Source organism: Canis lupus, chromosome 10 (assembly GCF_048164855.1).
Source record: "Canis lupus baileyi chromosome 10, mCanLup2.hap1, whole genome shotgun sequence".
In the NCBI taxonomy this organism is placed as follows: Eukaryota; Metazoa; Chordata; class Mammalia; order Carnivora; family Canidae; genus Canis; species Canis lupus.
This window is the reverse complement of record NC_132847.1, coordinates 36,473,065-36,713,769: the sequence shown is the minus strand read 5'-3', so window position 1 is coordinate 36,713,769 and position 240,705 is coordinate 36,473,065. Positions and strand designations below refer to the sequence as shown.

Sequence of the window (240,705 nt, the reverse complement as noted above, 5' to 3'; positions counted from 1 at the left end):
CAGACTCCTCACTGAGCAAGGAGCCTGATATGGGACTTGATCCCAGGACCTTGGGATCATGACCTGAGCTGAAGGCAGATGCTTAACTGATTGAGCCACCCAGATGCCCCATTTAGATTATTTCTAAATTTTCTTTTTAAAAATAACTTTATATTGAATATTTTTGTCACGAATTTTTGTATATATGCTTATTAATTTCCTTATAATACATTCCTAGAAGTTAAAATATTGAGTCAAAGTGTATGCATATTTTGATGCCTATTATCAAACTATTCTGTGAAGTTTCCCTAATACTACCATTGGTTATTAGAATTTTTAAGGTATTTTTCTATTTGATAGAAAATAATGGTAGTTCATTGTTGTTTTCATTTATATTTCTTCTATTACTGAGGTGAATCCTAATCTTCTTACATTTATCACACATTTGTGCTTTTTCTGTGTTTGTAAATTACCTGTTCATGACTTCTACATGTTTTACTTTGGGGAGTGTTCTCATCTATCTTAGTGATTTCTATCAAGTCATTGATGTAGTTCCAACTTTTGCCCTTATATTAAGAATCTCAGTTGACAACCTTGGAGATTTTATGTTTGATATGTTAAGAGAATGTGAGAGTTTTGTTTGTCTTTAAAAAAATTAACATCTACTCTTCAAGAATTGAAAGAATAACAAATATGAGCAACAGCATCCAAGTAACATCCAAAATTGACTTTCTCCACTGGTAATCACACTTTATCCTTGGATTTAGCTCAGGCACTTTACTCTTTTTGATCAGAAGAGAGTTTCTGGTCAATACTGGTCTCTCAGGGAGTGGTGGGACATGAGAATGAAACATGCAATCTATGATCTACCAGCTGATGTCCCCCCTCAAAATCCAACACAGCATTCTTCTCTCTTGCCAAGCCCCCCTTTCTCTCACCTGTGGTGTTCTGGGAATTCAAATAAGACCTGTTATCTTGCTTCACATCAGTCTTTCTCATAGCATGGACACCCCTTGTAAGTCAGGCCTCTTTTTATCATTTTATCACTGAATCTTTTCCTTTTTCTTTTGAGAGAGAGAGAGAGAGAGTGAGCACACATGTGTGTGTGTGGGGGGGAGGGGGCTTAAGGGGCAGAGGGAGAGGGAGAGAGAGAATCATAAGCAGGCTCCACTCTCAGCATGGAGCCTGACTTGAGGCTCGATCTCACAAACCTGAGATCATGACCTGAGCTGAAGTCAAGAGTTGGATGCTTAACCATCTGAGCCACCCAGGCATGCCTCCCTGAATCTTTTCTTTAAGAACTTTGTGTCATTTTCCCTGCCTTTAGTTAGTTTGTCCAGAAAAGTCTTTTCTGCTCCCAGCCTGACTTCTCCTTTTAGTGAGTTCTTACCATCCTTAGGACTTAAACTAAAAGCTCAAATGTAGGCGTGATGAGAGGTGATTTGATTGCCAGGGGAGCACACAGATATGGTACTAGTAAGTTTTATGTATCTTATAAAAAGAAGTGTGACTTACAGCCCATAGTACATGCAGCTGATTTTGTTACTTTTTACATTTCTGTCATATTATAGTTATAATCTATTTTTTCTTGGGAGAGATTATGGGGAAGTGTTTCTTGATCCCTGTGACTCAGACTCCTATCCTTTTCAGTGTGAATTCTTCTCTTGCTTCCTGGGCATGTTCCCAGTCTCTAGTGGACTTATAAGACATTGTGTACATGTCTCTCTTAAAATATTCCTTGGTTGCCTTGATAGTTCTCCCTTTATACTTTTTTTTTTTTTTACCTATTATAATGTAAGTCCTGTCAGAACTTGTTCTGTCTTTTCATTTTTATGTTTTCCTCAACCCGAATGGTGCTTGATAAAAGGATTATGTTCGATAAAAGTTTAGCATTGTTAGCATCGTGCCTATCTCTATAAAAGTTGTTATATTTGTAGCATGCAACAGTTGAGAAGTATGGATTTTATTTTATATTCAATAGTTTGTTAATCACACAATACATACATATTGTAAACTAGAAAATGCTGTTAAATAAAAAAGAAAAAGAAAAGGAGAGTCGTCTGTAATTATGCTTTCTAGAGATTACCATTGTTAATATTTGGGCATCTATTCCCCTAGAATTTGAAGAAGAAGGAAGAAGGATAAGGAAGAAGATGGAAGGAGGAGGAGGAGGAGAAGGAGATGAAGAAAAGAAGGAGAGGAGGAAGAAGAAGGACATTTATTGAGTATTACTGTGTGCCAGATATTATCTGGATTTTCTCACTCAATCCACATGTTAACAATATGTGCTAGGTCAACTACTGTTGGCTGCATTTCAGAATGGAAGACACAGAGGCTTAGGGAGGTTAGAGAAATTGCTCAAGATCACATGACTGACAAGTAGCTTATCCTGGATTTGAACTCACACTATGTGAGCCTAAGCACTCGCGAGTCAAAACCACATGTTGATCAATGTGCACTTCTCCAGAGCTGAACTTCCTGGGTTTAAATCCCAGTTCCTTCACTAACAAGCTGTGTGATTTAAGGCAAGCTAATTAATCTCTCCTCAATCCCCATTCTCTCATTTTAAAAATGGGGTTAATAAGATATTAACCCCAAAGTTGGCACAAAGTTAGAATGAAGATAAGAGAAAATAATTTATGTGAAGTATTAATTTTTTTTTTAGGATTTTATTTCTTTATTTGAGAGAGAGAGAGAAAGCATGAGCAGGGGGAGAGGAGAGGGCGAAGCAGACTTCCTGCTGAGCAGGGAGCCCAATGTGGGGCTCAACCCCAGAACCCAGGGATCGTGACCTGAGCCCAAGGTATACACTTCATTGACTGAGCCACACAGGTGCCCCTATGTGAAGCATTTAGAACACTGCTACTTATAGCAAAACTTGGATAATTTTTTGTAACCAAAACTTTAAGCCAAAGTATTCTCACAAATAATGACTCTTCTATTATTGTATATATTAAATAGAAATTATCACACTGCAATCCTCTTTGTTATCTGCTTCACTTACTATACTATGAACATCATTTTAGTTGATAAATATACTTGTGCCACACATTAATAGGACCTTAGAATATTCTACTCTTTGAATAGAGCATAATTTATATAACCAATTTTATCTTCCTCTAGGATGGGAGCTTCATGCGATGGGAACTATTCCAAGTCCTGACCTGTGATTTTCCTGTGATTAGAACAGTGCTAGTAAAAGGTAAGGGCTCGACAAATATTCATTGAATGAATGAATGGATATTATTGAAGCTGCTTTCAATTTTTCACTAATAATACTATTTTTAAAAAATTATTTACTTCTAGGAGGTTTTGATATTTTAAAATTTTCTTGTGTAGCAATAAACAAGCTTCTAGTCATTGCTTAAGAACCAAAATGTAATTCCTACACTGATATAAAAACATGTTGTGTCTAAGGATACCCCTTTGGTTGAAGAGAAAAAATATTGCAGCTAAAGTAAAGATGTATGGTTATGTTTAAAATAATAACTTTAAAAAGTCTCTTTCATGAGATTGTTTTCAGAGTGTTTTGCCATGTGGGTAAATTTTAACAAAAATTGCTCAAATTAACTCCAAGTACAATGACATGCATAATGCTTTGATTACACATATGAAATTCATTTAGTCAAAAGAGACTCTGAGTAGGAAAAATGCAACTTGGTAAGAAAAAAAAATCCCCATTACTATAATGATAGAGTAGCTCCCCCAAGATCTAATCACATGCACATTTAGAAGAAAGCGTTTTATATTCTCTGTAACAGTAACATCTGGTGACTTTCTGACTGTTCCAAGGCAGCTCTACACTACTTTCAGAATTCTATTTTGTGTTATACAAATCTGTAAAGTTGACTGCAGAGAAGTAGGGAAGTTGGAAAATTTTCAATTTAACTTAAAAAATATGTGCTACTATTCCTCAATATCTTGAGCTGGGGTGGAACATAGCAATGAGTGGGAAGCCAAGATGAGTGAGGCCAGGAAAGCCACTTCCTGTACTGTTATGATGTAGTTAACACCTTGGAGAATTGCTTTAAGGAGGTGATGAGAGTGGCCAACAGAACTTAGAGCAAAAGGAAGTTAAATAGTCCATGACTGGCTTCAGGAACAGATGTAGGAAAGGGAGGAAATCTAGAATCCAGCTCAGGGTGTACTTTTTGGTGGCAAATACTTCATAATTATATTAGGTTTTCTGATCGCTTTCACTTCATTTTATTTCTTGGCGTTGAAATGAAGTGTAAGCCATGTGGTCCAGTTTGCTTCCTCAGATAGCCTTAAAGTGGCTTCAGACTTGGTCAATTTGTCTTTCATTTTGATTTTGTTCAGTGTGAAAGTGATAGTTCTCAGCTCCCTGCAAGTGGCCTGAACAATCGCTTTTCCAAATAGCCACTGTAGTTACATCAGTTGGAGCCAAGACTCTGAAAACTTAATAAGAGACATTGGAGACTTGTGAACAATAGTGAAGCAGTTAACAAACCATCGTAGAGGCAAATAACCCCTTGATATTTTGTCCTAAAGTTCACTTACAACCTAACTGAATAGCAGAGTGTGGAGTAAAAATGATCTTCCAGGATTTCCTTTCCTTAGGCTTCTCTTTTGATTTGTTTGCTTCCCAGTTTTTCTCCTGCTCTTCCTTCTGATTCTCTTCTTTTCTCCCCTTTAAATCTTTCTCCTTTATTTTCATATTCTCCTTACTCCTTCCTCCCCACTGCTGCCCCCTTGCCTTTCTCTTACTCTTCCTTTTTTTAAATTTATTTTTTATTTTTTTAAGATTTTATTTATTTATTCATGAGAGAGCACAAAGAGAGGCAGAGACACAGGCAGAGGGAGAAGCAAGCTCCCTGCAGGAACCCGATGTGGAACTCGATCCCAGGACCCCGGGATCAGGCCCTGAGCCACCCAGGTGCCTCTCATTCTTTTCCTTTTCTTCACTCTCGCCTCCACCAATTTTTTAACTGCCCACAGAGCTAAAGAATTAGTGAAACGGAGTTTTATTATTTGTAATTTTAAAAGAGTTTGAGGAGAACCTTTGTTTTTTCCAAGGAAAAAAATTGTGCTTGACTTTTTGTTTTTGTTTATTAGAGAGAGTGCACAAGAAGTGTGTGTGTGTGTGTGTGTGTGTGTGTGTGTGTGTGTGGTTTCAGGGTAGTAGACCAGGCAGAGGGAGAGAGAGAGAGAATCTCAAGCAGTTTCCATGCTCAGCACCCAACCTGACTCAGGGCTTGATCTCACAACCCTGATACCATGACCTGAGCTGAAACCAAGAGTTGGATGCTCAACTGACTGAGCCACCCGAGCACCTCCTCACTTGTTCTGATCTTAGTTTTATTACCTAATTTAAAGCACTTGAATAAAGTCGAGCACAGAAATATCAGTACATTAGAACTTTGCAATTAGTGTTCCCTTGATTCTGTTTTTCTCTTTGGATCACTTGACCTTGAAAGAAAAAAGATTTCCTGTGTTTTCTCTACACAACTGAAGATGGGCAGTTGCTGTTGCCCTTACAGGTGCTCTTAAAGATGAAGTGACCACCCATTTCCCAGCTCCCTGTTTCAGTGGATCATTATCAACTTGTCTACCCCAATTTTTTTCAGTGTAATGTACGCTCATATTCTTTCGTTTTAGTTTTAGTGGAAAGAACAAATGGGCAATGTCCTCCCTGAGGTAATGGTTCAAGTTCTAAAAAATGGCCCTTAGGGTTATCTTTGTAGATGAACGAAAGACAAAGATAAACGAAAGATCCAAGATACAAAAGTGGACCTTTTATAGTATAGTCCATGGACAGAGCATGAGCTTTGGAGCCTGACACTTGGGTCTCTGGGAAAGGCTTTGCACCCTCTCAGCATCTGATTCCTCCACTATTAGAGAGCATTCAGAGGATGGTTGTGATAATTAAAAGAATTTATTTATTTATTTATTTATTTATTTATTTATTTATTATTATTATTTTTTTAATTAAAAGAATTTAAACTGACGAAACACTTAGCACAGCGCCCTCATGTGGTGAGATCCTAGTAAATGGCACTGTAAGTTCCTGGAACCACCAGGGTAGAAGGTTCTTCCCATGGGAATGCTACTGATTCTCCTTCCTACCTCTCCATGAGCCATAAATAATGAGTGTGCTCTAGGAATATTAAAATCAGAGATCAAAGAGCATTAGATATTGGGAGAAAGGGAGAAATAGAGACAGACAATCAGCCTTCACACTTTGTGCCTCTTTGGCAGCCATGTGACTAAACTTGAGAGCTTCCCCATATAGACACAGGAGAAATAGTGGAGCTATCACTTGCTGATTTAACTTCTTTCCAAAACATTGTGGAAGAAAGCCTACCCCAGGGGGTTGCTTTCCCTCCCCACCCCCCCCCCCCCCATAGGCATCGCACAAGTATCTGGTTGGTGGAAAAGCCAAGCAAATGTGATAAGCTGTCTCTCTTTCAGGTGTAAGACTTACTTGAGACAATGTCTTGCATTTCTGTGTTTGTGTGTGGGGGTGTGTGTTTGTTAGAAGCTAATAGAATCAAATCCTTCTCTTAGCAATACTTGAAATACTTCTAAAGCTTAAAAAAAAAGAAAAATCTCAGCTACAGGTTTTTAGTACTTTCTCCAAATTCACCTTAAAATGCTGAGACTCAAGCCAATCCAGTCAGGCAACGTGTTCACAGACATTTATATTGGCAATACTCTGAAGCTTTCAATAGGTCTTAATCGCAGGTCAGCATTTACCACCGTGAGCTGGGGTGTGAACTGCTTCATAGTAACATCATTAGTCGTTAAAGTGGGCAAGCTTGCAAGCGATTTACTTTCTAACCAAATAAATGAAGACGAAATAAAAAATGTCTCTACAATGACATCACTTTTACCTGATTTTATTATGCTTTCCCAGGTGACAAAAGGAGAATGGGGTGATGGCTGGTGGGTAGGAATCCTCCCTGACCTGAGATGTAGACATTATTGGTCATGGCTCTTGTGAAGAGTTTGTGTGAAGATAAAACTGGCAGAAAATGGGATGTGTTGAGCCAGTAATGGTTCTTTTTTTTTTTTTTAGATTTTATTTATTTATCATGAGAGACAGAGAGAGAGAGAAAGGCAGAAACACAGGCTGAGGGAGAAACAAGCTCCCTGTGGGGAACCTGATGCGGAACTCGATCCCAGGACCCCAGGATCATGACCTGAGCTGAAGGCAGACACTCAACCACTAAGCCACCCAGGTGCCCGGCCAGTAATGATTTTGAAGTAGAACCATGATGCTTTATTAAGTTGATGTGTTGTTTACTGAAATTCATTCTTCTCAGAAATGCCTATGGATACAGGGTCTCAATGATGGACAGAGTATGAAAATGGATCCTTAGGGGATCCAAATATGGTGTAGTGTAAGATAGTTCTAGTGCTGTTGAGACAATAAGGAGATGGAAGTTAGACACCAGAAGGGGTGCAGGTTAAAACTGCAGACAGCTAGTCTTTGAGGAAACCAAGAGAACAAAGAACAGCCACTTCGCCTCTTGAGGGATCGCAGAAGAGGATGACACTGATTTCTCAAAATCTGAAATGGTGTAAGAAACTGAATTTGAGGGGTTCTCTTCAGGCCGCAGACCTTCAAGATTCGATGAGCAAGGCTGTGGGAAGGGTCTGAGTCCATTCGCTGCAGTTTCCTTTTCTTCACATTTCAGGAGAGAAAGGGGAATCAGGGAAGAGAATGGGATAGTGACAGAAAATCATGGGAGAGACAGTCTTCCATTGGTGTCCTGTGTTCCTACATGTCTTGCTAAGTAGCCCAAGAAAGCAAGGCCAAGATCGCTTGACACCCAGACCATGTTTCAGGGCTGGGTTTGCAGTGAGCAGCTTCGAGGGACAAAGTAAGATTTGCCTCTGGGACAAAGTGGAGGCTTGCTTCCAATGGAATGATGAGTTCCCCAAGCTCCACCTTCCTTGCCAATCATGCCACCACTGTGTGCAGGCAGCCCTCTGGGTCCTCTGTTCCTCTGAAGAGTTTGGAGGGCAAGTGACTGATGCCAAATACTAATGCTCATGCTGTGTGCTTTTCCATGAGTAAAGTCCTCTGAGTCTAACCCAGAGATCTTTCTGCCAGCATCCATGAAATAGTAACGAGCTGATTTATTAGTTTGTAGCTAGGTTAAAATCAAACCGCAGACCTAAAGGTTAAAATCAAACCACAGACCTAAAGGTTAAAATTAAACTGCAGACCTAAAAGAAACTCATGTTCTTTCTAAGCATTATTTGTAGAAATGTTTAGAAAGAACGTGAGTCTTCACCAATGCATTTTCTGTTCCTCTGTCTCTCATGAAGTTGTTCATCTTTAAAAACCATTCATAAACTCTGAGGTTTTTGGCAATGCTATAGATAGAATTCTTGGACTCCTTAACTTTGACCTCTAAAATCAGTGAACTTCCTGAATTCTTCTGAGGCACATGAAAGATTTGATGAGAGTGCTGATGTGTTTGATACCAGACTGTTTGGGGTCTTGGAGGTGGTCCAGCCATTCTTGCCTTTAGGCTATACTTAAATCAGGCTGGTTTTCAAATATCTTCACAGGATGAGTGAGTTAGCTACATTCCCTCAGGAGTCTGTTTCATTTTTTTCCCCTGTTAGGTCATTTCTCTGCTTTATAATTTAAATAGAATAAAAAAAGAGAATGAATGGCTTATCATTTAAAAAATTTCCTTTTGTGGCCTTCTGTGGGTATTTAGAAATGGATCATACCCTGAGGGGAAACCTTGAAGTTTACTGTCATTGTCTTTTCTCAAGGCTGAATGGTGTTCCAATTTTCTTTAAAATCTTTCACTGTGAATCAAATTCCTGTAACTATTTTCTGTTTGTTTCATCCTGGAAAGCTGGAAAAGAATGGCAGAGTCCAAAGCCATTCCTGTGGAATGATTCTGATGTCTCTCATTTGGCTACTCTCTTGATTCCTGACCATTTTTTCAGTTTTATTTTTTAATCTTCATGTTGATTCTATGAGCTGATAGCTTTCCAGTAAATAACTTTTCTGCTTAAGTAGTTCCTACTGTTTGCAACCATGAGCTCTAACTTTGTAAAATGAGAGTTAGGCTAAAAATGTATAGATCTCTACATGATAATCTCATCTTTTTTTTTTATTATTTTTTTTTACCACTTGATTGTTATGCTGCTTCTGTTTCATCAGTGTATGTGCTGTAGTGAAGTTTTTATTTTTCTTAAGAAATAAAAGCAGTGTGTTATATTAAGCTTAAGTTTCTAGTTTTTCTTGGGATTGTCTTTTGAGAAGATAAGTGTAAAGAGCAGAGAACTAAGTATCAGTATGATATTTAACAGCCACAGAACTATTTTTGGGTGTTTAAAGTTTATTTTATGAACTAAAACTCAATTGAGTGATTTATCATAAAGTTAATGGAGTGGTTTTCCTTCTGTCCCTTCCTGTTCTGGGTATTAATGATCACAGAGGCAAAATATAAAAATTGCCACATGTGAACAAGAAAAAAGGAAGGTTTTGTTGCTATCGTTGTTGTTATATGGTTATATACTATTAGCCCAGTTCAACACGTGGTAACTGAAGGATCTGATGTTTGCTGGTCTTTCTCAGTCTTGAAGACAGCAGGAAGGATCTGGAATGGATCGAAATTGATCTGGTAAAAACAGGAGAGAGATACAGGGAGGCTCAGAGGAAAGATCCACAGTTAGGTGCTGCAACCTGAGGAGACTTGAAGTTTACATGGGGAAGGATAGAGAGATGACCCTTTGAATGGTAGTTCAAGAGGAATTTGGGGAAAATGGAGATGTGTAATGGGGATTTTTGAAGAGAAATACTTTGTGTGCGATAGAAAACATCTCCATCTCCCCCGAGACATCATAAAATCCATATTGCTTACTGACACCTCTGGGCTACATAGTCTTTTCATTGTTCAGGAGGTGAAGTGTAGGGTGAAAACAGAGACAGCGTGTAAAGGCAGTCAACACTTGGGTTACATAAATGATTTTTGTAAAACCCCATAAATGTCATTTTTACTGTCCTTAACTGGGGCTCAGTTGGAGCCGTAGTAAGTAAGATTCATGTCCAAAGGCTCTTCTCTTATGTTAGATCTATTTTCACACAGATTTGGCCTCTTTCCACCAAGGGGGAACTAACATTTCCTGAGGACCTACCACGCACCAGCCACTAAGCCAATTACATACCATGGTGGTGGAGTGGCACAGTGAGAGTTGCCCGCCCCGGCGGAAGAAGTATTCAATAACTGGGTTCATTTAGAATCATCTGTGGGTTGTAATAACAAGAAACAAGTAAACTTCTAGTGGATCTTATTATTGTTTTTAAATTCTCTCTGGTAATGTACCAACTTTTTGCCTGCACCTGGGTGAATGCCTCTCGGGACCCAGCCTGATGTGCCACTGCTTTGAACTTTTCATATATTATCTTTTTTACCACTTAGAATAATCCTACAAGGATTTTTAAAAAAGATTTTATTTATTAAAAAAAGATTTTATTTATTTATTATTTATTTTTATTTATTCATGAGAGACACACAGAGAGAGGCAGAGACATAGGCAGAGGGAGAAGCAGGTTCCCTTTGGAAAGCCCAATGCGGGACTTGATCCCAGGACCTCACGATCACACCCTGAACCAAAGGCAGATGCTCAACACTGAGCCAGCCAGGTGTCCTCACCCTATAAGGATTATAGATGAGCCTAGAAGGACACTCCAGGCTCACTCAAGGACATTGTGGGCAAGGAACTGAGAGTCACAATTTCAGGCTAGTACAGCAGGTGTGCACTGGTCCTGTCCCCATACATTGTCCTGGCTCCTGAAGGCAGCATGGAAAATACATCAGGATGCCGGAATTTTTGTTTTTGTTTTTGTTTTTGTTTTTGTTTTTGTTTTTCTGTTCTAGGATTTGGCAGATTATCTCTGCTCTCTCATCAGCTTCTCCCCTCATGGAGGGTAGAGTATGACTTCGGGCCATGGGTAAGTACCTATTCTGTCCCTAGTGACAAAAATACTTTGGTTGTCTTTGGTCCATCAAGGTCTTATGATGTTAGCTTTGATTATGAAAAGAACCATACACAAGCATCGACTATGTTTAGACCTACAGGACAGTACAGCTGTCCTACTTCCCTGATGTGCTTGGCTCATTCCCAAGAAATAAACATAAATAACCTTGTTGTAGCTGCTTTGTGATTAAAGGCAAGTCTCTTGCATGAAAAAAAATTTATCTCTTACAAAGTAGCTGAAAGTAATCTATCATGACGAAGTATCAAAACTAATTTACTCTTAATTAAAATGTGCCCTTTTTATATGCCCACAGTAAAAAGATGTGTGCACAAGAGCAGTAAATGAGGAGTTCAAAGCAGTTGAGAATGTTTGCTTTGGACCAAATGAAAGATTAAGCAGCTCTAGAAGAATCATTCTGGACTGCTTTTGAGTTGCAACATTCCATTTCCTATTTTCAGCCCCCTGTCTTTAATTCTGAATATCTACTGTGAAAATGTTTACCAAAGGTAGATTAATTCCTCTTTGCTGTTTTCATGGTAAAAGGTTTTTCTTGCTTATAAATTAACACTAAAAACATTTTTGACACAAGTCTAAACAGGACAAATGTATGGATTAGATTTGTTTTGAGATAAACATGGCTTTAAGGTTTGTCTGTGGTAGTGGTAGCACAGGGCGAGGGGGAGAAAAAGGAGTTTTGGCCTTTTGTGTAATATCCAAACACTTAGAAATATTTTTAGGGCGGTCTCCCCCAGCAGTACAGATGTCCTCGTTCTTTGAACAATGCTGCCATTCAACCAGAATCCTATGACTCTTGTGAGTTTGGGGAGCTGGTGAACATCTTCCTGTTTGTTTTCCATCTCTCTTTCTCTCTCTAGCCCCCTGTATTTTAGGACTTAGGTTGACGATGGGCTATCAACCTCTTTTTTGCCAATTAAATCATGCTGTTGTCCTTAGTTTCATTTTTGTCCAAGTTTGGGACATAGGCCACCTGCATCAAAACAACCCAAGGTGCTTGTTAGAAGTGCAGAGTTCCAAGGGTGTCTGGGTGGTGCAATCGGTTAAGCATCTGACTCTTGGTTTCAGCTCAGGTCGTGATCTCAGGGTCGTGAGATCGAGCCCCGAGTCAGGCTCCGTGCTCAGTGCAGAGTCTGCTTGAGATTCTCTCTCCCACTCCCTCTGCCCCTTCTGCTTGTTCTCATTCTCTCTCTCTCAAAGATATAGATAATTCTTAAAAAAGAAATGTAGAGTCTCAGGTTCCACACCAGTCCTATGAATGCGTATCTTCATGGGTGGAGCTCGGGGATCTGCACCTTAATGAGATTCCAAAGCATACAGAAGTTTGAGGTCTTTTGTAATCACTTGGTACTAACTAAAGGTTTAGCCATATTAAACTCTGAGGTTATGATATCCTAGAATTATATGTAGATAATAACAATTTTAAGATTGCTTAAAGTTTCAGTTCCACTAGGATTTATTGATCCCCTACAGTGGCACCAGGTTTTTTCATGTACATTCTTTCACAGAACAATAAATTTTCTGGTGAAGTAAGGATTTTTTCCCACAGTAAAGATAAAGGAAACACTCTCCCAGATATTAGGTGACTTGCCCACTCAAGCTTACACAAATAGGTAATGGTGAAACTAGGATTTGGATCAGGTTTCTAAATCCATAACCCAACCTCTTACAGTCTGGTTGGTTAAATTGCAGATGTTTATGGAGCTTCTGCTATGGGCCAGGCACTGTTCTGAGTGAAAGGAGACAAGAATGCTGCTTCCCAGACCCCATCTGAATGGGAAAAGATAGGCAATAAAGAATTCAAATGCAGCTGAGAGCACCCACCCTAGAGAAAATCCAAGAAATGATGATTCAAAACCAGAAAAATGGTGTTCTTATAATCTTTATTGTCACATGAACCTAAGTCATTATTAGTCTAAGGGCTAACCAAATCCTTAGTTATTATATCTAGCAGAATGTGAGAATTGCCCATACAATATTAATTAATAAGGATTGTTACAGGGAAATACATCATCTGGAAATTCACTTTCTCATAAATAATCTTAGCTATGATCCACTGGTCAGACTGGAAAGAATTGTCAAGTTACTTAAGCACTTACCCACGTGACACATGAGGGAAACATTCTTCACCCATCACCTTGAGCATCTCAGCCTCCAGAAAAATGAATGGATTCGAAAGAGAACTGAAGCAACCATCTCCCCTCTTGGCTTGGATCATGGGGCTATATGGGCCTCATACTTGTTATATTTTGAAACAAGCTTGAACAAATGTCTCTCTAGCGTTCACCAGAGAGCACCTTTATTTATTTTTCTTTGATTATGGTTTTGCCACTTCCCGAAAGCAGAATTAAAATGAGTGACCCATGTGAAAGAGAGAGAGCCCAAGGCTTCTACGTCCCCCTTGTCTTTCCTCCAATCCACTGAGCTTACCTGAAAACAGTATGCTTCAGTTGCCTTCACCTACTTCCCTGCCGAAGTGCCCCCTTGAGCTTCACTTCTCAGGGCTTTGGAGTTCAGATGTTACTACTTCCAGAACGCCCCCTCTTACTCCTGACCCCCTTCTGAGGAGCTTGATCATTCTGTTTCCCTTACCCAACCTCAGCATCTCGAACATATCTTCCATGGCTGAGTTTTTCACTCTTCCCTGTCTGCTGCTTTGGAGATACCCTGAGTGATCATGAAGATAATACTCATGACTTAGCCATCTCTTAGCCCTTGGCATTTGTCACAGCAGGAGCACGTATAACGTTTTTTTGTATCCAGTCAAAACTGGTGTAGGTTTGAGATTAGTTACAGGAGTATGATGAATAGAACTGAACCTTTAATCTTGAAAAGGAGTTGTTCTGATAATTGAAAGATTCCAGGAAGGTATGGAATCTGTCCTAGATGTCACTAAGTGAAAAGGGGGGCTCAACAGAATCAGCAGCCATCTGCTGAAAGATATTAATCTCTTTCCTGCTTATACTACTAGAGCTTTAAAACCTCTTTTGGTAGTTGGCATGGTGATAGTTGGGATGGTGGTAGTTGGGATGGGCAGGTATAAGGACTGTCTTTGCAATTGCAGCCCAGCATCCATTCTCCCTTCTCCTGGTAACAGGTTCCTGAATTGCTTTGGAGAGTTATCTCTCCCTTATCATATGTTCCTGAGGGAAAGGTATCTGGAGCTTAACTGTTTCACTTTACCCTAGTTTCCCCTTCTAGTCCTTCAACAAGGAAAGGCAGGCATTTCTGGGCCTCTCCTCCCTCACTGGCTGGACTGTCTCTGTCATTTCCTCTTCCTTCCCAGCCTCATGGCTTATTTAACCTTTGTGATAAAAAGGAATCAATAAACAGTCAGTGAAGGCACCAACTCTGTAGCCAGTTAGCCAAAAAGGGGGTATGTGGTGTAAGGCCAGAAGGCCAGTCTGTCTTGGGAAATTTAAGAAGAAAGACCCCAAACTTAAAAGCATGGAGGTCCTTCATGGGTGGGTCCTACCCTGAAGATACTGTCCCTTAATTTCTGTTCTAGATCCTGAGTGGCTTATGTTCCTATCTCTCCTGAAGCCTGATGCATTTAGTCATTCATCATCTAATCAGTAAATATTTATTGTATATTATTTAAGGTCCTGTGGATCTGGGGCTAAGTAAGATAGGTAAGTCGCTACTTTCATGGGGCTGACATTCTATGCTGGTTCTTCAGCTCTTCTTCACTCTTGGAGCTAGCCCATATCCTTCTAATAAATTCCTTCTCTGTTTATCTTAGCCAAGCTGATTTCTGTTGATGGCAGTCACAACCCTAGCTGACCCAATGTTCGCATCAACCCTCCTTATCTCCTGGATCAGATCCAGCCCATTATTATCTCACCACATTGCCAGACACACCCAAAAGCCTGATGATACCAAATTGTAGTAGACCCTTGGCATTTGTTGGTTGTTTTCAGATTTGACTATTTGACAAGGACACAATGGAATCCAAGTCACAAGTATTTTGCCGGGATACAGCTTAGGGCACTTTCTCGTGCCTTTGTGTTCTCTCATAGTGGAATGTTCTTCTCTTTCTACAATTGCTTGCCCAACAAAAGTATATCCTTTAGGATTTAGTTCAAACATTGGTGGCATCTCCAACCTTTACCTTGCAAGGTTATTCTGTAACAAAGGCAAGAGCATGGGGTTCAGAACCAGTCTGACTTACTCACTAGTTCTGCCTCCTTGGGCAAATGACTTACACTCTCTGGGACTCAATCTTCTCATATGTAAAATGGGAAGAATAATAGCTGCTTCATTGGGCTCTTATGAAGATGGAATGAGATGACATATGTAACATGCCTAGCTCAGTGCTTGATACAGAGGCACTGCTTACAATATTTTAGTTCCTGGGCCACTTGGGTGGTTTAGTCGATTGTGGGTGTGACTCTTGGTTTCAGCTCAGGTCATGATCTCGTGGTTCTGGGATTGAACCCTGCATTGGGATCTGTACTCAGCATGGAGTCTGCTTCAGATTCTCTCTCTTTCTCAAATAAATAAAATCTTTAAAAAAAATTTTAGTTTCCTTTCATATTGGTTAGGTCCTGGCAGAAGCAGTTGACACACTGAAATTAGGATAATTTACAAAGCTGGGCAGCACATAAGAGAAGTACAAAGAGCAGAGTGGTCTGGGGCCAGTAACAGTGGAGAGGCAGCTGATTCTAGGCCAGATAGGATGAGGGGAGGGAGAGGTTTCATAGCAGAGAGTCTTGGGGAGAATGTGGGAGGACCAGTGACCCATGGTGGAGGGACACAGCTAAGTGACCTTGCAGGGAGGGATATGGAAATAAATACTGTCAACTCAGGGTCCTCCCTTCTCTGTTCCCTCCCAAGCTACAGGGCCAAGGAGCCTGTGGATAAAGCCCACAGAGGTCAGCTTTGCAGGCTACAGAACAGGAGGAGAAGGAAGGAGGTGGGTTGGGAGATGGGGGCCAACGATCTCCTCCATGCATGTCCTTTCTGTAGCAAGGTTGATCATTTAATATTACTATACTCATGTACAAGGATCTGAAATGTAGTTTAACTAATCTCATGTTTCTTATGAACCCCTGCTCCATGTTTTCTGGTCGAGCCATACAAATTGTTGGCTCGTTGATCAAAATGTGTTGAATATCAATACTTTCTCATGGTCAACCCAGTAGTAAATTCATCCAGGTATGATCATTTAAACAGTCTCTTTATGCTTGGGTCTGCTTATAAGCTCCGACTGAGACCCCAGCCCAGCCCCTCTTTTTCCTACACTAAGTTGAATATTATGCATAGTTGAAGCCGAAGGTTTACCTCTGGATGTACATTAAATCCAGACTTCCCCAATATAATGCTTGAATAAAATGGGCCACCAGCTCCAATGTTCTGGATGTTTCTGAATTCACCGCATCTTTGAGGTTAGCTGGTGGAAGAGGGAAAGGTATCTGGAGCTTAACTGTTTCACTTTACCCTAGTTTCCCCTTCTAGTCCTTCAACAAGGAAAGGCAGGCATTTCTGGGCCTCTCCTCCCTCACTGGCTGGACTGTCTCTGTCATTTCCTCTTCCTTCCCAGCCTCATGGCTTATTTAACCTTTGTGATAAAAAGGAATCAGGAAGAAAAACTAGTTTCTCCATTAAGGAACAAAATTAGGAGGAAATTAGAAGTGTTTGCTATATCTGTCCCTGCTTGTATATGAGGTAGGAGCCCCTGGAATAGGTAGCGTATCGAGTCACATCATTAATTTTCACTTTAATGGGAACAAACAGGCAAGAATCCTTATTTTTGAGAGTTGTTTTTGATGAAAGGAGGGGAAAAGAAACCTCGAAGTCAAAACTATCTCTGATCAAGAAGAGTGCAAGGGCACCTGGGTGGCTCAGTGGTTGAATGTCTGCCTTTGGCTCAGGTCGTAATCCTGGGGTCCAAGTCCTCCTCACTGGGAGCCTGCTTCTCCCTCTGCCTGTGTCTCTGCTTCTCTTTCTTTTCTGTCATGAATAAATAAATAAAATCTTAAAAAAAAAAGAAGAGTGCAAGTGAGAGGTTGGGGGGATAAACTTCACCACTTCTTATGGAAGATACAGAAGATACATACTGGTAAAACCCTTGTTTTCACCTTTAGATTAAGGCACAGTGCGGGACCAGCCTTATTCATTTATCTATGTGTGACAGTGCTCTATCCTGGTATTTGGAGCTAAGTCAGGAGTTTTTATTCATCCCCTCACATTTCATTGATAAGAACACTCTATTTTCCTGACACTGGTTTTTATAGACATTTCCATTCTGTGCATTGCCTGGTCTGGCTTTTGTCAAGAATAGACAGCTCATTCCAGCTCTTGTCAAATGTAAGATAACAATGGCTGGACTTCTTTATGCTCCTGGGAGGTACCACTTGAAGAAGAACTCGTGGGGGGGGGCATGGGGTTTGTGTGTGTGTGTGTGTGTGTGTGTGTGTGTGTGCGTGTAAGACAAATGTGCAGTTATATGAGGTCTTCGGTTTCTCCATTCTTTAAATTTCATTTTAATACTTTCATTGGGGAACAAGTGTGGGAATTACCTGGCCATCCACAGAAAGAGTGAGGAGGCTAGAAAAGTAGTCTTCACATGTTTGGGAATAAATGAAGTCCTGACAGCTCTTCATGCACTTGGCGGTGGGTTATTTTTTCTGATCAAGAACACCACTACTGGTGGAAAAAGCCACCTTTTGTCTCACCAGAGGTAAAAGCCATCTTTCTCTGGGAGTGAAAGGGAATAGTGAATTGCTTTGAAAAATGTGGGGTCACAGCTATTACTTCTCAGATGAGAAAGGCATAGTCTTGGGGATCAGACTTGGATTTCAATCCAGGCTCCACTTTACACTAGCTGAATGATTTGAGGCAAGTAACTCACCTCCTCTGAGCTTTAATTTCTTCATGAGTGCAGAAGCAAAAATAATACAGACCTCACAGAGTTGTAAAAGAGGGCTAATTATAGAGCCTAGTACCTAGAAGGGGTTCAGTGAACTCCTTTCTGCTATAGGTGTGGCTTTTCTTTGCAAAAATGAAGGGTCAAATCCAGAAAATTAGTAAAGATAATGCACAAGAGCTGATTTTTCTCTTACTAATTGCCCACAGTAAATGTCAGGTGACTATTTTCTCGAAGCAGGGAGCTTCATTTTATGAACTCCCCACCTAAATAACCTTAAAGTCTCTCCAAAAATTTTGGTGAGACACTTCATATCTCATTGAAGCTAGTTTTAGCAAAATGCAAGTTGCAGCTTGTGTTAGAAAAGAAGGAAAAGAGAAACAACAGGCATATATGTAAAAACGGTGTCTTGATTCAGACTGCTATAACAAGGCACCATAAACTGGATGGCGTAGAGACAGCAGAAATTATTTTCTCACAGTTTTGAAGCTCGGAATCTGTGATCGGGGTGCCAGCATGGTTGGGTAGTGGTGAGACCCCTTTGTGGCAGACTTCCATTTTCTGGTTCTACCCTTTTTTTTTTTTTTTTTAAGATTTTATTTATTATTTGAGAGAGAGAGTGCATAAGCAGGGGGAGGGGCAGAGGGAGAGGGAGAAGCAGACTGCCCACTGAGCAGGGAGCCCAATGTGGGCCTCGATCCCAGGACCCGAGATCATGAAGGCAGACGCTTAAGCAACTGAGCCATGCAGGTGCCCTTTCTGGTTGTATCTTTACATGATAGAAACAGCGGAAGAGCTCTCTGAGGCACCTTTCCTAAGCGCATGAATCCCATTCGTGAAGGCTCTGCCTTCATGACCTGGTTACCTCCCGAAGGCTCTCCCTCCTGGTACAGCCACATTGGGGGTTAGGATTTCAATAATGATTTTGGGGGTGGGGCACAAACATTCAGCCCATAACAAATGGTGATTTCATAACAAATTTGTCCAAATATAGTAGTTTCTCCTTGGAAAGGAAAATCACCAATAGCAGAGCATCTACTACGTGCTACATATTTTCATAATCTCTCTAATCTATATGAAATATGTACAAGAATTGTTTTTAAACTTTGCTTGTGATCCTTAGCAAGAACTACATTTCAATTATGTGTATGTATGCATGTATTTGTAATGTATGTATGTAACATAATTAGACATATATGAACGGGGAAGAAAAATTTCGTGAAACAATACTTACTTTATGAAACATATAATGCACCCTCAATGCGTTTTATTCTATATTCTTTCATTTTGTTAAAATGTCAAGTGCACCTCAAAATAACGTTTTGATCTGCTAACGTATAGCAGCTTGCGTTTTGAAAACTTCTGCCCTATATTCTGGATACTAGGATCTACATTTTGTGTTTTACATCAGAATTGGACATTCAAAGAGCATGGGACATGTGCCCATGGCCACATAGCCAGGAAGTGTCAGGTTATGGATTTGAACATAGAGTTTTGATTTTGAAATCTGTGGTGCTTCCGGCACATTATGTGGTCTTTTGTGGAACTTTCCTATCTTCTTTTTGTGTGTCATCTGTGTCCCAAACATTCTTAGCTGTTCAGAGGCCATGAAGCCATTTGTTAAGCCAATCCTGGGAGCAATTAAAATAATTGCACTAGACATGAAAGGCATTGCCTCTAGAACTCTCTTCTTTGCTGGCTTCTCACTGAGTGTGCTCTACAGACAGAAAACCTGGTCTCAGATGTTTTAAAATAATAGTTTTGCTTTTCTTTTTCAAGGGATGCACATGCTGCTAGTTGAAACTGAGGGAAAAAATAATATATATTTGGTGTTTGCCTTTCCGTTTTACACCCATATGGCTTGGAGAATGAACAAAATCAAGGCAACATGAAGAAGGCAATGTTTTATCCCTGGATTCATTTCGATGATTTTTCACTAGTACCTTAAAGCAGACCAGAGAATTCGACACAACCACATTTTATTGTCTATTGTGTTTTTCCAGTGACATGTTGCTTTCTGGAATTCTTAAAAATAATAAGCTTTGCAAATCCAACATAAAAAATACATCGTGTGTTTATTTTAAAAAATATTTTATTCAAAGAGTCTGGAAAGACTGTTATGTGGCCTTGCCTCCACTTGTAATTAAATGGAGGGACTTACCTTATCTGGGAGATTTTTCACTGAAAAGCTCCAAGATTCTGACAAGCTAAAGCCTGCCAATGCCTCCCAGACAGTACCCCTTAGCAGTTCATTATGTCCAGCCCAGAGGTAAGCCTGGTTAAGCCAGGCATATATTTTGACATTCTAATACTAACTCTTCTTATTCAAATTGCCAGAATATATAAGTGATTACTGCAAAATTCTGTAGTTTTTTGTTTTCTAAAAAAACCCCAACAACAACAAAAAGAAATGAAGAAAGAGATTGCAGGCTTTGATATAACTCAACAGCCACTAAGTATTGGACAACTGCCCAGAAGACCAGAAAAATCTCCATTTTGACAAGTCACATATTCAATCAATCAGTAAATATCAGGTATGTACTGTGTGCTGGTTACAAAGGCAAGTTGTTGGCCCTATTCTCGAAAAGTGTACTCATTGCAAAATTAATTTCCTTATACTTCCTCTGTTCCAGAGAGCATTTGGGTACCTGGGAGCTTCCTCTGGGCCAAGTTTCTGGTTCTGATACACTATGCAATGGCATCTCATGGAAGGTCACCAGAGGCAGAGTTGTGGGTATGGCAGATGTGGAGTTGAGCCGTCTTGTGGTATTTTGTTTAATGGATAGTTCTTGGGGTATGGACATGTACACCTAGTTCCCTTCTCGAAAGCCCCTGAGAACAGTGGCTGTTGAAATTTACTTCATTCAGTAGAGTAAGAGCCCTTTTCTTAGACTTTTAGAGCCCAGAGAGGGTTTGGAATTATGGTCATAAACTAAAGGGGATCCTAGTTACTTACAACCCTTAGGGTGTGTGTGTGTGTGTGTGTGTGTGTGTGTGTGTGTGTGTTCATTAATTTATTTTTTTAAATTTTTAAAAAAGATTTTATTTATTCATGAGAGACACACAGAGAGAGGGAGAGACATAGGCAGAGGGAGAAGCAGGCTCCCTACAGGGAGCTGCATGCAGGACTCAGTCCCTGGACTCTGGGATCACACCCTGTGCCAAAGGCAGACACTCAACCACTGAGCCACCCAGGTACCCCTCAATTTTTTTTTAAGATAAAACTAAAAACCAAACCCAACATCCTTGCTTTTAGTGAACATTTGTTCACTTTTGACAGAGTAGTACCTAATCCAGTGGCTATGTTCCTTGGGAAAACTTTTTTGTGGGCTTTTTACAGATTTGGTTTCTTTGGAATGAAGGATCCCAGGAAACTGTGGGCTATGTAAAAGAGACCATCAGGACTTTTTTTTTAAAAAAAGATTTTATTAAAAAAAAAAAAAGATTTTATTTATTTATTCATGAGAGACACAGAGAGAGAAGCAGAGACATAGACGGAGAAGCAGGCTCCTCACAGGAAGCCTAATGTGGGACTCGATCCCGGAACCCCAGGATCACACCCTGAGCCTTTGGCAGATGCTCAACTGCTGAGCCACTCAGGTGTCCCCCATCAGGACTTTTTAAAGGTCCACTGGACTAGCCATTGTATTGCAACTGAATTGTAGGGCCAGGATTGAGAGCTCTTTTTTTCTTTTTACGATTTTATTTATTTATTTGAGAGAGATAGAGAGAAGAGAGAGCACAAGTGGGAGGACGGCGGGGAGGGAGAAGGAAAAGCAGACTACAGGAGCCTGATATGGGGCTCCATCTCAGGACCCCAAGATCATGACCTGAGCCAAAGGCAGACGCTTAATCGACAGCCACCCAGAGACCCCAAGAGCTCTTCTTTAAAATGAAAAAAAAATTTTAAGCACTTGTTTTGTCTGAAATAGACACCACAAGAGCATAGTTCCTGGAATCTAATAGAAGTCCAATGAATATCTTTTGAAAAAAATGCAGGGATGGTCCCAATCTCAATAAAACTTGAAATCTAGTGTTGTAAATAGACACTGACTTTCAGTGAATCATTTATTCAACAAATATTTATTAAGTGTCTGTTCCTGACAGGCACCTTCCTGGCTTCTAGGCAACAAGACTATGGTAACAGTGAGAAAAGCATTGCCAACTTGAAACCTCAGTGTCATAGTAATGCTAGTAATAGAGAACTACTGTTCAGTGTTCATGATGTACCAGCCACCATGCTAAGTGTTTTAACATAATTATCTTATTGAATCCCCATGACACTCCTGGTTGCCATTGTTATACTATTTTTATTATTACTTTATTTGAGAAAACCAAGGCTTGAAGAGGTGAAGTCACTAGCCCAGAGTCATAAAGCACAGAAGCCATAAAGCCAGTATTTCGGTGTTTGTGGGACTCTCATTCCTAATGGTATTTAACTGAAGGTTCAGAATAACCTTTGTAATTAAAAAGCAGCCCAATATTCTTTCACTGAAATAATTTTGTAGGAAGAATGAGCAACACATCAGTTGATGGTTGATCTTGCTCAGGCTTATGAATCTGGGATTCTTGGTCTTGCTGGTGGTCACATCCAGAGACCTTGGGTAATACTGTATGTTTTCCCAATGATGGCTCTTGAGTTAAACCTTAGAGGTCCATGTAGATCGCACCCTGAGTGAGACTGAGACTTGTTTTGAAATATTCCTTGTGTTTTCAAGTACTTAAAGGCTTTTCCTGCCAAACCTAGAGCTTTTAATTAAAAGTGCTGTGCCGGGAAAAGATGAATGATCTCCTGGGGCACTGCTCAGACCCACTGTTTACCCTCTGGGTGGAGCAGAGGGCAGCCAGGCAGTTGTAACAGGAGTCAGTGGTGGCCAGAGAGAAGTGGCTTTTGTCTTCTTCACTTTCTACTCCTCCAGTTCTCAAGCACACCAGTCCCACTGCTGTGGTGGCTGCAAAGTGCTGCTGGGGTCGAATTTACTAGATGGTGAGAGGCTGGTGAGGGAGGCTGGTCAGACCATAGGGACAGTATTTGGGACCTGCAGTGGTCTTGGTTCTTGAGAAACAGAGGGAGGGGGTTATTAGTATTTATTATCTGCTGGGCAGAGAATAATTTCCTTGGGTTAAACTCTCTGAGGCCATTTACTCTACCTCAAGACTTCTCTCCTTACTGAAGGTCAGAAAAAGAAAGATCCAGTTGAGTTTTCATTTGGGATGGGTCAGGGTGGCACAGCAGCCTCTACTTCTTTTCTTCATCTTCTACCTCACTTTCTTTGCTGGTTATTCCATGGGCCTCTTTCCTCCATTCAATTAGAGCAAAATCTTTCTTTGTCTGGTGCTCAAATGTCTTGTCTGTGTAAACATCGACCTCATGCAGCTGCCATGAGAATGAAATGAAATAAATTAAATAATCAAAGGACTTAATACAAGCTCTGCAGGCTTCCGTCTCAGGACTGAGGTTGTGTGTGTATGACCTGGGCCTTTGCACAGGGATTCAGGCTTCGAAGAGCCGATACTTGATTTAATACACTGCTGTCACTCGGGAAATTCTTAATAATTCCTGAACACGGGCCCCTCATTTTTGTTTTGCACTGAGGCCCACATAACCCATCTTGGCTCCTGTTTGGCTGTAAAGAGGCCAGACAGACCATGCTCTTCCCTTAGTACCATCCTTTAACGCAATCTTTGTTGCTGAGGATAACACGACACTTCATATTCTAAACCTTTGCCTTTGTGAAGGTGTTAGGACACCAGCCTTTCTTTCCCTCTGTTGCCACTCTAAGAAGGCTAAAAATTGGTTGCACAGGTGGTGGGCTTAAGGCTTACTATATACTACAAAGAAATTTGGGCTTAAGGCTTTCACATACTACAAAGAAATTTGACCTCTTAGGGGATTTACAGCATTTTCAGAAAGCACACCACCAGCTTTCACCTGCTTTTCTGATTTCTGGGACAAAGGAAATTCTGGAGAGAAGCAGTGAGTTCCTGTTCTCATGTTACAGAAAGAACCTTTGTGGAGTGTCATCTTTAGTCATGAATCCATAAATCCCACAAATATGTCCATGGTGCCTATGAGGTGCAAGACACTCTCTTACTCACCATGCACATGACAGACGTGGCCCCAGCCTCCTCTGAACTCCCGGTCTAGTGGGAGAGATCAGATTTACAAGTGCTGTGTATCAGTACAGGAGGAGGCTAAGTCAAGTCGGGAACAGTGGGGGGGGGGGGCGGTTCTGGAGGAGGGGGACTGCTAAGTTGATAGCTGAAGGATGAAAGAAGAGGAATATGATCCCGTTTGAGCTGACTTTAGGGCTGGGTAGCTCAGGGATGAGAGACCTTGTATAGGTAGATCTACACTAGGGATGGCTTTCAGGTCAGGTTGAGCTGAGTTTGAGTGTTCTTGCTGTTGCTAACTAGCTGTGTCACCTCGGAAAAGCTACTTGACTTCTCTGAGCCTTCATTTATGAAATGGGGTTAATTATGGGACCTACTTCACCTGGCTGTGATAAAGATTAAGGAGTTGATTTCTCCCAAATCTAACACAGTGCTTGGCAAGGCTAAGTGTTAAACAAATACGGGCTATACTATTGCAAGACACATTAGCTGTTTTCCCACTTAAGACGTGAATTTCTGAAGTAACACCACAGAGACCGATTTAATAATAAGCCTGGTTTCTTGTCATTTACAGCGTGGCCACATACTCATTGCTTTTCGGGCCTCACTGTACCTGAGCAGCCTTTCCCCTCAGGAGAGGAAGGAGCTTTCTCTCGTCAGTGTGGAAACACAGCAGCCAGGTTCCTCAGAGAGGGTCCGTCAAGACATGGGATTTGCTGTGGTGGGGGAGCTGGAGAGAAATCCCAGCCATGTGTTCAGCCAAGTTACAAACAGGAAATGATGTGGTCAATCTCATAGGATTAAAACCAGGGATCCTTATTAACATGGATACTCGAGATGTTGAAGTCATGGCCCTGAGGAAGGAACTGGGAACCCCTGTAACTGGTTATATGCAGTTTATTTGTGGTTATAGCAGATACCATCTAGAGGATGCTGAACACATAAACCTCAGTACTCACCCCATCACTTGTCTCCTAATTACTGCCATCTGTTCTCCCACTGAGTTCCCAGTGACAGTCTATTTGCTCCGCGATGGCCCAACCCGGTCAGCCTGCACAACAGCAAAAACCATGAATGTTGTTTGTGGCTCCTGGCCTAACAGTCCACTCATCAGAGTCAGTTTCCTCTCAGAAACAGGATGCAGGACTGGTTTTTCTGGCCTAAGGTTTAAAGACGTTCTGAGTGTGAGGCCAGGGGCCCCTGGCTCTGATTTGGATCATCTACCTTGCAGAATTCATTCTGAAATACTGGTTTCTTAAAGCGCTTTGGATTTCCTGTCCATAGCTTCCACCCCCCCCCCCTTCTCATTTATCCATTGACAAATAATCACAACCTCTGTGCAAAGCACTTTGGAAAAAGGCAGCTCTAGTTTCTGTCATCAAGGAGTTACAGTCTGACTGCAGAGATGGAGTGAGCTCATATGAAAGCTAGGTTTGTGCATCTGTGTCTGATATGTGGGGCATTAAATCTCTCAGTTAATGAAATAGAGGATGGGGGGCACCAGGGTGGCTCAGTTGGTTAGGCATCTATCTTTGGTTCAGGTCCTGATCTCAAGGTCCCGGGATCGAGCCCTATCTCTGGCTCCCTGCTCAGCAGTGAGTCTGCTTGTCCCTCTGCCATCCCCCCTACTTGTGCTCACTTGCACTCTCTCTCTCAAATGAATAAATAAAATCTGTAAAAAATAAAAATAAAATGAAGGATGGTATTCATGCCACAGCTTTGATTAACATATGTAATCCTAAGGTATCAATGGCCTAGAATCCAAGATTCTAATGGAAAAACCTGATTCACCACGTTGCTAAGTGTAAGTGAGTACTTAACAATGTGGATGATGATGACATGTAGGCTATCTGGTCTTTACACAGTGCACATCTCAGATATTATACATGTAATCTTCCCAGCAACACAGACGCAATTAGTCCTTTTCACAGGTGAAAATCTCAGAAAGATTGAGAGTTTTACCCAACATCACACAGCAAGAAAATGTCAAAGCCAGTGTTGGAACTCATGTCAACCAGTGATTCGTGAAATGTGTTGCTTCTTCTCTGTGTGATGTGCATGTTGCAGACATTTTGAAGCTTGCATTCCTTCTGTAAGATGAGATAAAAAGATAATTGGGTTTACTAGAAGGATTAAAAAAAATCGATAGATTTAAACAGGCATAGAAAACTGTGGAGTTCTATTAATGTTTAATACGATAGAGAAAACTTATGGGTAATTACCCAAACTCATCTTGGGCTGTTTTATGGCAAAGCAGGCCTGGCCTCTCTATATTAGAACTGGCTGGTCACACAGGTCTCCACACGTTCAACAACTTTTGTTATATTTGCCACCACATTTGACTGGGTCACTCATTTAAGAAACATTTCTTGAGCTCATTTGTGTGTCAACAAAATGCTGGGTCCTCCCTATATGACAGGACATATGTAGTCATGACAGCCACCTTCATGGAAGCTCCTTGGAGGAGACTAGGTTAAAAACATAAAAACATAAACAAACAAAACAATACATAATTGAAAATTTTGATGCATGTTCTAAGAGGGGAAATTTTTATTATAAGAGGAAACCAAGAGGGCAGGCATAATTAAGATAGGCCAGGAAGTAACTTTTGAGGAAATAATTTGTAAACTGAAGATGAGGGGGCAGTTAATTGGTTTTGGTGAAGTCAGAATGCTCCAGGCATAAGAAAGAGCAAAATTTAAGGCCCAGAGCAAAGAAATAATAATATTACTTAATTATAGTAATTATAAAAGCTAACATTTAGTGAACTCTTATTATGTGCCAGCAACTATACTAAGTATTTTACCGGTATTATCCCATTTTATCCTCAGATGCCCTCTGGAATAGATGCTTTTTTTATTCCTCAACTATAAATGAGATCACTGAGGCTAGGGAGATTAAATAATTAAACTAAGGTCATATAGCATGGAAGTGCTGGAACCGGGCTTCAAATTCAGCCAGGATGATTCAATACTCACATTCTAAACTGCAATCTTGGTTCAACTAAATAACTAAAAGTTGGTCAGTCCATCTGTGAAGTTTCAGTTGCCAACAACTGGAACCTCCTTAGCTAGTTTAAGGAAGAAGAGATTTATCAGGTAGTCAGTGGTTTAAAGAGTGCGGAAGGAACCAGAGTGAGGCTCTTGGGCATATGGTCCAGGCAGAGCTTCCAGAGACAGTGTCCTGCTCCCAGAAACACGTTGTTTCTTCTATGACTGGGAAACCACTATTGGCTACAGGAAACCACCAAATCTGGAAGCCAGGGACTTCAGAACCGTGCTGATTCTAGCCCAGTCTGCACCAGCCAAATTGATGCCTCATCCTCTGCCTCTCCCCTCCTCAACTGAGGCCCAAAGTCAAGCGCTTGTGATTGAAAGGATGAAACCATATGCTGGTCTCTCGCTGCAAGGGGGGCAAAAGGGGAAAATGTAGTTCTTAGCTTTCCTGTCATGCAAGGCAGATGAGATGGGCATGGGTAGATGGTCCCCAGACTCCAACTGACTCAATGGGGCTGGAGTGCAGGGAGTGACAGGGAGGGGAGAGATGTAGTCAGGACCACATCAAGAGGGCCATATGGCCATGTTAAGGGATTTATATTCTATCTAGAATACAATGGGAAACAAGGCACCAGCACAGTCCAATGTTTTTAAAAGAAGATTAAAATGGCCGGAGCACATGGGTGGCTCAGTGGTTGAGTGTCTGCCTTTGGCTCAGGGCATGATCCTGGGGTCCTGGGTTGGAGTCCCATAACAGGCTCCCTGCATGGAGCCTGCTTCTCCCTCTGCCCGTGTTTCTGCCTCTCTCTCTCTCTGTGTCTCTCATGAATAAATAAATCAAAAAGGAAAATAAAATGGCTGACGTGTGGGAAGGAGGTTGGAGAAGACAGGAGTGGATGCAGGAAGACCATTTATAGCCTATAAGATGTAAAGAATTTGACAATTTTTTTTCAAAGATTTATTTATTTGAGAGAGAAAGAGAGAAGGAGGGGGGGAGAGAGAGCGAGAGAGCTAGTGGGGAGAGGGGCGGAGGGAGATAATCTCCAAGCCGACTCTCCGCCGGGCACCGAGCTGGCAGAGAGGCTCGATCTCATGACCCATGAGATCATGACCTGATCTGAAACCAAGAGTTGGATGCTTAACACACTGAGCCACTCAGGTGCCCCAAGAATTTGACAGGTTTTAAATATATTTTGGATATTGAAAATCAATATGATATGATGTTCTGTTATGGGAATTTGTGAAAGAAAGATGTCAAGGATGACTCAGGTGTCAGGCTTGAGAAACTGGAAAGATGGGGAAACATTTATTGAGGACTGGGGAGTGACTTGGTTGTGTGGGTCCTGGGGGAAGAAGAGGAAAACCAAGAGTTCTGTTTTGTAGATCTCAAGTTTGAGATATGTCTCAGACATGCCAGTGGGCGTGTTAAGTGGGCAGTTGTAGATGACTCTGGGGTGTGGAGAATCAGGACCAGAGGTAGAAATGTAGGAGTTGTCAGCAGATTTCTTTGAAGTCAAGAGACTGGGTGGGATCACCTCTGCATGGGCTGCAGTGGAGGAAGAGAAGAGGCATAGACTGAGCACCGAGCCACTCGGATGAGCAGGTGGGACCAGCAAAGAGGACTAAGCAAGAACCAGAGAGTCAGGAGAGAAACACAAGCGAGTTCGAGGAGGGAAAGGAGAGTATTTCATGAAGGAGAAGGTGGCCTTCTTAAGATAATGGTTGAGTGGACTAGAATGAGGGATGCTTTGGTGACTTGGTGTCGTGGAGAGGGCTGATGCCCAGAAAAGGTCTGTAGGCAGCGTTTCTGAGTCTTAGCTGAGAAGGAGAACAGCTGATAGCTGTAGGGGGCTGTGACGTCAAGGGCTGTGTTTTCAACTAGATGATACTAGAGCCTCTACAATGCTCCTGGGAGTGGTCCTGTGGAAGGGAAAGTGGAGGACTCTGCCAGAGGAGGAGCCGCCAAGTGAAGGACTGAAGTTTCTGCGAGAGACAGAGGGGACAGAGTCCTGGCCCAGAGTGCGAAGTTGCCTTTGACACTCTCTCACCAGGGAGGAGTTAATGAAGGGGAGTCACAGCCACAGCCGGCCTGGGGATTTGGTGGTCAAAGCATGTTTGGAGGCTTGTCTGTCGGTTTCTGTTTTCCCACTGAAGCTTGAGGCAAGGCTGGGGTAGCAGTGACCGGAGGAAGATATCACAGTCTGTCTGTCTGAAGAGTCAGAGCCTGGAGCTGCTAACATCCCCCCCGCCCCAACCAGAATAACGTGCATCCTTTTGTTTAATGTTTAGGTAACGAACGGACTATTCTGATGCTTGACCCCCATACAAGGCTTTTCTATACTGACATGAGTTATCCTTTCCATCTCTGGAAACCAGAATCACCCAGCAAAACCCAAACAGTCATTTCCTTGTCATGATAAAGGAATTTAAGTTCTCTTCACTGGGCACACCAGTACACACGTGACATGTATTCACTATGAACTCAGTGTGCTCCCATTTGGGCGGAGAGAAATAGGCATGAACTCAACAGCGCTAAACAGAGTGAGATGGACAGTCCTGGGGCAGGAGGCGGTGAACGTCAGCACCTAGATAATAAGGAGCCCGTTTATTCACTAGTGTATTTTGCCCCCAGTTTCTGTGTTCTTTCTGAAATCTCCAGCTGCATTATTCACAGCTTCCTTCTTCTTTCCTGCTGGGTAGAGTTACTCACTAATGAGAAATATTAGAATATTCAGAGCAGAAGGCAAGCCTCACAGAGCATCTCCTCGCAGTGGGTCCTAATAGGATGGCAGGCGGTGTCTCAACGTGGAGAAGAAAAATATCACATCCCTGAAGGCAATGAAAAGGAAACGGAGCAAGTAGCTAGCTACATAGGGCAGGGGACCCGTATCCTGGCCCCAGACAAGATGTCCGAGTGACTGTTTCCAATTGGAGGTTTCCAAGAAACTGTGATTTAGCGCTTGTTAAAAGGCCCGTGTGAGTTGTGATTGAATATGAAATGCGACACATGGTTTGCTTTATAATCCATCTGAAGCCCTTACAAAGGCCAAATGTTTTGGGAGGAAGTTTAACATTCTGGTGAAGGTCATAAAGCTCTAATGGGCAGGAAACTCAGGCAAACTTTATTAAAATATCTGTTGTTATTTCGTTCCCTGAACTAAAAGAAACCGTGGAAGCAAGAATGGGAGGAACCCAGGTAATTACATTTCACTGCTTTTCCCATTCTTTTTCTTTGATTTAGTAGTCAGTCCTTCGTAGGAATTGCTTCTGCTATGATGTTAGCATGTGGCTTGTTCACTTAGCAATCGGTGGGGGGAAGACACGGCACCTGATGCGGTCTCCTTTTGGATGGTTTCTTGAGTTTCCCTCCCCCCCCACCTCTCTGCAACATTTGGCATCAACTTCTCTGCCACTTTGCAGAAGATTTGTCATTGTTGGTATGTGGATTTGGAAGAAAAAAACATTCCTTTTTTCTTTCTTTTTTTTTTAGTGTTTCCTTCCTTCTGTGTTTCTAATTATTGGTGTCAGACATCAATCTAGGATTCCTATTTTTGCATTTTCCTCCTTTGTAATTCACCTTGTGTAGGTTTCTGAAATCCTCAGAAACTAGAGTAGAGGAAGATTACTTTTTTACTGTTCTTTTCAAGGCCACTATTTAGTCCTTCTTTTAGCTTGTTCTAATAGGTCCAACTTGGTTTCAAATACTCTGAACATTTCTCTGAGGGTCTATCAGCCACCTTTTGCCATCAACTGAATTTATTTTAGCAACAAGAACCAAGGGGCTTTGACTATCTATCCATTGGTATAGATATTACCTTTTGTGAGCCAAAGGATTTTCTAGAATCCTCCTTGAAGGCTAATCAGGACTTTAACTTGGGACAGTGCACATTGGACAGGATTCCCTTTTCCAAGGTACCTCCTCAGTGGGGAGAATTCATGGTTGAGTTCAGAATTTGCTTCATGACCCTGTTCCCACGCCTTGCCATGTGCATCCCAGGGCCCTGCTCAACAATATCCCTCAAACCCCTTCCCCACAGGAGCTCACCCGGCTCGGTATCCATTGGAAAGTGGCTCGGTTTTGTAACATGCAAAAAGGTACTGTTGGCAGGAAAATTCTTTCTCATAATCATTTCAGATAGGGACTGTCTTCTGGCAGATGGGAGGAGGGGCAAGGTGACCCGGCCGTAAGACATTCTTCTGTTCTTGTCTCTTGTGGTGTCTGAAGAGTGGCCCAACTGCTACTCGAAGGTCTGTGGAAACTTCCTTGCCATGCTGTGAACAGCATGTGCCCCCTTCTACTCCACGTTTGCTCTGCCTTTCCTTTGGCCTCCTCCTGTCCCTGGTGTGAAACCACAAACAGAGGGGGGAGTTTTTCATTTCCCTGCTGTTCTAAAACCTGTCACATGGAGAAAGGACGGTGAGGTGACAGTCAGCGTTACCTTTTCATTAATTCTAAAGTGAGAATTGGGGAGCAGTGCTTGTTTCCCCAGCCTCAACCAGGAATGGAAGAGGGTTTGGGGGCAGGTGGAAGCTCTCCACCAACAGGCTCAGGGTTGTTGGAGGTTTCTTCTTGCTATTCTGAACTCAGGGCTTCATATCCCAAACTTCCAGTTTAGTTTTTAGGGTATGTGAGGTTTTCTGGGGGCTGAGTCGGTAACTCTGGGTGTATAACCACACCTACTCCACCCCATAGATGTGTAACATTCAGAATGTTGAGGGAGTAGAGGAATGATATAGCTCCTGGGGTCTGGTTTTGTTTTGTTTTTAAATATTTTAGATACAGAGAGAGAGAGAGAGGCAGAGACATAGGCAGAGGGAGAAGCAGGCTCCCTGTGGGGAGCCTGACACAGGACTCAATCCCAGGACCCTGGGATCATGACCTGAGCGGAAGGCAGACACTCAACCACTGAGCCAACCAGGTGCCCCTAGGCTCTGGTCTTTATTGAATTTTCCCATTGCTTGAAACTGTGAATGTTTATAAGGTAGGATATTTGTGCATGTGTTTATCTTTTTATAATAGCAGTATTATAATCACAAATTTTGAAAACGGGATTATCTTCAGAGATACACATGAAGGAACAGAGTGGATGCCACTGTCAGACTTCCTCCCTGGCTCTGGTCGCCTTCGAGAAGCCAAAGCTGCCTCCCAGTAGGAGCTGAAACAGAACCTTGTTTTCTCTAGGCCTGAGCTCCTGGAACTCCCTAAATCTTCCCCCAAACATACCACAGATGGAAGAAACAAGAAGACAACGATAGAATGAAAGTAACCAATGCGAGTTAGGGGAAACAGAGACTGCCCCTCTTCAGAGGGTGTGGTAATGTGAGAACTAATTTATTTTCCCTAATTGAATTCCTTGGAGAGAAATTTTGCTAGAGGTAGTGGGTGGAGCAGAATTTTCTGGCTGATCAGAGGAAACACACCTCCCGTGACAGAGTCTGGGGCTCTGGGGATCATGGCCTGATGGCTGGGGCATCTCTGGTCTGGGCTTCAAGGCCTAGCTGCGGGCATAAGCTCCTGGGGAGCACAGAGGAGGTCCATTCAAACACAGCTGCTTATTTAGAATTGTGCAGTTGTTTTGGGTTTTCTGAGTTTCTCTGTGACCCGTATATTAATGCTTAGGGTATTCAGGGTAAGCAGAGCCTGCTTGAAGGCTGGGATGAGGTCCTCAGCCCTAACCCTACTGAGGGGAGAAAGCAGTGCTGTCACTAAGGAATTTGTATATTGGCTCTTCCAGGTCCTTGAGTACCTCCTCGAGTAGACTCCCTGTCTTCACGTGAGCTCCATGCACAAGCCTGTTTCTTTCTTAGGATCTGGCCAGTGATGGGCTTGTTTGTGAGTTTCAATATTCCCTCTGTCCAGAGAGGCAACTCTAATATCAATATCTAATGGACCTTGGGCTCTGCATAGAGGTGGACATTGTTTAGGCTTTGAGCCTTAGATCTGCTTGTCCCTTCTCTTTTTTCCAGGGATGAAGCTTCTGTAGCAGATGCCACTGCTATTTTAAAATTTGCTCTTTGATGGAAACTCTGGCAGGACCTGGGCATCAGGTGGGGCTTTCTTTGTTACATGCCTCTTCTTGAGGACCTCTGCTTTCTGAGATTCTGCTCTAGGAACTGATATCCTTGGCCCTACTGGCCCTGGGACCTCATGGAGAGGAGAGATGAATGTTAACCCTTTTGGCACTGGGAGTTGAATAGTAGAACCTTTCCTTTTCCAGCTCTCACTTTATCCCTCCTGCCTCTAAACTGATGCTGAGAGGTAAGAACAATGGGAGTCTGGGACCCATTTTTCACTCTCCTCTTTCTAAGCAAGTTGAAGGTATTCATTATTGAATGAATTATGTGACTTTCTGCATTGATTTAATTGTGATCTCTATTCTTTCCATGTTATCCATTGTTAATGGGGGATGGATGTATTTTCTACTGATCCTTCCTGGAAAACTCAAAGAAGCATTTTCTGTATGTGATCCTCATTGATAGTTTAGACAGTGGTCCTCTGTTGAAGAAGGACGCAGAATCTCAGATCTCTAGGAACATCTATGCTCCATTCTATGGGCTTCTGCTTTCTTAGGAGAGATGGAGTGGTATCTGATCAGAGGTTTTCAGGAGCTCAGCATTGCTCATAGATAAGTCCTAACAAAATGGGGAGGTATGGCCTAGTGACACCTGAGATGGGAAGACAGCTGATGAGTGATGCTGAGGACCTGTTTATTTCATGCTTCCACACTGAAGCATGGAGTTTGGGGGTTACTCTGGAGTCCTCTACCAGGTAACCTTCTTACAGGTAGATGGTCTGTGAGCTTTGGAGAGAAGTCCTGATCCCCCTTGCCCTGCCCAAGCTGTTCTCCTAGCCTAGATACCCTAATCTTTCCCTGGAGTTCCCATTCCTGGAGTATATCTGTTTCAATAATTGATTTAGAGAAATGGGAAGGCAAAGAAAAAGAAAAGACAAGAGTCAATCTCTTCTGTGAGCTGGATCTAGAACTCCCCTACCTGATTGATATCATGGTCTTTTTTAAGTATTGGATTCTACTTGAGGTGGTAACAAGACAGAAAGAAGACCCCAGCCCCACACAGATTATAGAAGATAGAACCAAAGCCACTGGACCCACTAAAAGGCAGAACTCAGCCAATGTTCTCCACCATCTGAAGCTCTCTCCTGTCTCAGGCATATGGGCCTCAGGGATTACATGCTCCAGTCTAGGATGCCAGGTCCCCATCAGAGGATTGTGGGACAGCCACAAAGGGCCCTTGAGCACAGATGAGGGACAAAAAAAGGACAGTGAACCCACAAGCTCTCTCTTACCATCCAGTCAAGCAGGATCTACCACCAGCTCATGGCCCCTAGATCTCTCCCCTCTCCTGGTCTTTCTTATTTTCCTCAGTATATCATAAGTATATCATATATATATGATATACTTATGATATACATATATATATCTTAGTGTAATTACCAGCACCCCACCCCCCCACTGACCCAGATATTAGCTGCTTCCCTTTTACTTCTTAGAGATACAGACTTGGACTCCACCACTTCCACAGCTTTTGGTGACCTGAGGTGCTCTCAGGAGTTTTTACGAATCCCCAGGGAATTCTTTTAAAATTCTTAATCATGGAATCATAGAATCTATAGTGTATTTACTTGGAAACTGATCCGACTCATTAAATTTGTAAGGGTCTTATATCCATATTAATGGCTCTTTTTAATTTCCCAATTTCTTCAAAGTGTCTTTCTTCTACCATAGCCAACATCTCCAACATCCCCCACCTCTCCAGACTTTTCCTTTATATGCATTTCTTTAATTAGAAAGACAAACCATTTTCTTCTAAGAGAGTAAATTTCCAGAAGATGTAGATATTATTGTTACATTTCCCTGGGTTGGGGAATAGAAGTAAATATTTGCAGGTTGTGGAATAGAACTAGGAACGAATTGCTTTGTACAGATGGAGAAATGTCAAGGATGCATTCAGTTTTTTCTGGAAGAAGGTGGACGTGCATATGCACATACATAAATACATATTGAGCGAAGTGGGGATATCTGGCAAGTCGACATTTTCCTTTCTATGTTTTCTAACTCTGTTAGTTCACAGACTCTGTTTTGTAATGACAAGTATCCACCCAGATCCCATCAGAAACGAGCAGTTCTGAGCGCTCCTCAAACTCCACTTACTACATGAAATTATGTGGGATAGGAAAGACTGGGTATCTCTCATTCAGGTGTTCAGTTGATATACCCTGGTTAAGGCTTTTTAAAAAAAATTTTTTTAGATGGTATCCTTTATCACTGAGTGACAAAACAATTAGGAGTATATAAGCTCCTAGAAGCAGTGAAACCCTGTAAGTCATGAAGAAGACTATGAATCAAGATCAAATCCATCATCGTGGGTAAAAGGTCTTTGATACTGCCTGTGTAATTATGTACCTGACTAGAGTTTATGATATACAGGTATCAAATTACAGTCCTAGGCTACATGCTTAATAGAGTTTTTGTTGTTGTCTGCACCAGAAAGAAATGTTCAAGATTGTTATTTGAATACTACGTATTTCATAAATTCCACTATGGATTTTTTTTTTCAAGTTGTGTGCAGAACCAGCTCTAACTGACTAAACGCTTGTTTCTGCTCCTGTTGCTTTGTATTTGTTAGAATAGGCAATTGTAACTAGCTTAACTCCAAGAAGAATAATTTCATTTGTATTGCAGGAAAAATATTGACTGGTTTCTAGTTTTATTATGGTATGTTTTCCAGTAAAAATTATTAAAACCTGTAGATAATGCTTGCCAGTGGTAATTGAATGGGTGAAATTCACTGTTAGGATTACCATCACGCCAGGGATCTCTCAGTTTATTGAACAGTTTTGGAAGCTGCCACTCTATTCTAGAAGCTCTCTAGCCAGTCATGGGTGTCGTAATGGACTGGTGCTGTAGAAAAGAGTATGTGCAAACTTGTGTGAAAGAATAATGTCAAGGGCAAACAAAAGCTCAGAAAGTTAGCAGGGCTCTGATGAACCCATAGAAATTGTGTTGGCTTTTTCAGGGATTCTTCTACTGATGACATTTTAAAAAAGAAACATACAACAAGACAGACAAACCACCCAAATCCCCCAAAGAGAAAACAAAACTAATAAAACAAAACCTTTCTGCACATTCCCACCCCCACAGGAGATGAGGCACTCTTCCACTGGAGGCTACCTAATCCCAGTGTGTCTGTGGTCACATCACCTGCTCCTCTTTTTGTCACAGCTCACTTTGCTTCCTTTATATAAGAGCATTTGTGCTTGAATTTAGGACCCATCTGGATGATCCAGATAATCTCTCTATTTCAGAATTCTTAATTTAATGACACTTGTAAAGTCCCTGTTCTCGTATCAGACAACATTCACAGGTTCCAGGAGCTAAGACCAAAATATCTTTGTGGGCCAGTATTCAATCTATCTTTGTTCTCTCTTTCTCAAATACAAGTTGGATCAACTCTCTACTTATTTTTTAAAAAATTTTTTTTTGATTTTATTTATTTATTTGAGAGAGAGAGGGAGGGAGCACAAGTTACGGGGAGGGGCAGGGGAGAGGGACGGGGACAAGCAGACTCCCTGCTGAGTGAGAAGCCTGATGATACCACAGGGCTCAATCTCAGGACTCTGAGATCCTGACCTGAGCCGAAGTCAGACTCTTAACTGACTGAGCTACCCAGGCGTCCCTCTACTTTTGTTCTCTCTCCTATTTTCCTCCTCTATTTTTTCTTCTCAATTGTATTTGTAAAACTTCTTTTGAAATTTTATTTTATTTTTAAAAATATTTATTTATTTATTTATTTTAGAAAGTGAAAGGAAGCGTGGGGGCGGGGAGAGGGAGAAAGCGAGAAAATGAATCTCCAGTAGACTGCCCGATGAGTGAGGAACCCAGTGTGGGGCTTGACTCCATGACCCTAAGATCATGATCTGAAGGGAAATCAAGAGTGGGACGCTTAACTGACCAAGACGCCCAGGTGCCCCATCTTTTGAAATTTTAATTTCTCTTGTCATATATTTAGTTTCCCAATATTACTTCTTGCTTTCTTAATACTCTCCAAAATATAGCATTTTGTTCTTATTTCATGGGTGTATTATTTCCTCAAAAGTCTTGAGGCTATCAGTTTCCTTCATATTTAGGAGTGAGGCATCTAATGGTCACTTATGTGTAGGCCTGTTGACAGAGAAGAATGTACTGAGACTTTATGACTAGTTATTATTTTTTTTCTCAGCTGTTAATTTTCCCTGGAGAAGAAACCTCCAATATCCCACATGTAAGTTTTCATTTACTCTGCTCTGGGCATCAATTGCCATTCCTCCATTTGTTTGCCATCGTCTAGATTTTGTATTCATCTCTCACTTGGTGTTGTCCTTTTTGATAAATTGAGATAAGATTCACATAATATCAAAATAATCCTTAAAAATGTTTAATTAAAAAAAAGTTTAATTCAGGGGCATTCAATACATTCACAATGTTGTGCTCTATCTAGTTCTGAAACTTTTAAAAAATATATTTTTAAAATTTATTTGACATAGAGAGAGAAGAGAGACAGAGAGAGAGAGAGAGGGAGAGAGCGCACATGCACGAGTTGGGAGAGCGGCAGAGGGAGAGGGAGAAGCAGACTCCCCACTGAGCAGGGAGCCTGATGTGGGACTTGACACCGGGACCCTGGGATCATGACCTGAGCCAAAGACAGATGCTTAATCAACTGAGCCATCCAGGCCCCTAAACTTGGCTTTTCAAGTGGTCCCTTTTAAGTATTTGATTCTTATTTCTTTATTTTTTATTATTTAATTTTATTTAATTGTATATTATGTCACAATTAACTCTTAAATTAGAAAGAGTTGCCTCTAAAAATTCATCCCATCCAAGAAATCTCAGGTCCTAAGAGTATCAGACTAATTTAACAGCCCTACTATCCATCCAGTATGATTTTAGATGGTTTAATAGGGTGGGTCCTAGATACAAACTATTAGATTCATTTCATTCGGAATGTAATGTTTGATGATTTTAAAGAATTCATGCTTATTGAGTCCTTTATGATTTATTGTCTAGATAATATTATAACAATAATAATGGATTTTGAATACCAAAAAATCATTCTACAATTCCTTAATTAAAACAAATTAGGAGTTTTATTTTTTATTTTTAAAGATTTTATTTATTTATTCATGAGAGACACAGAGAGAGAGAGACAGAGACAGAGAGAGAGAGAGACAGACACAGGCAGAGGGAGAAGCAGGCTCCATGCAGGGAGCCTGATGTGGGACTTGATCCCAGGACTCCAGGACCATGCCCTGGGCTGAAGGCAGGCACTAAACCGCTGAGCCATCCAGGGATCCACAAATTAGGAGTTTTAAAATGTTTATATCTAATCCTTAAAGATTTGCATTTCTAATGCATACATGGTTATAATCATTTAGGTAGGTACAATTCATTATTCTGCTTTATTTCACATACATTGGATAATTAGCCTTTATTTTTTATGCTGTAAAATCTGCACGATCATCATGCAGTGGCTGCACTCTATTTCATTGTGTGGGCATACCATAACACACTTAATCATCCTTCTGAGGTTAAGGTTAAGAATTTGGGCTGTTTTTGGTTCTGTTGGGTCACTGTGATACTTGAATGGGGACAGGTGGCATGGAATCACACAGCATGTGCTCTTTTGGGTCTGTCTTGTTTCGTTTGGTGAAATGTCTTTGAAATTCATCCACATTGTTGTGTATATCAGTTTGGAAATTTGTTCTTTTTAGTAGCTGAGTAGTATTGCGTGGTGTGGATATTTCACAATTTGTTTATCCTTTGTATTGTTTCTACTTCTGGGCTATTATGAATAGAATTGCAACAGCTGCTGTAAATGTTTTTGCATAAGTCTTTTTTCGACATTGGCACTCAGTTCTCTTGGGAGTGTATCTAGGAGTAGAATTGCTGTGTTATAATGTAAGTGTAATTGTAAGGTTGATAAATGTGAGCAACATGGTGCTTCACGGTACTGAGTGGGATGGAAAGTATGTCAAGACCTGAGTTGAATAAATCTTTTAATTTTTCTGAACCTAATTTCATGAATCTAAAGTCAAAATTATAGTATCTACCCTGAAGAGTTTCTGTAAAGATTAGAATATGTAAAAAGTATAAAGTTCTTGGCATCAGATCTAGGGCCTGGTAGGGTATTCACTATGTCGGAACTGTGATGATGGCCGTGGTGTTGATGAAGATGATGATTATGGTAATATAATCTTCCTATATGCACTGACGGGTTGACTTGTTGAGTTAAAAATTATAGACCTAACCTCTTTCTTTTATCCTTGAAAGAATATTTGAAAACTTCCAATAAGATCCCTTTTGTACGGTGCGTGGATAGACCTATGCTTCCCAACAGGATTCCAGCATCCTATCCCTGAAATTCGGATTTAATTTCAGATGGGGCCCAGGCATCTATTTACTTTAAGTGTGCCTCTGGTGATGTTAATCTGTGAGAGCTGAGAGCTGCTGCTTAGCAGAAGAATCCATTTACCTCTCCTCTTTTCCGACTTGGCCATTCTTTAGTTCTCCAAGGTAGCAGATTGGTTGCCTTCTTCTATATCCTTCTCTGTGCCGAGAGCTTTGTCTTAGACCCTGAAACCATCTCTGCGATTTCTGTCTTACTGGTGAGTGTCCTGTTTTCCTTTCCTCTTGTTTCTCTAACGAATCACAAGCCTTTGATTGTAAAGGCTTGCTCCCTTGTGCCTATGCTCCCCCTTGGCTGCAGGGTTTCAGTACGCCGTCTCAGTCTTCTCGAATGTCACCTTATCAATATTTTCTTCTTGTGCCTCCCTCTGTTGTTACTTTTTTATTTAAAATAAACACAAATATGGCAAACTCCTACAGCCTCTGACAGCTGGCAGCCTACATGCTTGGCTGCTTCCACCTTCGGGGTGCCGATCACTCTGGCAGACTGTTGAAAGTTGTTGTGACTTAGGGAGCAGCTGGTTTTTCTTCTCTTCCTTTCTTCCTTTTTTTTTTTTTTTTTTAAACTTTAGTGCATTTTCTCTCTTAATTATCAAGGTAAATAGATATTTACTGTGAGAGATTTGAAGAGTTAAGTCTAAAGATCCAAAACCAACAACAAACATTTTTCATGCAATTTTCTCCTTATGTGGTCAGTTTCAGCTCCAGCAATTCTTCATGTGTAACCTTGGGTTACTTGTCTGTTGCCTCATATGTTAAAGAGGGATGGTGGACGCCTGGGTGGCTCAGCAGTTGAGCATCTCCCTTGGGCTCAGGTTGTGATGCTGGAGTCCCAGGATTGAGTCCCACATCAGGCTCCCTGTGGAGGAGCCTATGCCTATGTCTCTGCCTCTCTCTCTTTCTGTGTCTCTCATGAATAAATAAATGAAATCTTTAAAAAAAATAAAGAGGGATGGTAACAAAAACTTGATAGTACAATGGGCAAAAGATGTGAACGATGACTCACCAAGAAGAGATTTAAATGGCCATTAAACATATAAAAAATATTCAAGTTCACCTGTCAGAAAAATGCAAATTAATGGCAAAGATTTTAAAGCTGGACAATACACTTTGTTTGTGAGGCGGGAGAACAAGCAGGCGTTCTCATATGCTGCTCAGGAGAGTGCAGAATGGCTCTCCCTTAGAGGGGGAATTGGCAATTTCCAGATGACTTCTATGTTTACAATTCGATCCCACAATCCCACTTCAAGGAATTTACTCTGAAAATGTATCTCAACAATATGAAGATAGATATGCATGAGATTACTCATGGGAGCATTATTCATAATTGCAAAACACTGAAAATAACTTAAATCTCTTAATACAGGAAATATTTATTGAATAAACTATGGAGTATTCACATCAAGGAAAATTATGCAACTGTAAGAAAGAAGGAAAAATAGCTCCATAGACCAAAATGGAGTAATTTTCTATAAAATAAAAGCAAAAGTCAAAGTAGTATATATATAACCCACTATTTTTTGTGCAAGAGGTGAGGTCAATAAGAGACTATTTATTGCAAACAGACACACACACACACACACACACACAAATAGAATTTTGGTTTTTAAATATCATACCACAATAAAAAGAGGTATTGCTGCTTGAATTAATAATGGCTGATTCCAGGGCCAGGGAAGAGAAAAACCCAGAGGAGCCTGGAATATCTTGGATAAAAGGCAGAATGTACTTTAAAAATAATGAGAGGGTGCCTGGATGGCTCAGTTGGTTGGGGATCTGATTTTTTATTTCAGCTTGGATCATGATCTTAGGGTGGTGGGATTGAGCCCCACATTGAGCTCTGAGCTTGGTACAGTCTTCTTGAGCTTCTCTTTCTCCCTTTCCCTGCTCATGCACTCGCTCATTCTCTTTTTCTAAATAAATAAATTAAATCTTTAGAAAAAATAATAATGGGAAACTGTATTAGGGTTCTCCAGAGAAACAGAAACAATAGGAGATAGATAGATACACAGATAGATAAATATAGATATCTAGGACACAATACCACATACATAGTGTTCTTGCTAAAAATGAAGACAAACACAAATTGAAGAGAAATCAAATAAATATATATTTGTATATAATATAAAAACTGTATATTATAAGGAACTTAAGAATATATTTATTATACTGGATTGGTTCACGTTATTATGGTGACTAGCAAGTCCCAAGATCTGCAAGATGAGTCAGGGAGCTGTATATCCAAAGAACCAATGTTGTTCCAGTCTGAATCCAAGGCTTGAGAACCAGGAAACCTGGTTGTGTTCCAGTCCAAAGACTGGTAGGCTTGAGACCCAGGATGTGTGAATGTTTTGGTTCAAATCCAAAGGAAGAAAAATGCTGATATCCCAGTTGGAAGACTATCAGGCAAGAATATTTCACCTTACTTGGGAGAGTCAGCATTTTGTTCCATCAAGTCTTCAACTGATTGGATATGGCCCACCCATATGGAGGGCAATCTGCTTTACTCAGTCTGCTGACTTAAATGTTAACTGCACCCAAAACACCCTCACAGAAACATCCACAATAATGTTTAACAAAATATGTGGACACCCCATGGCCCAATCAAGTTGACATGTACAGTTTGACCATCAGAGGGCCTATGAATAAAATAGGAATTGTGCATCCATAGAGATAATAAATCAAGAAAGGATAAATAAGTAAAAGGAAATCTCTTCCTTAAAGGAGAAAACCAGGAACGATACTTCAGCATTTTATGACCTTTATAGTAATAGCTGATATAGACAGCTATCTATAAATAGGACAATAGTAAATGAAGGTTTGATGAAGTGAAGCAGCTATCCACACTTTTAAGGAACGCAAAAAATTAATAAATAAATAAAAAAGGTAACTTCACAGTGGAGAAAGCTGACATTACCTAATGGCTTTGGCCACATTTAACACACCGATAATGTGACAAACTAACATCATGTGCCTACTGATGTGATGCGCTGAGAGGGACACAATATTGCCTACATAGTGTTCTTGCCAAAATTGGAAACAAACACTAAAGGAGGGGAAATCTGCAAAATGCATGGCGTATTAACTTAAAGACATCAACATCATGAAAAGCTGAGGAACTCTTTCAGATTAAAGGAAACTAAAGAGATATAACATCTGAATGCAATGAATGGTCCTGGATTAGATTCTGAATCTGAAAAAAAGTTGCTATTTAGGACATTACTGGAACAATATAGTCTATAAAATGTTAGTGCAGAAGCATGAGATTTCCTGATTTGATCATTATACTGTGGTTACATAACAGAACACCCTTGTTTTAAGGAAATACACAGTGAGGTACTTAGGTGTTAAGGGTTATGATGTAGGCAGTTTACTCCAATTGCTCAGAAAATATATGTGCATGTCAAGAGAGAAAGACACAAAGAGATAGAAAGAGAGAAAGATAAAGTAAATATGGCAAAATATTAATTAAAATATAATTTAATTTACATTAAAATGTTAATATAAATTAATTAATTTATATTAACATAAATCCAAGTGATGATAGAGAAGAATTCTTTGTAGTGTTCTTGCAAGTTTTCTGTAAGTGAGAAGTTAGGTCAAAATAGTTTTAAAAATTAAAAAGAGGTCCCCAGGTGGCTCAGTCGCTTAAGTGTCTGACTCTTGGTTTCAGCTCAGGTCATGATCTCTCAGGTGGTGAGATCAAGCCCTGACTTGGGTGCCGTCTGTGCTCATCGCAGAGTTTGTTTAAGATTCCCTCCTTCTGCCCCACCCCCGACTGATGCATGGGTGTGTTCTCTCCCACAGAAAGTAAATTATCTGGGAAGTTAAAAGTTGTCCTGGGATTTGGATCTATAACTAACATGACTGTAGTGTAATGAATGGAATCAAGGGTGTGCAAGTCAAATAACCACATCCTAAATGCTTGATTACGTTCCTACCCTTGCCCAGAAGGCCACCAAAGAACAGCTTCCCACTGATTAGATGTTAAGCTAAGACATTTAGATAGAAGAGCCTTCATTTGGGTTGATCCTGAAAGTTACAAAATCAAGTTTTGTTTGTTATATAAAAATGCTGTAAAATGGTAGTTAGTTATTGATGAATCAGACATGTTTGAAAAGATGTGGCCATTTCAAATTTCTTTAAATCAGTTTTTGTCTTGGGGGCAGGTTGAAAAAAATATGTAATATAGCCTGTAACCAAAAGATCTTTTAACAGAGTGATCCTGTATTTGTGAGTGGCTAGAAAGGAAATACATTTTCCCCAGCATTAAGTTATCATTGTAAAACCAGATCATTAGTTGTAAAAGTGCTGTTAGTTTAAGGTTTAAAGGAATCGATATTGAAAAATTAAGTTTTTTGCCCCTATTTATCTCTCCAGGAAACAGTCATCATAAAATGTATTCCCTTGCCTCTTGATAGTTAGCAGATGCTACTACATCCCCATAAAACAGAGCCTAAGATGTCTAATCCTATGGGGCAGAATTTGCCATAAATGTCTGAAGTTATTTACTTGGCCAAGATTTATGTTATACATTGAAATTAAGTCTAATCTTAAAAGAAATAACCCATGTAATTAATACTTAGGCATACTAGTGAATAATTTGAAAGCATATGTTACAAATTTCTGATATAGAGTGGTAAGACAACATGCTAAAATCATGCACTGATGCATAGAAATAAAGCTCAGATGGAAGAAAGACAAAATTCCAACCCTCTTTGGAAAGTGCCATTTTTCCAAATTCCCATTTCAGTCTATGGAGTAAGGGCCATTAATTTACATCAAAGATAACTTTTTAATTCTGAGATAAACTTGGTGATGCCTGAAAAAAAAAAAAAAAAACAGTGTGAAGGGTCTTTTTTTGCAGGCGTCTATGAAAAGGGGTGGGGAATTTCTTCAGCTCCTCTGGTGAAATTGTTTTTCCTCACTCTCCAGCTGTCCAGGACTGTTTTGTTGTGGCAGTGGTTTGGGGAGTGTGCAAAAAGCACGGTTAGTCATATTTTCAAAGCTTGCTTTATTTTTGATGATCAAGTGGCCAAATCTGTAGCTGTGAAGGTTGGCCTTTTAAGAAAGGATTTAGAATTATTTTTGCTAAAGCTCAATTGTGGCTGAAATGTCATGATTTGTTTAGGAGAAAGTCCAACTTGATGTTGATTTGCCATTCTCTTGCCATCCAAGGGCACTTCATTTAGAGATTGAGGGATTTTTCCCTTCCCACTGTCTTGTTTTGTTCTATCATTCTCTTATAAAAACAGCTCAAAAAAAAAAAAAAAAAAACCAGCTCAAAAGCATCAGCATTTGGCCAATTTGTGATCTTCTATTTTAATCATGATAGGGTGGCTTAGGATTCCCTAGTCAGATTTAAGAAGGTAGTTTCAAAAGAAAAATTCTTACTCTCTCTTTCAGCTCTCAAATCCTCCTCCTCCTTCCTAATTCCACATAGTTTTAATTATAATAAAAAATAACTAATAACATCTGAATTTTTTCAAATATAAAAGTTGGAATCTCATGCTTCAAACGTCCAATATTTATTTGGAGAAGTAAAACAAAACAAAACAAAACAAAACCTCCTTTTTGGTCCAAGGCATTGATGTATTTTAAAAAGTGTTTGATTATTCATTAATAAATATTAACATTCTTTCATATTTATGAATATTTGCAGTCTTCCTTACAACCATGCTGTTTATCTATGTTAAAGATGCTTCTAAATACCTAGTTCAATCACTTCAATTTACTGGTACTCCTGTGAACATAGAGATAACAGAACTTGCCTTCATGATTTAAATCTCTCATTTAGCTACCTCCAAATTAAAACTAAGATCCTTCTCTGCTTAAAACTAGATCACTTTATTTAGCAAAGAGGATTAAAATTTTACATCTTTATGTCATTTTTAATTGATTCCTTAAATTAAAAGTTAGCATGCCATTAGTCTCAAGCAGATATGGAAATGTCAGGCATCACTTAATCATCAATTTAAGAAATTAATCATGTTGTGGAGAAAACCCATCATATTGTGCAAAGCTTTAAAGAAAAACATGAGATTATCAGTAAATCACAAAATAGCCATTCAACATCTGATCTTAGGAAACAATACAAAATCTATCTTTTTAAATTTAAAAACTCACCTGGTTCTCATAAGGTATTTAACTATTACAAGTTTGCTGTGTTAAAGATAGCTTCTAATCCTTTCATGGGTTACATAAGCTTACCCCTTAGTTCTGTCCCAGCAGGTATATTTGCTTCTAACCTAGATTAGACCATGCTTACTCTTAGTGACTGCAAAGACAAAATGGATATCTGATATTTTTATTCTTGAAAGAAAAAGTTGCTTCCAGAAAATTAGCCTCTCTTATATTACTTACAGTTTGGAGAATGTTAGATTTTAGAGAAAAGATGCTCTTGATTTTTTTGAAGGAAAAAATGTCAGGGGAATTATATTAAGAATCACGGGTTTGGTGGCACGTGGGTGGCTTAGTCAGTTAAGCGTCGGATTCATGATTTTATCTCAGGTCATGATATCATGGGCCATGAGATCACGCCCTGCAGTGGGCTCCGTGCTCAGCAGGGAGTCTGCTTGAGATTCTTTTCCTCTCTCCCTGTCCTCCCCCACCCAAATCAGTCAATCAAAAAAAAAAAAAAAAGAAAGAAAGAAGAAAGAAAGAAAGAAAGAAAGAAAGAAAGAAAGAAAGAAAGATAGAAAGAGAAAGAAAGAAAGAAAGAAAGAAAGAAAGAAAGAAAGAAAGAAAGAAAGAAAGAAAAAGAAAGGAGGAAGGAAGGAAGGAAGGAAGGAAGGAAGGAAGGAAGGAAGGAAGGAAGAAAATCGTGGGGTTAAGGGCTCCTGGGTGGCTCAGGACATGGGACTCTTGTTTTCGGCTCAGGTCATGATCTCAGGTTTGTGAGTTGGAGCCCCAGATCTGGTTGAGAGTCTTTCCTCCTCCCTCCCCCTCCCCCTCCGCTCCTCCTCCTGCTCCCACTCTCTCTCTCTCTCTCTCAAATAAATAAAATCTTTAAAAAAATCATGGGGTTATAAAATTCTCAGATTCAAAGTTCATATATAGAATATTTAGATATAGTACTTTCATTCTGCTACAATGGAAACCACACTAGACAGGTAGTTACAAACATCTATGCTTCAATCCCAGTCCAGCCAGTTGGACTTGTGGTCATGGATCAATCATGTAACTTCTTTAGGTCAATTTCCTCATCTATAAAATCTGAAAGATAATGTCTTTTCTATTTAAGGATTAAATAAAACCACGAATGTAAATATGGAATATGAACTATGACACTATTTGTAGAGACATAAAAAAAAGCATATGCCCAATATTCTTTGAGGAGAAAGGATTAGCCCTACATTCTTTAATTCAATTTTTGGCTTTCATAAGCCCCATTTTCTTTGATTCAATCTTGGGATAATGTTATTATGACTAAAGTCAGATTGTTGAACTGGGATTTGTTACATAAGGAGATTGAGAATGTTTGCAACACATTTGCTTAGATCAGTAGTTCTCAAAGTTTTTGGTTTCAGAGTTGCTTTGCACTCTCAAAATATTTCCTCCTAGCCTGTGATTTGTGTTTTCATTCTCCTCCTCTCAAAGAGTGTAAGTTCTTAATTTTGACGAAGTCCAATATATTAAATTTGTTTTAGGCTGCTTTTGGTATTGTGTGTAAGAAATCTTTGCCTAATACAAGATCACAAAGATCTTCTCCTATGTTTTACTTCTACATGTTTTATAGTTTTGCTTTTACATTTAGGTCTATGATTCATTTTTAGCTAATTTTTTTATATAATGCAAAATATGGTTTCAATTTAAATATTCTGTACTTGGAGATCTAATTGTTCCATGGTAATTTATTGAAATGATTATTCTTTCTTCATTGAATTGACTTTGAGTCTTTGTGAAAGTTTATTTGAATATATGCATACAATTTCTGGATTTTCTATTCTACTACATTGCTCTGTTTGTCTACCATATTGTCATGATACCATAGCCATATAATTGTAGTGTAGGTGCTCCAAATTTGTCAGTTTCTATAAGGTACCTGGTAGGATTTTGATTTCATTGCATCAACTCTATGTATCAATGTGGATGAAGTGACACATTGCCAATATTAAGACTTCCAACAATTAATATGGTATCTTTCCCAATTTGTTTGGATCTTTAATTACTCTCATAAATGTTCTATAGTTTACAGTGAACAGGTCTTACATATATTCTACCAGACTTATACCTAATTTTTCATATTTTTTCTGTTAGTATTTTATCTCAATATGCAATTGTTTGTTACTAGTATTTAGAAATACAACTTTTTTATATTTATGTTGCATCCTAAAATTTTCCCAAACTCATCGGTTCTAGCAGCTTTCTTGTAAATTCCATGGGAATTTCTCCATAGACTATTATGCCAGGTGTGAATAAAGAAAGTTTCGTTTTTCTTTTAAAAAAGTATTGAAGACCCTAAAAATCTTTTGTGTATTTGAGTTACATTTATCTATATTTAGAGTACTATAAATTAAAATGGAAAAATATTAAAATATTTATTTATTTCAAAGGAGTAGCAATAAATTTATGCATGTTAACATAATAATGTTGGTGAAAAATAATCATAATTTTGAAAATGAGAAAATAATTTTAAAAGTAGTGTTGTTTTACATTTTTGCAAATCTCTTTAATGTCTGACTAAATGGAAAACAGCTGGATTTTCACTTCTGCTTCTGCATTCAATCTCTTGCAATACCACATGTCATGTAGCCTCTGAAAAACTACGTTCTATACTCAGGAGAGGATATGAATGAATAAGGGGAAAAAATCTTAATATTATTACAAAAATAATTTGACCACCTGGAGCTCCTGAAATGGTCTTGGGGCCCCCATGTATTCCTAAGTATTCTGAGGACTGCTGACTTAGAAGTTACTAAAGACGTACATTGCATCTTGTGTTGTGATGAAGGTACATTCTATCAGAATGATACCTAAATCTGATTTAGTAATCATAAAAATCTTTCTAGGCTGTTGTTTAAAGACCTGATGAGTTAATAATAATCTCCTATGAACTTAACAGTTATTCTGTTTTTTAAAGAATGGAGGTATAATTAAGATATAACATTGTGTAAGTTTAAGGTGTACAATGTGTTGATTTGATATGTGTTGTGATGTGATTACCACCATAGTGGTAGCTAAATTTAACAATTATTCTTATAGCTAAACATACTAATTTGCTTTCAGAGGAACTGAATTTTCTCTACTTCCCTTGTATAGGAAGGGATTAAAAATGTCTTTTTACAGTCAAAAAAATAACAGGACTCCTCTGATTAATTTCTCTATTGGCTTATTTGTATAATTGGTGACTAGATTACAAACTTATTTCTTCAGAGAACTTAAGAGGAACAATTTAGACACAAGTGTAAGATGTTACTATCCCACAAGCAGAGAGAGGGGCAGTGGTAGAGGGAGAGAACCTCAAGCAGATTCCCCACTGAGCACAGAGCCAGACTTGGGGCTGGATCTCATGACCCTGAGATCATGACCTGAGCTGAAATCAAGAGTCAGACACTTAACTGATTGAGCCACCCAGCTGCCCCTCAAAATATGTTTTCAAAGTATCCTAAAGCAAAAAATAATAATAATAATAATACCCTAAAGCTAGTACTTTTTCTAGAAAATATTTTGAATCTGCATTGTGGAGGAAAATTTACTATACTTAATTTTTTCAAAAGTGTCTGTTTTCTACATAAATGGTATGATTAATATTGATAGCTAACATTTATGGCAAATTTCTTTTTTTAAAAAAATATTTTGTTTATTTATTTGAGAGAGAGAGAGCTACAGAGAAAGAGCACAAGCAGGGGGAATGGAAGAAGCAGGCTCTCCACCAAGCAGGGAGCTGGATTCAGGGCTCAATCCCAGGACCCTGGGATCATGATCCAAATTGAGGGCAGACACTTAACTGACTGAGCCACCCAGACACCCCTGTGGCAAATTTCTTATACTGTACTTACCATGTGAGTGCTTTACATGCATTAGCTAACCTAATGGCATTTGCTCATCACTTCAGAGGTCACAGAGGACTTTTTGAGCATATTGTTCCAAAAATCCTTGTCAATTCCTGGAAGTGTCTAAAGGGTTAATCTTCATTTTATACAGCAGGTAATTGAGGATACTTCACCAAGGTCACACTGCTAGTTAATGCCAACGCTTTCCTGCTATCCTTGATTCCACTTGCATGGCTAAGCCATGCTGTTGTTCTTTTATAGATCTATTGTATAACACTAAACTGGTGAATTCAAAATATCAGCCTTCTTGGAGGTGCTTCAATAGTGAAAACGTGACATTTTATGTTGAAGTTGGAGCTTTGAATGTGAGAGTCAATAGCAGGAGTAGTTAGATCTGGGCTGGGCAGTGTACCCATTTTTCAGCATATTGGAGCAGTAGGGACCCCAACATACTGAAGACTACCCAAAACTACTCCAGATGGAAATGCTGAGACTGGTGAGCTATTCCTGCTTGTCTTCTTACAGGGGAATGAAAAGTTATGGGGTATATTGCAAAGGCACAAGCTACGTAATATGGAATCCTGGCTTGGATTCAAAGGACCTGAATTCATGGTTCATTTCCATCATGAGTTCTGGAAACTTGGGCATATCTTTGGGTTCATCTCTGTCATCCCTTGAAACTCTGTGAATACTTTCTGTAACTAGAAGCCTCAGAGACAGTCTCTTGCTAGAGAAGCACAACTAAATGTCATTGATTTTTCTGTGAGATGGACAGAATAATATCAAAGTTACAGTGTTTAAAATGCTCAAACAAGTTGATATCTATAAATTAGCTCTGGAACTGGAAGAAGCCTCCAAAACATTGCATTATGTGTATTATTTGCCATATTTAGTTAGAGTAATTAATGCTAATCTGAAGTCAGCCACATTGGAGTAAGTTAGAACATTCACATCTTTTTTTCTTTTCATGTGCTAAAAGTGATGCCCTTTGGATGCTGCAGTTTATGCATTTGAAACTCTAAGTTGGGGTAACTATAAGAACCCAGGGTTACAATACACTTGATATAATATACTTTCTATTAAAGACAGTAAAGAATCAATTCCAGAGATGTCACTATTTAAGAGGATGAAAACGTTTGACAAATATTCCCTTTGTTCTAAGATGCCTTTGCAGAAGTTGAGCAAGATAATAGATCAATGGGAAAGCCTGGACCAGGTAGGTAATAAATTCCTACTCCATTCACTGTGGCAATGAGCACTTGTTTTGCTGAAGTGTGACTGGCCAGATGTTTCATGAACAGAGTGCATTGGGGTGCCTGGGTGGCTCAGTCAGTTAAGCATCTGACTTTGGCTCAGGTCATGATCCCAGCCTCCTGGGATCAAGCTCCGAGTTGGACTCCCTCTCTGCAGGGAACCTGCTTCTCCCTTTTCCTCTGCTTACCACTTCCCCTGCATGTGCTCTCTTTTTCTCTGTCAATAAATAAATAAAATCTTAAAAAAAGGGAAAAGAGTGTGTTGAAGAATAAATTTAGGTTTTGAGTTTTTTTCTAGGTTGGCATTTCTGGGATCCATTCAGGTCTTTTTGATCCTGGTAAGCATAATTGTGACAGATCTAGATCCCATTTGGAAATAATAAAATATCTAGAGTATGTTTTAGGTTCAAACAATTACTGGTGATGTCTAGCTAAATGTCCCAGTAGATCAAAGCCCGAGGATTCTAGAAAGACTTAACATTCCCATTCCTCATAAACAAATGATTAAAAATTTTCTCATAAAAATAAATGATCAAAAAATACTTTTCATCCATGATTAGAAATAGTATTAGTGTTTGCTCCAGGCATCCAGTGCCTCCATCAACAACACTTAGCTGAAATGATCTGGAGGCACCACAATAAGAGAAACAGAAGACATCTGGATATTCTCTGTCATTTTTCAGTGATAGCATTTGTGAGAGTAGGAAATCAGATGATGGGAAGATACTGAACTGGATACCTTTATTATTGACTGTTAAAACCCCAGGGAACAGGATAAAACTACTCTGAAGACAGTGGTGTTGGTAAGTAGACTCCAGGAACCACACAGGGTGCCTACTGCAGACTCGGGCTGAATGCGAGAGTGACAGTACATTGACCAAGGCTGAGAGGAGCAAGCAGCCCTGCTGGATTATCCAAGAAACGTTCAGGAGGCTGGTTGATGGCAACCACATATACTGAGTGTTTGTAGTATGTCATCAGGGATTGGAGGGGACTGTTGAGGACCTGGTGTATCAAACCAAAATCACGACACTGAGCCAGAGACATGGGTCCCTTCCCGTGTAGAAGGATCTAGCCAATGCAAATCCAAGGTTTGTTTAAACCCTCCAGGGGCTCCCCAGTGTCCATAGTGCAAAGCCCACGCTCCCTGGCAAGACATAGAAGGCTCTCCAAACTCTAGGCCTTGCCTGCCCATCACACTTCAGCTCCCATTTCCCTGGGCTTCATGCTTAAGCTCCCCTGACGCCCAGCCTCTTTTACTTTTCTCCTCGCAGCGCCCTGCTCGCATCTTCATGCCTTTGATCTTGCAGAGACTTCTTGTCAAAATGATCTCCACCTCTTTCTGTATCTGCCCTGTCCTTTTCATCCTTTGAGAGTCAGCCCTGGCACTTAGGTCCTCTGAGAAGGCTTCTCTGAATGTTCTTCTTCCGCACCTTGGTTCAGAGCATGTCCTTGATTCTCCCATAGTATCTTGTATACATCTACTATCATTTTACCCTCCACCTTCAACTATTATTATCATTTTGACATTTGTAGTGCCTCTTTTAGATTCGAAGTTTCTTGAGAGTAGGGACTGTGCTTTGGGGAGATAATTCTCCATGAGTGTCTTGTTTCTGCATGTCCCATCAGCAAAGGTACTGACTATCTTTGTTTTGTGTTTTGTACTACCCTTTCAAGGTTGTTTGAGCAAAAAGCCTTTCATGGTAGGTGCAGTGTCTTCCTCCAGAGCAGAGGACAGGTTTGATTATTGTCCAGTATAGTAAAGATATTGTCTTCTTCCAGGAAGAAGGGCAGGCAGGCTTATTGCCCATAATAAAATATTTAGGTTCTCTAAGTTCAAGGTTCCTCTTTTATAATGTACATCGCTGTAGATGCAAGTATCATATGACCCTCCTTACATTATCTTGTGGGTACAAATGTTCATGCATTGGCTATAGCTATTGTTGTAAGTAATAGACTATCTTTTGCCTCAGACCCATGAGTGGTCTGTCTTCCACCAGCATCCCTGAAATTGTGGCAGTCTAACTTGTTAGCTTTCAGGGAGGATAAAAATCGCAGATTCTTTATAATTGTTTACATGTGTTATATTCATTGTTATACTCCCAGCACTGAGACAGTACCCAGCATATGGTAAGTGCCTGATAAGTGTTAGATGAGTGCATGAGCTGACCTCATGCTAGAGAAAAAAAGCAAAAAAGGGCAGCACAAGGTGATCGTTCCACTCAGACCCTATCTTTGTAACTACATCTCTGCTTTCTGCTTTGCCATCTCCATCATGTCTGCAATGGACTTCCCAGATGGCTCCCAGAATGTTTCCTAATTGCATTTTTGTTAATGCCAGGAGAGAGTGTGTGGACCCTTCTGTGATATTGTTTTGGAGCATGTACCCAAGCCATTGTCATCAATGCCATCTCACATGCTTACTGGGGCAAGATACAGTGATAAGTTTCATATAATTGAAGTTAAATACTCATATTTGAATTATTGGTCCTAAAATAGACAGTATAAAAAGTGTTTGTATTAAACATCTCTGCAAACCACAGAATTGTACACCATAGGGATTCAACTAAGAAGGCCATAACTAAATACTCTTAGCTTCTTGTGAACAAGGCTGGATGTATGTCATTTATGTCAAATATGCTGGAATGACTTTCTGAAAATGTGTGTTCTTATCTCATTCCCACATAGTATGGAAAATTTAGTCAAGAGTTTAGGAGGTGAAAAAGGATGAGTGAAGGCAAGTGTTCATAGCTAAGGAACCAGAGAAAGCATTGGTAGACTTCAGAAAGGCTAACTTATAATTTTTTATCTCTTATTTGAAGCCAAGTTTATTCTGTACACTTGAATGTCATATTTGCTCTTAAATATTACCACTTTATGTACAAAAATTTTGAGAAGTGTATTGATCTTACTTCAGAGAAGACCCCCAAAAGATTCCTAGACATAGGGAAATGTTTCTAATTTAAAAAAAGTAATTTTAGGAAAAGTTTAAGTAAGGAAGGGCTATTAATCCTGAGATTCAGAAGAGATAATTTGAAATTTTGAACAATGGAAACTTTAGGAAAAACAACTTTTCATTATATCCTTTCCCCCATCTCAAATGAATTTGGTTGGGTGAGTTGATTGTAAGCAGGTTGGGAACCTATAATTGTACTTGTCAGTAAAGACATGAGGTTTTCTAAATAATAATAAAGAATGCTCATCGCATGATTAGCCAGTCTTTAAATTATGCTAGATTCTTAGTGATTTCAGGCTTGTGGATAAGATTTCCCACTGGATTTTTTTTAAATCTTCAAATATTGTTATTTTCTTTTTAAAAAACCATCTTAACCATTTTTTGAGTATACAGTTCAGTGGTGTTAAGTATATTTACATTGTTGTGAAACAGATCTCCAGAACTTTTTCATCTTACATATATGAATTTCTTTATCCATTAAATAGAAACTCCTCACTTTCTCCTTCCCCCAGCTCCTGGAAACCATCACTTTCCTTTGTCCCTTTATGAATCTGACTACTTTAGATAACCTCATATAAGTAGAATCCTACAGCATTTGTCCTTCTGTGTCTGGCTTATTTCACTTAGCATAATGTCCTCAAGTTTCATTTATGTTTTAGTATATGACAGGATTCCCTTCCTTTTTAAGGCTGAATAATATTCCGTTGCATGCATATGCCACATTTTGTTTATCCATTCATCTGTTGATGAACATTTTGTTGTTTCTACCTTCTGGCAACTGTGATATGAAATACATGTATGCAGGTGTATTTTTAAGACCCTGCTTTGTAGGATTGCTGGATCGTATGTTAATTCTATGTTTAATTTAATTTTTATTTTTTTATTATTATTTTTTTAGGAAACTTCATGTCGTTTTCTATAGTGGTTGCACCATTTTCTGATCCCACCAACAGTACATAAGGGTACTGGTTTCTCTGTGTGGAGTTCTTAAAGACTGTCTTTCCTCTTTGAGAGATACCGTTGCTTTTTTTTTTTTTTTTAGCTTTTGAATTAAAAAAAATTATTAGACTATTTTTTAGAGCAGTTTTAGGTTCACAGCAAAACTGAGTGGAAGGATATAGAGATTTCCCTCATACCCCCTGCCTCCACACATGAATAGCCTTCCCATTATCAATATTCCCCATTAGAGTGGTACATTTATTAAAGTTGATGAACCTATATTGACACGTCTGTATCACCCAGAGTCTATAGTATACTTTGTTTTTTAAAGAATTTTATGTATGTATGTATGTATGTATCTATCTATCTAGAACGTGTGAGTAGGGGAGGAGCAGAGGGAGAGGGACAAACAGACTGCTGAATTCAGAGCCCTATGTAGGGCTCAATGTCATGACCCTGAGATCATGACCTGAGCTGAAATCAAGCGTCAGATGCTTAACCAACTGAGTCACTCAGGTGCCCCATCTATAGTTTATTTTAAAATTCACTCTTGCTTTTGTACGTTCTGGGGATTTGAACAAATTTATAAAGACATGTATCTATCATTAAAGTATCATACAGAGTAGTTTTATTGCTCTAAAAATTCTCTATGCTCCATCTATTCATCTCTCCCTGCCTTCAACTTTTGATATCTTACCGTCTCCATAGTTTTGTCTTCTCCAGAATGTCATATGGTTGTACTAATATAGTATGTAGACTTCTCAGAATGGCTTCTTTGACTTAGTAATATGTACTTGAATTTCCTCCATGTGTTTCACGACTTGATAGTTCACTTCTTTAAGCTTTAGAGATCTAATGTGCACTGTAAGGACTGTGGACAATATTATATTATAATCATTGAACTTGCTAAGGATTAGAACTTAATTATTCCAAACACTAAAAAGAAAAGATAATTATGTAACATGATAGAGGTGCTAATTATCACCCAATGGTAATAATATTGCAATATGTAAATGTATCAAATCAACATATTGTACACCTTAAATTTACAGTGTTTTATGTCCAATATATTTCAATTAAAACACAATTCCAGTGGCTCCCTACTGCTTCAGAGGCTGAACTAGACATCTCTACTGGTGCCTAATGGTCCTGCCCAGTTGCTTTCCCATCTCCTTCCCCTATTCTTTTTTTTTTTTTTCCTTCCCCTATTCTTATTTGAAAAATATTTCCTCACTCCACATTGTCCTGATGTATCAACCATCTAAAACCCCTACTTCTTCCTCAGTTTTACTGCTAAAACTGATATGGAAGATTACACTCTTCTTTTTGGATTGCAAGCCATAGGAATGTAGGTCTGGGCTTCTGGCTTTTTTCCCTTAAAAAAGCCTATACAACTACACTGATCATGGTGAGCATTATATATATATATATGTATATATATATATATATACATATATATATATGTATATATATATTTTTTTTCCCTTGGCCATCAGCTTCGAACCCTAACATCTTTCCTACATCAGTAACAAATGCAAGTAATTCATGTAAAGAATACCTTTAATTAATATTAAACCATATAAATTAGTGCTTTTAAAACATTCATGATGCACTAATAGCAGAAATTTAAATAAAGAAAAGAAAGGACTCCCCCCCCCTTGAAAGTTCCTGTGAGTTTTCAAGGGGGAGCAGGGCATATATGACATTTTGGTAAATTCTGTTCAAATTCTTACACAAGAAAATGGAAATATCTGACCTAAATGTCTTCGATGCTCGTGCACAACACTACCTTTTCTCGTTAAGAGTACAGTCAAGGGATCCCTGGGTGGCGCAGTGGTTTGGCGCCTGCCTTTGGCCCGGGGCGCGATCCTGGAGACCCGGGATCGAATCCCACATCGGGCTCCTAGCATGGAGCCTGCTTCTCCCTCTGCCTGTGTCTCTGCCTCTCTCTTTGTGACTATCATGAATAAATAAATAAAATCTTTAAAAAAAAAAAAAAAAGAGTACAGTCAAGAGGAGATCCTAGGAAAGACATTTCACTAACCAAAAGTATATATATATATATATATAAAACCACTGTTTTGTACACCTGAAACCAATATGATATTATATGTCAACTATACTTCAGTAAAAAAGAAAAAAAAAGGAAATAAAAATTTAAAAAAGCAAAAGGAAAAGCTTGTATTTACCAGGAGAAAATAAGGTTAATATACAGAGTGAAACAAAGCAGAGCTGGTCAATGGAAGGAGAGACAACTGATGCTATGGTTTGAGCTCTTAGATCCACTCATGATATTAGAGTTGTCAGGATTAAATGAGTTAATAAATGCATGTAGGTGACCATATACATAAGGGGGTACATGTTCAATAATTGTTGGCTATCCTTAATTGCATCTCAATATACAATATTTCTCTATATATTCTTATCTTCTCCGATTGTATTGTAAGATTTTTGAGAGCAGGAAGTAGGTCTTACTCATCCCTGTCCCTCCCATGGCCTGTGCAGAGCCTAGCTTACACTAAGGTTCAGTAACCCTTGTTGCAGAGAATTTAATAGATCAGCTCATTCTGATTCCTGCAAGACCTGTACAGTATGTGATTTCAGCCTCATATTTCTAAACAAGTCTGGGATTTTGTTAGTAGATATGTGCCATTTATTTCTAAGATGTGAAAAGTATCTTTTGCCTGTGGGTTTGTTGTTTCTTTCAGAGTTCAGTATCCAGACTTGGCCTAGGTTGCCATGATTTTTTTTTTTTTTAAATAAAGGTAACAACTATTTTTATTTGGATTTTTTCTGATATAAAATTCATTATCTTTTGAAGGAGCTGAAATTAGGAGATTTTTCTGGAGTAAAAAATACATGAAAACTCCTAACTCCTTATGTTATGTATGCTTGGAAAGATAAAATTGTTCCTGGTGCTAAGCTATGAAAGACCAAATCACTCCCAAATCTCACAGATAGCTGAAATGTAAAACATCGTAAAATTAAGTTGTTTATGTTGCCTTTGATGCATTTTTCCTTTTCCTATAAAAGATGGATATAAAAAGGATTCCTGATGATTTTTTCATGTTTTTAATGCGTGTACAGACATCCTAATGTCTGTTTACTTTAATGCTGGCATTTGAAGCTGTGTTCAAGTTAATTATTAATGAGAAAAATGCACTGCCACCAGTATTTTCAATTGTGAGGGCATGGTGAAATGGAATGTTTGTTTTCATTTCCTGCTGGAATTCAGTGGACAAATGTGGACTTGATAATGTGATAAGTAGAATTTTTAGTTTGAAATTCCCATTTCCACAATCAATAGCCTTGAAATGGAGGATGGGAAACATTGTTCTAATGATTCAATAAAGTATATGATTTGAATATCAGCCGTCATAAAATGACAGGACCTAAATTATTAATTGTTTCAGGTCTCCAGCTGGACCATTGGTTCCTGACATAAAATAAGTGCCAGGAGAAGGATCCTTTGTTAACAAGTGCATTACTTAGTGTTTGCTTGGGAAAGTCTGTCCCTTTAGTATCTCTTCCATCAGGAGCACCTTCTTCCAGCACTCTCATTGAGGTGATTTTAAAAATATATTTTACAGAGAGACTCATATCTTTTTACAAATAATAGGGTTATATTCCTCCTTTCCAATCATCCTGCCTTATTTTTTATTCTTGATTTATGGCATTGGCTAAGATCTCTTATCCAATGTTGAATTGTGGGCAATGTAACAGGGATTTTTGTTCTGTTCCTTCTTTAGTTGTTACTAAAACTTTACCATTAAGTGCAAGATTTCTGATAGATATCTCTGATTGTATGGAAAGACTTCTATTCTATTCCTAGTTGGCTAGTAATGGTTTTACTGAATAGTGCTTTTCTGCATTTATGAAGACAATTGTGTGTGTGTTTTTTCTTCTCCTTTAAAAGACAAAACTGCTAGATGTGTTCATTTTGAACCATCCTTGCCATCCAAAAATTTGATAGATACTAGATATTGGTCCTAGTATCTATCAAAATAGGTGTAGATTTGTAAATATGTTATTTAGGATTTTGCACTTATGTTTAAGAGTGATATCAGTCTACACTCTTCTGATTTTGAGCAGAGCACACCACTCTTCTTCCTGCCTCTCTCAGGACTTATTTCATTCCCTATACACCTTGTCAGCTCCCAACCTCGAGCTCAGCAAGCCTCTGCCTCCAATACTCTTGCTGGGTTGTATTTCTGTTCTTTTCTTGCTGTATGGGGTATTTTATTTTACTTTTATGTTGCTTACTTTTTGTTTTTGTTTTAAGTTGATCTATTTAGAGTGTGACCACTTCCACTCCCTGTTGCAGCCTTGCTCCCTGTGGTCATCAGGTTTTATAGACTCAGGGGAAAACCATTTTCACAGGGCAATGTGCTCGGTGCCATCAGCAGTATTTAATAGGTGCACTCCTAATTCGCTTATGGGGGGTTTTTGGTGAAGATGTTGGCGGTGCTTCTCAGAAACTGCTATATTCTATAACTGTTCAGTAGAAATTATACATGCTACAATCCAAAAGAGAATGCTAATCTTCAACACATGCTAATCTCCAAAACATTTTATGTCTTTCACATCACTCCAACCCTTCGGTTGGAAACAGAATGATTTCTTTAAAATGTAGTTTGTTTCAGCACAACAGCATATGCTTTTAGGGGCAGGATCCTTTGTTGTTCCTTTGCTTGTTTTTTTTTTTTTTTTTTTTTTTTTTAACATTTGGCTTTGAATTTCAACTTGTTCAAGGAGCACATTATAGAAGTTGATAATTGTCTGACTTTAACAGCCCTCATCCATTTGTGGGAGATGTAAGAGAGAGAGTGTGACTTATTTGTGTAAGCAAGTACTTCCGATTTCAAGATGTTTTGGCTAACCTAACTCTATCTTTGTCTCTCCTAGAATATGTCCAGCATAATGCTAGGCCAAGCATCATACATATACTAATTAACTCAAAGAAAATTATATTTCCTGCAGACATTTTGAACTACATTTCAATCTAATTGTGTTTGTTATTTTTTGCTTAGATGCTGGATGTATTTTTCTTTCTCACAGAAGTGATGGAAAACCTTTATTTCTGTTTCTCGACTAATCCATACACTTTATTTAGCCCAGATGTTAGGAGAAGCACATGGACGCAACTTCCTACTATCATTCCTCTTATCAAATGGACTTCGGGTCTCAACTAATAGTATCTATGATCTTTTTCATTTCTTTGTCATTAAGATATTCACAAGCTGATAAATTTTTAAATTCAGTCTGAGAACAAAATCATCTATCACATTGTGTTGCCTAACTGTATCACTAAGGCTTTATTTCTTGCCCTTTTGACATTAGCACAGGAGTCACACAGTGTCACTGTATTTTGTTTACTAATAATTGTGTTTAGCCAACAGTGTTTGTTTACTTATAGAGAGCTTCATGTTTCTTTAAGAAGTTTCATTAATTTATTTTTTATTTTTTATTTTTTTATTTTTTTTAATTTTTTTATTTTTATTTTTTTATTTATGGTAGTCACACAGAGAGAGAGAGAGAGAGAGAGAGAGGCAGAGACACAGGCAGAGGGAGAAGCAGGCTCCATGCACCGGGAGCCCGACGTGGGATTTGATCCCGGGTCTCCAGGATCGCGCCCTGGGCCAAAGGCAGGCGCCAAACCGCTGCGCCACCCAGGGATCCCTCATTAATTTATTATCAGAGCAAATGGGGTGAATCAAGAGATTCTAGAAGATCTTAAATTTCTGGTGATTTTGAGTAAGTATACCTAAAGTACCCATAAAGCATGTCGTAAAATAAAATAATTGTTTTCTCTCTTTTGCTTGCTTCCTAGCTTTCTTTCTTTCTTTCCTTCCTCCCTGGTGCAATTTTCTTTCCTTTTCAATTTCCTTCTCTCTTCTCATTGTTTCCAAGGAAGGGGGTATGGCATGGCAAGCTCCTGAAGGGGAACCCCATCTTGAGTGAACTGGATTTGCAGTTTGAAGCCTTGTGCTTTTGGCTAAAGTTTGGAACAACCAGACATGTCTCAATATAAACATTTCGTCCAGAGTGAGATGATACTTCGACTTCTCTATTTAGCGTCAATTTAAAAGTCAGGACAGATGGTGTGCCATTACTTTTATTCTCTGGTGGAGATGAAATACAGGAAAGTATTTTATTATGCAGTTGTTAGGGATCCAGACTTTCACCCGCCCACTGAACCCTGACATGTTTAATGACATGGATTTCTGGGGGGGGGGGGCGGTTTCTTGACCTGTGATATCTGAATTGGTGGGGTCACGCACTCTATGTAAATGAGACTTTTGGTGACTTTTTAAAGAGACTCAAGCACGCAACAAGCCTTGCAGACTGAACAGCTAAAGTGGGGCTTGGGAACAGAAGCTCCTCTTTTGCTTTAAAGGCCGCGACGAAAGTTAAAAGGGGCCAGTTCCCCTTCCTCCTCCTTTCGGAAACGCTGAGCATCTTGTCTGAATTGGAATAGAAACCTCTCCGGGGAGGAATCTGGTTCGAAGAAAAGAGGTTCAGGAGGAGGGGAAAAGGAAAAAAAAAAGTGTTTGAAGAGTTGGAGGGTCCAGGAGGAAAGTGTGTGAGTACGCACGCGTGGGTGCCAGCGCGCGTGCATGCCTGGGGGTGGGGGGAAGCGCGCGTGTACCTGTGTGCGGCATGTGTGCGTGTGCACACACGTGCGTGGGGGTGTGGCCGCGCGCGCGCCTGCGAGTGTGTGCGGGGCGCCCGTGGGCGCCCGTGCGCGTGAGTCGGGGTCGGCGGAGCTGCAGCGCGCGTGTGCCCGGGCGCGGCGGGCGGGACAGGCGGCGCGGGCTCAGCGGTGGCGGAGCGCGGCGGCCCGAAGTGAGGCGCCTCGGCGGAGCCCGCGACCTCAGAGCGACGCCCGGGCGCGGCCGGCGGAGGGGAGCGGCCGGCAGCGGTCTCGGCCCGGCCCGGGGCCCCGCAGTCCGCGAGTGTGCGCGGCCGCCGCCGCCGCCGCCGCCGCCGCCGCCGCCGCCCGGGAGGGGCCCCGCAAGGACCGTGCAGTGAGTATGGGGACCTCAAGGCTCTGTTTCCCTGTGGCGTGGGGCTAAAGGCGTCTTGGTGCAAAGAAAGCGAGGACTCAGCTGACCCGAAAGACGGGAACGCCGGCTCCCGCTCCTTTCCCGGGTTGCCCTTCCTCCCGCTGCCTCCCGAAGCCCTCGCACCCGAGACGACCGGGCCGGTGACTCCCCCGCTTCCCCGGGCCCAGGGCTGCTAGCTTTGGAGCTCGGACAGGGACAGCACTACCTGTCGGCGTGTGCTTTGCGTCCTTGCTCTCCTCTGGGGTGCGAAGGTTCCGGTAGCGCCGTGCCCCAGGTTTGCCGGGGAGCCTCGGCCTCCAGGCTCCCTGCAAGAAGTGCGGAGTCCGCTTGCAAAAGTTTAATTCTCACGTCAACTCAGAGGGTGGCAGTTTGCACTGTTTAAAGAAAACCCATATGCCCACCGCAGGAGTCTCTTTATTATGTAACACGGTTTAGGAGTCTCTTCCGAAGCCATCCCCGTGGCACCCCACCGAGGAGATCACCGTTTTCAATTGTGTAATCCACCCTCTCCAGCCCAGATCAGAAGGTTTCTTCTCAGCTACGGGAAATGGTGAAAAACTTGACACCACAGATAATATCCTCCTGGTAGGAAGAGATCGAAATTTGCAGGAGGGCTGGATACCTGGCTTTGGTTTACTTCTATTTAGATACGTATTTTTAAGAGCCCGGTTTCTATTTTTATGAGGATGAGAAGGAGCGTTGGAGGGGCAAAGAAATCATTTAGTTCTCAAGTTTGAGGCTGATTTTTTTAAGTTCTTGCTGCGCATTACCCAGATTCTTTGGTGCTGTAGTGAGTAGTTTCTTTTAGTTTTCATCTGGGTCACAGAAATAATTTTCAAGGCATTTAATTTTCTTTTCTGCCTTTTTTTTTTTTTTCTTCGACTCTTGTGCTCAGTCCTGTTGCCTGGTGTGAATTACACAGCTTAAAAAGAGCATTTCCGGGGGCTGGTTGGAGTTTATGACCTGGGAATCTTGCTGGAGAGATTAACCTCTTCACGGCTGCTTCGCAGACCAGACTTAGTGATCCAAAGCCTCCTCGGGTTTCTGCTCTGGAAAACTGACACCACCATTCCTGGCTCTAGTTAAAGCTTGAAGAATTACTTCCCAGTTCCCTGCCCACACTTGATAAAAGTGCCTTCAGCATGATTCTAGGAAAATGTTAACTACCTTTGCTCTCTCTCTCTCAGGGATTCTCAACACTTAGTGTGCTTAGGAACCTCTTGGGTGCTTGCTGAAAGTCAGGTGCCCAGGCCACACCCCCCAGAGGATTTTAGGCCTGGGGAGGGGCCGCGAGTATACCCAGGTGATTCCAAAGGAGATGAGATCTACATTTGGAAAAGCACTGCCCTGCGTTGTCCTTGGCAATTAAATTCTTGTCACATACTTGGTTAATATCATAATAAACTTGAATTTCAGCTGATGTTGAACATAAGTTATATGGAACATGGCTTTGCATGCTTGGCTGATACACCAGGGCTTTTAAGCAGCATTCCCACCAACTTCATCTTTGTTTCCTTGCTCTTCTTTCCATCTTTGCCTTTCCATTCCCGTGAGTGAGGAGGAGTTGGGCAAAGCTGCTTGCATGCCATGTCTTCCCCTCCCCCGTGTGTTGGGATGACCTGACCCCATATGGCCAAGCAGTGTTTGTCTTAGAAACTTTCAACCCACGGCTGTTCTCTTTATCAGCCTCCCAGGGATACTCAGCTTCTGGGGATGGGCTAGGCTGAAGGGGGCTGAGCTAAGCTGAATTATTTCTTGGGACTGTTCAGGAGGAGCCTAATTCCAAGAAACTGAGTTTCAATTAGACCAACCCATGGGATTGGGAGAAACAGGAAGTGATTCCTCCATTATGCTGAGGTCCTCGTTTGACAACATACCAAAGTAAGAACTCAGCCTCCCTCCTCATCTCCAATGACATTATATGCCGTTGTATATTTGTAGGGAAAAGAAAATAGGTGTGGTCATCAGTGTCCCTTCCTTTTTTCCCCTCTCCTCACCCCAAATGTTTGCAAGTGCCCACTATGTGCCAGGCTCCATGCTACTTTTGGAGGACTGCAGAAAGATCTGTGTGTTTGCGCACAGAGCCCTGGTCCTCAGGGTGTTTCAAGTCTTAACTGTTGCTGACCAGTCTTGGATGAGCCAGCTAATCTCTCTAAACTTCACTTCCTCTGTCAAGAAACTCCGTTGAGTTAAATGAATTTGAGTATCTTTCCAGCTCTGAAATTCTGACATTGGTGGACACGGCTGGTTTAGTCTTCTAAACACAGATAAGGGGGAATGGGAGCTTTTTAGCATTTGCTTTGAAAACAGGCCCAAAGACTTGGCTTATTGCTCTTCTGAAAATTTTTCAAAAATATCTTTTAACTTTTCTTTCTCTCATAAGAAACTGAGACCACCGGTAGAGTGAGTTAGGCAAATCCTACCTTTGCAGAGCACACAGTCATTCCTCACAACGGGGTCCTGTAACTCTCCAGAAAGGCTGTCTCTGTGGGCCAGGTTACATAGGACAGCAGCCTCTTATCTTGTCTGAATCTGGTGTCGCTAGTGCTTTGGAGAGCTGGGTGGTCTGAACAGGGCTTGACGGCTTCCATACTTGCACAGCTTGCAACCTGACCCTTTCATTCAAGTGATTTAATAGCTTTTGTGCTACCAGGTGAGAGACTCAAACGGGGACCTTTGAGGGTCTGGGGAAAAAAAAATAAAACAAAAAAACAACTCCCTAATGAAATCCGCATTTTGTCTGTACTATAGTTTCTCTCACTGCCATGACTGCAACATTTCAAAGGGTTCTAAAGCTTGGCCATCCAGATAAGGAAATATAGCTGTGATTTGTGCACTCTTCTGACAAATGTAGCTTCCAGCTGTCTGAAGATATTATGTTTGGGTGGGAAGCTACTCACTAGACGACAGAGTACAGGGATATTGCAAAGTTGGATATTTTTGACAAAAAGCTCTTGGCCTCTTGTTGGTAGGTTTACAGGAAGTGCCAAAAGAGTCTCTGGTTTCACTCTTATCCCTCCCTATTTATGGGTTGCTGATATGATGTCAAAAATAATCCTTTTATGCATCATGCAGAGGCTTCTAAGATTGTATGTCACTCTTCACTCTCAGTTTTATCCTGGAAACTTTCATATCTGGCTTCTTTAGAGCTATCTCCGTGCAGAGAACACTGGAGGACCCACTGAGCTCCGCATCCTTCCATCGGTGTTCCACATCCCTGGGATCCTATCTCTGCATTCTGCCAAGTGTTATCAGCTGCTCAGGACTTACAAATGCTCCCTAAATTCTTCGTACAATAAATGAGCCAGGACTTGATCTCATGAAGTTGTACTCCATGCCATGGGATTTTCATTCCAGGGTCTGCATTTCCTGTTGGTTTAAAAATTCTTCATTTTGTAAATGCTAAGTCCAAACCATTGTGAAGTTGGGAGAATTTCAGAAAGGATTGAAATTCCTAGAAGTGAATTCATCCAAATGTTTAAACGTTGTTGGGTATTTCCTATCAAATCTCTTTCGTAGCCCAGATTTGTTTTTCCCATTAAAATGATTCTCCTCGGGATCCCTGGGTGGCGCAGCGGTTTGGCGCCTGCCTTTGGCCCAGGGCCCGATCCTGGAGACCCGGGATCGAATCCCACGTCGGGCTTCCGATGCATGGAGCCTGCTTCTCTCTCTGCCTGTGTCTCTGCCCCCCTCTCTCTCTCTGTGACTATCATGAATAAATAAATAAAATCAAAAAAAAAAATAAAATGATTCTCCTCCTTGGAAAGGCAACATGGCAGCACACAACAGTAACACTTGGATTCTGTTTTATGTAAATCTTCCTTTTTGTTGTAACGTGGTGGGATAATTCTATTTCATTCAATAAGCCTTAGTGATTATTTTGAAACCCAAAAAGTAGTATTAAATGGAGAACTAAAATGTTAAATTGGAGTGGTGTAATAGAAAAAAAAGAAAAAGAAGAAGACTCTTTGAATAAATTTCAGCTGGGTTCCAGTCCTGGGCTGCAATATTCTTTGGTTCTGTAATGCTGACTGAGTTACTTACTAAGTTTCCTCTGAGTAAAGTGAAGATATGGACACTTAGCAGATGCTCATGAGAGCTAAAGGATATTTGGAAAGCACCTAGCATGGTCCATGATATATGACGAGTGCTCAATGAGTATTTCTTCTCTGGAAGAGCGCTAACACAGGTGTGAAGGCTGGCAAGGATCACACATGTGGCAAGCCCCTCAATTTATAGGTGAAAAGAGAAGAGAAATGGGAAATTAAGCTTTCTTCCAGATTTCATTGACGAAACAGACTAGATGTCAGCCCACCACTTCTCTGGCCTTGGTCCCACTGATTCCTTCTCCCAGATGGAACAGACTCAACAAGCTTTCGACTCTCAAAGCAATTAGTACAGAGAGCAAGGGCCAATGTTAAAACCATTCTGTCCTCATTTCTTCCTGACCCTCCAGAATGGAAGACTTTTATAGCTATTTCAGATAAATACATCAGGAAAGAAATCATTTTATTTTTTTTTGGCTGGGAGGATTTTGCTCCTTTGTAGCCAGGGGCCCAACTTCTGGGGGAAATGTTTGTTTGAGAATTTGAAACTCTGGGCTCTCCCCGTGGGCAGCCTGTGAACTATCACCAGACGAAACGACAGGCATTCAAACATGCAGTGCTCCCCCTGCTTTGCCCCCTGGTCTTTTTTTGTCTTCCACTAATTTTTTTCTTATAGGTCCAGTGTTTGCACTGTGATAAGTAAGTCACTCAACTAATATTTACTAAGCTTCTCTGTGCCAGAGCTGATGACCAGGGCAGGAGAGACTTGAGTGAGCAAAACAATCATAGTTATTATCTTCAAGAAGCTTACAGACTATGGTAAAAGGCAGACTTTTAATAAAATGACTACAAATAAACAATTAAAATGCCACTTGTGGTAAGGGTATCGCAGGATTCTATGCAAGCAGATAACACTGGTCTGGGAGGTTAAGACCTGAAGGATGCATAGAATTTGGCCAGGGGAACGAGAGTTTGGTAGAAATAGGGGAAGGGCATTCATGGCAGATGGAATAGCCGTGTATGTGTAAAACATATAAAGGCTCAGAGTGGGCAGGGTAGTGAGTTTAAGAAGGAAGAGCTGTGTGAGTAGCTTGTCAGGGGCAAGGAGGAGAATCCTGTGAGAAGAGACTGGAGAGATGGGCAGAGGACAATCACGCAGGGAAATGTAGTGTCACAGTTAAAGGAGACCTCAGAAAGCACCTAATCCACACTCTCTCCCTTCCTCTGTCTATATCTCAGCCCGTGCCATTATTGGACAACTCTAAAGGAAAATTCCTCCTAAAAGTAGAGTGCAGGGCACCTGGGTGGTGTGGTTGGTTGAGGGTCTGACTCTTGGTTTCAGCTCATGTGATCTCAGGGTCATGAGATCGAGCCTTGTGTGGGGCTCCACAGTCAACGCAGAGTTGGTTTGAGATTCTCTCCCTCTTCCCCTGCCCCTCTCATTCATGCTCTTGTTTTTTTTCTCAGGTAAGTAAATAAATCTTAAAAAAAAAAAAAAAAAGTAGGGTACAATTCCACCTATCCAAGGTTCTGCACCCTGGACCCAGAGAGTAAAGTTATTCCTTTTTCAAATAGTTCGAAGACAGACTCTTTTTTTTCATAAATTACTGCCAAAGTAGGTCTATTCTTTCCCATTCACATGCAGTTGATTTTTTGGGAATGTAGTCTTACATTCCCAAACGTGAACTTACTAGCTTCAGTCCATTATTCCAGCCTCCGATTGTTGAGACCAACAACAATCGGTCTTGATTGTGTTCCCAGTGATAACAGTTACACTTTTGAATTTGTGCTGTTTGTTCATTGGATAAGCTTGTCTTCTCTATATTGGTTTAGGAATTTGGAAAATGATTTAGCCAGAGGAGGCCAAAAATGGAGCTATGGGCACCACTCAAGATGTTTCTTTTAAGAGAAAGGATGTCTCTAACCTCTTTTTTCCTTTTTTCTTTTTAGAGGGAAAACTAGACACATCTCTATAACCCAGACTCACAGAAATATTCAAGTTTAAATGAGAAGAGTTCAAAGATGTCAGTGTGTGAAGGCATAGTTCAACTGTATTTGCTGCTTTCATTTACTGAGACGTGTTGAGCATATATCACATGCAATAGATGCTTTGTTCTCCTGCCTTCAAAACACTTAGATGAATAGCTACTCCATCAGGTAGGATGTGATAAATGCCCCGTGATGGATTTAAATAAAATTCGATTCTTCTGAAAAGCAGGAAAGAAATATTTCCAAATGGAATGATCATATCTTAGGACATCTTGAAGGAAGTATTTCATGAGGCCTTAATACATAAGGATTTTATTTTATTTTATTTTATTATTTTTTATTTATTTATTTTTAAGATTTTATTTATTTATTCATGAGACACACAGAGAGAGAGGCAGAGACATAGGCAGAGAGAGAAACAGGATCCTGTGGGGAGCCTAATGTGGAACGTGATCCCAGGACCTCAGGATCATGACCTGAGCCAAAGGCAGATGCTCAACCACTGAGCCACCCAGGTGCCCCAATACATAAAGATTTTAATAAGGATGGAAGCAAAGACATTCCAGGCAAGGAGCAGACATGAACAGGGACATAGAGATGGGAAGGGTCCAGCAGGTCATTGTGAATGTGTAACTGGAGGCTATGGGAGAGGGTAGGACTGTGGTTTGGGAACGCATAAGTCTACAGGTGTTAGCCAAAGGCTGTGAGAGCGGAGGTGAGAAGCCAGCGGAGCTCGAAGTTTTAAGAAATGCTACATTTTTAGCAGTGCAGTGTGACCCAAAGGAGATAAAAACAAAGAGGGAAGAAATAGAATGGAGAGCAAATAAAAGAGAAAAAGGCAGTGGTTAGGTAGAAAGAGAACCGGGAGTATATTGAGGTATAGAACCCAGGAAAGAAGCAATTACCCAGAAAGTGGGTAGAGGGCACTGTTAGGTGCTCAAGATCAGAGAGGATTGTTGGAGAAAATTTCAAGTTGATATATCAATTAGCAGGTCACTGGCAGCCTTTGAGATAGCTATTTCAGTAGACTTGTGGTGGCAATCAAAATCAAGTGGTCTTAGGGAATGCAAAGTGGTGAGGGGTGAGTAGAGACTGGGATGTAGGCTAGTTGGTCAAGATGAGGCCTATGGTGGGAAAGGAGAAAAGAAGATGTTTGATGAGTAGTAGGAGTAATAGTAGTGGTAGTGGTAGTGATGGTAGTAGCAGTGATCAGAACACTAACATTTATTGAACACCCACTGAGTTCTAATGTCTACATACGTATTTCTGCATTTGATTCTCACAACACAACCATAGGTTGGTGTTTCAGTCCTTTTTTTTTTTTACTGCTAAGACAACTGAGACTAAGAGAACTTAATTTGGCCAAGATGATGTCACCGGTAGGCAGCAGGACCAGCATCCAAATCTAAGGTCACCACGTCCTCAAGACTCACTGGTGTGGCTGCTCTTCTGTTTCAGGCTTGCCTTCTCCTATGGGGAGGGCCACTGGCTGCCGATTAAAGCCCATTTATCAAAGGGATAACAACAATAAAAACAAACAAGGATGGCGACGCACCTGAAGAATTGATTTCTACCAAGTATAGAATACATTTCTGGCTCATTTCTAAAATACAATATAACCTTTTTAATGTAAAGTCATTGAGTGTAGGACATGTTTATGGTTGGGGTGACTTGGTGCACCAGCAGTTCATTGTAAATTCCAGACACAAGGGCCTTTTCTCTTCCTTTCCTCTCCGGTTACTCTTCTTTCTTTCTTCTCCTTTTCTTTCAATATTTGCCTCCTCTTAAGAAAATCAGACTCCTGCTACCCACCTGTCACAGCTTGTTACTTTGATCTCTTTCTTCACTGTGGCCTCTGCTCAGGCCCATTGGCTTTCACATAGTAGATCTGCAGGAAACATCACAGCATTTTATAAGAATAATTTTGCTCGGGGATCCCTGGGTGGCTCAGTGATTTAGCGCCTGCCTTTGGCCCAGGGCGCAATCCTGGAGTCCCGGGATTGGGTCCTGTGTCGGGCTCCCTGCGCGGAGCCTGCTTCTCCCTCTGCCTGTGTCTCTGCCTCTCTCTCTCTATGTCTATCATGAATAAATAAATAAAATCTTAAAAAAAGAATAATTTTGCTCGAATATTGGAGAATAGTTGATGCCTTAAGCCCTTTGCATTCTTGGAACAATTAAAAATAACCACTGCTGGAGTTCCTGATTGGTGATTAAGAGGTCACTGGAGGTGACTTTTCAGTGCAAAAGGAACAGCAGTTGAGTGGCTATTGGACTATATTAAGTAGCTACCCAAAGACTTTCACACTGGTTTTTGTATCCTCTTCATATCTTGTTTACCATATGTATGAATTTCCTAGGGCTGCCATAACACTGGACTACAGATTTGGTGGCTTAAACAACAGAAATTTATTTTCTCACAATTCTAAAAGCTAGAAGTTTAAGAACCAGGTGTCAATAGGGTTGATCCTCCTGAGACATCTCTCCTTGGCTTGTAGAATTGATTTCTTCTCCCAGTGTCTTCACATGGTCTTCCTTCTGTCCCCATCTGTGTCTTAATTTTTTCTTTTTATAAGGACACTAATTATATTGGATTAAGAGCCACCCTAATGGCCTCATTTTAGCTTAATTACCTTGTTAAAGACTATCTCTAAATATAGTCACATTCTAGGTACTAGGGGTTAGGACTTCAATATATGTATTTGGGGAGAACAAAATTCAGCCCATAAATAATACCATGCTACCATGTCAAGGCCTCTACCTGGTATTAGTTAGCTGATCTTCCAAATTCTGAGGACATTATTACTCAGAAGGAAATAAAATAAAACATGTGGACTTATAAATTCACATTTAGAAATCCATTTGAGTGGCTCAGTTGGTTAAGCATCTGCCTTCAGCTCTGGTCATGATTCCAGGGTCTTGGGATCAAGCTCCACATTGGGCTGTCTACTCAGGGGGGAGCCTGCTTCTCCCTCTCCCTCTGCTGCTCCCCCTGCTTGTGCACTCTCTTGCTTGCTCTCTCTCAAAAAATAAATAAAATCTTAAAAAAAGATTTGTAATACACTCTGGATTTAGAGCTTGGCTTCAGGATAAGGTGACAAGGAAACTTACTCAGGCAGGACTAGCTTTGCACTTTTAAAAATTCTTGATGAAACCCATTTTATTTTTCTCATTTGGCTACAAAACCTGCACAATGCCAGTTCAACTCTTCAGGCTAGGAGAGAGCAATGTGCTCTGTGTACTATTTTGCATTGTAGATGCTATGAGGCCTCCTACATTGATTGTTGCTGGATTGCTGTATTGGAAACTCCTGGCCTTTATTTACTCTCTGATACAGAGACATTTCCTTGTCTGTAACTTTGTCAGTTGCTTTGGTGCTAGGATCCTTGTAGTTCATGGACGTCACAGGCTATGAGATGCATTGGTAGGAAGGCTCAGGTCCTCATCTATTGTTTCCCCCACTGAAGTGTTTGCATTAAGAATGGCAAATGATGGGGTGCCTCTTCTGGCTCAGTTAGTTAAGCATCCAACTCTCGATTTCGACCCAGGTCATGATCTCAGGGTTGTGAGATCGAGCCTTGCATTGGGCTCCATGCTGAGCGTGGAGCCTGTCTTAAGATCGTCTCTTTCTCTCTCCCTCTGCCCCTCATTCCCTCCCCTCTCTAAAAAAATGCGGCAAATGATGACAACCTCTTAAGCTAATAGAGATATTTTCCGAGATCATATTGGTGTTGCACAGCAGGCTTGCTGTCAAGAACAGCCTGGGGCTTGCACGCGTCATGTCTGAATAGTTAGTTCTGTGGCCAGAGAGATCCGACACCAGAACTTTAAGGTCTAAGACCTAGACTTTTCAGACTTTTAAGATTAAGACTAAGGACTTTAAGACAATGACATGGCAAGGAGCACATGTGCCCATAATGTGAGGGCAGCTGAATTTGTTAATTAACAACAATGACAACAAACACAATCTCTACAGTAACCTTGTGAAATCAGTGTTATGGATCCTGATTGTACAGATAATGAAAACAAGTCTGAGAAGGTATAAGTAACATATTTATTTTAAGGTTGAGGTTCTTTTGCACCTTCAAAGGATTCAAAAAGTGAATGGCTTAGTCAAAGTACTTAACCCTTAGTTCAAAGGCTTAATTGAGGTCTGCCTACAAAGAGATGTGTGAACTGAAGAACATGACATAAATGTCATGCATTACTATCTGACTTTCTCTTTATATAAGAAGAAAAAAACCAGTTATTTCCTTCAAAAAACTGATCCTTGTGTTTGTTTTTTTTTTTAATTGAGTAGAAAAAGACAAATTGTATATCCAAGCAGAAGACTGGAGGTAGTGAGATGGGCTCCAGTGGACAAGATTGAAAGTCACGATTGTGGTAACAAATGTTATAAGAGGCATGAAATAATGGCCACTGTTCCATTGAGGAACTGACAAGAAAGAAACTGATACATTAGGAACACAAAAGGGAATTAGACTTTGGGATCACGCGAGAGATTTTTAATTTACAGACCAGAAGATCTGAATGTTTGTGCTTTGCAGCAGATGATTAAGCTGACAGCCTCAAATCCCTTTCTAATCTGATCAATAATGACTTTGTAAGTAATGATTTTAGGGAGACCTATTACTTCCTGCCTAAACCCAAAAGATTATTTCCATCACGGTATGATATATCATACTATAAAAAAAAACATGGAAAAATATTAGCCTTGTGGGCAATAAAATTTGTGGTTGCAATACATGTATTTAACTGTGTCTTTAAAGAGTCACAGCGAGGGAAAAGTTGGAATGCAATGGAAACTAGTGCTAGCATAAAATTTTACTGGCTAAACTTTATGTTAATTTCTTTTATTTTAGACTGTTTCCTTTCTAACGAGTTTGCTAATTTGGGAAGCCACTGCCTCATGTCTGTACTTGTCACACATGTGACTAGCTTCCTAGGAATGGCCTCCCAGCTAGGCTGTCAGGGAGTTTCCTTCATTTCCTCTCTGTCTGGGGCCATCCTGTCTCCCTCTCCTCTTCCACTTTGCTCCCCAGTCACCTTCAAGCTGGATCTGGCTTTCAGCCTCTTCCTGGTACTGGTCTAGGTGGCACCCCAGCCCTACACCCACCACTTCATCACACCCTGATAATTTTCAGACATGCCAAAAAACCTGCCTTCAGTGTTTGGGCCCTAAAGCCCCTTTTGCCTCTTCTACTTGGAGGAGAAGAAAATAAAGTGCTGTAGTTTATTGCAGAGAACTTTTGATTTCAGATGGCTGGACCGCACCCAGACAAATCAAATCTGAAATTTGAGATGATATGTGAGTGATCTTGATAAGAAGCCAGAAATGGGACCCTGCTGGTTAGGAGTGACATTAAGGCAACTCTTTCACCTTGGTGTATTTCTGGAATATTGTCAACGATGAAGACCATCATCAGCCCTCACAAAGCCTATTTACTTCCTTCCAACAATGAAATAGGGCCGAAGCCATGAGAGTGAAGTCTCTTTCGTAGCCACTACTTTTCCTCAGGCCTCAGGAGACATGGGGTCAGCCCCCACCCTGCATAACTCTGGGGGCGCCTTTTACTTTTTGGTCTGTGAAAACAGCACCCTAGCACCTTGGAGCATGGTTACAACACAAATAGTGCCCTGTAATTTTGGTGTACGAAACTGAAAACACCCCTTAAAGGAGTCTCAGCTCCTTTGGCCAATACTTTAGAGAACAGGTATGTTAGTGTGGTTTCCCCAGAAATATCTTCCACCATGATGAGTTTACATACTGTGCAGTGACATCACAGTGTGTACTGCATTTGTCAGCTAGTCTGGATGCTCTGCCCATGGTAAATATGTTCTCACTTCTAGACAAATGATTTGCAAGCCCACTTAAAAAAAAAAAGTCTATTTGTATCTTGGGGACTCTAAAACAGTGTTTAAACCAAGACCACTTGTGTGCGCCCTATTTGTCTTTCTTTTTAAAGAATTAATTAATTAATTAATTAATTCGTGTATTTATGAGAGAGCAGGAGGAGGGGCAGAGGGAGAGAGAGAGGGAGAGAAGCAGACTCTGTGCTGATGTGCTGAGGGCAGACAACAGGCTTGATCTCCGGATCCTGAGATCATGAAATGAGCCAAAACCAAGAGTCAGACACCTAATTGACTGAGCCACCCAGTTGCACCTATCTCTTTATTAAAACATTTCTCTGACTTGGTGGTGTCTATAATTGTTATGTGATGCCATTCTTATACATTGCTATATTCTTGCACACACATGTACTCAACAATAAGTCATCAAATCAGACATTCAGATACTTTTTATTTGCAGCCTGTAATGTTTATGGAGATTTTGTTTTTAAAGTAGTACTGAAGCATTTTTAATCTCATTGCCTAAGAGCACTCTCCCACCCTCCCACTCACCACAGCCCACCCCAAATTCTGCCAAAGTAAGCAGATTAAGTTTCCACTCATCTTAATGCAATTAAGTTCAGCGGACCACAGAGGCATCAGGGACTCATGCGTGTGCCGGAGAACTAATACTGGAGCTGGGTTAACATATGGGACCTCAGTGTGGGAGTGTCCTGTGGCCCGCAAGCCTTGCTGGCACTTGAGTAGCTGGAGATCCTGAGGAAGAACAGAGCTATACAATGTGGATAAAATCATGCTCAATTCTGAACATCAGGAAGTGCAAGGAGCAAGAAGTCACTGTGGTTTGGCTTGCTCCTTTTTTGTTGCTAATGGCACTATACTGCTCTTAAGAAAAATTTCTAGCTCTGTTGGGTGTGACTGGAGAGTCAGTTCAACATAAATCATGGAACAGGTCAAGGATGGCTCAAATAATAATTTTTTTTAATTTATAAAACTTAGTTTCTGAGCAGATTTTGGTTTACAGAAGAATTGAACAGAGTTCTCACATACACCCCATCTCCCCAGTTTCCCCAGTTACTAACATCTTGTATCAGTATGGTGTACTACCATTGATAAGCCAATTGATGAGTGAGTTATGATTATCTAAAGCTCATGGTTTCATCCAGGTTCATATGTGATGTTGTATATTCTATGAGTTTTGATGACTGTTTAATGACATGTATCCATTACAGTGGTAACTTTTCCAACAAGTTTTAGGAAAAAAAAACTGATTGGCCTGGGCAAAAAGGACTGAGTTTCCTTCAGACAGCCTGCTCTCTGTGTGGGTGCGCATGTGCATGCACCCTGGGGACTTTGGTTGAGTGGTAAGTAATACATTTACATACATTATCACATTTAACTACTTTAATGGCCCTGCAAGGTATCAATTATCGTATAGGAGAGGAGCAGAGGCCAAGGAAGAATAATGACCTTGTTCAAGGAAATAGTGGAACGGGGAGAGAGCTGGTAGATCTGATTTATAGTCTGGCCTCTGTGCCTATTACTGTTGCATTTCTTTTCTCTTGAACTGTGATCCTAGAGCAGAGCATTAAACTCCCCTTGCTTCCTCCTCCTCCTTGTCTTGTACATCCTTTCAAAGTTATTTATAAAAAGCAAATATTTGTGAAACAAACAAATATTTGTTAAATAAAGTGATGTGTAGGTCACAGCTGAACATCAGAATTGTGCTAAGATCCTCAGCAGAGAAGAAAGGAAAGCCTCTCATTAGAGTTCTCATAAGTTTAATTGTTCGTTGGTTTTAAGAATTGCCATTTTTTAAGGGTTCATTTTCTTGTAGTGACACTCATCTCCTTAAAGGGCAGGTACAGGCAGCTAGGTGATGGCAAGAGATGTTCACTTGGCAAATCTTGCTGGGATTGAAGGCTTTGCCCATGTTCTGGAAGGCCTGCTCCCAGGAAAAGTACTCTCAAACAATTGTCTGGGTCTCCTTACTGCCAGGATCCATGTATACCACTTGTAGGTTTTTTTTTTTTTTTAACTTTACTACAGTACTTGATATTATGATGTGCTTTCCATAATCTGCTTGTATAAGTGAATAAAGCAGCAGGCCAAGCAATTCTTTAACCTTTGGCAAATCACTCAGCCCCTTAAGGCCACTACTTCCTCACCTTGACCTCTATGTGTGTGCTGGAGTGTAGAGCATGGGGTTCAGGAACATGGGCTTTGGAGCCTGTCTGTTGGGATTGGAATGCCAGCTCAATCATTTATTAGTATTTGCCTTGGACAAATTATTTACCTTAGAATCAGAATCCTTAGAATAGAATCCACTCCAAAGGTGGTTGTGAAACAGGGTCAGATGCAAAGTAAATGCATAACACCTGATGATGATAATGCTGGTTTAAGTAAAATTTGGAGGAGAAGCTCCTTTCAACCCTAGAATTCTGTGATTTTCTATGTACTGTGACTTAATCTCAAGCAACATTTCATTTTTTTTTTATCATTTATCACCTGGTTTCTTAAGTCATCAAAAGCATTTCTAATACAACTCAAAACCACTATAAGATACCATTTCACATCAGTGAGAATGGCTAAAATTAACAAGTCAGGAAACAACAAATGTTGACAAGGATGCAGAGAAAGGGGAACCCTTGTACACTGCTGGTGGGAATGCAAGCTGGTGCAGCCACTCTGGAAAACAGTATGGAGGTTCCCCAAAAAGTTAAAATAGAGCTACCTTATGACCCAGCAATTAGACTACTAGATATTTGCCCCAAAGATCAGATGTAATGATCCGAAGGGCACCTGAACCCCAATGTTTATAGCAGCAATATCCACAATAGTCAAACTATGGAAAGAGCCCAAATGTCCATTGACAGATGAATGGATAAAGAAGATGTGGTGTACACGCACACACACACACACACACACACACACACACACAGTGGAAGACTATTCAGCCATCAAAAAAGAAATCTTGCCATTTGCAATGACGTGGATGAAACTAGAAGGTATTATGCTAGGTGAAATAAGTCAATCAGAGAAAGACAATTATATAATTTCACTCTTATGTGGAATTTAAGAAACAAAACAGAGCAGCACAGGGGAAGGGAGGGAAAACTAAAGGCAAAATCAGAGAGAGAGACAAACCATCAGAGACTTTAATCATAGGAGACAAACTGAGGCTTGCTGGAGGTGAGGTGGTAGGGGGAAGGTTTACCTGGGTGATAGACATTAAGGAGGGCACATGATGTAATGAGCACTGGTGTTATATACAACTGATGAAACACTGAACTCTACCCTGAAACTAATAATACACTATATGTTAATTAATTGAATTTAAATTAAAAACAGAGTCTATAACTATCCGTAGAAGAAAGAAGACCGAATATTAACAGTATTGTCTCTGCATGTTAGAATTTTGGATAGTTTTTATTTTCTTCTGTTTATTTCTCAGATTTTCTTTTTTTTTTTTAAGATTTTATTTATTTATTCATGAGAATACACCGAGAGGAGAGAGAGAGAGGCAGAGACACAGGCAGAGGGAGGAGCAGGCTCCATGCAGGGAGCCTGACATGGGATTCGATCCCCGGTCTCCAGGATCAGGCCCTGGGCTGTAGGCGGCGCTAAACTGCTGAGCCACCAGGGCTGCCCTATTTCTCAGATTTTCTACAATGAACTTGTACTATTTTAAAAATTGAGAAAATAAATATTATTTTTACAAAACTTCAGGTGTACTATGGGTTTACCTGGTCATTTCCTTATTGTTAGACATTTGGGTTTACCAGTTTGGGGTAATGAGTATCTTTGTTCATAAAGTATTTTCCAAATTCATACTTATTTCCTTAAAAATATTGCCTTTAAAAAAAAGCATTTCCATTTCAGCAGATTTTTTAACAGGACTATTTGTGATGGTTGGCCTCTTTTCTGCACCAGACATCTGTGATTTTGGATTTTATCATTAGCTATGGCATGCAAGTAAGATGGTCTGCGTTATTGTAGCATCGCTCAAGGAGCTATGCTTGGTAGGTTTTGTTTTTTTTTTTTTTGTTTTTTTTTCTTAAGATTTATTTATTTGAGAGATGGCAAGAGAGAGCAGCAGGGAAGGGGCAGAGGGAAAGGGAGAGAGAATCTCAGCCAGACTCTACTCTGAGTGTGGAGCCCAACTCGGGGCTTGATCCCACAACCCTGAGATCACAACCTGAGCTGAAATCAAGAGTCAGACCCTTAACCACACTGTACCACCCAGACATCACACTGGGTAGTTTTCTGAATGTTGAGCAATCCTATTCACCATAAAGTAGTTCATCTTGAAAAGTACAAGTTCTTTAAGTGTAAACTGCTGAGTTTGATGAACTCATTAGAGCATTTTGCTCATATGCCATTGTAGCAATATCATTTTGTATTGTAAAGTATTTGATTAGGAATCTCTTGCAGACCTCAATTTCTCAAAGGTAGGGGCTATACCTTAGTGAACTGACACAAGTCAGCTACCTCTCCACTCATTTACACAAAAAACATGTTTCTGACATAACATCTGCTTGTTGGTTCTCTGATTCTTTCTCTTCATCTTCAACCATGCCCCTTTTGCCTTTCTAAATAAATCCTGTTTGTTCTAATCCAGCTCTCTCCCCTTGTAGGAGACCTCCCCTCTGCCCAGTCTGAGTCAAATGTCACCCTCCTATTTACTCCTGTAGCACACAATGCATTCCACCATTAGAGCACTACCCACTCTTTTTTAATTCATAGTTTGTATGTCTGTCCTTCTCCATTACACTATAAACTCTCTAAGAGCAAGATTTTTTTTTTTGTCTTTGTAATCCTAGCCCTTATAGCCCTCGTCACAAAGTGGGTATTCTACAACTGCTTATGCCTTACTTAGAAGAACAAGTGAATTTGTCCTATTCAAACAGAGAACCAGGTATTCTAAAAAGGGGATTGTTTCCAGAAGATGAACTTCTGAACATGACTTCCTGTGAATTGAAACAGAATCTCACTTCTGGACAACTTGGTATTTGATAGTGAGTTAGAAGATGCAGAATTGGGGATCCCTGGGTGGCGCAGCAGTTTAGCGCCTGCCTTTGGCCCAGGGCGCGATCCTGGAGACCCGGGATCGAATCCCACTTCGGGCTCCTGGTGCATGGAGCCTGCTTCTCCCTCTGCTTGTGTCTCTGCCTCTCTCTCTCTCTCTCTGTGTGACTATCATAAAAAAAAAAAAAAGAAGAAGATGCAAAATTCACTCAAGAAGAGGAAAACCAATTTTGATAGGGTGACTCTGGGTGGGAAGGTCCTAAGTGTAAGAAGTCTGGGTGTGTACACATGGTTAGTACCAGTTATAGTCAACCAGAGTGAATGTGAATGGTTTTCATTCTGTTTAAGTTATTCAATTAAAACAAGCTGTTGTGAAAGTTTGTCTGATACATCCCTCTGGCTAAAAGCAAAGTGAATGTAAATTATGGCCATTCCTAATCTTCAAGGAAATGCCTTTGATGGTTAAAGAAACTTCAATAGTCATTAAAAACAACTGTAAATCGAGGGCACAAAACCATTATCCTCTCTGCCATCCATTTTCTCTACCTTTGAAGGGAGTTTTAGTGGAAGATCTTTGTAGAGAAAGGCCAGATGTCTGGTTTCCAAAGAGTGGTCTGGAATTTGGATTTCTGATGTAGACTTCATTAAGTATGATTTTATCAGGTGTGACCAGAAATTTTGAGATACCGTGTTGCCATTCTATATTTCAGTCATTTTTAACTCTTTAACCTAGTGTTTCTTGAGTGATGTTTCAAAGAACCTGGGTTTTGTATGGGGGTGGGGCGGGTTTTCTGTTCATTTGCAAACTTCAGGCTGAAAGTTTTTCTTTACTCAGGACTTCTTAGAGCCTCTGATATGCTCATATCGCATTGTGAACCTTAAATAAAAAACTTCAGCATTCTGTGCTTCAGATAGATTTGGATATAGAAGACATTTATTTTTGTGTGAAAAACTTTTAACTTCCCCCAAATGTGTATTTTAATAAACACAATTTGCAAAATGTGGCCTCTGCTGGTTGGATAGGCATTGAACTGTTGAAAAATCTGAGAATGGTAACCTTCTAATGAATTTGTGTGGTGGTCAAAGATCCATCTTTGCAACCTTGGTCTTGACAGAATAGCCTGAGGGAAGGCTTTCTCTCCTTAGTTTTGGGAGTCTGTCAGGACTTGCTGAATTCAGGGAAGAAAGAGTACTGAAAGGGATGTTTCTGGACCAAGCATCTGTGATTTAAGCGAGCTGCATGGATAGTGGACATTGCTGTGGTCTGGATGTTATGAGAACTAAGTTTCCAAACCAGGCTTGGTCTCCAGATACCTATGTAATCTTTATGTTGAGAAACAGATTAAAGGAGACAATTTAGGTGACACAAACAAACTTTATTTAACACTTTATGAAGTGGACGGTCTCAGAGAACTGCAGAATGGGGGCAGAAGGCAAGAAGTTTTTATAGGATAAAGAATAAAGAACAAGGAAGAAACAATTAGAGAATATCTGACTGGGTGGGGCCACACCGCCAACCTTGTTTGGAGTGAGAAGTCTCAGAGTTGGCTTGGTGTTTGGGGATTGGAAGATTGAATAGACTGTGTGTCTGGTCAAGCAGAGCATTTACAGGGATATGAAAATTATCTAAATTTTGGTTTGCTGATGTGGTATGCTAGGTAGGATTGCCTAGATATGTATTTCATCTTGTGCCTAGAAATGTATTTCAGCATTGGTAAAGTCATTTAACTGCCACAGGACTTTCTTCTGTAAAATGAAGGGGCTTCTAGAAGAGAAAGTACAAATGATTGTTGCAAAAACCTAAATCTCAAGTAAGCAAAGGAATGCAAGTTAAAATAGTGACAGGATACAACATTTCACTTGGGAAGTGAGTAAAGATTAAAGGGATGATGTGGAATGTGGGCAAGACTAGTAAGGATGTCCAATTAGCACCATCTTTCTAGAAAGCATGCATATCAGGGAGCCTCAAAATAAATTGATACTCTTTGATCCTGTAGTTCCACAGCTAGAAAACTATGAAAAGGAAAGAAATAGGAAAATCAACTAATGTATAGCTAAGGGGTTTTCATCACAATCCACTGATATGGTAAGTGCTTCAACATAACAATAGAATGATGGTAGAAATCATAGTATATTCATGTCTTGGATAGAATGCACAAATGAAAAGTAAGATCACAAGGAGTATTTAATAATATGGAGGATGCTTAAACTAGAATGTTACGTTAATAGGAAAGGATGGTCCATGCTCTTTTTATAGTATGATTTTAATTAACTTTAAAAATTGTATATACATACACATAAGGATGTTTTCTTTGGGTTTTAGGAAAGTGTATTTTTTCCCCTTTCTTTATGTTTCTTTATTTTTATCCTTTAGCATGTATTTCTTTTATATGCATAATGAACATGTATTTCTTCAATATACATAAAGGGGTTTATTTTCATAAAAGCAAATAAATTGATGAAAAAAATGAAGGATATGGGCTATTTGATTTCTAAAGTTTCTCCCAAACCATACATTCTGTGATTTAGATTGCATTTTAGAAAAAAATTGCAGAGTGGAGGAAACACAGTGTTATAAACAGAATCAACACATATTTTATTGATTTAATAGACTGGAATTTTGAGGAGGCCTGTTTGCCTTGAGGCCTTTAAATTGTGCTGCTAGTGTGATGAGTTGGAACGCTATGAGATTCAAGATTTGCTTAGTTGGGGCATCTGCATTAATTATCTCCTCTTAAAGTAACAGCCACTTCTTTGAGAGAGCATTGCCTTCAGTGAAACTTTAACTAGGCAAGAGTCATTAGTTGCTGTCGGGAACTCTAAAGAAAATCTCTAAGGGTAAACAGGCTTCAAGAAAATGACCCCGGGGGATTGGGTAGTGAAGCCATTGCAAGGAGTCTAAGATTTTTGTGGTGATGTGAAGCAGTATAATGTAGCGTGGTTAAGTGCCTGGGTCCTGGAGTCAGACAAAACTAAGTTGCAGTAACAAGGACACAGACTCTGGAGTCAAGCTGATGACCTGATGACTGCGGGCAAGTTACTTACCGTCTTTGCATCTCATTTTCCAAACCTGTAAAATCACCATCTACCTCCTAAAACTGTTGCAGAAATTAAACAAAGATAATATATTTGAAGTACTTTAAATGATGCCTGCCCCTCAGTAAGCAGTTAGTAAATGTTAATTCTAATTAGGATTATTTTGTCATTTCAGAACAATAGTAGAAAATGCTTTGTAGGGTTTGTTGTGAGAAATAAATGAAAACATACACATAAAAATAGAGCCTAGTGCCTGTTTATAGCAGGTAATCAAAAAATGAAGAAAGGAAGACACAAATTATTTGTTAAAGAAAAAACAATCTTAGAAGTCACAAGCTATTTCTTCTGCATGATTCTATTCTCCCTATTTGAGAGAAATCTCTGGAAATCCTGAATTGGGCAAGATTGCAGAAGATTTTCATTCTTGGCGGGGGGGGGGGGGGGGAGGAGGTCATTGAACAGTTGAAGCTCCATAAGAGGTTATGAGTTTCTCAAAGAGAAGAACCATTTTTATGACTGTGTCTTCCCAGTGCTTCTTTTTGTAGTCTATATGGTTCAACTGTTCTCTGTTGGAGAGAATAGAATGAGACAGCCAGCGTACAGGAGAAAAAAGCCCTTTGCTGGGACTCCAAGACCCACTTCCCCCAGGCTCTGCTGCTTCTGGCTATGACCTCGGGGAGGTCTTAGAATGTTGATTCCCTTTTGCCTAAAACAAGGAGCAACTAGACTTCTCTGTCCCTCTCTCAGAGGTGCTAAGGTCAGAGGGTTTTGCATCTGAAGTCTTTGGTAAAGTCTAAGTCTTAATTTCCTCAACTAGAACAAAGAAGAGAACCACTTGGTCTGAGTGTGGATAGCTAGTCCTTTTCAAGATACAGTTGCCCTGATTGTCAGCTAATTGCTCCTTAGTGAATCAGTTTATGTCATATATGGTTTGGAGTCAATTCAGTTGTCCCATGGATAATTCTAACTACAAGTTTATGCTTTAAATTTTTACATTTGATTTATAGGAATTACTTGGAAACTTGGTTTGGGTGAAAATAATGATGATTTTAAAAATCCATCAAAAATTCTACGATAGTATTATAAGATTCTAATGTGAAGGAGAAGTTAGAAAACTCTTACTGGCTTTCTTCGTCGTTCTAGGCAAAATCTCTCTATGTTTGGGTGGGTGGGAATGGGTTGATTCTGAGTTGGTCATTTTTAATTTAAATCCACTTTATTAAAAAAAATAAAAAAATAAAAAAATAAATAAATCCACTTTATTTTCACCCCCCATTTTCAGATTTGTGTATTTATATTTAAATTGAAGTATAATTAACATCCGCATTGTATTAGTGTCATCTGTACAAAATGATTCAACGTTTCTGTGCATTACTCAGTGCTCATCACAATAAGTGTACTCTTAATCCTCTTTACCTCTTTTATCCATTCCTCCACCGATCTTCCATCTGGCAACCACCAGTTTGTTCTTTATATTTAAGAGCCTACTTTTTTGTTTATCTTTTTTTATTTGGTCCATTTGTTTTGTTTTTTAAATTCCACATAGGAGTGAAATCAAATTGTATTTGTCTTTCCTTGACTTATTTCACTTACCATAACTGTCTAACACCATCCATGTTGTTGCAAATGGCAAGATCTCATTCTTTTTTATAGCTAGTAATGTTCCATTTTTTAAATTTTTAAAAAATTTTTAAAAAAATTAAAAAAAATTTTTCTTTTTCTTTTTTATTTATTTTATTTTATTTTTTATTTTTTGTAATGTTCCATTGTAGTTATATACATCTTTATCCATTCATCATCTATCAATGGGCCCTTGGATTGCTTCCATATTTTGGCTACTGTAAATAATGCTGCAGTAAACATATGGGTGCACATATCATAGGGTCAGTTCTTTCAGGTTTATTTTCATTTTTAAAGACTTGAGGGTACTTGTAAAACAGAGAAGATAAAAGGTTCCATTGTTTATATCATCTTCCCTTGATTGGTAACAATGATCTGGATCACAGGAGAAGAGTATCAGGCTACATATGTGAGTCCTGCACACAGCAAAGCAAGCCAGCAAAGAGCTATGATAGATTATTGTGCTGGCACAAGAGGGGGAAGGTACATTCCTTGCATTGCATAGCTACCACTGCAGCATTTTAGAAAAGAATAGTAGTAAATACGATTCTTATCAGGGTACATCATTACCATTGATCATTGAAAATTTCTATTGCAGAGAGAGCCTGGGAGTACAGCTAGGGTCCATTCTTTTATTGATGTGTACAGAATATCCTAGATAAGTGACAGGAGGATCATGTTTTTATTAACATAAAGAATACATGCTCCTAAGGTTAAGCCAAATATGTAATTATGAAGTAAATACTAGCTCATATTCCTTAACCCCCTTTGCACCAGGAAATGTTACTAAATTACTTTCTTCTGTTCAGGAAATTTACCAAGAAAGAAAAGTTGATTAGAGAAACATTTTTGAAATTTATGAGGAAAAACTCAAAGCAGAGTGGTTTACCACTGTTCAGAACATCTTTTCACTCATTTTTATTGCCTTGTATAGATATTACTTAGGATACCGAATTTCCACAAGAAGGAAAAAGGCAATGGCAAGAACGTGTTCTGTAAGAACAGAACTGCCTCTGTGGCTGTGACATGAGGATTTTGAAATGCCAAGAAGTAGCTGAACCACAGGCAAGCAGAGACAGGATTTGTTTCTATTACAAGGTCAGATTAAATCTACAGTGGCTAAAAGTCAGTTTATAAGCTTCCTTGAAGAATTTAGTCACCTTTATGCTTGCACATCTGAGTGCTCCAGCTGATTCTGCCGACCCTGGGGGATGCCCACATGAGCAATCTGAGTGAGCTGTGAGCAGATGGATTCTGAGGATCTGACTGGGCTCTATGCTGGGGACCAGGCAACAGACTTCTCAAGATGAGCTATAACAGGGTATTGTCAAGTAAATGTTGGTTACCTCTAGACATCATAATTTTGTATCAGAGAGGACAGTTACTACCATTTAATTTAAGGGGGATAGATAAAAGACCCATCATCATCTATGAAATTTTATGTGATTCAAAGCCTCAATTTCCTTGGCTATTCTGTGGTTTTTGTTTGTTTGTTCAGTCTTTTCTTCTCCACTTGTTCATCCAAATCCTTCTCTTTCTCCCTTCCTTTGCTGCCTTCTTCAAGTGAAAAATCAGAGCAATATTTTCCATGGAATGTCCACATACCTGGTATTCCTCAACACCAAGAGAAAAATACAAGAGCAAAATCTGAATGTAAATAGAACATAAATACAACGTACTCTTTTTAATCTTCACTGAGCTTAATTTTGCAGACTTCACCTAGGCCTCACTGACTAAAGGATGTTTGGTTTTGAGTTTAGAAATTGTTGCTCCTGGACCCTTCTTTTCCTTCCAGTTGTATTGCTTCAAGTTGTTTCTGAAATACTGAAATTCAGTTTTTACTACCATGGCCTGTCTTAAGATTGTGAGGAAGAAAGAGTAAATGAGAATAGAAATTGAACACACTCTGACTTGTACTGAACCTGATTCTGCCACCGTCACCAAGACCCAAGTCCTGCTGCTCTGTTTTTCTCAAGACAAGCTTTATTCTTATTCCTTTCGTATATTTTGTAATAATAATGCTACATTTGTATGGGGCTTTATAATAGAATATTTCTACATGGATTATTTCATTTAGTCTCACAGAGAAACTGGAAGTGGGAGGATGGATAGCTCTGTTTTATTTATTTATTTATGATAGAGAGAGAGAGAGGCAGAGGGAGAAGCAGGCTCCATGCCAGGAGCCTGAGGTGGGACTCGATCCCGGGACTCCAGGATCGCGCCCTGGGCCAAAGGCAGGCGTGAAACCGCTGAGCCACCCAGGGATCCCCGATAGCTCTGTTTTTAAAAGAGGAAATCAATGTTCATAAGAATCAAGATTCAGATCTGGACTTTCAGAATTCGGATCCACTCTTTTCACATCAGTGGGGCTCAGGGAGCCACAGAAATAGATTTCCTCCTCTTTCTCTCATGTCTCTTCCTTGTGGATAAACATTAGGATCTTGGTCTGTGTACTTATCTGCTGATTAAGAACTTATTATGAAAAAAAAAAAGAACTTATTATGATACAATTAGAGCATGAGCTATTGCCCCATATGCTATTAGGTAAGAAGGTACACTAGTTGATTAGTGATTAAACTAAATTAAGTTAATAGAAAAACTTGAAGAATAAGGTGATGATTGAAACTATAGTTACAGTTCAGTCAGGGGTACCCAGATAAACCCCAAATAACAGTGGGTTAAACAAGAAAGACGTTTACATTCTCTGCCATGTAAAATTCTGGAAGAATGGGCTGGTATAATGACTCTACTTTTGAAATGTTCCAGAGACTCAGGGCCCTTCTAGCTCAGAGCTCTGCCAGCCCATGGTGTGGTCCTGGGCGACAAGATGGAGAGAATCATAAAGATAAATCCATGAATAAAAAAGATGAAAATTCTCACCTTTATGAGGGGGACAGTAACAAATGATATAAACAGGTAACTGTATTATTAGGTAGTTATAAGGACTAAGGTTGAAATCAAACCAGAAAAGGATGCTGGAGATGGGAGTGTCAAAATTATAAGGGGGTGGTTAGGTGTGGTACATTGCAGATGTGACATTTGATAGGAAACTGGCAGCCAGTGAGGTGAGAAGAAGGATATCCAAGGGAATAATGTGCCAGAGTAAGTGCGGGTGGGGTAGAGTGGGTGTGTGTTCGGGACGATTGCAAGAGCAGAAGGCTAATCTTTGATATGTTTTAGGAAAAGCAAAGATGCTAGTAGGGCTAGAGCAGAGGAAGTGAAAGGAAGACAAGCAGAAGAGGAGGTGAGAGAAGTAAGGGAGAAACACATCACATACACGGTTGCCTTATGGCTTTTACTCTAAGATGAGAAGCCATTGGAGTTTTGGGGTGTGGAAGGGACCTAAGTAGTATTTAATAGGAGCCTTGGCTGCCATGCTGAAGAGTTCCTAGGAGTAAGGCAAAAGGAGAAGCAGGGTGGTCAAATAGGTTGCTATTTGCAATCACCCAGCAGAGAGTTGACAGAGGCTTGCACTTTGGTAACAATAATGGAAGTGAGAAGTGGTTAGAGTCTGGATACGTTTTGAAAAAGAGTGCATTCAATTGATACTGCCATGTAAGCAAATTACTGCAAACTTAGTGGCTTAAAGCAACACAAATTCCTTACCTGACAGTTGACGTTGGTCGGGAGTCTGGGCACAGCTTACCTGGATTCCCTACTTCAGCCTGTAATCAAGGCATCAGCTGGATGCCAGTCTTATCCAGAGGCTTGATTTAGGATGAATCTTCTTCCAAGCTCATTTGGGCTGTCGGCAGAATTCATTTTCTTTTGACACTGGAACTTATGGAGGCTTGCCTCTTCAAGTTCAGCAGGAGAGCTGGCAGCAGGCACCTCCCCCCCCCCCCCCCCCCCCCCCCGCCACATCCCAGCCAGTGCCACATCCTCTGCAGGTGGAGTCATCAGCCTCCCATCCCCACATGTCCTCCCTGTTGGCACTGCTCAGGCCAGAGGGCAGAGCACAGAGGTTTCCCTACACTCTACCTCCCTTCGCAGAACACTCCCAGGCTTGGAATTTTTCTATAGGTTTGGAGTGGGGAGGGTTCCAGGGAGGGTACCCGGACAATAAAGAGATTAGATCCCCCTCCCCAAAAATTAACGCTCTCCAGAGCCCCAGTCTGCTAAGAGAGATTCTTACATTACATAGTGTAACCATGGGAACGACATCCCATCACCTGTTCCTTATTCTGTTGGTTGGGAGCCTCACAGGTTCTGCTGTCACTCAAGGGGAGGGAATTTCTGGGTGCCAGGAGGCTGGAATTATTGGAGGTCACTGTAAGGTGTGTCCACTGCAATGAACAAGCAGAATTTTGTTGCTGTTGTTTAGCTGTAGACCAAACACTGAGACAAAGGAGAGAACAGCTGAAAAGTTCGATGCCATTAACTGAAATTGGGGAGAGAGAGGGAGGGAAGACCAAGAGCACAAATTTGGCAACATAAAGAATGAGATGCCCATTAAATACCCCCAGGGAGATGTTGCAGAGACAGTGGCATATGGAATCCAGAGTTAAGGAAGGAGGTTTGAGATATAAATTTGGGACTCATTAGTATATAAATGGTATTTAAAGCAAAGGAATGAGATCACTAGGGAGTGAGGGTAGACGAAAAACAGGTCCAAGGACTGGGCCCTAGGTTCCCCACATTAAAAAGTCGGATCTAGGAAGAAGCAGTAAAGGAGAAGGAAAGTAATAGTGAGATAAGAGGGGTGCATGAGCATGTGCCACCCTTACAGCCTTTACAGGTTGACTTAGTTCTTTAAAAATCTCAGAAAGCAAAGTTTCTTCCCCTTATCTCTCTGTTTTGGGAAACACTTAGCCACCCTTTTCTCTCTGAATGTGCTGCCTTTTTTGAGTGGTCTTAGATGCCAAATGTGAATGGAAAAACCAGGTTTGACCTTGTTGTGTAGGTTCAACAACCAGGTTTGCTTTTCTGCCCAAATAAACCAACTCAATTCAGCCAGAACGTGGATGACACTGTCAGTGGGAGTGTGGGAACTGTTTTAGTTTGAGATTGACACCAAAAAAAAAAAAAAAAAAAGGCTGCTTGATATCGGGTGACACATGGCATGTACTACCTCAAAAGTAAGTGGTTTCAAACAATGACAAGAGAATGAGTCTTTCCTTGATGTATTAGATGTGAATACTGGAGGCATTTTTGTGTACGCCCTTTGGTCAAACATTTATTTGAGTACCCATTGATTATGCACAGAAATTTATTGAAATCATTAAAATGTAAAGACTTCCTATGGGCGTAATAAACCACCATTTGTCCACCCAACCATACCCTGCACTTAAGGATTTATTGCAATACAGTTTACTTTGCAGAGTCATTTCTGTTAGTATGGAACCCAGAGCAATAATCTTGAAATTCTAAGTGGTTAAAGTAGAAACAAAGACCCCATTTGTTCAAATTCAGTACATCATAATGTAATTAGCGTCATCGATAATGCAAATATGTACGTATACCTCGACTCATTAGCTGTGTCTACTGAAGCTATGTGACTTGTTTCTTAGTCCCTTTGACATATAACTGAGAACTCCCAATGTTCACTTAGAAAAATATCTGTTCTCCAATATCCACTCAAGTGTTTCACAGGTGTCTTAGTTGCTCAGCAAAGTCAGAGCTGTGCTCACGGAACAAATTATGAAGCTCGTTTCTTAGTTGGGCCATGATTTTGAATTAATCAGCTTTTGAAACAGTGTACACATAGTTCTGTCAGCTGTCTTATACAAATTAGGTTATAGTCCCCATTTCACAGATGAGGAAACAGAAGAAGAGCCCAACTCCCTATGAACACAGCCGTCCAAACGCTGCACTTGGGCACTTGGTCAGCGAGGCTGGTGGGCTCCTGTGGGACCACACAAGTGACATCCCAATGGGGGCATGTTGAGCCCGGAAACGGGAATCGCAAGCAGGCTAATGAAATGGCTTCATTGCCTTTCAGACAGGCCTGGAGGTCAAATTAGTTTATTTGTTTTTAATTTAGCTGAAATTATAGGCTGGTTGAAAGATTCTTTTGCCTGCAGGGATCTTTTGAATAGCCATACAAACCTTTTGGTCTCTCTCTCTCGCTCACTTTCCTCCTCTCCTCTCATTTGCAGGATTAGAAAAGCACTTGGGAGGCACATTCATCTTGCCGGCGTTGTCAGGAGTGATCAGCGAGTTTTATTAAAAGCCCTGGGGTTGCCTGAAAAGCCTCCTTGTCTGAGTTGGAAATGAAAGGGACATGTTAAGATCTTGGGGCACATTGTCAGGACCCCTTGCCCTGCCCCTTGGACTATGAGCTAACATCCCTGGAGGAAGCACAGAAACCCTCCTTTGTTGAAGGGATTTCACTGGTGGACAAACCGAGTTGGCCCCTGACAGCATGAGCTCTCCGAATTGGAGTGGGCACAGTGCCTTGCTGTTGTTGCTGCTGCTGCTTCTCCTAAACTGGGCCAGTCCCTCCTTCATCAGCCTTAACCGTGGGGTCAGGGTGATGAAGGGCAGCTCTGCCTTCCTGTTGGGAGATGACCTGAAGTTTGCCATCCCCAAAGAAAAAGATGCTTGCAAAGTGGAAGTTGTGATGAACGAGCCAATGACCCAAAGGGTCGGGAAACTCACTCCACAGGTAGGTCATACCTGAGATTTTTCTATTCAGTCATGTGTATGAATGTGAGTGAGTGAGTGAGTGAGTGAGTGAGTGAGTGAGTGATTGTGTGTGTGTGTGTGTGTGAGAGAGAGAGAGAGAGAGAGAAAGAAAAAAAAACAGAACAGGGACAGCCTTCCAAGGGCTGGAGCGGGCTATCTCCTGTGTGATGTGATAAGGTCAGTCTTTATGGGATTATTCCTGCCCCAAATGATCTCATCCATTGCTGGTCAGAGTGCCTTTGAAGAAGATCTCAAGATTTCAAGATGTGTTTTAGACTGTTCTTGTGATCACAGAGTAGCAAAAGTAAAATGTGAAGACATTTTCATCTGTTTCCATCACTGGAACATTCCGTTGAGTGAGAGGAGAGATATGGAAAAAGGGGTGAAAATACTTCACCTTAAATACTCATTGTTCTTCAAAAATGTCTAGAAAATTTTAGTCAAAATCTTGGAGACCTTGTCGTTTGAGAGTATTCTATGCGCAGTCCTCTCATAGGATGAAGTTACCTTGTAAGTCATGGGTTAAAAAAAAAAAAGTCCGTATTATCACATATTGTCTTTGCTTGAAGTAGGAGTTTATCTTTATACAAAATAGGAAATTGGTTCTGGTTTTATGACTTGTCTCTGCTGTGGTTTAACTTCCTCCCAAAGCAGGCAATTCTGAGAATGTTTAGCATTGGTTGCTGCTGCTGCTGTTTCTGGAAAAATGCACCGTTATTTGTGAACTGTGAAATGTTAATTTTCTTCTTCTCCATTTGGCTAAAGAAACTTATTCCAGGAAGTTACTCAACAGAAGTATCAGACAATGTAGAGACAAACTAAAGAGACTAAGATGCTAACTCACGTGGTTATCGCCAGCCGCCCCATTTACTGCATTCAGAGTCCAGTCCAGTTCTGAAACACATCGCAATTCTATGGTGGGCTCTCACTTAGGGAGTATTCCTGATGTGATAGCAACCAAATGTCTCTCTCCAGTTTCCCATGAGATTTTCTTTTGTCAGTTAGAGCTTCTGATGGGCACCTGTAAACTGTCTGAATATAATAATGGCCCCAGCTCCTAAGGGGCCATATTCCCAAGTGCTTGGGAATTGCAACATCTTCACACTTCCCTCCCAACACGATTTGCACTGCAAAAGTGTGGGTGTGTTTTAAGATTTTGTTTATTTATTTGAGAGACAGAGAGAGCATGAGCAGGGGGAGGGGCAAGCGGACTCCCTGCTGAGCTTGGAGCCCAACACTGGGCTCTATCCCAGCACCTTGAGATCATGACCTGAGTCCAAGTCAGATACTTAGTGACTGAGCCACATCAGTGACAGTGTGTTTGATTGAACTTACCCAGTCAGGGAAAGAGGAGAGACCTGGGATAGCTCATACCTGGAACCCAGATGCGCTAAATGCAATGAGTAGATGACATGAAAAAGATTAGCTGCAGAAAATGAAGTCCTAACTAGGTGTGCATTTGTTAAAAGCAAATCCTTGGCATTTGGGGAAGCAATAGAGGACCCTAATCCTAAACAGTGGGGTCATGGCTCCACTGATATGTGTGGGTGCCTTATAAAGTTGTGAACTCATCATTTGGTACCCCTTCCAATCAATATTATTTTTAAAAAATTGTCTAACATTTATTTAGAAGTGAGATTATTTTGTGGGGGAAGAGAAAAAAAATTCTCCCTCATGTACACTGGGGCAACCTATGGTCCAGGTGTATTATCTCTGGCTCTAAGCAAGCAAAACAAAAGCCCCATTCTTCAGCAGATTCTCCCTCCTTAGAAAGTAATTTGGGGAGAATAAACTTTTCCTTAAGTCATCCTTGAGTAGTAACCTCTCCCCATCCCAAATAGCCTATGACTTATAAGCATATATATAGTAGTTTCTCTACAAGAAACAAAATTGTCTCCATTGTATATTTTTGGTGATGTTTTAATGGTCTTCACCATCTGGCTGGCTCTGAGATGCTAGAGAGCAAATGGGGATCCAAGTGACTACAACGAGGTAAAACACTTATTTGGGGATCAAGGGTTGTAAGAGATCTCCAAGTCATCTCCATTCCAAACTTCCTTTGATTTTAAAGCAAAAATCCAGTTACTAGAAGAATATGGGGGCGGGGGGGAGGCACCTGGGTGGCTCAGTCAGTTAAGCTTCTGCCTTTGGTTCAGGTCATGATCCCAGGGTCTTGGGATTGAGTCCTGCATCAGGCTCCCTGCTCAGCCAGTAGCCTGCTTTTCCTTCTGCTTGCCACTCCCCCTGCCTGTGCTCACTCTTTCTCTGACACATAAACAAATAAATAAAATATTTTTTTAAAAGAAAGAATATGAACAAAAAAATCAATAAAAGAAAGAATATGGAGCAGAAACAACATGATTTAGGGAGGTCTCTACCGGTAGGCCAGGGATGGGGCTTCAAAGTCTCAACTGGTCCTTTCGCGTGCTGTGGCCTAGTGCAAGAAGATGTTCAGTGAGCACATTTCCGGAGGTTGATGTGGCATCACAAGTGGATTTATATGGTCTAAAGTAAATATGGGACTTGTATTTTCTAAAATTTATTGTGTGAAAAAAGGAGGCAGTTGAACTGTGGAGTTTCATTATCTTTCTGTCAGATATTTGTACCGTAAGAAAATCTATGCATCCAGAAAACTTTGTTTCTCAAACTTCCAGATGATCTTCCTAGTTTATTATGATAATTTCAACAGAAGCCAGATTCCTAAGTAAAGTCTGGTTTTGGGGGGAATGTGTGCTTATTTTTAAGTCAACCCTCCCCCAAGGATGTATTTCTTATGGCATTTTTGAAATTAAGCATAGCCAAATGCACACATACACACAAAGTGTAAACATTATTCTTTAATAGCACTTACCAGTAAGTTGAAAGCAAGGCTTATGTGAACCCATTTCTAGCGAGATGACTGTATTAACAGCACCCTGCTGTGTAATGAACAGTTTTATTTGATTTGCACAGAAAATGTTTTGTTTAACATCTGTTCAATTAGTGTTTTCATTTCATTACTGAAGTTTGTCTTAGAACCAACAGGTTCATTTTCCTATTGGATATTTGGAAAGGGATTTCAATTGGCGCACACCAGTACCTTCTGTTTAGATAACCCTCTTGATATAGTCAATTAGATAAGGTCGGTGGCAATATGTTTTCCTCATGTTTTAGGACAAGACTTCCTCACACACAGCACTTCTCACACCTGTTTCAAAGCAAGAAATTTCCTGGGTGGAAAAGCACCTCAGTTTAGAGCTGAGCTTGCTTTTTTGAATCGGAAATACAGCCGTAAGAAAACATCTCTAACTTGAACCCCGTTTACTGTCATTAAAGTGAGTAATGAGTTAGGAATGTGTGACAATTTAATTATAAATTGTAATTGAAAAGCAGTTGAAGTGGAAAAAAACCAAGGCTAGACAGTAATTAGAAAAGGATTTAGCTCTCCTTTGTTTTAGTTAGTAAATTTATGGACAATTATGGTTGTCGCCTTTTATAAAAGGAAAACATATTACAAAACATAAAACAGATGTTTCTTTTAACAAAGCAGATTGTCTCTTTATCACCATGACTATTTGTCAATGATATGGGGAAGGTCTTTCCTTTATCTCCTTCCTTGTTGTCAATTAAAAAGAGGAACCGACGATGTCTGTGGGAAAAGAAGATCATTTGTATTAGTAATAAAGTCTTCTCAGAGAGGACAAAGTTGCCTGTAAATGATTGAGCCTGTGACAAAGTATATGCTAAACACCATGAGCTCAACCGTGACAGTGTGCAAATACCTCAAGGCTATTTCTTAACACTGTTCCAAGTCAGGTTGTGTAGAATGAAGGTCATGCTGTGGTTGGGAGAGAAAATTCTTCTTTCAAGAATTAGGGTTCCCAAAATACGACACTTAGCAATTTCCTTAATTGTTCTGAGTGAGGTGACTCAGTTAATTATAATTTTGTTTGAATAGAAGAAATTACCATTAGCATGCTATTTGTCTCATCAACCATTCCTCCTATGACTAACCAGTAGCGCAGTCTTTTGCAAGTGTATGAGAAGCAACTGCCAAGTCATGTTTGGCTCTGATCAGCCACAATAGTGTCCATAGTCAGTAGCTTCATTCTTGAATGTAAAAATGCTATTTGGAAAAGAAAGAAATAAAAGGAGAAGAAAAAGATATATAATATATAGTGTGTTTGTGTGAGGGGTAATGCACACCTTTTCATGCATACACACAAGTAGACCTCTCTAACTCAATTACTATGAACGATGAAGGGTGTGGGTGTATGATACTTTGATAAATTGAATGATATTTTAAATGTACTATTGACTGTAAACAAATAATCATTTCAAGAGATAATTGCTCCTTAATATATCTGCTTGATCTGCTTGGATTTTCATAGTTTAGGTATTCTCAAAATAAGACACAACTATGTAAGCAGGATGGTGAGTGGTCACGGGGGTTGGGTGGAGGTGGTGGTGGGTACAATATACACATGCGCATGTACACACACACGTAGATGCCCCCAACTAACAGACCATAATTACCCCAGGCGGTACTCTACTGCCAGAAAAATCAAATCTTGTACCATTATTTTTCACAAATATTTATTCATTTCTTCACATGAACTAGGTCTTTGACTGCCATTTCCTTCCCAATGAAGTAAAGTATATTCACAATGGTTGCCCGATTCTTGATGAAGATACAGTGAAGCTTAGACTTTACAGGTAAGCAGCACACATAACCATTCTATGTTACTTCTTAGGGCTTTTCCTCTTGATAGGCATTATCATGAGACTAGTTACTAGATTCCAAACAAGAAAATAATCAGTAGAAATTGGGGACCTAAGTAGATGAGGCAAGAACTGAGGTCCACTTTCAACTATATTTGTATCATCTTCCTGGGGGCTTTTCTGTGACAAATTTCAGTCCTGTTCCCCTTTACAGTTGTTGTGCAGATCCACCCTCCTACTTATGATGAAAAATGAAAATTACAAAATACAAATTCTTAGTGAGAACTAGGAAAATATATTCCAAAATTGAATGATATTCTTCATTTTGATTATCAGCTGCTTGGTTAATAAGAAGTAGAGTATCTTCTAAGTGTAAACATATTAAATGATAAAATTGTTTAAAAAGTCAATTACAGAGTTAAGTACAGAGTGATCGTGTAAGCTAGCAGTTCTACTCTTAAATATATACATAAGGGAAATAAAAACATTTATTTCCACAGAAACTTACAGACAGATATTCATGCAGCATTATTCATAATAGCTAAAACGTTGAAACAACCCAACCAGTGAATGTATAAACAAAAGATGGTGTATCCATACAATGGAATGTTATTCAGCCATAAAACAGAATGAAGTACTGATAGATGCTACTACAGCATGGATGAACCTTGAAACCATCATGCTAAATAAAAGATGCCAGACACAAAAGGTCACATACCTTTTCTGGAAAAGGCAAACCCGTAATATGCAGAAAGCAGATTAGCAGTTGCCAGGGCTAGGGGAAGGGCAAATGGGGAGTGATTGCTAGTGGATATGGATTTCTTGTTGAGTTGATAAAATTTTCTGGGATTGGGTGGTTGTGATGGTTGCATAACCTTGTGAATATACTAAAAACCACTGAGTCATGTACTTTAAAAAGGTGAATTTTATAGTATGTGAATTATATCTCAATAAAAATTAGTTTAAAAATTAAGCTCATGGTTATGGTATTGCTCACTTCGTAGAGGTAACTGACAATGCTGTAGGTGGAGTAGGCTTTTAGATAGATTTTTACTTGGTTTTATTGCTGTTATGACTATATGGCTAAAATATCTTAGTGTGAATTTCCCTTGGGTACTATACTATATTGCAAAGAGTTTTGTGGAAGACACTGGGACAGTGACTCATTCTATAGAGAGTTATGATCACCTACTATCACCGAGCATAGGAAGCACAAAGGCAAGGATGCATAGGTTTTTGGTGCTCATAATCTGATGCAGAATATGGGCAGATAATTAATAACACAAAAAGTGCTGAAAGGTGTGAACAAAGCACTGTGCTCAAAACATGAAATAGTGTCCAAGGATTCCTTATCACCAGCATATTGGCTGTTTGGTCTTTCTAAGACTTTAGAGTTAAAAAACGAACTTTGGACAGCTTGCCTGGAAGGGCTGAAAAAGCTGGTGGATTGTGGATCCTCCTACTTCTTTCTTGAGTTTTGAAGGCACAGCCAGGGTAGAGTAGCAGGCGAGAAAGGCTGACGCAGAGGAGCTGTGGTTCCTCTTGGTCTCGAGGACATTTGATATAGAATACTCAGAGAAGTCGGAGGCAGAAAATCAGAAAACATGCTTTCCCCGCCTTGCCTCCTCTTCAGCCCTTTTGGTGAGCAGTTCCCCCTCTGTAACATGGAATTACCAGTGTCTCTCATAGGTTTCTGAAGAACAGAAAGATGTTGATGCTTCAGAAACGCCTCACCCTTTCACTCCTGAATCAAAACTCAATCCATAAATTACACAGGCTTGGTACTCTTAAATTATACATGTGCTAGAAGTGAGATTCTGAGCTCCCGGCTGTCATTACATATCAGCATGGCTGATGGGTTTGCAAGAAGGTGTTGAAAAAAAGCTCATTGGCCAGGGAGATGGCAGAAAAAAGAATTGACCCCAAGATGAGGAGAGGAAAGGAAAAGAACAGAGATTGGGGGTACGGTATATAGCAGAATCCAAACTCTCCCCCTTACGCACATTTTGTAAAGGTCAATCCTTGGATACCGGAAGTACCTGAGCGCTAGTAAATATGGCCTTTGCTGTGTTCTCTCCACAGATTTACTGAGACAGATACCTTCACGGAAACCTTTATCCTGAGGGTCTATCTCCTGGAACCAGACTGTAACATCATCCGTAAGAGTAACAATGTACTGGAGGTGTCAGAATTCTACGGCCTGTCCGGAGCCATTGATAAGAACCTGCTCAGATTTGATTACGAGAGGACGGCTGGCCTGGAGTGTACGGTCAGGCTGGATCCCGTGGGGAGCCGGCTGCCAGCCCACGGTCAGGTGGTCCTGCTGGAGCCTCGGCCAGAGAAACCTCGGGGAGATCAGCCACACAGTTTTTTCCCCAAGTCTCGTATGTATGTTTTAATACATATCTGAATGTTGCTAGGCCTGACAAAAACTTCTGTAAATAGTCAGTTTCCACTGCGACAAAAAATTTTTGCTTGATATAAGGATTTGTCGCTGGTTGAAAACTGTAGGCTCGTGGCTAAGAGTACAGACTTTGGAATCAGTAAGACTTGCGTTTCAAACCTCCTCTGCTCTTTATTTCCTGGGGTGATTTTAGTTAAGTTACTTAACCTGGCTAAGCCTCCATGAAATGGGCTAGGATAGCTCTCCACAGGGTTGAGGCAAGATGGAGTAAATGAGATCCCATGCACAAAGTGTGCTTCACACGGTGTTGGGCTCTTCGCAGGTGCTCAGTGACCGTCAGCTGTTGTTATTCATAGTAACAATGACAACGGTCGTAAGAGTAATTGGTGCATTTATTAAGTATGATTTGATTACAAATAAGTTGGAGGTAGAGCAGGTGGGCAGTTAGCTATGGTTTAAATCAGGAGAAGTTAATAGATAACGTTCCTTCTGCTATTCATTTAATCAGTATATTTTGGGCACCTCCTCTGTGCTTAATAATGCTCTAGGCACTATATGAAGACAATCACAGTCATAGGAATACTTGCATTTGGGCAATAATTTACAGCTAAGGACGTGATTATGCATGAGTCTTCTCATTTAGTGTTCACAACTGTCTGGTTAAGAAATAGAATACTGATTTTGTACATCAAGGAAATGTACAAAAGCCCACTCGAAAAATACGTGGCCTGTGGGTGTCACCCCACAACAGTGAAATGAAGCTGGGCAGAGATACACTATTGCAGAGATGATTGTGGTCTTTAGTGGGAGAGAGCAGGTTGGTTCAGGTGGTCAAAGCATACTTAAAAGAGGGTTTAGTAAAAAGACTAAGGGGACCTGGAAAGGTATCAGGACTCAGGGGTGTGATGAGCACAGTGGGAAGAGAATTTGAGTGAGTAGAACAGCATTGGAGTGAGATCATGACAGACCCCTGGATGTGGATGCTGTGTTGGAAGGCTGGCAGTGGAGTATGGAAGGCCAGTCATGATCCATTGGCCTATGTGTCAGGAATATTCAGTCATCAGAACACATATTTTATTACTTTTCTCTCAGTGTAACTTTTGGTGGGCAGGGAGCTCAGGAGACAACTGGTCAAACATTCTTCTCAGGAAAAGAAATTCAGGGGTTGTAGAGTAATGCCAACCCCCTCCTTGAATGATTAGAGGGTATGTGTGGGTATTCTTGAGGCAGTGAGAGGGAGTCAGTATCCATGGGAGGGAGGATTGGTTTTTTAATTTTACAATCATGCTCTAGTGACTGTCTCAACTCAGTTGCTGAACATTCTAGAACTGGGAACAGAGCTGAGGTGTCCAGGTGGAAGCTGTGCCCTGGGACTGAAGAAAATGGGAAGTGTCAATGTGAGCTGTGAGGAGTTCCTGTTGATGGGGCTTCATTATCAACACACAGATCCCCCTTCTCCCAACATCGACTACATCTCCATCCAGGTGGACCTCACAGATGGCAGGAGCAAAATCGTATACAAGGTAGAACTGGGGGTTATGTGTCTGTGTCCTAGGATGACCTGCTGCAAGAGAGCCACTTCCATGGTGGTGCTCATGTTGGCTGCCGTGCCACGGACAGTTTCTCCCCTATTATGGGTGGGACTCCCCTTAATAGAACTAGAACTTCAGGCTTGTTGATTTTGCCAGCAAGTGCTTAACCCCAGAGCTATGTGCAGAATATCAGTGTACGATTTCTTGTCGCTGGCTCTCTTCTAGCTTTGCCAACACTAAGGCAATGGAGGAAGGGCTGGGGCCAACCATGCTATCCTTCTTTCTCCTCTCCTTCAGTGTTCTTTAGCTTGTCATATGGTCTTTTGTAGCACCCTCTCTTTGAGGCTTCATTCACTCCTTCTTTGTTTGAACCTCTTTTCACCGTTAGAAGAATCATGGGGCCCACACGTCAACCAGCAAGGCCACAGGAAACAGGGAGCAAGGAGAGGCTCAGTTTCATTATTATGGGCATAGCAGATTATATCCTTTTCCCTCTTCCAGGCTCTGAGATGGAAGACCAGGTCATCAAGGAGACAGGTCCCCTACAGCCTTCTCTATCTTTCAGTTTCAGTTAAATTGTCCTCCTGCCCTTTCCTCTTGTTAATCTCTTCACACTGAAATGAAGGTAGAAGATGAAATCAGTTTATATGAAATATTTAACACGCTACTCAACTGATTTATACACTGTATAATTTGTTTATTTGGGTGAGTGGGGCAACTATGTACCAGTTGAAACAGCTTGGATTTTGTGCTGGTATAAAATGATCCAAGATTACATTCATGAGGGCAGCCTGGGTGGCTCAGCGGTTTAGTGCCTGCCTTCGGCCCAGGGCATGATCCTGGAGTCCTGGGATCTAGTCCCACATTGGGCTCCCTGTGTGGAGCCTGCTTCTCTCTCTGCCTGTGTCTCTGCGTCTCTCTCCGTGTGTCTCTCATGAGTAAATAAATAAAATCTTAAAAAAAAAAAAAGATTACATTCATGAAAGACCTCCATCTTTCAAAATTTGGCTTCTCACAGGATTTCTCCCAAGAAACTCAGATTAGGGAACACTGTCACTCCCACAGAATTGATAAGATAAAACATGATAAGAAAATGACAAGACAGGATCAGAGAATTTTAGAGTTGAGATGAAAAAAAAAACCAACTTTGAGATGGTCTGGTCAAATTGATTAGGCAAATCACTTGATGAATTTTAAAGGATAGATTTCTGAGCCTAACATCGACAGCTAAGAGCATGAACACTGGGCCCAGTTTGCCTGGGCTCAAATGTCTGATTAACTAGCTTTTGACCATGAATTTTATGCCTCATTTAAAAAATCTTAAGATGGAGATAATAGAATCTACTTCTTAGGGTAATTGAGAGAAATAAATGAGATAATACTTATAAAGCACTTGTCATGAAGCCTGGTACATAGTTAGTACTGTGCATATTTTGCTAGCTAAAAAAGTGACCTAGGAAAAAATGGATCATCAGCTATGTTTGGGAATAACTGGCCTAGCCCAAACGTCTTGTTGTGTGGTGGTGGTCAGAGAAAGTGCATACTGTGCCCGTACATACACGGCCGTTTTATGACTGAGTCAAGACTAAATTCTAGGTCTAACTATTAGTAGATGTCTTCTCATCTTTTTGACACAAAAATATTTTTTAATTTATTTTATTTTGAGAGAGAGGGAGAGAGTGGGGGAGTGTGGGACCACAGAGAACAAAAGCGACAATCTCAAGCAGGCTCCATGCTCAGTGCAGAGTCTGCCTGATGCAGGGCTCAATCTCAGGACCTGAGATCACAACTCAAGCCAAAATCGAGTCAGATGCTTAACTGACTGAGCCACCCAGAAGCCCCAAAACTTCACTTTTATTGCTATCTTACCTCCATTAAAAAATTAGGCTCATTTTTCTTCCTGAACAGATTTTTCTTTTTTACCTCTCTATACTGAGTTAGGGTATTATTTGTTTCTATTTTTAGATCAGTTTGCCATTTTACCCCTTAAAATGACCTTCTTGTTTTATTAATTAACCCACTCCATAGTCAATTTGGCATGCCATAAAACACATTCTTTTATGGATATCAAAGTAATATGTTCACTGTGGAGAATACTTTTTTAAAAAGTCAGAAAGCAAAATAGGTTCTATTTCTTCCACTTTATGCACACACACATACACACACTCATGGTAAGGAGTCGTTTGCACCAGTGCTGGATTTGCCTTATGGATCTGAACTTATACTATATTTGAAGTTTTAAAATATTGTCATTTTATTATTTTTTTGCTTGTACAGTCCAGCCTCATCAAGTGACTAAATGACTATTTCATCCATAATTTCTTCTAGATTCTTAAGGTTTTCTTGTTTACATTAGCCTTTTAAATCAATCTGAAATGAATTTTAGCATACTGTGAAACACGGAACAGGTTTTTTTTTCTCAAATAGCCAAAATTTTCAGCACTATTTGTTGAATAAGGATTTCTGTTTCTCATTGATTTTTGTTGCTTCTATTGTATAGAAAGGTGTTAACGTATACGATTTCAAGTCTAGCTCTTTTGTTCCTTAGATTTACCACCTTATTCCTGTGCCAGTATCAGTTATCCTAAATCTAAAAGGTCAATAATACACTTTAATATTTTACAGGCAAGTTCTTCCTTATTACTTATCTTCAACGTTTTCTTATCCATTCTCACCTAATCTTAGTTCTCAATAAAGAATTAATCCATTTATATTCATTAAAGAAAAGGCCCTAAGTATTTTTTTTATCGGAATTGGATCATAACTATAAAGTATTTTGGAAATAATTGGAATATTAGAGCATTTACCATATTGAGCCTTCTCATCCAGAAATGAGGGGCCTCACTTCATCTAAGCAAACATTCTTTGATATGTTTCTGTAAAATTTGCAGTTTTCTTCATGTAAGTTGAGCATACCTAATAAGTCCAGTCCTAGGCAGTTTGCTTTTGGGAAATTACTGTGAATAAACACTTTCCACCTTCATTTTATCTTCTCATTGGTTACTGATGATAAATGGGAAAACTATTTTTTGGTATAATTTTCTTTTATCTGGCTTCTTTCTTGAATTCAATTATTCTAAGAATTTTTAAGTTCTTTGAGCCTTTGAAGACCTAATTATATCTCTCGGTAATGATGATAATTTTGTCCTTTCTTTTTCAGGAATTAGTCCTCTTATTTTTGCTCTATTCTCCACTAGTTTGGCCAGTATAATATTAAGTATAATGCTTCTTATAATAATCTTTGTCATATATTTTATCATTTAACTACCCACACTGTTCTTTTTTAATGTTTTTTTGCCTTGATTCATCTTTCTTTGAAAGTACTATGGTCATCTGCTTTTTTCTTTACATGATAACTTTTGATCAACCTTTTACTTTTAATCTTTGTATGTAATTTTATTTTATTTTATTTTTTTTATTTTTTTAAATTTTTTTTTAAAATTTTTATTTATTTATGATAGTCACAGAGAGAGAGAGAGAGAGAGGCAGAGACATAGGCAGAGGGAGAAGCAGGCTCCATGCACCGGGAGCCTGATGTGGGATTCGATCCCGGGTCTCCAGGATCGCGCCCTGGGCCAAAGGCAGGCGCCAAACCACTGCGCCACCCAGGGATCCCCGTAATTTTATTTTAAATGTCTCTCCTATAAGACACATGTAATTAGAGATATAATTTCAGAATATTTGTCTTGAACATGGGAATATAAGCTATAGTTTTACAATGGCTATGTATTTTTTTCTATCATCTTTTTATTTTTTAAACATTTTATTTATTTGAGAGAGAGAGAGAGGAATGAGAGCGTGAGCACAAGTTGGGGGAGGGACAGAGGGAGAAACAGACTCCTCACTGAGCAGGGAGCCCAATGCGGAGCTCAGTCCCAGGAACCTGGGATCATGACCTGAACTGAAGGCAGATGCTTAACCAATGGAGCCACCGAGGTGCCCCTATTATCTTGTTTTATGCTTTCTGGCTAATAAAAAAAATCATCTTACAATAGAGATTATATTTTCTATGCCTTTTCCTTCACTCATCTGAGAGTCTTTTATCCCATTTTATGTTTTACTGGGATTTATTTCCAAAACTTAAAGCATTGTTTAACTTGTTTTTTTAACACTTAAGATAAAAAATGAAATGAGGTCCCTTAGGTCCTTCCTATATATGATGAAGAGTGATCCTATTTATCCTTTCTCCTGGTGATTGCCCACCTTCCAGGCTTTGTTTATACAATCTGCAATTTTAGCTCTGGCATTTGGTTGTTATCCCTGTTATTTCTTTTTTAAAATATTTATTTATTTATTCATGAGAGACGCAGAGAGAGGCAGAGACACATGCAGAGGGAGAGGCAGGCTCCCTGCGGGGAGCCCGATGTGGGACTCAATCCCAGGACCCTGGATCAGATGTTCAACCATTGAGCCATCCAGGTGTCCCATACCTGTTATTTTTTAAATCATCTATCTTTTATTTCAAATAAGCTCTTTTGACACTTCTCTCCATTTTGTTAAGATGTTTAAAATAACATCTTTCTTTAGGCTTAACTCTAGGCTTAAATGGTCTTGCTGTTCAGCACCAGTCCTTACATACAGTGATTTTCCCATTCATGAATTTTCAAAATTATTACTCTTTAAATAATTTCTTTTTAAGTAGGCTCCACATCCAGCATGGAGCCCAATCTAGGGCTTGAACTCATGACCCTGAGATCAAGACCTGAGCTGAGACCAAGAGCTGAACTGAGATCAAGAGTCTGATGCTTAACTGAGCCACCTAGGCACCCCTTTAAATGTTTTTTTTTAAATGGCATGTAAAGAATAGATACTTTAAACACTGAGATGTCTCAGCATATCATTAATTTGTCTTCATTAAGCATGCAGTGGGAGAGGAGAGGAGTTGATTTCCTTTTCTCTTTGTTCCTCTTCTCTCTTCTGAGTTTTGCTGGCTAGTTTCAGAACTTATGGTCTTGGGATGGGTGCTTTGTGGGGAGCATTGGGGAGAGAGGGTTTTGATCAGAAACTGATAGAATATGACGTCATGCTGTATAATTCTGGCAAGTGTTTCCAGCTGATTCTTTGTCTCCAGAACAAATTTTGATTTCTCTGGGGATTCCCCCATCCTGGAGGTCTCTTTCCGGTGGATCTCATTTCCTGAGAAATGATCTCATTGCATTTCTTGCCTGAATATTCACTTGCAATTCCTCCCACAGCTCTAGGATGATTTCCACCTTCAGCGGCCTGCTGCTGGGATTCTTTGGCTTCTCATGGATGTACCCAAAAGGTCAGAGTCCAGGATGACTCCAGACCAATCCTCTGTCCCACTTGCCCATATCTGGGAACTCTCATATATTTTCTTCTGCCACAAACAAGGACTATAGGGAGATCCCAGAAGAAGCACCATTATTCTTCTGTGTCTGGCCACTTGGCTTACTCCTGTAAGAGCCCAGCATCAGTCCCTTGTGTTCTTATCTGTGAAAGATACATTGTAAGGCTGGCCTTAAGGAAACTTCTCTCCTGACAAGTGAGACAGAGGTAGCATTGCCCACCTTTCCCCTCCATGGGGGTATGTGAGGTTGGGGATGGAGGGAGTAACTCAGCATAGCAAAGCGGTCTTCTTTACAAATAGATTTTTCTCTTACCCTTCTCAACCCTTTTCTGTTCTTCTAGTGGGTGAGAGGGTTCTAGACCAGTTCCAGACAGTTTGCGTTTATAAATTCTTCCTAGAGTATTGGTATCACATTCACTTTGATATCTGATATTTCTTTCATTGGAACTTAAGTTGAGACTGAGCCAAAAAAAATTCCATTTTCAACATTTTGTTATATATAGATTACAACTTCTAGTCCAATGTCCAGTGTTCAGGATATTGGATGTGACTCTTATCATTTAGTGTTGTTCTTAACAGTCCCATGATAACCAGCATCTTCTGCTCTGAGGATTCTTTCTCATAGCACCTGTTGACACCTCAGATTCCAAGATGCAATTTCCTGGTTTCTCTGGAGATTCTCATTACTGGGGCCTTTTGCTCATAGCTCTCTCATTTGAGGAGGATGCATTTCTAGCCTGACTGGTAACTTTTTTAAATTACCTACTCCTCACTTGGGGACTCAGGGTCTTAAGTAACTAGACAACCGAGCCACCATCCTTCAGTTGCATGAGTACTGAGTTATAGAGACATTTCCCTTCATCTTGCCTTAGCCATCTTTAAAACCATATGACAGGAAGTGGGTACAGCAGCCAGAGGAGGTTGGTAGCATGTGCCAGGCACTGCAGAGTGCTTTACTTTGGCTATCTCACTTAATCCTTGGGGGTTAATCCTTGGGGGTTCACTATTTCCATGTTACAAATGGGGGGAAAATATTTAGGAGTTAAATATCCTGTTTAAATAAAATCACACAAATCATAAGTGCTAGAGACAGTGTCAAAGGGCAGTTACTTCCTTTTTTCTTTTTTAAAGATTTTGTTAGAAGAGAGAGAAAGAGCAGGGGTAGAGGGAGAAGCAACCCCCCCCCCCACCATGGAGCAGGGACCCCAATTTGTGGCTCCATCCCAGGACCCTGGGATCATGACCTGAGCCAAAGGCAGGTGCTTAACTGACTGAGCCACCCAAGCATCCCAGGACAGCTCCTTCTGATGCCAAAATGAATATCCCTTTTCAACCCTGGCTACATATTAGACTCACCGGAGAACTTTAAAAATACCAATTTTCTGGTCCCTTTTGGGGAACAATTAAATTAGAACCTGCAGAGATGGAGCTTGGGCATCAGTATATGTTTAAAACTGCAACGATTCTAATGTGCAGCCAGGCTTCAAGTCATTTCCGGACACACCATACTATTAACCATGTATGTGATAGCTTCATTCATATTACTTCCCCTTTGTATTTTCTTTCCCCTTCAAAAGTCAGAGAGGGCGTGGTTGCCCGTCTATATCAGACCTGGCATTCCTAATCAGATTCCAAGGGCTGCGTTCATGGCCATGTTTACTCTGGAAGTGGATCAGTTCATCCTGACCTCTTTGACTACATCCGTTCTGGATTGTGAAGAGGACGAGACCCCGAAGTCCTTGCTGGTGTTTAACATTACTAAAGCGCCACTCCAGGGCTACGTGACTCATCTCTGGGATCACACCAGACCGGTCTCCTCATTCACCTGGAAAGATCTCAGTGACCTGCAGATAGCCTATCAACCACCGAATAGCAGCCATTCTGTGCGGAGACATTACGAGGTAAGAAAAAAAGGAGACAGAGCGTCAGCCTATTTGGTTTCCAGAGTTATTGGAGAGGGAGGCCACTTCCCCTCACCTTCAGTCTAGTTTGTAGGGTCAGTGCCTCAGAGGAGAATCAATCACTGTAAATCTGGGCCACACTCAGATGCCAAGAGGAGCCAGGTGATGCAAGTTAATAAACCCACGGGTTAGGGGGTGGGGAACGGAGACTGTGGGGAGCAGAAGAAAGAGCTGCAGCTTCGGAGGCAGCTGCACCCAAGCTCAGGTGATTGCTGCCCTGTTTGAAAACAGACAAATATGGACACACCCAGGGTAGCCTTAGCTCTTGTTCTTTCAGAGGAGTTGGAAATCTGTAAGTTTTTTTGTGAAAATGTTTCAATTTCTAAATGTGGAATACATATTAAAAGTTCTAAAACAAACAAACAAAAAGTTCTAAAACATATTGTGGCAGCTACAAAATTGTATGTCTGAGGGCCACATTTGGCCCAGAGCTCACCAGTTTGAGAACTCTTGTGTCCTTAATGTCCTTTCTACAATACATAGACCATGGAAGTTAGAGATGACTCTGTCCACAATCCTTTCACTAACAAACTCTGTTTTAAAAAAATATTTATTCATTTGAGAGAGAGAGCACAAGTTGGAGGGGTAGGGAGAGGGAGAGGGAGAGAGAATCTCAAGCAGACCTCATGCTGAGTGTGGAGTCCAATTTGGAGCTCGATCCCATGAACCCAAGATTATGACCTGAGCTGAGCTCAGGTCACTCAACCCCCTGTGCCACCCAAGTGCCCCTCATTAATAAATTCTATTCCCTCTTGTTTGGAGGAGTGTTTTACTGGGATCCTAAATTTTAATGAGTAACACTGACTCCAGGTAGGAGATTCTATAATCTCTTTGGAGAACTAATTTCCCTATCAAACACTTTCCTGTCAGAAAAGTCCTCTTTCTGTCTAATCTAAGTACTTTCTGCTGCTATTCCAGGCTCTTTCATCTTTGTTTTGGATGGGAGTTGAGAACAGCTGCTTACAGTCTGTGCGTAATAACCCTTACCAAACTTACCTACCAGCAAGTTGATTTGAACATGAACAGGATGGAAAGTTTAAATGAGCAGATTGATACAGACTTGACTTCAGGTTTATTAAGGAAAATGAGCATCCCTGGGGTTCCAAATTGTCCTCCATCTAATTTAGGCATTTTCAGCATTTAGCCTCCAGGGCAGACAAAAGACTTCAGGCTGTAAATGCCATGCTTTGCCCTTTGCTTTTTTTTTTTTTTTTTTTTCATAATAGTAAGTGACAGCTGTTTTTTTCTTTCTTGCTCTCACTTCTCATTCCTTCCATATTATAAAGTAATTTCTCTTTAGACGTCTGGTTTTACCCTGAACTCATAAATAAAGCACAGCTACTCAGGCTGCTTCATGTGTCTTTTCCAGCATTGTATAATGTAATCTTAAAGCAGAACCTGTCCAAATATGTGATTTTGTTGTTGTTGTTGTTGTTAGAAGGTGACTTTTTAATTTTCTCAGTGGCGATTAGATGCTTTGCAGATTATGTGGGTTGGAAGCCCTCGGCTCTTTCAGCCACCTGGAGTGGGACCGCTGAGAGCAGAACAATGGCCAACCCTTCCGAGGACTGTAATGCCAAGGTGGTCCGTTCTTTCAGCCATGAAAATTCAAACTCATTTTATTAGGTACTCTGTTGGTTTGAGAACAGTGTTTCTTAGTGAGCATGTGACATATGATTTTATATGGCTCGACCTAATAGATATTTACATTACATCTCCAAAAGACATCTCCACCTGGGTATGGTTTCATTTTCAGTCTGTTACTTTGGCAGTCTTGAATCTCTTTCTTTTGTTGGTAGTATTTGCTGATATGTTGCCATTTGATCATTTATCCTCTCTGATGACCAAATGGACATCATTGTCAAATGGACATTTTTCAAAAGTAGGCATATGCCTTCCATTTCTGTGTTATACGTTATCCTCCTATGTCAGCATCTCATGCAATGTGTGCATAACACATAATAAGGTTCAAAACTTCTCTTCCTTCTGCCCCTCACTCCCTGCCTCCCCTCAACCCCTGCTCGGGCTCTCTCTCTCAAATAAATAAATAAATAAATAAATAAATAAATAAATAAATAAATAAATAAATAAAATCTTTAAAAATACCATATCATATAGCACCATTTATTACTGATGGATTTCATGGAGGCAAATAAAATCTGGATATTTAAAACTATATTTGGAGAGATAGATGCCTCTGGACCAGGGTCTCTTACAGGCAGTACATTGGCATTTTGCACTGGATAATTCTATATTGTGGGGTCTGTCCTGTGCATGGAGCATCCCTGGCCTCTATCCACTATTAGTGGTCAGTAGTACCACCCACCATGAATACCCACTTTTGAGACCAGAAATGTCTCCAGCTATTCCCAAATGTCTCCTGGGGTGGGGGTGGGGGGAACAAAGTCTCCCTCAGTTAAAATCCACTGCTCTAGACCCTATGCCTTTGAAAGAGCTGGATTGGTCTGATGCTGGTCTCCTGAGCAATTGCAGGAATCTTTCTCCAGCATATTTGCTTTCAGGTTAAAAGCTTCTTTTATGGAAAGGAAAATTTAAAAATACTGTTAACTAAGGAATAAGATCTAGAGCCTGAAATTGTGAGCTCAGGTTGCCAAAAATGAGATCAGGTGGGGCACCTGGGTGGTTCAGTCCATTAAGCATCTAACTCTTGATTTCAGCTCAGGTCATGATCTCAGGGTTGTGAGATGGAGCCCTGTGTTGGGCTCCATACTCAGCGGGGAGTCTGCTTCTCTCCCCCCACATCCCCTCCCCCTGCTCTCTCTCTCTTTCTTTCTCTCTCTCTCTCACTCTCTGTCTCTAAAATAAATAAGTAAATTGTTTAAAAAGAGGGATCAGGCAACAGCAGAAACCTAAATCTGTTTTGCCTCCATCTGTGGTGTATAGTGTATACCCCAGGGAATAATGGTATTTTATGCTATAAATTGTCAATGTGTGATTCTTATGCAACTGTTTGTTTACAGGTGGAGGTGGAGGTTTACGACTTCTTCTTTGAAAGGAGTGCGCCTATTACGGTCCACATCTCCATCAGAACAGCAGATACAAATGCCCCGAGAGTGTCCTGGAACACAGGTGAAACTCAGTATAGGGCGTCAAGCAACATAGCCCTGAAGGGAAGGCAGGAAAGTTTATGGGTTGGGAAAGAAAGGTTGTTTTCTTCCCATTTCACACATGAAGCAACTGAAACCCAGACAAGTTAAGGGAATCAGATGGTTGTTTTTGTTTTGTTTTGTTTTTCCTACTGGCAGGGTGAGAAATTTAAATCCAGGATTCCTGTGTGGTGAAGCCAAGTTTTTCCTTTGTAGGAAATAAGCCAGAAGGACACCTTTCAACTGAATGAGGCAAAAAAGTGACTCTTTGTGATATTAAACTATAGTTGGACATAGAGAGAAAAAGTCTCCAACTCTGACTATTCAGAGGAAAGAAAGGAAGCTGTAGACTAATTCATTGTCCTGTTTTTAGGACATGCAAGGATGCCATAATACATGAATAAGAGCTTTAACTGCTTTGTTTTAAAAGAAGGTCACTTGTGAGTGGTCTTATAATGCAATGTGTATATTTAGATCAGATGTAAATGGGGAATGTGAATGAAGATTTTCTCCTTTCCCACTGATCCCATTGATAGCATTCAAAACATACTTATAAGTGATGGTGGTAGGCTCTGTTAAGGGGAAAATATTTGTGTCTGATTTAAGTCCTCAGGTTGTGGCTTACATACACACACACACTCACTCACATGCCCTTGCACGAGGGTACCCACACACATGTTTGTATGTGTGTGAGCTTCAGGTGTGTGGAGAACATGGATTGAGCAGTCTTGCAGATTCTACGTCCCATTCTACCTCTGTAAGAGGGATAATGAAAGAAAAGAAGGAATTGATAACATGAAGTTCAGTAATGATCACATATTAAGTGGATTACTGCTTGAGCATAAAGATTTAATACTCTGTATTATCTGTAAAACTCAAGCTGGTTAAGAGAGCTCAAAATCTGGTTTTGGCTATTTGGATATGAGAATCTTTTTTAAAATGAATTTTTACCTATTATGAACTTAATATATGTTCGTCATTGAAAACTTGGAAAGTGTATTAAACAATAGGAATGAATGAATGGGTAATAATAATAATGATGGTAACAATGATGAATGGATATTAATGAGTAAATGAATGAAACAGTAATGAATCAATAAAATCATTTATTACCACCATGAAGACAGAACCACTGTTAATATTTTGCTGTATATACTTCTAGTCTTCTTGTTTGCTCTTCTGCTGTCTCCCATGATGCCTGGTACTGTGCTGTGCCATACACTCTTGGCTTCAAAACCCTTATTACCAGTCACAGTCATAGAGATTCTTTTTTTTTTTTTTTTTTAAATTTTTAAGTAGGCTCCACACCCAGCATGGAGCCCAGTGTGGGGCTTGAACTCATGACCCTGAGGTCAAGACCTGAACCAAGACAAAGAGTAATAAGATGCTTCACCAATTGAGGCACCCAGGCGCCCTTAACAGAAATTATTTATAAGTGCTTGTCCTTTCTCCCTTCTTTCCTCCCTTCTTTCTTTCTTTTCTTCCTCCATCCCTTCTTCCCCCCCTTTTCTTTCTCTCTCTCTCCTTCTTCATACTGTATGTCCTATCCCAAGTTCCCTAGCCAGCAGTCCTTGAGGCAGGTCATATGCACTAACCCTATACTGAAAACAAGAAGAGGAAAAGGAAATTGTGGGGAACAAATAAAAAGGTGGCATGACAAAGTTTATGAGAAAGTGAAGTTGATTGTTAGCCATGCTGGTGTCTCCAGAAGGAGATGGAACCACTGTGTGTGGTCAGTCAGGGGTGGGATGGGGGAGGGGTGAATAGTCTCTCTCTTAGCTGCTTTCCATCTCCTGTCTCACTGTGGTCAGTTTGCCTCAATGGATGTCGACTCGCCACATGTCCATGATGTGCTACCTGGCCCCTCTTTGTGACTACTACACAAACTCAATGTGTCCCCTGGTGTAGGACCTGGCCATGGTCACAAGGGTAAGTCATGCCAAAACCTGGCCCTTGCCGAAGAGAATGGTTGAGCCAACCAGCCATATCAGTAGATGAGGCAAAGGTGGCAGCCAGAACTTTATAATTGTGGGGACTCTGGGGACCCTTGTGGGCCTGCTGTTGCAGGAAAGGGGGCACATGGTCACAGCCAGGGAGGCAGGGAAAGCTGGGCAGGTTTGAAAGGGAGTGTAACCCAGTCCATCCATATACTGCCTCTAAGTTTTATCTACTTGGTTCCTTAAAAAGCTTTGCTCCCTTTTAAGATTCTTTGTAATCTGTCAACTCCCGGATCTACTGAATAATGGGAATGGTTGGTGATGCTCAGCTCCCTGTTTTAACTGGAGTGTTCCAGCCAGGATCTGTATTCTTGCTGCTCTGAGTAGCAATTACCCTCCAGCATGCTGGGTCCAAGGAGAAGATTTTATTGCATTTCCTTTAGTTAAATTCAGTCCTCATTGCAAAGTGTCAGACACTTCATGTCTAATACCCTTAAACACTCCCCTGGCGTAGTAGCTCCATATTTGCACATTTAACCACTTTACATTCTCTGTCCTGTGAGCTACTCTTGTACTCTTAACTCACATGTAAAAGCTCTTCTGATTCTTTTGCTCGCTAAAATTACCTGGATGCCATCTTTGAAAAATTCCTTGTGGACATTTTTGAATGAGAGAACACTGAGAACATCTATTCTTTCCTTTAATATTTATACTCTGGCATCACCATGCCTCCAATGGATATATAAGGAACCAGTTGTCAGATTGGAGTTAATAGTATGAAAAGTATATTTTCCTGCACCTGGGTGGTGCAGTTGGTTAAATGTCTGACTCTTGGCTTCAGCTCAGGTCATGATCTCAGGGTCATGAGATTGAGCCCCACATAGGGCTCTATGCTGAGTGTGGAGTTTGCTTGAGTTTCCCTCTCCCTCTACTTCTCCTTCTGGTTCTCCCTTCTGCACTCTTTCTCTCAAATAAATAAATAAATAAATAAATAAATAAATAAATAAATAAATAAATCTTAGAAAAAGAAAATATTACCAAAAATAAAAGCTAAATTCCAATTTCTTGAAAAGCTTTCAAAGATACAATTTTCAGCTAGTTTTGTGAGTGAAAATTCATTAATCTTGTCTTAAAATAGGCATGTTGGCATGTCATAGAACTTTCAGGACAGTTTTCTATTTTCTCTTGTAGGTCTGAGTCTTCTAGAGGGGCAATCTCGGGCCATCACTTGGGAACAGTTTCAGATTGTCGACAATGATGACATCCATGCTGTCCAGCTGGTCACCGTGGGCGGCCTGCAGCATGGACAACTTACACTCAGAGGTGAAATATCAGCCTCTCTAACCTAGAAGAGAACCCAAGAAATAGTCTCTCCAAAGGCAAATCATATTTAACAGGATGTACATAGCATCTTTTGGTCCTCATTTCTTTCTCTTTTTTTCTCCCAAGTTTTAATTTAAATTCTAGTTGATTAACATATAGTGTAATATTGGTTTAGAAGTAGAATTTAATGATTCATTAATTACATATAACATCCAGTGCTCATCACAAGTGTCTTCCTTAATACCATCCTCCACCTACCTCCCCTCCATTAACCCTCAGTTTGTTCTCTATAGTTAAGAGTTTCTTAATGTTTCCTTCCCTCTCTTTCCCCCCCCCATGTTCATGTTTTGTTTCTTATATTCCACATGTGAGTGAAATCATATGGTATTTGTCTTTCTCTGATTGACTTATTTTGCTTAGCATAATATACTCTAGCTCCATCCATGTCATTGCGAATGACAAGATGTCATTCTTGCCAAGATGGCTGAGTATTATTCCAGTGTGTGTGTGTGTGTGTTTGTGTATGTGTGTGTATACCACACCATTGTGTGTACACAACTTCTTTATCCATCAGTCGGTGGACATTTGGGCTCTTTCCATAATTTGGCTATAGTTGACAATACTGCTAAAAACATCAGAGTGTATATACCCTTTTGAATCAGTATTTTTTTCTTTTTTTTTTTTTAAATCAGTATTTTTGTATACATTGAGTAAATACCTCATAGTGCAATTGCTGGGTCATGGGTAGTTCTATTTTTAACTTTTTGGGGAAACTTAATACTGTTTTCCAGAGTGGTTACACCAGTTTGTATTCCCACCAACAGTGCAAGAGGGTCCCCCTTTATCCACATCCTTGCCAACATCTACTGTTTCTTATGTTGTTCATTTTAGCCATTTTGACAGGTATGAAGTGGTATCTCTTTGTAGTTTTGATTTGTATTTCCCTGATGTTGAGTGATGTTGAGCATCTTTTCATGTGTCTGTTGGCCATCTGTGGATCTTCTTTGGAAAAATGTCTATTCATGTCTTATGCCTATTTGTTAAGTGGATTATATGTTTTTTGGGTGTCAAGTTTGTTATATATATTAGATACTAACCCTTTATCAGATATGTCATTTGCAAATATTTTCTCCCTTTCTGTAGATTGCCTTTTAGTTTTGTGGATTGTTTCCTTCACTGTGCAGAAGCTTTTTGTCTTGATGAAGTCCTAATAGTTCATTTTTGCTTTTGTTTCCTTTGCCTCTGGAGATGCGTCTAGTAAGAAGTTACTGTGACTGAAGTTAAAAAGATTGTTGCTTGTGTTCTCCTCTAGGATTTTGATTGTTTCTTGTATCACATTTAGGTCTTTCATCCATTTTGAATTGATTTTTGTGTATGGTATAAGAAAGTGGTCCATTTTCATCCTTTTGTATGTTACTGTCCAATTTTCCCAACACCAATTGTTGAAAAGACTATCTTTTTTCTATTGGATATTCTTTTCTGTTTTGTTAAAGATTAGCTGACCACAGAGTTGAGGGTCCATTTATGTGTTTTCTATTCTATTCCATTGATCTGTGTGTCTGTTTTTGTGCTAGTACCATACTGTCTTGATGATTACAGCTTTGTAATACAGCTTGAAGTCAGGAATTGTGACGCCTCCAGTTTTGCTTTTCTCTTTCAAGATTGTTTTAGCAATTCAGGGTCTTCTGTGGTTCTATACAAATTTTAGAATTGTTTGTTCTAGCTCTGGGAAAAATGCTAGTGGTATTTTGATGGAGATTGCATCAAATATGTTGATTGCTTTGGGTAGCATAGATATTTTAATATTTGTTCTTCCAGTCCATAAGCATGGAACATTTTTCCATTTCTTTGTGTTATCTTCAATCTCTTTCATAAGTGTTCTGTAGTTTTCAGAGTACAGATCTTGTACCTCTTTCGTAGGTTTATTCTTAGATATCTTAGGGTTTTTTTGCAATTGTAAATGGGATTGATTCCTTGATTTCTCTTTCTGCTACTTCATTATCGGTGTATAGAAATTCAACAGATTTCTGTACCTTGATTTTGTATCCTACAACTTTGCTAAATTCATCTGTCAGTTCTAGCAATATTTTGGTGGAAACTTTTGAGTTTTCTCCATGGAACCATCTGCAAATAGTGAAAGTTTGACTTCTTCCTTGATAATTTGGGTGCCTTTTATTTCTTGTTGTCTGATTGCTGAGGCTAGGACTTCCAGTACTGTGTTAAATAACAATGGTCAGGGATCCCTGGGTGGCGCAGCGGTTTGGCGCCCGCCTTTGGCCCAGGGCGCGATCCTGGAGACCCGGGATCGAATCCCACGTCAGGCTCCCGGTGCATGGAGCCTGCTTCTCCCTCTGCCTATGTCTCTGCCTCTCTCTCTCTCTCTCTCTCTCTCTGACTATCATAAATAAATAAAAAATAAAAAAATATATATATAAAAAAAAAATTCACTTAAAAAAAAAAAAAAAAAAAACAATGGTCAGAGTGGACATCCTTGTCTTGTTCCTGATCGTAGAGGAAAAGCTTTTAGTTTTTCCCCATTAGGGATGATACTTGCTGTGAGTCTTTTGTATATGGTCTTTATGATATTGAGGTATGTTCCCTCTATCCCTACTTTGTTGAGTATATTTATCAAGAATGAATGCTGTATTTTGTCAAATCTTTTTCTGAACCTATTGGGAGGATCATATGATTCTTATCCTTTCTTTTATTAATGTGGTATATTATGTTGACTAATTTGCAAATGTTGAACCACCAGTGCAGCCTAGGAATAAATCTCACTTAATCATGGTGACTGATTCTTTTAATGTACTGTTAGATTTGACTTGCTAGTATCTTGTTGAGAATTTTTGCATCATCAGGGATATTGGCCTGTAATTCTCTTTTTTAGTGCAGTCTTTATCTGGTTTTGGAATCAAGGTAATGCTAGTCTTATAGAAGGAGTTTGGACGTTTTCTTACCATTCCTACTTTTTGGCACAATTTGAGAAGAATAGGTATTAACTCTAATTTAAAAGTCTGATAGAATTCCCCTGGGAAGCCATCTTGCCCTGGACTTTTATTTGTTGGGAGATGTTTTATTACTAATTCAATTTCTTTGCTGGTTATGGGTCTGTTCAAATTTTCTATTTCTTTCTGTTTCAGTTTTGGCAGTTTGTATGTTTCTAGGAATTTGTCCATTTCTTCCAGATTGCTGTTTGTTGGCATGTAATTTTTCATAATATTCTCTTTTGATTACTTGTATTTCTGTGGTGTTGGTTATGATCACTCCTCTCTAATTTGTGATTTTATTTATTTGTGTACTTTCTATTTTCTTTTTTAATAAGTCTGGCAAGGGGCTTAACAATTTTATTAATTCTTTCAAAGAACCAGCTCCTGGTTTCGTTGATCTGTTTTACAGTGGATTTTTTGTTTGTTTGTTTCTATATCATTTATTTCCATTCTTCTACTGGCTTTAGTTGCTCTTTTAGGTTATGTATTTGAGACTTTTCTTGTTTCTTGAGAAAGGCTTATATTGTTAGATACTTCCCTCTTTTGACCACTTTCATTGCATTTCAGGCTTTAGACTGTTGTGTTTTCATTTTCACTTCTTTCCATATATTTATTTCTTCCTTAATTTCCTGTTTAACCCATTCATTCTTCAAAGGGATGTTTTTATCTCTCCATGTATTTGTAGTTTTTCTAAATTTTTTCTTGTGGTTGACTTCAAATTTCATAGTGTTGTGGTCTGAAAATATACATGATATGATCTCAATACTTTTGTAATTGTTGAGGCTGATTTGTGATCCAGTCTGTGATTTGCTCTGGAGAATGTTCCATGTGCACTCAAAAGGAATGCATATTCTGCTGCTTTAGGATGAAATGTTCTGAATATATCTGTTAAGTCCATCCAGTCCAGTATGTCATTCAAAGCCATTGTTTCCTTGTTGATTTTCTGCTTGGGTGATCTGTCCATTGCTGTAAATGGGGTATTAAAGTCCCCTATTATTATTATATTATTATCAATGAGTTTCTTTATGTTATTAACTGATTTATGTATTTAGGTGCTTCCAAGTTGGGGGCATAAATATTTACAGTTGTTAGATCATCTTGTTGGATAGAGCCCTTAATGATGATATAGTATCCTTCTTCATCTCTTGTTACAGTCATTAATTTAAAATCTAGTTTTTCTGATGTAAGTATGGCTACTCCGGTTTCTTTTAACATCCATTAGCATGATAGATGGTTCTCCAAGATCTCACTTTCAATCTGCAGGTTACTTTTGGTCTAAAATGAGTCTCTTGTAGGCAGCATATAGGTGGATCTTGTTTTTTTTTTTTTTTTTTTAGATTTTATTTATTTATTAATGAGAGACACAGAGAGAGAGAGAAAGAGAAAGAGAGAGAGAGGCAGAGACACAGGCACAGGGAGAAGCAGGCTCCATGCAGGGAGCCCGATGTGGGACCCATCCCGTGTCTCCAGGATCACACCCTGGGCCAAAGGCAGTGCTAAACCGCTGAGCCACCTGGGCTGCCCGGATATTGTTTTTTTAGTACATTATGATACCCTGTGTCTTCTGATTGGAGCATTTAGTCCATTTATATTCAGAGTGGTTTTTGATAGATTTGAATTTATTTATATTTATATTGTATTATAAATCCATTGTATTACCTGTACAATTGGTGTTTCTGGAGATTGTCTCTATTCCTTTCTAGTCTTTGTTGCTTTTGGTCATTCTTTCCTACTCAAAGAGTCCCCTTTAGTATTTCTTGCAGGGTTGGTTTAGTGGTCATGAACTCCCATAGTTTTTGTTTGTCTGGGAAACTCTATCTCTCCTCTATTCTGAATGACAGCTTTGCTGGATAAAGTATTCTTGGCTGCATATTTTTCTCATTCAGGATGTTGAATATATCATGATACTTTATTCTGGCCTGCCAGATTTCTGTGGAGAGATCTGCTGTGAACCTGATTTGTCTTCTCTTATAGTTAGGGATTTCTTTTCCCTTGCTGCTTTCAGGATTCTTTTCTTATCTCTGTATTTTGCAGATTTTAGATGATATATCTTGGTGTTGGCTTGCTTTTGTTGATTTTGATGGGAGTTTTGGTACCTCCTGGATTTGGATATCTCTTTCCTCCCCCAGATTAGGGAAGTTTTTAGCTATAATTTGTTCAAATTAGCCTTCTGTCTTAGGCCTCATTTCTAAATGAATTGTCATGTCTAGAAAATCTGGGGATCTTGAAGGCATTAGCGTCTGTGTTAGGATGCTCACATCAGTGGATGACTATTTATTTATTTATTGAAGGGGCAGGGGGAGAGGGAGAAAAAGAACCTCAGGCAGACTCCCCACTGAATGTGAGTCCATTGCAGGGCTCAATCCCAGAACCTTGAGATCCTCATCTGAATCAAAATCAAGTGTCAGACTCTTAACTGACTCAGCTATCCAGATGCCTCTGGATGACCTTTTATGAGTAGCATCTCGTGCTTGGCTCATCATTTAAATCTCAGATCTCGGGATCCCTGGGTGGCGCAGTGGTTTGGCGCCTGCCTTTGGCCCAGGGCGCGATCCTGGAGACCCGGGATCGAATCCCACGTCAGGCTCCCGGTGCATGGAGCCTGCTTCTCCCTCTGCCTGTGTCTCTGCCTCTCTCTCTCTCTCTCTCTGTGACTATCATAAAATAAATAAAAATTAAAAAAAAAAATAAATCTCAGATCTCCTTCTAAATATATGCTTAAACTGATGATCTTATCCCAGTTGGAAGACAAAATATTTCCCTGATTCACAAAATTGTGATGAGAAACAGAAAAACTTTGCTTTTTTAATACTTGGTAATCATTCTGATATTATATTGTTAGTAGCATTGTGTTATTATGTTAACTGTGTTATAATTATAAGGATGGTAGTTAACAAGGTATTAGCCCTAATAAAAATAATATTCATATCATATGATAATATAGTCCATTTCTTGTAGTGAGCTTAGAGGAATTAATTCAATTATACTCTTGGTATTCCTAAGTATAAAACAGAAAGAGAGCTCTTATTTATTATCATTTGTAATTGGGAATTCTGAAATAAAAAATAAAATGATAAATTCTCTTGCCCAATCCCAGGAAAGTAGGAGGTCAGCATAAGCCTGGGTGTATCAATTAGGGTGGATATTCAGCTGCATGGAATGGAAACCCATTTTCCATTTTAAATAACCCAGTTATTTAAAAATTCAAGAGTTATTTTCCTCATGTGACAAATTTGCCCAGAGGTAGGCATTCTAAATCCATGATTCCAGGACCTCTTTCTGCTCTGACAGTGGTCACCGGATGGTGCCTATATCTCCAGACTTTGGGTCTGCATTCTAGGAAGGAAGAAGGAGAAGGGACAAGTTACATCAATTAATTTACTTTCTTTAATAACTTTTTGCTGGAACCTGATACGTGGGTTCCACTTAAATCTACCAAGTCACATACTACCCCCTAGATGGAATGAAGTGTGGGAACCTGAGTATTTTTAAATGATCATAATGCTATTCCAAATAAAACTAGAGTCTGATACTGGTGAAAAATCAGAAAGTGACTACTGAGCAAGTAACCTGTAGTATCTATTATACAAATGTTTAATCACTTATTCCAGTGAGGGCTTTAAAACAGTATGAGGAGTATACTGGGGCACCTGCCATCAAGAATTGTAATCATTTATGCAGAGTGAAGCAATGTTTATTAATACTGTAGAAATGAAGAGTAGAGTGGTAGCCCATGATGATGTTGTGGCTCAGAGGAGGTAGAAAATAGTACTAATATTTTTTTTCTTTGTCCTAGATACTGTACAAAGCATTATACATACTCTACCTTATATTAGCTTTATGAAATGAGGTACAATTATTATTCCCACTTTACAAATGGAGAACTTGAGATTTAGATAACTTGACCTGTCTAAGGTGTTGTACCTAAAAAGTGACTGAACTGGGATTTGAACCTGGGCCATTTGATATCAGAGCTCTAGCTCTTGGTCAATAAGCAAGTGATTCTCAAACTTTAGCATGTGTTAGACTCTTCAGGAGGTTTGGTAAAATACAGATTGCTGGGGCTCACCTCCAGAACTTGGCATTTCTAATGACTTCCCAGATGGTACTGCTGCTCCTGGTTCGAAATTGCCCATCTAAGTAGTGCTGCCATGTAGGATGATAACAATGAGTTTGATAATAATTAACATATTTTGTAGGCTTACTGTTCTTTAGGTTCTCTCATCCTTACTAGGGAATATGAGATATGTATGATTGTCCCTGTTTTATAGATGCTTTCACTACAGCTGCTCCTTCTGCACCCCTCATTCAGTCAGCTCCATCTCTGCTCTCTCCATCAGGTGGCAAAGGATTTCTCTTCACTGTGGCTGACCTTCAGGCTGGAGTTGTTCGCTATCATCATGATGATAGTGACTCCACCAAAGATTTTGTGATCTTCAGGATATTCGATGGCCATCACAGCATCCGCCATAAGTTTCCCATCAACATTTTGCCCAAAGATGACAGTCCCCCATTTCTCATAAGCAATGTTGTGATTGAACTGGAGGAAGGGCAGACCATACTGATCCAGAGTTCTATGCTGAGGGCATCAGACATGGACTCCAGTGATGACTACATCTATTTTAATATCACGAAACCTCCTCAGGCTGGAGAGATCATGAAGAAGCCAGGGCCAGGACTGATAGGTAAGTTTTGAATAAAGAATTTTGGTGTCAGAATTTGTACAAGGGTGGACATCAAGTTTATGAGGTAAGATATTCCCATTTTATGGATGGGAAGCCTGATACTTAGAAAAGTTAAATTGATCTATTCAAATTTGTGCATCTAGCAAGTTCCAGAGCTGAACCTCAAGGTAACCATTACCCTATGAAAAATTAAGTCTGCCAAGCACGATGATAGAACAAATAAGTTTGAAGAGAAGTGTTTGGCCTCTTCTAAATTATTGATAAAATAATTTCACAAATAACATTTGTTTATGCTTTATTAGAATAATTTCATAGCGTAATTTCAAGACTACTTGAAGTAGTCAGGAATAACAAAATAGGTATCAAGTATTAGTGTTATTTAAGAATGTTTCTTAAAAATATTTTGTAATGCTAATTTTTCTACCTTTTTTAAGGCAGGTGTAGCAACTTTAATTTTTCTACTTATTATTTATAAGCTTTGTTAGAAGTATTTATGAAGATTTCTGGGATACATACACCATGGTAGGCAGAGAACACTTTGGAAACAGGTCCAGTATCTTTTTACCCCAATATCTGAAAGATTGTTACAAAAGTATGTGGTGTTTTGTGGACCCAATAGGCTATCCTGTCCCTGGCTTCCTTCAGAGGGATCTATTTAATGGCATCATTTACTATCGTCACTTTGGTGGAGAGGTCTTTGAAGACTCTTTTGAATTTGTCCTGTGGGACAGCCATGAACCTCCAAATTTCTCAGTGCCACAGGTAAGAGGCCATCTCTGAATACTATCCTTAAGTATTATCCACAGATGTCCATTCTGGGAGGTGTCTTTTTTTTTCATTCTGGGAGGTGTCTTTTTTTTCATTCTGGGAGGTGTTATTAGAAACTACATAAAAGCAGGTTTTGAGGTTCAAAGTTGAGAAGCAATGGATTCAACAAGATTAAGTCAATTTCTTTGCAACAAGACTTCTCTACCATTTTCTTTCCTAATAAGTCTTGTCAATTATTGTACTTGTAAATTATTGTATTTGTAAATATTGCATTTGTAAGTTCTTTGTCAAAACTTCATGTATGCAATTTCTCAAAATCATTTCACCATGGGGCTCTTTTATACAGAATAGACTCCCAGAATTTGCTGACCTTATAACATGAAGAAAACACTGGCATTTTGTGTGTAGTGGTTGCAGTATAGTCTCTGAAGTTACACTGCCCGTGTTTCTCTCCTGTCCTTGACCCTAGCTAACTGATTGACCTGTTCCTCAGTTTCCTCATCCTTAAAATAGATAAGAATACAACTTCCTTATAGAACAATTGTGAGGGTAAGTGAGATAATCACATATAAAGTACTGAGAAGTTTCTGGCACATGGCAAGTGCTCAATAGATAAATGAGATTTTGAAGAACTGTAAGTTTTGTTGATTCTGAAAAACTAGAAGTTTTACCACCACTCAAGTATATCATATACGTATATAGGATGCAGAAATAAGTATAAGGAGGCATTCTCATATAGAAATTACAAATTACAGAATATGGAGTTAGCATTGGATCTGGACAACTATAAACTATAAAAGAGTAGGCTCCATGCAAAGAGAGGATGACTGGTGGTAGGGATGGAAAAAGACAGTTGAAAATAAGTGATCACTTACTATACATGGTTCTTTTTGCTAGGTATTTTATACCTATGATCTTGGAAGGTGGCATGTATAGAGACCTAAGCAAATCTAGGACCAGCCCTAGAATGATTTTTTTTAAAAGATTTGTTTGTTTATTTTAGAGCGGGAGAGGGCTAGAGGGAGAGGGAGAAGGAGGAAGCAGACTCCCCGCTGGGTGGGGAGCCTGATGCAGGGCTCCATCTCACGACCTTGAGATCATGACTTGAGCTGAAGTCAAGAGTCAGAGGTTTAGGGGGATCCCTGGGTGGCTCAGGGCGTGATCCTAGAGTTCCAAGATCGAGTCCCACATCGGGCTCCCTGCATGGAGCCTGCTTCTCCCTCCGCCTGTGTCTCTGCCCCTCTCTTTCTCTTTATCTCTCTGTCTCTGTCTCTGTGTCTCTCATGAATAAAAAAAAAAAAAAAACTTAAAAAAAAAAGAGTCGGAGGTTTAACAGACCAAGCCACTCAGGTGCCCCTCTAAAATGATTTCTTAAAGCATGTATCCCTATTGGGTATATAATGCTTCTCATAATATCACAGTCACCCACATTAGCTGCTACATAGGTTATTGAGCTATTTTTATCTGTTTGCCAAAACAAAGGGATACAAAAAAGGACAGTCAGGAAGAATCACACCAGAGAGCACAGAAACTAAAGGAACTAGGTGATCCCTGGAAAGAGAATGGAGAATGAATGAGAAAATTCTTAATTCATCTGCATATTGAATTGATTCTTTTACAAATAACAACTCTCTTTTTTCATCAATGTATTATTGCCATTTCTAGATTGCATTTTTGCTTGAGACCTTAGTTGACTTGATAATCGCAAATGGCTACTACTAACAGGATTTATTTTTAAAATCTCCTATTGTATCTATACAAACTGATCTGTTTCTTTTTTTTTTTTAACTGATCTGTTTCTGACTAGAATACCATATCACTTTTAGCAGACTATGTGTCCTTTAAAAAACTGAAAGCTCAGGACTTCTTTTTCCTTTTCTGCTATTATCTATTTTATACATCATAGGTATAGATTTACTTATATTTATCTCATATTTATAGATCAAATGGAGATGTGAAATCTTTCTATAATAAGATAATGAAAACCTTATTGAATGAGAATATTTCTAAATCTTGGCAAATAAGTCAGACCAAACTCTCTAGATACAGTTACAAGTTTATTCCCTATGATGGATGGATTTCTAAAGAAAAGGTCATAATTATGTTTTTTTTTCCTTTGGTTTCATCTTCATAATCTGTGTTGAGAAAGAGATACAGAGAGAGACAGAATCTATGAATCTGCTGTAAGAATCAAAGAGTCAGCCACATTCTTGTAACTGAGGATAATTAAAACCTGTTAATACAGTGGCAGAGTGTTTGGTGGCATTCCTCTGGCATCCATCCCCTCCCCCCCCACTTCTGATTAGTGACAGCTTTAGCTTAGTCCTTCTCCAGACTATGAACCTACTTTTAGCTATAACATCACTTGTTCCAGGAATCCTTCTCCGATGCCCCTCATTCCATAACTCCCCCAGGCTGGGTCAGGTTGCCCTTTAATATGATCCAATATCAAATAACCATAATGTGAGGCCATTCATTATTTGTCTTATTGGATCAGCTGTGAGCTTATTGATGGCAGGAATCACAAATTATCTCTGCATCTTCAGACTTTGGTATCAGACTCAAAGTAGAACCTCAAGAATTGTTTTTTTGTGTGTGTGCCAAAATGAACTCTGATTCTTTCCATTTTTATCAAAAGTAAGAGAATATAAGAAGATTGAAACATTTGGTAGGAACTGGGGAGGGAGTAACATAGGGAGGGAATAAGTATAAAGCTTTATTCTTCAGAGTTTCTAGGAATTAGTATGTGCACAGCAACAAAACAAGTATTTTGTGTATGTGTGCTGGTAAATGTTTTTGTATTGTAAACCCCCAATATCATCATCAAAATTCTAATTTTTAAGAAACTTACATGATCAAAATTTAGTCTACTTGATGATTTCATCTTCAATTTGTACAAGTATGTAGTCATGTCTTACAGATAAAAATTCAGCAAAACCTGTAAAATAGTCAACAAAATCTGCAATCCACCATTAACTGAAAGTCCAGATAAAAAAGGTTGCATGATGGGAGCTTTTGTGATCAGAAGGTACTGTGCTCACCAACAATTAAAGTAGGGCCCGAGATTGCTTAAGCCACACTGTTGGAAAACTTTGTTTTACAGAGACAGAAAGCAAAGATATCCTCAGGTGAGACACAATGCACATAAAGCAGGAAAGAAGTTATGTAAGCAGAGATGCCCTTTCCGTCCTCTCATCCTCTACTGAGCACTCTTCTATGAGGTTGACTGACACACCAACAGTATATCTACACATTAGCAGGAAAACCTTTCCCTCTTTCTATTTTGGTTGTCATTACTGTCATCAAATAAAGCCTCACGCACTCAATGTTTTTTGAAAAATATTCTCTTCTTTCTCTTTCTTACTAGAGGCCTTTATAGGGTTTAAGTTGTAAGAGATCTTAAACCAGGAGAAAGTGATATTAGAAGTAAAGTGGGATGGATGAAGGGATGGGTGAACTAGGTGATGGGGATTAAGGAGTGTACGTGTTGTGATGAGCACCAGATGATTAAAATAAAAACTTAAAAACAAAGTAAAATGGATAATGCAAAATAAGGATAGATGAGAGAAACAGAAAGAGCACTAAGAAACTGGGGAAGAAAGGAAGCGGGTACCACAAAGTCCTGTGAGTCAAGTGAAAGGAAGCAACTGGATGTGACTAGATGAGAGAACAGGCACGCAGGGCAAGGGCATTTGTCAGAAGTCAGACTGGAAAATGAGGTGGGTAAAACTAACATTGATAGTAGTTCCTGGGACTGAGAAATAGCACTGGATAATCTCAACAGAAGATACAAGATAAAAGAATCAGGCAAGAATCAAAACTGAGACAAAAAGATCAAAAACCCAGTCTTGTAAGAAAGTCAGATACTAGCTGTTGGAGTACCATATATTGAGTCTGATTCTGAGGGTCAAGGTCAGGCTTTGTTATTTTGTATACTGATTTATCACTTTATATTCAAATTCTCTCTAAGACTATTTGCAGGTGCCTATGGCCATAAATAGACTGGAGGGATGTAGGAGCCAGCAGCAAGAGCTGAGCGGTTGGACACTAGTTTTTCACTGTTTGGGAATGGGTGTTCAATAATGTCTTTTTTATAACCAAATTTCAGTACAATGAGAATTCTTTATTTCTCTATGGAGCTTGTTAAAATAGGATTTTTCTTACCCACAGACACACATACAATAATTGTTTAAACATGCATAAATATGTAAAGATACATCAACTTAAGTGATCATAAAGCATGTTGAAAAATGTGCCCACCAAGAATTACTACAGGGGTATAAAAAAGCATGCTTGTACATTCTTTTTACACAAAGAACACATTGGAGAATAAATTAGCATGGAAAATGGTCTCTTTGAAGGCACAATAACTATTGTTTCCATATTAAATCCAGTTTTTCAATTAAGTGGAGCCTCGCTGATGCACACTATGGCTGGGAGGTCCCATAGAGAATTTCTGAACTTTGTAGATTAGCAAAAAACTATAATTGGAAAAAAATTGTGACACAGACTCCAGGAGACTGGAGAAATGACTGTCATTGTGTTCTTTTATTTTAATAACTGGTTCTAGTTTTTAATTATCGAAATACTTCATAATGGAGTAGTAAATATTTTGTGTGCTTTTGTAGCAGTAAAGAAGGATGAAGACAGGGAATTAATTAATTGAGCACCTACTACCAGGTATTTATTCACTGTGCTACTAGAGAGAAAAACTCAGCTCCAAAGGAGTTAAATTATTTGCCTGATGGCGCATAGCTTGTCGGTGGCTGAGCTGATGTCCCAGGCTTTATCATTGCAAGAGCTTAACCATGTTTTAGTTATTGCTTTGTACATAAATTTAAAAAGGAATTTTCTTCATTTTCAAATTAAGTATTGTGAACACCATTATTGTAGAAAAACTGGCATTGCTGATGTGTGCTTTGGTAACAATATTAAAATAATTAGAAGCAGGGTAAGAATACTCTTATGCATCAAGCTGTGCAAAGATCCATGATGCCAAACAAACGTCCCATTTTGAGAGAGAGTTAGTAATTGCTTTCTCACAACCAGTCATGGATTATTGTAAAAAAAAAAAAAAAAAGATAAATGTGATGATAAAATCTGTTTGGCAAAGTTGCCGTATCCTCTTACATGATCCCAAACCTGTGAGCATGATTTTAAGAATTTTAGAAGTCACAGATAGGGCATGTTGGCTGAGTTAGCAAACATGGATGAAGTATCTTCTCCTTACAAAATACCATGCCAGTTGTTGTATAGCAACCAAAATGAACATAATATTTATTGAGCACCTACTGTGTGCCAGACATTTTATCCATATAGTGATATTTGACCCTCATAACAACTCTGCGGTGGTTGTTACACTTAACTACCCAATAAAATCGACACTCAAAAAAGTTGAGTGACTTGTTCAAGGTTAAGAGCTACTAAGTGGTATACTCTGCATTTCAACTGTCTGTCCACTGACAAATCCCACATGGTTTGCAGTATACTATGATTCTCCCTTTGTGGACGTTTCAGCCTAGAAGAGACAGACATGTGAACTACTAATACTACCAGACAATGAAATAATAATATTTGTTGAGGGATAAACAAAATTCAGAAACAATTCCAACTGAGAAATTGAGCAAAGTTGTTTTTTTAAAGATTCATTTATTTTAGAGAGAGAGAGAGGGAGAGGAGGTGGGGGGAGAGAGAGAGCACACATGCATGCATGTGTGTGAGGAGGGGAGGATGAGGCATGGAGGGAGACTCAAGCAGACTCCCCATTGAGCATGGAGCCTGATGTGGGGCTCAGTCTCATGACCTGGAAACCATGATCTGAGCTGAAATCAAGAGTCTGAGGTGTAACGCACTGAGCCACTCAGGTGCCCTGAGAAATTGGGCAAAGTTTTAAGAGCCCTGAAAGGTAAGAGAGCCTCAAGTTTTGGGAGAAAGCAGGAGAAAAGCTTTGCAGATTGAAGAAACAGCATGGTCCAGATCATAGAGGCCTGCTTGAGAACTACAACCTGATACCTTATGTGCATCTAGACTCCTGGGTTAGCATCAGAAGGTGGTAAAAGATGAAGTTGAAAAATGAGTGTGTCTAAACTGTGGAGGTCCCAGGTGCTATGCTGAGGAGTTTGAACAATTTAATCCTTCCTGAGTGGTGGCTTAGGCTTTTGAGGAGATGAATGACTGATTTGACTTGCAATTTTCTTTTAAAAGAGGTATGTAAAGTCTAGATTCGGTCTGGGAGTTAGGGTTCACAGGAAGGTGTTGCAATAACGTAGGGAAGAAATGACGAGAGCTGGAGCTAGACCAGTAAGAGTGGGAATGACAGTTGTGGAGGGAGCAGAAAGTGGTCATGGTATAGGAAATTTTGTTAGCAGACACTCTGGGCCTTGGAGATGTGTTATGGGTCAGTGGAGAAGGAGGAACCAAAAGTTATGACAAGGATTCTAGGATCAATGACTGAGTGGAAGGTGGTAGCAAAAGAAAGCACAGTTTGTTGGTAGGAGGGAGAAATAGAAGTAAAATCGGGACCCTGTTATGTGCCTGTTCCCTAGCATTAGTGACTGCATTAACTGTAGTTGTGATAATTATATTCTTAAAACATAACACAAAATGGGTAAGAATGTTCTATTTTTGGACCATGTTCTTATTAGCTCCTGAATCATTTCAGGGGAAGTATATTATAAATGGGAGTTTTTGAAAAGCATCTTCACCATGACTGGGTGATTGTGGGGTGTTTTCTTTGGTGTCCTTTGGTATTTCAAATTAATGGCACAGATCATTTCTTTCCAGGTGGTGACCATCCATATCACTCCAGTGGATGACCAACTTCCAAAGGAGGCTCCTGGAGTTTCTCGGCATTTGGTTGTCAAGGAAACTGAGGTGGCCTACATAACTAAGAAACATCTACATTTTATAGATACAGAATATAACAGGGAGCTTCTCTACACGATAACGACACCTCCGTTTTTCTCTTTCGGCCACAGGTATCTCTTGAGAAGTCATCACCTGGGCTATTTGTTGAGGGTTGTGTCCAAGGATTGAGTCGCAAGTGTCCATATACAGTACTGTGATTAAATTGCTCTGTTGATCAGACATGAATTTGTGTTCAATTCCACATTTACTGTAATCTCAAACTTATCTCATACCTCCCTTCAAAAGCTGTATTAATTGGTAAGTGACCTGCCACTTGTAGTGTCTTCAGCTTAGGTAAGCTTAAAGCAATCTTTAATCTTTTTTTCATACAACATTTCTTTCTTTTGTAAAGAGCATGTTATTTTTGTCTTTTTAATAAAATTTATTGAATCTTCATAACACTATTTTCAGATATTACAGGCCACAAAATGGTCATATTCTCTAATCTCAATTAGAAAAGTGGCATGAATATACCTGAGGCTTGTGTCATGTACATGATAGCAAGGAAACATTTTTTTTTTTAGGATGAGAAGAAGCAAGGAAACATTTTTTAGGCTGAGAAGAACAATTTCTTTTCATGAGATCAAAGTAGAAAATTCTGTACATACTTTCTGCAGTCATGAGAATGACATTGATGATTCTGGACTGAAGGCTAGAACCCCCCAACAGGAAAGGAGAATATGAAGATTTTGATTTTCTCTTACAATGGGCTTTTTTAGCTTTAGAAAATTTGGTTGTGGGCTATTTGACTTAATGTTTCTTGCTTGGAAAATTAGCTGATGTGTCCTTCTGTATTTCTCTCTAGACATCTGGATGCTGGGAAATTAATTATGGTGGATAGCATTTCAAAGCTAACTAAAAATTCTGCAGCCCGAGGGCTGAGATCATTCACTCAGGTATGATGCTATGCTAAAATCTTGACAAACGTGATGGAGGTGTCTTCTGAGAGAAGGGATGGCACTCCTAGTGTTGCACTTGAGAATGTTGGCCTTTGACATCTGTCAAAAGCATCAAATGCCTCATGTCTACTTCTTCCTGCTTCCATATATTTGTTAAGCATGTGATATCTATTTGAAAATGCTTCATTGCATTGGATATGATTTCCAAATCTTATTATAACTCAACACAGCCTTTGGCTTCGTTTTATCAGCAGCAGGGCTCTGATTAACGGATCTGGTGGTGCCTAGGTTTTATTCCATCACATTCAGGTCACTCAAGATCCACTGTATTAGTTTCCTAGTGCTGCCGTAGATACTACAAACTGGGTGGCTTACAACAACAGAGATTTACTGTCTCAAAGTTCTGGAGCCTGGATGTCTGAAATCAAGGTGTCTGCAGGGCCACCTTGAAACCCTGTAGTGAAAGCCTTCCTTGTCTCCTCCTTAGACTTTTGGATCACCACCCCAGTCTGCTTCTGTTATCCTATGGCCATCTTTTCTCTGTGTCTCTCTCTTCTTCTGTGGACACGAGTTACATTCCATGAAGGGCTCACCCTTCCGTGTGACCTTATCTTAACTACTTACAGCTGCAATAACCCCATTCCCAAATAAGGTCATATTCTGAGGTACTAGAGGTTAGGACTTTAACATATCTTTTTTTTTAAAAAAAGATTTTATTTATTTATTCATGAAAGACACATGAGAAACACAGGCAGTGAGAGAAGCAGGCTCCATGCAGGGAGCCTGACGTGGAACGTGATCCCGGGACTCCAGGATCACGCCCTGGGCTGAAGGCGGCGCTAAACCGCTGAGCCGCTCAGGGATTCCCTAACATATCTTTTTTTTTTTTTTTTTTTTGAGGGGAACTACTACCTTCCAAAATCCTTCACTAACCTTCTCCCTGTTCCTGTGTACTGTACCCTGAATACTCCCCCGAGAGTCACAGTAATGGTGATGAATACTTAGGCAGCAGCTACCCCTGCCCAGAGGGTTAATTCTGCCTAATTTCACTGTAGTTAGATGTTGCAAATAAGTGTGTAAACCCCATGTGCTCAGTACTAGTATTTTATTATTTTATTTATTTTAGTGATAAAGAATCGAGGCCTTGCAAGTTTAAGTACTTTGACCAATATCACACAGCTAATTTATTGCAATGCTGGGTTGAAATTCACATCCGCGGTCTTTTATAGAGTTGGCTGGCTTCAAGCGCTTGACATATTTACTTAATTCCTTTGTTCTTTTCCGTCCTGGTTTTAGAAAATGTGATTTCTAAAACAGAGCTTTTTGGGATCTTCAAATTGATGATGTTGGCACTTCCAATGTTCTGTGTCAATGTGATGGCTCTTGGAGACCTAGTTCTCTGAAAGTCTCTGATCCTTGCAGATGGGTGCCCACATTTCCATCTCGATTTGCTTTGCAGCATGCTGTAAACCACATGAAAGTGGCCTACAAGCCACCCATGCAAGATATGGGCCTCAATCCAGGATATGTTCAGTTTGCATTTTCCATCAGTAACCAGCATGGAGGCACTTTGCATGGGATCTGCTTTAACATCACAATTCTTCCAGTGGACAATCAAGTTCCTAAGGTATGTACGATGTTTGATGTGAAAGACAAAAAGGAGGGAAGACCTAAAGAAAGAAAAGAAGACTCCAAGACTTATTGGAAATGCTAACTTTTCGTTAGCTATTTTATAGAACTATTTAATTTTCCAGCTACAGTGTAGGAAAAAAAGCTTTTACCTCCCCATGGGACTTTCAGTCTAAAAGGTGAGATTTTCCAGTTGCTGAATTTGGCATTATTTTCAAAGCTTTATCAAAACCTCTTTCATTTCATTTCCTTTCTGCTAAGTCTCACATGCTGATCAGGGGAAGGGGATTAAGTTATGGGTCTCTTAGCAACTGGAAGGACTTATTTGTTCTCTTTGCAGGCCAACTATATGCTCACTAATCTAAATAAGCTTTTTAATTTTTCAAATGAATTAAGATGAGTCCTTCCATCCTCTCCTATCTCAGCCTTAGTGTTGACATAAGCATTCAAGCGTTTGGGTATCTCATTAAAACTGAACTACAAAGGCGATGCTACTTTCTGCATCTGATCTGTGAGGCTGGACTTCATATTGACAGTTTGTTTCAAACCCCATTAGAGGGCTAGACTTCATTCATGTGGCTATTCCTGGACTCATTTTCCCCTCAGGAGTGGCAAGACAAAGTAAGATTACCTACATATCAGGAACAAGAGAGATGACAACCCATACATGTCTCACCCCTCTGGAAAGATGTCACCTTCCAAGTACCTACCTGGAAGACAGCCAGGAGTCCTGAGGCTCCCTTTCCGGGTCTCTCCTCCCCATCTCTACACCTGCCCAAAGCTGGAGGCTAGAGGTCTCACTCTGAAGACCAAGGGGCTTACCCAACCCACAGAACTGTTCTGATAGAGCCAAATGATACTTTTAATTAGTGAGTTGCCAACATTTACACATCAGGAAGTTTCACATCAAGTCTGAATTTCTAGCTTCACTTGAAAATTTGGAAGCTCTAGCAGCAGTGAACTCACTTGCCCCCAGCAGCAGTTGCCAGGGCTTGCTCTCCAGTCTCAAAAGGCCCCACGTAGCCCAGTGCACTCATTTACATCACTGACCTGCCCCCTCAGGCCTCTGAACTTGCAACTTTTGGCAAAAGATGCACTAAAGGTCTCACACAGAAGACAAAAGAATCCGAACTATATTCTTTTTTTTTTTTTTTTTTTTTATTTATGATAGTCACAGAGAGAGAGAGACGGGCAGAGACACAGGCAGAGGGAGAAGCAGGCTCCATGCAGGGAGCCCGACATGGGATTCGATCCCGGGTCTCCAGGATCGCGCCCTGGGCCAAAGGCAGGCGCCAAACCGCTGCGCCACCCAGGGATCCCCCGAACTATATTCTTTGATTCCTTCCCTGTCAGGGACCAGATCACATTCCCTGTGGAGGGAGTAGTTTATTATGTCTGTTAATTTGATTAGATTTTATTCAGACCGTTCTTTCTGTATATGAGATACATGCCCTGAACTAGCCCAGCATCTAAAGAAGCCAAAGCTTTTTCTAAAACAGTCATGGAGAGAAATAGTGCTTTATGCAAAGCAATCCAAACCTCTTGCTAGAGAAAAATGATTTATGGAGAGAATTAGAAATGATGAAAGGAACAGTTATCTTCCTCTTTTGAAGGTAGATGGAATAGTTATGAGGACTCAGGGCTAATGTGGCATAGTGGTTTCTTTTTCCTATAGTGTATGGGACAAATGAAATCATACCTTAGAGAACTGAGAATATTATAAATAAAGTTAAATGAGTAGCTGCAGTGAAACCAGTCATGAGTGATTGGTTTCCTGGTGTGAAATACCTGCAGATAGCTGAGTTGAGTGATAACCACTAGGTGATCATAATATGATGCTAGCAGGAAGACCCCCAAAACCTAAGCACTGGGTTTAGGCAGAGACAGAAAAGTTAGTGATGAATGAGTTGGAGCAAATTAGCATTATGCTTTTATTTTTTGAAAGTTGACCTAAAATACATTTATAATTTAAAACCACAGAATATAGCAGAATATATCCCTTGAAATATTAGCATCTTGGAGTATTAATTGATGCAACTAGAGAATCAATGAAGCTGGCAGACATGGACCTTGTTTAAAAATAATGCTCCTCTTTTAATAACAGGAGTATTATTTCTTTCTTTCTCCTCCAAACAGTAAAAATATAGGAGTAAGGCATGTGGGAAGGATGGGGGTGAAGGTAGTTGTAGGGAAAGAAGGCTCTTGTTTTATGTTTTCCTTTGCTAGTAGAAGTAATGTATTGAAGAATAGAAAGCAACTGTCTCAGGGTGGTTGGTCTCATAATTTTCGTGAGCAGGGGCTGCTTTGGGGCAGCTGTGACCTGGTGGGCAGGAGGATAGAGCAGGTCTCCAAGTGAAGGCTATGACTTCTCCTTGCTCACTTCCATTTCCTCTGCCCATCTCCTCACACCCTGCCCTTTTTATTTAATGAGCTCTGTCTTCAGTGATAGCTCATAGAACAAGGCTTCGAATGTTTTCTTCCTTCTTTTTAGGTGTTTACCAACCCCCTAAGAGTGGCTGAGGGAGCTCAATGTGTCATCAGCACAGAAAATGTTCTGATTTCTGATGTGGATACCAAACTGGACAGCATCTACCTCTCCCTACAAAGACTGCCTCAGTGTGGAAGAGTGGAGCTGGATGGATTTCCTCTAAACATAGGAGACATATTTTCTTGGGGAGACCTCCATGCCTTAAAAGTTAGGTTAGAACATTTCCTGGATCTCTTTTTTGATATGCTTTGGCCTTCATCTGGATCAGTTGTGAGGCAAAGTAAGGGAAAGAAGTTTGTTCCATTTTTTCAGGGGTACCAGCATGCCAATTAATACTTTCAAGGTTTGGTTGAAAATTAGAAATGACAATCTTTTAATTTCTCTCCAGACATTTTCTTTCCATCTGGCTTTCTCTATCGGTGGGAATTATTTTTTGAATATTTGAACAACAGGAATTAATTACCATGAATATTAATTTGCTGTAACTATACATGTCACAAGAGGTAATAGCCAAACTGAATGAATGTAGACTAAAATAATCTATATGGCTAAGCTACATAGTTGAACTCAGCTTTAAAGAAGGTCAGTTTCACAACCCTGGAAATTCTGGGATAAAAATCTGTTGATCAACATCTTTAGTGTAAATTTTTATCTCATTCTACTGAGAATGGACTTGCAAGCAAACATGTAGGGTAGGCTAGGGAGGTAGGGCATGGAGTAGTACTTGGGTCTTTGCCAGTCAAAAATCGAACAATTCACTTTTTATGGTCCAACAGCAGTTCCCCTCACCTTGAGGTTTTTCATTTCTTCTATCTACTGCAGTTCTGTAAAAAACGTTCCTACAAAATCTAGTAAAATGCCTTCTCTATAAAACAATGGAAAATACTCAAAAGCAAAGGTCAGGTAGAGATATATTAGTTGACTTATCATTTATAAGTTCAAGTTGTAAATGGGAATTTTGATCCTTCAGAAAGTATTCGGCATCAAATGCTTAATTCCACACTTGGAAGTTGACTAGGAGTTCAGATTTGTACATAGGAAGATCAATTTCATCTGAGATTTAGTTTAGTTTAGCATTCTTTATTTACAGTCTCCAGTATCTTGACCTCTTTTCACTACTCACTTCTATCCTTATTAAAATTTCATTTTTTAAGAGATCTCAGGTTTTAGCTACATGTTAGAACAAGAAGTCTGTTTAGGTAATTCTTACTAGGGAGTGAATGATGGATGGAAGAAAAAGTACTAGTATTTGCCAGCAAGGATTCTTCCATAGACTTGCATTTATGTTTTTTCCCCTAATTAATCTTTACAGTAATCAAGCCTGACATGGGAGATGGTTGTATTCTCATATTATAATTGAAGAAACTAAGAGGTTGAGGTCACTCAGTATATGGAGGAGTCTGGTTTTGTTCTGTATGACAACATAGCCATACCTTTGGATATGTATTCCTATATCCACTTGGTCCTTTTAGGGGTATTAGCATGGTAAGATAGGATTAGTACATTATCACATATCTATTTTTGATGAAAATATCAGGGATCATAGGAGGCAGTGTGTGGGAGGATACTGGGGATGGAAGGTGGACTTTCTTTGCCATTGGAATGAAATCTCAAACCTGAGTCCCTACCCAGTGTATGGGTGGGTCTAGCCCTGAGTAAAACACCTTTTAGACCTGGGATTTTTTCATATGTAAGTGTTATACATGTTTGATATATTATATTTCTTTTTTTAGATTTATCTGTTTGAGAGAGGGAGAGTATGTGTACATGAGCAGGGGGAGGAGCAGAGGGAAAAGAATAGAGAGAACCTCAGGCAGACTCCCCACTGAGTGCGAGCCCAATGCAAGGCTCAAGCCAAGAACCTTGAGATCCATGACCTGAGCTGAAATGAAGAGTCAGATGCTCAACCACTGGGCCACAAGGGCGCCCCTCAGTATACTATTTTTATGTAACTTTAAATTTCATTTCCTAGCGCTTATTTCCTATTGTGAACAAATCACTGATAAGCTAAAAATTTGGCTCAGTTCAACAGCTATTTAGAACTTACCATGTATCACTACAGTGGCTGGAGAGTAGATGAAAAGTCTTGAATTAGATAATTCCGTTATATAAAGCTTGACTGAGAATTAAAGGAAAATAGGGCTAATGCTAAGCCAAGGAAAAATATTTTTAAGTCTGGAGAGATTAGAAAATCTTTATAGATTGAGTGGAAGAGAGCTAGTAAATAGAAAAGGGAAAATGGAGGGAGAGAGGCAATAAGTAATTCATAGATTAGAGTTTTAGAGAAGAGCTGGGTAGATTGAAAGCACAAGCAGAAAGATTAGTAGGCATAAGAGGAGGGGAGAAGGGGGCTCATCGAGATTCATAGAGTGTCTTACTCTTACCTGTCTGATGTCTTCTCAGTAACCCCTGACCCCAGCCTTGTTTTACATAAGTAAGCATAACTACACCAACTGGTTCCCATTGCCATGGTGGCAACTTGAAGGGAAGGTTTTGGATTTGGGGACAAATTATGAATGCATATAACACATTCTTCCAGGGTGGAGCCATTTTTACATTCAGGGATACTTGGGTAGTTAAGTATGTGACTTCATGATTAAGCTATGTTTTTTGTTATTCATTTATTGACCATGTGGCAAAGCCATGGAAGAGCTTTTGTGTCAGGCATGCCCTACTGTCACAGTGGCCATGAGGGGATAATGGCACATATCATCCCTACAGGTATCAGCATGATGGATCTGAGATACTTCAGGATGACATATTCTTGGAGGTCACAGATGGCACGAATTCAGCAGAATTTATTCTACACATTGAGGTGGGTAGAACGTTTACTCCCTGGTTCATATAGAAATGAACCATCTGGTTTGGAAGCCTCTTTTATGGAGGGGAGAGAGAGCACATGTATGCGAGTAGGGTGGGGAGGAATAGAGGGAAAGGGAGAGAATCTTAAGCACAGGACTTGATCCCATGACTCTAAGATCATGATCTGAGCCAAAATCAAGAGTTGGATACCCAAATGACTGAGCCACCAGGTACCCCTGGTTTGGAAGTTTCTTTTTTTTTTTTTAAAGATTTTATTTATTTATGCATGAGAGAGAGGGGCAGAGACATAGGCAGAGAGACAAGCAGGCTCCCTGTGGGGAGCCTGATGTAGGGCTCGATCCCAGGACCCCAGGAACATGACCTGAGCCGAAGGCAGACACTCAATCACTGAGCCACCCAGGTGCCCCTATTTGGAAGTCTCTTAAGAGTTCCTGATAGAACTTGAAACATGTCGACTCCAAACAAAAGTATACTTGTTTACATCTGAATGTCTCAGGACAGGCAATAAACAACAAAATTATACTGGTGAAAAGGGCATAATACTTTTTCTTTCTAATCCATTTAAAGATTAAACCACTCTGATCTCAAACCTAGATACTTAATTTAAAAAGATGTGGTATATATATATATATATATATATATATATATATATATATATATACACACACAATGGAATAGTACTCAGCCATCAAAAATGACATATTGCCGTTTGCAACCATGTGGCTAGAACTATAGGGTATTACACTAAGTAAAATAAATTGTTCAGAGAAAGACAGTTATCATATGATCTCACTCATATGTGGAATTTAAGAAACAAAACAGAGGATCATAGGGGAAGGGAGAAAAAAAACAAAATCAGAGAGGGAGAAAAACCATAAGAGACTCTTAATCATAGGAAACAAACTGAAGGTTGCTAGAGGGAAAGGAGGTATGAGGTAACTGGGTGATGGAAATTAAGGACATGTGATTTAATAAGCATTGGGTATTATATAAGACTGATGAATCATTAACCTCTACCTCAGAAACTAGTAATGTATTATATGTTAACTAATTGAATTTAAATAAAACCCCCAATTGGTTCTATGCATAAATTGATTCTAATATTTTTGAGCTATAACACTCAGAAATATTTATTTAGCAACTGGCTGGATTAGGCTAGCATCACTGGGCTTTTCCTTCTTGTGTGGAAGAAGCCATGTATGTAGTGCCCCTTTGTGAATTCCTGTACCATATACTCCTTTCTGAGATATATTCGAAATGATTTTTCCCCCTTTTGACAAATGATGAAAAATTTGCACATAAATGTTGATGGGAATCCCTGCATGTCTCTGTTGAGTGACCACTTAAATCCATAAACAAAATTCATAGGATTTGCAAGTATTTATAGTTAGTGACAAAGGAAGGTATGCTGAAAGAATTATCATGCCCCAGAAAGAACCACTAATGACTTTTATCTACCAAATATTTCTGTTTGAAATTTGTCAGATCTTTGTGATATGAAATTATTATTAGTGGTAATAATGTGTTTGTATGGTATTTTATGGTTAGTAATTAATTTAGGTTGATTATATCCATCTATTATTTTTAAGTAGATGAAGAAGAAATTATCTCCATTTTAAGGCAAGGAAACTTAAGTTCAAGAAGTTTCCATGACTTTCCCCAAATCATTCGACTATGTAAGCAGTCTGTTTATTGTGAATTTTTAGACAAAAAGGGCCATGCCCTTGGAAGCCAATTAGAAGTACAGGTAACTTTTGGACAATTATGTGTGATTGTTTTCTATCCAGGAAGAATGTTAAATTCTGTTGCCTTTGGGCTTTATTATCCTTTGAAAACTGAGGCTATTTTGTGTTTTGTAAGGTGGTCATCATGGATGTATTGGTGCCATTCATAGATAGAGTCAGGAACAGTAATAAAGAGGGTCCTTAATGAATCCACTCAGAGGACTTGAACAAAGATATTGTTCCCTAATAAGCCAATAGAAAATAGAATACAGTATTGCATACTTTTTTTACCTTTGATTAAATAAATAAATCTGAGTTTTTATTACCCCATCTACCCTTTAAAGGAAAATATGAAAATAATTTCATGTATACTTATTGTAGAGTTGTTAGCCTGTTTAAATAACAGGGTATCCAGAGCATAAATACATATTTACCTTCATTCATTTATTTACTCTATAAATATTTAAGAAATGCTTTCTATATGCCAGTGCCTATGATAGATGCTTGAGATACGATGATGAACATGACAAAGAAAGTCTCTGTTCAGTTAGAGATTATAGGCAGGGGGTGAAGGCAGACATTAAGTAGATTATCACTGAAATAATTAAAATATGGATATATCTACAAGTAAATGAGGTGCTAAAAGAGAGTAAATGGTAGAAGTCCCTAAATGAGTCTGAGTTGTCTAAGAAGTTTTCCATGAAGAATCCAAATGTAATCTGAAGGAGAGGGTAGGCAAGCCAGGAGCTGAGGCAGGGTCTACAGAGCCACAGGGCAGAGAGAGCATGCAGAGATGGTGCAAAGACCCAAGATGGGAGGAACTCAGTGTCTTTGGGTGAAAAGGCAGTGGGGTGGCAAAGGCCCGCAATTACATGAAGTGAGGCCTAATACATTCCTAATACAGTCCTAGGAAGCTGCTGCTTGTCCCCATATGGCAGTGACTTGATGAAAGCCACATTTTAAAAGGTGAAAGATATACACAATCTAAAGAGAAACAGAGTTATGAAAGCCACATTTTAAAAAGATCACCATGGCTCAAGTGAAGGGGCCTGAAATGTGGGATTGAGAGTATCTGCAGGTTGGACTTGATAACTAAATGTGTAGCAGATACACCAAGTTGAGACCATGAACTCAGAGGCAGAAAGTCCTTCATTCTTGCCTTTTTGGGGTCCCTGGGTGGCTCAGTCAGTTCAGCTTCTGACTCTTGATTTTAGCTTAGGTCATAATCTCAGGGTCAGGAGATCAAGCCCTGTGTCAGCCTCCATGCTTAGCACAGAGTCTGCTTGAGATTCTCTCTCCTTCTTCCTCTGTCCCTCCCCCCAGTCATGCTCTCTCTCTTTCTCAAATAAATAAATTTTTTAAAACATTTTAAAAAAATAAAGGACTTGCCTTTTCAAGTGTCTGGGTGATTCCTTTAGATTCAGAGAGCCAGAGTGATTCCATATTGCTCTTCTTTCCTTTCTACTTAGAGCTTTATTTTCATACAGTGAGAGAAAAATGTTTCATCAAGTTGAAGTCTGGGATTGATTTAATGGTTATGGAGTTTCAGAGTTAACTCAAAATATTTGAAATAAGCTGTTGCTTATTATAAGTTTAGAGAAACTTCCTGGGTGGCAGGAAGTTGAGGGTGGAGGAAAGCTTTGTAATTGCCAAATAATTTGAAATATAAATAACTCTGATGTGGTAAATGTAAATGCATCAGACCACAAGGACCAGATTTCCTCTAGAATATGTGTGAATTTAACGAAGGAGGATAGGGACTTCAGTGAAGACTGATTTGTATTACATTTATATTTTGTCTGTCTAGAAATAAATGAGAGCTTTGAGTCCCAAACCATAACCATACTCTTCCATTTCTACCTAAAATGTCTCTCATGTTGGCCATTTCTTGCAAGATGGTTCATATGGGGAAAAGACACAGCCTGCTTGGCCAAATTCCACGGTTATTGTTTCATGTGTCTGGAAGATTGAAAATGCCTGTCATTCCAACTATGAGCTATGGTTTAACAGTTGGGCAATTTGTCATTGCTTTCTTTTTCTTGAAAACATGCATTCCCCCCAACCAGGTATTCCCTGTAAATGATGAGCTACCAATCCTAAAGACTGACCTCATTCCCATGATGCATTGCTCAGAGGGCGAAGAGGTAGTCATCACCTCTGAATACATTTTTGCTACTGATGTGGACAGTGATGACTTGAAACTGATGTTTGTGATTGCTCAAAAGCCTCAACATGGGGTGGTGAGGAAGGCTGGAGTCACAGTGGATCAGTTCTCTCAGGGAGATGTCATCTCGGGGGCTGTGACGTACAAACACACGGGTAAGTGACCACACGGCGACTAGTGTGTGAGCGGATGCAAGCACCACAACAGTCATAACGCTCCTTTTTGCTGGGGGCTCTGATAATCTAAAAGTCTTAACGCTTGTTTCTGTTAAAAAAAGCAACAACAGTAGCAGCAGCCTGTAACCCATTTTATAAGCATAATCACCATATTTAGAAGGATTTCTGATCTCAGTAACATAGTGAATTTCCAAGAGTGGAGAAGGAGCACCTATTATTGCTGTTTTGTTCCTGATGCTTCTACTGAGACCTTTAATTCACCCTGGGTCGTTTGCATTCCCTTTTTGGTCAATTCAAAAAAGACTTCATTTGACCATCACAGCTTTGGGATCCATAAATCATAGCAGAAATGCCTGAAGTAAGCACCCTAAGATAATTATATTGCTAATTTTAATAGGCATCTGGCTGGCTTGATCCATAGAGCATGGGACTCTTGATCTTGGAGTTATAGGTTCGAGCCCCATTTTGGGCACTGAGATTACTTAATAAAAAAGATTTTTTAAAAAACACAAGTTTACTTGATTACCATCAAGTTCCTAAGGAGTAACTTTTTTGTCTTTTGAATTCCTGAAAAGCAAAGGTGATATCTTATGGTTTTGAATAATCCCACAGCATTAGACAGCAATGAACACAGAGTAATGATACAGTAAAAGCTTGTTTATTAGCATTGTTCTTTCATTTCTGGCATCACATTATATTGTTACCCAGATGGCATTTGTCTGCATGTCAAATGTACAAATAAGAAAAATATTAACTCAGCATCTGTTATCTGCAAGACACACTACTGGGCACTGTGGGCTACAAAGGAGTATAATCCAGACTCAGCTGCAAAGGACTTTCAATTTAAATGGGTAGACAGACTCACTCACGTGTCACATATCTGTACCTCATCAGTCTTTGCCTCTTGCACGTCTTCTGATCTCTGGTTTGAGTGCACTTCCTCGGTAATAATACTGTATACTTCCTCTAAACACTTTTTATTGCCACTCGATTACAGTTTCATGTGTACTCATCCATATGCTGCTCTCGTGTGTAGATTCCATGGGAAGCAGGATGGGGATAGAAGACCAGGTAGGGCACAGGGAATAAGAGGTTTCAGAACTCAAATCACTTCCTTATTTGAAAACACATGGAGAATACAAGCAGTCAGTGTGAGAGCCTTGAGGAACCCAGAGTAGGGAGACTGAGATAGAAAAGGCTTAATTGAAAATGGGGAGGGGGCATATTGTGAAATAGTATTTTTATCTGTACTTTGGAAAACCATGATTTAGTAAGATACCAGTTGTTTTATGGCCAGTTAGTTAGTATGGCACATTTTAATCACTGTGCCGGACATCTCTTGAAAAAATGGTATCCCTTTATCTTCCTAAGTGTGTTTAGTCTTAGGAAGGGTTTCACTGGTTATTGCCCTGTCCTGGGGAGCAGAGTCCACTTGCCCGATGTCTTTCAAGGGTCCACACCTGGGTGCCTCATTCGGATTTCCTCAATAGGTCTCAGATAGACTGGCAGAAAAGGGGCTGTAGCCCGATAACTGTTGGTTTTAATATAAATTTAACATCGGTGGCAGGCTAAAGCAGCATAGATAAATTGGGGGTGAGATGAATCTGTCTTCTCTTCCAGTGCTTTGCTCCAAGTGCTAAACAGCAGGTGTCCATCTTTATATCTCTTCCAGCGTGATGGCCACATAAGGAAGTATGAACTAATTTTTTTTAGAACACTAGGCAAATTACTTGAGATAGATGGGTATTTTGTTGTTGTTGTGTTACTATATTAGCAGAAATACTTCCAATTCAGAAGATGGTTTGTTATTTGAATGATGTGTTTCCTTGTAATGTTCTAGCAATTACTCAATTGGTAATTATTTAGCATTGCCTGGGAGAGAGTATAAGGACCACACAGTACTGGAGGACCTAAAGTTTTAGTGGCTCTGCTTTGCCTTTATGTGTTGATTATAAAGGCTACCTGAGAATAATTTTGTCACCATTATTTTTTTTGCTTTCCATGATGATAAAAATAATACTACATGCCATTAAAAAAAAACTTGGAAAGCATGGAAAATAATAATGAAGTTTTGAAAAATCACCTATCTACTTCTCAAAACTGGTCACTGTTGACATTTCAGTATTACAGTACTTTGTTTTCTTTCTTCTGATCATAAGTTTTTACATAGTTGCCTATCATGTATGTGCAGTTTTGTTAATTACTTTTTTCATTGAGCTTGTGAGCTAAAAATTTATTAAGATATTTATTAAATGTTATGAAGTTCTTGTAAATGTAAGTTTTAATAATTGAATAATATTTGATGATGTAAAGTTACATCATCAGAGAATCTGCTCTTCTCCCAACATTAAACATGAAGTCATTCCAACAAAAATTTTTAAATAACATTGTGGTCAACCATTTTAAATATAAATCACACGCTAAGACTATATTCCATTTGAGGCAGAGAATTCTCCACCCATGATGCTCAGCCTGGCTTTTCTGTAAATGTATCCAACACTTCATTATATTTGAAATTACAGTTACGGAAGGCACTATGTTTGCTTTTTTTTTTTTTTCTTTAAAAAAGCTGTTTATTCTTCCTTGGAATGATTTTTCCACTTCTCTTCTTGGCTCTCTCTCCTTGCAGATTCTCCTTTCTCCATCCCAGTTCTCTCCTTCATCTGCCTGGTAAAGTACTCATCACTTAATGCTCAGGATAAAGCCAGCAGAGCCATCTGGAAAGACTTCTTAGACTTTCTCTGCCATGTGTGCCCTGCCCCCACACCCCTGTCCGCCAGAACTTTCATCTTTCTTCACTTGCAGCTCCGTGTGCATAGTCAGGCTGAGATATAGGAATTTTCCATTTAATTAGTAAAAAAATGAGTTCATGGTGGCAATTTCACATGGTTCCTCTTAATACATACATACACCTGTGATACTCTAACAAGCTGCTTTTCTTTCTTTGCCATGAGATTGTGTCAGTGCCTGGCCCATAATAGGTCTTTTGGCATTTGACATTCTTTTGAACTGATTTTGATGCTTTCAAAATGTCTGCCTGATTCTCTGCTGAAGAACCCAGAACACTAATTATCACACAAGAGCCGTTAAATATATATTTATCAAATGAATGAGGAATAAATAGGCTTTATTCCAATTTATTTTTAAATAAATATGAATAAATGAGAGGCATCTTATAATTGTTACTACTCCTAAACTTAAAGGCAGATTATTTAATTCTAATTCTCTCCACTTCAACTTTATTTTTTCTTACAAGCCCAGTTTTCTCATTCTTCAATCATTGGTTGCTCCGTAATATCATCTCTTGATTTTCCTTGTCATTATTTTAAGTGGGTAGAATAATCCCAAGAACAGTACAGTGTATATTTGACCAATGTGTCTTGTGAAAAGACCAATGACATCCCTGATCTCTTGTGCTCTGGTCTCATCAAAATTCCAAACGAAATTGCTTCCTTCTTGGCACTTTCAATGTTATGCATGAGAATTACCAAAAGCGCATCTGCAGAACATTTCTGTTCCCTGGATCTTCTACCTCTGTGCTGTTAGTTAACCAAGAGCAGATTGGCTGGTTTGCTGATAAACTATCTAATCCTCACATTTTTTTCCCTTCTACCTCTTGCTGCTTCAGTTGGGGCCATATTAAATCCCACATGCATACCCCTAAAGAGTAAAAGGAAAACAAAAATAAATGCCACCTTTTTCCCCATGTCCTGTTGCCCTTTTGTTAATGTCTTGGCTATTATTTAATAAGGAAAATATTGAAACGAATGACAAAAATGTGGCTCATCTTTCTATTTCACCTTCCCAGCTTCTTCCGTTGCTCCTAACTGTGGTGGCATGGTTGATGGTTGTTCGTTTAAGGTAGTTGATGTAAATGGGAAGACAATCCAGTTGGAAGGACAAGGGTGCCTTCTGCTCTCCCTGAGGTTGGTCCTAACACTAGACAATCAGGAAGGAAGAATGAAACCATCACTAGTCAAGCTTTTTGCCTCTCCTTGTTCATTTGTGAACTGTCAGACCCTTGTTAGCCTCTTTTTTGCCCCTCCATATGGTGAGAGATGGCTGGCCAGGATTTCACCAGAGGCAACAGATGGGCAAGCATTTTTTCATTATTTTCACAACTATTTCCTTTCATAGAGATAAAATTGAATTTTGCAGGTTACCCACCTAGATTTCCTTCCTTGCCATTGTACACATGTAGTAGAGAGGTAAGTTGGTTTCATCTTAGTATTCTATATTTTTATAGAGTCAGTTTTCAACTGTAGTTGTGTCTTCCAGGTGGTGAGATTGGCCTGGTGCCTTGTTTTGATACCATTACATTGGTGGTTTCGGATGAAGAAGCTGGCCCTTTTGTGAATGGCTGTTGCTACAATGGGCCTCATCCATCTATTCCTCTTCATGAGTCCTTTCCAGTGTATGCCCTCAACATCACAGTACATCCAGTGGACAACCAGTCACCTTCAATCGCAATAGGTGACAATGTTTTTTTTCTACTAATGTTCCATCATCTCATCTGTGTCATACCTGTGGTTTAGTGAAGAATTGAACTTGAATTATAGTTAAAATAGGAAACTACCATGCAGAATTGTCTGAGAATTGCCTCAACACAAATTTGCAGAAAACTCCATATGTTTAAAAGATTACAAGGCAAAAGAATTTATTTGTTTAAAAATATGGATAATTCTGTATGGAGAGAGAATGTGTGTTAGTGAGTGAGTGTGTGTGTGTGTGTGTGTGTGTGTGGGAGGGGATGAGGACAACATTGGAATCCTCAAATACTCTGGTTTTATTTCACGTGGGAAAATATCATTTGCCTGCTAGAGAGGGAGTAATTTATTTTATCCATAATAATTTCTATTAGAGTAGAATGAAAATACCAGAGAGACCATTTATATACATTTAACCTTATTTGCTTTTTAGAAAGTCATCGCTTCATAGGCATTATGTATATGTTTTGTCTCTTAGAAAAAAAATACAAGCATATGTATGGATGTTATTGTAATTTGCAAACTATCTCCCAAGCAATGTTCTGGAAAGGAAGCATTATCCCTGCAGAATAATTAAGCACCAAGGCATGAAAAAATGTTCGTTATGAGCAATTCATAATAGCTCGCAGGCAATTAACGCTCTGACAAACAGAGGTAACAACTGATCTTGAGGAGTACATAAACTACATTTAGTGGCTTATCATTAAAACAGTTTGGCAGTTCTTATTTTCATTTGTCACTTCTATAGACACACAAGGGAAATCAGAGTTCCTTGAGAATGACTAAAGGGCTGTACTAGAGCATTTAGTATTTCTGCTGTCTTTCCATTATTGTTTGGCTTGCTTGTCCAAGAAAAAAAATATAATTCCACAAGTCAAATTAAATTCCACCCATTACCCCCGAATATTTTCACTGTAAGGAGAAATTATGCCAAAGGAAATGAACAACTCCCATGGAAGTATATTTGCATATGGGAGGCTTCTCTGAATTGGAATTGCAATCACTCCCTTTTGTCTTCACTATTCTGATTAGAGGATTTCACGCTAAGTCATAATTGCGTTATTATTTGCATGCAGGTACCATGTTTGTGGTAGATGAGGGTTTCTCCGCAGCCGTTACCATTAACCATTTGTCCGCCACTGACCCTGACACTGCAACAGATGACTTGGAATTTGTTTTGGTTTCTCCTCCCCAGTTTGGCTACCTTGAAAACACACTTCCTTCTGCAGGTTTTGAAAAAAGCAATATGGGCATAAGCATAGGTAAGTCATTACTTTGTGACCAGAGATAACCCACCTATGTCTACAGATCTCACTGGCCAGATCATGCTCAATGGCTGGGTAGGAACTTAAAAATGTTCAAAACATTATGTACACTCAAGATATTATTATTATTATAGTGGATACTTTTGAATATTATTGTTTCTCATTTTGATTTTCAATTTGAATTGCCCCATGTATGTGAGTTACTTCAAAATAAGTGGAGATTTCACTTATGAAAACTCTAAGAATAAATATGGAAGAAAGAATGTTTTAAAAGACCTTCATTGCAACACGAAATACTGTAATAGAATTTAGATTTATCTTGAAGTTGGATTTATCTTTGATAGATTTATTCTATCAAATCTGGTGGGAGCTCATAAGTCTCCTTCTCTCAATCTTTTAGCATTTTTAATAGACATTGGTAGAAAAGATTAGGACATGTATCATGGGTGTAACAGAGAGAGAGCCTGAAATGTTGAAGGTGATGGCTTTAATTTTGAAACTAAAATGTGTCTCAGATATTTATTTTTATTTTTAAAGATTTTATTTATTTATTTGAGAGAGTTCAGAGCTAGAGAGAAAGAAAGAACACAAGCAAGTGGAGCAGGAGAGGAAGAAACAGACTCACCACTGAGCAGGGACCCAGTGTGGGGCTCGATGCCAGGACCCCCGGATCATGACCCAAGCCGAAGGCAGACTCTTAACCAACCGAGCCATCCAGGAGCCCTGTGTATCAGATATTTAAATAGCTCTTGTATTTCAGGCAATAACAACCAAAACAAAAACAGACATCAAAACCAAAACTATTCAAATACAACACCATTTATTTATTCAAAGACAACACTTTAGAAATAAATGAACTAAACTATTCTTTAAGTACCTTTGAGGCATATCCAGTTTAAATATGAGAGAGGCTAGTTTTACGATTAATTGCACTAATAGAATGACTGACTGCATAGGAAAAAAAAGATCCAACTACATGCTGCCTACAAGAGACTAACTTCAGCTTCAAGGGCACACAGGCTCAAAATGAAGGGATGGAAACAATATTCCATGCAAATGGAAACCAATAGAGAGAAGGGGTACTTATAACCGATAAAATAGACCTTCAGTCAAAACTGAAACAAGAGACAAAGGTCACTGTAAAATGATAAAGGGGTCATTTCATCAAGTGAATATAATAATTGTAAATTTATGTGCATACAACACTGGAGCACCCTATATTTAAAAATATACCAACAGATCTGAAGGAAGTAATGGCAATAATGCAGTAATAGTAGGGGACTTCAGTACTCTACTTTCAACAATGGATAGATCATCTGGACAGAAAATCAATAGGGAAACAGTGGAATTAAACTGTACATTAGACCAAATGAACCCAGTGGACAAATACAGTAGTACATTCCATCCAACAGAAGCATAATACACAGTTTTCTCAAGCATGTATGGAACATTCTCCAGGATAGATTATATGAAGTGTCACAAAACAAGTCTTAGCAAATTTTAAAAGATTGAAATCATACCAAATATTTTTTCTGACCATAATAGTATGAAATTAAAATCAATAAAAGGAGGAAAAGTAGAAAATTCACAAATATGTGTAAATTAAGATACTGCTGAACAACCAATGAATGGGTCAAAGATGAAATTTTCTACAAGTCCTGAGTTCTGATCACAAGGGAAATTTTTTTTCTTTTTTTTCTTTCTCTTTTAATTGTATCTATATGAGAAGACGGATGTTAGCAAAACCTTTGTGGCAATCATTTCACAATACATGTAAACCAAACCATCATGCTCTACACAGTGATGTATGCCAATTATTTCTTAATAAAACTGGGAAAAAGAAATTTTAAAAATTTTGAAACAAAATGCAAGCACAACACACCAAAATATCTGAAATTCAGCAAAAGCAGTGTTAAAAGGGAAGTTTATAGTGATAAGTACTTAAATTAAAAAAAAAACAAAAAACAACAACTCAAATAAACAACCTAACTTTATAACTCAAAGAACTAGAAAAATATAAACAAAATAAGTCGGGACGCCTGGGTGACTCAACAGTTTAGCGCCTGCCTTCGGCCCAGGGCATGATCCTGGAGTCCTAGGATCGAGTCCTGCATCGGGTTCGTTCCCTGCATGGAGCCTGCTTCTCCCTCTGCCTGTGTCTCTGCCTCTCTCTCTCTCTCTGTCTTTCATGAATAAATAAATACAATCTTTTAAAAAATCTTTAAAAATAAAAAGAACAAAATAAGTCCAAAGTTGGCAGAAAGAAGGAGACAACAAAGATTATGGTAAAAGTAAGTGAAATAGAGATTAAAAAAACAATAGAAAAGATTAATGAAACTAGGACATGGTCTTTCAGAAGCATAAACAAAACCTCAAAAGCAAAAGCAAACCTTCACCTAGACTTACCATGAAACAGAGACAACTCAAATAAAATTTGAAATGAAAGAAGAGATATTACAGCTGATACCACAGATATACAAAAGATCGTAAAGAGACTACTATGAACAATTATACATCAACAAATTAGACAACCTAAAAGAAAAAGATTAATTCCTAGGAACAGACAACCTACCAAGTCTGAATCATGAAGAACTAGAAACCTTGAAAAGACTGATAACAAATAAAGAGATTTAATCAGTAATCCAAAACAACCTAACAAAGAAAATCCCAGAACCAGATATTTTTACAGGTTCTATCAAAATTTTAAAGAAAAATTAACAGTATTCTCAAATTCTTGCAAAAAATTGAATAGAAGGGAAAACTCCCAAACTCATTTTATAAGACCAGCATTACCCTGATACCAAAACCAGGTAAGGATACCATTAAAAAAACCACAAACCAACAATATCCCTGAAGAATATAGATGTAAAAATTTCTCCCAAAATATTAACAAACTGAATTCAGTAGCACATTAAAAGAATCATACACCATGATCAAAAGGAAATTATACCTAAGATAGTAAGGATAGTCAACATATGCAAAGCAATAAATATGATACACCAAATTGATAGGAAGATACAAATTCTATGATGATCTCTATAGATGCTGAAAAGGCATTTGATAAAATTCAACAATGTTTTATGATAAAAACTCTCAACAAATTGGGTATAGAAGGAACATACCTAAACATAATAAAGGCCGTATGTGATAAATTCACAACTAGCATCATACTTAGCAGTGAAAGGTTAAAAACTTTCTAAGATGACCAAAACAAGTGTGCCCATGCTTACTGTTCCTATTCAACATAGTACTGAAAGTCCCAGCCAGAGTAATTAGGCAAGAAAAAGAAATAAAAAGCATCAAAATAAAAGGGAGAAGTAAAATTGGCTCTGTTTGTGAATGATATTATATGGAAAATTTTTAAAGATTTTACCAAAAACCTGTTAGAACAACTCAGCAAATTAAGTAGTTTTAGGATACAAAATCAGGGATCCCTGGGTGGCGCAGTGGTTTGGCGCCTGCCTTTGGCCCAGGGCGCGATCCTGGAGACCCGGGATCGAATCCCACGTCGGGCTCCCGGTGCGTGGAGCCTGCTTCTCCCTCTGCCCATGTCTCTGCCTCTCTCTCTCTCTCTCTGGGTGTGTGACTATCATAAATAAATAAAAAAAATTAAAAAAAAAAGGATACAAAATCAACAGAAAAAGATCAGTTGTATTCTATACATCAATGATGAACTATCTGAAAAAGAAATAAAGAAAACAATTTCATTTACAATAGCATAGAAAACAATAAAATGCTTAGGAATAAGTTTAACCAAGAAACTGAAAGACTTATACACCAAAAACTTTAAGACAGAGTTGATATCCTGATGGAAGAAATTGTAAAAGGCATAAACAAATGGAAAGATATATTCATGAATTGAAAGTGTTAATGTTGTTAAAAAGTCCATACTACCCAAAGCCATCTATAGATTCAAGGCAGTCACTACCAAAATTCAAATGACATTTTTCACAGAAGTAGAACAATCGATCCTAAAAGTCTTTTGAACCACAAAAGATCTTAAATTGCCAAAGCAATTTTGAGAAAGAACAAAGCTGAAGTCATCATGTTTTCTGATTTCAAACTGAATTACAAAGCTATAGTGATCAAAACAGGATGGCATTGACATAAAAACAGGCACATAGATCAATAGAACAGTATAGAGAACTCAGAAGTAAAACGACTCATATTTGGTCATTTAATTTACATCAAAGGAGCCAAGAATATACACTGGGAAAAGGACAATAAATGGTGTTGGGAAAATTGGACAGCCACACACAAAGGAATGAAAATGACCAACCAATGACTTACACTGTACAAAAAATTATCTCAAAATAGATTAAAGACTTCAAACCTGAGATTGTAAAACTCCTAGAAGAAAACATACGTGGTAAGTTCCTTGACATAGGGTTTGGCAATGTTTTTTTGGATTCAACACCAAAAGCAAAGGCAACAAATGCAAAAATCAACAAAGAAAGACCACATCAAACTAACAGACTTCTGCAGAGCAAAAGAAACATTCAACAAAATGGAAAGGCAACCTGCAGAATGGGAGAAAATATTTGTACGCCATATATCTGATAAGGGATTTATGCCTAAAATGTATAAGGTACTCAGGCAACTCAATAGCAAAGGAGCCCAAATAATCTGATTTTAAAATGGGCAGAAGACTTGAGTAGACATCTCTCCGAAGAAGACAGACAAATGGCAAACAAGTATGCGAAAATGTGCTCAGCATCACTCATCATCAGGGAAATGTCAGTCTAAACCACAATGAGACGTCACCTCCCACCTGTTAGAATAGCTTTTATCAAAAAGACAAGAGATAACAAATGATGGTGAGGATGTGGAGAAAGGTAACACTTGTGCACTGTTGGTAGGAATGTAAATTAGTACAGCCACTATGGAGATTTCTCAAAAAATTAAGAATGGAACTGCCATGTGATCCAGCAATTCCATTTCTGGGTATATATCGAAAGGAAATGAAAATGGGGTATCAAAGAGATATCTATACTCCCATGTTCATTGCAACATTATTCACAATAGCCAACACATGAAAACAACCTAAGTGATCAGTGATGGATGAATGGATAAAGAAAATGTGATCTTGGGGCAGCCCAAGTGGCTGAGCGGTTTAGCACTGCCTTCAGCCCAGGGCCTGATCCTGGAGACCTGGGATCGAGTCCCACGTCGGGCTCCCTGCATGGAGCCTTCTTCTCCCTCTGCCTGTGTCTCTGCCTCTCTCTCTATCTCTCATGAATAAATAAATAAAATCTTTTTTTTTTTTTTTAAAGAAAATGTGATCTAAACACATAATAGAATAGTATTCTGCTGTAACAAGAAGGAAATCCTGTCATTCTCAACAACACACATGGACCTTGCGGGCATTATGCTAAGTGAAATACATTAGGGAAAGACAAATACCATATGATCTCACTTATATGTGGAATCTAAGACCATTAAACTCAAAGAAACAGTAGAATAGTGGTTACCAGGGGCTGAAGGGTGGGGGAAATGGAGAGATGTTGGTTAAAAGGTGCAAATTTATGTAAAATCCAGGGATTTGAGGTACAGCATGGTGACTATAGTTAATACTCTATTATATACTTGAAAGGTGATTTGAAAGTAGAGTTTTAATGTTCTCACTATGACAACAACAAAATGGTAATCACATGAAGTGAATGATGTGTTAACTAAACTTATTGTAACATTTTATAGTATGTGTATATCAAATCATGACATTGTAAAACTTAAACTTACAATGTCATATGTCCGTTATATCTCAGTAAAGCTGGGAGAAGAGATTTATTGCATTAAAGGTATGCAATTTGGCCTGCGACCTAATGCTCAACCTAGAGCATTTTTCTCTTTTGATTTAAGGTAATGTCAAAATACCAAAACAGCTAATTCCATTCAATCCAACCTGTTGCTTGACATCAATTAGGCAAGTGATTGACTGACTCTTGTTTTGCGTTTACATGAAAGAGATAGTCTCTTTCTTATTCAAGTATTATAAGAATTCTTCATATAGGAGCAGTGGTTTTAATCAAGGGAAGGTCTCTCTTACATTCGTTCCAACTATATAAAGAACAGTCATGAAGTCCCTACACATCCTGCTTAGCAGTTATCGGCCTTCTGTTCTCCATGCAAATTTTATTCCTTCCTTATGGTTTATGGATATCTGTTTTTATGTTGATGGCTGACAGACATTATAGCAGCTCCTGATACCTAATTCTGAAGTCAGCCGTGATGATATCTTATTTGCTTTTCTGAGAAATAGGCTATTGGGTTAAGGATTAAGAGCCAGTTGCTTGGGAAAAAATGTTTTTCTTATTTACCTGCTCCCTGTTGATGTGCTCTAGCTTCGTTCCCGTGGAGAGACATGAAGGCTTTGCACATTAACTATGTGCAGGCTAGGCATCTAAGGATGGAACCGACGGCTGACCAGTTCATGGTGTATGTCACAGATGGGAAGCAACGCTCCTTGGAGATACCATTTTACATTATAATCAACCCCATGAATGATGAAGCTCCTGACTTTGTAGTGCAGAATATTACTGTAAGAAAGATAACAGAATTTTCCATTTCTTTTTTTTATCATTTTCTGATTTTATTATGCACTTAATACATTAAGTTGATAAGGAATGGGGAGAGCAGTAATCTATATTATATAATGCAATTACTTGAAAAATATTATCCTAATAATAATGATGGTATGATTATAAGTGCTAACATATAGAATTGCATGGATGCAATTAAGTTGCATATATATAGGATGGAGTACTTACTAGGTTGTAGGTACTATTTCAAGTCCTTTACATGTGCTTGTTTTTAGTACTTACAAGGTTTTTAGGATGATGGTATTATTATGCCTTTTAGTAGCTAAAAAAAAAAAATGAGGCACAATGAGGTTAATTTATTGGCCCAAGATCACAGAACTTGGAAATAAGTGGCATATAGGGAATGGTACATAGGGGATTTGCACCCAGGCAGTTTGATTCCATAGCATGGCCTCTTAACCAAAGGACTCTTAATTCACATATATAAGGCATCTTTTTATATAGCTACTTTTTAAAAGATTTATTTATTTTGCTAGAAAAGGAGAGAGAGAGAGAGAGAGAGAGAGAATATGAGTGGGAGAGGCAGAGGGAGAGAGGCAGGGAGAGAATCCTCAATCAGACTCTGCTGAGCTTGGAGCCTGACACAGGGCTCCATCTCACTACTCTGAGATCAGGGCCTGACCCGAAAGCAAGAAACCACCTGTGCACCCCTTTATATAGCTATTTATAAAGATATATGGAATGAAAAAATTCAATTTGAATCATTTTTTATGTAGTTTTAAAGCTATCTTTCTATGATGTTTGTTTTATTTAAAAATTCAGATAGTTAAAATGGCCATGATATCACTTCTCAGATAACACCCGTTGTCCTAATTCACATGTATTAAAGCATATTTTTATGTAGCTGTTTTCTAAAAGCTATTTTTATACTGTCTTTAAAAATGTAATAATATGGGCAGCCTGGGTGGCTCAGGGGCTTAGCCCCGCCTTCAGCCCCAGAGCCTGATCCTGGAGATCTGGGATTGAGTCCCATGTCGGGCTCCTTGTATGGAGCCTGCTTCTCCCTCTGCCTGTGTCTGCCTCTCTCTCTCTCTCTCCTGAATAAATAAAGTATAAAATAAAATAAAAGTATAATAATAAAAATACATGGTCATGCAATTTAGAATAGTGAAAAACATATGCAATGAAATATGGCAGTCTCTCTCTTCTGTAGCCTCTACCTACAGCCACTCCCATTGATTGAGTTTTAGTAATTCTTCAAAAATAACTTGTGCACATGCCAGTGATTTGTGTGTATGTGTGTGTGTGTATAATATATATGCAATTTTTCTGTATTTACTTATAAATCAGGGATCCTATTATGCCTACTATTCTGCTTTTAAAAAATCTAATTAGGGAATCCGTGGGTGGCTCAGTGATTTAGTGCCTGCCTTCAGCCCAGGGCGTGATCCTGGAGTCCCGGGATCGAGTCCCACATCAGGCTCCCTGCATGGAGCCTGCTTCTCCCTCTGCCTGTGTTTTGTCTCTGCCTCACTGTCTTTCTGTGTCTCTCATGAATAAATAAGTAAAATCTTTTTTAAAAAATCTATTTAAATATATTGGAAACCTTTTCATATCAGCATAATAATCTTTTAAAACAATTCTATTTTTTACATATGATTAATTAAGACATGTGTACCACAAATCTTGGTTAAACGGATCAGCATAGGCTTTGGAGTAAGAGGGACTTGGGTGCTGCCGTTTACTGGTTGTAGGGTCCTGGATAAATTATTTCTCTCTATCTTTCTGTTTCCTTATCTGCAAACTGTGTATCAAATCCTTAAGGGGTACCTATGATGATCAATGTCGTCAGGCTCATACTAGACCCTTAATAAATAGGTACTGTTTGTATTATTGCTGTTATGTTGGGCATCTTTTTTCGGACATTTACCAAAGCAAATATTATCTATTTTGAAACCATTATCTAGTCTTATTTGTCACTAAATATTATCAAATTCTAAATACAAAAGGCTTCATTTGATCTGAATTTTCTACTGTCTCTTCATGGTATATGAGAGTCATCTCATGAAGAGATTTAAGAGCCAGCTCCTATACTTCCTCTTCTGTTGGCACATGAGTTTCTCTAGAGAGCACTTCAGTAATTACGAGAGAGAGGAAAAACTCTACAAATGAGTCTTCTATACCTACCTCTATTGTCACGCATCTATCAAGAGTTGGAGTTTCTGAAATAATTAGGCCACTGGGAAATTGTCCCTTGCTCTTCTTGGAAAGTAATCATACTTATATTACCTGTTCACTCCTTAGGGAAGCTGTTGAAGAGTAACAAATATGGAGGCCCATGTATTACTGGCAGAGCTGACTTTCATCTTTAAATGATTTTAAAAATAGTCATATTTAGCTTTTTTGGGGAAAAGTGTATTTCTTGTAGACAGTTGAGCTTCCATCAAGTTGGGCTGCAACTTGCAAAAAACGATGAGGTTTTAGTTTAAGATATTATAATCCATTTCAAACTGCTCTTCTAGTGAGTTGCTGCATTTTGTGTATATTGATCTAAACCTTTCATTTGTGATCTCAATAGATTCATTGTGCAAAAAAGAATCCCAATTTTTCCAATGAAATGTCCCAGTTATATTGTAAAGTAATTTACCATTTTCTAAATAAGAAAGCCATATATATAGTGAGCCCAAGTCCTAAGCTTGATTGAAAAGCTTGATATTTTAGGTTGCTTTATTAAAATTCTTGGAGAAAAAGGCAAGTCACCATCAAAGATGATTTCACAATTACATCATTGCACATTAAATTATGATGCCATCTTAGTCCTCAGTAAGGACTAAGATACAAGAAACCAGCATCATTTTAGCCCAAGTATCAGAATGGCAAGTGATTCTTCTTCACTTCACTAGACACTGGTAGCAGGAAGGCTGTCTCAGTAAGAGAGGCTGCAGAGAAAGGGCATTTTCACAAATCTAACCAATATGTATCCTTTAAGGCTACATGCCCACTCTACCATGAAGACATCTCTGGTCTTCTCCACCCTTTTGCACTTCTTGTTTGTCTATATTTAGTAGCCCTAAATAATTTTCTTCCTTGCATTATAATTATTGATGGACAGGCCTTCATGGTTTCATCTGACTTTGATTCTTTAGAATCTTCTTATTCCCCACAGCATGAGACCCAGTGCATTGCAGATTACCGATAAGCATCTGTTAAGTGTATACACTCTGATTGTTTAAATCTTGCTATGTTTCAAAAGAGGAAACAAGTATTTCTTTGTTCTCTTTATTCTTGCCATGAGAAAAAGATTGAGACAGCTAAGTACCATGTCAAGTTATAAATGGCTAGATCCCACCCGAAATGAAAATAGTCAGTTCTCTTTGTCCTTAAAGGATTATAAAACCTGAGGTGGGGGATAGGGGTGGGAGGAGTTATTTCAGGAAAATTGAGGCATAAGGACTGTGGAGAGGTGCGGGACCCAGAATTAAACTAAACACTATTATGTATCCAGAAGCATCCTTCTCAATTATTGTTGATTACAATTGAAATACAGAAGGTTTTCCTGCAATGGCAAAATAGAAACATAAAATACCCCTGGTGCACAGAACACACATTCGTACCATTTCTAATGCAGAAAAGAGAATTGTGAAAGCAACATGGTTCAGGAAGTTAAAATAACAGATTAGGATCTGAAGGTGAAGGGTCTACATTTAGTTTTACAGTTGAACTCTTGACTTCCGGAAAGCAAGCATTCTTTTGATTGCTTTTCCCCTGATTTTTGAATTATCAGGAAAAAAGGTGTGTGTGTGTGTCCTTAATGGTAATGAATAAACTGCTTTGAAATCTTCAGAGAAAACCTGAGAGAGATTAATAGATTTATCCTTTTCTTCTAAGCTCATGTTAAACAAGCTATTTCTTTTTATGACTCATTACACATAAATTTCAGAGAAAATTTGCAGTAGGATATCTTAAACTTATTTCTTTTGAGCAATTTGCTAAAAGAAAGACAAATTTTAGTTCTACACAACTGACTTTCTGACTTGCTTTTGCTTAGGTGTGTGAGGGTCAGATGAAAGAACTGGAATCCTCCACCATCAATGCAGCTGACCTGGATGTTCCCAAAGACCCCTTGCTGTTCAGCATCACTCATAAACCACGCCATGGCCTCCTCATCAACAGGGTGTTTAGCAAAGACTTTCCTCAAAATAAGCAGTCTGTCAACCCTGGCCAGAAGCACGAACTTGTTCAGAACTTTTCCTTGGAACTTCTCAAGAAAGGTAGATTATGTTCTATTTATATTCATTTATTTTTGTTGATTTAATAATGTTGTCCATAAAAGATAATAATAAATCTTATATATAGGAAGTGAAGAAATAGCATTCAACTGCTTTATTCATTTATCCCTCAAGGGTTTTCTCTGGGCTCTGGGTTAATATAGGGCATGAAGCCTTAGAGATAGTGGGTAGTTGAAAAGGAGATATGTTTTCTTTCACTTTGGGAGCATCACTAAAAATGATATTTGTGGGGCACTGGGATGGCTCAGTCAGTAAGTGTCTGACCCTTGATTTTGTCTCAGGTCATGATCTTGTGGTTGTGGGATTGCGCCCTACATTGGGCTCCATGCTCAGTGGGGAGTCGGCTTGAGATTCTCTCTTTCCTCTCCCTCTACCCCTTCCCCTGCTCATGCTCTCCCTCTCTCTCAAGGAAATAAATAAATCTTTAAAGAAAATGACATTTGTGCATTTGTGATTTGGGGTATTTTAGCTCCAACTTTTTCATGTTGTAATAAAAAATTCCTTTTTAAAACTACTGAGATCATGGAACCTAAATTTGAAGAGATTTGTCGGCCAAAATTTCTATGTTTGAAACAAATATAGAACCACATATAATAGCTCATTATTCTCTGTGGAGATAATTTGTTCTTTAAGGAAGTGACACATTGGAATAGCAGCCTGAATTATTTTTTAATTACTCTTTTTAAAAAATCAATTTTATCCCATTTTCCAAATATAAACATACTTTTAGACGTAGGAGAAAAGGGTGGTTCTAGAATCACTGCCTACTTTCACTCTCCTTCCTGCCTTCACATATTGTTTCCCCAATCTGAACCCTGTTTGCTAGGCTAACCAACACCATGCCTTCAGAACCAGGTAACTTCTGACCTCCCCGTGGAGCCTCCCCCTACACCAGGCTTTCTAGACCATCTCTTTCCCATGCTGGCTCCATCCAGCACTGGTTCAGCACTTTTTAAATTTTTCCATTCCCCAGCCAGGGCAAGCTCTCTGCCCCAAAGTTTATTTTGTAATAGTTGTACAGTGTCCTGGCACGTTTGAATTTGAAAAGTTAATTCATATATTTCTCAGTTTTTATCAATTGCAAAGAAAGAAATTCTGGGGCTTAAGAGATGATATTACCGAATCAACAACCGTGTGTATCAAATAATACAATATGTTTTTACAGTGGTTATTTTTTTTCAAATTTGACAATGGAAAATGAATAATCAAATTTTACTCTCAAGAAAGCCTGCTTTTAATTGGATATTATTATTTAAATATTATATTATTTGGTTAATAAGCATGCATATTGGTAAAGTTTGCAATATACAATGATTTTGAAGAAAAAATGGTTTACATAAATTAATACTTTGGTCAATAGCTTGGTAACATTCTCAGAGATTAGATTTTTGTCTTCATTTTATTTTTGATTCATTTATGGTTACATTTTTTAAAAAACTTTAATATATTCTCACATACATCCTCCCATGCCAAACATACAGAACTTATAAAACTGCCACCACATTATGTAATGTTTTTTTCTTATCAACTATAATAAACTTCTTACCTTTTAGATGCTAATTGAAAAGATGGTTTGTAATAACTAGCTTTTCATTGTATAGGAGAACTACACTGTAATTTTATATATCTTCTATTTTTAAATGTGCAGATAGCTTTTCATTTCTTGATATTACAGGTTATACATAAACGTATTTTGCATATGTTTTTGTAATGTAAATCTTAGACCATATCTCTTAGAATTTTTTGGCATAAATTTTTATAATGAAATTACTTGGTAAAAAAAAGGTGACCATTTATAATATTTTTAGGGGAAAATTGCCATTGCATGATATACATGGGCATGCCTATTTTCCTAATCAAGAGAGGATATTTTTTAAAACTTTTGCATGTTTGATAGTCAATAACAGTCTCTCACTGTTATCTTAATTTGAAATTTTTAGATTATGAGTAAGATTTACCAAACTTTTGTATTTATTGACCATCTATGTTTCACCTTTTGTAAATTGCTTGATAATGTCCTTTGCTCATTTTTCCATTGATTTATATCAACTTATAAGAGATGATTAAATATTAATGTTTCGTTTTTTTGTCACATGTTACAGATATGTTTTTCTCTATTTTATTTGCCTTTTAATTCATAGTCTTAAGTACAGAACTCATAAATTATGAGTGGTGTAATTCATCATTATTTTTCTTTCCTTTTTTTTGTTTTTGTATTAGGAAGATGTTCTACATTCAGAAATAAGATATTTACTTGTGTTTTCTTCCAAATATTTTAAAACATCTTTATTGAGATATAATTCACATGCCATAATATCCACCCATTTAAAGTCTACAATTCAGAGGTTCTTTTAGATATTCATCATCATGATCATTTAGAGAACACTTTTATCATCCCCCAAAAGAAATACTATACTCATTAGCAGTTATTCTCATCCTTTTCTTCGTCAACCCTTGGCAACCAGTAACCTATTTTTTATCTTTATAGATTTGTTTATTCTGACATTTCAGAATCATATAAATAGAATATATGACCTTTTATAAGGGTCTCTTTTATTTAACATAATGTTTTCAAGATTCATTCACATTGCAGCATGAGTCACTACTGTGCCATTCCTTGTTACTGCTAAATAATATTTCATTGTATGGACATACTGCATTTATTTAATCCATTCATCAGTTGATGGATATTTGGGTCTATTCTGTTTTTGCTGTTAACCTTCATGTATACATTTTTGTATGGGTATATACTTAGATTTCTCTTAGGTCTGTATCTAGGAGTAGAACTGCTGGGTCATATGATAACTCTATGTTTAACATTTTAAGGAACTGCTAGACTGTTTTCCAAATTAGTGGCATCAGTTAACATTTCTACCAGTAATGTAAGAGAGTTCCAATTTCTCTGTATCCTCACCAATGTTTGTTACTATCTATCTTTTTATGATAGCCATTCCGGTGGGTGAGAGATAGTATCTCATTGTGATTTTGATTTCATTTCCCTAATAGCTAATAGTGTTCGGTATCTTTTCATGAGTTTATTGGCTATTTGTCTATGTTCTTATATCTTCTTTGGAAAAAGGTCTACTCAAATCTTTTGCCAATTTTATAATTGCGTTGTTTTTTTTAATCACTGAGTTATAAGAGTTCTTCATATATTTGGGATACTAGACCCTCCCTTATCAGGTATATGATTTGTAAATATTTTCTCCAGTGCTGTGGGCTGTTGTTTTGCTTTCTTGATAGTGTCATTTTAATTTTGATGAGATCTAAATTATCTGCCTTTTTTGGTTTTGTTTTGGTCACTTGTGCTTTTGGTGTCTTATCTAGAAACCATTGCCTAACTCAGAGTCACAAAAGATCTACTCTTAGGTTTTCTTCCAACAGTTTTTCTGGTTTAGCTCTCATATTTAGGTCTATTATCCATTTGGAGTTCATTTTTGTATGTAATGTGAGGTAGAGATCCAACTTCGTTCTATTGCCTGTGGCTTTTTAGTTGTCCCAGCATGATTTATTTGAAAAGGCCACTTTTTTCCCCTTGAATAGTTTTTGTACCCTTGATGAGAATAAGTTGCGTGTAATGTATGGATTCATTTGTGGACTCTCTTCTGTTAGATTAGTCTATATCTATTCTATGCCAGTTCCACATTGTCTTGATTACTGTAGTTTTGTAGTAAGTTTTGAAAATGGGAAATGTGAGTCTCCAACTTTGTTCTTTTTCAAGATTGTTTTGGCTATTCTGGGTCTCTTACATTTTCATATGAATGCTGTTTGGTTTTTAAAAAGTAGTTTTATATTTAAGTTTTGATTCATCTAGAATTTATTTTGGTTATTGGCTTGAAGTAGGTATCAAACTATAATTTTCCCTAAGTAATGAACCACTGTTCTCATACAGTTTATTAAATAATATATGCTTTCCTCACTGATTTCTAAATAAGATCCTTATCAAATACTAAAGTATTTAAATATGAATTTTTAACAAATTAAAAGGCTAGTCTTGCTTCATAAAAGTTTAATTTTATCCTATTACGCTGATTAGTGAACTCTTGCTGCTGATACCAATACCTTGGAAATTAAAAGATTAAGTGTGTTTTGGAATGGTTTAATCATAAGAAAGATTTACTTTCTCTCTTTTTCCCCCTTCTTCCAGGAATGAAGTTGATGTATGTGCATGATGACTCAGAGACTCTTGCTGATGACTTTACAATCCAGTTGTCAGATGGGAAACATAAGATATTAAAAACCATTTCAGTAGAGATCACCCCAGTTAATGATGAGAAACCAATGCTGAGCAAGTAAGCTACCCGAAAAGAGTCCCTTTCAGATGTTCTAGAAAATTCTGTGGTCCGGAAGACTAGGTACAAATGTAATATGTGTCTTCCAGAGAAAAACAAGTCTTTGACAGTTCCTGTCTATCACAACTTGTCCCACCTGCTCAGGCACCTAGAACTTTTGGTACAAATGGTAGTTAATGTAACAACTCCTTAGCAGTTGTTAAATTCACCCTTTAATTATTTGATTTTCCTCTAAAAATTCCAGTTAGCTTTAAATAATTAAGAATGACTCCACCTTCTGTGTGGAATGAATAGTGTACTGAGTAAACACATGTGTACATACACACCAAAGTGTAATAGATGTATAGACTTAACTAAAGTGTGATAATATTAACTGCAGACAGTCCTCCCTGTGGATTTGACCAAACTTTTAACTAAGAGTGGCTGAGGGAAACATATAAATGCCATTTCTTTCATCATCTTGGTATTTCATGATCCACCACTCCTCTGTGTTCCTTATGGATTGGTACTACCTTGCTACCTGATAGCAAAATGATCACTCATGTGATCTTTTAAAAGTTCTGAGCTAATATTAATTGCAAATCGTCTCAGTGTCTCCCTCTGTAGTTGATCACCTTGATCAGAGAGTGCAGAGTCTTCCATCAGTTATATTTCTGTAGCTCCAGCTATTTCTCTTATTACTGGCAACTGTACATATCTATATGAGGGTAAACCTTGAGAAGGCCCAGCTCTCTGGTGCTAGGTGCAGAGATGTGTCTGCTTCTTGGGACCTCTTTGACTGCTTCATCTCTGTATTCAATGGCACAGCAGTGAGAGGCATTGAGCAGACAGTCTGAGTTTTTATCAGGGAGCCAACAGCTTCCTGAAGGTGTGTAAACCCCCAAAGCCTCCTCTACTTTGCAGGAAAGAGGACACAAACAAGTCCCTTCTGATCCTGCCATTTCTCATGGGCCACCAGTATGTGAAATACTGATGATAGTTTTTTGGAGGGTTGCATCACAGACATCAGTTCCACAAAAAAGATGCAGCAGGTTCTGCTTTCTGCTCTACTTTCTATTGTCTAGTTAGAATGTTGGACTGGTATGACCATAATTTGTAAAATGAAACTATGAAGAGTATTGCAGTATTAAGTAACCTCTTTCTGATGACCTCACTGTATCTAAGAGGAAGGGAGAGAAGTGTAAACTGGTGTCTATTAAGTGCTCACTCTGTGACAGACACTGTTTTGAATCCTTTTACAGATATTTCCTTAAATTTCCACTAAAATTATGGGAAATAAGTGTTGTTATCCTTACTGAGAAAACTGAGACCAGACAGGTCACATAATGGGGCACTTACTCAACTCTGATCTCCTGTTTCTTGCTATGCTCTTGCTATTAAACTGCCTGACATAGTTTTATCTACAGAATCACCAAATCTCCTTTGCTCTGTTTCCAGATCCCCTCTTTTTCTTTCTTTTCTTTTTTCACTCTCTCCTATAGAGGGGAAGTTCTATTGCTTCTTCTTTCGTTTCCACGTGTGTCCTTGGGTAGATCACCTCTTGCCTCCTCCCAGAATGTGCTCCATGATTTTCTTCTCTTAGATCTCTAGTCCCTGCCTTCTCATTCCTTCTGTTAACAAGACAAGGGTCATAGTTAGTGGTGAAGAGAGCAGATTCTGGAGCCAGACTGCCTTGGTTCAGCTGCTAACCAGTTGTGTGGCCTTGAAAATGTCACTTCACCTCTCTCTACCTTTTAATCAACTTATTTGTTGGTGGAGAGTATAACAGTATCCTCTTCATAGGGTCTTTGCAGGGATTAAATGAATTAAAATATGTAAAAGCACGTGAAAGACTGGCTAATATACAGAAAGCACTCCTAAGTGCTAGTTATTACCATTATTAACAGGTATTCTCATTCTAAAACCACAAAGATGACCCAGTTCCTCATTTATTTTAGTGCCAAACTATTTGGAGGAATAGCTTGTGCTTCATCCATTTCTGCCCAACCTCCCCCACTTTATTAAAACTACTCCCTTAAACATTACCTTTGACCTTCCTACTGAATTGAATGGTTCATCTTACCTTGCTGGTCCCTGTTAGATTTTGACACCATTTCTTTGGTGTTCCTTTTGATGCTATGGTAGATGCTTTTGGTTCTCTGAGTCATGCTCCCTTAGTCCCCCCTCTGATTGTAATTGCTCTTGTGGAACACACCATGCACACTCTCAGGGTTCCATTACCAGTGCCTCAGTGCATCGCTCCCCTTCTTGTGTGGCTTAGGGCTTTCTCTGAAGTAGCACTGACCCATTTGGCTCATGTCCAGAAACAGCAGAAGACACTCTGATGGTAGCTCCCAACCTATGAGATAAATAGATGTCCTGTACTCCCATCCTTCAGAAGCACAATTTGAAGCATATTCTATATGATTCTTCAAAAGATCCCCAGCACCATTGAGTGCCATAGTAGTAAAAGCACCTTTTGTTACCTTATTCCTTCTGCCTCTGTCTCATTCCTCACTTCTCTCTCTTGCTTCCTGGGATCACTTCCCAAATAAATTACCTTCACCATAGTCCTTGTCCCACGGTCTCTTTCAACATAAGTCAGACTATGACATACTTTCTTCTCCTTTGGCCCCTCTGTTATCTCATTCTGACACTTTCCCTCCTCCCAGACTCCTTATCTTCTTCCTCACATTGGCTTCCTTCCTGTTTTGATTAATCTGGTTCTATTAATGGCACCACTAATCTCCATAGTCAACCAGTCAACTGATTCATTAACCTTCTAGAGTAATGGGATTAGTATTTTCTAAGAATGAGGTGGGCAAAAATCACCTTCTACTGCCAGGGAAGATGTCAGTCCTGGAGAGGCAATAAAGTCACCAGGTAAAAGAGGTTACAACTGACATGCCTGGGCTCTGAATTGTCAACAGGAGCATGGAAGGTTATTGGAATGCCAGTTGATGCTACTTAAATGTCCTTCATTATCTGCATCCCAAGGAAACTTCACCAGTTTTTATCAGAAACCAAACTGTCCAGTTAGACAGCGTTTGGCCATGTGTGGTGACCAAAACTGAAGGCTAGAAACCGGTGGAAAGAAATCCCTTCCCCACCTTGGTTAGACCAAGGAAAATGGCTCTATTGGCTGGGAAAGGAGTAGCAGCATAGAGGAACTGCAAAGTCATGGTAGCAGCATTTATGGTAGAAGCAGCAGCTACTCATCCCAGCTTTGTCGTCAGGATGCCAGGGGCAAACCTGGTAGCTGTAACACTTGGGAAAGATCAGTCACTGTGAAGAGAATGCTCGCTACCTAGAAGTGTTACCAGGGCAAGGAAGAATAACGTAGAGGGCCATGTATTGCCTAAGTATCTCCAGATTCATAATGGTATTTCATAAAGGGTACCAGGACACCAGTGGCTAAGCCATTGAATTTCTTTAAGTAAGTTTTTGTAAATTTAGAATATAAATTAGAAGGTAAAATTAGAATGATAGTATCTTGCTTACTTATGGCATGGAGATATTGTACCAAGCGAAATATTGGAAATAAAATCATTTTATGAAATAAATTACAACATAAAATGGTAAAGTTCAATGAATAGAAGCAATGAGAATTATTTACTTCACACCATACTTGTTGGTAATTATCTTTTAGACTTTCATGTGTAAAGTGAAATGAGAGAGCCTGTTTCTCAAGTCCAACTCATCATTTTCAGTACTTTGGATAGGGATTACATTCCCTAATTGTTGAAGAGTCAGAACTGTAATAGTCATTGTGAATGACCATCCTATCAACCTAGACATCTTCCTTTTTACAGGAAGGCTGAAATTACAATGAAAATGGGTGAAACTCGAATTATTTCTAGTGCTGTTCTTTCAGCCATAGATAAAGACTCACCCAGGGAGAAGATTTACTATTTATTTGAAAGGCTTCCACAAAATGGGCAACTTCAACTTAAGGTTAGTAGCCTTTTTACTTTTACTTTTCAAAACTCATGTAGCAGGTATAAATTTTCTTGATACACTGACTTCTATAACTGAATCTATCCTCTAATAGCTGTATTTTGCCCAGAGGTAGAAAATTTAATTTTGTTAGTTTGAGGTGAATTCACACCATTCTAAATTTTCTTACTCAACTCAGGCCAAATTCGACCAATATTAGGGTTCTTTGTTGTTCCTGCTCCCCTGGGATTGTACCTAAATTTTTGAGAGAGGGGCTGGTGAGGGTAAAGCAAATTGTCTAATGGCTGATGAGAACCAGGAGATATCTTAATTATCACCAGATTTTTAAAAAATTTCTTTTTTTAAAGGATTATATTTATTTATTCATGAGAGATACACAGAGAGAGACACAGGCAGTGGGAGAAGCAGGCTTCCCTCAGGGAGCCTAATGTGGGACTTGATCCCAGGACTCCGAGATCAAAACCTCAACCACTGAGGCACCCAGGCATCCCTTAAAAATTTTTTTCAAACAGACTTTGCAGAGCTGTTGTTGTGGATATTAACAATCTGATTCTCAAGTTTATATGGAGAGGCAAAATGCACAAAATAGTAAACAAAAAGGAGAAAAAAATTAAAGGAATAGGACTTACTATAAAGTCGCTTTAATTTAGTTAGCGTGGATTTGGTGAAAGAACAGACAACTAAATCAGTGGAACAGAACAGAGAGCCCAGACGTAGACCATTATAAAAATATAGTCAACAGATCTTTGGCAAAAGAGCAGAGGCAATAGAATGGAGAAAAGATAGTCTTTTAACAAATGGTGCTCACCAGTCTGATTCAGACTGTGTGCATGATGCCCAAGGAATAGCCCAACACAAATTATAGATCAGTCACTTGAAAAGATCCCTTGAGTAATCCATCAAAATATTTGTTTGAATGATGGATTAAGGCTAGCAACAACAACCACCAACCATCCCCAATGTGATTATTTGACTGAATGCTTAACTTTTAATGTAATGGAGACAGTCCTAGAAGAGCAGCGAGGATTCATTCTGCCTGGAACAGCTTGATTGTCTTAGATCGTAGGCACCATAGAGAATCAGAGTGAAGAGCAATCACTGATTTAAATTGAGGTACAGCTGTGTCCTTATTTCATTTCAAAGGGTAATGAAGCAGAAATGCAGTGAGAGCTCACACATTTGGGTAGCATGGGAAGCGAAGTGTTTTGGGTATGTGAAAATCCAGATGGGTCCAGGTTCCCAGGATGGCACCACATAGTTCTCTCCCAGCTCCCTTGGGCTTTGCCAAATCTCTCCAAGACGATGAATCAGGATTCTAGGACTCCTGGACTTTCTCAAGGGTTCTTGTGTTCTTGTTGGCTTTCCTTATTTTGCTCCACCTTGAGTCTGACTCTTATTTTCTTCTCCTTTGGAGCTTGCAAATGATTTTGTTAAGTCAGAGCTGGCATTGGGAGTGCAAATGGGGAATTGCATGGAGATGAGAGATAGGAAAAGATATATTCTTTTGTATTTACTTTCTCAGAAAAGATTATTAAAGAAAAAAGTTAAATAGAATTGCAGGCTATGCAGTTTAAAACCCGAAAGAGACTGTTTTGAAAACTAAATCTGCAAATAGATCATATGATAGAAACACATAATGACCTTAATTATTACAATGTAACTAACTTTTACTTACTGAGGCAGAAAATACCTCTGTACAAACATCAGATGAGCAGAAATTTTAAAGAGGTAGAAACTTTGTAAAATAGGTCTAAAAGGAAGCGGTAACACAATGAGAGGAGGAGAGGGCAAAGCATTTTTGTCAGGAACTGGGAGTCTGGAATAATCTGTCAAAGGAAAGAAAAATAACACAAGGATTTAAATTTTTATTTTAGTCTCTTAAGCCAAACAAGGAAAAATACAAGATAATATCGTAGAGTAAATTTGTAAGATGACATTCTTCTTGAATTATGTCAAATGACTTTTATGAGCTATTCTTAGGGAAAGCTATTGTATCTTCAGAGAAAAACAAGAAAAAATTATAAATCCGATAGAGATTTATCATTATTATCAAGAACTCTCAGTTGTCAGTTCCCCCTAGCATAAGAACCTTTTTAAATTGAGAACACCATAATTTCTGCACTGAGTTCAGTATATATTTTTTAAAGATTTTATTTATTTATTCATGGGAGACACAGAGAGAGAGAGAGAGAGAGAGAGAGGCATAGAGACAGGCAGAGGAAGAAGCAGGCTCCATGCAGGGAGCCCGACGTGGGACTCGATCCCGGGTCTCCAGGATCACACCCTGGGCTGAAGGCAGCGCTAAACTGCTGAGCCACCCGGGCTGCCCCCAAGTTCAATATAGAATATATGGTTAGTCGATGTTAGCTGGTTTTTAGAAGATTCTGATAAAAAAAAATAATATGTGATATTTTCAGTTATTTTTTGCTGACTTAAGACATACAGAGAGGGAATGATTGGGATTTTGATCATTTTCTTTGAGCTTCAGTAAGGCTGGAAAAATGTGGCAGGAGTCAATACATCTGTTTTTGTTTTATCTATTTCAGATAAGTCCAGTGATAAGCCAGCTTGAAAAAATAGTTTGATTAATTATATAATGATAGGAACTAAAAAAAAAAAAGGAAACCCTCAAATGAAACATATTTAATTTTTAAAGAATCAATTTCAGCAGCTCGATTACCCACCTGCTCTCATTAATTGGAATATTTAATCAGCTATGATTGCTTATGATAAATACCTTGGAAGTAGCACTGCTGTTGAATTGCCACAGAACTGTCAAAAATCCTTTGGTGGAAGGTAGTTTTTCCCCCAAGGTTTTAATTTGTTTCAATTTATTTCTTTGAAAGGAAAAAAATATAAGGTAAAATTGCAAAAAAAAAAAAAAAAAAAAAAAAGCATCTGGAGTTTCCCTGAAATATCACTTATATTGGAGGTTTACAGGGGTATGGAAAATGTCCACTAACATAGCTTGGAAAGAAAAAACCGTGAGCAGCTGACTAACTCTGCCACCTTTCAGACAGGGAGGGACTGGGTCCCTCTCTACCCTGGCATGAAGTGCACTCAGGAAGAAGTGGATTTGAACTTGCTGAGATACACACACACCGGGACAATGGATTCCCAGGACCAAGACAGCTTTACCTTCTACCTCTGGGATGGTGACAACAGATCACCGGCATTTGACTGTCACATCACCATCAAGGATATGGGAAAAGGTAAAATATCCCTCTCCAGGTTTATTGGGACTATGTTATATAACCAGAAGTGAGCTCATGTAAGCACTCAAAGGATTTCAACTAACTCCTTTCTTTCCTTCCTTCCTTCCTTCCTTCCTTCCTTCCTTCCTTCCTTTCTTCCTTCTCCCTTTCTACCTCCCTCTCCTTTTGCCTTTCTTCCTTCCATCCTTTGTACCTGAAATTCCATCATTTATGATTTGCTTCTCTGACTCCCCACCTGTTCTCCCGGGAAGCTGTAAGGTTCATGAGAATAGCCCATTCTACTTGTTGTTTTTAGTATTTCAGAAAGCCTATTGGAAATCCAGCCTTACTCACAGTGTGGCGGCACAGGCTGCTTTAAGAGTCAGGGATTTCTGCTCTAAGTAAAATTTTACCAAATCAATGTGATAACTAATTTTATTCACAGGAAGTGAAATATTACTTGAAAATGAAGTTTCAGAGGAAAAACTTTTCCAATATAATAATACAAAGAAATAAAAACATATTTTAAAATTTAAAAATCATAAAAAGGAAGGTGGTCATTAAAAAGGTTAGACCGTTGCTCTCTTCACTTTGAAAGCACTAATACCGACTCTTCTAGGGACAAGAGAGAACACAAGGAGATACTAAGCTTCTCTTGAATTAGCAGACCCTTTGTATAGTAGGACTCAGGAACCTCAGTAGCATATAAATGGTAGAAGGAGGAGGGTGAAAAAAATACTGGGAAGGAAGCACAACCAACAGTTGGACAGTTGATGCCCAATTGTCACTGCCCCATAATTTTTCTTGGAGTTTATGTGAGGAAGGTATGTTCATTTCTTGTTCATCCATATGGTCCCAAAATCTCTATATTCCTAGGCCCATGCATATTCTTGAATCTTCAGTGCATCCCTGATTGACAGAATGCTTCCTTTTTCACCTTGCTGCCAGGAAGCTCAGAATGGCAGTACAACTCTTACATCAAGGGTGTCATAGAATTACAATTGTTTTGAATCTTTCTCTTTTTAATTTCAGTCAGCATGATAGATTTTGAGATGTTTATTTGGGGCTCTAAAATAACTATTTTATTATTTGCTTGTTTCTGGTTGTAAAATATCTTCCTTGAAGATGTCTAATAATAAGTGACCCTTAGAGAAGCTAATTATTACCATACCATACCTCTTACTTTCTGCAAAAGTAAGACTACTGTGGTTATCATCAACATATGTCCAGACAGGGGCACCTGGGTGGCTCAGTGGTTGAGCGTCTGCCTTCAGCTCAGGTCATGATCCCGGGATCCTGGGATTGAGTCCCGCATGGGGCTCCCCGCGGGAAGTCTGCTTCTCCCATCTGCCTGTGTCTCTGTCTCTTTCTCTGCATCTCTCATGAATAATATATATATATCCCCAGGCAAAATGTAATGCAAGTCCTATATTAGTGCAGACAGCTAATGTATTAGGATAGACTGCCCTTGGCTAAGCACAGAACATTCACTGAAGTGGAGGAGATATCTGTTCTATATAGCCATCTTGGGATTTTTTCCAACTAGAGGTCCTTCATCTCCGAAGGCCTTGGAGTCACTCCAGAAGTGAAACATAGAGGAAAATAAGAGGATGCCTGGCCTGGGCTTAGAGGCACTTGTCTTCTGCACATCCGGGTGGCTGAATCATAGTCCCAAGCGATATTAAGGGCGGGTGGGTAGTGGAAACTATAGTGGTGTGCCCAGGAAGTGAGGTTGGTGAGTCCCTGGCCAGTCTCTGTGACAACTGACATGGGATTCTTTTCCAAAAGGATTTGTGAACACTTATATTAAACAGATACATTAACTGACTAGCATTTTCAGAAGTTCCAAATTCCTTCTTTGTTCCTTTTTACATCATGGTTTATATCTATACAATGTTGAACTTAAAAAAAAATCTTAGTGTGAATCTTCTCAGATTGTAGCATAATTTTATAACTGTCGGTCATCTCTGAGGAAAACTACACTGAATAATTAAAGCATAATCCTAATATTGAGCATTTGGGTTATCTCCATTTGAGAGCAATTATGAATAACATCAGGCCTTCTGATTGTTCCATGTCTTGTGATTTGCACACTGGCAAAAATGATGTGGAGCTCTTTGAGAGAAGCTTAAAAGGACATGGTTTGTAGTTGACGTTGAACCATACTCTGCTGTCACAGTGCTGAAAGACTGCATTGAGGGAAAGCCCAGATGCTCTTCCTCCCTCAGATCTATCTTCTGCTCCTGATGAAGCATTCTGTGGATGATTTTGAATCCTCAGCTTTGTTCATTCCTCTTACTCCCTTGGTGTATTGACTCCCAGGAGGCAAGCCCCATCTGGGGCTCAGGTTTTGATTTAAAGTTAGGATGATCTTTGATTCTCCATTGCACTTAAGTTGGATAGCATTTTGAGTTAAAAGCACCAATAATCTACCAAAAAGACCAATTCGATCATCTGAAGCAGAGTTTCTCAGTCTTAGCACTATTGATATTTTGGGATAGATCCCAAATAGAATAGTTCATATTCTTTGTTGTAATGGACTTTCTTTTGCATTATAGAATGTTTAGAAGCATCTCTGGCCTCTAGCTATTAGAAGACTATAGGAACTCCCAGATAAAACCACCAAAAATGTCTCCAGACAATGCCAAATGTCCCCAGGGCACTAAAGTTGCCACTCATTGAGAACCACTGGTCTAGTGGTATCTCCTTGATATTTTATTTTTTTGTTTCCTCATGGGACTGAATGTCTTCTCAAATTTTATTGACAATTTGTATTTTTTACATTTAGAAATAGCTCGGCATTTACTTCACACATATTTCCTCTTGGATATTTATTCTTTTTGCATTGATATTTAAGAGCTCTGATGTATTACAGAGAAGCAACAAAATAATCTAGTGTAGATTATTAGTAGAAACTCAATATTGGAGTTATGATCATTTTTTAAATGAATGATGTGAACAAAATTGGACTATAATTTTTAGTTTGTAAAACTGTGCCATTAGTCCACATGTGACCCACTTCTCCTTCACTCACTTAAGCAATTCATACACTCATTCATTTACTCTCTTTTAAATACATAATACACACCTGTGCCACCACCATACAATTCAAGGACTGGAATGTTGACAGTAATAAACATCTACCTCTGTGCTCTTCCCATACTTCAGAGAGAACCATCATCCTGAATTTTGTGTTCATATTCTTACTCTTGTTTATTATTTTCTGGGACTTGCTCAGGCAAAGAGCAAAGGTTAACAAGCTGCATCTGTGTTGCTGCATATAGTTCTAGTTCATTTTGCTGCCATATAAAATTCAGTTGGACCACAGTTTGTTTACGTATTTACCTTTAGGGTTGTCTCCAGCATTTTCAATTACAGTAGTGCTGTAGTGACCATTCTGGTACCCATCTCCTGGGCGTCACTGTACGTTTCTCTCTAGCACACAGCTGGAGTGGAATCTCAGGGTCAAGAAGTATGTGAATATTCTACTCTTTATAGAATAATGCCAAATCATGTGCCAGTTTACATTCCTACCAGAATTGTATGCGAGATTCTACATCCTCTTCAACACTTGTTGTCATAAGATACTAATTTTTTGCAGATCAGATAGTTACAAGATGGTTATAACTTCTTGCCATCTTGATTTGTGTTTCCACTGATTATTAATAATATTGAGCATCTTTTTGGATTTTTATTGGCCATATGTGTTTCCCCCGCTGTATCATAACTGGTCCTGTGTTTTGCCTAATTCTTTTATTAGCCATAATTATATCAACCTTTCTATAGCATATTAGTTTTTATTTCTGCAGTTTCGACTTTGGTTTTTTTTATCTATATCTTGGCCTTTTTTTTTTTTTTAATTTGGGTCTTGACCACAAGTTCTTCTGCTACACAGGTGATATTGTCATCCTTGTGAAACCGCTGGTGGTGTCTAAAGGTGATCGAGGTTTCTTGACGACCACCACTCTCCTTGCTGTGGATGGAACAGACAAACCTGAGGAACTACTCTATGTCATCACCTCCCCTCCGCGGTATGGCCAGGTCCAGTATGTCCGCTATCCTGGAGTTCCCATTACAAGCTTCAGCCAAATGGACATAGCAGGACAGACAGTCTGCTATGTACATAAGAGTAAGGCAGCTGTCTCCCGTGACACCTTCAGGTGAGCTCCAAAGAAACTTTTCAGAACCCCCTTCCCTGGATTAATGCTTAGATAGATAAAAGGAGGCAGAAAATGAGTTCTTTTCCAACTCTGATATAGGAATGATCTAATACTGCCTAGATGTATGAAAGGTGGAGGTGTACAATTAATTGGACAACAGCAAAGCAATAAATTAGAGCCTGTTGTTTAAAAATAGAGCATATCTAAATGCCAGCTCTTCTAGGGGGAGGAATATAAACACCTGAGAGTCCCAGCTAAGGAGAGACGTAGAAAACTAACTCACCGCTTTTTGGGGGATATCTTTATCTGTCTGAGGAAAGGTATTTCCTCATTTGGCACAAACATTTGGCACAAACAGACACTGCCTTTTGACACAACATATTCCAGGAACTATATCATAAATCATGTTGTCATAAAGTGGATCATGTTTCCCCATAGAAACAATGTTATAATTGGAGGCTGTGTACCTGTTTATGAATTCTGTATCAAATAAATCATTGGGATGAATAACAATCTGGTGAGAAGACAAAGGTATGACATTAATGAAAGTCTGCATTCATTTAAAATACTGAAATCTGTTTCCAGTCATAAAAAGCAAGACAAACTCTAGAGGAGCTACCAACCATTTAGCAATTCTTAAAGCTGGCTGATCTTGAGGTCTTTAATAGAAATCCAGATCCCCAGGGCTGGGATACGAATCTTGGAGGGGCCCTAAATGGCTCTATTGGTTGAACATCCAACTCTTATTTCAGCTCAGGTCATGATCTCAGGTTTGTGAGATGGAGCCTTGTATTGGGCTCCACACTGGGCATGGAACCTGTTTAAGATTCTCTCTCCCGATCTCCCTCTGCCATGCCCTCACTCCCACCTGGCTTGTGCTTGCTCACTCTCTCTCTCTGTCAGAAAAATAAAAATAATCTAAGAAATCTCAGTTGGACTAGCCCTTGGGAGAATCATCGTACATACACAGTCCTGTATTTTACCAATTAACATGGAGGCCCTGAGACCATTGGTTCATTTGACATATTTGAAGAGCTTCTGACTCCCAGTACCATTTTCACCATGTCAGAATACAACTTCCAATGGAGTTTCTGGCTGGCTCAGCCAGAAGAGCGTGCAACTCTTGATCTTGGGGTCATGAATTTGAACCCCACGTTGGGTGTAGAGATTACTTACAAATAAAATCTTAAAAAAAGAATATAACCTTCAAAAGAGCACTATAAACTAATGTAGATGCAGAATGCTCCTCTATTATTTTTTGGGTTCCCAAGAATTATCAAGTGCACTGACACACTCATGTTCAAATACCATTCTCCTCTATCCTACATCTTATCTCTCTAAATTCAGTATGTCTGCCGTGATAAACATTATTTAAATGTCAGCAAAGATGATTTTGCTTGCCTTATGGATTTATGATTTGGAAAGATGATTGGGACCATCAACTGTTAAAAAATTGAGGGGAAGTTTGAACTAATATATTCTTTTTTTTTCTCTTGACAAATGTCCTTAACAAGTAGATAATCATTTGATTGATCAATATCTAAATAACAATTCAGTGCTTGATAATGCTGGGCATTAACTAAAATGTCAGATGTGTGGATTCCTTTTCATGCTGATTCTTTTGCTCCAGAAGTGGTCCAGTATAGTTGTTAAGACACAGGCTTGGGGTCAATTACCATCTCCAATACTTACCATTCTGTGGTCAAATCACACATCCTCCTGTGCTCTTGTGTCCTCTTTGTGAAAAGAAATGATGCTCACAATACTTACTCGTTTCACAGGGTGGTGGGAAGTTTGAATGAGTTTATGCATGTACTTATAAAAAATATGTGGTACATACGAAGAATGAGATAAATAAGTGTTAGCTGCTCTTTTTACTACTATTATTGTTGTAATATTGTTCCTGTTATTATTGATTATATTCTTTCCTTGGCCCCTTTTTTTCTGCCAATGTTTATAATACCAAGATTAATCTTGAAGGAGAAAAGAAATTACAAAGAAGACTGATGATCTTTTTTTCCTAGTTACTTATGAAGGTTGGGTGCTTCTTGGCTTAATACATGTATATCAGATTCAGGGCTTTTGATTTTACATCCATTTCTGGAACTGCTTGCTCCTATCCATTCCCACTTTCCCCAGTCAATGCCCAACGGAGAGACTGCTGAAGATGTTAATGACTGTTTGGAGAAACCAGTGACCCTACTAGAGAAGTCAATCAATGAATGCATATAGATGTTCAGAAATCAAGCTTACAAATTAATCAGATGGAGATGATGTGCAGAGAATGAAATACAGAATTTCTGTATGTGAGGATTGATGATACTCTAAAAATTTCCTAATCCACATGCATAGAATACTAGATGACATTTTAGAAATCATTTATCCTAGGAATTTTTAATTTTTATTTATTATTTTTTAGGAGGAGGAGGGGCAGAGGGAGAGAGTGAGAGAGAGAATCGTAAGTGGCTCCATGCCCAGTGCAGAGCCTCACATGGGGATTGACCCCACAACCCTGAGATCATGACCTGAGCTGAAACCAAGAGTTGGATGCTTAACTGACTGAGCCACCCAGGCACCCCAAGAGTTTTTATTTGAATTTTTAAAATATTTAGATCTTCTAGAGATTTACTGGGAAGACTGATAAAAATATATTCTTGATTCTCACTCCAGAGGTGACTTTGTAAGTCCAGTCTTGGGTCAGAGATCTGTATTTTTCAAAGTTCTCTAGGGGATTCTGCTGCAGTCAGGACTAGTAATCACTGGGCTGGTCCAATCTATTGTTCCAAATACATTCAAAAGTGCTTTGAGGATTTACAGAAGCCCTCTTGGGGCCTCCTGGAGACACCACACAAAGGAGCTGAATTGGTGAGGCTCTGAGATCTTCATCCCAACTTACTGATAGAGCTGTTTTGTTTTGTTTGTTTTGCACACTAGGTTCCTGGGCAGGGTTTTCTTTTAGCAAAAAGGCTGTGGCTCTAATTCCCAAAGTGAGTAATTTGTACCACCAGTGATACAAAGATGCAAAATGATGTGGGTTTGGGAGAAAGCAGTGAATGACAGGGAATCCAGAGTGAGAACTACTCCATTGTAGTTCTGTCAATCCTCCTGATTATTTCAAGAAAGGAGTCTCAGGCTGGGGCTCATGTGTTCTTAGTAGCTTTTCAGTATTGTTTTCCTATTTTTTAGCAGACAGCCGTGGGTTCCAGGCCATTGGGCCACAATACCTAGCTAGAATTAAAAACATTATTTACTTGTATTTATTTTTGTAGTATTTATGGTGATTAAGTTTTTAGTAGTAAAAACATTCAGCTTTTCCAGCTAAAAGATTTCCTTTTAAATACATTTCTTTAAGTACAAGAGTGAGTTGATCTAAAGCAAAATAGTAAGTCATAAGGGTACAGGTAGTACAGAAATATGGCAAAAATTATAAAGGTGTTGTTTGAATGACTCAAGTAGGAAACAAGGGTTGAAAAACATTGGTTTAGTCTCGTGCCTTCAATTTATGCATAGGAAAGCAAGAATTGCTTGAATACCTGCAATGCATCAGGCGGTGTACTAGGCTTTTTTTTTTTGTCCATCATTTTCCTTAAGCCTTACGCCACTACCTTGAGAGAAATGATTTGTTCCCGCTTTATGCATGAGAAAACCAAGGTTCAAAGAGGCGCAGAAAGTTGTCTAAATTTATGTAACTTAGTATCAGAGCTGAATTGGAGAAAAGATCTTTTTAAGAGATTTTTCCATTGCACCAAAAATTCATGGTGAATATGCACCTGTGGGAAGAAACCTCCTCAATGTGTCCTTCTGATGTTTGGCCAGCAGTTTTACATATTTATAATGGAAGAGCCTAACATCTGCCCAAGACCCTTGTTTTAATCTTGTCATTTCACGAACCCAATCATGGGCTGCTGTGTTTTTTGTCAAGCGGAGCTAAACCAAAGCTGAAAGTCTGTTTTAATGAAAGTGAGATGGTGGTGCTTTTTAAAAATTAAATCTATGCAACCAATCTAATCACCTAAATTTATGTTGCTTGCTGTTAAATCTGGCAAGGAATTTGGCTGGGTAGAAGAGATAAATTCTATGGCAGAGGATTTTTCCCCCTTCTCTTTTTAATGTAAGATATGGCAGCATTAATTAAACTGGGGAGTTTAATGGTCAGATTTTACCTTCTGCAAAAATATTTTGTGAATCATAAATTTCTCCTGCATTGTTTGGTGCTGGTGGCCTGGAAGAAAGATTTGGCAGCACATTCTAGGACAGATGACACCAAGTGATTAGCAAGCTGACTTCAGCTGCTGGCAGCCGGGTACTAAAAGAACATGCTAATGTCCTCCATTTTGACATGCTGGCTGGACTTTTTTTTTTTTTTTCTTTCTGAGGAACTGGCTCTATTTATGATTCCATTTTTATCTTTTAAATGCCATGACAGATGGCAGATTCTTCAGCCAACTCTATTGCCAGGAAATGCAGAAAGCCTGAAAGCACCATGGTAATGGTGAAATCAGACCAGGCAGGCACCCCAGACAAATCTGAGAGTCATTCCCCAAATTTCAGGAGAACACTGGTCATCCTGGCTGAGGGTCTTTTCAGTGGGGTATGGGGGGCATAAGGGAAATTAAACAAAGACGGATCCACAGAAGAAGCTGCCACCTCAATAGCACGGCTTCTTAACCTTGGAATGGATGCCATCATTGCAATGGCACCGTTGTTTTAAAACTCAAAAACAGATTTGGAAGGGTTCTTTGGGGGTGGTGGGGGAGAGCATTTGGAGGATCATCTGGTCCACCTTGGCGGACACGAACAGCACTGACCTCGTTGCCCTTGTTGTGCTAGGCTTATTCTGACTGGGAAGCCAACCATGACCATTCACCCTGTCTCCCTGTGATAATGTTTCTCTGCCTGTGACTAGTTTGCATTGTTACTCGTGAAAGTGCCATGATGGGTCTGGTCCAGTCACGTTTAGAAATTTCATCCTTTTCACCACTGGCTTATTACCTTTCGGTCAGCACAGACAGCTGCCTCGGGGTCCCAGCTGGGAACACTGGCCTCAGTAAACATATTTCTTACTCTTATATGGTCTCTGGCTTGCTTGCCCTCATTCCCATCTGTCTGATGGCAGGTTGCCGATTTCCGACGTGGTCAGATCCCCATCATCAGGCAGGGAGGAGTCTGAGACGGACAGCCTGAATCCTAAGACAACTTCAGTGTCCTCACGTGGGTCATGCATTCAGAGATAATTACGGCCGTCCTGAGACTGAGCTTGAGGTGTTCTCAGAATTCAGTCTCTATGGGGGAAAGTCAGAATGCCCCCCGTGACTCACTCAAGCCCCCCCTTGAAGCTCCTTACTCCTGATCCCCATCCCTCCCCTTCTTTCCCCTTTCTTCCCCACCCATAATTTGACATGAGTTTAATGGGGTATAAATTTCTTTAATTCCATGATTAATACTAAAAATGAAAGTCCTTTGGCTTAAATTTGTGCTCAACTATAAACAGCTGACTTAAAACTTTCCCCCAAGAGCACATTTTGAGATAGGGATCTGATAGGAAAAAGAGAGCCACTTTATTTGAAATGGGAGGCGTGAAATATGTTTTTGGAGGAGGAGAGCGGAGAAAAGAGAAATTGGAGGTAGTGAGGGAATGCTTTGTCTCCTTATTTTACTTCGGGTTAGATGATAGGCTCCAGGGAGGAAACCCAAAAAAGTAACAGGAAAACAACGGAATAAAATCATAATTCCACGAAAAGCTCTCCCTGAGAAATAGATCATAATCTTCATCATAAAAATGCATATCATTTGACACTTGAAACTGCTGAAGTGACTAACAAAATCGAAGAACACAGTTATTTTTCTGGATGCATCTCTTTTTCCTTTTTTCAAAAATAGCTAATTGTGTGAACACTCATGATCCAGCAGTGAAATTGTCCTATTTGCTTAGAACATACCTAGCAAACGTGATTGTTTTGTTTTAAGGAAACTGATTTCGCTCAATGTACAATTCTAAAGTTGGTGTCTTTATTCAGACTGTAAAAATAATGCTGTGGAGGAAAAAACAGGTTACATTCTTTAGAAGTCAAAGTGTGCTACATGTCAAGAATTCGCTTTATTTGTAATATTCCACTTAGCAATTTCCCTTAGCAAAAAAAGAATAGGTTCGTTTTTCTATGCATCACATACTATTTTCCTTGTAGGCAGTCTTATAAGCTAGATAATTAGAAAGCCCAAAAATTTTAGTAAAATCTGTGCTCAGCCGAACTCCTGTTCATTTCCTTTTCATACAGCTGCTCCTTTACACTGAGCCCTCTGCCTCAGGCAGGCTGGTCGACTGTTTGTGCTCATACAACCTGGTTTCAGGTTCTCTTGTGTTCAAAAGCAGAGCATTGACCCTTAAACCCTCAAGGACAAGACACATTTTACAAAAAATAAAGAACTAGTTAGTCAAATTTGTCAGATGAGTAAAACAAATATAAACCTCATATCTTCTCTAGTTTTTTTTTTTTTTAAAAAAAAAAAGAACCTCCAAAGAAAATTCTTCTATAATTTCAGGTTATATTCTGCTATATTCTGCAAAAAAAAATTCTTTTTAGAGGGTTTTTTAATTTTTTATTTTATTTTATTTTTTTACAACTATGGACTATAAGAGTATCTTCTCCATGAATATTTCTAGCAACCATAGTACATGGAGAAAAACTAACAGGTACAACTCCACGATTATTTCAAAGTACGTCTCTTTGGTCTATAGTGAATTCATCAACTCCACTTGAGAGTGGTGATTTGCTAGCTTTTTGGAGTTTCAGTGGTGCATTTGGTTTCCTTAATTTCATGATACTCTCAGTTGTCCTTCAAATCAAACTTACGCATCGATACGTTTGAAAGACCATTTCGATTTGTTGTATTTTGACATTGGCAGTGGTGGGTGGAATGTGATGTGGTGATCAATAAACATCAAAAGCACATTATGGTATCACAAATCCAAGGGTGTGTGAGGGATTTTGCACACCTTGGATTGATATCATTTGAGCTTTCTCTTTATCATTCTGCAGTGGTGTTCAGGTACCACAAGTCTGGCTTTGTGGTTTGTTAAACCGGCCTGAATTAAAAACTCTGTAGGAGCAGGAGATAAGGGGTCCAGAAACCTGGTTCTCATCTCAGCTCTGTCTCCTACCTACCTTATGATCTCCCACTACATTCTGTACCTTTCTGCTCTAATTTCTTTTTTCTTTAAATTAGGTAATTAATCCTTAGTTAGCGCTATTACTTCCATATATATTGTGAGGGGCAAAAGTAAAAGCACAAGAAAAATATGAAGGTTTAGAGAATCTCATGATGTTTTAAAGTTGGCTGGTCCTTAGCAATTGTCTGGTCCAATCTTTTACCTTCCAGAAGGGTGAAAATGAGACCTGAGGAGGGGAAATGAGTTAGGCATGATGACATGGCTGAGTACTGTGATTTTAAGAAATTTGCCATGAAAATACATGAATAAAATGAAATAGCCAAAATCAGCCACTGGATTGGCCCCCAGTTATCAGTCTTGAAAGCTTACCTTATTTACAAAGAAAATGTAGTTATGAAATTATAAATATATAAAATGAGTCTACTCTTCAAACCAATGCAAGGGGTCTACTTGTATGCAAAATACCTATTTAGGGCAAGGAATTATACTAAATGCTGACGAGCCTGAGAAATCTCAATGGCAGACTTGGCCTGTTCTAGGGACGCCTGGGTGGCTCAGCGGTTGAGCATCGGCCTTCAGCTCAGGGCATGATCCTGGGGTCCTGGGATCGAGTTCCACATTGGGCTCCCCACAGGGAGCCTGCTTCTCCCTCTGCCTATGTTTCTGCCTCTCTTTGTGTCTCTCATGAATAAATAAATAAAATCTTAAAAAGAAAAAAAGAATTGGCCTGCTCTATTACATGAGTCTGCTGCCATTGTTGTCAAAAAAATAATTTTGGGTGTAGAATGTTATAGGTAATATGTGTGTTACCTGGTGACTGGTTTAATGGATAGAATGGTGTCCTTCTGAAAGATCTACCCTTGGGTTTTCATTTGAGTCTCACCAGGACATGTCCTTTAGTAAAAGGTGTGTATTATTTCATTCCAGTAGATGGTGACACAAGATTCCATGCTGAAGGCTGCCCTTGCCTCTCTTTGCCAGATTCATCGTCAGCAATGGCCTGCAGACCAAACGTGGGGTGTTTGAGATCATACTGGAGACCATGGACAGAGCCTTACCCGTGGTGACCAGGAACAGGGGGCTGAGACTGGACGAAGGGACCACGGGCCTGCTCTCCCCTGACATCCTCCAGCTGACCGACCCTGACACCCCAGCGGAGAACCTCACCTTCATGTTGGCCCAGCTCCCACAACACGGCCAGCTTTACCTGCGGGGGACAGTGCTGCTTCAACACAACTTCACCCAGCAGGACGTGGACAGCAGGAATGTGGCCTATAGGCACTTGGGAGGAGACTCCCAGGTGGACTGCTTTACGTTTGTGGCCACCGATAGTACGAACCAAGGCTTCGTTGTGGATGGGAGAGTGGGACAAGAACCTGTATCATTCACCATCCAGGCAAGTATGACAAAGCCACAGGTTCCTGGGACACATGTAGAGAAAACCACTTTCCTCCTTTCCTTCCTTCATTCAAATGTATGCTGTGCGAGGTGTGTCTCTGGCATGCCAGGCACTAAGCAAGGCACTGGGCATAGTAATATGGACAAGACAGGTGCAGTCCCTCCATGCAGGCTCTGACCAAGAGTCTGTGGCAGGACAGGTAGAAACAGAAAGCATGGGCTTTGGAGTCAGGCTTGACTAGGTTGGAATTTATTGGCCTGGTTTGCCATTTATTAGCTGTATGACCTTAAGAAGTCCTTTAACTCTTAGGATTTGACCTCCTGTCCTTAGAAAATTATGCTTTATGGCATTGTGATAAGAATAAAATCAGACTAGGTACTGCAGGCACTAGCATATTTCCTGAAATATATTAGATATTCAATATCTTGTAACTACTGTTGTAATACTTATTAGGACGATACCTCTTGGTCCACATCATCTGCTGGCATTTTAATGATTTTTGATGGAACACGTGAAAACGTACAAGGCAGCCTCAATATTACACGTGAAACAATGATGGGGAAACACTTGTAGCAGCTACAAGTGTTGGAGTATTAGGTCAGACCCATTTCAAGGAAAGCTTATTTCTTTCTTAAGAAGAGGGGAGTTTTATTATTTGCATTTAATAGGTGTTCACAAGTTCACAAGGTAAATAATTCGATCGAAACCATGTAAGACCCCCACTCCAGTCTTTCTGATCCCCCAATTCTGTGCCCTTCCTCTGGCACTACTCTGCCACAGTTGTGTTGTCTATTAGGATGATTTGGGGAGGGCATAATGTGTTTTTCCTTTTTTAGTCAGAACACATTAAGCACATTCTGTTTCTTATACCCTTGAATCCACTCTCTTGAATGTAGTTTATCTTGTTCTACACACTTCTACCAACTGTAGAAAAGATAAATCTGAGTGTCACTGAAGGATGCCTTCTGATTATGTAAATAATCATAATTTTCCTGTGCTCTTTAGTCTCTGTATTGGTGAGCATTTTCCAGAGGAACATCACAAATAGGATGTATATAGAGAAAGAGAAGTAAAAAAGAAAGAGAGATTTATTTTCAGGAATTGGCTCACCATTTGGGGTCTGACATGTCCAAAACCTGCAAGGCAGGCCAGCAGAATGGAAATCCCAGGAGGAATGGATGTTTGTTGCAATCCTGAAGGCAGTCTGGAGGTAGAATTGCTTCCTATCTAGGGGACTTCAGTCTTCTCTCTTAAAGTCTTCAACTGATTGGACAAGGCCCACCCACACTATGCAGTGTTATCTGCGTTACTCAAAGTCAACTGACTGAAGTGCTGATCACAACTAAAAGATACCTTCACAACAATATCTAGCCTGCTGTTTGACCAAACGATGAGCATCATAGCCAGCAAAGTTGACACATAAAATTAACCATCACTGTCTCTAGGTGAACTCTAGTAGAAAGGTAGGGAAGAATGATAACATAGAGTGGATGCTGATATCATTGACACAGTATGAAAGAAATACTTTGTATATAGTAAAATTATGTGGTTTTTTCAATTATATGTTTTGTTATTTGTCTCATCCCACTCTTCAATCTAGTAGTATGTTTTTTTCCTGACTCTTGACTCCCCAGACTAGGTAGAAAAATGTCATTGTACTGTCTAACCAGTAATACTTTTCTTGATCTATTTGGCTGCAAATTTGTGGGAGTTATACGTTGTAAGTACAGGCATATGGGTTCCAGAGTAGAGAAGGAAAAGGGAGAATTTAGAAGAAATATCAAACTTAAATGAGGCCTGACCCAACACCAACACTCATATTACAGAGCAGTTATTGTAAGAGAGTGATCTCTTGGAAGTTGCAGAATTTACTGATAGGAAAATGTGGATAGAAGTTGTAAAGGTTCTTTTTCATCCAAAGTACAAGGTTTTCTTGTATTTTCATAAAATACAATTATGTATAGACAAGGAAAGCCTCAAGCTTTTTTCCATAATTCCTCCAAATTTTCTAGTCTTTCTTAGCAGAGAGGTCAGGTAGTTTAGGAAGTAAGTGACTGCTGCCCCTCAGTCTCTTGCCTTCAGGAGCTTCTTTGGTAAGGCAGTATAAAGTCTACCACCACTGAAAAATGAGTTGGTCCAGAAAAATCTACCAACTGTGAGTATACTACTGTTATGGTCTCAGCCTCAGTGGGACTGAGGGCAAAGCCAGTAGGCTTCACAAGTGTAAAACACAGTTGTGTTTCACTGATACCAGTGTGCACAACCTGACATTCCTGTTGTAGGGAATCATGTCTATCTGACCAGGATACTGCACCTTGCCACAGTGATTCTTTTACTCTTCTCTAAGTGGGGACAGGGCTGGCGGTGAGGGAGAAAGGACCAGTGCCACTGCTTCCTATGGTTTACACATGTCTGAGACGATTTTCAGTGAATCCAATACAAGTCTTCAAAGGATGTAGTCTTCTTTTTTTAAAAAAAAGTGCCTTGGACGCCAATATTTTAAAATGCTTCTGATATACTAAGCCAGAAGACCTGTTTTTGAAGAAGCCAGAAATTTAATGAGATTAGGGAAGTGTGACCAGAGACACTACAGAGAACCACGTTACCAGGGTTTTTATTTTAAAAATATTTTTAAAAATATATTTAAAATATATTAAATATATATATATTTTTAGAAAGAAACCAGAAGTGTAATGATATTCAGGCAAGTGTGACCAAAGACACAAGAGGGAACCATGTAACTAAAGTTTTTATTTTTAAAATATTTTTAAAAATAGGGCAGCCCCGGTGGTGCAGCGGTTTAGCGCCGCCTGCAGCCCAGGGCATGATCCTGGAGACCCTGGATCGAGTCCCACGTCAGGCTCTCTGCATGGAGCCTGCTTCTCCCTCTGCCTGTGTCTCTGCCTCTCTCTCTCTCTGTGTCTCTATGAATAAATAAATAAAAAAAATCTTAAAAAAAATATTTTTAAAAATATACTTTATTTTTATTTTGTTTTATTTTATATGTATTAAAATATTTTTAAAGTATTCTTGAAAATATATTTTTTAAACAAATGATCACAACAGGCATTTATTCCTTTTGTAACACTTTTGTTTTTAAGGAAAATACAACATAAAAAAACTCCACACCTGCACTCAGCGTGTTATAATTCTGAGGATTTCTTTCATAGTTCCAAGTATTGTTATTTTTCCTCAGCTGCCATTCACCATCCCTCTTACTGGCCATCATACTTGAAGGAGCTTCTCCCCCAAAAGGCTATGATAACTATTTGACTCCCCACCTCCCACCCAATTGCACAACTCTGAGGTTGCCATCCACAGTTTATAGGAGAGGAGAATGGCTGTAACTTTTGAAAATTGTTATTGCTTTTTTTGTTTGTAAAATAATTGTTTATTGTAAATAATCTTATAAGATACAGAAAGGGACCAGAAAAAAGTCTTTCCCAATCATACCACTCAAAGATAACTAATTTTGGTGACTTCTTTTCATTTTTTTATTCTGTGCAATTAAAACTGGGAGGATATTATATGTACAATCAAGCATATTGTCTGTCTCCAGTCTTGATTATTTTATGAAAATCTAATGTCATTAGATCTTTCTTGAAAACATAATTTTTCAAGGCTGAATGGCCCTCAGTGTTAGGTAGAGATGATTTATAAATCCCGTGTTGCCCTTTTAATTTTATGGATTTTTTTATTAATTGTATTTAGTAAAAACATACATATATATACCCATACACATTCTTTGTACGCATCTAATTATTTCTGCAGGACATACTAAAAAAAGTGAAATTTTTGGATCAGAGTATATATACATTTTACATATATGTATACGCATGCATGTACAAATTTGTCTCCAGAAAATTTTCACTGATTTGAACCCCTATCAGCAAAATATAAAAAAGTGTTTTCCTCCAAACGGTTACCAACATGTTGTATGATTATTTTTGTTAGTAAAAAAGAACCTTGCCAATCTGAGAGGGAAAGAAATATTTGATTGTTACAAAACTCCATATAGAAATACATAACTAAGCCTGATATTTTCCCCACCCCAAAACAAATGAACAGGTTTGTGTAAATGCTCCCAGAATTTTGTCTATTTATGTGTGAACATATGGATGAACAAAAATGATATTATAGTCATCTCTTGTTCTGCAAGTTACTGGTTTTTGGTTTTGTTTTTTTTTACCAGTTAACACTAAGTTGTGGAAATTCTCTATTTTCAGTTCCTCCTACCTCAATTTTTTTTTAAATAGGTGGATAACAGTTTATTTCATCCTATACAAAAATATATACATAATCTTGTCAGGGCACTTACTCTTTACTTAGCTAAGGTGAACCCAGATTTATAATGGTATCATTTTTGGGCAAATGAAGTTAAGAATTGAATGATTAGGAGTAAAGGGAATGGACACCATGTTACTGTGCCTATTTTCCAGTATCAGTAGTAAACGGTGCTTATCCATGCTGACCTGCTTCTTCCCTAACTTCCATTTGCAAGATGGACCAAGCTTCATACCGTACCTGACTGCAACCCCTTGTGATGTTTGAACCCATATGCCTCTTGCATTCATGAGTAATCCCACCTCCACTATCTTTGTAAATTGAGTCTACCTGTTTAGTTACCTGGTTCTCATCCTTAGTGAAACAAATATGTAAATGCCTATACTTGCTTTTCATTTTTCTCCTACTGAAGTATTTCTGTTTTTTAATTTTGTTTTTGTTTTGTTTTGTTTTGTTTTTAAGAGAGAGACAGAAACAGGGGAGGGACAGGGAGAGGAACAGAAAGACTTCTTAAGCAGGTTCCATGCTCAGCACAGAGCTGACTCAGGGCTCAATCTCACCATCCTGAGATCAAGAGTTGGACGCTTAACCAACTGAGCCACCCAGGCACCCCAGTATTTCTGTTTTTAATTTAACGTTTATGGCATTTGAACAAAGCAGTGCCCCAAAAATGTTCAATGCATTTGTGATGTATATCCTTATGTATATCTTTATAACCTTATTTCTGTATACCACTAAACACTGGGAACATGGGAGGATCTTCCTCTGGAGCTAATGTTAAGTTTTCAATACAATTTTTTTGTAAGACTTCATTTATTTATTTATAAGAGACACACAGAGAGAGGCAGAGACATAGGCAAAGGGAGAAGAAGCCTCCCTGAGGGGAGCTTGATGCAGGACTCCTTCCCAACACCCCAGGATCACGCCCTGAACCAAAGGCAGTCACTCAACCACTGAGCACCCAGGTGCCCCTGCAATACAATTCTTGGGTCAATTTTAATGTATTCATTCAACAAATATTCCCTGAGCTGCTCTTAGGGTTCAGGCACAGTGCCAGGTGCACAGAATAGAGAGAGGAGGAGGGGTGGAGACATAATGTCTGCCATCAGAGAGCTTGTGTCCTAATAGAAGAGTCAGACAATGAACAATTAACAAAGCTGGGTCAGAATTTACAATAGAAAGTCAGCCTCTATTTCAGCCATTGTGATATTTACTGAGTATTCTGTGAACAAGCCAGCCGTTAGCAGAAATGAACAAATGAGGAGGATAAAGAATCTGAAATTTGGGCTAGATTATCATTGTGAACCATTAAGACCCTCTCTCTGGTGATTAGAGGTGAGAAACCTTTGTATAAGATTGTATGTAATTATTGACTATCCAGGTTGACCAGTTGGACAAAACAGCCCCCCACATCACACATTTGCATTCCCCTTCTCAAGTGGTGCTCCTGAAAAATGGCTGTTACGGGATTTACCTCACTTCCCATGTGCTGAAGGCATCGGACCCTGACACCAATGACGATCTGATCATCTTTAAGATTTTACGAGGCCCCCAACATGGACATCTGGAGAACACAACCACAGGTACTGCCTTCCTTAATCCTTATAATTGCTCGCTTTAAAGTACCCTGTAGCTGGCAAGGCTAGAGAGTAATTGAATTAAGTATAGGCCCATTTGGTAAACACTCCCCAGGGCTTACCGATAGATGCAGTTTATAAATCAATATTGGTGCAAAAGAGAGTTTGAGGTTGAGCTTTCCTAAATTCATCTTGAGTGGAAGAATCAAATACTGATACGCAGCTGTGTATTGTTAACAATTCTTTTTAACAGCCAGATTGTAATATATTCAGAAGAACACACAGTGTCAGGACCAATTTCATATTTGTGACTAATTTTTTTTTCTATTAGTAATTCTAAGTGATGTCAGTTTAAAAAAATTGGGAGGAGTATGATGGCTTCTCGGGACTGTATATTATTTCTGCTTTTTGAAGACAATGATCAAAATACATCACTAAAAAGGATGGCACAGAATTAGAGATTTTATTACTGTATCTTCCTACTCTCCCTCTATTTTTATATTTTCTTTAAGGCACAATATTTCTGAGCCAATTTAAGTTTAAAAGCCTAATTTAAGTTTATTGCATAGGAGTTTTAAGATACTTGCAATAACGTTAATTTCTTAAAAATATATAGTTTGGCTGTTTTTAAAGCTGTGCTTAAAATAAAATAACCATATAATTTATCAGCTTTTATTTAATATTTTGTTTGATTCCTGTGAAATTCATTCATTTCTTTTTTGTAGGTGAATTTATCCATGAGAAATTTGTCCAAAAGGACTTAAACAGTAAGACCATTCTTTACGTCATAAACCCATCTTTGGATGTGAATTCAGATATCATGGAATTCCAAATCATGGACCCCACAGGGAACTCTGCTACTCCTCAAATGTAAATTATTTTGCTTATTCAGTGGTCCTGTTTATAATGTCCCGAATATATCTAGTTATGAATGTGAAATATTGTTTTTCAAGCAGAATCCAAAGATAAATTGATAGGCCATTTCAGAAGCCATAGAACCAATTTTGGAGAAAGAATTTTCTTTCTAATGTGTGATCATGGGAAAGCCAGCAGCCTCATAGGGTATGGGGATATTAAAAAGTTAAATTATAGAGTGCTGGATAATTCATATTACTTACGTAAATACATACACCTTTGCACACAGAGTGGTTTCTGTCTTGACAATTCACTCACATCCAGGACTGGGCTTGCAAGCTCATGTACAAATCATGCAGCAAGAGGTCACTCTAGGACTGCGTTAGTAACCAGTCTTCTAAAATACCTACAGCAGGAAAAATGGGGCAGTCAGGAAGGGTTAGCAAAATATCTCTTCCCTCCAAAGAAACCCAAAAAACGAAATGATTACTTGTGACTGTGCCTGTTAGTTAATAAAACGATCACAGGTAAGATGAAGATCGTGTAAAGGGGAAAATAGACTTGGAGAAATACTAAGTGACACTTTGAAATCGTAGAAAATGTAGAACCAGACCATCCTAATATTTCTGACTGAGCCCCTGTTCTAAACTTCTCTTGAATGTAGACCTTGAATAATTTACCAGCTATCAGATAATCACAGAAATGTTAGAGTCCAATTCTTGTGCTATGTTTTTCTTTTGAAATTTAACACCCTTCCCAGTCACCTCATAGAAAAGTTGCTCATTTATCCTAATTTCGGTATTTGCCATAACCTGGTCAAGCCACACATCATCATAAGCGAGTACAGCCCCTTTATGGGCCTTTCATGACATGATATGGACAAAGAAGAAAAAAGCAAATTCACCTCTGTTCTCTCCATTCTTACTTTCTCTGACTAAATTATAGTTCCAACACTTGCCAGCAGAGGTCTCTATAGTCATTGTTAGAAAAATGCATCCTCTTAGCAAAATTCATTGAGTCCTGCCTCCATTTGGCCTGATAACAGATAATACCTGGCCCAGATTCATAACCTTCACAGATTTTTATCAAGTGGCTATTATGTGCCAGGTTCACAGTACTAGATGCTGGGGAAATAGGCATGAACAAGGAAGACCTGGGCCTTGACAGTAAAATATAATCATAAGTTTATAAAACTAAAATGGAAGACCACCACCCATTAAACTGATCTTATTCAAGAGAAATGATTCCTTGGCATTACAATCTTTATATAAAATTTATTGCCTAATTGCAATTTCAGACAAATGTCTTCCAATTCCCAAGAAAATGAAAAAAAAAAAAAACTCTGCTCCAAAATCATTAATAAATTGATTACATTTTTAATAATTCAACTAAAGAACGGGACTATTGACCAGACTTGTTTTTGACCTAATGCTGACCACTGCTCCTCTACCTATGAACATAGCATGGTTGACAGGAATTTTTCTCTCCCTCAGTGGTGCTAGATTGATACTGCTTCAACTGCACACCCTTTTTATTCCTCATCGTTACCAAAGATGTTGCTTTTGAAGATGGTTTATGTTTTTAAATAATTCTCAGATTCATAGGAGAATCACAGAGGAATTTATAGCCTTAATTAAGGCTATTTTAAATAGACTCCTCCTTCTGTGATACAACTTTCATGTACCTGAAGATATTTGTAATTCAGCTTGAAATGATTGGAACCAGTGGAAGGAGATGATGCAAATATGCCTACTAAGGGTTAACTCAGAAGTTATTTTGATTTGATTCTGATATATATTGTTTTCTTTGGAGTGGTAGGGGGAGATAGATATTACTCAGCACTTACCTTCATAATTTCTTAATGGTATAGTTGTCCCTAACCTCATTTGTAAGTAGATGGTTTTTGGAACAAGAAACCCATTATTTCTGTAAGAAACAATAATGTGAATAGTCACCTTTCCAAAACAGCCCGTAAGAACCTAGTTACATGTACTGTATATGTTATAGGTATTTGCAACACAATTGTTTTCTACTCCATTTCTTTTTTTTTTTTTTTTAAGATTTTACTGATTTATTTGAGAGAGAGAGAGAGAGAGCACACAAGCTGGGGGAGGGGCAAAGGGAGAGGAAGAAGCAGACTCCGATGCAGGACTTGATCCCAAGACCCCAGAATCATGACCTGAGCTGAAGGCAGACACTTAACGGACTGAGCTACCCAGGCACCCCTCTACTCTGTTTCATTGCTCTTCACAACCACCAATGAGTTAGGTACCACCATAATCCAGAATTTATAGGCAAGAAAACTGAAGCATGGAGATAGGAGGTGACCTTTCTAGGCTCATGCAACTAATTCTGGGATTCAGGCCCAGGAAAGGTGGCCCTAGAGTCCACCATTTTCCTTATTGCACTAAGGAACTTCTTGCCCACTCTTAACCAGTCAACTCAACTGGCCTATCAGGAAAGGAGCAGCAGACTTATCTCCCTTCTTTCTCTCTAGTCATTGGCCACCCAAGAAAGGAGGAATACATACTCTTCAAGGACATTAGGTTTCGGGGTTTTTTTTAAAGTAGTGAATTACAGATATCGATATTAATGTGCCTCCATGTCCAACACACGGGGACACTGGGAATTATGGTATAGATAACAAACAATAGGCCACTGGACTTAGAGCCGAAGAACAGGACTCTAGCTTTGGGTCTGCCATTGACCTAGGTGACTGTGCAAGCCTTAGTTATCTCTTCTGTCAGATGAGGGCGATACCACAATTTGTTTGGAGAAACAAATGAGATAAAACATGTGAGCACATCTTATATATTTAAAGTCCTTGACAAATGTAACTTGCAGTGGTGATTGCTGTTGTTCATTCATATGAGTAGAAGATTGACGGTTTGAAGGGGTATCCCGGAGACATTTGGTGGCCCATCTCTAATTGGAAATCGATTCTGGAATGATTCACAAAGTAAACAGTCAACATGCTTTTTAATCAATAAGCTTTATGTAATTTTATGTTCTTGTTTAGTTTAGGATTAATGGATTAATATTACGTGTATTTAGAGGGCTGAAAACCTTCTGTAATAAAGCTAAAGGGAATATTGGGTACAATCTGGAGAGAAAGGAGGCTCTTTTAAAAACCAAGAAGGACTCCTGTTTAGAATCTTGATTGATAGTAAGTTTTTGCTACTAAAATGTTGCTATCGCAGCATTTCTATAGAATATCAGTTCTGAAGGGTCAATAGATATTCCATTAGAAAAGGTGTTAGGAAATCTTGATTTAATCAAGTTGTTGCTAGCTAGCTAGCTTGCTTGCATGCTGTTTAAGTGCATCACATCCCAGAATCATGGAGATGCTTGTATGGAGTGGGAATCTCTGAGATGGAGATATAGTACGTGGCATATCTCAATTTGATTTGCCTCTAGAACAATCACCACCCTACCCCAGAATAGCTCATGGGAGAAATTTTTCATGGAATACATTTGGGAGACATTTTATTGTAAATAGAAGTTATTTTATAACACTGAAATTCATGGAAATTTGCATAAAGATTTAAATTTGGCTAAGTGCCTAAATTTCAGGCACTGTGCTAGGTGCTTTCACATATGTTGTCTAATTTAATCTACAAAATACAGTCCTCTGAGGGTGATAAGGAAATCAGGCTCAAAGCATTTAAGTAATTGGCCAGAAGTCACGAAATGAATGAATGGCAGATCTGAAAGTGAATCCTGACCTCATGACTTCAAAGTGGGCGCTCATCTTATTGGCTCGTGCCTTGGCATGACTCACTCACATGACGTCGTATCTGTTCTCTAGCCCTGTTCCAGTCTCAAAATAGTGTGCAGAGCTCCCAAACTCAGCTACATAGGACTCACACTGGTCCTCAAAAATGCCTGTGCAGATCACAGAATGCAGCCAACTTCTGACCAAGGCAGTTTATTCACACATCTTCTACATTGACCTCTTTACTGTGCCCACTGGAAAAAAAAAAAGTGAACTTCAAAAGAAAAGTTGACCCGTGGTGAAATTCTTCATCACTGGGTTGCTTCTCCTGCTGCTGCACGATTCCAAGGACTGATTCTTCTCCTCCCTCTGGCTACCTTTATTCATTCCTGCCTTTGAAAGAGAAGGGACAAAAGAAATCAAACAGTAAAGGAATTTGTAACAGGCCAACTCAGCAATGTTTTAGCAACTTTTATGAAACACCTTGCAGGGGAAGAGGTTGAAACCATTGGTGAAGTAAAGCTTTCATGTTACCTGCAAGCCAGAAGTTAAAGTATTTGTCTCTGGATAGATCTAAAAAATCACAGAGTAAGGGAAGGGAATTGGCACTTATTAAGCACCCACTGTGTACAGGTGCTTTATACATATTAACGAATTTTAATTTTCATCATTTGACATGAGTATAATTCTCATTTTAAAACTGATGAAAACTGAGGCCTCAGGAGACTGGGTAACTGACCAGAATCACACACTAATAAATGGTTGCAAGATGTGTCTAACTCCAAAGCTCTTGTTTTGGATACTCAGAGTGCTGCCTCCTGGCTAAACACTGTTTTCCCATTACCACGAGGGAAAGACAAAATGGAAAACACAGGTGTTCATAGCATGAGATTATGGAGATTAATAACATCCTCTTTGAATTGATAAGCCTTAGAATACCCAGAAAAATATTTTTTAGCCTTTCAATTTTCTTAAGTCATATGCTACTTGATTATACATGAAGATCTAGTTGGAAGAATAATTAGTCACAATTTTACTTCTATAAAACTTTCAGTGAGAAACTCAAAATACTTAATGAGTATTCATTAAGGCTCATTTAACCCCTTTGAAGTATAGACTCATCATCATTTACACTTTGTGAAGTGAGGAAACTGAGGCATAGAGCAGCTAAGTGCCTTTTTCACACGCACTTGTTAACCTAGATTAATGTCCCAAATCTCAAACTAGGGTTTGAATCCTAAGTGTTTCTTTCAGTTAATTGTTCATTCATATGACTCAAGTAGCTACAAAATGAAATATCAGAAAGTATATATGTATATATATATATATATATAATTTTTATTCTTATTTTTATTTTTTTACAGCAGCACTGTTGACAATTTGGGCCAGGTAATTTCTTTGTCGTGGACTGGGAGGCAAGCCAAGGGCAGGTAGAGTGTCCTGTGCATTGCAGGATGTTTACAGCATCTCTGGTCTCTACCCACAAAATGCCATTATCACCCTCTTCCCAGTTGTGACAATCAAAGCTGTATCTAGACGTTGCCAAAAGTTGAGAATCATGCACATATCTTAGAAAATACCATACATATGTATTAAGCAATCATGCTTTATGGTCAAATACTCTTTTATCAGCGCCATCTTTCTCAATACTCTAATAAAGTACAATAATAGCCAAAGAATCCAGAGTAAGAGCTGGAAAGAACATGTGAGGATCATTTATCCTAACATTTTTTTCAAATGTTGTGAAATATGATGTTGATAGGGCTGGGGAGACGAAAGGTTCTGGTGGTCAATTTAGCTTGGGAAACAGTGGGTAAACAAGTTCCCTTCATTCATTGAACAAATATCTATCAAGCACTTACTGTCAGCCACTCTCCAAGGGACATGGGAATATATCAGTGAACCAAAGACTTCTGTGTACTTGGGAGCATGCTTCATATCTAAATAAATTAAATAGTATATTCTACATGATACTGCTTTGGAAAATGAAAAAGTTGGATGGGATAAGGGGACTCACAGGTGCTGGAATTTAGGGATGGATTGCAATTTTAAATTGGGTGTTTAAATGGCTTTTCTTATATTCATAGCAAAAGTTAGAGAAACATCAACAAAATGGTAGCTGAGAATCAACCGATTATGTGAAATCTACAATAAAAGTGTAGTATATCTAATATTATTACTTATAAATTATGTCCTATACATTCTTAAAATCAGTATTAAACACACACACGTGCGCGCACGCACACACCTCTTCCCTCCAGAGTCCATTGTTAAAATATTTATAACCATGTCACTGCTTATATGAATAAATAAAATATAGCAAGGAAAAATGTAAATTTAAAATATATGCTAAAGGAAAACAAATGAAAAGGCATAAAAATGGAGACAAGAAACAAAGCAACACAGTCTTCTTGTGCCACACTTTGAGATTGTGTTGTGCGTGGCAGAGGGACCAGAGGTCCTGTGATCTCCAACCCAGTTTAATCTCCACTGACCAATCCTATGTCTTCCGTTCACAGTAGTGGCTTTTGGGAATTCAAATTCAGTTTCCTCATTAAATAAATTTTTCTATTGTAATAAGTATCCCACAGTCACTGAGGGAGGAGTTTCTTGAGGATGACTTACCTCTGAGGATGAGTTACCTCTAAGGGACATTTGGAAATTTCTAGAAATAGTTTTATTTTCTTAAGATTTTATTTATTTGAAAGAAAGGGAGAGCACAAGCAAAGTGAGGGGCAGAGAGAGAAGCAGACTCCCTGCTGAGTAGAGAGCCCAATGCTGGACTCGATCCCAGGACCCCAGGATCATGACCTGAGCTGAAGGCAGACGCTTAACCAACTGAGCCACCCAGGCATCCCTGGAAACAGTTTTAATTTGGAGGGGCTGATGTGATTGCATCTAGTGGGCAGAGGAGAGGGATGATGCTAACCATCTTGCAATGCACAGGATAGCCTCAGCAACAAAGAACTGTCTGGTCCCAAGGTCAGTAGTGTCCAGGTTGAAAAACCATGACCTAGGGGCTCAAGGAGTTCTCACTTCTTGCTAAATGACTTGAAATGATCGCCATATGGGTTTGACATAAAGTATGTCCAGGAACTTCATTTCTGATCTTAGATTGAGCTTTGCCCAATGGTGACAAGAAAAGGAAGGAATCATTAAAATGTGAAGACTCGACTCAAGTCTTGTCTACATGACCCCTTCACATTCAGAGCTTTCAAAATTTCTCTCATGGTCTCCTGCATCTGGTTGTCTGTATGATGCCCAGCGAACAGCTGTGTGACTTCATGCAGGGGGAATTCCTAAGTGATTGACTACATCTCTTTTCTTCTAGGTGTTTGCATAGAATTTAAGCTACAAGCCTCAGCAACAGAAAGATCTCAAATTCAGTACTGCAAAACCCAAACACATTCAAAACATGTGTTGCACATATCCTGTCGGTGTGCATGTGCTTTGTGATTTAAATATTTTTCCGAAAAATATATAGCATGACTTAGTTTCATGGCTTTTCAATAGATCTTTATTATTTGTAGGTAGGAATTTTAAAACAAGAAACTAGAACATTGTGTAATGACAACTTTATCCTGTAAGCAATATGCCGCATTCTAATTGTGCATCAGGGAAATGCATGCACTTTCCCAAACACCAAAGCCCTTTATGGTTTGAAACTGAACAGCACTCTCCATGGTCCCTTTATGGATCCAGATCAGCAATCAAATTGCATTTAGCTTTAGCCTTGAGGTCACCTGGATCTGCAGAGTGACAATGATGAATTTTTGCTTGTCATGGTTCCCATTAGCAGTGGATGGATGGATGGATCCTCAGGAGATTGGATGTTGAAACTCATTTAAACCTTAGTGAGACTTAGCTGAAATCCACCCATCTTTATCTATTCCATTCATTCCCACTGCTCTTCTTTCCTTTCTGTTTCATCTCTCTGTCCTTTCCCCTAATCCGTCTTGTTGATTTTTTTCTCCCTTCTCACTTAGCGGGGTCCTGAAGGAATTCTTTGCCACATGTTATTTTTATTGGCATTTATAATAGCCTTGTCGCTTGTTATCTTGTGATTCTTTAAGCATAGCCATTTATGTCTTTATTTCTTGACTGCTCCATGCCAGATTTGAATTCAGTTACAGCAAAGACCCACGAGTATCCCAGTATTTCTAATATGAGGATTCTGTTTTCATGTCGAAATTTTATGAAGCCCAGCATGCCAGTAACAATAAATTTCATATGTATCGATTGAATAAACATGTATGTTCATAGAGATTCATGAACCTCTACCGTAATTCCATGCCCCCAAACTACCTTGCCTCACTGGCCCCTGGTCCTTGGATTAAGAGAAAGAGAGTGCATTTGAGTTTATCTTGCTGGTGCACATAGAGTATATGACTGTGACACATGATTGGTACAAAGACATCAAGTGGATAGTAAGGGATAAACATACTCTCTAATATGAATGGTCTCCACGAAAGCCTGGAGAACCTTGTGAAACCCGTGCCCTACATGGCAGTACCCAGAATTTCTAGTTGTGTGAGGAAAATATTGTAAAAAATGTATTAAGAAATCTAGAAGACAGAGCCTACATCTGAGTGGAAGATTGGGAAAACAGTAAGACAACCACTGAGAGTTTTGCCAATGTAGAAATAAAGGAAAATGAGAGAAACAAAAGTAACAAGAAGTGTATTGGATGATCATAGTGAAGATTGCTTGTGTCTTATACAATCATGTCTCTGATTTTCTCTGGTTTTCTGAAAAAGAGAAAAAAAGTTTCTCTATTATGAGGAGTAGACAGTTTCCATCTGATGTTGGGCTTGCTAAATCTACTGTGGGAAAAACACCACCCCCTATTTATCAGGTTATTCAGTTGTATAGCTGCATGCAAGCTACATGTCGGTTGGCCCTTTTATATGCACAGAAGAAGGAACAGATTATGATTGTAAAACCCATGCACATTGTAATTCCTAGGCATATCCTGAAAGGTAACCAGTTATTAAAACTGAACCCAAGTTCAGAGATGATCTGTGTCTGGAACCTTCTTGATGTACCAGCAAAGGCCAAAAAAATAAGAGAGAAGATTGCTTTATCAATATCCTTTCCAGAAATAAATGTTCCCTTGAATTTTATCACTGCTGGTTCCTTCAGAGCATTCACATTGGAGTCCCTCTGGCAGGCTTTTAACCTTGGTTTCTGCATTTGTAAAACAGAATTCTAATACTTACTCTTTCTACCTCACAGCATTGTTGTAAGCATCCGATGAGATTGTTAGTAAAAGTTCTTTTTGAACTAAAATGTACCAAATAAGCATAAGGAATTTTTAGCAGTGGTGTAGGCTGATGAACCACTTCTGTCACCATGATATGAGCCAGTGGTTCAATCTCCTACCAAGCAGAGGATCCCTACAGGCATTTACCAAAATGTTTTTCCTTTTCTTTTCCTTTCATTTACAGTTTGGAGCTGAAATGGTCTCATATTGAGTGGTCACAGACGGAATTTGAGGTCTGCGAGAGTGTGGGCATGTTGCCCTTGGAAATTACCAGAAGGGGATATTCCATGGACTCAGCCTTCGTGAGTGTAAAGGTAACAAGTCAAAAATGTAAACTGTTGGGCTAAAATTTGGGTTGCTGTTTGGTGCCTTTGATTATTTTCTTAAAAAGAAAACGAGAGTAACAAAGGAAATTTCAATTTGCTGAATCATCGCCTTATTTTAGAGATTTTACATCTAATGTTTTCTGTCCTTTCACCCTTGATCTAGCTTAATTAGTTTCTAGATGAGATATTTCAGACTCACTTTTTAGTTTTTACATCTGGTCATTGAGCCTTGAAGCTTGACTTTACAGGGAGATAAATCCAACCTGGTGACCTCGGGCCAAACTCTGTTTTGGAAAAGAAAGTGTGTATGCAAGACATCCTGTGAGGTCTCCAGAGCATAGTGCAGCCCCCAGATGGCTTTCTCTTAGTATGCCACCAGGATCACTTCCTGTGGTCCAGGGGATGAGGGAAATCAAGGGGCAAACTTATCTTAAGAGTCACCCAAGTTAAAATTAAGAGAGCATATATCAACCCAGGCCTCCGAAATATAAAGAAAATTCAGTAATCACTTTAAAATTAGTCAACTGGTTATTCCTTTCCATTGGCATGGACCAGGGAGCACAACCTATGGCTTCCAGAATTGAAGGATTTTTTTGGGAATTGCTATCATAGTAACACTTCAAGAGAATGACAGCTTGAAAGCTTTTATGAACTAACAGTAGTGAACGAGCCTTGAAGACTCCACTCCTCAATCTGATGAAAGGGGAGTGATATTAGCTTCTGGAAAAAAGGTCCATCTCAGTTCAGTCGCAATTATATTAATAAATTCAAATCACCCTCAGAGCCTTGTGCACTTAAATCCTACCATATCCACATTTGGTATTTACCTGTCCAATAGGCAAAAGCTCTTTTTCCCAGTGGATGTTTTATTGTTATTGAAACATCAGACAACTTGGAATGCCCTATAATTTCCCAACAGATTGTTCATGCAAAATGAAATCTGCCTGAATGGTTTTTAAATAATGCTTTGGTCTTCTATAGAAAACGCCATATGCTCTAGTCTAGAGTTTTGGGCCACATACCATTTACCTGGCCAGGTAGAAAGAACATATGTGGTGTGACATGGAACACTTTTGTCTACTTAAGCTGAACGCATACCGTGAACCTACAGGCCTTCATCAGACACAGCCCTGAGCCCTCAGGGACAGCTCCACCCAGAGTGCAGGTGCCACCGTTACCCAGAGCATATTGGCTACTGGATCAGAGGCAGAGGAAGGGAAAGCACGTTGACTTGTGTTTTTTGCCCCAGTTTGAATCGTGCACCTTCACCAGGCTGATTGCTCCAACCAGCTTGCCTCAGACCGTTCCTTTTCCCACACAGGAGTCTGTTAGCTCAGTGGTGGTAAATACTAAGTAATTGTATGTGCAAGAGCCATGCGGAGAAATGTGACTTCCAGCATATGGTGGATACAGGTGTACAATGGGCTGCCTTTTCACAATGAAAGGTTGTTCAGGAGGAGCCTTGGCATTGTAGGCAAAGAACAAATGGAGGCTTCAGAGGAAATACTCTCTTCAGCACAGTTTCCACTGCAGACCTATTAGCAGATCTTAGGGCTTTTGGTGATGAACAGAGGTAATGTCTAAAGCCATAAAAATAGGAACGTTTACCTTTTCAATTGTGCACTTCATTTCTTTGTATGAAAGTGAAGAAATAGAGTCACCCATTTTCTCGGCCATCTTACATGTCTAAAAAAGGGCAAAGTGACCCCTGCCTATCATGGTTACATGGGATTCTCATTTGATGACTTCTTTTTCAAACTGGTCAAGGACACTGTTCTTAACATGGATTTAGACTCCCTCTGGGGAAGATAAGGCCATGGCTTGAGAGCCCTAAATCACCTCTGGTTTTTAGCCCTGAGAGTGGGGAACAGGAGATCAGTAAATAGTCTCTGTAAACTAGCACCATTTTTGTTGTTGTTGCTAACTTACTTGATGGAGCCTCAAAAGCCCTCAGTTGTGTGTGTATGGGTTGATTTTGTGTGGCCGTTCACCAGGTCTGCCATCCCCAGTGAGCTCTTCTTCATTTCTGTGAAGAGGGGTGGTTTCATCCGGATAGGAAAATGGACCAAACTTATATATGGTCAACTTGTCTAAGGCGTCAGTGCCCTGAAACTCACAGGATACCCCAAAGCTACTTGTTGGGAGCACCTGCTATTGCTTCTTCTCCCCCTCTCTTTCCTCTGAGGCACAATTTCAAAGCCAGCTTGGGAAAGAAGGAAGGTAATAAATGGACACTCGTAATGAAGAGAAAAATATTATTTAAAATTTATTTTGCTTTCTTCAATGACTGAATTATTTATAAAAATGTGAAAAAGGAAAAAAGTTAACTTTAAGGAAGATCATGTAGCCTAAATCTAAAATGGTTTATTATAATTAAAGAAAAAACTTTATGTTAAAAACAGATTTACAAGCATGGCTTTGGGGTGGTGCCTGGCTGGCTCAGTCAGTAGAACATGCAACTCTTGGTCTTGGAGTCATGAGTTCAAGCCCCATGTTGGATATACAGCCTCCTTAAAAAAACAAGGATAAGTTTAGTCTATTATGATATTAGACTAGATGTTTCTCAATTAAAATATATTTTTATTAAAAAAGGACATTTGTCCCTTTTAAGGTCAACCAGGTGTCAGCTACAGTTGGAAAAGACTTCACTCTGACTCCATCTAAACTGATTCAGTTTGACCCAGGTACGTTTCATGTCTACAGTTTGTTTCCTATTTTTGTAGGAGTGTGTGGAGATCATGGGGACCCTCTTCAGCCACTTCAAGAGAGATCAGGTTGGACTTGAAGTTTTGTCCTTCATTTTTCACTTTATCACAAGTGAATATTTATTTAAAATGAGAAGAAAGCCTATAACAAATATAAAGTATCAAAGCAAACACCCAAAAAATCCAGAAAAGAGTGTCATTTGAAAAATTATTTGGGGGCACCTGGGTGGCTCAGTTGATTAAGCATCTGACTTTTAATTTTGGCTCAGGTCATAAGATCGAGCCTCACATCAGGCTCCATACTGGTTGTGGAGCCTGCTCAAGAAAGATTCTCTTTCTCCCTTTCTCTTTGCCCCTTTCCCTCCTAAAAACAAACAAACCAAAAACCAAACCAAAACAAAACAAAACAAAAAACAAATAAATAATTACTTGGAGTCCCTAACACAAAGCTGAATTGAACTGTCTCGTATTTTGATGGAAATTTTCAGAAAGTCATGTTTGCCTCAGGTCATTTCTAAATGTTTTCTCTTGGAATAGGTTGATATGAGGAGATTCCAGGAAGATTAATTAGATAGCACATATTTTGTTTTGAATCAGTGGAAAAATTTTGCCAGGTGCAAAAGGGAATATAAAAGTATGGCGCCTGCCCTTAAAGGTGTTCTCATGTGGGAGACAGAGACATGAAAACAACTCACTAACAGTATGTTGGGACCCAAAAGATGAGCCATTGTTCTGGTTAAGGGAAATTCTGGAAAACTTCCCAGAAGAGATGGTGTTTTGAATAAGTAGAAGAAGAAGAAGACTTTAGGGTGGAGGACCAACACACTTTTGGGGAGCTGTGTCTAAAGCACTGAGGCTGGAGCCACACCTCCCTTCCCTGGCTTCTGTAGAAGGGGCAGGTAGCTCTCCTTCACTGCATGGTTCTCTCTTTCCCTCTGGTCTGGGATGGACATGGATCACCTGGCCACTGACATGGAAAAGGCCTTGAGAAGCAGCCAGGGCCTGTGACTTCGTGCTCTCCTCGGAGGAGGTATTCTGCACTCTGAGAACATTCCACCGAGTCAAAACCCTTGCCATTATCTACCACTGTCATGTGATATTCCAAAGGCAGAACAGAATGGCTTAAATATCAGCACCACTACAAATTTGACAACCTTAATAGTAAACATAGAAAAGAAGTGCCCTTGAGCAGACATTTCTCCATAGAAGGCCTACACATGGCAAATGTGAAAAATAAATGAAAAATGTTCCACATCACTTGCCATCAGGGAAATACAAATCAAAACCACAGTGAGGAACGCCTGGGTGGCTCAGTGGTTGAGTGTCTGCCTTCGGCCCAGGGTGTGATCCTGGAGTCCCAGGATCGAGTCCCACATCAGGCTCTCCGCAGGGAGCCTGCTTCTCCCTCTGCCTATGCCTCTGCCTCTCTATCTCTTTGTGTCTCTTGTCTCTCATGAATAAATAAATAAATTTTTTTTTTATTTTAAAAAATAAAAAACAAAAAACCCAAAACCATAATGAGATACCACTTTACACTGGTGAGAATGGCTAAAATTAACAAGTCAGGAAACAACAAATATTGGTGAAGATGTGGAGAAAGGGGAACCCTCTTGCACTATTGGTGGGAATGCAAGCTGGTGCACCTACTCTGGAAAACAGTGTGGAAGTTCCTCAAGAAGTTAAAAATAGACCTACCCTATGACCCAGCAATTGCACTACTGGGTATTTACCCCTAAGGTAAAAATGTGATGAACCAAAGGGGCACCTGCACCCCAATGTTCATAGCACTGCAATGTCCACAATAGCCAAACTGTGGAAGGAGCTGAGATGTCCTTCAACAGATGAATGGATAAAGAAGATGTGGTATATGTACACAATGGAATATTACTCAGCCATCAGAAAGGACGAATGCCTCCATTTGCTTCACTGTGGATGGAACTGGAGGGTATTATGCTGATTGAAATAAGTCAATTAGAGGAAGATAATTATCATATGGTTTCAATCATATGTAGAATATAAGAAATAGTGAAAGGGGCCAGAAGGGAAGGGAGGAAACTGAGTGGTGAAAAATTAAAGAGGAAGACAAACTATGAGAGACTCCTAACTCTGGGAAACAAAGGGTTGCAAAAGGGGAGGTTGATAGGGGATGGAGTAACTGGGTGATGGACATTAAGGGGGGCACATGATGAGATGAGCACTGGGTGTTATACTATATGTTGGCAAATTGAATTTAAATTTAAAAAAATTAAAAAAGAAAAATTACAGATATTAAAAAGAAGAAAGAAAAGAAATACCTTCCTGCCATTCACCACAAGTAGGATGATGTTTTGTGACTAGTTTGCTAAGGCTGCCCTCACAAAATATCACAAACCCAGTAGCTTAAAAACAGAAATTTATTTTTTCACAGTTCTGGAGGCTACAAGTTCAAGATCAAGGGGTCAGCAGAGTTGATTCCTTCTGTGAGAGAGAATCTGTCCCATGCCTGTCTTCCATGCCCCGGTGATTTGCTGGAATCTTTGGCATTCCTTGGCTTCTGCTGGATCTACACCAGTCTCTGCCCTTGTCCCCACATGGCTTTCTTTGTGCCTGTGTCTGTGTCTAGATTTCCCCTTTTAATAAGGACATCACTCATAATGGATTAGAGGCCCCTCTAGTACAATTTTATCTTAACTAGTTACATCTGTAATGACCTTATTTCAAATAAGGTCACGTTCTGATGTACTAGGAATTAACATTTCAACGTAAAGATTTTGAGTGACCCAATTCAACCTATAACAATGACCCTTAAATTTGACATGAAACTACCCAAATACAATGATTGTCCTCCCACCCATGATTATTTACATTTCTGTCTTGTGTGAGTTTGTTCCTCAAGTGACCTATTTTGTAGAAGAGCTATTCCCATTATGTATTTGATGATTATCCCAGGTTGCTTCAGGCTCTTGTGCTCTGGTTAACCTTAAGATTCTGATGCATTTGCACTGTGTGTGTCCTTTTTATATTTCATGTTAAGGCAGTTCAAACCTTTCCATTTTTTGAGGAGTCAAGAGTCTTTGTTATATGTTGTCTCTATTATTTGCGGTCTGTTTATCACAAGATTTGAACTGATTGGGCTTTCAGTAAATATTGAGCAGCCTGCCAGGTCTCTGGATTGATTACAACTAGCAAGTATCACACTTAGAGGGGACTCTGAAATCCACCTCTCAGAGGTTCAACTGGATAAGATAAAGACCAATTTGTCTAGAAGAGTTTATTTTGAATAGATACTGATGACTTCTGGAGGCTCTAACTGGTCATGATCTTAGGGACTATTTAGACATTTTAAGGAAAAAAAATCTCATAAGTTAAAAAGAAACAATATTTGCCTGTTCATTGTTTGGGAATTTACTAGCCAGAAATGGTTTCATAAGCTGAGGTCTTATTTTAGAGTATTTTATTTTATTTTATTTTATTTTATTTTATTTTATTTATTTATTTATTTTTTAGAGTATTTTAAAGTTCCTATGTCTACAGGTCCTGTAAATGTTTATTTACTCCTGTATCGTTAATCCTTGCCTCTTCTGGGTCTGGCGTCCCCACGCCCACGCCCACTGCTTCTGCCCCAGGCAATCTGTTTGTTTCTTCAAAAATGTAGCCTCTGTGATGGACGAAGAACGGAGTGAGAATTCAGACAGTGGGATATTCTAAGATTTGAGAACTTTGGGGAGGGTGCTGGAGAGAAACAGGTAACGTCTCAGTCTAGTGAACTACGCCTTGCTGCCATTATACTGAACCCCAAACTAATCCTGCCTACTTTGCATTCAGCTCTTGTGACTGAGTCGAAGTGTAAATATTCTGAAGAAAATGATTGTTTTCCTTTTAAGTATGTGTTCTTGAAAGGTTTGCTGCTTTCTTAATTGGGACTAAATCATTCCTGAGAGTCAAAATGTTTTCCAAAGGAACAGATCTCTAACATGGCATTTACTAAAAAACATTGAGAAAATGTCTTTCAATAATGAAATCTGCTTTGCAGGAAAATATCCAGTAATTGACCACTCTGTAAAGTGGGCTATGTCTGCATAAAATGACACCTTTTCCTCAGCACCTTTTGTTTTATGGGAACAGGAGGCTGGTGCAAGCCTTCTGAAATTGCTTATAATCTCGGTGATTTAACAACTACTTTGCACCTTGAAAATGGGAGAGGAAGGAAAAAGAAAAACCCAGAAAGTTCTTACTTCCAATCTCATTAACCTAGAAAAGTTGGTTCTATATGCACACCTGGTAGGCATAGAAACAAAATTGAAATGCAAGCAAGCCAATCAGAAGGTTACTTAAATTAAATTTGGAATAGATTTGCTCTAACCGTCTGGTTCTACTCCATTAGGTCTTAGAAAAACTTTAATTTAGGGGGAGGGAGTGGGCAAGAGGGAGAAAGGGTACTATAATTTTTAAAAAATGATTCTGACAATAAGAGGGCAATTAGTTGGGACTTGGCATTTTTTGCATGTATCAGATTTTTATTTGAATAATGCTGAACTTTTTGGACTTTGAGAGTCAAAACAGTTCTTTGAACATTAAACTTCTTAGCATTCAAGAACTTTCTTCACTGTCTGGTCTCTTATCCCTTCATGCCAGGTTTATTACAAAAGCTGCCTATGCAGTCTCTCTACTTCTAGCCTCTTTACCAGTCTTCCTGGGCCCTTAAATCTTCCTGCATAACACTGAGATAGATTTTTCTAAGCCCTCATTTTCAAGAGTCTTCCCTGTTGCCAAAGGTTTAGAGTCTGAATCCAGCCACCTGGTGTCCAGGGTTCTCTGCTCCCTGGCCACAGACTGCCCCCTGCTTTCTTACCACCTCTCTGATGTGAGCTCTGCTGCAGCCAGCTAATTCGCTCATTCTCTATGCAAGGCCTTGGCTCTGCTACCTTCCTGCCTTTGCTTATGCTGTTTTCTCACTCCCTCCCTCCAAAACCTTCCAACTCTGGAGCCTCCATACATGTTGTATTTACCATCTAGTCTGTATCTTGGCAGCTAATCATATGTAGCCTTGAATAGTGGACTCTTCTGGCATTTACATCTTCTCTTTTCCAAGATATTTTAAATTCCTTTATGTCAGGGTTTGCTGATGTTATACCCGTGGTATCCTCCATAGCATCTATAGCAAAGGTAAGTACGTAATAGATACAAAATGTATATTTTGATGGGTCGATCTGTCCACCTATGAGGTGGGAGTTATATGGAATTTTATGTTTGGTGTTTCAACTTCTGTTTTTGCAAAGACTAGGAAAGTAATTGATTTATGAATTCACTTGATACTGAAAACTTAACAAACCACCTGTCAGCCTGGTTTTTTTAAATTAAATTATTTCAAATACACTTCATTTTTTTTCCCTCTAAGTGCAGCCAGGAGTGAGATAAGTGAACAGTTTCATCTTTCCATTGGATTCTGTGGGGGATTGAGGAAACTTTGATTAGATCATGAAATCTGTATGTGACACATCTTCAAAAAGGAGGCTGTCATATAGATGGCACAATAGAGAGGCATAAATCTGCAGCAAACAATGTGCATGGAGAAAGGATTCCAGATTTTCAGAAGAGAAAGCTAGAAAAAAAATGTTTGACTGCTTATACATAGATGGGTTTATGGGAATAAAAGCCCTCAAATAGCCAATGAGTAAATGCCAGGGAGTAAAAGCTTTCAAAACTTAGTCCTAGAAAGTTAAACCATAAATTTGTTAACTTTTTTTCCCCTTCAACTTGAGCCTTTTTTTCTCTACAAAATAGTACTTTTTTTTTTTTTCCTTCCACCACCTTGTCTTCTAAATAAACTAAGGGGGTTATCCTGTAATCCGCGTCATGGAAACTAGTCAGGGTTAGACAATCTCACAAGTTTCTTCCAGCTTGAATATTTGTGTTTCTGGGGTTCCATTGCATCCCATCTTCACAGTGACAGAATGGCTCTGGATGTGCTTGTAGCATCAAAACGGTTCGGTGTTTGGTTCACAAAGTTACTATGAACGAAGCTTGATTGTAGCTGCATGAGCAGGGGCAGACAGAAAGAGAAAAAAAAATTGGCTCAGTCTGTTTCTAAAACCCCCAACCCATAAATCCTCTCGAGGAGGATATCAAATATTGAGTATTACATCATTAGAAAAAGCATTTGTGGGCTAGAAGGATCTCAGGAAGTCAAGCAGCCGATGGAGGCAGCTGTCTTTAGAAATCAATCATTTCAAGGGTTCCATGAATAGCATGAAGTACCATCCAATAATCACTTTTAACTGTCTGTACAAACCTCTTAGGATTTTTGAAACTATTAAGATTTGAAGATTACAGTACTTGTTTCTTGAGAAGGGGCAGGTCGGGGGAAAAAAAGTAAGTCTTGGATCTCATCTCCTAACCATTTTTGTTGTCGTTGTTCATCCTTTGCATAATGCAGCTTACTTTTTTGTTACAGTGTTTGCATTGAAACGGAATCATCATTGTCCAGGAACAAACGTGGTCTTTTAATATTATTTGGGAGAACAGCAGGACTTCAGTGAGTTGGTAGCAGTACAATAGCTCACTTAGGCTACTGCAGCCGAGCTGTAGACATGTTAATTAATATATTTCTCTGACACCTAGGTGATTGAAATAGCAATTAAAGAGTAATTAAAATGTTTACTTCTTGTAGGAATGTCAACTAAGATGTGGAATATAGCAATTACCTATGACGGATTAGAGGAAGACGATGAGGCCTTTGAAGTAATTCTGAACTCCCCTGTGAATGCAGTTCTTGGCACCAAGACAAAAGCTGCAGTGAAAATTTTGGACTCAAAAGGAGGTATTCTTTTGATCCTCATCTTGAAATCAGGAGCGGTCCTGGCGCATAGCTGCTTGCTTTCAACAGCCAATGTGCTTGATAACGCCTTCAAATCAAAATGCTTAATTTCTTGTCAAGAAAGCAACCTCAGTCATATTGTAGGTCCTTTATTCTGGTTTCTGCTTCATATGGTTTTCCTCCCGCTAAGAGCTAGCGTTTGAGAAAAGCAACAAGTCAGTGGCATAGTTGGTTTCGGTTTTTTTTCCCCCTACCCGTTTGTTGTTCTCACCAAGGGGGAAACAACATTGGTGAGAATCTATCGACAATTATTTTCCCCCAGCATTTGTGGGGCTGTAATTATCTTCCTCTGTTGAAGAGAGCTCTTAATGCCTCAAATCTGAGCCCCCACTGTAGTGTGACCAGGAAAATTCTGAGAGGAAGGAATGGAGAAAAATAGATGTGAAAGATACAGCTGGCTGGGGGATTCGAGAGCAGCTGGAGAATATTAATGAATAACCTCGGGTTGTGGAGCCAAGTATAGGTCCTGGATGATATATGCAAAAGAACAACCTGTGAACTAAATAAAATAAAACCAAGCACAGTCCTGGGTGCTCTGATTTTTTTTTTCCTGCCAAAGACTTTCTACTTAGGTGTCCATTTAGCATTTGACGAGTGTCCAGTTACCATGTGTGGACTTAGACCTATGAGGTTACACCTGCTGTACCCATGGTACGTTTTCCCCACCTGAAATCCACTCTCACCTCTTCTCTTTCTCATCCTGTAATAAAGATAACCACTATCCCCTTTCCTTTATAATACTCCTATTTCAACAATGTCTTCCCCCACCACCTTTAAGGCCAAATTCATTCCTTTTTCAGTAGACTTTTCTGGTCACAGTTAGTACATAAAATATATGAAAATACACACTTTACACCTGAAGTACAAAATGTCCACACACGAGGGTCGTGGGTTGAGATATTTGTCATACTAACTGGAAATGTTTCCAATAGAAGTCTCTCCGTTAAGATTTCCTGGATCTTTGTTCTGTAACAGTTGAATGCTAACTTTTATAACTGTTACTTGATTTCACTTCTTCAAACAATTCCAGTTTCTACCTGTAGGAGACTGGGGAAAGGATGAACACTTTGAAGTGTTTATAGAATGATACTTGATCAGTGAATAAATCTGAGGAATGCTGTGACATGAAGAAAGGTGAGGCAGTTTCCCCAGTATATGGTATGATTAGAAAATTATGACAATGGTTTTCATCTGTGGTTTGTGAAATCAATTTCATGACTTTATAATCACCCTGTAGAGGTGCAGAAGGGCACAGCTCTCCTGCGTGGAAACTGATGAAGAGTAAAGGAGTTTCTGGCAAATGGCAAAAAGGCAACATCTGGTGGGAAAACCATCCATCTAAGTTTAATGACAAGTGCTGCAGGGGCTGTGTCGATGCGATCACTTATCTGTTTGTGTACAATGAACTGACCTGCCATCTTTCATGCCTCCAGGACAGTGTCATCCTTCATATTCCTTCAACCCAAACAAGCACAATGCAAGGGAGAAGGGCATTTGGCACCCGCTGTCCCCAGGGTCTTCCTCATCCACCACTTCTGGTTCCTTTCATCTGGAAAGAAGACCCCTTCCATCTTCCAAGCGGCCAGCAGTCACTAGGGGAGACACCGGGCAGGGCTTTGATTCTGCAGATCCGTCTCGTATGAAGCTTAGGACCCAAGGGAATGGCAAAACAGTGAGGATGGGGAACTTCTGGGATGTGGTGTGTGGAGTACATTGTAAAACAATAAAAAAAAATTAGTAAGTGTTCTGAAACACTGAAGAAGCTGATTTGCATAATGAAGGGGAGCCATGATTCCTTTCACAAGTATGCAATTCCCCCCCTTTTTTAAAGATTTTGTTTTTAGGGATCCCTAGGTGGCGTAACAGTTTGGCGCCTGCCTTTGGCCCAGGGCGCGATCCTGGAGACCCGGGATCGAATCCCACATCGGGCTCCCGGTGTATGGAGCCTGCTTCTCCCTCTGCCTATGTCTCTGCCTCTCTCTCTCTCTCTCTCTCTCTGTGACTATCATAAATAAATAAATAAAAATTAAAAAAAAAATAAAGATTTTGTTTTTAAGTAATCTCTACATCCAACATGGAGCTTGAACTTACAACCCTGAGATCAAGAGTCTCATGTTCCAGGCGGCCTGGGTGGCTCAGCGGTTTAGCGCCGCCTTCAGCTCAGGGCCTGATCCTGGAGACCCAGGATCGAGTCCCATGTCGGGCTCCCTGCATGGAGCCTGCTTCTCCCTCTGCCTCTCTCTCTCTCTCTCTCTCTCTGTGTCTCTCATTAATAAATAAAATTAAAAAAAAAAATCTCATGCTCCACCAACTAAGCCAACCAGGTGCCCCAAGGCAGTGCCTTTTGTATACAGATATCATAATGCTGCCCGCTTCCTTAATCTGTACTAATTGAGGTGATAGATATACTGACCCATCCATATGATTTCTGCTTTGGTTCCTTTTGTGATCGAAGCAGGGAATAACCAGTGACCCTGGGACAGAATGAGATTAAGTGATCTATTTGAGTGTGGCAACCGTGGCTTTGACCTTTATTATTAGCACAGGATTCTAACTGGCACACACTCATGAGTGTATGTGTGTGTATGTTTTCTTGGACCTCTGTGTACTATAGATATATCAAGAAAATAAGTCTTTTCTCTATAACTGAAACTTTGAATGTATGAATCAATACTGGTAAGTGGTGATTGGGTCCAGTGATTTTTAAAAATTCTAATGATTTGGGCATGTAAAGTCTTAGGACATAAAACATATGTTTTAACATTTTTTAGACACAAGATCTTACTGAAAGGGTTTTACCCTGTTGCTAGTTATTATTCAAGCCAATTTTGCTCATATGTTGTATTTTGTTGATTTCAGGTTCTTCCATCCTCTGTTTATAGAAATGGAACCGACATCATCTATCATGTAAGTGTAATCTGAGAAACTTGCTAAATTTCTTGTATTTGTGGATGCAAAATAGTCAGTGAAACTATTTTTTAATGTCTTCCATATTTATGTATTTCTCTTAAAGGCCTGTTTTGACATTTGCTTCTGAGGCTTGGGTGTTCAGGAAGAAAACCTTTTATCTTTCTGCTTTAGCCCAATTTTTTGATTGTTCATTTTTCCAGCAAACGTTTTTGTTTGCTACCTGGCTATTTGCTTTCTCTTTATTTGTGTTTTCTGGTTTCCTCAAGTATCATGGAATGGTTTCCCAGAAGCTGGAGGGAGACAGTTCTCCATCTCGCAAAAGGAAGGCCAAAGTAGCCATCACCAGTCTGCCACAAAAGACAAGCCAAGTGGCAGCGCTGCCTCAAGCAGATAAGATGGAATCCACAAGTGACTCACACTTCTCCAGACAGGTAGGAAAATCTCTTTACTTCCTATTCATCTTACAACAGGCTATTTGCTGGGCCACAAAACAGCCTGCAGGCTTGGGGATCCTTTGCTGAACACAAAGGCTACCCAACAAATGAAGACCTCAAGGAGGTGAGTGAGCGACCCAGCTTCTTTACGTCAAATCTGCAATCCCTCTCCTTCCCATAGGACCGATTGCCCTCAATTCCAAAGGACTGCACACTGGAATTAAAGGGACTTCTCCACTTCCACGAAAGCCTCCGGAAGCTGTACAAGTGTGATGGAATTACCTGGAAAGCCTGGAGCCCCCAAACCGAGGTGGGACACAGGAGCCACAAAGTATCTTTGTGCGATGCTCTGCGATAAGCCAAGGGACGGGAAATGATCTGACTACTCATGCTAGGTCTACCTGCCTTGGAAGGTGAAGAGGCAAACAGGCCTGAGTGGTATTTTACGAATCACAAACTACAATCGTTAATCGATGCGATTTAAGGAGGTCATCAGAATGTTAAAAGTGCAAAATGAAACAGTGTCAACTTTAGTAGTGTTTTCTGTGAAAAGCCATCACATTTCTCAAGGTGTAGCATTGGGATAAGGGCTGACCTCCTTTCTGGTGCCAGAACCACTCTAGTCAAGCCGGGGGACTCATAGGACTCCTTATGCTGAGAGCAGATTCTAGATTTTAAAGACCGTTCTGATGTGAACATGCACAATTATATTTCAGGAGGTGGAAGGTGAAGCCTGCCCAGCTGGGTGGCACCATCATTCAGGCTACTGCCACTCTTTGGTCACAGAGCAGAAGGGCACCTGGAGCACTGCTGCCCGAGCTTGCAAGGAACAGTAAGAAACCCTATTTCACCTTAATTAGTGTTTTCTTCCCTCCTGTCTCTTTTCTCACCCAGCTGCAGGGTCACTTCATTCATTCGAGTGCTAAGTGTCTGATATCTACTTGGTTTGGTTTCAGGAACCCTAGGAGAGTTCTGTAGTCCAGAAAGATTGAGCTTAATAGTATATTTTGATGTATCTCTTTATGTGACAACTGTGCCATTGCTGAAATTCTATTTTTTTAGCTTCTCCTGATCTTTTGAAGAAAGGCAGAAGGAGCTTTTCCAAGTCAGCAGCACTGCAGGTTTTGTCTTCTTTTTTTTTTTTTTTTAATTAAGTAGGGATTCCTGCCCACTAATCTGAAAATACATAGCAATGAAAGGTCCTAAGGTATCAGACCTATGACAGTGTAAGAGACATTGATGGTTATGAAACCAGACAATTTGGACAAAGGGTCAGTGGATAATGGAACACTTAGTGAAGGATGACTTGTGATCAAATAATGACAACAAAATTTATCTAGCCTGGAAGGACTTTAAAGATGCATAAATACCTATCCCTGATACCACCCCTGCTTTTTGCCCACCTATAGGCATATAACTCTAACACCTATAGTCACCTATAGTATATAACTCTCCAGAACAATGCAATTAGACTAAGATCCCCCATGGTTGGAAATTGAGACTAAAGAAGTCTCTAGTGAATAGCAGTCAGATCTTGCACTTTATCAAATTCAAAAATTTATGCTCATCTAAAAACACTGTAGAGAGTGAAAGAGCAAGGCACCTGTGGGGCTCAGTGGTTGAGCGTCTGCCTTCAGCTCAGGGCATGATCCTGGGGTCCTGGGATCGAGTGCCGCATAGGGCTTCCCTCAGGGAGCCTGCTTCTCCCTCTGCCTATGTCTCTGCCTCTCACCCCGTGTCTCTCATGAATAAATAAATAGAATCGTTATTAAAAAGAAAGTGAAAGTGCACACCACATTTGGGAAAGCTTATCTCCAGTTGTCCATCTGATCTAGGTCTCAAATAGAGAAAATACAAACACTTCCTATAAATCAATAACAAAAAGACAACCTGATTTAAAAAATAGCAAAGCAGGGATGCCTGGGTGGCTCAGAGTTTGAGCATCAGGTTTGATCAGGTTTGGCTTTGGCTCAGGTTGTGATCCTGGAGACCTGGGATCAAGTCCCACGTCGGGCTCCCTGCATGGAGCCTGCTTCTCCCTCTGCCTATGTCTCTGCCTCTCTCTCTCTCTCTCTCTCTCTCTGTGTCTTTCATAAATAAATTAAAAAATCTAAAGCAAATAGCAAAGGACTTGAAGATTTCGTCAGAAAAGATACATAATTGGTCGATAAGTGCATGAAAAGATGTACCACCAGGGAAGTGTGAATGAAAACCACAATGAAATACCACTTCAGACTCACTATAAAATCACAAAGACTGACGTTACCAAATGCTGCAGAGCAAATGGAGTTCTCATGGTTGCTGGTGGAAGTGAAAATGGTACAACCACTTTGTAGTGCCATTGGGCAGTTTCTTATAAAGTTATGTGCATTTTCCTATGACCTAACATCTCTCCTCCTAGGTATTTACACAAGAGAAATAAAAATATATTGCTAGAGGAGCACCTAGCTAGTGCAGTTGGAGGGGCATGTTACTCTTGATCTTGAGGTTATGAGTTTGAGCCCCACGTTGGGAGTAGAGATTACTTAAATAGATAAAACTTAACCAAAAAAATGTGCACTAAAAATACATTTACAAGAATTCATAGCAACTTTTTAAATAATAATAGTTTGCATCATTTGTCTTTTTGTTGTTGATTTATGAGGGTTCTTTATATTTTCTCCATCAACAAGGAAACACATTTTCTTGACAATTTATTTTATAAATGATAAAATGGAATGAACTACTAAAACTTCCAACCATGTGAATAAATCTCAAAAACATTGGGATCCCTGGGTGGCGCAGCGGTTTGGCGCCTGCCTTTGGCCCAGGGCACGATCCTGGAGACCCGGGATCGAATCCCACGTCGGGCTCCCGGTGCGTGGAGCCTGCTTCTCCCTCGGCCTGTGTCTCTGCCTCTCTCTCTCTCTGTGACTATCATAAATAAAAAAAAATAAAAAAATAAAAAAAAAACATGTAGAGAGGAAGCAAGCCAACATAAAAGAGTACATATTATATGATTTCATTTATATGAATAGGAAAAGCTAATTTGTTAGTTGGTGTTAGAAATTAAAAAAAAAAAAACAATTATCTCTGGGAGGGATTGTAGGGTGACTAAAAAGCACGAGGTAAATTCTAGAATGATGGAGATGTTCTATGTCTTGCTCTGGGTGGTTCTTACATGGATATACACAATTGTCAAAATTCATTGAATTGAATACTTAAAAATTTATGCATTTTACTGTATGTAAAATATAACTAGATTTTTATTTTTTAGAAGATTTATTTATTTATTTATTCATTTGAGAGAGAGAAAGAGAGAGCATGCAAGAGCAGGGTGGGGAGGAACAGAGGGAGAGGGAGAGAGAATCTTAAGCAGACTCTGTGCTGACTATGGAACCCAACACAGGGCTTGATCTCACAACCATAAGATCACCACCTGAGCTGAAATCAAGAGTTGGGCACTTAACTGACCATGCCACCCAAGCACCCCATAACTAGATTTTTATAAAGCTAATAAATATTTTAAAAGTTTGGGGCATCAGGGTGGCTCAGTCGGTTAAGCATCTGTCTCTGGCTCAGGTCATGACCCCAAAGTCCTGTGATCAAGCCTGTGATCAGGCTCCCTGCTCAGTGGGGAGTCTGCTTCTCCCTCTTCATCTGCCCCTCTCCTCTACTTGTGCTCACTCAAGTGCGCTTTCTCAAATGAGTAAATAAAACCTTTAGAAAAATATATTTTAAGTCTTTTAAAAAACTGGTCAAATCTACCACCCTTTTTTTACTGATGTATCTCATATCTTAAGTATAAGTAAGAATCTATAGAGGTTAATAGGTGTCTTTCAGGTTTTTGTTGATGAGCAGGTGATATAAAATAAGTTAAACTATTTTTTAAGATTTTATAAATAATTATTGTTTAAATACATATGTTCCCATAATGCTGTATGTTAAGGAACAATGAAGACATTCTTCCAAATTACTGGGTGTCCTACTTTTATTTAAAATTTGCCTTGATGTATTGATAGCTCAGGTAGGAATAGCAGTATAGATTTTTTTTCTCCTTGAGGAAAGAGCTCTGGTGCAGAATGAAAAGCTCTCTGATGTAGCAAGAAGACTACTGCAATATATTATGAAGAGGAGAGTATGGTTTCTATGCTGACAAAAATGAGGGGGAGTACAGAAGTGCAGGTATACTGTAGCCAAGGTTACTATAATCAAACTGCCACTGGGATTTGTTGGTAAACTACAGATGAACAGAGCAACAGAACTTCAGACCTTAAGTTTGAAGGTAGCCTTATTGTTTGTCTTCCAGTGGTACTAAATGACAGTGCAAGTAACTCTTCTGGCCTCTAATGAAGCTTTAACTGGTTGGTTCTTCATGTTATGAGAAAAGTAAAGACAACGTGTATTAAGTGGTATCTTTCCATCCATTCATCAATTTTGGCATAAGGTCACCAAGTATCTTTTCCTAGAAGGGCTGTTCTTTACTCTGATATTATGATCTTCTAGCCTTTTGAGAAATGACTCAAAACTCATGTCTTTTGAAATAATGGCAGTTTTTATAGTAGTATTGATATCTTCAGGGTGACCAACCTACATTAGTCCCCCAATATATTTTTTATTTTATTTTATTTTTTTATTTTTTTATTTTTTATTTTTTTATTTATGATAGTCACAGAGAGAGAGAGAGAGAGGCAGAGACACAGGCAGAGAGAGAAGCAGGCTCCATGCACCGGGAGCCCGACGTGGGATTCGATCCCAGGTCTCCAGGATCGCGCCCTGGGCCAAAGGCAGGCGCCAAACCGCTGCGCCACCCAGGGATCCCTATTTTTTATTTTATTGATCCATCTAATTGCAGCTGGGTTTTAATAGTGAGTACAAAGAGTAGGAAGACTAGTTATACATCTATTAATCTCATCATAAATCTGTTAATATTACACAATTCACTCATCCCAGTAATAAACTTGAGGCCAAAATTAATTTAAAAGTCTAGCTACTTCCTCATGCATTTGACCTGAGATGTCATATGCAACTTGGCTTTAAGCGCGTTTATACTCTGACCCTTTTACAGAAGGCTGACCTAGTTCGACGTGCCTCCCTGCCAATAACACCTTCCGTGTATATTACACTGTATGGTTTACAGAATTCTTTCACGTACCACGTATACTGGGTTATTTGATCTTCCCATCACTTCTGTGAGGAAATCAGGTATTATTATCTACATTCTTCAGATAAAAGAGATTTGGGGAAGCAAGATCACTTGCTTGTGGCTCTAAGCAAGTAAGTGGAAGCGACAGGACTTCATTTTCTATGATACTCTCCAAAATAGCTCCATAAAGATCTGTGACGAGCACACCTATGTTAACTTTATGTTGAACTAACTTAAAGTAGGTTTCAAAACTATGTATTAGTATTTTGTATCTTTCACATCAAAGACATATTATGATTTTTATTAAATTATAGGACCTAAGTGTCTTTTGGATTGAAATCAAAGTAACCTTTTAGAGCAAACCCAAGGTATCATCAGGTTCTCTGTTTATAAATTCATTCATTCAACAAATATTTGTTTGGACAATTAATGTACTGGAAATGTCTAGACCAGCCTGTGTCTTAAAGTATTATCCCCCAGTACTGGCCCCACAACTAAATCATTCTTCATTCATCAATGAGCTTCAGAGAAATTGACACCATCTCTCTCCAGATGCAGCTGTCTTGTATGGTGTCTTTGAACCCTGCATTTTACATCAGTAACATGTCATACAATCCTGACAATTCCTTCCCACATCTTCTTCTCACAAAGCTCTGTTAAGAATGTAGAAGTCATTGGGGCACCTGGGTGGCTCAGTCAGTTGAGCATCAGACTCTTGGTTTCGGCTCTGGTCGTGATCTCAGGGTCGTGATCTCAGGGTCAAGAGATTGGACTCTGCATGAGGCCACCGATCAATGGGGAGTCTCCTTGAGATTCTCTCTCTCCTTCTGTCCCTTGCCCTGCTGTCTCTCTATCTATAAAAAAATAAATTAATTAATTAATTAATTAAATCTTAAAGAAAAAGGAATGCAAAAGTTGCTGAATTTAAATGGCAGCATTTACCTTTTGTTAAGTTGATGTCTTACGATAGATCCAATTAAGAAGCTCTCTGGACCTAAATGTAAATAATGTGATTTACAAGCCATATTTGTTAAGTGCATATGTAAGAAATATACTATTTCGTATTTAGAAATAGTATAAATGGAAGGATATTTTGAGCTAGAATAGCTTATAAAATCTATTGTAATGATGATGGAAAATTTGTCTTCCCTATTAATTCAGGGGTATTTTTTTTTAATTTTTATTTATGATAGTCACACACAGAGAGAGAGAGAGAGAGAGAAAGAGAGAGAGAGAGGCAGAGACATAGGCAGAGGGAGAAGCAGGCTCCATGCACCGGGAGCCCGACGTGGGATTCGATCCCGGGTCTCCAGGATCGCGCCCTGGGCCAAAGGCAGGCACTAAACCGCTGCGCCACCCAGGGATCCCCTAATTCAGGGGTATTAAAGATCATACATAATAGATCAAATATGATATTATAAGCTGGTTGAGAAGCAATTTTTTCATATTATTTTGAAGATATTTTGATAAACTCTAGTCTCATGGAATTGTTTTAAGTTCTAGAATGGTGATATCTTTTAAGATATAAAACTGAGAGAACTTCCAGAACAAAAAAATAGTTTTTAGGGACAATTGGAATTTTTCCATCATATTTTAGAAAAAGACTAATTATGTGTCTATCAGTAATAAAACTACTTCAAATTACACATTATCCGTTTACCAGATTTGTCCAGAACTTAAAACATCTATCAAATACTATTTCTGATGGTATCCAGGATTTGTAAAAGAGGTAAAGAAAATATATATGATGTAAGATTTTTAAAATATCATAAAAGCTTTCAACTTTCATTTTTTATATAAAAGTGAGTATGAATACTTGATCTGATTTGTGTGATACTCAATACGCATTGTATTTCAAAAGGATGAGAATGATTACTCCAAGAACAGTTGATACTAGTTACAGACATTTCAAAAAATATCTAGCAATAAGTTAAAAGCAAACTAAAAAGAAAAATAAAAGATCTCCATATTCCTTTGGTTCAGTCTTTGTAAAAGAAGTATTTTTGGACAGCAAGGCCACTCTTCAGTATAATTTTATTGTGAACCCCAGGACCTCCTCTACCATTAAACCTGTTTTTTTCACCTGTTGGGGCTCCCTACCTCCCTTCTCTGGCCCCATTACTTTTCAGGTTAATTATGTTCTCTTCTTTTCCACCCTCTTTGTCTTGAAAAACAGGCATTCTTCACTGTTTTGTACACCTGAATTCAATATAACCCTGTATATTAACAATACTGGAATTAAAATTAAAAACTTAATTAAAAATATATATAAAAGGAAGAAAAATAGGTATTCTCCTAGGAATTAGCCATTGCTTCTATGATATAAAATGTATAGTTTCGACATTGCACAACCTGGCTATTTACCTTCTCATGGATTAATTTTAGGAAATGGTTTTAGATTTTATAATTAGAATTAATATTAGTATGTTTTGGTATCAGGCATCATTAGTCAATTCTGGGCTGTATTTCCTGGGGTTCCCTTCCCTGAAGGTCCTTTACAGAGGGTCATTTACAGCACCCACATTTCAAAAAGAACAGCAAATTTTGCTTTCCTCCTTGTCCCTAATCAGATTGCTAATTCAACTCAATCTTTATCTCCAATCTCCTTTCTTCTCCATTGGTGTTTTATTATTTTTCCAACCCAGAGGAGCTAGACTCCTAGATTAGGTATTTCTTGAATTTACATATTGTAATCTCATCTGCTCATTTCCTTAGGCAGTCATTGTACATTTGGTAATTCTATTATTATAAATCATTATCTTAAAAAAACCATTTTGTTTTCCACAGGAGTGTCTGGAACCCCTGCTGGCCTATCCTTAAAGAGTTACTCTGAAATACATCTATACTTAATCAAAAACATTTCAAAGTAGATGTTTATTTCTTTAGCTAGAAAGATTAGTTTGTTTTTAATGCTACACTTTGAACACCTTCAAATTTCAGAGCTTTCAAAAGACTTTTATTTATGTGTTTCCCTCTATATTTTCTTTTTTAATCTCTCTCTATACATATCCATATAGAAAATGTTCACACTATTTGGTGTGTATATTGGCATAAAAGAAAAGGAATGTCTTTGTAAAATAATCAACATACCAGTGCCTAAATATTTCTTTTATAAATAACTATAGTCTAACATTTTACCTATCCTAAACACAGCTATATTCCCATCTTGCTCTTTGGGGGCTTTTTGCTTCTTGGAGAGACAAATCAAACTAGTACTTGACCAGCTAAAATGGCTTTTACAAAGTGTGCTTTCACGATAGTTTCAAGAATCTTAAAGCAGGAGGAGATGTTAAATATCCTTGAATAAAACGTGTTAATTCGTAATGATGAAGGTGAGGCTAAAGTTACAGCCATAAGAAAATTAGGGGCAGAAGAGGAAGAGAACTCAGATCTCTAGTGCTTTGTTCAATATACCATATTGACTGAGGCAGCCCCTCGAGCCTTCCCTCGGCCTACACATAACACACATTTGGTATTCTGCGTTCTAAACCCTCAGCACGTTGGAATTACCAAATTGGATGTGAGAGGAAGGGAAGAAATTGTGCTATCGTGTCTGCTGTGACTGTCAGACAGGAGATGACAGTAAATAATGAGGTCGGATTCAATCACAAAACCCAAATCCAGCAGCCTGAGGACATTCAGAGAAGGGGTAAAGAGACTTACATACCTCAGAAGTCCTAGAAGTCACCACTGCATGATAGAATGATTAAGTACTGGTTTCTATTTTTTTATTTTTTAAGATTTATTTATTCATGAGAGACACACAGAGAGAAGCAGAGACATAAGCAGAGGGAGAAACAGGCTCCCTGTAGGGAGCCCAATGTGAGACTCTATCCCAGGACCCCAGGATCACAACCTGAGCTGAAGGCAGACGCTCAACCACAGAGCCACACAGGTGCCCCTGTACAGGTTTTAATGGGGAAAAAAATCATTAAGAAATGGATAAATTGTGTTCACCATATGTGATCTTGAAAAGCAAAGAAATGGATCTGAAGTTTGGAAAGACATGGGCAAAATGAATAAAATATCAATGGATGTTAACCAGACAAGATCATGGTGACTTTGTTTCTTGTTTGAAACTTTCTGTATTAAAAAAAGAAGAAGTAGAAAGGAAAAAAATAATCATTAGCTTTTTACTTAAGACATTTTTAAAAAGCTTTTAATGGGCACCATTGGGGAATTAAAACTATCAAATATTGCTTATAAGAATAATTCAGCTACCAGCAAAAATAATTCATGAATAATTCTTATTCTGTTTATAGAATAAAACTGTCCTAATAAAGCATCAAATCTATCATCAAAAAGATGAGAGATAACAATTGCTGGTGAGGATGTGGAAAAGAGGAATCCCTTGTGTATAGCGACGGAATGCGAATTGGCACAGCCACTATGGAAAACAGAATGGAGGATCCTCAAAAGACTAAAAATATAACTACCATATGATCCAGCAGTTGCACTTCTGGCAATATATCTGAAGGAAAACAAAACAGTATTTTGAAGAGATATCTACACCCTTATGTTTATAGCATGTTTATTAATTATAATAGCCAAGACATGGAAATGAACCAAGTGTCCATCGACAAATGAATGAAGAAGTTGTGATACACACATGCATGCGCACGTGCGACACACACACACATACTGGGATATTATTCAGTCATTAAAAAGAAGATCCTGCTGTTTGTAACAACATAATTATCATTGAGGATTACACTAAGTAAAATAAGCCAGATACAGAAAGCCAAATACTATATAGAGACTTAGAACAAAACAAAAAAACAAACTTGGGACGCCTGGGTGGCTCAGCAGTTGAGCGTCTGCCTTCAGCTCAGGGCATGATTGGGATCAAGTCCCACATGGGGCTCCCTGCCTGGAGCCAGCTTCTCCCTCTGCCTATGTCTCTACCTCTCTCTCTGTGTCTCTCATGAATAAATAAGTAAAATCTTTTTTAAAAACTCCGGGCAGCCCACGTGGCTCAGCAGTTTAGTGCTGCCTTCAGCCCAGGGCCTGATCCTGGAGACCTGGGATCAAGTCCCACGTCGGGCTCCCTGCATGTGTCTCTGCCTCTCTCTCTCTCCCCGTGTCTCTCATGAATGAATAAACAAATAAAAATCTTAAATAAAAAAATAAAATAAAATAAAAAATAAAAACTCCTAGAAAAAAGATCAGATGTGATTAGCATAGGCCAGAGATATGAGGTGGGGTCATTGGACAAAAGTGGTCAAAAGGCACAAACTTTTGGTTATAAGATAATTAAATACTGGGATATAAAGTACAACATGATGAGTATAGCTAACACTGCTATATGGTATATTTGGAAGTTATTGAGAGTAAATCCCAAGAGTTCTCATCACAAGGAAATCAATTGTTTTTCTTTTCTTTCTTTCTTTTTTTGTTTTTTTGACATCTAAATGAAATGAGAGATGCTGACTAAATTTATTGTGATCACTTCACAATATATATAAGTCAAATCATTATGTTATGCAGTTTAAACATAAAAACAATTCTATTTTGGGGGAAAATATTTATATATGCTTATAGGAACACATGCTTTAACTTCTACAACACCTATGAAGTTTCAACAGTGAGACCATGCTCATTTTACTGAGTCTGACAACAATTATTGGGGTAGTTGATTAAATATACCAAGTGTAGGGACGCCTGGGTGGCTCAGCAGTTGAGCACCTGCCTTCACACCTAGGGCATGATCCTGGAGTCCTGGATCAAGTCCTGCATCGGGCTCCCTGCATGGAGCCTGCTTCTCTCTCTGCCTGTGTCTCTGCCTCTGTGTGTGTGTGTGTGTGTGTATGTGTCTCATGAATAAATAAATAAAATCTTTATATATATATATATATATATATATATATATATATATATATATATATATCTCAAGTGTAAAACATCATCCTCCCATGGACCAAATAATTCTTTTTATCTGAATAGTTTGGGTTGCCTTACTGATCAAATTAACTGGATATTTGTCAAATTTATGCCATTTAGAGGTATACTCCCCATGAGAGTAGTAATATTTTGGCATTAATTTTTATAAGTAGGTAGTTGCTGATTTTTCTAAAACGATGTTTAAAACCTATTGTTTTGTGATTCAATCCAGATAATATATATATAAAAAAAATCTCACTTTCTTTGCTGTCACCTATCCCACCTTACAGATAGTCATTAAAGAAAAATAATAGAGTATTCCAAATCCTGGAAAGTTCTAGCTACACTATGCTTTTTTCTTCTATTTTTAACCGATTTGATTTCTGTGTTGAATTTCATATCAATGGGAATGTTGGATTCCTTATCACTAATGCTTTCCTTTTTGTTTGTTTGCTTGTAGTCACCGAGGCAGCCTTGTAACTGTTCTCTCCAAGCAGCACATGCGATGGCTTTGGGACATCAGTGGAAGAAGGCCCTTCTGGATAGGCAAGTGTTTGTGCTGTATTGACAACAGGAGGGTGAGGACATCAAGAGGGCATTGCCTTCCCATGGGCCAAATAACTGTGCTTTTTCAGTAACAAGCAACAGTTAGATGGTTGGATGGTCTATTTTTTTTTTCTTTTCTGGAGGGGCTGCCCAGTGGACAGTCTGTCTTTTAAAACTCATCTTAATCACACAACAGTTTGATTTGTAGATATCTATCTCAAAGAAATAATAAGGGATGTGGTTTGGTTTATAGGTAAGAGAATTCAATGACCAGTATTTCTAAAAGTAAAAAATTAGCAAGAGCTATAAACAGGGGATAGTTAAATAAATATGGTGTAGTCATACGAAGGAATATTTACTATTTAATACTTTGTAAGGCCTGAATAGTAAAGATGTGACGAAGTGCTTTATGTTTATTATTTCATTCAAGAAATATATGTTGGAAGCATATCATATATAAAATATGTAGTATATTTGTGACAGGGTGCTAAGTAAAAAAGCAGAATCCACAGCCATATGAAGTAAAAAATAATGTGGAATAAAAAATTGTTATACATGTGATATGTGTATACATACATGTGCATGTGATATATACAAATACATATATAAAAAAATATACCAAAGATTTAGAAATGTTTACCTCTATTGACAATTATAGGTGGATCTTAATTTTATCCCTTGTTTTCTGAAGTTTTAATATCCTCTTCAATTTTAATAATAATACAAATCTCTTAAGATTCTATTTTTAGGAGTAGAATTCTAGGAGCACATCAAAATATTTTCACCATCTGTCCTTGAAGATATTGGATTTTAGGGAACTATAGTAAACTCAACGTTGGCTTCTCAAAATCTCTGTAATACTTAGTAGATCTCTAACTTGGGAAATTCTCTGAGAGTTAAAGCTGGAGGAGACACTTTCTCTGCTTCCACAGCAACTCATCTCAAGCCTCGATTCCCACAGAGTACTTAGGCATAACGCATCCTGATCAATAATGCAAGGAAACCATCCAGAAGGTGATCTTACTCCATTTTATTCTGTCCTCAAAATACTAAGGGAGAATCACTTGGGACGAGGTTATAGGCCATGCAACTAAGACTGTCTTCCTGGTTGAGTTTGGTTGGGAGATGCCAGCCAGATCATGCTGTCATAGGTGACTTTTTTCACATTGTAGCCTCTTTATTTCTACTATTAAGGAAAGTGAGGAGGAGGACTATTCCTTTAAGAAAAATGACAAAAGCTTTGCAACACTGAAGTGTAATTTGTAAAATTGCCAGTGGGAATAGAGAGGCAAGTTGAGAAAAGCTGCTTTTTTGTTGGAATTTTAGCAGGCTGAAAAATCTTACGTTCCAGACTAAAAATAATACCTAGTTAAGCTACTTTCAAATATGAAAACCAAGACAGTTAAATAGCAAGAAAGAACAATAGACAAAAGTGTACCTGTTTCCCTGGGGTAGGAGTTCTGACTGTAGAATAATGTGAATAATAATTACTGTGTACTAAACATGTATGTATGCCACCAACTTTATCTTACATACTACTTAAATTATCTTATTTAATACTTAAAACAGCCCTTGATAAACTATTTTTATTCCCATTTCTTAGATGAGGAAATGAAAATTTAGAGTGGTTAAGTGACCTGCCAAAAGTTGCCCAACTAGTCAGTTATAGATCTAGGATTTGGATTTGGATCTGCCTGACTCCAAGCCATATGTTCTTTCTTTTTAAAATTTTTTGGATTTTAATTTTTTAAGACTTTATTTATTTGAGAGAGAAAGAGAGAATGAACGTGTGGAGGGGAGGGGCAGAAGGAGAGGGACCCCAAGATCATGACACAAGCTAAAGGCAGGTGCTTAACTGACTGAGCCATCCAGGTACCCCTCAAAGCCATATGCTCTTAACTGCATTTTAGGATTCCCAGGCCTTTTTCTGTGTTTTAAAATGTAGGCCTGTATTTGTGGTTACTGAGCTTAGAGCAATAGAGTGATAACGATATCTGAGCATAAATGTAATATTGGCACATTCTTTGATTCACCTTAGGTTTGAATGACCAAGTGCATGCTGGCCACTGGGAGTGGATCGGCGGGGAACCTGTCACCTTCACCAACTGGAGGAAAGGGCCCCCTCAACGTTTAAAGCATGGCAAGGACTGTGTTTTGGCTCAAAGACAAGGGAAATGGCAAGTGCAGGACTGTAGGAAGGGCAAACCTCACAATTACGTGTGCTCCAGGAAACTCCAGATGTAACTGGCCTGTATTACAGGTGCCCACTTGGGATCTCTCACCTATTTATTTACGAGATTTGTACATATTGTTCAATAGAAAATAAGGTGTCATGGCTGACTTGGTACATTTCTTTTTTCATAGTATAGGAGTGATTCTATCTAGTAAAAAAGAAACCTTGAAGAATAGTTCCAGGAAGATGGATCAATGAATATTTCTTTCAGGAAGAGGTACAATGCTTAGATCTCAACACCTTCCGAAATAAATGCCTACAGTCTTATATGGTACAAGATTAGCTTATTCTGGGATACTCTCACCCTGACCGCACTCCATATCTGAGTCAGTACCAAGTCCATGGTCCCTGGATTGTTTTGTCCCAAGACCTCAAGCGAATCCACTCTGAAATCTGTGCTGCAGCTGCTTCTACCACTTCCACCGGAGTAAAGCCAACCCTACGGGCTCGTTAAATCACTGTGGAACTGCAAAGTGTTGCATTGTCCTTTTGGAGCCCTTTCGAATGTGAAACCTGAGATAAGAGGCTTGTGGATAGAAAGGAGAATGCTCTGTGGTAGAAGAGCAAAGCTTTAGATAAGAAAATCTTGTAGATAGAAGCTCATTTGCAAAGCTCTAGTTCAGGTAAGAATTCTGAGGCTACCTGTCCTTCAGGGGTCAACCTATCCCTCAAGAGACAGATCTCTTTTTTCCAATAAAAATGTTGGCATCATACCATCCCAGAGTTAATCATTAAGTTTCCCCCTGCCTTCCAGATTCATGAGAAATTTGAAGTAATGTGAATTCTCTTTCATTTACGTATAGGGTACCGACTAGCATTTTGCAAGGACGTTTATTATAGAGTAGATATGAGTGATGGTTAACACATGGAAGAGAAATACTGCTTCCTCTGAAGGGTCTCAATGAACTGTGTTGATGAACAAAGAAAAATCATACTGAAAGCAGAGCCCTTGAAAACCTATATTCTCAGAACGGATTTTGATACAATTTTGAGCCCTTAAATCTCTAATATTTATAGAAATGGCATGCTTACCTGATTCTCTAACGTAAAGATCCCTTATTAATTTATAATATCGGCCGAATGAAACATTTTTTTTTTTCTACCAGTGAAGCATGTTGCAGCTTTACAGGAACTCCCTTCGGAAATCAAGATTTAATTACAGGAAATTAGAAATTTATTTCTGAAGCATTTGCTCAATTTTTCCTCTTTTCATAATCACTGAAAAATACGGTTGTGCCAAATGGAACTTGCTTTATGAGTAATTCAGTGTAGTTTCAGAGTCAAAACAGGGTTACCAAGTAGACTAAAGCTTTGGTGCAGGTTTTATTATAATAACACATTCAGTAAAGTGAAAATAAATGGAAGAAATTCAGTCCAGTTTCTGGATATAAGACATGACAAACTTGTTTCATTTCTGCTCACTTATCAAAATTTTTGTAATTAGAAATAATTACAAAGAAAAGTTGGGATAACGTTTAGGCAGGCCTACCTTTTACTTAAATTTAAAAGGCACATTGGACTTGGGAGGCTCCTTTAGGTATTCCAGGTAGGCTCTGAACTGATACAACATGCAGGTCTTTCCTATGACACAAGCACTCTCTGGTATTTAACCAAAAGATGGAAAAACCCACCGTCCATACCCTCTCCACTCCTTTCTGATCCACTGGGGTCTGCAGCGTGGGGAAGTGAGATGCCAGGTAATGCAGCAAAGAGTTGTTTATGTAAAGAGTGATATCCTAGGAGGGAAAGTAAAAGTTCAAGAAATGAAGAGTTCAGGGGCCACTCCTACTAGAACTCCAGAGCTCTAGTAACTATTTAAGGCTGGGAATCCAGATCCAAGACTGTTAAGTAGAACCTGGTCAGCATGGTAGATTTTATTATACCTTGTTGCAACAATGATGTTTAAGTGTAATTGCAAATGCTAGCACAAAGAGAGAATGCTTTGATTTTTGTAGCAACTAGAAATACTGGAATAATATTTTTAAATGTTCCTGATCATAAAAGCATCAATCAGGTTGTAAAATGCAAGTAATTGACTGAGGATACAAAGAAAAATTCAGGCAAGTTGGGGTGCTGAGCAATATTTATCATGACCTTCGTTTCTTTCTCATCATTGGGCTTTGACTTCAGGGGAGAAAAGAAGTAAATGATCAACATCATAAAAGTAAAAGACAAGGGGGGACCTGGCTGGCTCAGTTCGTGGAAAATTTGATTCTTGATCTCAGGGTTATGAGTTCAAAAACCATGTTGAGTGTAGAGATTACTTAAAAATAAAATCTTTAATAAAAAAAAAAAAAAGTAAAGGATGGTCCTGGTTCTCTCCACCTAGGTTGGTCACTGTCACCCGTCAGGTTCTGGTGGGAGCAGGAAGGAAGGAAATGGAATAATGGTAAAAGGGGAATGGGTGATCATGGGAGAGAAGAGGGGAGAGAGGTGAGAAGGGTTGGGCAGGAAGAGATGGGGCAGATGATAGCTAAAAAGGAGAGCATCAGAAAGACGGACTTCCATGCCACCCAGCTCTTCTCCCCAGACTTGAATACTGACTCAGGAACCGTCCCCCTCTTCAGGGGTATCAGTCCAGCTAAGTAGTGTGTAGCTTTTCAGAATCCTGTGATTTTTGTCCTTTAACAACAACATTCATATGTATACTGCATATATTTTACTGAACATAAAAGCATATGATAATTATTTCATCTCCTTCCAAGGTGTGGTATCAATGAACCAGGTGACATTTATTTACATTTCTGTTTTTGTTTATTTTTAATACAAAGAGAACATGCACATATTTTCATTAACACTATGGCTTGTATAATTCAAACCAGGAGGAACTGGTGCTGATTAATTTTGGCAGCAAAGGAACCTATGAAATGTACTGTCTTAAATACTACTACTATTGTAACAAAATTAATAAAATGAAACTATTTTTACTTCTGAGCTACTGTTGCTTTAGTTGTTAACATTTTATATTTATCCATTGTAAGAAGGGATAGAAAAGGAAACTCAACATGTCTTTTTTTTATCCTTGCTGTTTAAATCAGCCTTTAGTTACATGGCTTTTAGTCATCTACCCAGCCACCCAGCCATCTATCCATCTACTATTTATTCAACGAATATTAAATATCCAGTGCCAACCCCTCACCTAGTCTAGATACTGGAGATACTACTGTGAATGGGATAGGAAAATAAAAGTATAAAAGCATAGTGGATACGTGCAAAGTTCTAATAGTTTTTTTTTTTTTTTTTAAGCGTGAAACTTTTTATCAGGGAGGAAGTCACAGTGGAATTCATTGATCACATTATCCCTTTTCAGAATTGAAGGGAAACACACCCCAATACAAACAGCTCAGGCTGTCTTTTGTTATATTTCTCTCCTGATTAAGAAACTGGTATTACTTCCTGTATTTATGATCAGGTCAAACGGTTACAGATAGCAGCTGTCCCAAATTTCCTGTCTCCAGATCAAGTTAGGAACTAAAGTTTTCAAATCTAGCTGCCTGATTTTTTGCAACAAGACAAGCAATGTTTTGCAACAAGAGGTACACAAGTATGGGTCTCTGTGTCTTTGAGATTCCTGGAGTAACAGGAATAAAAAAGAGAACAATGATACTATCTCACCTAATATCCTTATTGTAGTCCCGGGACAATGAAGTCTTTAGGAGTTAAAGTGGGAAGAGATTAGCACTTGAATAGAGACTTCCAAATCGTTGGCTGAATATCTTCAAATTATTCTACATATTCTAATTATTACTGCTCTGAGCAAATGGTCTGCTTACATTCCAGTAAAATATCTTTGAATAATAAGTACGATAAAATTGACATATGCTTGACAACATTATTGTAAGTAAAAGAGGATGGACGGGAAAAGCCACGTAGTACATGATCCATTTGTATGAAATGTCTAAAACAGGCAAGTCTACAAAGGCAGAAAGCAGATTTGCGGTTGTCAGGGGGTGGGGGGAGGGGAAATTGAAACTAACAATGGCTACAGGGTTTCTTTTTGAGGGTAGGGAAATGATCTGGAATTAGACAGTGGGGATGGTTGTACAACATAGTGAATACACTAAAAAACCACTGAAGTGTGCACTTCAAAATGGTGACTATTACAGGAAATATATCTCAATAAAAATACTATTAAAAATTGCCAAATAAAAATTTATTTTAGAAAGCTGTAAATGGGTTGATATATTTGCTGTGTGTTTATCTGACTCATCCAAGATACTTTTTCCAGTCTTTGCTTGGTGTCTCACCCAGGTTTTTGTTTATTTATCTAGTTGGTTAAGGGGAAGAGCATGTTGATTGGATGTACTGTTTAACTTACAGTACAGCTTTATTGATCTTCCTCCTTTCTCCCCATTAATCATGAGAGGGCTATTACTGATGGCAGAGTGTGTCTGGATATGTGTAATGTCCAGAATGCCATGATTTTCTAAAATTAATTCTACAAGTCTTTAGAACAGGATCATGCAGGAAATGAATATACCCTCCTCGTAACTTACACATATAACTGTTCATTTTGAACAGTTTTTATAGGTCTTATATTCTGCTAGGCAATAAAGTCTAGTTTATCTTAAGACAGAAAGGAACAAAAATCAACCAACACTTCCATTAGGGCCTTATGGTAACCCGCAATACTTTTTCCAAGCAATGAATAAGAGTTCACCTTTTGCTTCTATCCCCATCTGTATTTTTGCTTCCCAAAGGCCATCAATCCCAACTCAGTCTACAGGAAAAAAAAGGAAAAATATATGCCATCCCAAAACAGTCAAAACAAAGCTGAAGTGGCTATATTAATATCGGGGTAGATTTTAGAGCAACCGAGTTTGAAGGAGTTTATTTTATAAATTTAAAGGAGTCAATACATCCAGAAGACATAATACTTCTAACATATATGTATCTACTAACAATGTTTAGAAATACATGAAGCAAAAACTGATACAATTAAACAAATCTATAATAATAGTTAGAAATATTAAGACCCTCTCAATAATTGGTAGAACAAGTAAGCAGAAAATCAGTAAGGATTTAGAAGTGTGAACATTGTTAACCAAATTAACCTGACATTGGGGGATCCCTGGGTGGCTCAGCGGTTTAGCGTCTGCCTTTGGCCTAGGACGCGATCCTGGGGTTCCAGGATCGAGTTCCGCTTCAGGCTCCCGGCATGGAGCCTGATTCTCCCTCTGCCTCTGTCTCTGCCTCTCTCTCTCTCTCTCTCTCTCTCTCTGTGTCTATCATGAACAAATAAATAAATATATCTTTAAAAAAAAATTAACCTGACATTGCTAGAACACTCTACACAACAACAGCAGAGGAGACATTCTTCTCAAGTGCACAGGGAACATTTACTGGGGTGAACTATATTCTGGGACATAAAATGAGTCTCAATAAATTTAAAGGGATTTAAGTTATACAAAGTATGTTCTCTGATCATAAGGGAGTTAAATTAGAAATCTATAACAGCTATCCCTGGAAAACCCCTAACGTTTGGAAACTAAGTTATAAACTTACTCAACTCATGGGGTAAAGAAGAAATCAAAGGGCAAATTAAAAAGTCTGATGACTTTTTAATAAATGAAAACCATGGGGGCACCTAGGTAGTTCAGTAGGTTAAATGTCCAACTCTTGATTTCAGCTCAGGTTGTGATCTCCAGGTTGTGGGATCCAGCTCTGCATGGGGCCCTGTGCTCAGGGTGGAATCTGCTTGAGATTCTCTCTCTCTCCCGCTGCCCCTCCCCCTGCTCATGTTCTCTCTCAATTAATTAATTAATTGCAAAAATATTTTTAAAATGTAAACAACATATTAAAGTTTGTGGGATGCCCTTAAAGAATTATGTAAGGGAAATTTTATTGCATTAAATGTCTATATTCCAAAGAAGAAAGGTTTTAACTTCAACTTCCACCTTAAGAAACTAGGCGGGGGGATCCCTGGGTGGTGCAGCAGTTTAGCGCCTGCCTTTGGCCCAGGGCGCGATCCTGGAGACCCGGGATTGAATCCCACGTCGGGCTCCCTGCATGGAGCCTGCTTCTCCCTCTGCCTGTGTCTCTGCCTCTCTCTCTCTCTCTCTGTGTGACTATCATAAATAAATAAAAAATTAAAAAAAAAAAAAAACTAGGGGGAAAAAAGACAGAAGAAGTAAGGATATACATAATATCAGAGTAGAAATCAATGAAACCAAAAGCTAGTTCTTTAAGAATATTGATAAAATTGGTAAATCTCTAACTGGACCAATCAGGAAAAAAATGAAAGGACACAGATTACCAAGTCCCAGAGAGCTTCACTATTGAATTTTGCAAATATTCAAGGAAGGAATAGTGCCAATTCTACAAACACCCAGAAAATCTCAAAAGAATACTTTCTGATTTATTCTGAGGCCAGTGTTACTTTGATACCAAACTATACAAAAATATTATAAGAACACTACAGACCAATATCCCTCATGAATATAGATAGAAAAATTCTAAGCAAAAATTAATTCAAAGTCAACAATATATACAAAAGAATAATACATCTTGATCAAGCTACTAAGAAAATGACAGGCCACAGTCTGGAAGAAAATATTTACTGTGCATTTCTGTGATAAAAGACTTAAATCCATATTACACAAAACAGATCCTCAAAAATCAGTAATAAGTTTTCTTAAAATGGGCAGAAGCTTTGAACAATACATCACCAAAGATGGCAAATAAGTAAATGAAAATATGTCAACATATTAATCATTGGTTATTAAAAATCATAAAGCTGTAATGAGAGAGTATTACACACCTATTAGAATGGCTCAAAGTATAAAGACTGACTGACTTTAGCAAGTGTTGGTGAGGAATTAGAACTCTTATACACCACTGGTGAAATCTAAAGTAGTCCAACCAATCTGGAAAACAATTTAGTGGTTTCTTAAAAAGTTAAACATATAACTACCATGTGATCCAGCCATTTTATTCCTAGGTATTCACCCTAGAGAAAAGAACGCATATTTCCATTCAAAGACTTACATGAATGTCATTGCAACTTTATTTGTAACAGTCTAAACTATAAACAACCAAATGTCCATTATCATGTGAGTGGATAAACAAATCATAGTATATCCTTGCAATGAAATCTATTTAGGAATAAAAACAAATGAGATATTGCTACAGCATCGTGGATGATTCTTAAAATAATTAGACTGAGTCAAAGAGCCTGAGAAAGAATACATAATGTATATGTACTTTATTTATAGAAAATTCTAGAAAGTGCAAACTTTATATATGGTAACAGAAAGCAAGTCAGGTGTTACCTGGGAACGGGAGAGTAGGACAGGAAAAGAGAGAGGAAAGGATTGAAAAGGGAAAAAGGAAACTTTTAGGGATGATGGATATATTCATGCTCTTGATTGTGGCAATATTTTCACAGGTATACATACTTTATTTTTTTAAGATTATCTTTATTTATTCATGAGAGGCAGAGAGGCAGAGACACAGGCAGAGGGAGAAGCACACTCCCTGTGGGGAGCCGGATCTGGGACTCAATCCCAAGACCCTGGGATCACGACTGGAGCCAAAGGCAGATGCTCAACCACTGAACCCCAGGTGCCCCAAATTATACACTTTAAAATATACTTATTGTATGTCTACTGCATTTCAATAAAGCTGTTTAAGGAAACAATAGTTTCTACAACATGGAAAATTTTCAAAAAAAGAACTAGTATAACGATATCCTCATTTCTGGGCAGTAAGATATTGGTGTAAAATCGTGAGACTTAAATATCCAACGACAGAAGAATGGAAAATTATATTGGAAATGGAAATGGAAAATGGAAAAATTATATTGATGGAAAATATGGAAAATTATATTGTCTCCATTAAAGTGGTAATTTTATCACGTAATGTTGTTTTAAAACAACAGAATATAAAATAATATATGCACCATTTTAATAGCTACACATCAGAAAGCAAGCTGACAGGAGAGAAGCATGGTGGGTTTATATCATGATGCCACCATTAACTCATTATGTATTTTAAATTCTTTAAGCTTAGGTTTCTCATCTATGGGGATAACAGTTAACTTCTGGAAAAATTGTTGTGAAAATTAGATGTGAAACTATAAAGAATATGCCTGGAACATAGTAGGTACTCAGTAAAAGATACCTTCTTAAAAGTTGTTGTGTGAGTGTGTGTGAGACAGAAAGAGAGAGAGAGATGCAAAGTACTGGAAGAGAGGGACAATTTTTTTTTTTTTTAAGATCTATTTATTTGAGAGAGAGAGCATGAGGAGGTCGACTGGGAGGAGAGGAAGGAGGGAAGAGCGGGGGAGAGGCAGAGGGAGAGAGACGAGCAGACTCCACACTGAAGGCAGGGCTCGATCCCAGGATCCCAAGATCATGACCTGAGCCAAAGAAAGATGCTTAACTGACTGAGCCACCCAGGCGCCCCAAGAGAGTGACAATTTTAAACAGTCCCTGTGCTCACCAGTAAACAGGGAAGGAAGGTCTGGGGGTGGGAGAGTTGAGATTTTAAAGTTCCGTATGACAAGTGAGAACATTCCCACATGTTAGGACATTTGTGTTGATCATGGAAATGTTTCCAGTTTTTGGAGAAATCCAGATGACCAAGGAAGCCCTTTTTAAAACCCCAATATGTCCTCATTTCAGACATGATCTATGATACACAAATCTCATTATGAAGAGAGACATGCTAGCAGATGGTTTTTCACATGACAGAAAGAATTGTTTGTTGCTAAGGACTTGAGAGATCATTCTTTCTCAGAATGGCTCCTCACGGAGCCATGTTTTGAAAACCTCCTTTAGAAATTCAGTATTTAAGGAATATACTTGTGCCACGTACTGAGGATCCATCATGCCCCCAGATGAACACGTGAAGAATTAAATGGTACTAAATGGAGAGAAATATAGTTCAGGTTGTATAGGAGTCAGCAAGGATTCAGGCCAGAAGTGAAAAGACAGGAAAAAAACAGCAAAATCTGGCTCACAGGAAATCTCTGTGCCTGTGTATTTCCTACCCACCAGAATCCTTGGGTCATTTTAGTGATTAGTCTCAAATAACGAGCTTCTTAGAGTTTCAGATTTGAACCAAGAATTGAACTTTTGCAAATCTGACCAAGGCCTGCCTGGCTGGATGGCCTCCTTGGGGCCTGGGGTCAGGTTCACATCAGAAGGCGAGTCTTACTGGAAAGTTCTGCTTTGCTTTTGCATTTTATTGTCATGATTTTTCACAGTTTGTCTCGTGTCACCTTGTTACTTAATTCCCACACCTCCAAGGGAAAAGGAAAAATGTGTAATATTTTCATATTTATGTTACAGATACTTAACATTATGTTTCTGCATAGGTGTTGCCAAGATAGTCAAGCCAACCTTTATTTATGGAGGGTAGAGAATATAAATCTGTCCAAAATCGTTCACGAAATGAAGGACTTAATATTTCCAGAGTTGATTTTGGTGCCCACTCTTGGAGAGTCTTAGGAAAGGGTTGTCAATACAAGGTGTCATTGTTTTAGGTTTCCTATCCGCGAGTTGCTTTTTTTCCTTCAACTTCCCTCTCTTTTGGCAACTTCTCCTTGCATTCTGTCCTACATTTGGCCCCGAGTCAGTTGAAAAGCTTTGCAAGTTGATTTTCCATTCCCATCTGAATTTTAGCTTAGCTGTGGAACTGTTTTCCATGTGTTTTTAATCATTTGTCCATGTGTTATGAGCTTATAGGGACAATATGGTTCCCCCAAGCTGCCTGCATTGTATAAGCAGAAACTGGCAAGGTAGCCAGTAGGGAAATGGTTTTCAGACAGATGCCCCCTACACTCATTTCTGTTGGTGATACACCACCTCCATCTTCCAACCGGAGGAAAACAATTTACAAGCTGCACAAGTCACCTAATGCCGATAGAGTCCTCTGGCAGGAGCTACCTTTTCTAGGAGTATAATTATTCTCCAGGAGAGTCTCGCCTAGGAACTGTGGCTGGTATGACAAAGTTCAAAGACCTACTCTGAGGCTGCAGCCAGGCAATAAAGAAAGGTTTATTCTGAGTCTTCCCAGATTCCGTGGAAATTTGATTTTAAAATAGAGTCTGAACACAGAGAATTAAGGGTAAGTTCTCCAGGACAGAGAGATAGCTCTCAGAAAGTAAAGCTCAATAGGGCCCCACGTCAGAGGTTTCTGTCCACATTTTTATTGGATTCAGTAAGTTAAAGCATTCATTAACCTCCTAAGTGTCAAGCAAGAGATCAGGAACAGAAAAGACACAGATAAATGCATTTAACAAAACTCCCTGGGAGCAGCCCGGGTGGCTCAGCGGTTTAGTGCTGCTTCAGCCTCGGTGTGATCCTGGAGACCCGGATTGAATCCCACGTCGGGCTCCCTGTGTGGAAGCCTGCTTCTCCCTCTGCCTGTGTCTGTTCCTCTCTCTCGCTCTCTAATAAATAAATAAAATCTTTAAAAAAAAAAAAAAACTGTTTTCAGCTGCTGACAATGCCATCTCTAGCAAGCACAGACCCAGCCTCTGGGGAGCCTTCTCTCCTTGGTTTAGGAGGACACATATGCACTCAAATTAAACCAAGTCTGGGGAATCGCTAAATGGCCAAGTAACAAAGAGACCTGGCTTCCAGAAACCCAAAGAAACTCTGGTGTTCTGGGTGAGACAGCTCCTCGTAAATCCTCCACTCCCCAGGGAGCTGGCCGGATGGCAATTCTGCTCTTCTAGCTTAAAGCTTCAGGATTTTCATAGCTGTTTTGCCTACTCTGATCTCCTTTTCTCCATTTTTTAAAAGATTTTATTTATTTATTCATGAGAGATACAGAGAGAGGCAGAGACACAGGCAGACGGAGAAGCAGGCTCCCTGCTGGAGAGAGCCTATTGTGAGACTTGATCCCAGGACCCCGGGATCATGACCTGAGCCAAAGGCAGACACTCAACTATTGAGCCACCCAGGTGACTTTTTCTCCATTTTGTTGAGGACCAAATTTGTGAGAGCTGAGTTCAATGTTGCAGAGATTTGCAACAGCTATGAGGAAGCATGGGTGATCCTGGGAAGGATTATTTAAGGAAGCCCTGAAGCAAAAGTCTGCCTACAGGGGGTTGACCTGTCAGGGGGTTGTGAGAACATGGAGATTGAGCAGTTCTTTCCAAGGCAGAAGACAATGCCAGAGTGTGAAACCTGAAAACTTACAAGAAATCAAGAGACATATTTAAAAGATTCAAAATAAGTAAGATTGTAGAAATGCTAGTGGGAGGCAGCCAGTGGAGTAGAAGGTTGATGGGGGAGTGATATTCACTATGGTAGGTTGGAAAGGGTAGAATCCAAGAGCAGAGTGGGAAGGAGAAACGAATCAATGCGGGGTGACGGTCAAGTGGGAGGGAACTCACCCTTCTGCCCACTTCCATCTTCCTCTGTGGAAGAAGGGAGGAGATCATCTACTGAAGACGATAGAAGAGGTAGAAGGGCCTAAGGCTGGAGATACTTAGAGAAGATTTTTTAAAAATCCACAGAGGAATGGAGACAGAGTTGATGAGAGTAATAGGAGAAAGACTGCTGGGCAGAACTGAGGGTTCAGTTAGGAAGGGGGGTAGTTACTTTATAAGGAACCAATATTTGTCACTTCATTGTCCTCCCTGCCAGCATTCTGCAACCTGGACGTGGCCCAGGGGAGGTGACGGCTTGAAGTTCGGTTGGAACTTCACCAGTTGGGTGTTAGAGAAGTACAAAGGGGCAAGGGAGTCGGGAAGATTCCACAAGTGTGAAGCGATGGGCCCTGAATCCAACCTGGATGGGAGGAGAAGGAGAGCCTAGAGACAGTCATTTTTAAAACCAATTTTTTGAACATCTACCACACAGAAAGAACTAGGATGGTTATTTTACCTTCTAAGGCCTGAGATGGTGATTCCAGAAGACACAGCCTTACTTCCATGGGCTTTAAAATCTCCAGTGGAAAAAAAATAAAAATAAAATAAAACAAAAAATAAATAAATAAAAAATAAATAAAAAATAAAAAAAATAAAATCTCCAGTGGAGATAGATGTTACACAAATGTTCACACACAATCATCACTTCGCTAGAACCGTGATGGGCCTGTTATGAGGGTAACGGGGAAAGCAGGGAGCCGCCGTACAGAAGGGAAGCCACAGAATACGGTCGTGGGAGAGTGGAATGAGAAGTCCACCACCTGGAGGGGTAGCCATTCCTGATAAGAACCATGAGAGACCCCTAACTCTGGGAACCAAAGGGTTGTGGAAGGGGAGGTGGGCGGGGGATGGGGTAGCTGGGTGACCGGCACTGAGGAGGCCACTTGATGGGATGAGACTGGGTATTATACTACATGTTAGCAGATTGAATTTAAATTAGAAAAAAAAAAAAAAAACCACCATAGGAGTTGAAGTGTCAGGGGGATGGAGAGGCCAGGGGAACACTGGGGTCATCAGATCTGGGTTAGGGTTCTGAATGGGGTGTCATGTCATGCTGATGACCAGTTAGACCCATCCGTGTGGACACTGACATCGCTCAGGGTGAGGGCAGAATTATGGGTACAAAGAAGGGCAATGAGCTGGAGGTGGAAAGCAGGGCAGGCAGGATTGTCCCTGGAGAGGTTTAGGGCCCTGGAGCCCCCGAAATCTTGTAGCTTACAAGCTGGAAGGCAGAGTCGGGAATCAGATAAGGGTATTCTGGCTTCCAGTCCAGTTACTTCCACTGACATTACTCTCCCCGAGAGCAGCCCTCTGCAGAATGAGATGTGATCGAGGTAAATGTTACGGGTGGGGAAGAGGCGCCCGGCAGAGGCTCAGCATCAGTGCCCGCACCTGGGCGGTGGGGAGGCCGTGGGCGGTGGGGACAGGTGGGCAGCGGGAGGTGGGGCACACGGCAATGTCGCCTCTGTGGCCCTAGTCTTCTTTTAGATTTACAGGAGCCCTCGCTACCAACCGGGTGAGTAGCTGCTTAGTCACATCGTATATGACGGGTGCGCACGGTGATGGGTATATCCCCAGTTTCTCCATGGTAGGGGAGCGATTGGGGCACAGAGTGGGTCATTGACACTGGAAATGGAGTAATCTGACCCTAAAAAGTAACTTGGTGATCAGTGCCTTAAAGTGAAAAAAGAATTTTTGAGGGATCCCTGGGTGGCGCAGCGGTTTGGCGCCTGTCTTTGGCCCAGGGCGCCATCCTGGAGACCCGGGATCGAATCCCACATCGGGCTCCCGGTGCATGGAGCCTGCTTCTCCCTCTGCCTGTGCCTCTGCCTCTCTCTCTCTGTGACTATCATAAATAAATTAAAAAAAATTAAAAAAAAAAAGAATTTTTGAGCCATGCTACACCACTTGATATACGTCCTTTTCTATTGGCTCCATGTTTTGTTCTCTTTGAGGGAGGGATGTAGGAGTTTGCTATGGGGACCATAATGAAATGACCCAGAGGGGGTGGCTTAACCGACAGTAATTTTTCTTCTCACTTTTCTGGAGGCTGGAAGTTCGAAATCTGGGTTTCCTTCTGGGAGTTCTCTCCTTGGGCAGATTTCCATGCCTCCTGATGTCTCCACATTGTCTCTCTTCTGCGTCTCTGTCTTCATCTCTTTTTCTCATGAGGACACCCGTCTTACTGGATTGGGGTCCACCCTAATGGCTTCATTCTACCTTCATCTTTTCTTCTCAAAGCCTTCTCTTCAAATATGGTCATAATCTGAGGGACTAGAGAGTTGAGTCTGTAACATGTGAATTTTGGGGGGAACACATTTCAGCCTGTAACAGGTGACAATTTTTAAAGCTTGAATATAAGCTTGATATAAGTTGCTATCAGTGGTTGCCTCCATGGCAAGACAGGAAGCCTGGGAAGTCACAGGAAGATTTACCTTTAATTATATACTGTTATTATTTAATTATATACTTTAATTATATACTTCGCCTTGAGGTTTGTTACTGCAAATATTCATCACATAATCAAAAGTGAAAGAAAGGGGTACCCGGGTGGCTCAGTGGTTGAGTGTCTGCCTTTGGCTCAGGGCGTGACCCCAGGGTCCTGGAATTGAGTCCTGCATCGGGCTCCCCTGCTTTTCTCTCTGCTTGTGTCTCTGCCTCTCTATCTCTCTCTGTGTCTCTCATGAATAAATAAAATCTTTTTAAAAAATGAAAGAAAATTATTGCATTTATTGCACATCCTTATATTCAGCACCTTTGTTTGTTTGTTTAGGAGAGAGAGAAAGAGAATAGGGAGGGGGTGGGAGGGGGTGAGGGGCAGAAGGAGAGGGAGAAAGCAAATCTTAAGCCAGCTCCACACTGAGCTCAATCTGAGGGCCCTGAGATCATGACCTGAACTGAAATTAAGAGTCAGATGTTTAACCAGCTGAGCCACCCAGGCACCCCTCAACACCTATTTATTGACTAAAATTAAAATTAACACAAACACAGCGTGACAGTCCACTGTACCTTTGGAATTTGGATCTACTTGAAAGTCCTAGATCGGTACAGGAAAGGCGCCTGCCAAGGTTTTCTTGCATAACTTATCCTCAGTAAACTAGTCTCCCCCTATCAACTGCAAATTCCAGTGGGCCTGGGCAAGGACAGCTTCACCCTTGTACCTCTGGGCCCACGTGCGGAGCTGGCACTCAAACGTAAGCTTTATGAATGAGCGGAGCAGCGAGCCCAATAAGCGGAGCAGCTTTGGGGAACGGGTTCTTCCTATGTGCTGGTTCTGTAGAAAGTGGCAGGGACGGGAGTGATGATGATGCTATGCTTTGAATAATTTACTAAAACCAAATAAAGATAAAATATTTAAGGGGAAAATCGCTTACCCTAATTTTCCTTATTCCTTATTCTTTGGGAGGAAAAAAGAAGATTCTGCTTCCTTTTGAGTTCTTTTAAAATAATTCAACTCCATACAACTCTATTGCATTTCCATATTTGGGGAGGAGAGGTAGCTAGGAAGCAGTGGCATGCAGATTTCACTCGCAAATCCATTCACCGAAATTCCCTTCTTTGCCTCCCAATTTACCTCCACCTCCACCCTGACACTACCTCTCACCTCTTGTTGTAGGCCTGGGGTTTGCAGACTTAGCTTCTTTGTTTCCCCTCTGAGAGCACTGGACATTTTACGGCTCCCTCCTGAGAGTCTAAGAGAGGGATGGAAAAATGTGGCTGCTGTCTTTTCTCGGGAACAGTGGCAGCTTCACCCGACCCTGAAGGCACTGCAGTGTCCGGGAAACCAGGTCAAGTTGAAAGCAGAGTTCAGATGAGGCCGAGCATGGGTTGTTAAGTGAGAATGAATGAATGACGGCGTTAGGTCCTCTGGTTCTCATGCAGGCCTGAGGTTGTCCCAGGAAGTGCACTTAGCAGGTTGGGGCTTGTGTCAGCGCAGGCCTGCCTCTCACTCTGGCATTTGGTACTAAGTACACCAACCATCTGCGGTGCCCTCTCCACACTACTGCTCCCTGCTGAGTCTGGAGACACCCCCCACCTTGCTCCATTTGGCTTCATCCAAACCAGGAGGTAACTAGATGCCTGTGTCACTGTAGACCCACAGAAACAGCATATTTTTTTAAAGTCTTCCAATTTTTCAGGAAATCGAAAATTCCTTTAAAAAAAAGATTTTATTCATTTATTCATGAGAGACACACACATAGAGAGAGAGAGAGAGGCAGAGACACAGGCAGAGGGAGAAGCAGGCTCCATGCAGGGAGCCCGATGCGTGACTCGATCCCAGGTCTCCAGGATCAGGCCCTGGGCTGAAGGCGGCGCTAAACTGCTGAGCCTCCCGGGCTACCCAGAAGCAGCATATTTTTGTTAAAAGCTGCAAACTGTTTATGCTCTTAAGAGTAAACCATATGTACCACATACATAGTTTTAGATTTAATGAAAGGACACAGTGGTGAAAGGTGAATGGCATCCGCCCTTAGCTGTGAGAGACAGGGGGTGAAAACAGACTTATGTTCTCATCACAGAAGGCTTTACTTTGCTAACTTTATCCTTCAACATATTGGTACATTTTCTCAACAGGAATGACAGAACAGAAAAGCAAATTCTGTATGAGTAATTTTTATTTATTTTTTGAGGTTTTATTTATTTATTTGAAAGTGAGAGATATATATAGAGAGAGAACACGAGCCAGGGGGAAGGGGCAGAGGGAGGTGGAGAAGCAGACTCCCCACTGAGCAGGGGGCCCAACGTGGGACTCGATCCCAGGATCCCAGGATCATAATCTGAGCGCAGGCAGACCCTGAACTGAATGAGCCACCCAGGTGCCCCTGCTTGAGTCACTTTTAAATGATCAAACACCAAAATTAGTATCAGAAGAAAGAGAGTTTAGGGCTACGGGAAGATTAAAGATGGATAACTAAGATCCATATGGCTAATATAATTCAATTACAAAATATACAATACCGCTAGACTATAAAACCTGCTTGAGGGCAGGAGCCAAGCTCTTATCACTCTCTATCATCTTCTAGTATCTACCATGATGTTTTGCCCACAAAGTGAGTCTATCACAAATTTTAATTCAACGGAAATTATTTGAATGTATCCTTTGTGCAGGGCAACCTGAGATCCTGAGTAGAATCTCTAGGACAGCCTTTGGCTTGGAGGAATACTAGACACTGTGATTGATGGCAATGGGACTACAGCCATTGTAAAGTAAGGCTTAAAAGAAATTGGGAAACATAGATGGTCTCCAGGCCATATTTATAATCAGGGCAGAGTGGCCAGCTCTGGACAGCCTATTTCATTGGATAGTTAGCGGCAATCAAAAAATTCAAATAGAAGGCAACTTTAAAAAATACTTTAAAAGAAATGGCAAATACTAATGCTCATTTGGTATGGATCAAGTATATCTTGATTCATATTAGCCCAGGTCCCATGGATATTTGGTACAGGCAAAAGATGTTTCTTCTGAAAGAATTCTGGAAAATGATGGTCCATTTAAAAATAGTTTATTATTGTTAATAAAGGAACTTATTTCAGGCTTTATGTCACAGAAATCAGGCATGACTATTAAAAAGAACACAAATGTCTGGAAAAAAGATTACAATGGGTCAATTCTTGGAAAGAAAGCTTGATCAGAATGGAAATGCGACAATGTTCCAGGATTATGTGTGTTACTAAAAGCAAAGAATATGACAACTATATATATTTTTATATGATAACTATATTAAAAGAGAAGAAAAATAAAAAAATAAAAGAGAAGAAATATAAGCAAGTATGGGATTGATTTCCAGTGGAAATACTATTTAAATGGTGTGGAGGGTCAATTGGATTCAATTCTGGGGTTTCAATTTTGTGGAGCTGTTTCTTTCTCACACCCTTGCATGATTTATAACATTTTTGAATGATAGTCTTGTCATCTAATAAATTTTCTTTTGATTCCTGAAGATGCATGTTTGTTTCCGTCTTAATTTAACCTGGATCAATTATTGTGGAATAAAGAAGACGATGTGGATTCTGTAAGGTGAAGAACTGACCAGCCAGTTTCAGGCCCTGAGCTATCAAATCTGATTCTTAGAATCCACGTTCTCAAGTCTGGCTCTTTGTTTAGAGAAAGAAAAAAACCAATAGGGTGGCTTGAGGGAGACATTTCCCCATCTTCACTGAAGACTGATGAGCGATGTATTACTGAGGATCCTGTTGAGAAATTTGTGAACAATTGAAAGAGTTTATTTGATGGCCGACCAGTTGTGAAATTTAGCATCAAGTATTTGATTCTTAAAGGAAGAAGATTTATTTGGGAATTGTGAGTTTCCTTGTGTGGAAAAGGAGAACGTATTCCCTTTATTCTGTTTCCATACAAAAATCAACAACCCCAACCACATCTAAGTAAGAAGGAGAGTTCTCTGCTCAACAAAGTTAACATTCTAGTTCTTCCTTTTCCTTCCTTTTATCTTTGATATATGGCTGCCTGTGTGTGTGGTTGTGTGGGTGTGTGTGTGTGCACTTAGAGCCTAATGGCCTGAGCTTTTACTAAATGTATGCCTTTAATT

The 240,705-nt window shown here is 39.3% G+C and overlaps 1 protein-coding gene and 1 long non-coding RNA gene across 10 annotated transcripts; one reads left to right on the top strand and one right to left on the bottom strand.

The window, feature by feature from the left end:
* Window positions 1-60,452: 60,452 nt before the first annotated feature.
* On the top strand, window positions 60,453-225,708 carry FREM1 (FRAS1 related extracellular matrix 1). 9 transcript variants are annotated; one of them, XM_072841396.1, is made up of 37 exons: window positions 60,477-61,134; window positions 89,283-89,791; window positions 94,412-94,506; window positions 96,595-96,896; window positions 98,243-98,439; window positions 105,337-105,660; window positions 108,702-108,810; window positions 111,956-112,087; window positions 119,415-119,759; window positions 120,379-120,521; window positions 127,311-127,504; window positions 128,239-128,329; window positions 129,792-129,959; window positions 132,453-132,661; window positions 135,171-135,264; window positions 139,063-139,315; window positions 143,615-143,809; window positions 144,900-145,085; window positions 151,430-151,626; window positions 155,676-155,898; window positions 160,064-160,208; window positions 164,000-164,141; window positions 167,161-167,356; window positions 171,234-171,498; window positions 179,648-180,062; window positions 185,731-185,932; window positions 186,652-186,796; window positions 195,944-196,073; window positions 198,697-198,769; window positions 205,440-205,589; window positions 207,080-207,318; window positions 208,506-208,553; window positions 208,823-208,987; window positions 209,172-209,300; window positions 209,707-209,822; window positions 220,456-220,541; window positions 222,580-225,708. In XM_072841396.1, exons 2-37 carry the CDS (start codon window positions 89,549-89,551, stop codon window positions 222,783-222,785), a joined length of 6,552 nt encoding a protein of 2,183 aa, XP_072697497.1. In that variant the 5' UTR covers window positions 60,477-61,134; window positions 89,283-89,548; the 3' UTR covers window positions 222,786-225,708. The 9 variants fall into 9 exon arrangements, 7 of the variants coding, with proteins under 7 accessions (XP_072697504.1, XP_072697503.1, XP_072697501.1 ...); XM_072841398.1 differs by lacking the exon at window positions 60,477-61,134 and adding an exon at window positions 61,508-61,579; XM_072841397.1 differs by lacking the exon at window positions 60,477-61,134 and adding an exon at window positions 67,620-67,821.
* LOC140641467 (uncharacterized) lies at window positions 60,651-64,286 on the bottom strand. Its single transcript, XR_012037987.1, has 2 exons — window positions 61,824-64,286; window positions 60,651-61,049 (listed from the first exon to the last, which is right to left on the bottom strand). It is a non-coding gene; the product is annotated as an uncharacterized lncRNA (long non-coding RNA).
* Window positions 225,709-240,705: the final 14,997 nt, after the last annotated feature.

Excerpts from the sequence above, each read along its gene's own strand:
- FREM1 (XM_072841396.1), top strand. The coding sequence starts at position 89,549 with ATGAGCTCTCCGAATTGGAGTGGGCACAGTGCCTTGCTGTTGTTGCTG. Across the intron at positions 120,522-127,310 it reads CAAATTTCTCAGTGCCACAG|GTGGTGACCATCCATATCAC; the intron begins GTAAGAGGCCAT and ends ATTTCTTTCCAG. Across the intron at positions 209,823-220,455 it reads GCCCGAGCTTGCAAGGAACA|TCACCGAGGCAGCCTTGTAA; the intron begins GTAAGAAACCCT and ends GTTTGCTTGTAG.